General features: G+C 49.3%; 11 protein-coding genes and 1 long non-coding RNA gene across 35 annotated transcripts; 8 read left to right on the top strand and 4 right to left on the bottom strand.

Annotated features, from left to right (window-relative positions):
- The first annotated feature begins 4275 nt into the window (after positions 1 to 4275).
- LOC309828968 (cathelicidin-6-like) lies at positions 4276 to 7031 on the top strand. Its single transcript, XM_082664645.1, has 4 exons — positions 4276 to 5338; positions 5976 to 6083; positions 6210 to 6281; positions 6888 to 7031. The coding sequence occupies exons 1-4, from the start codon at positions 5141 to 5143 to the stop codon at positions 6987 to 6989; spliced, it is 480 nt and encodes a 159-aa protein (XP_082520771.1). The 5' UTR covers positions 4276 to 5140; the 3' UTR covers positions 6990 to 7031.
- A 7078-nt stretch (positions 7032 to 14109) lies between these two features.
- On the top strand, positions 14110 to 16193 carry LOC309828967 (cathelicidin-4-like). Its single transcript, XM_082664644.1, has 4 exons — positions 14110 to 14398; positions 15034 to 15141; positions 15285 to 15356; positions 15961 to 16193. The coding sequence occupies exons 1-4, from the start codon at positions 14201 to 14203 to the stop codon at positions 16111 to 16113; spliced, it is 531 nt and encodes a 176-aa protein (XP_082520770.1). The 5' UTR covers positions 14110 to 14200; the 3' UTR covers positions 16114 to 16193.
- Positions 16194 to 32921: 16728 nt separating this feature from the next.
- Positions 32922 to 34937, top strand: LOC309828273 (cathelicidin-1-like; the record flags this gene model as incomplete). Its single annotated transcript, XM_082663524.1, has 4 exons — positions 32922 to 33300; positions 33936 to 34043; positions 34185 to 34256; positions 34848 to 34937. Exons 1-4 carry the CDS (start codon positions 33103 to 33105, stop codon positions 34935 to 34937), a joined length of 468 nt encoding a protein of 155 aa, XP_082519650.1. The 5' UTR covers positions 32922 to 33102.
- A 2965-nt stretch (positions 34938 to 37902) lies between these two features.
- LOC309828274 (protegrin-5-like) lies at positions 37903 to 39220 on the top strand (the record flags this gene model as incomplete). Its single annotated transcript, XM_082663525.1, is given in 5 exon segments — positions 37903 to 38100; positions 38731 to 38814; positions 38816 to 38839; positions 38984 to 39055; positions 39191 to 39220. Coding segments are annotated over 5 exon segments (408 nt in total).
- A 2000-nt stretch (positions 39221 to 41220) lies between these two features.
- Positions 41221 to 135819, top strand: LOC309827969. Its single transcript, XR_014297280.1, has 6 exons — positions 41221 to 41349; positions 56141 to 56225; positions 133318 to 133494; positions 133664 to 133835; positions 134469 to 134552; positions 135704 to 135819. It is a non-coding gene; the product is annotated as an uncharacterized lncRNA (long non-coding RNA).
- Positions 81421 to 88386, bottom strand: NME6 (NME/NM23 nucleoside diphosphate kinase 6). 2 transcript variants are annotated; one of them, XM_082663994.1, is made up of 6 exons: positions 88290 to 88386; positions 85563 to 85659; positions 84444 to 84546; positions 83860 to 83899; positions 83278 to 83438; positions 81421 to 83004 (listed from the first exon to the last, which is right to left on the bottom strand). In XM_082663994.1, exons 2-6 carry the CDS (start codon positions 85650 to 85652, stop codon positions 82838 to 82840), a joined length of 561 nt encoding a protein of 186 aa, XP_082520120.1. In that variant the 5' UTR covers positions 85653 to 85659; positions 88290 to 88386; the 3' UTR covers positions 81421 to 82837. The 2 variants fall into 2 exon arrangements, with proteins under 2 accessions (XP_082520120.1, XP_082520121.1); XM_082663995.1 differs by lacking the exon at positions 85563 to 85659 and having other exon boundaries at positions 88290 to 88380.
- Positions 132649 to 161177, bottom strand: PLXNB1 (plexin B1). Of its 14 annotated transcripts, XM_082662944.1 has the most exons (38): positions 158279 to 158381; positions 154734 to 155613; positions 152560 to 153672; positions 151650 to 151832; positions 151247 to 151375; positions 151020 to 151120; positions 150592 to 150724; positions 150171 to 150327; positions 149757 to 149865; positions 149572 to 149680; positions 148476 to 149156; positions 148149 to 148271; positions 147835 to 147957; positions 147449 to 147542; positions 147191 to 147363; positions 146894 to 147045; positions 145015 to 145120; positions 144702 to 144838; positions 144215 to 144391; positions 143817 to 143988; positions 143386 to 143628; positions 142539 to 142715; positions 142313 to 142461; positions 141721 to 141821; positions 141407 to 141624; positions 141092 to 141270; positions 140873 to 140939; positions 140509 to 140655; positions 139499 to 139667; positions 139117 to 139220; positions 138958 to 139042; positions 138545 to 138717; positions 138223 to 138383; positions 137984 to 138131; positions 136043 to 136107; positions 135826 to 135901; positions 134722 to 134796; positions 132649 to 133393 (listed from the first exon to the last, which is right to left on the bottom strand). In XM_082662944.1, exons 3-38 carry the CDS (start codon positions 153664 to 153666, stop codon positions 133289 to 133291), a joined length of 6408 nt encoding a protein of 2135 aa, XP_082519070.1. In that variant the 5' UTR covers positions 153667 to 153672; positions 154734 to 155613; positions 158279 to 158381; the 3' UTR covers positions 132649 to 133288. The 14 variants fall into 14 exon arrangements, 13 of the variants coding, with proteins under 13 accessions (XP_082519070.1, XP_082519071.1, XP_082519080.1 ...); XM_082662945.1 differs by having other exon boundaries at positions 135826 to 136107; positions 141407 to 141821; positions 152560 to 153081; positions 153361 to 153672; XM_082662954.1 differs by having other exon boundaries at positions 135826 to 136107.
- Positions 161178 to 161358: 181 nt separating this feature from the next.
- CCDC51 (coiled-coil domain containing 51) lies at positions 161359 to 173459 on the bottom strand. Of its 7 annotated transcripts, none has more exons than XM_082664274.1 (5): positions 169268 to 169336; positions 168863 to 168920; positions 164059 to 164378; positions 162848 to 163012; positions 161359 to 162306 (listed from the first exon to the last, which is right to left on the bottom strand). In XM_082664274.1, the coding sequence occupies exons 3-5, from the start codon at positions 164368 to 164370 to the stop codon at positions 161551 to 161553; spliced, it is 1233 nt and encodes a 410-aa protein (XP_082520400.1). In that variant the 5' UTR covers positions 164371 to 164378; positions 168863 to 168920; positions 169268 to 169336; the 3' UTR covers positions 161359 to 161550. The 7 variants fall into 7 exon arrangements, with proteins under 7 accessions (XP_082520400.1, XP_082520406.1, XP_082520403.1 ...); XM_082664280.1 differs by having other exon boundaries at positions 164059 to 164257; positions 169268 to 169315; XM_082664277.1 differs by lacking the exon at positions 164059 to 164378 and having other exon boundaries at positions 169268 to 169310.
- TMA7 (translation machinery associated 7 homolog) lies at positions 169378 to 171668 on the top strand. The gene is made up of 4 exons (XM_082664281.1): positions 169378 to 169501; positions 169591 to 169646; positions 169729 to 169816; positions 171306 to 171668. Exons 1-4 carry the CDS (start codon positions 169486 to 169488, stop codon positions 171338 to 171340), a joined length of 195 nt encoding a protein of 64 aa, XP_082520407.1. The 5' UTR covers positions 169378 to 169485; the 3' UTR covers positions 171341 to 171668.
- Positions 173460 to 174670: 1211 nt separating the features above from the next.
- ATRIP (ATR interacting protein) lies at positions 174671 to 191284 on the top strand (the record flags this gene model as incomplete). 3 transcript variants are annotated; one of them, XM_082662760.1, is made up of 13 exons in its annotated part: positions 174671 to 174917; positions 176747 to 176877; positions 177485 to 177727; positions 179302 to 179420; positions 181003 to 181160; positions 182414 to 182509; positions 182827 to 182956; positions 183146 to 183835; positions 189351 to 189487; positions 189646 to 189737; positions 190192 to 190272; positions 190492 to 190744; positions 191158 to 191284. In XM_082662760.1, the coding sequence occupies 13 exons, from the start codon at positions 174671 to 174673 to the stop codon at positions 191223 to 191225; spliced, it is 2445 nt and encodes an 814-aa protein (XP_082518886.1). In that variant the 3' UTR covers positions 191226 to 191284. The 3 variants fall into 3 exon arrangements, with proteins under 3 accessions (XP_082518886.1, XP_082518887.1, XP_082518888.1); XM_082662761.1 differs by having other exon boundaries at positions 177557 to 177727; XM_082662762.1 differs by lacking the exon at positions 190192 to 190272 and having other exon boundaries at positions 177557 to 177727.
- Positions 191285 to 191774: 490 nt separating this feature from the next.
- TREX1 (three prime repair exonuclease 1) lies at positions 191775 to 193297 on the top strand. The gene is made up of 2 exons (XM_082663209.1): positions 191775 to 191982; positions 192301 to 193297. Exon 2 carries the CDS (start codon positions 192322 to 192324, stop codon positions 193264 to 193266), a length of 945 nt encoding a protein of 314 aa, XP_082519335.1. The 5' UTR covers positions 191775 to 191982; positions 192301 to 192321; the 3' UTR covers positions 193267 to 193297.
- Positions 193298 to 193549: 252 nt separating this feature from the next.
- SHISA5 (shisa family member 5) lies at positions 193550 to 213375 on the bottom strand. 2 transcript variants are annotated; one of them, XM_082663592.1, is made up of 6 exons: positions 213215 to 213375; positions 209451 to 209607; positions 201502 to 201585; positions 195184 to 195299; positions 194820 to 195032; positions 193550 to 194738 (listed from the first exon to the last, which is right to left on the bottom strand). In XM_082663592.1, exons 1-6 carry the CDS (start codon positions 213282 to 213284, stop codon positions 194659 to 194661), a joined length of 720 nt encoding a protein of 239 aa, XP_082519718.1. In that variant the 5' UTR covers positions 213285 to 213375; the 3' UTR covers positions 193550 to 194658. The 2 variants fall into 2 exon arrangements, with proteins under 2 accessions (XP_082519718.1, XP_082519719.1); XM_082663593.1 differs by lacking the exons at positions 201502 to 201585; positions 209451 to 209607; positions 213215 to 213375 and adding an exon at positions 196669 to 196798.
- Positions 213376 to 224702: the final 11327 nt, after the last annotated feature.

Genomic DNA, 224702 nt, shown 5'->3' on the forward strand with positions numbered 1-224702 from the left:
AAGATTCTTTTTGTGGGATTTTAGTTCCCTGACCAGGGATCAAACCCGGGGCCCTAACCATCAGACTGCCAGGGAATTCCCCTTTTGAATTGTTTTCATGATTCTTTTTTTTATTTTATTTTTAAAATTTATTTATTTATTTATGGCTGTGTTGGGTCTTCGTTTCTGTGCAAGGGCTTTCTCTAGTTGTGGCAAGCGGGGGCCACTCTTCATCGCGGTGCGCGGACCTCTCACTATCGCAGCCTCTCTTGTTGCAGAGCACAGGCTCCAGACGCGCAGGCTCAGTAATTGTGGCTCACGGGCCCAGTTGCTCCGCGGCATGTGGGATCTTCCCAGACCAGGGCTCGAACCCGTGTCCCCCGCATTGGCAGGCAGATTCTCAACCACTGCACCACCAGGGAAGCCCAATGATTTTTCTTTATGTCTGCTTTTGGCCTACTATTTATACTTCTGTTTAAATACTTTTATGTGATTGGCCTAAGGTTTACAGAATACATCTGTAATTAATTGCATCTGTATTCAATAATATATCACTTCAACATGGAGTGGAAGGAGCTTCCCACAATGCACTGACAACATTGTCCAGTGTTTTCACGTGTAGGTGATGTTTTGTTGGTTGGGAAGCCAAAGGTTTCCATCTGATGCCTCTGCCTTGTGTGTTATCAACAGTGCAGGAGTGACTGAAAAATAACAATACTCAGAGGCTAGTTTCAACTTTCAAGTTTCTTGACACCATGAGGGTGAATCCACAAAACTGAATCCCTCCAGCAAAGTGAAATTGCTGCCTTTTGCAAAGTAACGAACTTAATGCTCCTGGTACTAGGACTACCCCTGTGCCAAACTTGAAATGCCTATTAAAACCTAGCCCTTTTTGGTCTTGTAGTAGAAAAAGCCACACTCCACGGGGCTCTGACCCTATGCACTCCTAATGAGATCTTTGAACACTTCTCTCCAGGCAAGGGTGGTGCTTCAGGCTGTCTTTTTTAGGTTGTAAACGTGCTGCTTCAGGACTTCCCTGGTGGTCCAGTGGTTAAGACTCTGCTCTTCCGATGCAGTGGGCACGGGTTTGATCCCTGGTCGGGGAAGTTCCACATGCCATTCGGTGTGGGGAAAAAAAAAAGTGACTTAATCCAACTATAATGCAGTTAATTTAAAAATATATTTTAAAAAAAGGTGCCGTTTCAGCCAACACTGGCCTTACCATGTCCTTTAAATTAATCTGTGTTGTTTCATTTGGTGGACATTGCACACAGTCAGGTAGATGATCTTGCTGAATGGCTGTAGAGATAGAGGTTTTAGGATGACCACTACCTCTGACTGTGAGGGGTGCTGCCACCAGGGAAAAGCCACGGTTAGGATGGTGACATTGGGACAAGTGCACAGTGGGAGTCCTCGAGGCTCCCCTGCACAGCCACATGGTGGCAGCAAAGCAGTTTAGAAGAGAGGGGTGGACGGGCCAGGAGATCACCGCACGCCAGCTGTGGACACACAAGTGCTTAAAGAAAGCAACCAGCAGGCTGTACAGACTGCCTCCCGCTCAGGCCAATTTGTCCTAAAGAGCCTTTCCAATGACAAGTGTTGGGGACTGAGAATTATGCAGCCTGGAATGGGATACTACCGCCTATTCAGGAGGCATCACTAGCTTGTTATTGGGCATTAGTGGATGTTAAGAGCCTAACAGAGAAACACCCCTATCATGGGAAGGGTGAGAAATGAAAACCCCAACAAAATGACTATTTCCCAGAGAAGAGGTAAACGGGGTATTTGAAGCAAAACATCTAGACGGAAACGTGGCTGGTCACGTTCCAGATGTGGCTCTCTCAGATGTGGGGTCTGTGTCAGAGCTTCCTGGGGACTTTGGTCCACCCAAGTTCCTGAAGATGCCTGATCCTTCAAGGCTGAATCAGCTAAGTTAAAGACAAATGTGTGGGCTGTGCCACTGCAGCTGCTCAGCCTCAGAGACATCTGTTTACACCTGTGCATGAACAAGAGTCTCTGACCCTCACCTCCAATTTCAGATGGGAGGAATTTCTCCATGGGGGAGAGGAGGGCCTTCTGTGCAACTGTAAGAAATCTTCCATTTTACAGACAAAGAGAAGGAGGGGCAGCTGGTGAAAGTCTGGTTTAAGTTGACATAGGTGGTCAACAGGTTGGGCAGAGGCCGCAACCGGGGGACCAGAAGCCAGGGCACTCAGCCCTGGCCCTGCTCCTTCTCTTAACCACTCTGCTCTGTTTGCCTGGAAGTCCTGGGCTCTGGGGCTGGGATGAGGATGTGTCTAAACACAGGTTAGGCTGTGCTTTGTCCAATTGGGGGTTTTAAGTGCAGAGCATGATGGGAAAGGATGGCTGGCTCAACCAGACTGGGCAGGGAAATAGAGGGGAGCTGGGAAAGGTGGGAGCCCCAGATTGGGGACAAGGTGGTGACAACACTCTTGCAGCAGCGTCTGCAGGAGCCTCTGCTCCCATCTCTTGGCTGGTGTGTCCTCTGTTGGGTTAGGAGGGGGCGTGGGGAGAGTGCCCAGGGCCCAGCCTGACCATCTCAGGGCACAGCTACTGTGGCCTCAGAGATCCTCCCTCTCTTAATGCTGCTCCTTTATCCACCCCCCCCCACCCCATGCTTCCCTCTCCCCCTGCTTCTCTCTCTCTCTCTCTAAGCAAAAGCCTGGAGAGAGAACTGCAGGAAAATGGAGCCACGTGGGTTTCTCTAGACCATTGTAGCTGGATTCACTCTCCCTTGCTGCTGAGAGTTCCACCAGAGCAGAGTATTTGCAAGGAAGTCACAGCTAGTGAGAGGCAAACCAAGAATTCAAACACATATCGGCCTGACTCCAGAGTCTAAGGACCTGGGTAGCCCTGGGGACGGCTTTTTGGCCTCTTGATACTAACAGCTGCTCTTAATGGAGCATCAGTTATAGGCCAGTTGCTCCCAAGGTCTTTCCGAGGGTTGACTCCTTTATCAGACCTTGTCCTTGAACAACCGGTTGCCTGTACCCATGGAAGGATGGGGAAGGGGACCTCAGTCCTAAGGTTTAGGAAATGCAATGGTGCAGAGGCAGGAAAGCAAAGGGAGGATTACAGACACCCAGTAACCATGTGTATTACTAATTATTTGCTACTGTAATCACCTTCTTTTCCTCCCTTGACTTGGGGAAAGGACACAGCTTGACCAAGAGGCCACTGGGGCAACACCTGGACTGTGAAACCAGGTTGCACAGAAGCCCACCTCTCCTTCCTTCTCCAAGGCTGAGTGCGCAACCAGCGCCATCCTTCCCGGTTGCCACCTTCTGAGGTGCCCTGGCCATGGCCCCAAGAGTCCCACAGGCCGGCTGAGTCCAGGAGCTACCCCAGGCCTCACAACCACATGGTTATTCCTCCAGAAAACTGTACAAGAATCTCCTTCTTGGCCTGTGGCCCCTCTATTGCTTTGGCCCATGACCTTTCCGGCTGTGTTCTCACCAACTCCCACACTGACCCCCCAGCCTGGTGTCTCATCCACAGCACTGGACAGGGAGCCACTTGGGGTCAAATCAGAAGAGACTTCCTGAGGCTATGGGAGCCAAGAGGAGGAGGTGCCATTTCTGGATGAAGGTCAGGAAAGCCTTCCCCAGGCAGAAGGGCAGGGCAAGCAGAGGGACCAGGCGCAGAGATAGGGAAGAGCAGGGGCTCAGCGCTGTCTGGGTGGCTGCGGTGGATGGGGCAGCCTGACACCTGAGGCCTGCAGGGCAGGGGCTGAGGACAGCAGGGAGCATCAAGACCCAGATCCCGATGCCGCTGCCTCAAGGCAGGGGGGGAAATGGCCCAATCAGTGCTTGGCCTGAGCCCCTAGACAATGGTGTGGAGGGCGGACAGTGGTCTGGGGAGAGCCTGGAACCAGAGAAGGTGGAGTGTGGAGGCTGTGGCTACACTTGAGAGAAGACGGTGGTAGGAGCTGGGCTGGGCTGGTGGGAGGCCAGAGGGAGTGTCCTCAGGAGGAAGAAGGAGCAGGTGGGTCTCCCAGGCTTTCAGCTCAGGGCTCCTGTGGCGGCACCCAGCCAACAGCAGCCAACAGCTCAGTGCGGACAACCAGGGGCACTCATGGGAGTCTTGAGCTCAGAGATACAGACCAGTGATGTGTGTCCCTGATAACTGGTATCTTGAGAAGGGGTGTCCCCAGGAATGTGTGAGGACTGGGAGGAGAAGCAGCCCGGATGCACCTGTGCCAGCCCTGCCTCTTAGGAGGAGGGTCCTTGGAGGAGACTGAGCAGGAGCCACGGGGGAGGCAGGAGGGCACCCAGGAGAGTGGCAGCAGGGGACAATCGGTCAAGGGCCATTTCAGGAGGACAGAGGCGTCTCTAGAGTCCGTATAGTTGAAGACAAGGCTTGAGTGTGAATTTGGATCCAGTGAGGACTGGCCAGCCTGCAGTGGCCTTGAGTGTGAGAGGCGGCACTGAATTGGGGTCCCAGTGCAGATGACCCCTCCCATGCTTGGTTGAGGAGGGGTCAGGGGGACAGGCCATGTCTGGTGGGGACCCGTAGAGAACTATTTAACCGAGAAATCAGTGAGGATGAATCCAGGACAGGAGACAGAGGGAGCCAAGCCCCTGACTGGCTGAGGGCTGGGCCCAAAAGACAAGATGGTGTGGGGTTGACTGTCTGCCTAGGGTTTGGGCTAGGTGTGTAAGGCTCTAGAAGGAGCTGGTACAGTCATCCACTCATCGACATTAACTGATGGCTACTCTGTGCCAGACAGTGCCTAGAGGAGGAGATTGAGTGCTGAATACACTCCTTTACCCTATTCCTGAGGAGACCAGAGTGTGGAGGCAGAGGGGACGTAAGACAGAGCCTGGTCTTCCCTCTCCTGGAGGACTCAACGCTCTTGAGCAACCCTGCCTATGACACTCCCCATGGGCCCCAGGAGAGGCCAAGACATTGTCAGGGAGATGGAGAAACCATTTCTTCACCTTCCACAGGAGGCCTCCCGCTCCCACTGCCCAGCAACCCCGTGAGGCAACAGCAGGGGCTGAGGCAAGTCCAGCTCACAGCCGGGGAGGAGATCAGGGATGGGGCAGGTCAGGAAGACGCGTGGTTGGGCCATTGCATCAGGCCCAGGAGGGGCATAAAGGAGGGTCCTGCATGCTGGGAGGAGGCCGACTTGGGGACCATGGAGACTCAGAGGGCCAGCCTCGCCCTGGGGCGGTGGTCACTGTGGCTACTGCTGCTGGGACTAGTGGTGCCCTCGGCCAGCGCCCAGACCCTCAGCTACAGGGAAGCTGTGCTTCATGCTGTGGATCGTCTCAACGAGCGGTCCTCAGAAGCTAATCTCTACCGCCTCCTGGAGCTGGACCCACCTCCCAAGGCCGTGAGTCAGGAGGACCCTGGGGAGGGGGCTGTCTCTCGCCAGCCATGGCCACACTGTCACCCCCTCTGCTCAGGCTGTACCTCCTGTCAGGAAGGGACTTCTCCCTCTAGGTGGGCTCCCACCTCTTCCAGGAAACCTTCCCAGAGCTGGGTCCCCTCCCAGCAATGAGAGCTTCCTGCCTTAGCATCTCTGCTGTGGAAACAGGCGCCCTGTACACCCTGTTCAGGCTTAAGGGCCTTCTGGGAGCTCCAGGGATAGAGGGTGGTCACTGGCTCTGCCATGTGGCCTCCCTGCTAAAGTCCCCCTGCTCCTCGTTATCTCTCTACCAGGGAGGGCTCTGCTCAGCCTGGAGGTTCCAGTGACAAGGTCTTTCCCTGCAGGTGGTCCCTGACTTGCCTCAGCCCCTCCATGGGGAAGGTGTTCTCATCAGAGCTGGTTTGAGGTCCCCTCCTGCTCTCTGTGTGCCCACGAGGCCAGGAGTGGGCTCTGTCCCCTTCCCTTGTGAACCCAGCACCATGCCAGGGGCCAGGCACACAGGAGGGGCTGGAGAGGCTGCCATCTAGGTGGGGGCAGGGAGACAGATCAGAGAAGGAAGCATGAGCCCGAGCCCAGTCTCCTTACTTTTATCCTTGACCAGGATGGTGACCCGGACACCCCAAAGCCTGTAAGCTTCACAGTGAAGGAGACCGTGTGCCCCAGGACATCGCAGCAGCCCCAGGAGAATTGTGACTTTAAGGAGAATGGGGTGAGGCTGGGGGCTGGGGGCTCCCTGGGAGCTGAACAGGGGCTTGGGGACCATTTCCAGCCCCTGGTGTGAGGCTGGGAGGTTATGGTCTGCTGGCTCCAGTTTGACCCGAGCCTCCCCTTCCAGCTGGTGAAACAGTGTGTGGGGACAGTCACTCTGGACCAGGTCAAGGGCCAAATGAACATCACCTGTGATGAGGTGAGTGGCCCCTTCTGAGCTGCAGGGGTTTCTGGGGGGGTTGGACTGTGTAACACCCTTTGGACCAATTACCCGCTGCCCCTTCCAGGGCAGAGAAAGGCCCTCTTACCTGGCCCCTCCCTCACCCGAGCCCCAGGCCTCCAGGACTGGCTCTGCCATCCCTTAGAGCAGTGGTTCTCTAAGTGGGGTCCCACCCGGGAACTTGACAGAAAGGCAGATTCCCAGGCCGCACTCAGACCTCCTGAATCAGACTCTGGGCTGGGGCCCAGCCATTTGTATTTTCACAAGGCCTCCAGGGGATTCCGACTGTGCTGAATTCTGAGAGGCACTGACTAGAGTAATGTGCTTTCAGCCCCTACTCCCGTCCAGCTTTGCTGGGATAGGCTTGTGACCCTGGGAATCCCCTTGCCATCTGTGGACCCCAGTTTCCTCATCTGTCTGTGGGTGTAGGGATTAAACCTTGTGCTCCAAATGTCATAGCTAGAGGGAAAATTGGGGTCGAAGTCTCCTGGTGTGGTCCTGGAAAGGGGTGTCCAGGTGGGGAGCGGTCTTGTGTTACCCCTGGGTCCATTCTTCACAAGTAACCTGGTTCTTCCTGGTTCACAGCTGCAGAGTGTTGGGAGATTTAGGCGGCTGCGTCACAGGATCGGAAGAGTTTTGCCGAAAGCTGGTCGGATAGTTGGCCCACTAATCAGGATTTTGGGGTAAATTGTGGGCCCATGGAAGAATCCTACAGGTGTCTGCCTTGGCTCAAGCTTCCGGACTCTGAAAAATAAAATATTCTGAAAGCAAATTCCTCCATTATTTAATTTCACTTGTCTCGTCTCCTCCCACTTACTGGGACCAAATCCTTAACTACGGCAGGCCTCCTATATGTGCCTGTGTGTGTGTGCGTGTGTATGTGTGTCTGTCTGTGAGAGTGTGTGTTTTTCTGTGTACGTATGTGATTGCACATGCAAAATAGAGGAATGGTTGTTTTCTCCAGAAGGGCATGTTGTGAGGCAGCAGGGCCAAGAGGTCCAGGACATCGTCTCCATTCTCAGGTCCCTCCCATGCCATGGACCAGGCCATGAACATGCCTAAATGAACACTGACAACAAAAAAAATTGAATATAGGTATATTTTTATTTTAAAAAATTTTATTGAAGTATAGTTAATTTACAATGTTGTTTTTTTTAATTGAATATTTTTCATCTCAGCCCTTGAGACGGGAGATGTAATTGGCCCCTGCTGGGAGGTCTGCAGGCCTTGTCAGTGCCTTCAAAAGTGATTGACTGGTAAGAGGGTCTGCTCTTTGACCATTAGACACCTCAGTCCTAAGGTTTAGGAAATGCAATGGTGCAGAGGCAGGAAAGCAAAGGGAGGATTACAGACACCCAGTAACCATGTGTATTGCTAATTATTTTCTACAGTAATCACCTTCTTTTCCTCCCTTGACTTGGGGAAAGGACACAGCTTGACCAAGAGGTCACTGGGGCAACACCTGGACTGTGAAACCAGGTTGCACAGAAGCCCACCTCTCCTTCCTTCTCCAAGGCTGAGTGCGCAACCAGCGCCATCCTTCCCGGTTGCTACCTTCTGAGGTGCCCTGGCCATGCCCCCAAGAGTCCCGCAGGCCGGCTGAGTACAGGAGTTACCCCAGGCCTCATAACCACATGGTCATTCCTCCAGAAAACTGTACAAGAATCTCCTTCTTGGCCTGTGGCCCCTCTAACACTTTGGCCCATTATCTCTCCCAGTTATTCTCTGTCCACCCTCCAGCACCAGTGCCCTAAGTTCTTTCCCAGGGTTGACTCCTTTATCAGCCCTCATCCTTGATCAGCCACCCGAGGTGTGTGCTTTCCAAGGACAAATTTACTGAGAGAAAAATGGAGGCACAAAGAGACTGAGAACTTCTTCCCCAAAAGTAAACAGCAAGTGACGGGCAGAGCTAGGACCTGATGGACTCTGGCTTCAGGATCTGTGCCCTGGACCATTTTATGGCATGTCAGTCATCAGAACCAACTTCCCCAGGACCTGTCCCATCTGTCCTGACCCCAGGAGAGCAGAAGATCCACTTTCTGGAGGAGTTCCCATTTGTCTTCAGAGGACACTGTCCAGATCTCCTGTTCCTTGTAGAACAGCTGAGAAGGGCACTTTTGGAGCCCGGCTGCTCCTGTCTTCCCTGGCTCAGCTTCTGGTGCCCGTTCTATGGGAGGGCCTGGGACGATCCTGAGCTTCCCTTCCTTATTCTTTTTTTTTTTTTGGGCTGCACTGCGTAGTATGCAGGATCTTAGTTCCCCGACCAGGGATCAAACCTGCGCCCCCTGCAGTGGAAGCTCAGAGTCTTAACCACTGGACTACCAGGGAAGTCCCCTGAGCCTCCCTTCTTCAGCTCACAGGGCCGGGTACCCAGCTCTCCACCCCACACTCGGTGTGTCCGAGCACAGGGGAGCTTGTCCTGAGGAGCAAGGACTCTGGAGATCAGGCCGGCTGGGCTGGGCAGCTGCAGGAGGCTGTTCCAGCCCAGGAAGCAGCCTGCTGTGTGGGCCCCACTGGGCCTGAGCAGGCTGGGGGCAGGGGGGTGCTGGGCTGGAGAGGAGGCCATGGGCCCTGTCACGAGCTCCAGATGCCCCCAGAGTTGGACGGCTGTGGGTGCTGTGGGCGGTGGAAAGAGCATTGGCCCGTGAGTCCAGTCCCAGCCCTGCCACGTGCCCCCACCCACAGCCTTGCTGAGCCCCCTTGTCCCTTGCTTTCCTGGGGCCTGGTTGCCCTTCTAAGCAATGGGAGTTGGTATAGTCAGCGCTGCTACACTTGTGTATGTTTGTGTGTGTTTAGAGCCCTTCTTTATTTCTTAAAGACGACTTCAGAGAACCAGTAAATCAAAGTGATAAGTACATGTATTTCCCAGGGAATTAAAATTTCCGCCATCTGAGGAACTCCTGAAGCAGGTACTTGGAGCTCTTCCTGCCATGACTGTATTTTGGGGGCTGGGGGCAGGGCCAGCGTCACGAGTGTGTCACCAGTGCAGTCACACAGGCCCCTGTGCACAGAAGGGCTTGGTACCTGGTAATGACTTATTCTTTTTTTTAACATCGTTATTGGAGTATAACTGCTTTACAACGGTGTGTTAGTTTCTGCTTTATAACAAAGTGAATCAGCTATACATATACATATATCCCCATATCTCTTCCCTCTTGCGTCTCCCTCCCTCCCACCCTCCCTATCCCACCCCTCTCGGTGGTCACAAAGCACTGAGTTGATCTCCCTGTGCTTTGCGGCTGCTTCCCACTAGCTATCTATTTTACATTTGGTAGTGTATATATGTCCATGCCACTCTCTCACTTTGTCGCCGCTTACCCTTCTTCCTCCCCATATCCTCAAGTCCATTCTCTAGTAGGTCTGCGTCTTTATTCCCGTCTTGTCCCTAGGTTCTTCATGACAATTTTTTTTTTTTTTAGATTCCATATATATGTGTTAGCATACGGTATTTGTTTTTCTCTTTCTGACTTACTTCACTCTGTATGACAGACTCTAGGTCCATCCATCTCACTACAAATAACTCAATTTTGTTTCTTTTTATGGCTGAGCAATATTCCATTGTATATACGTGCCACATCTTCTTTATCTGTTCATCTGTTGATGGACACTTAGGTTGCTTCCATGTCCTGGCTATTGTAAATAGAGCTTCAATGAACATTGTGGTACATGACTCTTTTTGAATTATGGTTTTCTCAGGGTATAGGCCCAGGAGTGGGATTGCCGGGTCATATGGTAGTTCTATTTTTCATATTTTAAGGAACGTCCATACTGTTCTCCATAGTGGCTGTATCAATTTACATTCCCACCAACAGTGCAAGAGGGTTCCCTTTTCTCTACACCCTCTCCAGCATTTATCGTTTGTAGATTTTTTGATGATGGCCATTCTGACCGGTGTGAGATGATATCTCGTTGTAGTTTTGATTTGCATTTCTCTAATGATTAATGATGTTGAGCATTCTTTCATGTGTTTGTTGGCAATCTGTATATCTTCTTTGGAGAAATGTCTATTTAGGTCTTCTGCCCATTTTTGGATTGGGTTGTTTGTTTTTTTGATATTGAGCTGCACGGGCTGCTTGTAAATTTTGGAGATTTGACTTATGCTTGAGGTCTTGAAATTCCCACGATTTTGCACAAGGGGCCCCACGTTCTCATTTTGCAGATGACGTAGCCGGTCCTGGCCAGTGGTGACTCCACACTTGTCACAACACAGGAAGGAGGTCCTGGAAGCCATTCTGAGAGAACTTATTTCCCTGGGTACTTGACTCGAAAATGCCTGAGTCTTTGCCGTCAGCCATGAGCAGTCAGAGGACAGGGGAGAGCCCAGGAAGGGAAGGAAGAGAGTGGGAATACAGAGCAGAAGGGGACCCCCAGAACAGCCCTTCGGTGCCTCTGGAGGGGCAGTTTCTGCCTTCCCAGGGCATCTATGACCAGATGCATTGACCTTCACTAAGACAAGCCAGGCTGTGGGGAGGGACCGCAGAGGCACCCAGGAAAGGTGAAGCTGTGTGGGCCTCGTGTGCAGTGCACCGTCTCACTTCATCCTCCTGGAAGCTGGGGTCCAGATAGGCCTGATCTGCTTCCTGCTTGCAGAACATGGTCTCTTGGAGGCCGACCCTGAGACCCTGGGGTTTGCAGGTCTTTGTTCTGGCAGAAGGAAGAGGGAGGATGTGCCTTCTCAGATGTACCTGAGGCATCCAGAGTCCCCTCTGGGGAGAGGACACCCTCTTAGGCTCTCTGGGGGCAGGCCTGGCCTGCGCCCCTAGCTGCCCTGTCTATACCCATGTCCCCAGTAAAATCCCACTCACGGGAATGGTACTCACGCCCACCAGTCTGCTCCATGTCTGGGGCTGGCCCTAAGCCTGATCCTCTTCTGCAAAGCTCAGGCACCCTCGCACTCAGCCTCCACCTGGGCCCAGCTCACCTTGTCACACAGCCCCAGATGCTGCGGAGAGGAGCTGGTTAGGCGTTTGATTGAGGTGGGGTAGTGCTGCCCTCCTGCTAGCTGCTCTCCTTCTCCAAGGCCCGTGCCTGGGAAATCCCAGCCTAGCTGAGGGCTTTCCAGGAGGACATAATCTCCCCAGCTCTTTGCTTCACATGAAGTGGTACAAGGGAAAGGAGGAAGCTGACCCTGAGCAGAGGGTCCTGACCTTCATCCCTGACCCAAATTCCCACCCTCACAGCAGCCATGGCTGCCTTCCCTGCTCACTGCAGAGGGCAGGAGGGGGGTCTGAATTCCAGCCCCTTGTCCCTGTAGAAGGGCGAGCATGGTGGGTTGAGTCGGGGCCGTTGATCCACGTCCAGGTCTGTCATTTTTCAGAGGGTGGGAGGGCCTTGTTGGAAAGATATTGCCTGTAGGTCTCATTTTACTCATCAGCTGGTCAAATCAGAGAGCTAGTGGGTGTCCCCACAGTTGGGGACACAGCAGCCTAGGGTCCAGTTCTCTTTCCCATAAAGTGTCTGGACAGGAAGGATGGCTGAGAGGAGCAAAGGAGTGGGTGATGTAGGGTCAGGGCTCATACCTGACTTTGTTGGGGTGAAGGGTACATGAGGATTTCTCAAGGACCAGATGTGGAGTCAGGGGCAACCTGCCTGGGGACAAGGGCTGTGGTGTCTTTCCTGAGAAGACCTCCGCTCTGATAGGCTATGAGGCTTTCCTAAACCAGGAAAGCCAGATGCTGGAGGCATGAAAGGCAGGCCCTCCATTACAGGAAGTGCAGTGTGAGGACCTGGCAGAGGACCCCACACGGGATCCAGGGAGGATGGGGAAGGGGACTTCAGTCTGAAGGGTAAGCAAATGGAAAGGCCCAGAGACAGGAATGCACAGGGAGGGTTTCATAATACCAAGTAACCATGTGTATTGCTAATTATTTGCTACTGTAATCACCTTCTTTTCCTCCCTTGACTTGGGGAAAGTACACAGCTTGACCAAGAGGCCACTGGGGCAATACCTGGACTGTGAAACCAGGTTGCACAGAAGCCCACCTCTCCTTCCTTCTCCAAGGCTGAGTGCGCAACCAGTGCCATCCTTCCCGGTTGCCACCTTCTGAGGTGCCTTGGCCATGGCCCCAAGAGTCCCACAGGCCGGCTGAGTCCAGGAGCTACCCCAGGCCTCACAACCACATGGTTATTCCTCCAGAAAACTGTACAAGAATCTCCTTCTTGGCCTGTGGCCCCTCTATTGCTTTGGCCCATGACCTTTCCGGCTGTGTTCTCACCAACTCCCACACTGACCCCCCAGCCTGGTGTCTCATCCACAGCACTGGACAGGGAGCCACCTAGGGTCAAATCAGAAGAGACTTCCTGAGGCTGTGTGAGCCAAGAGGAGGAGGTGCCATTTCTGGATGGAGGTCAGGGAAGCCTTCCCCAGGCGGAAGGGCAGGGCAAGCAGAGGGACCAGGCGCAGAGATGGGGAAGAGCAGGGGCTCAGCGCTGTCTGGGTGGCTGCGGTGGATGGGGCAGCCTGACACCTGAGGCCTGCAGGGCAGGGGCTGAGGACAGCAGGGAGCATCAAGACCCAGACCCCGATGCCCCTGCCTCAAGGCAGCGGGGGAAATGGCCCAATCAGTGCTTGGCCTGAGCCCCTAGACAATGGTGTGGAGGACGGACAGTGGTCTGGGGAGAGCCTGGAACCAGAGAAGGTGGAGTCTGGAGGCTGTGGCTACACTTGAGAGAAGACGGTGGTAGGAGCTGGGCTGGGCTGGTGGGAGGCCAGAGGGAGTGTCCTCAGGAGGAAGAAGGAGCAGGTGGGGCTCCCAGGCTTTCAGCTCAGGGCTCCTGCGGCGGCACCCAGCCAACAGCAGCCAACAGCTCAGTGCGGACAACCAGGGGCACTCATGGGAGTCTTGAGCTCAGAGATACAGACCAGTGATGTGTGTCCCTGATAACTGGTATCTTGAGAAGGGGTGTCCCCAGGAATGTGTGAGGACTGGGAGGAGAAGCAGCCCGGATGCACCTGTGCCAGCCCTGCCTCTTAGGAGGAGGGTCCTTGGAGGAGACCGAGCAGGAGCCACGGGGGAGGCAGGAGGGCACCCAGGAGAGTGGCAGCAGGGGACAATCGTTCAAGGGCCATTTCAGGAGGACAGACGTGTCTCTAGAGTCTGTATAGTTGAAGACAAGGCTTGAGTGTGAATTTGGATCCAGTGAGGACTGGCCAGTCTGCAGTGGCCTTGAGTGTGAGAGGCGGCACTGAATTGGGGTCCCAGTGCAGATGACCCCTCCCATGCTTGGTTGAGGAGGGGTCAGGGGGACAGGCCATGTCTGGTGGGGACCCGTGGAGAACTATTTAACCGAGAAAACAGTGAGGATGAATCCAGGACAGGAGACAGAGGGAGCCAAGCCCCTGACAGGCTGAGGGCTGGGCCCAAAAGACAAGATGGTGTGGGGTTGACTGTCTGTCTAGAGTTTAGCTAGGTGTGTAAGGCTCTAGAAGGAGCTGGTACAGTCATCCACTCATCAACATTAACTGATGACTACTCTGTACCAGACAGTGCCTAGAGGAGGAGATTGAGTGCTGAATACACTCCTTTACCCTATTCCTGAGGAGACCAGAGTGTGGAGGCAGAGGGGACGTAAGACAGAGCCTGGTCTTCCCTCTCCTGGAGGACTCAATGCTCTTGAGCAACCCTGCCTATGACACTCCCCATGGGCCCCAGGAGAGGCCAAGATGTTGTCAGGGAGATGGAGAAACCATTTCTTCACCTTCCACAGGAGGCTTCCCGCTCCCACTGCCCAACAACCCCGTGAGGCAACAGCCCGGGGTGAGGCAAGTCCAGCTCACAGCCGGGGAGGAGATCAGGGATGGGGCAGGTCAGGAAGACGCGTGGTTGGGCCATTGCATCAGCCCCAGGAGGGGCATAAAGGAGGGTCCTGTGTGCTGGGAGGAGGCCGACTTGGGGACCATGGAGACTCAGAGGGCCAGCTTCGCCCTGGGGCGGTGGTCACTGTGGCTACTGCTGCTGGGACTAGTGGTGCCCTCGGCCAGCGCCCAGACCCTCAGCTACAGGGAAGCTGTGCTTCATGCTGTGGATCGTCTCAACGAGCGGTCCTCAGAAGCTAATCTCTACCGCCTCCTGGAGCTGGACCTGCCTCCCAAGGCCGTGAGTCAGGAGGACCCTGGGGAGGGGGCTGTCTCCCGCCAGCCCTGGCCACGCTGTCACCCCCTCTGCTCAGGCTGTACCTCCTGTCAGGAAGGGACTTCTCCCTCTAGGTGGGCTCCCACCTCTTCCAGGAAACCTTCCCAGAGCTGGGTCCCCTCCCAGCATGAGGCTTCCTGCCTTAGCATCTCTGCTGTGGGAATAGGCGCCCTGTACACCCTGTTCAGGCTTAAGGGCCTTCTGGGAGCTCCAGGGATAGAGGGTGGTCACTGGCTCTGAGATGTGACTACCCTGTTTTGAGTCTGCTCTGCACTTCTTTGTTCCCTACTCGGAGGGCTCTGCTGGGCCTAGAGGTTCCGGTGACAGGATCTCCCCCTGCAGGCAGCCCCTGACTTCCCTCAGCCCGTCAGAGGTGCAGGTGGTCACACCAGAGCTGGTCTGAGGTCCCCTCCGGCTCTCTGTGTGCCCACGAGGCCAGGAGTGAGCTCCGTCCCCTTCCCCTGTGCACCCAGCGCCATGCCAGGTCCCAGGCACACAGGAGGGGCTGGAGAGGCTGCCGTCTAGGTGGGGGCAGGGAGACAGATCAGAGAAGGAAGCATGAGCCCGGGCCCAGTCTCCTTACTTTGATCCTTGACCAGGATCAGGACCTGGACACCCCGAAGCCTGTGAGCTTCACGGTGAAGGAGACCGTGTGCCTCAGGACGACCCAGCAGCCCCCGGAGCAGTGTGACTTCAAGGAGAATGGGGTGAGGCTGGGGGCTGGGGGCACTGGAGGATGCTTCCCAGGGATGTAAACAGGAGGCTTCCGGGAATATTTCCAGCCCCTGTGCTGAGTTTGGGAGGTGATGGTCCGGGGGGTTCCAGTTTGACCTCGAGTCTCCCCTTCCAGCTGGTGAAACAGTGTGTGGGGACAGTCACCCTGGACCAGTCCAAGGACCAATTTGACATAAACTGTAATGAGGTGAGTGGCCCCTTCTGTGTTATGGAGCTGATAATGGGGTGGGTTGTGGAACATCCTTTGGACCAATTACCCGTTGCCCCTTCGAGGGCAGAGAAAGGCCCTTCTACCTGGCCCCTCCCTCACCTGAGCCCCAGGCCTCCAGGACTGGCTTTGCCATCCCTTAGAGCAGTGGTTCTCTAAGTGGGGTCCCACCCGGGAACTTGACAGAAAGGCAGATTCCCAGGCCGCACTCAGACCTCCTGAATCAGACTCTGGGCTGGGGCCCAGCCATTTGTATTTTCACAAGGCCTCCAGGGGATTCCGACTGTGCTGAATTCTGAGAGGCACTGACTGGAGTAATGTGCTTTCAGCCCCTACTCCCGTCTAGCTTTGCTGGGATAGGCTTGTGACCCTGGGAATCCCCTTGCCATCTGTGGACCCCAGTTTCCCCATACATCTGTGGCTGTAGGGATTCATCCACATGCTCCAAAGGTCACAGCTTAAGGCTGAACAGGGCCCAGTGCTCCTGGTGTGTCCGTTAGGGGGTTGTTCATGTGGGGAGGGAGGTTTCTCGTCCTGACCCCTGCCTAGTCACAAAAGAAATAAATTTCATTGTGGTTCACAGCTTCAGAGTGTCAGGAGAATTCGTTTCTGGCCTCCAATTTTGCCAGGGCCAAGGCGCCCTCCGTGGTTCCCGCCACCTTTCGGCATTCCACGTATTCCACGTATTCTAGAAAACGGTGAAGGATTGCCATTAAGGGCTTTTGGTGAACCCTGAGCCCAGAGAAGAGTCCTGAGGGTCTGATAAGTTCTGGTTCAGACTTCTGGACGGTGAAAAATAAATTCTTGTGAAAATAACTTCCTCCAGGCTTCAATTTCAATTTTCTCGTTCTTACCACTTATTGGGACCAAGTCCTTACCTCTGGGATGCCTCCTCTGTGTGTGTGTGTGTGTGTGTGTGTGTGTGTGTGTGAGAGAGAGAGAGAGAGAGAGAGAGAGAGAGAGATCACTCCTGTAAACACAGTCGTGGGTGAGGCCCCTGTTCCTTCCAGGAGGACATGGGGAGAGGCAGCAGGGCCAACAGCGTCTCCATTCTCGGGTCGCTCTCGTGCCCTTCACACACCTCTGCCCTCCTCCTCCAACACTGAGTAAGGACTTAAGGAGACCTGCTCTGTGTGCAGTGCTGGTGAGGATGCTGTCCCTGCTCACATGGAGGTGACTCCGGAGGGGCCAGACATTTGTTAAACACTCACAGAGACGCAGTTCAGTCTTAGGGCTAAGCCTACAGGTACAATGCCCATAGTGTTCCATTTCTCCTTGACAGTCTGAAGTCTGGAAAATCCTACTCCTCCTGGCTTTTCCTCTGGCATTGAACACATCACTGTTTCTTTAGCTGGGTCTGAGATTTCAGTGGTGAGCTTGTGTTTAGGGAACTACCTGCTACAAAAATATGCAGCATTAAAAAGAAGCATCCTGAGATGTAGAGAACAAACCTATGGACACCAAGGGGCAAAGTGGCGGGAGAGGGTTGTGGTCGTGGTGGTAGGATGAACTGGGAGATTGGGATTGACATATATACACTAATATGTATAAAATAGATAACTAATAAGAACCTGCTGTATAAAAAAATAAATTAAATTAAATTAAATAAAAAAGTAGGATCCTGTTCATCAGGGTGAAGAGCTCTGCATGAATGTGAAAGACACACAGAGTGACGCATGGGTCACATCTCTGTGTGCCTGGGTGTTTCAGACACCATGCACATCCTGCCCCCTCCCCATTCTCTAGCTGACCTTTGCTCTGGGGCAGACTGGAAACACTGGGGATTCTGAACGCAGGGAGCAGCCTCAACCAACCATTGGGGGGACTCAGTGGAAAAATACCTCCTCTTCCTCACTCCTTGGGGGGTCCACTCCCAGACATGTCACACCTCCTCCTGAGGTCCCCAGCTGGCTTGAGCCCCTGTCGCCCACTTCTGTGACCTGTTCATTGACACGTCCTCTTCTGACTCAGGTCCTGCCCTGTCTCCCTTCTCTACACTCGTGCTGGTGCTTTCTGGAATCACCTCCCAAACAAACTACTTCCACTAAATGCTTGTCTTAGGTCTGCTTGTGGGCCAACCTGTACCAAGACACAGATTCCCCTCTCTGAGAGGGACAGAGGACAGGATCTCACAGAGCACTTACTTTGTTACCTGTCAGGCTTGTCTCCTCTTGGTGAGCAGGTGGGGCTGATCTCAGGCAGGTTAGAGGAACCTCATGCTTCTCACTCTACATCAACCCAAGCTGAGGAAGGAATCCTTGCAGAGGATACCCAGGGGGCTGCATTGTGTCTGTGCCAGAGGATACAGGCTTGCCAGAGCCAGTTGTTAAATGGTCAGGATTTTCCGAGCTGGTTGTTAAACTCTTGGTAGCTTGAAATCGGCCTTGATGGAAGTACTTACACCATGGAAATCAGCAAATGCTACATGTCAGGCCTATCACAGCTGGCACATCCCTGCCCAACCTGAGAGAGGGATCACTCATCAGGATGATATGGGTCTGTGCTGATCACATCTGTTTCCAATTTCCTCCCATGACTGCCCATCCTGCTACCATGGCAACACTTTTCTATCCTCAGCCCTGCCTTGTCCTTTCATATTTTACATCGGAGTTGGCCAGATGTGCCTTGCCATGATGAGGCCCTCAACATGCATATGTGACCACTGATAGTGGAAAGGGTTGGATGCTTACATTGTTTTCATCTCCACCCTTGACCAGGGAGCCAAAGTGGTCCCTGGCAGGGAGGTCTGCAGGCCTTGTCAGTGCTTTCTAAAGTGATTGGCTGGTGAGAGTGTCTGCTGTGTGACCACTGGGCCCCTTACCCGTGAAAGAACAAGTATCAGACCCTTCCATAAATGGCTTTAAGCATCAGGCCAGGGCAGTAGCCAACAGAGGAGGGGAGAGAGAATGGAAGGAGGGTTGCCCAAGAGACTGGCAGAGTGCAGGGCTGACTGGGATGGAGTTACTGCAGACAGGATGAAGCAGGTTGATTCCCTGACAGGCTGGACAATGCAGCGGGGGCGTGGGGAGCTTCCAGAGAGCATGGTCACGGTCTGGTCAGTGTCCTGGTGTAGGTATGCGATGCGGGTGGGGGAAGATGAAAGTTCAGTCTTTACCATGTTGGCTCTTAGGTGCCAGGGGGATGCTGGTCCCTAGGCGGGGCACTGGGCAGTAGGTGCTGTGAGTGCCCTGCCCAGATCCCCCTCACTGGGCGGCTGCCGCCCCCGCACCCCCCCCCCCCCGCCCCGTCCCCCATCTGTTTGAAATGTGCAATATGGATGCTAATGGCTCACAGGTGCCCCCTTCACAGCTGCCTTCACAGCCTCCCAGGAGATGCCTGGGGGGTTGTGTCCCCTCTGCCCTCAGCCTGTGGATGGGGACTGACTATGAGGGGACATCAAAGCCCAGCCCCCGCCTCAGTCAGTCCTAAAGCAGGGGTTCCAGGCTTTTGTGGGTGAGGCTGAAGCTCGTCTCAGGGTAGAGCATGTCCCTGCTCAGCTCCTTCTTCTGCCCTATCCTGCTCCCCTCCGCCTCCCTCCTCCGGACAACACTCCTCAATAAATCAGATGCCTCTCACTTCCCAGCTGAGGCCCTGCTTCTAGGGAACGTGGCCTGTGATGGTGGTGGAGCTGTGCAGAGTTCACCCACTCGGCCCAGGTGGGTCAGGCGCGGGGCCTGATGTGGAGAGAAGAGAGAAGAGCCCGAGGCGTCCAGGGTGGTGGTGCAGGAGGGGAGTGGGGTGGGCGTGGTGCTGTAAGCCAAGGGGCATTGAGGATTTTACAAAGTGGCCAGAGTAGGACAGGAGCCCACGAGGCCCAGGGAGATGACTCCTAATATTTTCCTATTGTTTGTGCAGATGTGAAGGCCACTAACTTCAGTGGGGGGCAGCACAGAAGCCAAACACAGCGAGTGGAGGAGAGCAAGAGGTAAGGAAGAGGGAGGGAATGAGTGAGGACAAGGAGGGGCTTCTCCATCCCCCAGACCCCTGCTGTGCCAAGGAGGGAATCTGGGCTGTAATCAGGCAAGGTCCTTGTGGACCCTGCCCTTGAGCCCCACCAGTGAGGTCTCAGGAGTTAGTTTGGGGGCTCCCGAGACGGGACAGGGGACTCCAGGTCAGCCTCAGTGGGGCAGAGGGAGAGAATTCTGAGGGGTCTAGATGTCTGAAAGGAATTGCTCTCCTGCCCGTGTGGCCCTGAGCAGGAGAATTGATCTTTCTGGGCCTCTGTCTCTCTATCTGTAATTGGGAACAACATTATCTCCTTTAAGGGGTTGGTCTGTCATTTAGGTAGAGAAGGAAGTTCAAGGACCTCATAGGGGCCAAATGTGAATCTCAGAGGGTGAGAGAGTCAGGAGACAATAGTTAGAGTGTGTTAGTCTCAGGGCACAGTGCCGACTCGTCTGTCAGTGCAGGGACCCAGAGAGACACTTGGAATCCCCATCAGAGCAGGAGGAGATGAGTTAAATGCAGCCCATGCACACAGTGGACTTCCCTGAGGGCACCGAACTGGCCCTTCTGCACTAGCCTTTCCCATGTGGCCATTAGAAGGTAGCAGCTGGCACAGTAGGGCGGGGTACCCTCCAGACTGCCTGTGCTCTGACTCGGCAATGCCCCTGCCAGTCAGAGCCCAAAAGTCTCGTCCCTCAGCCCCCATGGTCTCTCTAGCCTCAGCCCGAGGGTCAGGGCTGCCCTGGTCCCTGGGGTCCTACTTGCAGCCCCCTGTTCTCCTGTGTGTCACTCTGCCTCTGTGTCACCTCAGCCAGAGCAGGACAGGAAGCTGGCAGGGGAGACAGAGGGCTACATTGTCACTTTCATGGGCCCTAGGCACTTTCACCTTCGTGGACCCATTCATCCACAGAAAAGTATTAAAAATTACATTTTATAACTGCATTCGTACATAGTTGAATACAATCGTGGCTAGATATAATGTTATATATTCATTGCTATTATAGTCATGTTAATATTCTGTTCTTAAAAGGAATTAAAATTAAAATATTTTTGTGGGTCCCTAGAAGTATCATGGTCCGTAGGTACAGTGCCTACTGTACCCAATGGATGAGTTGGTCCCTAGGGAGGTGGTTTTTCTGGTAGCAGCGCAGGTGCCCTGGCAGGGAAGTAAATGCTGCTGCTGCCTAGGGCGACTAGTAACTTGAAGGTGTTGCTCTGAGGTCGCCCCCGCTGGCCATCTGTGGGTACTGCAGGGAAAGCTTGAGGGCTCATGGAGACCTCCAAGGGGAACTGCCTGCGGTTTTTTCTGCCCTGGTGTCTTGGCAGGCAGCAGGCTAGCAGCTGGGGTTCCCCTGGGGACTCGATCTTCTATTCGTGATTCTTTTGAATCTCAGCTCTATTGAATGAGATTTTGTGAAACTAGACTCTCCACTCTTCGAAGCACTGGCAACATTACTTATTGTTGGTAAAACGGAGAACTAACTGTTACTTAGAACATAGACTTATTCCGCGCTGTCACAGAGAAGGAAACCAAAACAGAGAAGTTATCTAAAGCTAAGGTGGTAGATAGAGCTGGCTTCCTTAGCCTCATAGAATTCTATTTGTATTTCTTATGATTAGGGGTAGCCTCTTATATAACTACAGAGCAATTATCAAGTCTATACATTTACATGGATACAGTACTTTTTCCTATATGTCAGATGATATAATCATGTGCTTTACAGAGTTTCTCACCTGCGTTACAGGTTCCTGCCTAGGGTCAGGTGTGTCAGGAAGCTGTCAGGTCTCATTTGCCTCCTTTAATCTGGAACATTTCCATAGGCTTTTGCCTCCTTTTATTCTCAAAAATGTTTCTGTGTTTCTGTGTGTGTGTGTGGATGGGGGTTGGATCGTTGGGTGTTAAAATGTCAAGGTGTATGTATGTGTTGGAAGTGTTGTGCAGTGTGTTTGTGAGAGTATCGGTATGTTGTGTTCCTAGGTGTGTGAGAGTGTGTGTGTGGGTTTGAGTGTAGTTTGTGTGTATGTGAAGTTGTATAGAATGAATGTTGGTGTGAGTTTGTGGGTATATGTGTAGGTGTCAGGGTGTGTCTGAAATGTGTATGTGGGATGTGTGTCTGGGTGTGTGTGGGTTTGTGGGGGATTTTGAGTGTGGGATGTTTCTTCTGTGTGGGATATATCAGTAGAGTCGAGTATGGGGATTTCTAAAATGTGTGTGTGGATGTGTGTGTATGAGGAGTGTATAAAGTGTTTGTGTGTGTATGTAATTCAGGGGTGTGTATGTGTATGTATGGCTGGGCATTCATGTGTGCACGGGTGTTGTGAGTGGGCATGTGCAGGTTTATATGTGAGTGTAGGGGTATAGTGTCAGTGTGGTTGTGTGGGTGTTTGTGGCAGTGTGTTTGTGTACATTTATGTAAATGGAAATTTTATTTATTCTGTTTAATTTGCAAAAATTAGATTAATACTGGTTAAAACATGTTTTAAGCAACATAAAAGGAAATAATGTTTTATTGGCTCATTATTTCCAAGAGAAGCGTGCAACTATAACAAGGTCTTAGGGGCAAGAATTAGACCGAAGAGTAGAAGCAGTTTACAAATAAAAGGAATGTAATGCTTATGCAATCCCTCAGTGTTGTAACTTTAAAAATTTCAAAAACATTTTAGTTGGTAATAATTTACAGAAAAGTAGAAAATGTACAAAAAAAACTTTCATATTCTCTATTCCCAGGGTCACCTACATTTTGCCTAAATTGTTTCTCTCTTTCTCTTTCCCTCCCTCTCTCTTCCTCCCTCTCTGTCTCTGTCTCTCTCAGTGGTTCCTATGTCCCCAGGGTTTGGGTCTTATTCAGCTGTGGAGCCATCGCTGGTGCAGAGCGAGTTTGTTGCTCACAGTTCCCGTGGGGAGGAGTGGGTCGTGCTGGCCCACAGGAGAGGACAGTGACAAGCAGAGAGCCAGGGCGGGGCACTGCGGGGAAGCCCGTGTGATGTCCTCCAGGGAAGGAATGGACGAGGCTTGAGGGTGAGGCTGACCAGGTTTAGGATCGGCTAGCTTGAGTAATTTCAGTGAGCTGGGGCTGGGGTGTAGGGGCTGCCCAAGTTGTTGATGCCTGACCCTGGGGCTATTAGGACAGGGGGTTAGAGTCTCAGCAGCAGAGAGGGTGGGGTGGGGTGCTGGTCAGTTTGCATGTGAAAAGCGAGCTGAGGGAGAGAGTCTGCTGTCTCTAGGCATCTGCTAACCCTGGGATGTGTGGGGTGTTTGTGGCTATGTGGGATGTGAAAACATCAGAAACAGAAAGTAGAAAACCTGGTTAACACAGGGCTACTTACATAATGTAATCACTGGCACATCTGGATTATAGCCTCATGTCTTTAGCTCACCCATTTCCCGAAGATGCCTGTTCCTGTTACTGGATGGATCAGCTAAGTTAAAGGCAGGTGTGTGGGCTGCACCACATGCAGCTGTTCAGCCTCCAAGGTACCTGTTTATACCTGTGCATGAACAAGGGTGCTCCACTCAGTGGGTGGAGCTGTGGGCTGTGTAGCCACCCTGGAAGACATCCCCCAAAATCCACCTTGTTACATTTTTCACTGATTCGTGGGCAGTACACCATGAACTGACATTGTGGTCAGGTGCCTGGCCGTGGGACAACTGAACACTCAAGTCCCAATCTTTGTGGGGATAAACATTATGGCAAAACATAATGCTTTGCTCAGCACCCACAACCCCTGTTCATGACTCCTGCAGATGCCCATGGAAAACGGCCATTCAAGGATAACATCAATGGAATCAACAAGTGAATCAAATCTGCACTGCCCAGGTGGGGACCCATATCATGTGGATACACCATCACACAGGGAATGGTGATCCATCTACCTTCAGCATCAAACTCAAAATAAGGCCTAGCGATGCCAGCACCTGAGGCCAAGGAAGCCTGGCCAGTGTGGCTGACCGCCAGCTCCACAGCTGAGTAACAAAGGGAACTCCAGGGCAATAACCAGCGATGCCATCCCCATCTGCACAGCATACGTGGCATATAGTATTCCAGGACTCTCAGATGGTCTATGTTTCACACCTGGATTCACAAAATACACCAATCCACAATGGCACTACCTTACAGTAAGAACTACCGGGAGTGCAGAGTTACCCAGATCGCTTCCCGGACCTTTCATGCCCTGTCTCATTTCCAAGCAGTCGGTGCCATTGGGAGATGGAATGGACTCTGACAGGGAACCCTGAAAGGATAAGTGGACACCAAGGCTCACCTCCCAGCGGAGCACACACTTAAGGAAGGCATCTTGAGCTCTAAATGGGACGATTCCCTGGAAGACCAACTTCTAGTTACATAGAATGTTTAATTATGAGCCTCGGAAATGAGGGAGGAGGCCCACACAATCTGGAAGACTCTCCAACCACATGAGTAATCTTTCTCACCCCACTTTTCTTCTTCCCATGCACCCCTGGAAGCTCCTAGTACTGGAATTTGCAAGTTGCCCAGAAGAGCCTTGTGGTGGGTGAGATTACCCTAGTGCTCATTGTGCTGCCTGCCCTGCTGCTGGAAGGGCAGGAGGGACAGTGATGATAACGATCATGAACATGAGGTGACAGCCCCTAAGGTGGTCCTGCTGGTGTGGACCCCCTGTCAGGGCAGAGAGAGATGTTCTATGATGGGTCAAGGAGTATAAGGATGAAAAGTTGCTGGGCACGTAGGGAGGAGTCTGGGCACGTGGTGCCGGTGAGACAAGGGGAGGACTGGAGACGGGACCAGTGATCGCTGAGGGACTGGTCGTTCCATCACTTGGTTGTGAAGAGAGTAACTACCCTGGTGATGGGAATAGAAGGCCTTCTACTCACAGCGTCAAGGGTGGGAGGAGGCACCATTCACCTCTCTCTCAGCTTTTGTCAGCAGGGCGTCTGGCCACTTTCACCCAGACTGCTACTCTCATCCTCAGCTTGATCAACGGCCAATGAAGAGTCTTGATCTAAGGACTCTTGGAAACCTTCCCGCAACTGCTGCCCCCAGGAGTGAACAGCCTCCACCAAACAGGACAGAACAGACCTTCTGGATACTGATATGACTTTTTTAAGCCTCATCATGAAATTTTGAACTCTTTTATATATTTTGCACGACTATAGTAACTGTTGTAAGTTTAAATGCTTGTGGGATTCTGACCCCACAGGAGCAAGACCTCCTGCTGGGCTTGCTGCTACTTAGTATGTGGAAGTCTGGCCTATACTCACCCACAACACACAAACTAGTCTAAATTGTCTCTTGTGGTGATAAAGAGTGCCTTGCCCTAGACTTCCCGCTGGCTTTAGAGGTGGGGTATATGCAGTTGCCAACTTGCTGCATCTGGGTTAATAGTAATACATTTAGCTGATTTGGCTCCAGGTGGGAGCCTGGCCAGTCTGTGCTCCAATGGGCCTGATCATCCTCCTGGGAGTCAGTCATGGTCACTCTCGTCTGATGTTGCCTAAGACACAGAAGACACTTGGGTCCACAGCCCTTCAGTACAATTAATTTGAGTATGTGAGGGGGCAGCCTATGTCTCTCAAAAGAATTCAGTTGCTTATGTGAAAATTTGGGGTGTATTATTGTAGGGCAATGGCTCTACCCTAGTGACCTTGCATATATGCATATAGGCCCTGCAGGCAAGGCTTGAACTGCAGCTATCCGGATCTTGGCAGAAGGCCTTGTGCTCCTCCTTGGAGCCCACTGCCGGAATACAACAGGCCCTTTGTCCTGGCCGCCGCCAGCTTCAGCGTGGAATCCTCTAAGAAACTCCTTCTCCTCTCAGTTGAGACTGTGGCTGACTGGCTGAGTGGGGCTCTGTGGTAGTGGTGAAAAGATTCAAAGATATTATTTGGGTGTAGGATGGGGAAAGATGGAGCCCAGTCAGGTGAGGGGACGACCACTGTGATGTAACCGAAAGTGAGGTCTGGCTGTTCACCGCTCGAGAGCCAATAATGAGGCAAGGTTGGTGGAAAGGAAAGTTGGCTTTATTTCGGATGCTGGTAAGGTAGGGAGGGTGGGGAGGTTTGGAGGGTGTCCAAACGCCGATTCCCCGCCACTGACAATCAGTGGACAAGATCTTTTATAGACGGGGGAGGGGCTACATGCGGAAACAGTACCGTCAGCCCTGACGGTCATCTTGAAATTGCTCATGTGGCGGTCTGACCAGCGTCATCTTGATTGTTTTAAGTACAGTTAATCTTCAATTCCAGGGTCGGTTTTTTCCCATTTCCTTGAGGCCAGTTCTCGGAATTGTGGCAGCTTCTGTCATGTCTACAGTCTGGGCATGATGTAGTTAACTTCTTCCACCTGGTGTGGGTTTCAGTATCTATAAGACAGCTCACAGGATGTGGCTAAGAACATTATCTGTAGCCCTTGAGAGGGAACTAAAATTCTTTGTCTTTGCTCAGTGACTAAACTATTATTGTTTTGTTCTGTTTGACTGCTTTTCTTTGCTCCTGCATTTTTTCACTTCTCTGGTCAAACTTATTCTTTGGCTAAAGTTTTCTACAGACAAAAGGCAGACTGAGGACATGGGGGGCAAGGATCATAGGGTCCTGCTCCATTTCAGAGAGAGGAGTTTCTTAGAGCTTCTGTCCTTCCAGCCACTTTCTGTGGCTCCACACACAGAGGTAAGAAGTGTGCCCTGCTTGGGGAGAGAAGAGGGCAAGGAGAGGAAAGGCCAGGAAAGAGTCGGTTCCATGGTAGGAGGGAGAGTTAGGGAAGTTTTTGTTTTTATTTTTTGATGTTTTCTTTTTTTCTATCTTTTTCATTATTTATGACTTTGTTGTTGTTGATCTTGTTTGCTGTACCATGAGGTCATAGCAGTCCTTCCTGTAATAGAAACTGACAGCATATAGAGACAGAACTCACTGATGACCATGCTTGGGGGCTAGAAATACATACATGTACAGAGCGAGAAGGACAGTGAAAAGATTTAGTTTACCTGTGAGAACCATCCCGCGGATGTCTCGTATTAACAAGTGCAAAATATAAACAAACACATAAACCCTGATCAAAACGAAAGCAAGTAAAACTACCTAACATTAAAACACAGTGTAAGCAGCCGCATAGTACAGGGAGATCAGCTCGGTGCTTTGTGACTACCTAGAGGGGTGGGATAGGGAGGATGGGAGGGAGATGCAAGAGGGAGGAGATATGGGCATATGTGTATATGTATAGCTGATTCACTTTGTTATACAGCAGAAACTAGCACACCATTGTAAAGCAATTATACTCCAATAAAGATGTTAATAAATAAATATTTTTTTAAAAAGAAAAAGAAAGGACTATCACATACAGAAATGTGGACATGTGAAAAATAAATAAAACTAGTCTTTGGAACAAAAACAATAAATAAATAAATAAAATGCATAAGAGCAATGAAAAAAAATAAAACACAGTGTATAAAATGGTGTGAGAAATTTAAGTCACTCGACAGTCTTTTAGTCAAGAAAAAGCTGTGTTTGTGTCCTTTTAAATTTCACCCTGAAGGGCTTGCAGAAGTGATGGTGATTAAAGCTGCCAGCCTTGTTCCATCTGACAGGGGATGCAGTTCAGAGTGGGCCAGTGCTCCTTTCTCATTCTCCGTTTTGGTGGACTTTCCTGCCAGCGTGTTGATGCCCTCCCCAAGCTCCGCACTGTGCCATCCTGTCTGTGCTGCTGAGGCAGTGAAAACTGTAGGGAAGAGAATCAGTACAAGAATACACAGCTTGAGTCTGCTGTTGCTGATGAAACTGAGCGGTGTCCTGCGATGGGAGCCACTCTTCCCCACGGTCTTTTTGGGTGAGTTTGGTGATTGCTCGTCTCTCCTGACCTCACTCCATTCTGTGATGTCATCACTGCTCAGAGAGGTTTCCTGGAGCCAACATTCTTTTCTTCTAAGGCATGCAAAGGGAAACTTTACCGTGGCAGCTCTGTAGGTCAGATGCCAGGAGGCTTGATGGGTTCCTCTGCTCTGTGTTCACAAGGCCCAGCTAAGACGGCAGGGCTGGATTCCTTTTGAGAGCCTCTGGGGGAGAATTACTTCCAAGCTCATTCAGCTTGTTGGCAGAATTTGGTCCTCTGTGCTTGTGGGACTGAGGTCGTGAATCCCTTGTCTGCTGGTGGCGGCCGTTGTTCTCAGCTTCTAGAGGCTGTCCCCAGGCTTTGGCTCATCTTTCTCCATCTTCAAAGCCATCAATTGCCAGTGGAGTCTTTCTCTTTCTTCCAATCTCTCTGACTTCTGAGGGCTTGAATTTCTTAATAATTTTTGAGCCAAGGGACCCATGTTTTCATTTTGCAAGTTATGTAGCTGACCCTGGCCAGTAGTGGCTCCACCTCTCCCACAACACTTGAAGGAGGCCCCAGAAGCCATTCTCAGAGCAACTTACTTCACTCCATACTTGTCCAACGTGTATGTGTTGTCTTCGCCCATGATCTTGAGCATCCACAGGGCAGGGGACAGCTCAGGAAGGGAAGAAAGAGAGTGGGAGTTGGCACAGAGCAGAAAGGGACCCCCCAGAGCAGCCCCTCAATGCTCATAGCAAAGCAGGTCAAAAAGCTGAGTCTCCAGGCCTCTTAAAGCAATGGGCTGTAGGAGAGATGCAGGGTTGGCCAAGGTGGTGTTTGGTGGGCCAGACAGAGGTGGCCAGGGGCTCATCCAAAAGAGAGGCAGGAGGCCCCATATTGGGCCAAGGAAAACTCACACTGGAGCCAGAGCTCTGTGTACTGCCATCAACCCTGACTTGACCAAGATCTGCTTCCCAAGGCCACACCCCCACCCTGCCTTGGGCCTCAATTTCTTCCTTGGCCTAATGAGACTGGTGGTAAGCCCTGCTTACCTGACTAGAGTGCTGTGAGTTCAGAGGAGGTGGATGTACAGGAGCCCTTTGTACCCTGAAGGACCAGACACACAGGTCACATCCTTGGACTCAGGTCTCCACAGACAGCATGTCCATGGGAGGCTGTGAAGAGGGACAGGACACAAGGGGCCCCAGGCTCCCCCCACAGTGTGGTTTCCATGACCATCCCAAGGATTACTGTTAGGGTTGTTGCTTTGGTGACTGGATGGACCCCAGGCACCCCACTCAGTGGTGCCACTGGAAGAAAACTCACTTCGATGAGGTTGCCCATGGGCACACAGGTGACCATCATGGCAGGGAGCCATATAGGGAGCCCCTTGCCTCACCAGCTTCAGGGACAGCAGGGGGATCTGTCTCATGTCCACTTCATAGCCGGGGTTTCACACCAACACAGCATGGCTCTCACCAAACACAGCTCTAGCCCACCCAAAGTCTTGCCACCCAACAGCCCTCCTAGTCTCCATCCCCATCCAATCTACAATCCCACCTCCCCAGGCTCTTCCCTTGTGTGTTGTTTTAATCGAGCTCTATATCTGAAAGGAAGTTCTCCCAAGGGCGAGGGGTTGTTGCTGGAGCCATGATCAGTGGTTCTTAACTGATAGTGAGCAGTCAGAAAGGTGCCTTTAAAATCTCCAGATTACTTTATTTTGTTTTGTTTTTTTTTGTTTTCTTTTTCTTTTTTGGTTTAATATTTGTTGGCTTCCAAATTACTTTTTGGAAATAAGAAAAGCAGGTGCCACCTGGATCTATTGAGTTGGATCTGGGATCATGAGAAAGGTAGGGCTGAAGAAATGGAATCAAAGGAAATTGTGTTCTGATCTCCAGTCCATCCCTCTCCCCAGGAGTTGGTCCCTTCTCTCTTTACTTCCAAAAGCGCATACTAAACGTCAGAACCTGGGTGGATCCTCTGGAGGGGCTGTTTCTACCTTCCCAGGGCATCCACGAGCAGACTTAAGACCTCTACTAGGACATGCCAGTCTGTGGGGAGGGACCGCGTAGGCACCCAGGAAAGGTGGAGGGGTGTGTGGGCCTCGTGTGAAGTGCCCTGTCTTACTCGAGCCTCCTGGAGGTTGATGTCTTTATAGGCTCAGCCCACTTCTTGCCGAAGCTCGTGGTCTCCAGGAGGCAGACCCTGAGATCCTGGGGGTTTGCAGGTCTTTGTCCTGGTAGAAGAATGAGGGAGGATGTGCCTTCTCAGATGTACCCGAGGCATCCAGAGTCCCCAGGCTCTGGGGAGAGAGCACCCTCTGTCACCCTCTGGGGATAGAACTGGCCTCGGCCCCCAACTGTCATCTCTACATCCATGTCCCCAGTAAAACCCACTCACAGGAATGGTACCCATGCCCACCAGTCTGCTACATGTCTGGGGCTGGCTGTGAGCATGGCCCTCTTCTGCAAAGCTCAGGCACCTTCCCACTCAGCCTCCACCCGGGCCCAGCTCACCTTATCACACAGCCCCAGATGCTGCGGAGAGGAGCTGGTTGGATGTTTGTTGTCGTGGCTGGTGGTGAGATCCGGAGCCGGAGCCTGGCGCAGGCTGAGGTCCTTGGACAGGGAGGTAGGTTGGCCTCAAGCTTGACTCTGCAGCAGCAGCAGCAGCACAGTCGCCCTGATGCCACCAAGTATTCTGGCTACAGTGTGGCGGGTGCAGCCTCTGTTTGGTTTTATGTACCCACCCCCAGAGAGGGGTGGCACTGCCCTCCTGCCAGCTGGCCTCCTTCACCAAACCCCAGGCCTGGGAAACCCCAGCTGGGCTGAGGGCTTTCCAGGGGGATATAACCTGCTGCAGCTCCTTGCTTCACATGAAGTGGGAAGTGGGAAGGAAGAAGCTGACCCGGAGCAGAGAGAGGGTCCTGACACTCAGCCCTGACCCAAGTCTTCACCCTCACAGCAGCCGTGGCTGCCTTCCCTACTCACTGCAGAGGGCAGGAGGGAGGGCCGAATTCCCTCCCCTGGTCCCTGTGAGACGACCAGCGTGGTGGGTGAGTCGGGGCATTTGGTCCAAGTCTTGCATCTCCTGTTTCCTGGATGGTAGATCCTTATTTGAGTGATTTAACCTGTAGGTTTCATTTTCCCCATGAACTGGACAACTCAGGGAGCTGGTGGGTGTTCCCCAACGTTTGGGGGCACAGCAGCCTGAGGTCCAGTTCCCCTTCCTGCCCAGAGTCTCATGGACAGGAAGGATGGCTGGGAGGAGCAAAGGAGAGGGGCGCTGCAGAATCAGGCCTCATACCTGAGTTTGTTGGGGTGAAAGGTGCATGAGGATTTCTCAAGGACCAGATGTGGAGTCAGGGGTAAACCCACCTGGGGACAAGGGCTGTGGTTTGTCTCCCGAGAAGACCTCCGCTCTGACAGGCTGTAAGGACTAAGCCAGGAGAGCCAGACTGGAGGCATGGAAGGCAGGCCCCCACCACGGGAGTTGCAGTCTATGGACCTACACAGGATCCAGGGAGGATGGGGAAGGGGACTTCAGTCAGAAGAGTGAGCAAATGCAAAGTTTCAGAGGCAGGAAAGCACAGGGAGGATTTCAGCGTTACCTAATAGCCAGTAACCATGTGTATTGCTAATTATTTGCTACTGTGATCACCTTCTTTTCCTCCCTTGACTTGGGGAAAGGACACAGCTTGACCAAGAGGCCACTGGGGCAACACCTGGACTGTGAAACCAGGTTGCACAGAAGCCCACCTCTCCTTCCTTCTCCAAGGCTGAGCGCGCAACCAGCGCCATCCTTCCCGGTTGCCACCTTCTGAGGTGCCCTGGCCATGGCCCCAAGAGTCCCGCAGGCCGGCTGAGTCCGGGAGCTACCCCAGGCCTCACAACCACATGGTTATTCCTCCAGAAAACTGTACAAGAATCTCCTTCTTGGCCTGTGGCCCCTCTATTGCTTTGGCCCATGACCTTTCTGGCTGTGTTCTCACCAACTCCCACACTGACCCCCCAGCCCGGTGTCTCATCCACAGCACTGGACAGGGAGCCACCTGGGATCAAATCAGAAGAGACTTCCTGAGGCTGTGGGAGCCAAGAGGAGGAGGTGCCATTTCTGGATGGAGGTCAGGGAAGCCTTCCCCAGGCGGAAGGGCAGGGCAAGCAGAGGGACCAGGCGCAGAGATGGGGAAGAGCAGGGGCTCAGCGCTGTCTGAGTGGTTGCGGTGGATGGGGCAGCCTGACACCTGAGGCCTGCAGGGCAGGGGCTGAGGACAGCAGAGAGCATCAAGACCCAGGCCCCGATGCCCCTGCCTCAAGGCAGCGGGGGAAATGGCCCAATCAGTGCTTGGCCTGAGCCCCTAGACAATGGTGTGGAGGGCGGACAGTGGTCTGGGGAGAGCCTGGAACCAGAGAAGGTGGAGTGTGGAGGCTGTGGCTACACTTGAGAGAAGACGGTGGTAGGAGCTGGGCTGGGCTGGTGGGAGGCCAGAGGGAGTGTCCTCAGGAGGAAGAAGGAGCAGGTGGGTCTCCCAGGCTTTCAGCTCAGGGCTCCTGCGGCGGCACCCAGCCAACAGCAGCCAACAGCTCAGTGCGGACAACCAGGGGCACTCATGGGAGTCTTGAGCTCAGAGATACAGACCAGTGATGTGTGTCCCTGATAACTGGTATCTTGAGAAGGGGTGTCCCCAGGAATGTGTGAGGACTGGGAGGAGAAGCAGCCCGGATGCACCTGTGCCAGCCCTGCCTCTTAGGAGGAGGGTCCTTGGAGGAGACCGAGCAGGAGCCACGGGGGAGGCAGGAGGGCACCCAGGAGAGTGGCAGCAGGGGACAATCAGTCAGTTTCTGGAGGAAAGAGGGGCTCCACCACCTGTGATGTTAACGATAAGGCTTGATGGACTTCCCTGGTGACGCAGTGGTTAAGAATCCGCCTGCCAATGCAGGGGACACAGGTTCGACCCCTGGCCCACGAAGATCCCACATGTCACGGAGCAACTAAGTCCGCACACCACAATTACTGAGCCTGTGCTCTAGAGCCCGTGAGCCACAACTACTGAAGCCAGTGTGCCTAAATCCCGTGCTCCACAACAAGAGAAGCCACCGCAATGAGAAGCGCGTGCACTGCAACAAAGAGTAACCCCCACTCGCCACAACTAGAGAAAGCCCACACGCAGCAATGAAGACCCACTGCAGCCATAAATAAATAAAATTAAAAAAAAAAGATAAGGCTTGAGCATGGCCTCCAGATTCAGGGAGGGCTGTCCCGTTGCAGTGGCCTTCACGATGAGACGGAGCAAAGAAGTGTGGTCAGGGTATAGATGATCCTTTCTCAGGCTTGGCTGGGGAGAAGCCAGGGCAATAGGCCACGTTTGGTGGGGTCGGGGGAGAGGAAATGTTTTGGCTGAGAAAGCAGTGGAGAAGAATCAAGGAGAGGGGACAAATGGAGCTCACTGTCTGAGTGCTGAGTGCAGAGAAAAGGATGGTGTGGGCTTTGCATCTGCCAAGGAATTGGCTGGGTGTGTAAGTCCTTAGCTGTGAGTGGTACTGTCAACCACTCATCAAATGTTCATTGACTGCCTATTGCATGCCAGGGAGTGCCTAGAACTGGAGATTCAGTAGAACACTTTGTCCCCCTGATTCCTGAGGAGGCCAGAGTGTGGAGGCAGAGGGGATGTAAGACAGAGCCTGGTCCTCCCTCTCCTGGAGGACTCAACACTCTTGAGCAACCCTGCCTATGACACTCCCCATGGGCCCCAGGAGAGGCCAAGACATTGTCAGGGAGATGGAGAAACCATTTCTTCACCTTCCACAGGAGGCTTCCCGCTCCCACTGCCCAGCAACCCCGTGAGGCAACAGCAGGGGCTGAGGCAAGTCCAGCTCACAGCCGGGGAGGAGATCAGGGATGGGGCAGGTCAGGAAGACGCGTGGTTGGGCCATTGCATCAGGCCCAGGAGGGGCATAAAGGAGGGTCCTGCATGCTGGGAGGAGGCCGACTTGGGGACCATGGAGACTCAGAGGGCCAGCCTCGCCCTGGGGCGGTGGTCACTGTGGCTACTGCTGCTGGGACTAGTGGTGCCCTCGGCCAGCGCCCAGACCCTCAGCTACAACGAGGCCGTGATTCGTGCTTTGGATCGTCTCAACGAGCGGTCCTCAGAAGCTAATCTCTACCGCCTCCTGGAGCTGGACTCGCCTCCCAAGGCCGTGAGTCAGGAGGACCCTGGGGAGGGGGCTGTCTCCCGCCAGCCCTGGCCACACTGTCACCGCCTCTGCTCAGGCTGTACCTCCTGTCAGGAAGGGACTTCTCCCTCTAGGTGGGCTCCCACCTCTTCCAGGAAACCTTCCCAGAGCTGGGTCCCCTCCCAGCATGAGGCTTCCTGCCTTAGCATCTCTGCTGTGGGAATAGTCGCCCTGTACACCCTGTTCGGGCTTAAGGGGCTTCTGGGAACTCCAAGGATGGAGGGGAGGTCCTTGGCTCTGTGATGTGACTTCCTGGCTTTGGTCCCCTCTGCACTTCTTTGTTCCCTACCAGGGAGGGCTCTGCTCAGCCTGGTGGTTACAGTGATGAGGCTTCTACCTGCAGGCGACCCCTGACTTCCCTCAGCCCCTCAGAGGTTCAGGTGCTGTCGTCAGAGCTGGTCTGAGGTCCGCTCCTGTTCTCTGTGTGCCCGTGAGGCCTGGAACGGGCTCTGTCCCTTCTTCCGTGCACCCAGCACCAAGCCCAGGGCCAGGCACACAGGAGGGGCTGGAGAGGCTGCCGTCTAGGTGGGGGCAGGGAGACAGATCAGAGAAGGAAGCATGAGCCCGGGCCCAGTCTCCCCACGTTGATCCTTGACCAGGACGAGGACCCGGACACCCCAAAGCCTGTGAGCTTCATGGTGAAGGAGACCGTGTGCCCCAGGACGACCCAGCAGCCCCCGGAGCAGTGTGACTTCAAGGAGAATGGGGTGAGGCTGGGGGCGGGGGGCACTGGAGGATGCTTCCCAGGGATGTAAACAGGGGGCTTCCGGGAAGATTTTCAGCCCCTGGGTGAGGCTGGGAGTTTATGGGCTGGGGGTTCCAGTTTGACCACGAGCCTCCCCTTCCAGCTGGTGAAACAGTGTGTGGGGACAGTCACCCTGGACCAGGACAGGGGTAACTTTGACATCACCTGTAATAAGGTAAGTGGCCCCTGTGTGTTGCAGGGGCTGCTGAGGGTGGGTAGTGGAACGTTCTTTGGACCAATTACCTGCTACCCCTTTGAGGGCAGAGAAAGGCCCTCCTACCTGGCCCCTCCCTCACCCGAGCCCCAGGCCTCCAGGACTGGCTCTGCCATCCCTTAGAGCAGTGGTTCTCTAAGTGGGGTCCCACCTGGGAACTTGACAGAAAGGCAGATTCCCAGGCCCCACTCAGACCTCCTGAATCAGACTCTGGGCTGGGGCCCAGCCATTTGCATTTTCACAAGGCCTCTAGGGGATTATGACTGCTGAATTTGAAAGGCACTGACTGGAGCTTTCATCCCCTGCTGTCATCCAGCTTTGATGGGTTGGGCTTGTGACCCTGGGAAGCCCCTTGCCTTCTGTGGGCCTCAGTTTTCTCTTCTGCCTGTATGTGTCGGGATTCAACACAAGCTCCACAGGTCACAGCCAGAGGGTGAACTGGGGCCCCAAGGATCCTGGTGTGGCCCTGGAAGAGGGAAGTCCAGGTGGGGAGGGGCCTTGTGTTGATGCTGGTCCAGTACCAAGAGCAACCTGTTTCTTCCTGGTTCACAGGCCCAGAGTGTCAGGATTACAAAGCTACCATGGGCGCCACCACAGCCGGCGCAAAGATGTCGCATGATAGTGATAAGAATGTGCCGGTAATCAGCACATCAAGGCTTTGCATCATGAGACAGAGAAGAGTCCTAATCGTATGCTTATTCTGGCTCAGGCTACTGGACTCTGAAAAATAAATTCTTGTGAAATCAGTATCCTCCAGACTTCAGTTTCACTCGTCTCCCCTCCTCCCACTTACCAAGATTGAATCCGTAACTCTGGGATGCCACGTGTGTGTGTGTGTGTGTGTGTGTGTGTGTGTGTGTGTGTGTGTGTGAATGCAGGCATGAAACAGAGAGATGGGTGAGGCAGCTGTTCCTTCCAGGAGGGCATGGGGAGGGGCCAGGGCCAAGAGGTCCAGCACAGCGTCTCCATTCTCGGGTCCCTCCTGTGCCCTTCACACGCCTCTGCCCTCCTCCTCCAACACCCAGTAAGAACTTAAGGAGACCTGTTCTGTGTGCAGTGCTGGTGGGGATGCTGTCCCTGCTCACATGGAGGTGACAGTGCAGGAGGGGCCAGGCATCTTGTTAAACACTCACAGAGATGCAGTCCAGACTCAGGGCTAAGCCTACAGGTACAATGGCCATGAGTCTCATGGACAGGAAGGATGGCTGGGAGGAGCAAAGGAGAGAGGAGATGCAGGATCAGGGCTCATACCTGAGTTTGTTGGGGTGAAGGTTGCATGAGGATTTCTCAAGGACCAGAAGTGGAGTCAGGGGCAACGTGCCTGGGACAAGGGCTCTTGTGTCTCTCCTGAGAAGACCTCCGCTCTGACAGGCTGTGAGGACTAAATCAGGAAAGCCAGATGCTGGAGGAAGGGAAGGCTCTCCCCCCACCATGGGAGGTGCTGCCTGAGGACCTGGCGGGGGACCCTCCTAAGGATTCAGGGAAGGACGAGAAAGGGGACTTCAGTCTGAAGAATAAACAAATACAAAGGTGCAGAGGCAAGAGAGCACAGCGACAATTTCAGGCTTACCAGACAGCAGTAACAATGTGTATTGCCAATTATTTTCTACTGTGATCACCTTCTTTTCCTCCTTTGACATGGGGAAAGTACACAGCTTGACCAAGAGGCCACTGGGGCAACACCTGGACTGTGAAACCAGGTTGCACAGAAGCCCACCTCTCCTTCCTTCTCCAAGGCTGAGTGCGCAACCAGCGCCATCCTTCCCGGTTGCCACCTTCCGAAGTGCCCCAGCCAATTGCCAAGAGTCCCACAGGCCTTCAGTCACATGGCCATTCCATGGAAGACTGGATCAGAATTTGCTTCATGGCCTCTGGGCCCCTCTAACACTTTGGCTCATTATCTCTCCCAGTTGTGCTCCCTCCACCCCCGAGCACTGGCCATCCCTGCCTGGTGACTCAACCAGAGCACTGGACACGGAGTTACTTCGGGTTAAATCAGAAGAGGCTTCCTGAGGGCTATGGCAGACAAGAAGAGGAGATGCCTTGTGTGCTTGAAGGCCCCTGAAGCCTTCCCCAGGCGGAAGGGCAGGGCAAGCAGAGGGACCAGGCGCAGAGATGGGGAAGAGCAGGGGGTTCAGCACTGTCTGAGTGGTTGCGGTGGACGGGGCAGCCTGACACCTGAGGCCTGCAGGGCAGGGGCTGAGGACAGCAGGGAGCATCAAGACCCAGACCCCGATGCCCCTGCCTCAAGGCAGCAGGGGAAATGGCCCAATCAGTGCTTGGCCTGAGCCCCTAGACAATGGTGTGGAGGGCGGACAGTGGTCTGGGGAGAGCCTGGAACCAGAGAAGGTGGAGTCTGGAGGTTGTAGCTACGCTTGAGAGGAGAGAAGACGGTGGTAGGAGCTGGGCTGGGCTGGTGGGAGGCCAGAGGGAGTGTCCTCAGGAGGAAGAAGGAGCAGGTGGGGCTCCCAGGCTTTCAGCTCAGGGCTCCTGCGGCGGCACCCAGCCAACAGCAGCCAACAGCTCAGTGCGGACAACCAGGGGCACTCATGGGAGTCTTGAGCTCAGAGATACAGACCAGTGATGTGTGTCCCTGATAACTGGTATCTTGAGAAGGGGTGTCCCCAGGAATGTGTGAGGACTGGGAGGAGAAGCAGCCCGGATGCACCTGTGCCAGCCCTGCCTCTTAGGAGGAGGGTCCTTGGAGGAGACCGAGCAGGAGCCACGGGGGAGGCAGGAGGGCACCCAGGAGAGTGGCAGCAGGGGACAATCGGGCAGGGGGCAGTTTCAGAACACAGAGTGTCTCCAGTGCCTGTGGAGATAAAGACAAGGCTTGAGAGGGGCCTCTGGATCCAGTGAGGGCTGGTCAGCCTGCCATGGCCTTGAATGTGAGCCTGCAAAGAAGTGTTGTCAGTGGTGTAGATGACCCTTTCTCAGGCTCCTTTGGAGAGGGGCCAGGACAATAGGTCGTGTTTGTCAGGGACCGGGGACAGGACATTTTTAGACTGAGAAAGCAGTGGAGAAGAATCCAGGAGAGGGGGCAGACAGAGCTCACTGGCTGAGGGCTGGGCCCAGAGAACAAGATGGTGAGGGCTTGACTGTCTGCCTATGGACTGCTGGATGGGTAAGGCTCTAGATGTGGTTCGTATTCTCCTCCATTCATCAAAGCTTAACTGAGTTCCTACTGGGTTCAAGGCAGTGCCTGAACTTGGAGGTTGCTGTTGAATCACTCCTTTACCCTATTCCTGAGGAGGCCAGAGTGTGGAGGCCGAGGGGACATAAGACAGAGCCTGGTCTTCCCTCTCCTGGAGGACTCAACGTTCTTGAGCAACCCTGCCTTTGACACTCCCCATGGGCCCCAGGAGAGGCCAAGACGTTGTCAGGGAGATAGAGAAACCATTTCTTCACCTTCCACAGGAGGCTTCCCGCTCCCACTGCCCAGCAATCCTGTGAGGTAACGCAGGGGCTGAAGAAAGCCCGGTGAACACCCTGGAAGGTAGCCAGGGATGGGGCAGGTCAGGAAGGCTCCTGGTTGAGCCTTTGCATCAGGCCCAGGTTGAGCATAAAGGAGGGTCCTGCGTGCTGGGAGGAGGCCGACTTGGGGACCATGGAGACCCAGAGGGCCAGCCTTGCCCTGGGGCGGTGGTCACTGTGGCTACCGCTGCTGGGACTAGTGGTGCCCTCGGCCAGCGCCCAGACCCTCAGCTACAAGGAGGCTGTGATTCGTGCTTTGGATCAACTCAACGAGCGGTCCTCAGAAGCTAATCCCTATTGCCTCCTGGAGCTGGACCTGCCTCCCAAGACCGTGAGTCAGGAGGGGCCTGGGGAGGGGCCTGTCTCCCACTAGTCTTGGCCACACTGTCATCCTCTTTGCTCAGGTTGTACCTCCTGTCAGGAAGGGACTTCTCCCTCTAGGTGGGCTCCCACCTCTTCCAGGAAACCTTCCCAGAGCTGGGTCCCCTCCCAGCATGAGGCTTCCTGCCTTAGCATCTCTACTGTTGGAACAGGCACCCTGTACCCCCCTTTTGGACCTAAGGGTTCTCTGGGAGCTTCAGGGATAGAGGGGGGTCACTGGCTCTGCCATGTGACTTCCCTGCTTCAAGTCCCCTCTTAACTCGGTGTCCCGCTACCAGGGAACGACTCTGCTCAGCCTGGAGGTGCCAGTGACAAGGTCTCTCCCTGCAGGCGACCCCTGACTTCCCTCAGCCCCTCAGAGGTTCAGGTGGTCTCATTAGAGCTGGTCTTGTGCTGTTCTCTGTGTGCCCACAAGCCCAGGAGTGGGCTCTGTTCCCTTCCCCTGTGCACCCAGCACCAAGCCCAGGGCCAGGCACACAGGAGGGGCTGGAGAGGCTGCCATCTAGGTGGGGGCAGGCAGACAGATCAGAGAAGGAAGCACGAACCTCAGTCCAGTCTCCCCACTTTGATCCTTGACCAGGATGAGGACCCAGACTCCCTGAAGCCTGTGAGCTTCACAATGAAGGAGACCATGTGCCCCAGGATGACCCAGCAGCCCCTGGAGCCAGTGTGACTTCAAGGAGAATGGGGTGAGCCTGGGGGCTGGGGGCACTGATGGATGCTTCCCAGGGAGCCTAATACGGGGCTTCGGGCAAGATTTCCAGTCCGTAGGCTGAGTTTGGGAGGTGATGGCCCGGGGGGGTTCCAGTTTGACCTCGAGCCTCCCCTTCCAGCTGGTGAAACAGTGTGTGGGGACAGTCACCCTGGACCAGTCCAAGGACCAATTTGTCATAAACTCTAATGAGGTGAGTGGCCCCTTCTGTGTTATGGAGCTGATAATGGGTTGGGTTGTGGAACATCCTTTGGACCAATTACCTGCTGCCCCTTCGAGGGCAAAGAAAGGCCCCCCAACCCTGGTCCCTCCCTCACCCAACCCCAAGGTCTCCAGGAATGGCTCTGCCATCCCTTAGAGCAGTGGTTCTCTAAGTGGGGTCCCACCCGGGAACTTGACAGAAAGGCAGATTCCCAGGCCCCACTCAGACCTCCTGAATCAGACTCTGGGCTGGGGCCCAGCCATTTGCATTTTCACAAGGCCTCCAGGGGATTCTGACTGTGCTGAAGTTTAAGAGGCATTGACTCAAGTCATGGGCTTTCAGCCCCTGCTCCAGTCCAGCTTTGTTGGGATGGGCTTGTGACCCTGGGAAACCCCTTGCCATCTGTGGTCCCCAGTTTTCTCATCTGTCTGTGTGTATAGGTATTCAACCACCTGCTCCAAGTGTCACACTGGAAGTGGATTAGGGCTCCAAGCTTCCTGCAGTGGCCCAGGAATGGGGGTGTTCAGGTGGGGTGTGGACCTGTGTTAATCTTGAGCCAATCCCCAAAAGAAGCCTGTTTCCTCCTGGTTCACAGATTCGGAGTGTGGGGCTATTTCGATGGCTGGGTGACTTCCTCCAGAGAGGTGGGAGAAGATAGGCAAAAAGACTGAGAGAATTGGTCAGAGAATCAAAGATATCTTTGGGATATTTCAGCCCAGTGAATACTGCTAAGAATCAGCTTATCCTGGCTCAGACTTTTGGACTCTGAAAAATAAATTCTTCTGAAAACAATTTCCTCCACATTCAAATTCACTTATCTCCCCTCCTTCATCTTACCAGGACCAAGTCCTTAACTCTGAGAGTCCTCTTGGGTGTGTGTGTGTGAGAGAGAGAGAGAAAGAGAGAGGATCACTCCTGTCAATACAGAGATGGGTGAGGCAGCTGTTCCTTCCAGGAGGGCATGGGGAGAGGTAACAGGGCCAAGAGGTCCAGCACAGCGTCTCCATTCTCGGGTCCCTCTCGTGCCCTTCATACACCTCTGCCCTCCTGCTCCAACGCCCAGTAGGGACTTAATGAGAACTGCTCTGTGTGCAGTGCTGGTGGGGATGCTGTCCCTGCTCACATGGAGGTGACAGTCCGGAGGGGCCAGGCATTTGTTAAACACTCACAGAGACGCAGTTCAGTCTCAGGGCTAAGCCTGCAGTTACAATACCCATAACGTTTTGCTTCCTCTTGACAGTCGTAACTCTGGAAAAGTGTGCCCCTCATGGCTTTTCCTCTGGTATTGAACACATCACTGTGGCCGTTCCTCAATGCCGTTCAAACAAAAAGCAACCACACTCATTGAAAGAGGGATCAGATTTGTGGTTAGAGTATGGGTGGAGATTGGATGAAGGTTGTAAAAAGTACAAACTTTCAGTTATAAGATACAAAAGTACAGGGATGTAATGATGACTATAGTAACACTGCTGTGTGGTATAGTTGAAAGTTGTCAAGAGAGTAGATCCTAAGAGTTCTCATCACAAGTAAAAAAAAACATTTTTTTTTCTTTTCGTATCTATATGAGATGATGGATGTTAATGAAACATTGTGGTAATCATTTCACAATATATGTAAGTCAAATCGTTATGCTGTACACCTTAAACTTATACAGTGCTGTATGTCAGTAATATCTCAATGGAACTGGAAAAAAGTACTTTTTAAGAGTGTAAAAGGATTACTGCAGCAAAAAGTTTGTGAACCGCTGCCCTAGAGAAACTCTCCATGGGTGTGCAAGGAGACATACAGGATAACAACCAATTGGAATACTGGTCTAATTTTACAATAGATACCATACAGCTGTGAACAAAAATGAACGGATTACCGTATATCATTAAAGAAATTGTGCAAAATTAGCTAGTAGATACGTTATAAGGCTATTTATAGAATGTTTAAGAGCATGGAAACAAGACTACGTTTTGCTTAAACATTTATAGAATGTTTAAGAGCATGGAAACAAGAAAACGTGCGGAGGAGAAATCAGCAGGTTAACGCGAGAATACAGTCTTTCTCCGACCCGTGGGGGTCGCGTTCTGTTCCGAAACTACGCTTCCCGGCAGGCCACGCGCTGCGCCGTGACGCACTTCCTGCAGATGCACGTCCTTCCCTCTGCACCGCCCGTGGCCAGGGGCGGGCTGTGAGATCGCTTAGCGACTGGACGCCGACGGTGGTACCGTTATTGCCGCTTTGCCTACCCAGGCGCAGATGTGGACCTCGCGGGAGCAATTCCAGCTTGGCAGTGGACGGTGAGTCGGGCGAGCTGGCGAAGTGCTAGGGCGAGAAGAGGGTGACCGCGCTCCCCGTCTCCCCCCGGCTCTCCGACCTCAGGCGCCGGGCTGGCGTGGGCGGTATCCGAGGCTGAGGCTGGTCCTTCAGGAGGTGTGGAGATGGAGGGTGCGCGCTGTGGGCTGTGCAGCTCACCCCTCCCGACTGCTCGCCTTCTTTGTGGTTGGGGCGGGGTTTCCTCCCTTGGTGTCCAGTACCCTGTCCTCGTGGTTTGCAGCTACCTCTCCAAATCTCCCCGCCTCGACTTCCGCCGCGGGGGTCCCGTTTGCGCTCTCCACTCCGGCAGCCGTTGGTTGCCAGTGACTATTGAACGCTTCAGGTGTGGCTAATGCTACTGATGAACTGCCTTCTTAATTTTACTTCCAGTTAATTAATATCTATCTGAATAATGAAGAAGTCTAAAACATTTTTCCATCAGACACAAGGTTATTGTTTTGCTGAGACTATACTTCCCTTTAATCCTTGAAAATTTAACGTCTTTTTGAGATGTACTGTAAGTGTCAAATGCACACCTGATTTCCAAGAGATGGTTGGGGGGATTTCCCTGGTGGTCCAGTGGGTAAGACTCCGCTCCCAATGCAGGGGACCCGGGTTGGATCCCTGGTCGGGGAACTAGAACCCACATGCATGCGGCGCCTAAGAAGTCTGTATGCCGCGACTAAAGATGCCGCAACCAAGATCCCGCGTTCTGCAACTAAGACCTGGCGCAGCCTAAATAAGTAAATAAAATAAATATTTTTTAAAAAGAGAGAGATGGTTGGGAAAAAAGTATAAACTATGATAACTTTTTAACACTATGTGTTGAAATGATAATATCTTAGATATGTTGGGTTAAATGTTATTAAAGGTAATTTCACTTTTTATTTTTAAAAAGATTTATTTATTTATTTTTGGCTGTCGTTGGGTCTTCACTGCTGTGCGCCGGGGCTTTCTCTAGTTGCGGAGAGGGGGTTACTCTTCATTGCGGTGCGCAGGCTTCTCATTGCGGTGGCTTCTCTTGTTGCGGAGCACGGGCTCTAGGCGCGCATGCTCAGTAGCTGTGGCTCACGGACCCTAGAGCGCAGGCTCGGTAGTTGTGGCGCACGGGCTTAGTTGCTCCGCTGCATGTGGGATCTTCCCGGATCAAACCCGTGTACCCTGCACTGGCAGGTGGATTCTTAACCACTGTGCCAACAGGGAAATCCCTAATTTCACCTTTTAAAAAACTATTTGAGAAGGCTACTAGGGAGTTTTTTGTTTTTTGTTTTTTGGCCGCATGGCAGGGCAATGCGGAATCTTAGGTCCCCGACCAGGGATCGAACCCATGCTCCCTGCAGTGGAAGCGTGGAGTCTTACCCACTGGACTGCCATGGAAGTCCAGGAAATTTTAAATTACGTGTTTGGTTGGCACTGTAGCTCTCATATTGCTCTTGGATAGCGCTGCCCTGTGAGAAGGGATATTTTTGCATCTGGTAGAGACTTCATAGCCTCTTGGGGAAGGCTTCCTAGAGGAGCTGATGTGTCTGGAGGGCATTCTTACCCTGTCTTGTCTGAGGGGTCTGTATCTACCACATTGCATGTTTCTGTTGGAGGTTCCTGCAGAATGGCTTTTTCAGCCCCTTTTCCCTAGCCACCATGAGCCTTCCTGGGGTGGGTTGTGCTGTAGAGAGAAAAGTAAGGACATGATGGTGATTTGAGAGCATGAGATTGGAGGAGGATGCATCTCTCACAACCAAATGTCTCCTGAGACTCATGTTTTCTTTTCTGCCAAGGTGAAGAAGATTCTAATGGTTTGGTTTTAGAAGCCATGTTTACACTTTTAATAGATACTGAACTGCCATGTAGATGGTAGTTTGCTCCCACCAATTATTAAAGAGTCACTGTTTCCTCACTGAGTTGAGATGCCATATTTGCCACATACTATGATTAGATTGCCCTTTCTTCCACCCACCCACCCACCCACCCATCCATCTATCCATCCATTCATTCTTCCATCCTTCTTACTCTGCAGTCTGAATTGTAGATATGACCAATCTGTGATTGACCTGTATCATGAGGGAGGGGGGAAAAAACCTTAATTGCTTTTAGGCACTTAGATTTTTGGAGGTCACTTGTTGCCAGAGCATAACCTAGCTTATCAGTCAGATAGTAATCCTTTTCTCCATGTCAGTCTGAAAAGTCTGGCTTTTTCAGTGTGAATTCTAGATGTCTGGTCACTCTGCATTTTCATTCAGTCATTGGCTCGATAGGCATTTATTGAAGCAGTGATAAGTGAAGCTGCTCTGAAACCAGAAGCTTAGATACTAGGCTTGGCACTGCCACTTGGGAGTGATACAGTCTTGTGAGCAAGTGACCTGACCTCCCAGTTCTTGGTTCCCTCTTTTGTGAGATAGAGGTAGCAGCAGTATTTACATCATGGCTTTGTCATGAAGATTAATGAAGCAGTGGACTTAGCACGGTGCCTGGTAAGTGGTACCTGCTTAATCAGTGTTAGCTACTGCTAGTGGTAGTTGTGGAAGGAGAAGAGCTGTGTAGGATAAGTTATGCTGAAGTAATAAATGACCTCAAATCTCAATGGCAGTCTAACAACAGCAGTCTAACTGGAATCCTGTCTAACCCTTAGTGGGTTAGCTTTGGCTCTTGGGTTAGCTTTGGCTCTACTTCGTGTCCTTTCGATCCATGACTAAGGGTGAAAGGGCAGACCCTATGTGGGCAAGGAGCACTGTGACAGAGGGAGAAGAGCAAGAGAGATGAAACCACACGGTGGCTCTTAAAGTTGCTGTTTAGAAGAGAGACATGTCATTTGCACTCACACTTCACTGGTGAGGCAAGTCACTTGTATGTGCCTGATGTCAGTGGGTGGGGAAGTGTAACTCTTGCAGAGAAGGAAAGCAAATACTTGGGAATAGCACAATCCAGTCTGAGGAATTTACCCTAATTGCTAGGATTACAAAAATGTCTGAAGAATTGTATTAAGCACTGTCAGGGACAGGTAACTGGAGGAGTCCTGGAGAAAATAGGATAAGTCGGAAAAAGACGTAAGAACATGAAGTTATATCTGGGGGCTTTCTTCTTTCTGTTCCAGCTTTTATAGATTGGTGAGAACAAATTGGCATAGTCTCAGGGTCAGAGTTTCCTCTCTCCTAAAAAGTCATATTGAAGAACTTCCCTGGCGGTCCAGTGGTTAAGACTCTGCTTCCACTGCAGGGGTCATGGGTTTGATCCCTGGTCGGGGAACGAAGATCCTGCATGCCACGTGATGAGGCCAAAATAAATAAATAAATAAATAAATAAATAAATAAATAAATAAATAGTCATATTGAAAAGAGTTCAATGTATGCATCCCCTTCTTTCTATTCTGTTTCATTACTCTATCGCTGCACTACTGCTAAAGCACTTTACTATGGCTTGATAGTGTGTTGTCATATTTTAGAAGACAAGTCTTCTTAGTCTTTATTTTCATAATTTTCTTGACTATTCTTATATATTTTCTTTAAAGGAATTTTAGAATTATCTTGTCTAGAGCCATAAAAAATCTCTGTTGTGATTCCGACTGGTGTTGCATTGAGTTTATTTAATTTGGAAGGAATTGATTGGCTTGCAGTATAATTCACCTTGTCCAGAAGCATGGTATGACTCTTCATCTACCTGCATATCCTATTATGATCTCCTGAATAAACTCACATTCTAGAAGGGAGATAGATGGAGAAACATAAATGTAAACATGTAGTGTGGTGTGATTGAGAAGAGACTCAGGTTGGACATAAGAGGGAGTTACACCTCTGCCTGTGACATTGGAGTATGAGTCAAGGCTTACTGGAGCAGGAGAACCTGAGTGGTCACAAAGTGACAGTAGTCAGCAGTGGACTGAGACTCTAGTCAAGGAGTCTGCAGCACTTCAGGTTCTGTAACAGCAGTTCCCTAACACTGCTTGCCTTTCTCTGGGCCATGTTGCTGGAGGTCTTTGACTCAGGTTTGTGGTGAGACAGATAATGCAAACTTCTGATGGGGTCATATGCCTTACAGATACTGAAATGGAAGATAGACAGCTTCCCAGAAGACACTGTAGGGCCTGCGGTTCTACCTAACTGATGGGACTTGGTTCAAAACTCAGTATTGGGCTTCCCTGGTGGCACAGTGGTTGAGAGTCCGCCTGCCGATGTAGGGGACACGGGTTCGTGCCCCGGTCTGGGAGGATCCCATGTGCCGCGGAGCGGCTGAGCCCGTGAGCCATGGCTGCTGAGCCTGCGCGTCTGGAGCCTGTGCTCCGCAACGGGAGAGGCCACAGCGGAGAGAGGCCCGCGTACCGCAAAAAAAAACCAAAAAACAACTCAGTATTGTAGAAACTCCTTAGAGCACAGGGAATTGACTACAGCTGGAACCTAGACCAGCGGAGCCAGAAGCTGGGCATTGCATGCCCTGCACAGGGTCTGAGAATAGAAGCCCAGGTACTGTTCCGTCATGGCCATGGTATTACCTGCCGCTTCCATGAAGAGTTGGAGACGTGGGAGTAGTGGGGGTTGTTGAAGTCTCTGCCTTAAAAGAAATAGTATGCTAATCATGGGGCTTATCCAAAGTGGCTGAGCTATTTGGTGCTAGCAGCAACCTGATAATCTAGACCTTGGGCTGCTAGCTGAGGACCTGATCTCTTCCCCTCCCCTCCCCTCCTCTCCTGTTCCTTAAAGATGGCTGACAAAGGCCAAAGTGTGATGGGAAGAAGGGAGGGAGGCTGTGCCAAGTGGTCCTGAGTGAGGTAACTGGCGGGAGCCACAGTGCTCAGGTGGCTTTGTAGCTGGGCACTGCTGATGGAGGGGAGCCTCTGGCTGCTGTGTGGCTCCAGTAGGGGCCTTTCCCTCTCTGGCACTCACACCAAGGCAGGTATGGATATTGTGGGGCTGAGGGTCTCAAGTTTTGGGGGACTTTGGGGATCCCCCATTAAGGTATGTTGTTCCCATTTGTGATTTTCCAGGGGGGCAGGGGGTGGTGCTTGTGGAAGCGGAGCTGGAGGAGGTGGCTCCCCCTCTCTGATCAGGCCCGTGATACTTCCTTGTAGCCAAAGCAGCAGCCTGTGGGCTACATAGCTACAGCCTGTGTGGTGGATGCTCAGAGCTTCCCTTGATAGACTAACAGGTGAGTCAGTGAGCTGTGTCCAGCAGGTGGTACAAGGGTTAAGAGAATGTGTGGAAAGATTTAACAGTGTAGGATTGAGGCTGCTATATTTAGAAGGCCTGCTTGCAAGATTGGCCCTTTGCTGGCATCTGGGAACTTGGCACTTGACCTATTCCCTAACTAACAGGTATAGTTCACTGTACTTTGACACCTGCCTTCCTTCTGGGAGTCTGGTATTTTTATAGCTTCTCAGCAGAGGGTGCCTACATGACTTACCCCCAATAAAAACCTTGGGCACCTGAGGCTTTAGTGGCCTTCCCTGAGTAGAAACACTGCACATACGTTACTGAATTTTTCACTGTTGGAAACTCACTTTGTCCCCTTATGGGAGGGAGAGAGCATGAGGAAGCATGTGCATGGATTTCTCCAGACTCTGCCTGTGTCATTTTCCCTTGCTGATCCTGTTGCATATCTTTTTTGCTGTTATAAACCCTAACTGTGACTACAACTGTGTTGAATCCTTAGAGTCCTTCTAGTGAGTGAATGGGGGGGGTGATCTTGGGGACCCCTGATAAAGGGATCCAAGTAAATGTAATTTTGTTATCAGTGCCAGAGAAGTTTGGAAGCCAAGGCATTGAATGCCTAGCACCTGGCTGGGAAGCTGTGCTTGAGCCAAGTTCTCAGCAGGGCCAAACTTTACTCTTTCGAAGTGGCCAGAGTTGAACCCCTGGACTTAAGGAGTCGATGAAAGGAGACACTACACAGTTCAGCAGAGGGGAGAATACCAGTGGGAAGAAAAGAGTTCCGCATCACCCATAGGGCCTATAGCAACCGGTACTCCATTGCCAAAGATGCTCCCTTGCCCTAGTCCTAGAGACCACTGGCACCCCAGAGACCAGTGGCGGCTGCAGATCACGTTCATGACTGTCTAAGAGGGAAGGTGTCTAGACCTCTTAAGTTATAGGCAGGAGCGGATGGGCACTGAGGTATTGAAGGGGAAGATGGGATTGGCTCTGACACTCCAGTGATGCCAAAACTCTTTTGTGGAACCAGGATTCCATCTGAAAGCCTAGCTGTCAAACCTGAAATAGTGACTGTGTCTCCAACTGGGAGAGGCATAGTTCCTCCCCAGTGCCCCGCTCAAGTCTGGCAGATATGAGTCCTGTGGATGTCTTTCCTGTCAAGTATTCAACTACCAAGTCCTTGAGGCAATGGGCAGTATCTAGGGCAGGCCTGGTATGGTAGTCCCCTGCTAGCCGCTACCATACCCCAGACCTAATGGAAGATGTGGGACCCCAAAGAAGCAGTTCCCTGTGCCCAGGATATCCCATAGGAGAGCTTAGAGACCCTGAAGGAAGTTGCAGAGGACAGAGACTTAAGGGCAGTGAGGGATCAGGACAGGTCTTCATCTGGGAAAATGCAAGGGTTTTCCCTGGTGGCTTGTCATGGTGGTGTTCTGGAAGGCTGCCTTCAAGCACCAGGTCATTTCTGGCCTGACCTGGGTCCAGTGTTTTGGTGATGGTGAGTTCTCTGAGGTGTCTCTGAGCAAGCAGGTGGCCCTGAGACTGCTCAGCCAGTACTTTAACCTGGCTACCTTCAGGAACCTGGTTGCTTATAGGAAGGCCATGTACCAGGCCTTGGAAAAAACCAGGGTATGAATTGGCAGGCCCTTCTCAGCAGTCTTGAAGAGCTGGAGATCAACCAGAGTCCATGTTGGAATGGGCCCATAGGGGCTTCAAGCTGATTGGCCTCCAAACCAACAACTGACTAGCTGGTAAACTGAAGGTGGGTTGTGCAGGCAGTGAAACATGGAATCAAAAAAAAGGAAAACAGGACCTGAAGACGCACAGCTGCCATTTCTGACAACTGCCTGCCATCTGAATGCCAAAAGTCAAATTGCTACAATAATGGCAAAGACCTCGGGAGAAGACCAGAGTCCAAAGCAAATAACTTTGGATATAACAAACAAGTGCAGTCTAGAATAGGGCTTGGCAAACTTTTTATGTAAAGGGCCAGATGGTAAATATTTTAGGCCTTGTGGGCTTCATGGTTTCTGTAGCAATTACTCAACTCTGCTGTTGTATAAAAGCAGCCAAATAGGTAAATGAATGGACATTGCTATGTTCCAATAAAACTTTATTTGTGGACCTTGAAATTTGAATTACATATGATTTTCATGTGCCATGTGATAATATTCTGTTTTTTACTTTTTCAACCGTTTAAAAATATAAACACTTCTCTTAGCTCATGAATGGTATAAAAACAGGCAGTAGACCAGATTAGTTCTGTGCATAGTTTGCCAACCCCTGGTCCAGCACTTAGCTCTTTGTCCTGTGGTAGGGGCTTCTCTGTCTCCTTCTGTCCACTCTTTGAGGATGGGCTCTACCTCTGCCCAACGTGCCAGGTCCAGTTCAATTGAAGGACAGTAAAATTGAAGAAAGTAGAGACAGTAACCACCATGTTGAACTTTAAAAGGAGAATGATTTTCCCTGTTGTCACGAATGGCAAAGATATTTTGTAGTACACTGAGCTAGAAAGGATCTTTGACTTCCTTGAATGCTGTGCAGAGTGTCCAACATGGACAGAGGCACCTGCTGGTGAAGTCCTGGACTGTGCCTGTCATCCAACACCTCTTGCCGCTCAGTGGTCTCATGATGGGGAGAGAGGATGACACCTAAGAGTCAGTTGAGGGATCCTCAACTGTGTGAGGCTCAACTCAGCTGTGTGAGGCTACTCTGTGTACCTCAGTTTTCCCACCGGCTTAGTGGGATCAGAGCCACCCTGTCTCTGGCAGGGGGAGGCTCTGAGCAGACTGAGGAGCCACCTCCTTGTGTGCTGCTCAGATCTAGCCACTGGGAGTGGTCAAATGTGGTACTCATTTTTTTCTTCTAAAACTTTAGAACTTGCAATAGTAAGATTACTGGATTTTTTTTTTCCTCTCTTGCATTTATCTTCAGGAACCTCGTTGCTTATAGGAAGGCCATGTCAGAAAAACAGTAGCTAAGTCACTCAAACCACAGTGCTAACTATGGTTGTGACTTGACAAATTGCCCAAGATCCTTATCAAACAACACTATAGTTTTATTTTTTAATTTTAAACTGCTTCATTTTTCACAGGGATGTGCAGTTCTGGATGAACGTGTAGATTTGGGACATTTTACGGGACAGAATGATGGTTTTCTAAGGCATGTAGGAGGCTGTATTGTGTAAATGTCTTTCTTGAATCATCTGACACATTCTCCTCAGCTTAGTACAGAAGCCAGGGTTGTTGTTGGGGTCCATTTAGAGTGTTTCCCCAGATGGTGATTATTTCAACAGAGCTGACATCATCATCACTTTGAGGGCCTTTTTTTTTTTCCCAATACCGAGGACAAGGCCACCCTTGGCTAAATCCCTCCAACTAACCACACTGTAACCCTCTGAGGAGCCCAAGAAGGAGTGGGTCAAATTATAAGCTTCCATATATCTTGTAGACAGGTATGCCTTATCAGTATCTCCCTCTCTTTCTCACTGATGTGGGGGGTGTCAAGGAGGAAGCTTAGGGCTACTGCTAAGACCCTCCTTTAGTGATGCCTTCCGCAGGGATCAGAAACATGTTCTTTTTATTTCCTCTCATTGAAGAGATGGCAGGGAAAGCTTAAGCTTCCACCCAAGATGGTTTCGTGTGTGTGTGTGGTGGTGGTGTTTTTTTTTTTTTCTTTTTTATTTGAGTATAGTTGGTTTACAATGTTGTGTTAGTTTCAGGCACCCAAGATGTTAAAGCCTTGCCTTTTAAAATTCCATGGTAATTTGTTTTTTTTTAATAAATTTTTTTATATTTTTATTTTTTTTGGCTGTGTTGGGTCTTTGTTGCTGTCTGCAGGCTTTCTTTAGTTGCGGCGAGTGGGGGCTGCTCTTCAGCGAGCAGGGGCTACTCTTCATAGTGGTGCACGGGCTTCTCATTGCAGTGGCTTTTCTTGCTGCAGAGCACAGGCTCTAGGCATGTGGGCTTCAGTAGTTGTGGCACACAGGTTCAGTAGTTGTGGCACACAGGGTCAGTAGTTGCGGCTCACGGGCTTTAGAGCACAGGCTCAGTAGTTGTGGCGCACAGGCTTAGTTGCTCCATGGCATGTGGGATCTTCCCGGACCAGAACTTGAACCCGTGTCCCTTGCATTGGCAGGTGGATTCTTAACCACTGCGCCACCAAGGTAATTTGTTTTTAAGGGGAGTAAGGCAAGCTGTATTTTAGAAATGCTGTTGTAGTGGTCTTTAATACCTTCTACTCTTTACTAGTGCTCTTGTATATAAAGTAAGGAAAAACGTTGAAATTTTAAAAATTCATTTTTCTTAAATCACATTTATATTTCTGTGTATAAAATTTTCATAAACTTTTTCTTGGGGGGGGGTAACTGGAGCCATGTAACAAGTATGGGAAAAAAAACTATGCCTTGTCGGAACAGTTTTGCTGGTTTTTAGGGTGGAAAGATGATGGGTACTTAGAATTTACCTTATTATATTTAATTAAGATCAGTATTTCTTTAAAAACATAAGTAAACAGGGAAGGGGTGTAGACCGTAGAGGTTAACTCAGGCGTTATGGTGAGAGGTGAGAGGAGCTGAGGTCCTGGATGGGATAAGGAGGGGCTGAGACTTCTGGTTCAGGTGAGAAGGCACAAGTGGCCACAGCTGAGACTCAGAAGGGTTCTCAGGAATAATCCTGATAGGCCTGGGTTCTCAAGGCTGCTGTTTCTTCCCCCAGTTCTGTCTTTTAAGGACTCTGCCAGACTTGGTAAAGAGGAGAAGCCTAGATATCTGGTGAGTTGGGGCCACCTTTCTCTTCTCTGAAATGCTAGCTTATTTCTCAGAGATTCAGCGCATCTCTCTTTCTTGGGGAGGGAGGCAGAGATGAACACTGAGGTGGCCATCAACATTCATCAGATCAGCATTCACGCCTGTGTTTGCCGTTGTGCTAGGCACTTTAAAATGATTTCTGCCTTTAGTTTTTTTTTAACTTTTTGAGCTTATAGAAAAACATAACTAAGTTTAATATGAAGAATTTAGGGCATTCTAAAACATAAGGGTAACTTTTAATAAAAACGTGGGGTTATTAAAGTCCTAAAATGCACTATTAAAGTTCCCTTCATCAGAGTTCACACAAATAATTATATTACCTTAATAGTATCTCATAGTCTGGTCTTATACACTGGACTTCTTTTTAACTATTACTGAAATTTTCAAGCATATCTAAAAGTAGAAGAAAAGAGTTAATGAACCCTTATGTATCCATCAACTTACTTCAGTAACTATCAACTCATGGCCAGTTTTATTTTTATTTTTTTATTTTTTTGTGGTACGCGGGCCTCCCACCGCTGCGGCCTCTCCCGTTGCGGAGCACAGGCTCCGGACGCGCAGGCTCAGCGGCCATGGCTCACGGGCCTAGCCGCTCCGCGGCATGTGGGATCCTCCCGGACCGGGGCACGAACCCGCGTCCCCTGCATGGGCAGGCAGACCCTCAACCACTGTGCCACCAGGGAAGCCCTCATGGCCAGTTTTGTTTCATCTCCAACCTTACTGGATTATTTTAAAGCAAATTTAAGACATGGTACTGTTTCATCCATAATTTCAGTCCTGTGTTTATCCTTAAAACAACTTTATGAGGTAAAGAGTGTCCCCCTTTGGGAGACGTCTGGTTCAGAGGGATTTCGTGATTTTCTTATAATCACACATGAACACCTAAATTGAACTCAGATTGCTCTGACTCTCAAAGCCATGAGTTTTCTGTGAGGCCTTCTTGACTTTTTTTCGTCCTAGAAAACTATTCAATGATAAAAAGAACATGGAGAATTCACCTTCTTGTTCTGATGCTTCATCCCACCCTTGCTCCCCTGATCCCGTCTTCTTTTCTACACCAAAAGTATAATTTACTAATTCTTGGGCACAGGACTGTGTAAAATGCTGTGAACTAGCCAAACAGAATGTAAGTACACTGTCCTTATTCTCAAAGAGCCAGTAGTCTTTGGGAAATAATGCATAGAAATAGGAAATAATGACACCTGGTAATTATGATGAAGACAGTTAAAACAAAATAGTTCAGGGAAAGACATGACTAAGTGTTAGCCCGTAGCTGTTAAAACAATGCACAGCCACAAAGAATGGTCTTAGGTTTTGGATTGACAATCAAATTAATGGTACACAATGCATTTTAACTCTGCATTAAGTCTAGGTAGCTTCGTGAAAGGATACAGGACAGAAAACATAGCAGCTACATCACTGGTATTTTCCTCAGGGAATTTTGCATTAGCGATGGTCAGTTTCCACGCCCTAGGACCACAGATACCAACCTTGATTGTCAGAGATGAGAGTGACTTGGGAGCAAATCACTTTCTAACAAGGAAGTAACTGCCTTATTTCTGCTGCCTCCCCAACACTTTATTGAGATTGCTTTGTATAATCTAGGTCCTTTGCATTTTCATTTAAATATTAGAATCAGCTTATCAGTTTCTACAGTGAGATTATTATTATTATTATTTATTTATTTATTTTTTGAGGTACGCGGGCCTCTCACTGTTGTGGCCTCTCCCGCTGCCGAGCACAGGCTCTGGACGCGCAGGCTCAGCGGCCATGGCTCACGGGCCCAGCCGCTTCGCGGCATGTGGGATCCTCCCAGACCCGGGGCACGAACCGGCGTCCCCTGCATTGGCAGGCAGATTCCCAACCACTGCGCCACCGGGGAAGCCCCCAATGAGATTATTTTTTAATGTAAATTTATTTATTTATTTTTGGCTGCGTTGGGTCTTGGTTGCTGCGCGCGGGCTTTCTCTAGTTGCGACGAGTAGGGGCTACTCTTTGTTGCGGTGTGCAGGCTTCTCATTGCGTTGTCTTCCCTTGTTGCGGAGCACGGGCTCTAGGCACGCGGGCTTCAGTAGTTGTGGCACGTGGGCTCAGTAGTTGTGGCTCGCAGGCTCTAGAGCACAGGCTCAGTAGTTGTGGTGCAAAGGCTTAGTTGCTCCGCGGCATGTGGGATCTTCCCAGACCAGGGCTCGAACCCATGTGCCCTGCATTGGCAGGCGGATTCTTAACCACTGTGCCACCAGGGAAACCCTACAATGAGATTTTGATTAGAATGGCTTTGAATTTTTACATCAGTATGGGGGAGAACTAACATCTTAACATTATTGAGTGTTCTGGTCCATCAACACAGTATATCTTCACTTATACAGATCTTTATCTTAGGAATCTTACATTTTTTGATGTACATGTCCGGCACATATTTTGTTAAATTTATCTCTCAGTATTTCATTTTTGTTTTGATGTTAGTGTATTGGAATGACACTATTTTTTAAGGTTTTTTAAAATAAAAATTTAATTTAAAAATAGTTTCAGATTTACAGAAAAATTGCAAGGGTAGTATATAAAAAGAATTCCCATATATCCCACATCTAGTTTTCTCTGTTATTAACATCTTACATTAGTATGGTATTCTTGTCACAATTAATAAACCAATTTTTATGTTATTATTAACTAAGTCCATACTTTATTCAGATTTCCTTAGTTTTTACCTAATGTCCTCTTTCTGTTCCAATATCCCATTCAGGCTATCGTACTACATTGGTTGTCATGTCTCCAAGGAGGTGTTTAGGTCAGATATTTTATAGATTGTCCTTTAATTGGGATTTGTCCAATTTTTTTTTTTTTTTTACATTTGGGACATTTATTATTACAAAAATAAACATCCAGCGTTCCTGTAACCAGAGAAAGTAGGTACAAATCCTCATTATTTTAGGCGTCACTTTGAGTAAGAGATACTGTTTTAGTATTCTTCAGCTGTCATACCTGAATATCACAGATTGGGTGACTTAAACAACAGACATTTATTTTCTCATAGTTTTGGAGGCTGGAAGTCCAAGATTAAGGTGCCAGCAGGGTTGGTTTCTAGTGAGAACTTTCTTCCTGGCTTGCAGATGGCTGCCTTCTCACTGTGTGTCCTCACATGGCCTTTCCTCTGTTCACATGCACATTCCTGGCATCTCTTCCTCTGTTTATAAGGACACCATAACTTTATGACCTAATTTAACTTTAACTATCTCCCGAAAGGCCGTGTCTTCAAATGGAGTCACATTGAGGGTTAGACTTCAACCTATGAATTTTGGGGGGATGCAGTTCAGTCCATAACATTCCATCCTCGTCCCCCCCATTCACATCCTTCTAGCATGCAAAATACATTTACCCCAATCCAACAGCCCCAAAAGTTTTAACCCATTCCAGCATACTCCAAGTCCAAATTCTCATCTATTTATCATTGAAATCAGGTATGGGTGAGACTTGATGTTTTTTCTGATTAGACTGAGATACAGTTTTCTGGGAGGAACACCGCAGAGGTGAAATACTCTTCTTATCACATCATGCCAATGGTAGATAGTATCAGCATTACTTACCACTGTTAATGTTAACCTTGATCATTTGGCAGAAGGAGGGTTGTCAGGTTTCTACACTGTAAAGTTACTACCCTGCCTTCCCCATAACTTATACTCTGGAAGGAAGTCACTATGCAGAGCCCACTTGAAGCGTGGGTACAGTCTACCTCTTGGAGGGTCGAGTAACTACATAAATTGTTTGGAATTGTTCTGCATGGGAAATTTGTCTATTCTCCTCCATTTATTTATTTATTTGATTTATTCATTTATTTATATCAGTATGAGTCATGGTTATGTATTTTATACTTTGGGTTATAACGCAGTATCACTTTATTTTGTTGCTCATATTGTTTCAGGAGCTCTTTAGTTGGTTCTTGTGTCCCTTTGACGTACTCCCATTATTGTGGGGTTTTGCCTTTTTTAAGTACTTCCTTACTTTCTGGCTCTACAGTATGCTCCAGGCTCATTTTGTTTATGTCCTGCTCCAGTCCTCAGATCAGCCGTTGCTCCTTTCATTGGAGAATGATATTAGAAACCAAGATCTGTATGCTAGGTGTGCCCTTTGCTACTGGAGTGTCATTGATTCCAGGCCCTCTCGGCTGACAGAGAAAAGAAATGTGATTGTGTATACTAATCTCTGTATATACTCGTTTATAAATATTTCTTTATGTAATTATATTAAGCTAAAGATGAGTTTGTTCTGATGCCTCCAGCTCAAATCCATTACCACATGGATCATTCTAGCCTCCTCACCTTGCTTATTTATAACCTCCCACCAACAGTGAGAAACCTGACTTCCACTATTCACCATCCATTCACTTAATTTTCAATTCCAGTTTATAAGTATAGTGACTTCAGAATTGTTTACCTGTGCCCCTGTGGAAAACAACTTTATCAATTAGCATATAGTACTTATTTATATATAGTTCCTTTTGTCTACAGACGCCACTCATTTCCAAAGTAAGCTACTTAGATTAGCTCCTTTTTTCTCCACCACCTTTAGGGAGGTTATTTCACATATTTGTAATACATTTTTTTCACATTCTTCATTCCATCCTGGGATCCCCTGACCTCCTAAATGAATTTTTAAAATTTACACACATTAAGGTTTATACTTTGTGCTGTAAGGTTCTGGGGTTTTGATAAGTGCATAGTGCCATGTATCCACCATTACAGTATTATGCAGAATAGTTTCACCCCTCTAAAAAAAATCCTTGCTTCACCAGCCAAACCCTCCTGTTTTTTTTTTCCCTTTGGCTGCACCACACAGCACGTGGGATCTTAGTTCCTTGACCAGGGATCGAACCCGTGCCTCCTGCAGTGGAAGCGCAGAGTCTTAACCGCTGGACCGCCAGGTAAGTCCCTGATTTTGTTTCTTTAGCCTGTTTTTAAGGTGAGTTACATTGATTGCTTTTCAAGTGTTGAACCAGCTTTGCAAACCTATAATAAGTCCCCCCTGGTTGTGGTGTATAGTTCTTCTTATACATTTTTGGGTTTGATTCACTTGTATTTTGTTGGGGGTTTTTGTGTCTGTATTCATGAGATATACTGATCTGTGGTTTTCCTTTCTAATGTCTTTGTCTGATTTGGGGTATTCTAATGTCTTTTCTGGTATTAGGATAATGCTGACCTCATAGATGAGTTAGGAAGGGCTCCCCCTGCTTCTGTTTTCTGGAAGAGGTGTGGAAGTCTTTTGTGGTACAAAAGTTTTAATTTTGATGAAGTCCAGTTTATGTATTTTTTCTTTATGGATCATGGTTTTGGTGTCATGACTAAGAACTCTGCCTAGCCCTAGGTCTTGAAGGTGTTCTTTTATATTTTCTTCTAAAAGTTTTATAGTTTTACATTTAAATCTAATATCCATTTTGAATAATTTTTTGTATAAAGTATGAGGTTTTAGGTTGATGTTAATTTTTTTACCCATGGATGTCCAGTTGTTCCAGCACAATTTGTTGAAAAGACTCTTCTTCCTCTATTGAATTGCTTTTGCACCTTCATCAAAAATCAATTTGATGTACTTATGTTGGCTTCTTTCTGGGTTCTCAGTACTCTTTCATTGATTTGTGTCTATTCTTCCACCAATATTATGCTGTTTCGGTTATTGTAGTGACCAAATAGTAAGTAATAATTTTAATATCAGGTATAGTGACTCTCTCACTTTGTTCTTCTGCTTCCTTTGCCTTATCATATAAACTGTAGAATAAGCTTGTCTGTATCTACAAAAAATCTTGAGATTTTGATAGGAATTGTTTTAAATCTATAGGTGATTTTGGGGAGAATTGACATCTTCACTGTGTCAAGTCTTGCAAACCGTGAACATGGTGTGTCTCTCCATTTAGTTAGATCTTTGCTTTCTTTCATCACCATAAAGACTCTGTACAAATTTTGTTAGATTTATGTTTTAGCTATCTCATTTTTTTTGAAGTGATTGCAAATGGCATTATGTTTTTAATTTGTTTCCATGTGGTCATTGCTAGTATATAGGAATGTGATTGACTTTCGTGTGGTCATCTTGTATCTTGTGGCCCTCATGGACTCATTTATTAATTCTGTGATCTATTTTGTAGATTATTTTGGATTTTCTACATAGACAACCATGTTATCTGCAAATAGGGACAGTTCTGTTTCTTCCTTACCAAATGTCTATGCTCTTATTTCCTTTTCTTGCCTTATTGCCCTGGCTGGAGTGTTTGATTACTTTTTGAGAACCAAAAATTATTTATCTTTAAAGTCAGTTCTCACTTAAATATAAAACATTATACTGCTTAATTATAATAAATAGTAATAACAAATATTTACTTCATGTCAGGCATTGATCTAAGCACTTATTAATTCCTTTAATCCAACAACCCTGAAAGTAGATGTCATTATCAAACCCATTTTATAGATGTAGAAACTAAGACAGAGAGGTTATGTAAGTTACCCAAGGTTACATATTTTATAAAGTAATGGAGCTGGGATTTGGATTTGTGGCTTTTGGTTCTGCAGGTTGGGTTCTTAACACATCCATTGTGCAAAAATCCTGGCTTTCCTTCTAGCTGAGCCAGTCTTATGCTTAAGTGAGGGAAGTAGAGGGGGAAGAGAAAGCAAGAAGGAAATGGAGAAGTTGCTGGAACATGAAAGACACAAGGTGTGAGCAAGAGAAAGTGTGAGACCTGATGTAAGAAGAATAGGGGAAAGATTATTAAGAATATGAGGACCAGAATATGCCAGAAGAAGCTGGTCATGGAAAGCTTGAGAGGCCCCCACGCCATTCCCCCCATAGGTCTTGACTGCCTAATTGTGGGTCCCAGCTTGTTGTCTAGACATATGTCTTCCCTCCTACACTATACAAAGCCTGACTGCCTGGGCTGTCAGGGTGTGTTTTTGACATCCCTCCCCAAACCCACACACCCAGTGATTTCTGTATTTATACCTAGTTTCCCACTCTCAATTCAGCATCATTATTATTCTTTACTCCTTTTGCCACTTCTGTGTATTGGATTTTAAATCTATTTTAGAATCTAGCTCTGAAGCAAGACTGCCTAGAAGCTCTGGCTGGGTAACCTTGTGGCTCAGTCCACCACCTCAGCCCCCCAGCTGTGGTCTTTGATGTGACAGAAGCTTAATTAGTTTAGTTGTAGAACCTGGAGTATACATCACCAACTCCTAGGGTGTGAAAAACCACTTAGAAGGTGGGCTAGATAGAAGACTGAAATAGACCTGAGAATAGGAGGAAGCAAGTCAGAAAATAGGCATTCAGGGTGATCAAAGATAGCTGAGAATGATGTACACATGTCCCTCAATTCCACAGACTGAAGGAGCTTGGTAGTTAAAAATCTAGGGCAAGGCAGTAGTGACACAGACAACCCAGAGGTTGCAGCAGATGGTAATGGATTAAATAATGCTTGAATTCAATAGAAGTAAGTAATTTGGTGACTACCATGAGACTTGAGGGCAACACCACCTTTTAGGCATAACTAAAGAGAGAAAATGTCTCTGAATATACCTATTCTAATAAGAAGAGACCTGATGAGAAAGCATGTGGTATGGTTCTAGTATGCAGAAAGTTGAAGCAAGGTTTCTGAGACTTGGAAGAAATAAAGAGGTGAGAGAAAACTGGTGCATGACGGAAGAAAAAGCAGCTTGCAGTGAAGAGAATAAGGGCTCTGGAACCGTGAAGGACTGTTTTCCAGTCCTGTTGTTTTCTTGTCATTTGGGGAAGTTCTCTGGGCCTCAGTGTTCTTTCTCTGAAATAAAGACTGTAATATCATTCTTACAGTGATGATCTTGCGATGTAGTTTCATAAAATGTAAATATGTTCCTTAAAAATTTTTCCATAGGTTAAGGTTAAACTTCATTTAACTGGAAATACCATTCTCAGGAACCACTACTTGCCATCCTCCCTGCCAACCATTTTATGTATTCAAATATTGCCCTACACATTGAGCGAGAGGTTGGAGGGCTTTACAAAAGGCAATGTCAAAATATATACAGTGATAGGGATCTTATAAATCACTTTTCTCAAGCAGAGAGATCTGTGTGTGAGTGTGCGTGTGTGTGTGTGCGCGCGCGCACGCACACACCCAGTGACCTTTATTAAGCTGGCCAGATGTTCAGTACATAGTTAAGTCTTTTTTTAAAAAAAATACATTTATTTATTTATTTACTTTTGCCTGCGTTGTGTCTTCGTTGCTGCCCGTGGGCTTTCTCTAGCTGCAGTGAGTGGGGGCTACTCTTTGTTGCGGTGCGTGGGCTTCTCTTGTTGCGGAGCATGGGCTCTAGGCGCGAGGGCTTCAGTAGTTGCAGCATGCGGGCTCGGTAGTTGTGGCTCACCGGCTCTAGAGCACAGGCTCAGTCGTTGTGGTGCAAGGGCTTAGTTGCTCCACGGCATGTGAGATCTTTGCGGACCAGGGCTCAAACCCATATCCCCTGCATTGGCAGGTGGATTCTTAACCACTGCAGCACCAGGGAAGTCCCACAGTAGGTCTTGACCAGGCTGGTTCACTACAGTGCCCCACCTTGCCTCCTTGCCTGCGCTCCCCATCTCACCCAGACCCCACACATAGAGGCACCTCTCAGAACCCACACACATGACTGGTTCAGGCAGCAACTGTCTACTCCTGATGAATGCTCTTAGGCGTAAGCCTTCAGAGCGGCCGATAATTTGGCAATTAACCAGCAGGCTGAAGGAATACAGTTTGAATCCTTTGATAAAGCTTGGCGTGCCTCAGCACTATCTCCTTTTGTTCAGAGAAATATATTTTAATCAGTGTTAACAAATACTCATTCTAGACCTGGCATGAGGCACTCACATTTTTCTCTATAGTCCGAGCTGCCTCTTATTTTTTCTCTAATCTTCATCATTTCTTAATGCCCAGTATAAGCCCTGCCTCTGTGCTGCCTTTCCTTACTTCTATAGCTTGTCTTCTACCCTCCATTCGAATTTCATCCATTATAAGTTGTCACATTCATACTCCTGAACTCTGCTTTAATGTTTTCTCATTGATTCAAAAATAATTTTCCCAATTAAAATGTAAGTGTTTTAGGGCAAGGAGTGTGTCTTATAGATTAGTCCTGCTTTCTGCATGTTATAACACCAAACCAAGTGTGGAGTAATGCCCAACCCTGCAAACCCTCAGATCCATTACTTATGTAGTGAGATTCTTCAGGACAGCCAGTTCCATTCTCCATGTGAAAATTGTTGGTGACTTGATGAGTATGAATTTGTTGGTTGATTTAGGGACCAGTGAAATTCGAGGGTGTGGTTGTGATTTTCACTGAGGCAGAGTGGAAGAGACTGAGCCTTGAGCAGAAGAACCTATACAAAGAAGTGATGCTGGAGAATTTCAGGAATCTAGTCCTGTTGGGTGAGGGTATGTTCTCTTTCCTTAATTTTTCCATTCATATATTTATTGACCATATAGCCAGCCAATGTTCTAAGCTCTTAGAACACATCTCTGAATAAAACAATAAAGCATTTTTTTGGTCATTCTAGTATAGTGACATATACAATAAATAGCATATATAAGTAAATTATGTATGTTAGAGGATAATAAGCTCTACATAGTTTTAAAATATGTATAATATATACAAGTATAAGTAGAGCAGAATAAGGGGGATCCAGGGTGCCGGGGTGTAGAGGCAGGGGTGGGTGATCAGGGTAGGCCTCTGTGAGGAGATGGGTGTGAGTAAAGGCTTGAAGGAGGTAAGGAAGTTAGATATGTGGATGTAGTGGGAGACTCTTCTGTGCTGGGGAACAACCAGTGCTGAGACCCCGAGATAGGAAAGGAAGGAGGCCGGCGTGATCAGAGCACAGAGAGCAAGGAGGAGAGGAAGGTAATAAGAGAGGCCTCTCTGTGTACTAGAAGTTAAAAAAGCTTATAGTGTAATTAAATCTGTCCGTTTTGTGTTTTATAGGTTATTTGATATTATAATCATATTTTTCTTCATTTATTTAAAACCTGAAACAGATTATTTGTCTAGGATGGTAAATACAAAATTATTCTGGATATTCCTGCATTCTTAAGAGTCCTGTTTTCAGACTTGCACATAAATTTCTGTCAGAAGCTTTTTCAAGAATTTTCTCTATTTGGCATAGCTATGAATTAATTAGTTCTGATTTATTTTTGTCTGCTTGGATCTGTTACGAACTGTTTTCCTCAGTTTGAAATGGCCCAATTTCACTCCATTTGGCTTCTGACCTAGTTTCTCCATCTGTCCCAGTGAAGAGTCACCCATTTAAATTTGCTTTCAGCTGGCCAAACTAATTTGGTCTTGTTTTTACCTTGTTTCGTCTGGTGGTCTTCTTCTCTGTCTCTGTGCTCATGCATTTCATTGATTCTGAGAACTATATTAAAATTATCTCAAAGTAAATTAATCTTTACATGGAAACTTTGGATCCTGTTGGGTCCATTTCATACTTCAAACTGTTTTGCTGCACTTGATTCATCCTTCCTTTTCTCTATATATTTTTCTTTTATTGATGAATTACTTAAAACAAATCCCAAATAATGTGACATACCACTCCTAAATATATCACAATGTAACTAATAAATAAGGACTTTTTTTTATATGTAACCACATTATCTGTAGGGCTTCAGTATCATCTGACACTTGGTCTATGTTCAAATTTACCTGATCATCTCAAAAAAGTCTTTTTGAGAATTTGAATCAGGATCCAGACAAGATCCACACATTCCATTTTTTAAAAATATTCCTTGAATCTGTATCAGTTCTTCCTCCCTCTTCTGGTTTTTCTCTCAAGGCCGTGGATCTGTTTGTAATTCTCTGAATCTAGAATATAAATCTATTTTAGATAATATTCTAAAGTAGTTTTTACATAGTAGATCGTAAATCAAGGGAGAATAGTTTTGAACTTTATCAAGAAGTGTTCACCAGGGACTTCCCTGGTGGCGCAGTGGTTAAGAATCCGCCTGCCAATGCAGGGGACACAGGTTCAATCCCTGGTCTGGGAAGATCCCACATGCTGCGGAGCAGCTAAGCCCGTGTGCCACAACTACTAAGCCTGCACTCTAGAGCCTACAAGCCACAACTACTGAGCCTGCATGCCACAACTACTGGTGCCCACATGCCTAGAGCCCGCTCACCACAAGTAGAGAAAGCCCATGTGGAGCAGTGAAGACCCAATGCAGCCATAAATAGATAGATAGATAGATAGATAGATAGATAGATAGATAGATAAAATGCCATTTGCAGAAAAAAAAAAACAGACGTGTTCATCAGCATGAAGAACATGGGAATTTCCCTGGTGGTCCATTGGTTAGGACTCGGCGCTTTTACTGCCGTGGCCCGTGTTCAATCCCTGGTCAGGGAACTAAGAACCTGCAAGCCGCGCAGCACGACTGGAAAAGAAAAAAAAAAGAAAACATCACATGACCAATGGCATTGCTGGTTGTAGTGTTTGAGTTACCACCCATACAGCACACCTATGTCTGTCACCAATATAGTATACACATGTCATCAGTAAGGCACATCCATGTCTGTCTGCATTTGTAACTGTCATGTCCACAGTGATCTGCCTGTAGCTGTAAGCATCTCATTGCTTCATTATGTCTCCTAATGTAGTCCTGTGAAATTCATATTGAAATACATAATTTTTTATTGTAAATTACTTGCTTTTATTTCTCTTTTATATTTTGGTTAGGGCATTACATTCTTTTTTAAAAATTCTGTGTATGGGGACATTTTATTAAATATGAATCTCATTGCAAGACAGTAAATGAGATGTTACAAGACATAGACTATGAAAAGGAGCCTTTGATTCTGACAGTATTGAGAACGTGTCTGTCTTCTGCCTAACCTTTTAAGTTCTTTCTTAATTAACTCTGTTCCTATCACTTATTCATGCAAAAGTATTTATTAACTATTATATGTTAGGTCCAGTTCTGGGTTCTTGGAATATACCAGTAGTATATCTGGGAGAAGGGTGTTCCAGACATCGGAACCAGCCAGTGCAAGGCATCAGGAGGGAGTTCAGTGTGACTCAGATTGGAGGGAATGAAGGATGGAGTATAGATGGAGTCAGAAAGCCGATAGGTTGTGAAAGAATGTGGAACCCAGTGGGCCACTCTCAGGGCTTGGTTTTTACTCTGAACATTACGGGGTTTCTTGGGTTTTTTAAAAATAAGGTAAAGAGTTCTATTTATTAGGAATGTAGAATAAAGAAGGAAGAGATTGGAATGGGCTTTAGTCACCTGCTCCCATCCCATTCTTCTATTCCTGATCCCAGGGCAGAACTCTCATGGCTCTAGGGAATACTTCCTTTGGATGGATGAGGGTCCTGGCAAGATTGGTCTCAGTAGATCCTCTGGAGCAGCATGGCTTAGCCACCCCTCATTCTGTCCTGAGAGTAGTCAGTGCAGTTGGACTGGGTGTCTGGAATCTCCTGATCAGGAGATCTGGATGGCTTTGTAGCCCTAGGCTGTGGTCAAAGCCCAGAATACCTCCTGTCCCCAGATTTAATCTATAGGCCAAATTTGGTTAGTTTTTCCCCAAACAGATTGTTCTATGTCAGGGGGTTTAATTCTCACTGGCTTCTTTTCTCCAGAGACCTAGTCAAAGCAGCAAGAGTCTCATTATTTGCTTCGAAGCTTTTTTTTTTTTTTCCCTTAAGGACAGGTTTAGTAGAAAATAATTCTTTGTATGCTGATTAGTTCAGAGTTATCTGTGGTTTGTATAGTATTTAAGAGCACATCCCAAACCCTGTTTTGTTTCTTCTTTCTTTGTGACTGTGAACAAGTTACTTAACCCTGCTAAACTATTCTCTGCTGCCTTCTGCATTGGAGACACCAGACTGAGTGACTCCTACATCAATCCACTCTTTCTTCTCGTAGGAAAAGTCACAAAGTACGTTCCCCTGTAGGTCATAGGATTGTTCTCTCTTGTTGGAAATAAACGGTTGTAGCTGTGTGTGTCAGTGTAACTGGTTATGGCTTAGGAGATAATTTTAGTGTAAGTGCAAATACAAAGTTGAAGATGCCTCTGATACTTACTTGGAAGATTATTTATTGGAATAATATATAGAATAATAGGTTCTGCTGTGGGTTTTTTGGGGGGTTTTTTTGATTCAAGTAAAAGATGTAAAATGTAAAAACTGACTACAGTACATAATCTGAATCTAATCATAGGAAAATGTCGGCAACATTCTATACATATTCTAGAACATGAGGAATGTTCCCTAAAAAAAGAACCCTATTCTTCAAAAATGCCAGTCTCGTGAAAGAGACACTAAAGGAAACTAAAGAAACATGGAAACTAATTGTAATATCTGATAGTAGACTAAATCCTGTACTGTAGGGAAAATGCTATAAAGGACATTATTGGATCAATTGACAAAATTGGAATATATATGATAGTTAAAGTATTATGTAAATGTTAAATTTACCAGAGTTCAAGCGGAAGTTTTCGTGGGGCAACTGAGAAGGACACAGTTAAGATGGAGTTTCCAGCCCAGTGAGTCTGAGGGCCAGACCGTGACCCCATAAAGCATGATCTCCTGTCCAGACTGTGGCAGGTGTTGAAGCAACTTTCAAATTCTGCCCCTACTGTGGAAAACCTTTACCTACAGAGGAGCACGAGGGGTCCCAGACCTTTGTCAAGCCGTCTATGTCATCCTCCCAAGCTTGGACTCCTCCCCTGAAATCTACATTCATATATATCAGACTGCCCGCTTGACATGTATTGGATGTCCCATAAGTGTCTCCACATGCCCAGAACTAAGCTCCTAATATGACTGCCGCCCCCGCACCTGCCCCTTCCATAGACTATCCCATCGAGGTAACAGCAGTTCAGCTTATTCAGTTTCTCAGACCATGAAGTCATCCTCAAGTCCTCTTTCTCTCCCACCCCATGACTGCAGCGCTCCAGCAGATCTCATCATCTCTCCCTTTAAAAGTCAATGCCGAGGGCTTCCCTGGTGGCGCAGTGGTTGGGAGTCTGCCTGCCGATGCAGGGGACACGGGTTCGTGCCCCGGTCTGGGAAGGTCCCACATGCCGTGGAACGGCTGGGCCCGTGAGCCATGGCCGCTGAGCCTGCGCGTCCGGACCCTGTGCTCCGCAGCGGGAGAGGCCACAGCAGTGAGGGGCTCGCGTACTGCAAAAAAAAAAAAAAAAAAAAGTCAATGCCGAGGGCTTCCCTGGTGGCGCAGTGGTTGAGAGTCCGCCTGCCGATGCAGGGAACACGGGTTCGTGCCCCGGTCCGGGAAGATCCCACATGCCGCGGAGCAGCTGGGCCCGTGAGCCATGGCCACTGAGCCTGCGCGTCCGCAACGGGAGAGGCCACAACAGTGAGAGGCCCGCGTAACGAAAAAAAAAAAAAAAGTCAATGCCGAGGACTTCCCTGATGGCACAGTGGTTAAGAATCCACCTGCCAATGGAGGGGACACAGGTTCGATCCTTGGTCTGGGAAGATCCCACATGCCGCGGAACAACTAAGCCCATGCACCACAACTACTGAGCCTGTGCTCTAGAGCCCACAAGCCACAATTACTGAGCCCATGTGCCACAACTACTGAAGTCTGTGCGCCTAGAGCCCGTGCTCCACAACAAGAGAAGCCACTGCAATGAGAAGCCCGTGCACCACAATGAAGAGTAGCCCCCACGTGCCTCAACTAGAGAAAGCCCGCATGCAGCAACAAAGACCCAACGCAGCCAAAAATAAATAAATAAATTTATTTTAAAAAAAAATTTACCAGAGTTGATAACTGTATTGTGGTTATGAAAGTGAATATCCCGGGCTTCCCTGGTGGCGCAGTGGTTGAGAGTCCGCCTGCCGAAGCAGGGGACACGGGTTCCTGCCCCGGTCCGGGAAGATCCCACATGCCACGGAGCATCTGGGCCCGTGAGCCATGGCCATTGAGCCTGCGCGTCCAGAGCCTGTGCTCCGCAACGGGAGAGGCCACAACAGTGAGAGGCCCGCGTACCGCAAAAAAAAAAAAAAAAAAAAAAAGTGAATATCCCTACTTTTATGAGACACACACTGAAGTATTTAGGGGTAAAGGGCATTGATGTATGCAGTTTACTCTCAAATGATTCAAAGAAAAAAATATATATACATATATGTATACACACATATACATACATAACATACAAATGTTAGCAGTAGGTAATTAGGGTAAAGGGTATACAGCTGTTCTTTGTATTGTCCTTATTCTTGCACCTTTTCTGTACATTTGAAATTATTTCCAAATAAAAAGTCCAAAGAAGTTGAATGGAAATATAGGTCTGGTGAAGCATGTCTTGGAGAGACAGACATTAACGGCTGTGAATCATTAATGGGCCAGATCTTACTATAAGACAAGGAAGAAAAGCCCAGCGAGCCCTTCCTCTGACTACTTTGACTGAAAACTTTCTTTCTTCAGCAGATTCAAAGCCAGGAGTCCGTCCCTGGCCCCTTTGCCCTCTGCCCTCTGGCCTTTGACGGTCAGCAATTTCTCAGCCACCATGAGCTCTGCAGTCATCTTATTCCATATTCATGTGCAGGAAATCAACTCCAACCAGGGGATCCTTGCCCAAATGACCACCAGCAGCGGCAGCAACAACATTCTGATCAAAACCACTGGGGTGCCAAAGCAGAAGATCAAGGAATGGGATCTACGCCTTTGTTTTGGAGCACAAATGAGAAGGGGACTTAAGTGGTTTTCTCTAGCCCACCCCAGGGACCACCAGTAAGCTCTCAGGGAGGCAACAAAGTGTTGAAGGTACAGCTCAGTCCAGCCCAGAGGGTAAGCTCTGGGGAAGCAGACAACATTCCTGAGAGGGTAGAACTCTCAGGATTTGGAGCAGTCAGGTTTAGAGGTGTGGACTAGGTTTTAGCCAGAAGTCAAACCTCTTCAGACACAGGCTGTCACGAGCGGAGATATCTCCTGTGCAGAAAGTGTGGGTGAAGCTTTAGCAGGAAGTCACATCTCAACAGACATCAGAGGACACACAGGGGAAAAGCCTTATATATGTGGGGAGTTGTGGTCAAGGCTTTATAGATAAGTCACCCCTCTACAACCACCAGAGTACACACTCAGGTGAGAAGCTTTATGTATGCAGGGAAGTGTGGGCAAGCTTTTAGCCACAAGTCACACACACACAAGGGAGAAGCCCTTTGCATGATGTGTGGGCGAGGCATTAGTGAAAAGTCAGACCTCATTAAGCACCAGAGGATTCACACAGGGGATAAGCCTTATGTGTGCAGGAACTGTAGCCAAGGCTTTAGGGTGAAATCACACCTCATCACACACCACAGGACATGTTCAGATGAGAAGCCTTTTGTTTGCAGGGAGTGTGGGTGGGGTTTTAGCCACAAGATAATCCTAAACGCACACCAGAGGACACCCATAGGAGAGAAACCTTACGAGTTGCAGGGTATGTGGGCGAGACTTCAGCCACAAGTCAGCTCTCAGCACGCATCAGAGGGTGCACTCAGGGGAAAAGTCTTATGTGTGCAGGGAATGTGGGCAAGGCTTTAGCCATAAGTCAGCCCTCATCAGACACCAGAGAACACACTCAGGGAAAAGCCTTAGGTGTGCGAGGAGTGAGAGTATGACTTTAGCAACAAGGCAGTTGGCAGCCACATCAGAGGGCACACTCAAGGGAGAAGGCTTGATTGTGAGGTAGTGTGGGTGAGGCTTTAGCTGGACATCACTCCTTATCACAGAGCAGAGGACATGCTCAGAGAGAAGCCTGACAGGGAGTGAGGGTAAGGTGTTAGCTGGAGGTGACCTCATAAGAAACACTGGGAGTCAAATCTCTCCACCATCCATTACCACCCTGCTAGAGCTCTGCAAGGGCTTCAGGGACAGTCTTCTGACCCCTTACACCCTCTGCGAGTGTGAAGATGGCAGAGGTCTAGCCTCTGAGAACAGAGGTACCAAGTGATGGTCCTCTTGGAGAAGTGGTCTTTGCTTCTACCTACTTCCTTCTTCAGCTGTGTCCTTCTGTTGGCTTCTATGACACTTTCCTGTTCTATTTTTGTCTACATCTCTAGCCTTTGATGCATCCTCTTTTTTTTTTTTAACATCTTCATTGGGGTATAATTGCTTTACAGTGGTGTGTTAGTTTCTGCTTTATAACAAAGTGAATCAGTTATACATATACATATGTTCCCATATCTCTTCCCTCTTGCGTCTCCCTCCCTCCCACCCTCCCTATCCCACCCCTCCAGGCGGTCACAAAGCGCCGAGCCGATATCCCTGTGCCATGCGGCTGCTTCCCACTAGCTATCTACCTTACGTTTGGTAGTGTATATATGTCCATGCCTCTCTCTCGCCCTGTCACAGCTCACCCTTCCCCCTCCCCATATCCTCAAGTCCATTCTCCATTAGGTCTGTGTCTTTATTCCTGTCTTACCCCTAGGTTCTTCATGACTTTTTTTTTCTTAAATTCCATATATATGTGTTAGCATACGGTATTTGTCTTTCTCCTTCTGAGTTACTTCACTCTGTATGACAGACTCTAGGTCTATCCACCTCATTACAAATAGCTCAATTTCGTTTCTTTTTATGGCTGAGTAATATTCCATTGTATATATGTGCCACATCTTCTTTATCCATTCATCCATGATGGGCACTTAGGTTGTTTCCGTCTCCAGGCTATTGTAAATAGAGCTGCAATGAACATTTTGGTACATGACTCTTTTTGAATTTTGGTTTTCTCAGGGTATATGCCCAGTAGTGGGATTGCTGGGTCATATGGTAGTTCTATTTGTAGTTTTTTAAGGAACCTCCGTACTGTTCTCCACAGTGGCTGTACCAATTCACATTCCCACCAGCAGTGCAAGAGTGTCCCTTTTCTCCACACCCTCTCCAGCATTTACTGTTTCTAGATTTTTTGATGATGGCCATTCTGACTGGTGTGAGATGATATCTCATTGTAGTTTTGATTTGCATTTCTCTAATGATTAATGATGTTGAGCATTCTTTCATGTGTTAGCTGGCAGTCTGTATATCTTCTTTGGAGAAATGTCTATTTAGGTCTTCTGCCCATTTTTGGATTGGGTTGTTTGTTTTTTTGTTATTGAGCTGCTTGTAAATTTTGGAGATTAATCCTTTGTCAGTTGCTTCATTTGCAAATATTTTCTCCCATTCTGAGGGTTGTCTTTTGGTCTTGTTTATGGTTTCCTTTGCTGTGCAAAAGCTTTGAAGTTTCATTAGGTCCCATTTGTTTATTTTTGTTTTTATTTCCATTTCTCTAGGAGGTGGGTCAGAAAGGATCTTGCTGTGATTTATGTCATAGAGTGTTCTGCGTATGTTTTCCTCTAAGAGTTTGATAGTTTCTGGCCTTACATTTAGGTCTTTAATCCATTTTGAGCTTATTTTTGTGTATGGTGTTAGGGAGTGATCTAATCTCATACTTTTACATGTACCTGTCCAGTTTTCCCAGCACCACTTATTGAAGAGGCTGTCCTTTCTCCACTGTACATTCCTGCCACCTTTATCAAAGATAAGGTGTCCATATGTGCGTGGGTTTATCTCTGGGCTTTCTATCCTGTTCCATTGACCTATCTTTCTGTTTTTGTGCCAGTACCATACTGTCTTGATTACTGTAGCTTTGTAGTATAGTCTGAAGTCAGGGAGCCTGATTCCTCCAGCTCCGTTTTTCGTTCTCAAGATTGCTTTGGCTATTCGGGATCTTTTGTGTTTCCATACAAATTGTGAAATTTTTTGTTCTAGTTCTGTGAAAAATGCCAGTGGTAGTTTGATAGGGATTGCATTGAATCTATAGATTGCTTTGGGTAATAGAGTCATTTTCACAATGTTGATTCTTCCAATCCATGCACATGGTATATCTCTCCATCTATTTGTATCATCTTTAATTTCTTTCATCAGTGTCTTATAATTTTCTGCATACAGGTCTTTTGTCTCCTTAGGTAGGTTTATTCCTAGATATTTTATTCTTTTTGTTGCAATGGTAAATGGGAGTATTTTCTTGATTTCACTTTCAGATTTTTCATCATTAGTATATAGGAATGCCAGAGATTTCTGTGCATTAATTTTGTATCCTGCTACTTTACCAAATTCATTGATTAGCTCTAGTAGTTTTCTGGTAGCATCTTTAGGATTCTCTATGTATAGTATCATGTCATCTGCAAACAGTGACAGCTTTACTTCTTCTTTTCCGATTTGGATTCCTTTTCTTCTCTGATTGCTGTGGCTAAAACTTCCAAAACTATGTTGAATAAGAGTGGTGAGAGTGGGCAACCTTGTCTTGTTCCTGATCTTAGTGGAAATGCTTTCAGTTTTTCACCATTGAGGATGATGTTGGCTGTGGGCTTGTCATATATGGCCTTTATTATGTTGAGGAAAGTTCCCTCTATGCCTACTTTCTGCAGGGTTTTTATCATAAATGGGTGTTGAATTTTGTCAAAAGCTTTCTCTGCATCTATTGGGATGATCATATGGTTTTTCTCCTTCAATTTGTTAATGTGGTTTATCACATTGATAGATTTGCGTATATTGAAGAATCCTTGTGATGCATCCTCTATACCCCACTTTAAGTATTACTCAGGGTTCAGTCTCACCCTCCAATCTGAGGGACTCCTTAACCATGTCTCCTTCCTAACCCTCCAGTTCCAAACCCAGGTCCCTTTAACCACACCCCCAAATTCTTCAGTCTCAGGATCTAAACCTCAAAACCATGCTATTTGGCCCTCCAAGGACAGGGATAAGGTTACTAGCAATGCCCCACCATTGGCCTTCCAATACCAGGTTTTAGGGTTTTTAAACACAGCCCCTCCTGAGCCCTTCAATCTCAGTGCCCAGTCTTTTAGCCACACTCTCACATCAGTCCTCCAGTAATTGTTGTAAGGCCCTTTGAACCAAACCCACTCTCACTTATCTTACATTCCCAGGGCCCATGTGGCCCAGGTTCCTGAGTGTTCACCTAAATTTATTCTTGGCCCTAGTGCTGTATGTCAGTGGGTATACCCTGGAGGGCTGTCTGCTCAGGCCCCAGTGTCTTTATTTGCCAAGAGGATATTTGCCACAGAGAGGGAGGAGAGAGATTTTTTGTAACACCCCCCACCACCACCACCAAAATCTGGCTTGGTTTGGGGCTGGAGGAGAGATAAAAGGGGTTGTTGGTCCAGATGCCTTTGTCCACAGCCTCTCACTTGGAAGTGGTTGTCTCCAAGGTTAGCCTGGTAGGGGGTAAGGGCTGGGAGCACCTGGAGTGTAGGTTCCCCCCCCACACTTCAACTCAGGCACTACTGCCCGGTCTACCACCATAGTGCTGCCCCTTTTCCCATGGCCTTAGCTAAAAGCCACAGAGGGAAGTCTGTGTTTTCTCTAGGGGTTGCCGAGCAGAGAAGGGGGGGCCCCTCCACCATCATTCCACGTGACCTCAAAGCTGCTTTCTGATAGGGCAACAAAAGGGGGAAAATTAATAGTCTCACACCTTGCTTTAAACATGATGGGAAAAAAATGTTTATTTTCTCTTAAAATCCATGTAGAAACTGTAGAGACAGCACACAAGTCTGGCCCAGCAAGACCACTGTCAGGCCCAGAAATCAGGGAGAGATGCAGAGGGGACCTCTGTCCAGGTGGGTGCAGATAGCTTTGGATGTCTTCCAGTCAGGAGTCACTCCTTCATGGACAGGGGTTAAAATTGGCCCCATCTCTGCAATGATAGTCTTGAGGTGTTGTGAGATCTTCACAATAAAGGATTGTGGGAGGAGACGGGATGGGAAAAGGAGGCAAACACTTCCAGGACTGTTGGGCTTCATAGAATTTCCTGCCAGGGAGGAATAGCTGGATTTTTGCTGTAGGGGCTGGTGGCTCATTTCTTTCTTTCTTTCTTTTTTTTTTTTTTATAAATTTGTTTATTTATTTATTTTTGGCTGCATTGGGTGTTCGTTGCTGCGCACAGGCTTTCTGTAGTTGCGGTGAACGGGGGCTAGTCTTCGTTGCAGTGCGTGGGCTTCTCATTGCAGTGGCTTCTCTTGTTGCGGAGCATGGGCTTTAGGCGCACAGGCTTCAGTAGTTGTGGCTCGCGGGCCCTAAAGCGCAGCCTCAGTAGTTGTGGCGCACGGGCTTAGTTGCTCCACGGCATGTGGGATCTTCCCAGACCAGGGCTCAAACCTGTGTCCCCTGCCTTGGCAGGCGGATTCTTAACCACTGCACCACCAGGGAAGCCCTGGTGCCTCATTTCTGATGGGTGATAAGGCATCTCAGACTCAGGACTGCAGGACCTGGTAAGTAAAACTGAGATCAAGGCAGCCCCTGTGTTCTTGCTGGCCTTGTCCTTCAACCTCACCCCAAAAGTACTCGGCTTTGTCTCTTTCGGGGTAGTTTCATTTAGCCCTCCAAATGCCTCGCCCCTTTTTCTTGAGCTTTGTCCCCCGGCGCAGATTTCTCCCTTTGTTTCCCAAATTTTCTTCTAATGCTGAAGTGCCCACAGGATGGAACCATGGGGAGGAGGGACCTCTTTGGCTTTGGGAGGGACTAGAGAGGGCAGCCAAGGGGCTACTTGCTGTATCTGCTTGTTTCCCAGCTTCCATGGGGGTGAGGATAGAACCTTTCAACGTCAGCTCAAGTTGCTGTCACTGATTCCCTACCTTCCGCCTCCCTGGGTAATAGAGGCACCCCTACTACCTCACCCTACTTTCGCACAGTTTTAACACGTCAGGGGGTCTGCATTTAGAGCCACTTTCCCATGGGGCTTTGTGGGAGTGATCTCTCGACTCCGTTCCAGGGGTCCTGGTTTTCTGCAGCTGTTTCCGTCATCATTCCTTCTTTTCCCTTGCCTTGTTGCCCCTACTTTCCACATCTTGAAGAGGGCATGAAGAGCCCTTCATACCCTGACCTCAGTAATACCTATTTCTGGGCCTTAGTGTGAGAGGTGGAATTAAGGCCCCCAAAACTGGCTTCTGTTATTCAGATGCTGGGCGCTAGGGTAAGCCTCTTCAGGAGAGGAAGAGAGGAGGATGGCCATGAGGCCCAGGCATTTGTGAGTCATAAGGGGATCATGGGCTCTCAGAACCTTAGAGTCCCAGACTCATGAATCCTAAGTGGCTCCTGGAGAACTGGGATAAAGGGAGCATCACATTAGGCATCCAAGGCTGCTCATTTAGGCAAGTGAATCCCACTCTTCATCTTGACCTTGGATGATTCAAGGACTTATGTTCCCCAGGGCCATATATGACCAAAAATAAGCCTCTGGGAGAATTTGTGGAATGATGAATTCATGGGAGGGAATTCTTGGGTAGAAGAGTGTTTGAACTTGGAGATTCCAATTTAATGAGAAAGGATTTTGTGTGGTGGAAGGCTGACAGGTGAGAAAACTTGTGAATGTTCTAAAAGACACTGTGAAGAAGTATCTGTCTTTTGACATATCCAAATTTTGCTGGATTTCTATTTTACTCCCTATTCTCAAGCTGAATCTGTACTGAAAGTATTTTTAATTTTAAAATTTATTTTAAATTATATTTTAATAAATTTTATTTGATTTTAAGTGAAACGTATGCAAATGTAGAAATAGAAAATGAATTTACTTGATTTCAGGTTGAGACAAATACATACAGCCATCTGCTGTAAAGAATCATTTTTAAATTTTAGAAGTTATTCTCATAGGAAATAATGGTCACATAGAAGGTGTATCTGCATCTGGGAGATAGTAGTTGCACAACATGCAGTATCTGTTATGATTTTGTTTTCCCACTATCGAACTTATCTTTGGAAGATGAACCAGTTCTTGAAGTCCAGCTCTCAATCCAGGGCTCTTTCCTTTCTGTCCCACTGACCTTGTCCACTCTGAGTTTTCCAACAGCCGTTAAGTCTTTAAAGCTGTGATTTCTCCTGCTCCTGGGATTCTATCTTGTGTCTGTTGAACCAGTCGGAAGGACAGATCACTTCTGTATATGTGACAGTCCCTAAATGCACATGCATATTCTCATTACAAGCATGTAAAACATCACATCAGTTATGCAGTCAGCAGTGAAAGCCACAATGACAATACATTGGGTCAGCTCAGAAGCCCCACTCCCAAGGTCACTTTAGCTGCCCTTCCCCACTGTAAACCCATCAACTGAATTTGGGTGCATTTTTCCCCCTTTTGGAAGACCATCCAAGTAGTTTAGTACATGTACATCAGGGGCTAAAGCCACAGCCACCAGGAGACCAGGGAAGGCAGAGTCCATGGGGGACAGCAGGGAGGCTTTTTTCCTTCTCTGGGTTCTCACCCCAGGGTTGGTGCTGCTACCCCTCCCTGTGTGCCTCCTGGCATCCAGTGAGCACCTGGGTGACCTGTATGGCTCCATGGCCACCATGCCACCGTGACTCTACACTGCAGTCCTCAGTGCTTTTGGCCACACCTGCACTCAGCACCCCCTTCCCTCCCACAGGACCAGGTAGGACAGTGACTTAGGCACTTGTGCCCAGCAGAGATATAAAAATTTGAACCTCTCCTCTTTGAAAATACCCCAGGAACTTCCCTGGTGGTCCAGTGGTAAAGAATCCGCCTTACAGTGCAGGGGATGCGGGCTCAATCCCCAGTCAGGGAACTAGATCCTACATGCCGTGGGGCAACTAAGTCCGTGTGCTGCAACTACTGAGCTTGTGCGCCTCAACTAGAGAGCCTGCGTGCCGCAAACTACAGAGCCCACACACTCTGGAACCTGCACGCCACAACTAGAGAGAAGCCCGCACACTGCAATGAGCCTGTGCGCTGCAACGGAAGATCCCGCATGCCTCAGCGAAGACCACATGTGCCGCAACTAAGCCCCGACGCAGCCCCCCCCCAAAAAATTAATAATAAATAAATTAATAAATCTAAAAAAAAAGAAAATATCCCAGCTTACTTGAACAGCATGTGGCCTTTGGTCCCCCTTGGGGACAGGGAAGCTTGGTCCCTCCTGGAAGCAGCTGCAGTTGGGATAAAGAGGAAGGGAATGTGGAGAATGCTGCTCTGTGCCAGTATTTCTCGCTTTGCATTTCTCACTTTTAAGTGGCTGCCTCATGGTTCAACCAAAGGAACTTTGGTTTCTGAGTGTTTTCACTCCTCAGAAAGTTCTGTCTTCTTTGCTGACATTTACTTCAGCTTTGCAGACCGCTTGGCTAAGGATCACCTTTCAGCTTGACTGCAGAGCTGTCTGTCCCATTGTCAGAGCATTCTCCCCTTGTCTCCTGGAAGAAAGTAAGCAACAATCAAGGCCACATCTAGGGGCTTGTTACAATCCTACCTCTCACCAGTCAGCCTATAAATTTTTATCAAGAGGTAGGACAGTGGGGCCCCACTGGGCGAGAACACTTTCTGATAGATCCCAGTACCATATACCTGGAACTGGCCTATGGGATCCTTTGCCCTTCTTCCAGAAAGCCATGTCTTTATCACAGCATCACATCCTCATTGCCAAAGGAACATTTAGAGGGATGCTTAGGACTCATGGTGGATTGTCCACAAGTAAAGAAGAGAGACAAGGAAAAAATCCAAATATATGATGTTGGTAACAAGAACAACCAGTCTTTTGTAGGTGAAGAAATCAGAAACGTAGATAATTTGCCCATGTTCACACAACTAATAAGGGGTGGTACTTGGATTCAGCTTGGTATTCAGGAATAAGGATTCCAGGGTAGCATACTGAAGGTTTCCAAGGTGGAAACCTCTGTGACAGGGCACTGCAGAAATAGCACCTGGCAAAAATTTGTGCTTTCTGTGCCTAGAAAGGCCCTTTCCTTATTACTGGGGGTGGGAGGGGCATGGAGGAGGAAAGGGGGAGATCCTTTAGCCAAAGAGCATCACAGGAAGCATACACTGAAATAATGCTATGACTAACTGGGTCATTTGGGGCTTGTCATGGTGGTGGACCACCAGGAAAGCGAAGAGCTATCATATGTAAGTAATCAACCTTGATCATCATGAGTTGCTGACATTGCTTCTCCCCAAGGGGAAGGGAAGAGTACATCTGATCCCAGGGGATTCTCTGATGTGCTTCATACCCAGGGATAATCTTCAGTGGACCCTCACAGCAGTCAACTCTTACATCAGGGTGAAACATGTAAGGGATCAGACGCTTTAGAGACAAAGGTCTGTGTTTCCCCAGTATATAAGCATCTTAGACCTGTAAGTGCTGACTCCGGGGAGAGGAATTATAATATGGTTGGTAAAGGATGGAGATAATAAGAATCAGTTATGACCTCATGTCTAGTTGCAGTAGTGGGAAATGGCGGGGGGGGGGGGGTTCCCCACTAATCGGCTTATGTTGTGTCTTAAATAGAGATTGTGGCTCACCAGCATCTTGCCTGGCTCTGGGATATGCTGAGCTACACGTAGACCAAAGCATGAACAGGGAAGGATGGCCTTGGACAACTTGTATACTCCATCTCTTGGCCACATCCTTACCATGGCTGTTGCTGAACCCAGGTGAAATCAGAGAGCTCCTTAAGTCCATTTCTCTTGTGTTCGTCCCAGGAGCTTCTCTACTGATGTGGTGCAGGAAGCCTTTCTGGCAATACGCAGATTTGGACCTGCAGGGGAGTTCAGTCTTCCTGTGGAAATGCTTAACAATGGATGATGGAAACCAGTGGGCAGGTCCCCAGCTTCTTGGTCTCTGATGGGAGGGAGAGGACTTCCAGCTAGATAAGAGGCCAGTTGTCCACAGTGGTGACCACCTCAGTACCCCTTTCTTGGGTTGGCTTTCTCTTCGCTGTTTTACTCTCCCAGTGCCTCCACTCTTATTTTCTGAGATCACTTCCCAGAATAAACTAGCTACATATAAGCCCTCATTTCCTGCTATGCTGTTATTTCAGGAGAAAAAAAGGCCACTCAACTGTGGCTACACTGCCAGTAACCCAGTTACCACCCAGTCTTCCATAATAGTACCTTTCTAGCGACAGGCAAAGCTGAAAGAGGAGAAAGACTCCATGAAAGTCTCATCTTGTCCACAGTTCCCAGGCCTGTGAGTTAAAAATCTTAAACCACTAACTAGATGACCAACCCCCGCCGCCCAGCCCACCTGCTTATGCAAAATGCTCTGAGAGAGACAGGAGGAGCCAGTTACTCCCAGGACCCCAAATAAGTGTGTAGCTCTTGATGCCCACATGGAAGAGACTTATCTCTGTTTGTGAGAAAACTTTGGACCACAGAGGTTTATATATAACATGCTTTTCAGAGGGACTCAATCACATGAGGATTGTGGCTTCTACTTCTAGGGGGAAAACTGCTGGAATTTCTCAACTTCCATCACTCTTTTTTTTTTTTTTTTGTACACGGGCCTCTCACTGTTGTGGCCTCTCCCATTGCGGAGCACAGGCTCCGGACATGCAGGCTCAGCGGCCATGGATCACGGGCCCAGCCCCTCCGCGGCATGTGGGATCTTCCTGGACCAGGGCACGAACCCGCGTCCCCTGCATCGGCAGGCGGACTCTCAACCACTGCGCCACCAGGGAAGCCCCATCACTCTTGATTTAACTCACTAACATGTTTCCTTAAGCCTCCAGCCCAGCTCATTTGAGCCACACACCCTCCCTGCCCTACCCTGCCCTCTGCTCCTTTGGAAACCTTCTTCCTCGGTCATCCAGGCTTCTCACTGTGAGAGACTCAGGCAGTCTTGGTCCTCCAACACTGAATCCTAGCTTTGTACTCCACTGAGCTGGGCTTCTGTCTGAGCTGTCAAAGGGCCTATTTTATTTTGTTAATGCGTTCAATGAATCAAAGTTCTATTTCTGCTAGACTAATATTACAGTCACTTTCATAAGAAATCAGTCGTGTACTTTGGCCATGGTGCCGTTTCTGTGTTCTACATTCCCTACAGAGGACAGGAATGCTTACTTTAACCTCAGCATAAAGAGTGTGAGATCAACTTACGTGATTACATTTGGTTTCAACTGCTCTTGGTAAAGTGGTAACTAGAGTTGTGTCCTACCCTAATCATAATCTATCAGCTATCTCTACGCATTACCTAAGTTTATATATGAGAAAGCCACTTTTAACTGTACAGTCTTGTCAAAAACATCGTCAGTAATTAAATGTGCTAAAATAGACAAAGGAAAATAGTGTGAGATTAAGTCATACACTAAGAGGTGTGATTAACTTAACTCTTTCTATCTGAAATCCAAAGAAAGAGAAGAAGAGATCATTTAAATTGTCATTTATTGAGATCTTGGGTTTTTGACCTTATGTGCATGAGTTAGTTTAATCCTCACAGTAACTCTGAAAGTTAAGTATGACTTTCTCATTTAACAACTGAATTGAGTGGAGACAAATATAGCTAAAGTCACACAGCTAGAAAGTGATAGAACCAGGATTTGAATTCCGATCTGTCACCAAAGCTCCAGCTTCTAATCCCTGCACCTCCTTTCCAAACAACTTGAGAGGAAACACTGTGTTCACCCACACATTCTACCTTTCAAATAACTCAGAACACCCTCACCCCAACCACAGTCTCCAAACTGCCGACCTGTTCATTCATATCTTCTTGTGCACACAGGTTTGCCACCAAGTGGGAACCCTCCATTGTCCTCTCTGTCCATTTGTTTTTTGTGTCCAGTTTAATCCTTGGATGATTGTGTCAACTATTTACTTGCTAAGACTAAATATTCCTTGTCCCTTTGATCTTTCACCAAGCCTGCTCATGAAATCCCTGATCTTGGATGATTCCACCAATTGCACATTTCATGGCTGCAACTCACCACAACACATGACAAGGCATGCAACTCATATTCCAAATACAGGGTCACAGAGTTCTTAATTTGCCCTCAGAAATGCCTCGTAATTCTATGTCTCATGAGTCAGTTCCCTTTCCCATGCTTCATAAGTATTATTTCAAACCTTTTCATGCTTTATGAATTTCATCTTTCCCCTCACTTTCAATAGATGGCTTTGACTCCTGTTTGACAAATGAAAGAGATATTGCTGAAGAAAGAGCCAACATCCCCACAATGAAACATGCAAGCATTCCTATGCCTCTCTCCTATAGTGAAGGAGGAGCTATCTTTAATTCCAAAATTGACCTTTTCCTCTAAAGTGTGTTTGCGTCCTAGTCCCTCCTGCTTCTCAGGAATTTTAATGATTCTAAATTATATTTATTGTAAACCAATCCGTCTCTAATGACTCTACTTCCTTAGCATTTAAGCATGTTCAAATTATTACTATTCTGAAAAATTCTCTTCTAATCCCATTTTCTTTCCATCTACTGTATCTCTTAACAGACTTGGAAGTAATCCCCATTTATCCACTCTTTCATCCCAAACACTTCTCAGTCCTCTCCACTCTTTTCTGCACCCACCATTTAGTGGACACTGTTGTTGGAGCCCAGCAATAATATTTTTTAATCCCCCTTTTTGCTCAGTCTTCATTTCTCTTGCAGCCTCAGCAGAATTTGATTACCTTTTTCTTATTCCTATCCTCTCCCCACACTCCTTCAACTGTTTTCCAGCTTCTGTGGTCACCCTCAGCCTTTTGTAGGGTACTTCACCACCACATGCTAGATTGTTTCAGTCCCAGCATTCTCCTGCCTCCCCTCCACTCTGTGCACTCTGTTTGCCAGTCACATCCATTCCCTTCACTTAAATCTCTAGTCATTTCACTCTACTGAGTCACCAAGGATGTCTTCTCTACAATGGCCATATAAGTGGGGACTGAGGGGCACGTGGAGCAAGAAATATTCACAGGTACAGAGCTTTAAGGATTAGATATGAAAAATGGAGGGAAGGAGAGTGCTTCTTCTGGCTGCTTACCGATAGCTGGGGCTCCTGATCAGTCTCCCTTGTCAGTTTGCCTGGTGTTTTCAGCTGGCCTTTGTTTAGCTTTGCGGGGGAGAATGCCGCAACTAAAATATCCCACATGTTGCAACTAAAAAGGACCTGCATGCTACAACTAAAGATTCCACATGCCACAACTAAGACCCGGCACAGCCTAGATAGATAGATATTTAAAAAGAAGAAGAAAAAGAAACCAACCAGTCTCCTCTTGAATGGTGAGTGTGCACGCCATACCGTAATGGGCTGCTGAGAAAATGGGGGTGAGCCTGTCAGTGCAGACAACTGATATGGACTTGTCTGTACAGAGATGAAGAAACAGGTAGCCAAAGGGGAAAATGAGGTTAAAATGATTTTGAAAAATGGGAGACACCAAAACATGTTTGAATTCAAAGGGGAAGGACTCAGTGGAGAAGGGTAAAAGTGCAGTAAAGACTAGACAACCAAAAAAGCAAGGAGATGGGATTCAGAGCAACATGGAAGGACTGGCTTAACAGGAAGCAGGACCCATCCTATGTTGTAACAGGAAGATAGAAGAAGATGGGAGCATATGTAGACATACACTTACAGATTCAGTTGTAAGAAGATTCTCTAAGACTCCTAGGTATCCCACTCTAAACCCACAGGTAGTACGACAGTTATAAATGCTTCAACCCACTGTCTTCCACACAAAGTAAGCTCCCTACCACTCCAGAGCTGCCGCTCTTGCCAAGGTCACAGCGATCTCCATGCTGCCATACTTAGGGGGTACTTTAAGGGCTTCATTATTCTGGACTTCTCAACAGCATTCAACATTGCTTCATTATCTAAACACTCTTTTCTCTTGACTTTCCTGATCCACACACCCTCGGTTTTTTCCTTCCTTCTCTGGCTATTTCTTCATCTCCTTTGTTGGCTTGTGCAAGTATTTGTTTTCATAAGTTCTATATAAATTCAAGGCTCCTCACTACTTTCAGTTTGTAGATTGTCATGGTAATGGCCCCCAATGATTCATACCTCCCACTGTCCATGCCCTATGTGTGGATTCTGGGGTGGCCATGTGACTTGGCCTTTGTCAATGGGATATCAGCAAACATGACACAAGCAGAAGCGTGATGAGCTTGTGAATGGGGGCCTGCTCTCTTGGAACCTTGAAACAACCATGCTATGAAGCAGCTCAGGATGAAAGACCACATTGGACCCAAATGCTGAATGCAGCCATGTGAGAGAGTCCCAGTGAGCCCAGCAGAATCACCCAGCCAATCCACAGACACATAAGAATGAATCGTTGTTATTGTTGTTTTTTAATATTTATTTATTTATTTATTTTTGGCTGTGTCAGGTCTTAGTTGTGACACATGGGATCTTTCACTGCAGCACGCGGGCTCTTTGTTATAGCGCATGGGCTTCTCTCTAGTTGTGGTGCGTGGGCTCTGTAGTTGTGGAGCGCGGGCTCCAGAGCACGTGGGCTCTGTAGTTTGTGGCACGTGGGCTCTCTAGTTGTGGCGCATGGGCTCAGTAGTTGGGGTGCGCGGGCTTAATTGCTGCATGGCATGTGGGATCTTAGTTCCCCGACCAGGGATCGAACCCATCTCCCCTGCATTGGAAGGCGGATTCTTAACCACTGGACCACCAGTGACGTCTCTAAGTCATTGTTTTAAGCCACAAAATCTTGAGGTGATTTGTCATGCAGCAATAGATAACTGTCATCCTCAGCTACAGCAGAGACGTGGCTAGCTTTAGTGGCTTTGTGCAAATCAGAAAAAAAAGTGAGTCATAACAATATGCCTCTACTGGGCAGACATACTTTTGTTCAAATGAAAGGTGCCCCTTCTTCCAGGATGCAGCCCTGTGCCAGGGGCACAGCATGGATTTGAGCCCACAGTCAGCTCTGTCACTGGGTGCCTCATGCACTACATAAGCTGCACACTGTGTGTGAACCTCCTGGGAGATTTCTTCACGATTCTCCCTTTTTTTAAAAAAATTAATTTATTTTATTTATTTATTTTTGGCTGCATTGGGTCTTCGTTGCTGTGCGCAGGCTTTCTCTAGTTGCAGCGAGCGGGGGCTACTCTTCGTTGCAGCGCACAGGCTTCTCATTGTGGTGGCTTCATCTTGTTGTAGAGCACAGGCTCTAGGCGCGTGGGCTTCAGTAGTTGTGGCATGTGGGCTCAGTAGTTGTGGCTCGCGGGCTCTAGAGCACAGGCTCAGTAATTATGGCGCACGGGCTTAGTTGCTCCGCAGCATGTGGGATCTTCCCGCACCAGGGCTCGAACCTGTGTCCCCTGCATTGGCAGGCGGATTCTTAACCACTGCGCTACTAGGCAAGTCCCACAATTCTCTCTTTACTTAGCATAGACCAGAAACTTGACTTCAGGACAGATTTAATTATTCCAGTTAGGGATAGAGAGACAGTACATAGAGTAGTGCTCCCAGCCTGCAGGATTCAGTAGAATACTGACTTTTATTAAGGAAAATAGACCAAATGTTGCTAATACGGTCACTGCATTTTTCAGGCAAGTCAGTTAGGCAAGCTCCTCCTTGAAAAAGGATGAACAGTTCTCAGAAAAAAAGGAGCCATCATTCCTCTGAACCACCCATGAACATTCCAGAGAAGAGGTAGATAGAGAGTTAGATTCTAGAAGAGGTAGCAGTGAGGAGCTAGGCTCTTATGCAGGTGGCGGTGCCCAGCAGAGATGGCACAATGAGCCCCAGGCCTCCCTGGTCCTAGGAGAATGCTCTGGACCAGAGGTCTGCGAGAAAAGGCTGGGCAGCGCCATCACTCTTCACAGACCAACAGGCCTGCGTCAGGTTGGCCCTGGGCCTCCTGTTCCAGCTGCAAAGTGGATGCCTCCCTCTGGATTGTAGCGCACAGGGCCACAGCGCAACTGGGGCTCTTCTTCCTCATACCAGCGCTGTTCACTGAAGTCGGGAAAGAAGGCTGCGATCTCTCTACTGGCTGAAACCACAGAGTCTGTAAGGGGAGGTAAAAAAGAGAAGGGGTTCTCATAGGGAGTTTAGGATGGAGGCAAGAGGCAATCATAATCAGGTTCAGAAACCAGAGCCTATACTTCTCCTGCCCCTAAGTCCTGGGGCCGCATCTGCTGAGGTGGCCACAAAGGGCCAGAAACACAACTGGGAAGAAAGCTCACTGAGGGACCTGGCTCTCAACCCCACCATATGCCTGCCCACCAACCTCAAACCAGCTTCGCTTATTAAATACAGTGGACACAGGAGGCAGACTCACCTGAGCCATGGGTTGTATTACGGGTGTCAGTGAGGCCGAAACTCCCACGAATTGAATCTGGGGCCACGTGGCGTGCTCGAAACACTCTGGTGGGTCCCATCACTGTCCTCCAGAGCTGGATGGCATCCTTGTGGGCGAGGATGTAGGCTCGGATTGGCCCACTGTGAATAAATGGAGCACACGTCAGGAATCTGGCTATCGGGTCCAGGAGGGCATACCATGAGTAGAGCACAAATAAAGGCACACTGGACATCCTGAGAGTCTCCTTGCCTTTCTAGTTGAGTGCCAATACTGCTTCAAATAAAAGGTGATGGAAGGCCACTGCGGATGATCAAGAAAGGCCACAGGGATCAGAAGAGTTGCTAGGCAGCATTCAACAATACTCTTCTACAGCCCCTGGAGCAGTTAACTACCATGGGACAAGTGGCCACAAGGTCAGTGTTGGCCCAAGCCCATGTTTCTTCAGACACTTGACACTGGTTACAAGTTTAAAGAGTGGCAAATAAAATTAACAAATCTATTTAGGGGGCAGGGGAAATAAGTCTCAGTGGATGAAGATGTTATAACCAAAATGAGAAATACCTGGCCATGAACTCCACCAGCCGCTGATAGAAAAAACGCCCTGCAAAGAGAGTACCTTCATCAAGACACTGGTGCCAAGAGAACTTTTTATACTTCTGACTCCCTATTTGGAATGATAAAAACTGTTTTAGAGAAAAGAACAAGGACCTTGGCGTCTGACATACCTGGGTCTGAATCCAGGCTCTCCAACTTGCAACCTGTGTAGTTTCGGGTAAATCATTAACTTCCCTAATTTAGTTTTCTAATTTGTGTGCTGGGGACATAACAATACCTACTTCATGGGGTTGCTGGGGAATTAAAAGAAATCATGAGCCTTTGGACAATGTCTGACAGAGTAAATTGGTAACTAGTGATAGTATCAGGACATAAAACTAAGTTACTTGTTGGGACCATGACGTAGAACCCTCCTAGAAAACATTTAAAAAATACTGATAATCATGAAAAGTTTGTGTATAAACCAAGATTTTAGAAGACTGGCTGCAATTTTACGGTTCGTAGGTCAGAGAGAGCCTGACATTGTGTGGCCAGGTAAAATCTCTCTTGTGATAGAGAAGCCTCCCACTCAAGAGGACTGTTGGTCCTACCTTCATGCTCTTGGTAAAACTTCAGGCAATCTTCCTTTCTCCACAGAAGTTCTCTCATTCGTACAATAAGGAACTTGTTGCTCAGAATCTGCTGATGAACAGCCTGGATAAACACCACCCCAAAGATAAAAGTCAGTCAAAGGGACCATTTGAGTGAATGGGAGACCCAGGCAGACCAAAAGAACCCTGAGGACCCTTCAGAGCCTAGGACTTGAGGGTCTGTCCCATTGGTGGGTCAAAAGAAAAGAGACGCCCTGTTGCTGTCTTGAAGATGGAGTGAGCCATGTGATGAGGAATGTGAGTGGACTCTAAAAATGGTAGGCCCCACCTGAAGGCCGGCAAGGACATGGGGGTCTACCTCAGTCCTATAACCACAGAAACCAAATTCTGCCAACCTGAATGAGTATCAAAGTGGATTCTTCCCCAGACCCTTTAGATAAGGGCCCAGTCAGCCGATACCTGGAATTTGGCTTTGTGAAACTCTAAGGAGAGAACCCAGCCCTCAGCCAAACCTACTGGACCTCTAAATTCTAGAACTGTGAGATAATGAGTGTTGTTTTAAGCTGCTAAGTTTGTGGTAATTTGTTACACATTAGTAGAGAACTAATATACGTACATTGTCTTGAGGTTTGGTTTTTATTATTGTATTGGATCCTTTTTTATATTTTATATCTGTCCCAATTCTCCAGTAGATTTTTAATGTATATTTATTTTTGGCTGTGTTGGGTCTTCGTTTCTGTGTGAGGGCTTTCTCTAGTTGTGGCAAGCGGGGGCCACTCACTAATCGCGGCCTCTCTTGTTGCGGAGCACAGGCTCCAGACACGCAGGCTCAGTAGTTGTGGCTCACGGGCCCAGTTGCTCTGCGGCATGTGGGATCTTCCCGGACCAGGGCTCGAACCTGTGTCCCCTGCATTGGCAGGCAGATTCTCAACCACTGCGCCACCAGGGAAGCCCTCCAGTAGATTTTTAATCTCCTTATGGTCAGAGTCATGGCTTCTAACTTTGCCTCCACACCATCTAGCACAGGACTGTGTTGTCAGTCTTCGCAAATGGCCCTATGGCACCTGAAACAAAAGCAATGCCTCCGACATACAGTAGAGTCTTAGGACTTGTTCTTACCTCCAGAATCAGTGGGTGAGCAACTGCATCAGGCTTAATCAGAGCCAGAGTAAGCTGGAGAGCCTGAGGGCTCCGTAATATCGAGGTCATCTCCCTCCTGCCATCAGAGAGTCAGATAAGAGACCCGTCAGTGCTGCACTCCCCACCCTTCCTATTCTGGAGCCGAGCAGTTTTGCAAGTCAACCAGGGCTCTCACTCTTACACTGATAAAGCACCCGACAGTTACTTAGTATTTAATTTGCCCATTTGGGTTCATGGAGCTGAGGGAAGGGAGTGGTAGAGGGGCCATTCAAGTTGCCCAGTGGAGCACATAATCTGGTTAGTGCAACTGTAAACCTGCGAAAGAGTGACCCATTCAGAAGTTCAAGTTTAAACACGACCTGTCTCTGGCGATACTCCTGTCCCTTCCTTTCTTTTGTGTTTTACTGAGGATTTACAATTTACATTCCTAAAGAGCAGCCACAAGGGTACAATAACTGTTCCCACAGTGCCCTCCCATCAATTATAGAATTTGAAGATTGGATGGACAAGAATTGGGATCTTGCCAGGATACACCCCAAAAAGTCTGTTGGATACATACCATTTCTTACCTAATCTTACAGATAAGTCAGGATCTATCACGCCCAAATCAAACCCTTTAATACACTCAGCTGTCCTCAATGGCAGGGTTTGCAGACATGCAACTCCAAGGTCAAAGACAAGTTGTAATCATTTTGTATCTGAAGCAGCTAAAACTGCCTGGCACAAAGGTGCTTAATCAATTTTATTGACTAAATGAACCTATACAGTCTTATTCTATTCATCTTCAGAGAAAAGAACAAGACACTATTTCTAGTGTCTAATCATGATGGTGTAAGAGCTTAATAAGTAATTGTGAAGATGATATAAAGAACATAAGAGTATTTTATAAACTGGACTAAGAAAACTTGAGATCTCTTCCAACTTTGAAATTCTATTTACATGTAAGAAATTGATCATCTCTGCAGGACTAAGGTGTCAAAGATTATCTGGTGGAACCCCTAAATTTGCCAACAAATACAGAGAAGGCTTCCATGAACACACAGGGACAGAGTCTGGACAACTGTCTCTTTATTCTTAGCCCAAAAGTAGCCTGACAATCACATTAAAAGCAGTGCTAGGGGGCTTCCCTGGTGGCGCAGTGGTTGAGAGTCCGCCTGCCGATGCAGGGGACACGGGTTCGTGCCCCGGTCCGGGAAGATCCCACATTCCGCGGAGCGGCTAGGCCCGTGAGCCATGGCCGCTGAGCCTGCGCGTCCGGAGCCTGTGCTCCGCAATGGGAGGGGCCACAACAGTGAGAGGCCCGTGTACCGCAAAGAAAAAAAAAAAAAAGCAGTGCTAGGGTCTGGCCCAAACGGAGAAACTGTGCCAAGGTCTCTCCTATTCATGTCCCTTCTACAGCATTCAGCTTGATGCTCTACTCAATCCACAAAGCTAAGCACAGTCTAACCAGTACAAGATCAGCCAACCCAGTTTCCCTAACATCCCAGATGGTGAGTAACCCAAAAGCGAGCAGAACCTTTGCCATATATCTAGGGAGCGACACCCTTGGCACCTCCCCTTCCTCACCCTCCATATCCATGATATCACTGAGTTCTGGCAATTTTACCTAGCCAGTGTATCTCAAATCCGTACAATTCTCTCCTTCTTAACTGCCACCACCACAGTCCAAGACATCATCAACCCCCTCTGGACTTCTGCAACAGCCTCTTCAGTGGTCTCCCAGTTTCTACTCTTGCTACCCTCTACAATCTGTTCTCCACATAGCAGCCACAGTGAACTAAAAATGCAAATCTAGTCATATCATTTCCCTCCTTAACCCTTCAAAGTGTACCCTGCTTTTATGATAAAACCCCAAAGCCTTATCATGTCCTACTAGGCTTTGCATGATCTTATCCCTGCATACCTCTCTAGCCTCATCTGGAACTCCACACTCCTTAACTTGCTTTTGTTCCAGCCTCACGGGCCTTACAGCTCCAAGACATTCTGGCCTGACAGCCTTTGCCTGAGAAGTTTTCACAGTCCAGAAAGTGCTTCCTCTGGTTACCTCCTACTCACCCACTAGATCTTAGTTCACTTCCCCTGTTATACATTCTCATGGCTCCTTTCACGTTTTCTTCAGTTAGCTCTTCCCAACCAGAAGGTCAGCTCTATGAAAGCAGGGATCTGTTTCGCTCACCATCGTATCCTCTGTACTTATGCAGAGTGCCTAGCACATAGATGGTTCTCAAAAGTATTTGCTGAATGAATCAATGAATGAATCTGATTCAGCTATTCCAAGACCAGAATGCTAGGGGCTATCCAGCGGAGGACATGGTTCCTTTCTTAATGCCAGCTAAGTTATGCCTGTCTTGGACCTTGGTTTACAACAAATGTTAACAGGTCGAGAAACTTGCTCAACATAAAAGTCACTCGATTAGAGAATTATAAATTTTAGAAATTGCCTGGGCGTTTGCCCCCACAACAGAGGCGCCTATTCTGCTTCCTGGAAGGCGCCAGTCATGCCTCTCATCCTCCCAAGCGTGTCGGAGACCTGCAACCCGTCAACTCGGCTTTCTGCTTCCAACACCTGAAGCCCCGCCCCCCAGACTCACAGCCTCAGCTCTAGATACCGCCCTCTTCCCCACCCTGCTCTTCCATTTCTCTGGGCCTGCAGCTGCGCGACCCAGGCCCCTTGTACCGAGACCTAAGGCCACGCTAGATTCTGACCTATTCGGAGCCCCAGTGTGCTGGAGTTCGGGTCCGAGTCACCTGATCCTCCCGCCGCGCAGGCCGGCCACCAGGCACTGCGATAGCTAGCCTTCGGTACAAGCGGGGTCCTTCAGGCATTCGGCCGGGCAGCCTGCCTCAGGGTCCTTGCCCGGTGAGGCGGAGTGCCCCCCAATCCAGGAGGCCCTGCAGCAGGAAGGCCCGCCTTCTGGTGGCCCTTGCGTCTCTCCCGCACTTGGTCCGAGCCTGGCTCGGGCGCCCCCAGGCGGAAGGGAGGGCCAGGCCTGTGGCCCTGCTCCGGGAGGTGGCTCAGAGAGGACAGGATGGGCGTTTCAAGGTGGCAGCCCGGTAGAGAACATGCGCGCCAGCGGGGCCGCCGGAGTGGGCCTGGCCCCACTCGATCTCTCTTTTATTCTTTGTCTGGGGTAGTGCCTGGCACATGGTTGGTGCCCAGTATTTGTCGGAGGGACGCGGGAGACAAAAAACTTGTGTGCGCTGAATCGCAAGTTCAGAGGCAGCCATTGAATCCTCTTGCACTGTTGGTGGGAATGTAAATTGATACATCCACTATGGAGAGCAGCATGGAGGTTCCTTAAAAAACTCAAAATAGAACCACCATACGACCCAGCAATCCCACTACTGGGCATATACCCTGAGAAAACCATAATTCAAAAAGAGTCATGTACCAAAATGTTCATTGCAGCTCTGTTTACAATAGCCAGGACATGGAAGCAACCTAAGTGTCCATCAACAGATGAACGGATAAAGAAGATGTGGCACATATATACAATGGAATATTACTCAACCATAAAAAGAAACAAAATTGAGTTATTTGTAGTGAGGTGGATGGATCTAGAGTCTGTCATACAGAATGAAGTTAAGTCAGAAAGAGAAAAACAAATACTGTATGCTAACACATATATATAGAATCCCCCCGCCAAAAAATGGTCATGAAGAACCTAGGGGCAAGACGAGAATAAAGACGCAGACCTACTAGAAAATGGATTTGAGGATACGGGGAGGGGGAATGGTAAGCTGGGACAAAGTGAGAGAGTGGCATGGACATATATACACTACTAAACGTAAAATAGATAGCTAGTGGGAAGCAGCCGCATAGCACAGGGAGATCAGCTCGGTGGTTTGTGACCACCTAGAGGGGTGGGATAGGGAGGATGGGAGGGAGGATGGGAGGGAGGGAGACGCAAGAGGGAAGAGGTATGGGGACATATGTATATGTATAACCGATTCACTTTGTTATAAAGCAGAAACTAACACACCATTGTAAAGCAAGTATACTCCAATAAAGATGTTTAAAAAAGTCTTTGAGCACAGAGGGATATGTGGATGCGAAGGAGCATAGCTAATATGGGGGTGGTGAGGGAGGATTCTTGGTTGGAAAGCAGGTGTACATAGAGCATGAGGGAAACTAGTCATAAGGCCCTTGAACATGTCGCTAAGGAATTTGGGGTAGGGTGTGGGGTGGGGTTACCATGGAGTCCACTGAAGCAGTGCAGGGTGAGGGGATGAGAACTGAGGGTATTCGTGGTGTGTTGTATAATGTATGGAGAGGGTGATGACAGTGGGTATGGAGAAGGGACAGTGTGGCAGGTTGAATAAGGGTGGTACTTTTTTTTTCTTGGAGAGAATCACTGAATTTGAGAAGAGTGAAAACAAACTATAAATGTCATCAATTAAAAAACATTTTTTTAAACTGATTTTGTGCCTGCATGTACATGTGTTGCACTCCTGGAATGTTGGAAGGAGGGTCTGTGGTTCTGGCAGCTTGTTTCCACAAGGTGTCTTTGGGAGAGTCCATTTCTTACCTGTCTGGCTGGTGAAGAAGGCACATGTCCATTGCTGCATTTAGAGGATGAGAGTAAACTTACCAAGTCCCACTAACCCAACATTTAGTTTTAGCCTTTTTTCCCAAATGCACAGGGTCTAACTTTGTTTCCCACCTTGATCTTCATTTACATGCCTTTGGGCTATAGAGATTTTGCTGATTTTTAGGCCATGGCCATTAATTCACCTTTGTGTCTCTCTGTCTTACACACACTGTAGAAGGTTTTAGTTCCATATTTTATAGTTGCTTTGACCATCCTCAAGAGTAAGCCTATGTTATGAAAGTACGGGCAGATGTGATTTTAGGGGGAGACTCAATAAATAACACCCTTTTTCTAAACGGGGGCTCGTAACTAACGGAAATAGAGGAACGGCAGGCAGGTGGAGACTAAATGTCAACTTTATACTGATGGAGCTGTTGAAGAATATAACTTAGTGTGAGAACCTAATGCACCTGCCTTCTAACCGTGTGCTACCCAAGTTCAATACCTAGTCTCTTATAAGCCTCACTTAAAACAACAGCAACAACAAAATCTAAATAGTTGACAGGACCTATAGAATTATCACAGCATTCCCTCACATTCACAAAATTACTCCCCAGCCCCTAGCAGATATAGCAGGGAAAATTTTGTCCCTAGAAACCTGTCAAAAGATACTCAGTTATATCTGTGGGAAGGTGAATAAGCTGGAAAATTCTTGATTCAGTTTTGCTGGGACTGAAGTAATTCTATACCAGTTATGACTCTGAACTTGTAAGTCTGAACTCAGTTGGGAGAATCACCCATTAAGAGGTTAATTATGACTTACGTTCATTCTATTCCAGAGGGACATCTACCTGTGTCTAGTCTTGTCTCTAGATAGTGGTATTTAAGACAATGCTGCCTTCGTGCAGTGTTAATTTACAGTAGTAGCAGCAGCCCCAACCAGGTCTTCTTTGAGATTTTTGAGATGTCTTTCTTTTTCATCCAGCATATTTAAATTACTTAATACCATTTCCCCTTTGGGTCCTCTGTTTCTGGCACCCCAGGACCGCCTTGAGGGTGGGCTCTAATGACACAGCTTCCCTAGCCCCCTGTGAGCAGTCCTCAGGGGCCACTGCCTTCTGCTGTGGAGTTGCTCATGCCCAGGACACCTGTCTCCTGTGGGGGGCTGGGGGGTGGAGTTCCTTTATCCAGCATGTTTCAGTTGAGACTCATTCTCAGCAGGTTTTTTTTTTTTTACCTGAATCTGCTGTCCTGAAGTTTGTTCTTCCAGGGACCCAGTGAGAATCAAAACCTTTGCTATGTTTTCCTCAAGATACTGTCCTCATCTTCTGAATGTGTCAGGTGAGGAGTAGCATTGCTTTTAGGCACTTCTCTTTGAGGGTTTTTCTCTCTACTGTTCCTGTACTCCTTTCCAGAAGGCTTATTGAGTTTCTAACATTTTATTGTTGGAGAGAAGGAAGACCCATAGGGCTGGCCCTTTGCTGGACTGTGGATGGTGGGGAGGAAATGCAATTTGCCTCTCAGCTGTTTTCCGAGATGTCAACTTTCTCTTAAGAAAATATCTCTTCCATTGTTTTCATTCTTGCACTGCTCCTAATCTGATATGGCAGGTTTCTAAAGCTCTGCCTTTCTTCCTGAACATATGTGATTCTTTGAGACAATGTTCAGGCCTAGGTTTTTCTCATTATCTTTTCAACTTCTGTGGCTATGGTCATCTCATTGAATGTTTTTTCTACTTTAGTCTAAGAAGATGGCATGCTTTGGTGGTAACAGGGCACTGTTTCTTTTTTATTATAAATAAAACCTACCACTCTTTTACAATTGAAGCTGCAGTGTAAATCTCAGAACTGTAAAACCATGGCCAGAGTTTTTGAAAAACAGACCATCAGGCGGGGAGTGACCCTTAATCCATGTAGGAAAAAAATGCATGCGTTCCTCCAATTTTGTCCTTTGGCCTTGAGTATGGCTGAGAACATAAGGGATGGAATCTGGGACAACCTTTCCATGCTGCCTGCTAGGCTGGTACTAAAGTTCAGAACTTACACACTTGTGTTCTTAGCATATGTGGAACTTAATTGTGACTTAAAGCCCCTGGCCTGTCGAACCAGCTAAAAATCATAGTAAAGGGCCAAATAATTGTTTTGCCTCTGATGTCTAAAAGGCCTGTAGAGGGAAAGACTTCCCCACAGTCAAATCTGTGCCTCCGCAAGGCTGCTTCACTGAGATCCCCTCTGGTGCTTAGGGTCTGCAGATGCCCCACAAGGCTATGGGTGTGTGCTAATGAAACCGTGTGAAACCGTGCACCTCAGATTGGGACTTGAACCCACGTGCCGGGACACAAACCCAGCCTAAATCCAGAATGGGACATGCGGCCAGGACTCGAACCCGGCCAAAACCCTGATTGGGACTTGAACCCATGCAGCCGGCCAAAACCCACAGTCTTCCAACTGAGATCACACACCTGGTTTCAGGACTTAATGAAGCTCAGGTTCTTGATGTCTCATCGCAGAAACAATTCAGTGAGAGACAAAATGATAAGTAATAAGTGGATTTATTTAGAGAGAAACACTCCACGGACAAGAGTGTGGGCCATCTCAGAAGGTGAGAAAGGCACCAGACTATGGGGTTGTCAGTTTTTATAGGGGTGGGTAATTTCATAGGCTAATGAGTGGGAGAAATATTCCAGCTATTTCAGGAAGGGGTGGGGATTTCCAGGAATTGGGCCACGCCCACTTTTTGATCCTTTTGGTGGGTCTTGGAACTGTCGTGGCACCTGTGGGTGTGTCATTTAGCTTGCTGCTGTGTTACAGTGAGCGTACGCAGAGGCTCAAGGTCCAGTGGAAGTTGACTTGCCCTCCATCTTGGACCCATTTGGCTCTAATCAGTTTATGTCATGTCCTCGGGCTATGTCATTCTTTCGAAGGTTGTGCCCTGCCTCCTTCCCTCCTGTTTCACTAAGGCCAAGGCCAGTGTTGGCCTTACATTCAACATGGCTAACTTGAAAAGCATTTGAAGTGCCTCAAATACTGGTCCCATCATAGCCTCAACTTACATGTGATGTTGTGATCCCCACATTTCCTTACCTGGTCTATGTTTTTTACATTCTCTGCCAAATCATCAGATCCTAACATTCCTTTGAATAAATCTTATTCCTCCACCCCTGCCACGGGCAGCGCCTACTCCTGTAAAACTTCCGACACAGAGTAGCAGAATCTGTGGCTAAGTGGTTCTCGAAATAAGGGAGGAGGAAGGAGCCATGCTACAATTGCCTGGCTCTCTGTCCCTGAAGCTTCAGCCAGGAGAGCAGAGGTGTGCCAAGAGGCCAGGAGTGTTCAGGGGAAATCCTTCCTCGTGGACCCAGGGGATCAGGCCAAGAAGCATTTATTTTCTAATAGTAATAGTATTCAAATAACATACAGACAAGTTGCAACCGGTATGTTTGGGAATTAGTCAAAAGCTTGACTTCAAGAAGAAAATAATTTCAGTTTGGGATGTGGTGAGTTTGCAGTGATAGTACATTCAAGCAGAACTAGCTTGTTGGTGATTGAGTAAGGTTAGGTTTAGGAGTTGTCAAAGAGGGGATGGTTGGAAATATGTGTGGACTTAAAAATTATTCACAACCTAAAAGTTATGTTTCATTCGGTAGGAATTTTTAGGACCTCAAGCCCAGGAGGCAGCATCTCAAGTAACCCTGAGAAAACTGCTCCAAGGAGGCGAGGCAGGGAGCCAGGTTATATAGACGTTTTGTAACAAAGGGCAGGTAGTCAGGAAAATCAAAACATTATTGTTAATTAAAGAAAACCAGATATCCCAAGTTAAGGAATTTAGCGCTTTTCTATGTACAGGAAGATGCAAGAGTCTGGGCTCACCGAAATCATTCCTGTGATACGCACCTCAGCTATCTGGGGCCAGTATCCTGTATTTTCACATCCTGAGTTCCCTCAGAGCTCACCAGCTCTCAGGAGGGCTACAAGTGCAGATGACTGTGACATCCTTTGTTTACTGATATGGCAGGAAATATTCCATTTCTCATATGTCTGAAGAATTGACCATGGGAGAAAATGCAGACAGAAAACAGAAGGCCAAGAGCCAATCCTCCCCTTGTCAAAGAATAATTTTAAAACTTTTACTTTATACAAGGGAAAACGATTGATTGATTGATTGATTTAATCCAGCAAAAGCGAAAACAGGATTTCTATAAGACAAAAAGTAGAGAGGGAAGAAGGAAAACTGCATATAGTGTTACCAAGTCCAAGCTCCGTCTGCTCGCCACACGACAGGCCAATAAATCGGAGAGGAGGTGTTGAGGCAAGAAATACGACTTTATTCAGAAAGCCAGCAGAGGGTTTTGGATGCCAGTTTCTTTTCTAGCACAGAGAGGGGGAGGAGATGAGGAAGTAAAGTAAAAAGACATACGTTTTGCAAATATCCCCTGTAATGGCCAGCCTCAGGGAGGGGATGTGTTAATTTCTTCTTTCTTGCAGCCATCCACAGGTGGAACAGGGTCCGGATGTTTCCCTGAACAAAGGCACTTTGGTTTAACATTCAGGCAGAGGGGCAGGGTTCCTGAGGCAGGCCATTATGTATAGACAGTATACTTTTAGTGAACAAAAGTAATGGGAAGCAAAGGTTAAACTAAAAGAAACAGATTCAACATGTTGTCAGACTTGGCTCTTCCTTGTTACAGTAGTTTGAAAATTGTGGCTTTTGTTTTCTGCGGATAAGCTGCTGATTAGCTAGCAGCCAACAAAGAAGCCAGTTACGGTTTCGGTATTCTGCCCTGGAGCAAGTGGATGGATTACTAAATAATACAACGTCACTTGGTTGTAGTTTCTCCAGAAGACCTTAGAAGATTAGCTCAAGTGTATGTGTCAGGCAGTCTCTGGATAAATACTGTCTATCAATATGCTTTGTAAGCACCTTCATCATAGTTCTGCCAGGTCTGTACTATTTCCCTTATCAGAATTTCTGAACTTCTGCCTTTTAGTCAGCTTCAGCTCTAATCCAAATTGGCCCTGAGGACTTCGTGTCCTTCTGAGGCAGTAACATGAATTGAATGTTGTGTGAGGGGAATGGCTGTTCAACAGTATTTAGACCCCTGAATATTAAACAGCAGAAGATGGCAAAAAGAGCAAGGGAATCCTAAATACTATTCAACATATTTGGAACCCATTTCATATCCAGCTTACTCATTGATCTGTGTAATCAGGAGAATAAGTCCCAAGGATTGGTTTAGTCAAGTTTAGCTAATGAAGTGGCTTGCTTTCTCAATTGATTGATTGTTTTACTTCTGTAATATAAACGCTGGTATTAAAAAAATATGTTAGCAGTTGCACAGTCCGCATTTTAGCAGGTCAGTATGTAGTTGAAGACTGTCCTAGCCAGTGAATTTATTGTAGTCTATTGGGCCTCCAAGGTTTGAAATACCTTAATTTGCTGGGGGGTTTTTTTTGTTTGTTTTTGTGTTTTTTTGGCCACGCCACGTGGCATGTGGGATCTTAGTTCCCCAACCAGGGATCGAACCCACGCCCCCTTCAGTGGAAGCGCGGAGTCTTAACCACTGGACCGCTGGGGAAGTCCCTTAATTTTCTGTTTGAATCATAGTTGAATTATGAGTCACCTAGCCAGGGTAAAAGGTCTTTGTACAAATCAGTGAAATCCAGTGTCTTTGGTCCCTTTTGATGAGTAACCGTGTTGGTCTCTCAGTAACATGAGAGTAACTGAGGGTTTTGTTTTGAGTACTTGGAAAAGTTAGATAATAAATTGAGGAGTTGGAAATTGGCAGTGAAGGACAAAAAAATTAACATAAAAGGAAAGAGAAAAGAAAAGGAGGAAGAGACAAATAATAAAATATAAGGGAGGAAACTGTCTACCAATAGTATTATCTTCTTGATTGGTAAAATAGCAAAAGGAAACTGTCTGCTTCTAGAAGCCATCTGCTTCTGGAGGCCCTTTAGTGAGCCTCAAAGTTGGATCACTACATGTTTAAACTAGGAAGCTTATATCCTTGGTTGTATGTCTAATAGCTTAAGAACAGTATTTGTGATTAAGAGCACCTGAAATAGTCCTTTCCAGTGAGGTTCTAAGACTGACTGATTGTTCCTAAGTGTTCCCACCTTATCAAAGAAGAGACACTGATGTATCTTAGTGTGTTTGTGTCCTCCTGTTTCTAATAGGCCAGCCTCTACCCAAGGTGACCAAAGCAGACATCTCAGTAGCACTCCCAGGGGAGCCAGATGCTAAATGGGACTTAGCCTTTTATAAAATAGGTGTTACAGCCAGCCCCAATCTAACAGGTCTAACGGCATTAAATCTTTCTCACTGCATCTATAGAAAAGACAAAGCTTTAAAACTTAAGTTGTTCAAGAGTAATTTTTTGCTTCTTACCTTATAACCTAGTCACCAAGGCCATTAAATTTTTAGGTAAAATTTTTTTCCTGATTTCTAGCTTTAGGAAAAAATAATCCTAAAGAGCCAACATTAAGAAATTTAAAATTTTTTAATATATATGTAAAAATATACATATGTGTGTATATGTGAACACTTAATACAGCAATATTCTTTCTAAAAGACAATTAGAATAAGATCTTATTCCATTAGATTTTAAGATACCTCCTAATCTTATTTATTAATTCCCTTCAGAGGCAGACAAGGAGTTATTTGTTTATTTGCTCCAAATTTTTGTATTTATAAAGTGGAAAGTTTTATCAACTTCTGAACAAGTTAGAATAGTTCACTGTGACAGGAGCAGAATCTGTAGAAATAAGTTCTGTTATCTACCTCAAATGCTGATTACGTACATCGCAGTCAGGTCCTTCTGAGTGGTTTTATGGTTGTATTCTGAATTTGGCACAAAGTGTGTACTGTCAGCAGGACTTCTGTGTCAGATTCATACATCACCAAGATCACACTACACAGTGCTTAGATTGCACCACCAGAATGAGAAAGAGACATCATTATGTAAACCATGCTGGGACTTTTTTTTTTTTTTTAATGTTTATAGACTTTGTATTTGAAATCTCACCATACAGCTTCAAGGTGATATTAATGTAATTCTAGAATTAATTCATATTAGAATATTTCAAATGCAAAGGAGCAAAGCTGAATTTACTTGTTGGCACTGTGCTTAGTTTGAGTTCACTGTATAAACAGTACCTTAGATAAACTGGTGAGCGAACCTTATTTCCGAGGCAACTCCACCAGAGTGAACCTAGAATAGGAGAATTATTTGAGAGTCAGTGATGCTTTTGTTTAAATGTTTTGACTAGTTGTTAGGAGACATAGTCCACTATGGGCCCTGAGCATCCCTGTACATTCTGGTTGAGTGTTCCCGACTGCAAGGCTGACCCATTTCTGCTACTGAGAAGTACCTGTAGTGGGTCATATAGGCAACTAAGTAGGTCAGAGTGACTACCACATAACTGCTTGTCTCCAGGGGAGGGATTCTGACTGACTTACTGCTTGCTACAGTGTTTGCTGCTTGCTCAAAAGAGCTGTGCCCTTGTCCCTGGGTTCCTCTCTTGTAATGGAACCCACGGTGTGTGTAGCTGTTACCTGGTCCTCCACATTGCCCTGTGGGAATCGGGGCTTAAGGAACCAGAGCAAATAACCTGACATTCTGGATATTACTTTTGCTGAGAGTAATAAACTCTTATCTCTGATTCAGTTTTGTGACTTAACGTCAGTATTTTTGAAAGTAGGGTAAAATCCATGGCTCTTCACAATTCTTGACAATAGTTACCCTGAAAGTAGGAAAGGGGAAGATTAAAATAGAGGAAATGGCATGAATATTCACACAATGAATAGATAATAAGCCCCTGATTGAGAGAGATTATTTGTTTTAAAAACACTGATAGACATTTCTGTCTAGCTTTGAATCACCATCTCTGCTGACAACTGCTAAAACAAATATTTTCTGCGAAAAAAAAAGTACACTTACAATACCTTCACACTCACCTTTTTTTTTTAAATTAATTAATTAATGGCTGTGTTGGGACTTCGCTACTGCGCACGGGCTTTCTCTAGTTGCGGTGTGTGGGCTTCTCATTGCGGTGGCTTCTCTTATTGTGGAGAACAGGCTCTAGGCACACGGGCTCAGTAGTTGTGGCTTGCGGGCTCTAGAGTGCAGGCTCAGTAGTTGTGGCGCATGGGCTTAGTTACTCTGCGGCATGTGGGATCTTCCCGGACCAGGGCTCGAACCCGCGACCCCTGCATTGGCAGGCGGATTCTTAACCACTGCGCCAGCAGGGAGGTCCCCCACACTCACTTTTTAGATGAAATGTATATTGTTTTCTTTTGCTGTTAATGTTGTAAACTGAACTTCTGATCCCTTGAACTCAACTCCTGTCATTAGCCGTCAAATTTTCCAAAAGACTCAGGCATAATTCTTGGTTCCTTTCTTTGCTTCATTCCCCTCAACAATCTGTTAGCCAACCTTTTGGTTTTAACCTTCAACTGTATCCTGAATCTCATCTCTTCTTACCATTTCCTAGCCCAAGTCAGCATCATCTCTACATGGATTATCTATTCTTACCCTTCTGTGGCTTATTTTTCATACAACCACCAGATTCACCTTTTTAATGCATAAAGCAGTTCACATCACTCCTCTGCCTAAAGAAACTGCTGTGTTTTCCCATTCTACTGAGAACAAATCCAAACTTCTCACCATGGCCCTTAAAATACTGTGTGACTTGGCCTTTGCTGACCTGTGTGCCTTCACAAACCACTCTCCCCTCACTCCTACCATTCCACTACCTTGTTCCCACCTCAAGGCCCCCGCAGGAAGTGCTCACTGCCTGAAAGCTCATCTCCCCAATATTTGCTTGATTCACTCCTTGGCCTTGTGTCATCTCCTCAGAGAGGCCTGGCCAGACTTTACTATCTAAAGCAACACCCTTTCTCATCATCCTCTTTCCCATTACCCTTTTCTGTTTTTATTCTGAGGACTTGCACCTAACTTTGTTGCTTTAGCCCACCCTTTCTTCTGGCCTTACTAAAGAAGAGAGCAGAATCTGGCTAGCAACCCTCTAGCCGTATCACTAGCTTCCTCTCTATATGTGTGGATGTGTGTGTGGATATATGACTAGAAAGCTACTGAACACAATTAGTAAGATTGCAGAGTGCTTCAGAGGAGAAATGGTGGTTTCCCTGAGCCAAGTAAAGAGGACCCCAAGAGCCCGACTTGCAGATACAGGATAGTGCCTGCAGGAGAGGGAGATTGGCATATCCCTCCCCTACTGATTCCTTGAATCTCAGGGCCTGGTGTTGTCCTGGTCAAAAGGGGCGTGCAATTAGAGAGTTGGCGTGAAACCTTGACATGTTATCTCCTGGAATTTGGGGCTTATGTGACCATAGAACCTGCTGCCTTCTGTCTACTTGGAGAACCTGCCGAAAGCAAGGAAAAAGAGGGAGTTACCCTCACCCTGCCTCCCTAACTGTAACAAATCCCAACCCTAGTCCCTAACCTTACCCTAAATCTTATTTCCTAAGCCCCTAACCCTATCACTGACAGTGATCTAACTTATTTGACTTGTAACCTAACCCTAGCTCATCAGACCCTGACCCTGACTCATTCTCTTCTGAAGCTGACGTTGAAACCATGATGCTTGTCCTTAAACTCAAGTCCTAAACCTTAGGCCCTTGGTGCTGCTCTAGCATCTAACCCCACCCCAGTCCCTAACCACCACCCAAATATCTGACCCTTGATTTGGACACTTTTGATCCCTGACCACCACTCTAACCTTAATATCTCTGATACAAATTTCCAACCCTAACCCAAGCCCTAGCCCCTAAACTCATAACCCTTTAACCCCTAGATTTTGTTTCTAGATTCTGAGCCACTGATATCCTCTAACCTCCTAATCCCAACCTCTAATCCCTAAACACCAACCCATAAATTCTAACCTCTGATTCTGGAATCCTAGACCCCCAACCCTGACTCCACAAATGACAAGCCAGTACTTCACTCAGCTATGAGCCACAGACAAGGGGAGTTGTAGCAACTCAGATTATGCACAAGTCAGATGACACAGTGAGTGAAGGCCAGCAAATTAATCCACCCAACACTGAACATGAGACAATAGGAACCCTAGTAAGCCAGAAAAACTTCCCTAAATACAGGATATGATGGATAACAGCAAGCCTGAACAAACCTCCAAGTCTCAGAAGACGGGCAATGAAAGTCCCAGTCATTGTGGCCACACCTCTATGTCCCAACACAGCAACCTCACTCAGCAAGTCATCCCAACCTTCCCAAGATGGAAGAGAATAGTCCTTAGTAAGTTGCAAAGCTCTCAGTCATGAGATGGGTGGCTCAGTAAAGCCCTGCCCTAGGGCACAGCAAAAGGAACCTCAACAACACAATAACCACCATGACCCAGGAAATAAGTTAGCCAGCATTGCCACCGCCACCCCGTCTCCCTCGCACAATCATCGGGACTCCAGGAGAAGCCCTAGCAGACCAGCTAGCAACCCAGCTGAACAGGAGACAGGAACCCTATGTGAAACAAGCTCCTTCCCCAGCTCATTAGGGAAAATAAAACAGTCCAATTTTACAATGGGCAAAGGACCTGAATAGACATTTATTTTAATTTTTAAATTTTACTTTAATACATACATATTTTTATTACAAAGATGTGATCAATAAAATGTTTTTCAAACATAAAAAGTATTACATTTGGATAACATTTTATGGGGAAGTGGAACATAAATATAAGTTATAAAAGAACAGTGTAGAATTACTGAATTTTAAAGAGCTCATTCATGTAATTTTATTTTTTTGAATTTTTGAATTTTAATTAATTAATTAATTTTTTATACAGCAAGAATAGACATTTTTCCAAAGAAGATATATGAATGGTCAACAGGTACCTGAAAAGATGTTCAACATCACTAATCATAAGGGAAGTGCAAATCAAAACAACAATGAAATATCGTCTCACACCTGTTAGAATAGCTGTTATTGAAAAGATAAGAGATAATAAATGCTGGCAAGGATGTAGAGAAAAAGGAACCCTTGTGCACTGTTAGTGGGATGGTAAATTGGTATAGCCACTATAGAAAACAATGTGAATATTCCTCAGAGAGTTAATAGAACTATCGTATAATCTAACAATTCTGCTTCTGTGAATATTTGCAAAGGAAACGAAAACACTATGTTGAACAGATATCTGCATCCCCATGTTCATAGCAGCATTATTTACAATAGCCAAGACATCATGGAAACAACCTAAGTGTCCATTGATGAATGAATGGATAAAGAAGTTGTGAGACCGTGTGTGTGTGTGTGTGTGTGTGTGTGTGTGTGTATGAATAATTCAGCCATAAAAAAAGAAGGGAACCCTGCCATTTGCAACAACATGGATGGACCTTGAGGACATTATGCTAAGTGAAATAGGTCAGACAGAGAAAGACAAATACTGAATGATCTCATATGTGAGATCTAAAAAACAAACACACACAACAAATTCATAGAAAAAGAGAATCATTTACTGAAGAAGCAAATGAGTGAGTTTGATCATAGCTATTGGTTCCCTCCAGCACTAGCATTCTCCTCTAAAGGGATATAAAGGCAGTCGTGTTTCACTTGATCATCTGGGGATTCAGTAAGTTCTTTAACGGTAAGTTCAGGATTTTTCCTGCAAGGGAAATATGTGCTTAGATAAATTAAATTTGGGGAAATTAAGAGAAAAACTACCATACTGGTAACTATACCCATAGTCCATCAAGAGGAATGCTGAGCAATTATTCTATGAATTAAAGCAGTCTAGAGACATCCTAGACATTGAAGAAGAACAAAAGCACAAAATGGAGTGGAATGAGAAGAGTAGAGCTATGGATGTGGATGCTTATGTGATTCTTTGGACCCCAGAAGAGCCTATAGGAAATTCCATGGGGCAGAAAAGGTGGAGGGTAGACAGTGGAGTTGACATGAAGCAGAGTCTGGTCAGAGGCACATAGACTGTTATTTGAGGCATAGAAAGTGGTGTAAAAGAATAGAGTGTAGAACTGACCCTCCAGGTTCAAGACTCAGCCCTGCCAGTCCCTAGCTCTGTGGCCTTGGGTAAGTCACATCTCCCTCTTGACCTCTGCATCTCTGAATATGAAATGCAGCTAATAGCAACATCTTCCTCATGGTGGGGGCTGTGAGAAACACAGGAGAGGAGGTGCAGGCAAAGCATGTGACAGTGCAGGACACATGGTTGACTATCAGTCAGTGATAATTGTTAGTCCCCCTGTGGGAGATACCATATTCTTTATGATCTTGTCAAGAACAGAGTTTCTGGGGGAGAGTGGGAAGGGATAAATTGGGGGATTGGGATTGACACATACACACTACTATATATAAAATTGATAACTAATAAGGACCTACCGTATAGCACAGGGAACTCTGCTCAATACTCTTTAATGGCCTATATGGGAGAAGAATCTAAAACAGAGTGGATATATGTATATGTATAACAGATTCACTTTGCTGTACACCTGAAACTAACACAACATTGTAAAGCAACTATACTCCAATAAAAATTAAAAAAAAAAAAATAAACAGAAACTGGAAAAAAAAGTTTCTGTTCTGCTTTGGTGAAGGACTGTGGGGAGGGGCCGCTATTCATTTGTTCATTCATTCATTCATTCCCTTTCTCCTTACACCATAGCCAGCCATTTTAATGATTTCAGTGCATATCATTTTGTTTACATGTGTTTGTGCAAAATATATATGTGTTTGTTTATTTTTAACTTATGTTACAATGTTGTGTTACTTGTATTAGTCCGTCCCTTGCTTTTTCTCTCAGTGCAATGTTTTGATATCTACCATATTGCTAAGTATACATCTGATTTATTCTGAAAGCTGCATAGAACTCTATACAGCTCTAACCTTGATTTCTTGACTAGTCTCACCCAGGCTGCCCCCGAACCTGCTGCCTGCCACCATGAATAACTGCGGTAAACAAATATGTCACTTTACAAGTATGAGAGAATTTCTTTGTGGTAAATGCTAGACCATCAGATACATATATATTTAATTACTTACTTTGCATCAGAAGTGGTAGATTGCTCCTCAGAGTGACTGTAACAGTCTTCCCTATTACCACAGATAGTGAGAGTACAGATATTTTCAATGCATCACCAGCATTGGACATTACCCAGCCTTTTGATTTTTGCTATAACAGGTGCAAATTGGTATCTCATTGTTTTAGTTTGAATTTGTCTGGTTATCCATATTTTGAACATCCTTCATATGCTAATTAGTCTTTTATCTTTATTATTCTATAAAACCATGGCCTCTGCCTATTTTTCTATTGGTTTATTGTGTATTTTCTTATTGCTTTTTTGCATATACATTCCACATATTAGCTTGTTGTTTTTAGGTGTGGCAAATATCTCCTCTTGTTCTGCCAGCTGTCTACTAACTTATCCATAGTGTCCTTCATTTATCAAAGATCTTCAGTCCAACTGCAATATTGATTGGGAATGAAATGAACTTTTAGAAGAGTATAGAAACTAGCATAGTCATAATACTTAAGTTATAATCTAGGAGCATGGACTGTCCATTTATTCATATATTTTCTCTTTGGAAATCTTGAGTATTCTTATTCTTTTTATTTATTTATTTATTTTTGGCTGCATTGGATCTTTGTTCCTGTGCGCGGGCTTTCTCTAGTTGCAGCAAACAGAGGCTGCTCTTCATTATGTTGCACAGGCTTCTCATTGTGGTGGCTTCTCTTGTTGCGGAGCACGGGCTCTAGGCGTGCGGGCTTCAGTAGTTGTGGCACATGGGCTCAGTAGTTGTGGCTCGTGGGCTCTAGAGCGCAGGGTCAGTTAGTTGTGGCACACGGGCTTAGTTGCTCCGCGGCATGTGGGATCTTCCTGGACCAGGGCTTAAATCCACTTCCCCTGCATTGGCAGGCGGATTCTTAACCACTGTGCCAACAGGGAAGTCCCAGGAAAAGAGTCCTTTGAATCCCAAACTTTTACAGGCAATAAGCAGACTTCAAAAACTACTCAGCTGGGCTTCCCTGGTGGCGCGGTGGTTGGGAGTCCGCCTGCCGATTCAGGGGACACGGGTTCGTGCCCCGGTCCGGGAGGATCCCACATGCCGCGGAGCAGCTGGGCCCGTGAGCCATGGCCGCTGAGCCTGCGCTTCCGGAGCCTGTGCTCTGCGACGGGAGAGGCCATAACAGTGAGAGGCCCGCGTACCGCAAAAAAAAAAAAGAAAAAAACAAAACAAAAAACTACTCAGCTACAAAATTGGGCTACCATATATGGAAAAGGAAAGATGACTCAGAAGAGAGAACCAAAAGCCTAGAGTGAAGCCAAGAATCATGAAGAATCTTTCCCAGGCCTTGACTCCTAATAATGCCAGCATGTTCTCTATTGGATTTCAAATTTTCTGTGTAGAGGTGATTCCTTGGTGTTTCCCACCACCCCAAACCACCTAATTTTTCCACTTTCTCCTTTTTGAATGTGAGTGTCTATAATGTTATCCTGTGCCTGCCCTACCGTTGTATTTCGGGAATGTAGGGGACAAAAATTCGAATACTTAGTTCTAAGATTTTCACATCGAGATGAACTGAATCTAAAGAGCCTCACCTAGGCCTAGATCCTATATTTTGAATGATGTTGTAATGGTATGAGATACTTGGGTGTATTGGGAAATAGTGAGTGTATTTTTTTTTTTTTTTTAGCAAGTGTATTTTGAATGTGGGAGAGAGGTAAATCATTAGGGGGTACAGGGGGTACTATGTCAGCCAGCCTTTAAGATGGCCCTCAATATTCCTTGTCCTAAAGTATTCATGATCTTATGTAGTCCACTCCTGCATTGAATAGGGCTGACTTTTGTAACCAATACAATATTGTGGAAATGATGGTGCATAACTTCTGAAGCTAAATCATAAAACACTCCTTCTCAAGTCATTGGCTCATAGAAAGCCAGCCACAATGTTAGGACACTCGAGAAGCCCTACAGATAGGTCTGTGTGGTGAAGTACTGAGGACTCCTGCAGTAGCCAGCACGCATTCGCCGGCCTTATGAGTGAACCATCTTGAAATTGGAACTTGGCTTCAGCCTCACAGGAGACTGAGCCAGAACTACCTAGCCAAGCTGCACCTGAACTTCTAACTATCAGAGATGACAAAAGCTTGAGATGACAAAAGCTTGTTGTTGTTTTAAGCCACCCAATATTGGAATGATTTATTATACAACAGTAGATAATACTACACAGGCAAACTGTTACAGTGTTAGGAATCAAAATAGTGATTACATTGGAAGGTTGGGAGAGTTAGTAAATAGAGCAAGAACAAGAAGACTTAGAAGCAGTTATATTGATCACTTTGTAATAATTTATTGAACTTTGTTCTTTGCTCTTGTACGATATACTTCACAATTTTTAAAAGGCTAAAGAAAAGTCTAGAAGGGAAACTCTTCTGTCTTGATTGCAATGTACAAGGTTGTTGACAGAATAACAATTATAATAGTTGATGACTTTGAACTCTTACAGTGTACCTGGCAGAATTCTAAGTATGTTTCATGTGTTGTGAAATGTAATACAACAGCTCTGTAAGAAGCCACAGGGGTAACTTGGGGAATATCACACTGCTAGTAAGAGGCAGAACTGATTTGAGCCCAGGTAGTCTGATGGTTCTTTATATCAATCATGTAGTGAGTTCCTGCCTTGGAATATATTGCATAGTTCCTTTTCCATGTTCACTACCTCTTAAATAATTGAGATGTTTAAGAGAACTGTCTGCTTCTTTTCCCAGAAGCAAGAAATGGATCTAATTTGGAAGAGGCTTCCAAATAAACAGTGGCAGGTACTACCAAAAGCAATCTACAGGTTTAATGTGATCCTTATCAAATGACCCATGACATTTTTCACAGAACTAGAACAAATAATCCTAAAATTCATATGGAACCATAAAAGATCCAGAATTGCCAAAGCAATCCTGAAGAAAAAGAACAAAGCAGGAGGCATAACCCTCCCAGGCTTCAGACAATATTACAAGCTATAGTAATCAAAACGGCCTGGTATTGGCACAAAAACAGACATATGGATCAATGGAACAGAATAGAGAGCCCAGAAATAAACCCACACACCTACGGTCAATTAATCTTCAACAAACCAGGCAAGAATATACAATGGGAAAAAGACAGTCTCTTCAGCAAGTGGCGCTGGGAAAGTTGGACAGCCGTGTGTAAACCAGTGAAGTTAGAATACACCCTCTCACCATACACAAAAATAAACTCAAAATGGCTTAAAGACTTAAACTTAAGACATGACACTATAAAACTCCTAGAAGAGATCATAGGAAGAACATTCTCTGACATAAATCATACCAATGTTTTCTTAGGTCAGTCTCCCAAGGCAATAGAAATAAAAACAAAAATAAACAAATGGGACCTAATTAAACTTACAAGCCTTTGCACAGCAAAGGAAACCATAAACAAAACAAAAAGACGACCTACAGAATGGGAGAAAATATTTGCAAACGATGCGACTGACAAGGGCTTAATTTCCAAAGTATACAGACAGCTCATACAACTCAACAACAAAAAACCCAACATCTGAATCCAAAAATGGGCAGAAGACCCTAAATAGACATTTCTCCAAAGTAGACATACAGATGGCCAATAGGCACATGAGAAGATGCTCAACATCACTAATTATTAGAGAAATGCAAATCAAAACTACAATGAGGTACCATCTCACACCAGTCAGAATGGCCGTCAGTAAAGAGTCTACAAATAACAAATGCTGAAAAGGGTGTGGGAAAAAGGGAACCCTCCTACAATGTTGGTGGGAATGTAAGTTGGTGCAGCCACTATACTGGAAAACAGCATGGATGTTCCTCAGAAAACTAAAAATAGAATTAACATATGATCCAGCAAGCCCACTCCTGAGCATATATCCAGACAAAACTATAATTCAAAAAGATACATGCACCCCTATGTTCATAGCAGCACTATTCACAGTAGCCAAGATATGCAAAAAAACTAAACATCCATCGACAGAGGAATAGGTAATGAAGATGTGATACATTTATACAATGGAATACTACTCTGCTATAAAAAAAGAATGAAATAATGCCATTTTTAGCAACATGGATGTAACTAGGGATTATCATACTAAGTGAAGTAAGTCAGAAAGAGAATGACAAATACCATATTATGTCACTTATATGTGGAATCTAAAATATGATAAATGAACCTATCTATGAAACAGAAACAGAATCATGGACATAGAGAACAGACTGATAGTTGCCAAGGGAGAGGGCGTTGGGGGAGGGATGGGGTGGGAGGTTGGGGTTAGCAGACGTAACTATTATATATAGAATGGATAAACATCAATGTCCTACTATATAACACAGGGAACTATATTCAATATCCTATGATAGGGACTTCCCTGGTGGTGCAGTGGTTAAGAATCCGCCTGCCAATGCAGGGGACACGGGTTCGATCTCTGGTCCAGGAAGATCCCACATGCCGGGGAGCAACTAAGCCCATGCACCACAACTACTGAGCCTGCACTCTAGAGCCCGCGAGCCACAACTACTGAGCCCACATGCCACAACTACTGAAGACCGCGTGCCTAGAGCCTGTGCTCCACAACAAGAGAAGCCACCGCAGTGAGAAGCCCATGCACCACAATGAAGAGTAGACCCCGCTTGCTGCAACTAGAGAAAGCCCGTGTGCAGCAATGAAGACCCAACACAACCAAAAATAAATAAATTTATTAAAAAATATATATATCCTATGATAAACCGTAATGGAAAAGAATATTTAAAAATATATATGTATAGGGCTTCCCTGGTGGCGCAGTGGTTGAGAGTCTGCCTGCCGATGCAGGGGATACGGGTTCGTGCCCCAGTCCGGGAAGATCCCACATGCTGCGGAGCAGCTGGGCCCATGAGCCATGGCCATTGAGCCTGCACGTCCGGAGCCTGTTGCCCCGCAACAGAAGAGGCCACAACAGTGAGAGGCCCACGTACCGCAAAAAATATATATAGATATGTATAACTGAATAACTTGGTTGTACAGCAGAAATTAACACAACATTGTAAGTCAAGTATACTTCATTAAAAAAAAAACACTTGCAGAATGAAACAATGGCAGTAGGTGTGAAGAGTTCTTTGAACACGTGAAGTGTTACTCTCATTCTTTAGGGTACTATGATCTGGTCAAGCCCAGCAGTCTAGTATCATGCATCTGGTGACCCTCCTTCAGATGCATCTTGCATTCATGGTGGATTTGGAGGGAAGTGTCACAGTGTGGAATTGTTGGGATGAGGATGTTCTGGAGATCCTCACCATGCCTCAGGCCTGTTTTTCCCTGGAAGCCTTTCTCACAAATTATGGCCCATTGCTGATGGTAAGTGAACCCTGCATCCTGAGGGGGCCCACAAAACAAAATGCCTGCTGCGTTGACAAACATTGTTGGCCCTATTACATCACAATCTGTCTTCTTTGAGTTATTCTTATCACATACCCTGAGGGTCACAGTATACCAATGAATGTTGGCCATGCAAACTTCCATACCATCTTGGCCTCTGATCTGCTTCAAGTACATTTCCCCAGTCATTCTTCTAAAAAAAATTTTCTCTGAATTATTTCGTACCTATGTCTCTTCTTTCAAGTGTGTATTATTGTATAGTACATGAACTTGGACATGGAGTATGTGTGGACAAGGCAGTATGGTTTTGGGGACACTCTGAGATAAAACAATAGTATTGATGTAACAATGAGTGAGTAATTATCCTTGAGAAGAGTGCTTTGGTGCTTAGAAAGTATTATTTCTTGGGATTATCCCAACAACTTTGTGAGGCAGGCTGGTCAGAGTTGTTTTTTTTGTTTTTGGCTGCATTGGTTCTTCTTTGTTGCACGTGGGCTTTCTCTAGTTGCAGCAAGCGGGGGCTACTCTTCGTTGTGGTGCACGGGCTTCTGCATGGTGGTGGCTTCTCTTGTTGCAGAGCATGGGCTCTAGGCACGCCGTCTTCAGTAGTTGTGGCACCTAGGTTCAGTAGTTGTGGCGCACGGGCTCTAGGACGTGCAGGCTTCAGTAGTTGTGGCGGGCGGGCTCTAGAGTACAGGCTCAGTAGCTGTGGCGCACAGGCTTTGTTGCTCTGTGGCATGTGGGATCTTCGTGGGCCAGGGATCGAACCCGTGTCCCCTGCATTGGCAGGCAGATTCTTAACCACTGCGCCACCAGGGAAGTCCCTGGTCAGAGATTTTAATCTCCATTGTGTGATTAAAGAAATAGTAGCATATCTTGCAGCTGACAGTACTGTCTCCTGTATAGTTTAGGATTTCATGTCTCTTTCCATTGACATGATAGTGATGCTTTGGTTTCAGGTAGGCAATTGTGAAGGTGACATCTACACATGGACAGGGCCTGAGTTAAGGAAAGTTTCTAAAGTTAATGCATTTAGGGACTTCCCTGGTGGCGCAGTGGTTAAGAATCCGCCTCCCAGTGCAGGAGACACGGGTTTGATCCCTGGTCAGGGAACTAGATCCCACATGCATGCCGCAACTAAGAGTTCACATGCCACAACTGAGGAGCCCTCGAGCCACAACTGAGGAGCATACATGCTGCATGCAACTAAGACCCAGCACAACCAAAATAAATAAATAAAATAAATTTTTAAAAATACCTTGGTTGTTTAGTGCAGCATTAGTTGTAATCGCTGTTTAAATTACTAGGGTATAGCCACATAATGGACTATTGTGCAACTGGATTTTTTTTTTTTAACATGGGCGAATTCTGATTAGAAAAGAAGTTATTTCCAGTGTTTTTGAGGCAAAATAAAGTTTTTAAATATACATAATTAATATATAATTAAGCTTAGCAGATTTTCTTTCATATTAAAAAAAATAAATTTATTTATTTGTTTTATTTTTGGCTGTGTTGGGTCTTTGTTGCTATGCGTGGGCTTTCTCTAGTTGCAGCAAGTGGGGGCTACTCTTCGATGCAGTGTGCGGGCTTCTCATTGTCATGGCTTCTCTTGCTGCAGAACATGGGCTCTAGGCGTGCGGACTTCAGTAGTTGTGGCACGCAGGCTCTAGAGCGCAGGCTTAGTAGCTGTGGTGCATGGGCTTAATTGCTCCACGGCATGTGGGATCTTCCCAGGCCAGAGATCGAACCTGTGTCCGCTGCATTGGCAGGCAGATTCTTAACCACTGCACCACCAGGGAAGCCCTCTTTCATATTTTTTGCTCTCTGATTCATATGTAATAAAACTTAGACTACTCTGAAACATAAAGACCTATTTCCTTTTAATAATTTTATATTTTTCCATTTATATAAAAGTCTTTTAAAATCAATTTTCTAAATTGAAGTGCAGTTGATTTACAACGTTGTGTTAATTTCTGCCGTACAGCAAAGTGATTCAGTTATACATATATATAGATTCTTTTCTTAATATTCTTTTCCATTATGGTTTTTTTGTTTTTTTTTTTGGCTGCGTTGGGTCTTCATTGCTGTGCACAGGCTTTCTCTAGTTGCAACGAGTGGGGGTTACTCTTCGTTGTGGCAGGTGGGCTTTTCATTGCAGTGGCTTCTTTTGTTGCGGAGCACAGGCTCTACGCACGCGGGCTTCAGTAGTTGTGGCACATGGGCTCAGTAGTTGTGGCTCGCAGGCTCTAGAGCGCAGGCTCAGTAGTTGTGGCACATGGGCTCAGTTGCTCTGTGGCATGTGGGATCTTCACGGACCAGGGCACGAACCTGTGTCCCTTGCATTGACAGGCGGATTCTTAGCCACTGTGCCACCAGGGAAGTCCCTGCATTATGGTTTATCGTAGGATATTGAATACAGTACCCTATGCTATATAGTAGGACCTTGTTGTTCATTCATTCTATGTATAATAGCTTTAAAGTGCTAAACCCTACCTCCCACTATATCCCTCCCCCAATCCTCTGACACTTGGCAACCACCAGTCTGTTCTCTATGTCCATGATTCTGTATCTATTTCATAAATAGGTTCATGTGTGTCATATTTTATATTCTACCTATAAGTGATAACATATGGTATTTGTCTTTCTCTTTCTGGCTTACTTCACTTAGTATGATCATCTCTACTTGGATCCATGTTGCTGAAAATGGCATTATTTCATTCTTTTTTATGGCAGAGTAGTATTCTATTGTATATATGTACCATGTCTTCTTTATCCATTCCTCCATTGATGGACATTTCTGATGCTTCTATGTCTTGCCTATTCTGAATAGTACTGCTGTTAACATAGGGGTGCATGTATCTTTTTGAATTATAGTTTTGTCTGAATATATGCGTAGGACTGGGCTTGCTGGATCATAAGGTAATTCTGTTTTTAGTTTTCTAAGGAATGTAAACACTGTTTTCCATGCTGATTTCCAATATAGTTGCTGGAACAACTTACATTCCCACTAACATTGAAGGAGGGTTACCTTATCTCCACACCCTCTCTAGCAATTGTTATTTGTAGACTTTTAAAAATGGCCATTCTTTCCGGTATGTGTTGGTACCTCATTGCAGTTTTGATTTGCATTATCCTAGTAATTATCGACCTAGAGTATCTTTGGTAAACTTTTGTTTTCAACAGGGCTAGTAAACTTAACCTTTAGAAATTCGTTTCTTGAAGGTTGGTCCTCTTTTGAATTCCTTTTCGATTACCTGCCCCAGGACATTTCTTAAGGGCAGGCGTCATTTACAGCCCCACAGGCCTTGTGAATATTGAGGGCACAGTAGGCACCGGTTTTCAAGTTGCTGTTACAAGAAATGGCCACAAGGTGGCAGCATTTCTTCCTGCCCAACTCGTAACTCGGGCAACCAGAGCCTTAGGGAAAAGTCCTGTACCTGGGTTGTAAATTAGAGTGGGCTGTGCCAGAACAAACACCCCAGGGCTTGTGTCTCTTCACATCTTTCCCCTTAGCCTTCACCCTCCAGGCAAACCCCCACCCCTGAAAAACCGCCTCACTGAGGGTGCTGTCATCCGTAGGTGGGGCAACTCAAAGGAAGGAGGCTGGAGGTGGGAACCGCTCACCAGGAGACGTGAAACCAAGAGACACTATTGCTGCCCAGAGGGTCCACCGTCCTTTGGGTGCACTAGGCTTCATGTAGCTGTTGGAGGGTCCGGCTGGATCTGGAGACTGTCGTCCCATTCAGAGGGGACCAGGCACTTCAGGTGCAGGGGGGGCGCTTTTGCTGGCACATCCTCCCCAGCTTCCCAGACAGTCCAGCACTGGGACCCAAGACTGCTCTGGCTCTAGGCATGTGACACCAATCCAGTTCAACGAGGGCTGATGGGCATATAATACGCTCTTCTTTCCTTCTTTTTTTCTTTTTTTTTTTTGTTGTTGTCGTTGTATTCTTTAATTGAATTTTTATCTTATATTGGCATATAGAGGATTTCCTGTATTGTGTTTGTTTTCAGTGTGCAGCAACATGATCATGTATACCCATACATGTGTCTGTTATTTTTCCAGATTCGTTTCCCACACATGTAAAGGTTATTGCAGATGCTGAAAGGGCTCCTCGTGCTCTACAATAGGTCCCTGTTGGTTATCTGGTTTACCTATCTTAGTGTGTGTATGTTAACCTTAGCCTCCCAATTTATCCCTCCTCATCCCAACTTTCCCCTTTGGTAACCATAGTTTGTTTTCTAAGTCTCTGAGTCTGTTTCTGTTGTGTAAATTAGTTCATTTCTATCAATTTTTAGATACCACGTCTAAGTGATATCCTGTGATGTTGGTCTTTCTGTGTTGGACTCAACTCAGTTAGTATGATTATGTCTGCCTCCATCCATGTTGCTGCAAATGAAATGATTTCATTCTTTTTGATGGCTGATTAATCTTCCGTTGTATACATGTACCACATCCTGTGTATCCATTCATCTGTCGGTGGACATCTTGGTGGCTCCCGTGTTTTGGCTGTTGTACATATGCTACACTGAACATTGGCGGGCATGGGTGTTTTCGAGGGCTTCTTTCCTCCAGGTATATGCCTTGGAGTGGGACTGCCAGATCATATGGTAGCTCTCTGTTTGATTTGGCAAGGAACCTCCACACTGTTCTCCATAGTGCCTGCGACCAGTCTCCATTCCCAGCAACAGCGCTGGAGGATCCCTTTTCTCCACGCCCTCTCCCGCAATCATTCTTTGTAGACTTTTGATGAAAGCCATTGTCACTAGTGTGAGGTGATACCTCGTTGTACTTTTGATTTGCCTTTCTCTACTTATTAGCGATCTTGAGCATCTTTTCCTATGCTTTTGTTTTCAACAGTGGGAGTAAAATTGCCCTCTTGGAATTGGCTTCTAGAAAGTTGGCCCTGCTTTGAATTGTTTTTTGATTACCTACCGCAGGACGTTTCTTTCTTTCTTTCTTTCTTTTTTTTAGGTTTTTTTATTATTATTTTGAATATTTGAATTTTATTTTTTTATACAGCAGGTTCTTATTATCTATTTTATACATATTAGTGTATATATGTCAATCCCAATCTCCCAATTCATTACACCACCCCCCACTCCCCCCGCCACTTTCCCCCCTTGGTGTCCATACATTTGTTCTCTACATCTGTGCTGCAGGACGTTTCTTGAGGGCAGGTGTCATTTACAGCAGCTCAGTCCTTGTGAATATTGAGTGTCCTATAGGCACCTGCTGTCAAGTTGTTGTTATGGGAAATAGCCACAAGGTGGCAGCATTTCTTGGTGCTCAACTCTGGTAACTCGGGCAATCGGGGCCCTATGGAAAAGTCCTGTTTCTCGGTTGTAAATTAGAGTGGGCTGGGTGAGAACAAACACCCCAATGCTTGTGTCTCTTGCCATCTTTCCCCTTACCCTTCACCCTCCAGACAAACCCCAATCCCTGGAAAATCGCCTCGCACAGAGTGTTGTCATTTTTCGGTGAGGAAACTCTAAGGAAGGAGGCTGGAGGTGGGAACCCCTCGCCAGGAGACGTGAGACAAGGAGACCCTCTTGCAGCCCAGAGGGTCCACCGTCCTTTGGGTGCACTAGGCTCTGTTTAGCTGTTGGAGGGCCCTCCTGGATCTGGAGATTGTGGTCCTATCCAGAGGGGACCAGGCACTCCAGGTAAAAGGGGTTCTCATTTGCTGGCACATCCTGCCCAGCTCCCTGACAGTTTGGCCTTTGGACCCAAGACTGCTCACGCTCCAGGCATGTGACACCATTCCGGTCACCGAGGCCTGCCCAGAATATAGTAGAATATAGTAGACACTTCTTTTCTTTTTCTTGTCTTTAATTGAATTTTTATCTTATATTTGAGTATAGAGGATTTCCAATGTTTTGTTTTTGGTGTGCAGCACCTTGATTCAGCTATACCCATACATGTGTCTGTTGTTTTGTGGATCTTTTTCCCACATATATCAAGGTTATTTCAGAGTGTCAAACAGGGGTCCCCGTGCTATACAATAGGTCCATGTTGATATATCTAGTTTACCTTAGTGTGTATATGTTAATATTAGCCTCCCAATTTATACCTCCTCACCTCCTCAACTTTCCCTTTTTTTAACCATAATTTGTTTTCTATGTCTGTGAATTTCTGTTTTGTAAATTAATTCATTTTATTTCAGTTTTTAGATACCACCTCTATGTGATATTGTGTGATATTTTTCTGTTTCTGCCTCACTCCACTTAGTATGATAATGTCCAGGTCCTTCCATGTTGCTGCAAATGGCATGATTTCATTTTTTTTTCCAGCTGATTAATCTTCCACTGTATACATGTACCACATCTTTATCAATTCATCTGTCGGTGGACATTTTGGTGGTTCCTGTGTCTTGGCTATTTTACATTGTGTTGCAGTAAACGTTGGGGGCATCGGTGTTTTGGAGTGATGGTTTTCTCCAGGTATATGCCCAGGAATGGGACTGCCGGATCATATGGTAGCTCTCAATTTTTAATTCTTTAAAGAACTTTCATAATGTTCCTTATCGTGGCAGTACCAATTTTCTTCCCCACCAACAGCGTAGGAGGGTTCCCATTTCCCCTTGCCCCCTCTGGCATTTAATGTTTGTAGAGTTTTGGATAATGGCCATCTTTCTAGTGTTATGTGATATCTCGTTGTTTTATTTTGCATGTCTCTTACAGCAATTTGAACATCGTTTCATATGCCTGTGTCTATCTCTATGTCTCTTTTGGAGAAATGTCTATTTCTGTCTTCTGCCCATTTTTTGATTGAGTTGCTGTTCGGTTTTTTTTGCTTGTTTTTTTGGTTTGTTTTTAATTGAGCAGTATGTGCTATTTGTAAATTTTTGATATTAATCCTTTGTGTTCGAATCATTTTCAAATATTTTCTCCCATTCTGTGGGTTTTGAATTTAATTCGGTCCTATTTGATTTTTTTGTTGTTGTTCCCATTAATCTAGGAGATGGATCAAAAACCTTATTGCTGTGATTTCTTTCAAAGTGTTCTGCGTATGTTTCCCTCTGAGTTTTATAGTATCTCATCTTACATCTAGGTTTTTAATCTGTTTTATTTTTTTTTGTATGGCGTTAAAGAAATTCTGATTTCATCGTTTTACATGTAGCTGTCTTGTTTTCCCAGCACAAATTATTGAAGATACTGTCATGTCGCCATTGTATATTCTTGCCTTCTTTTCCTAGATACACAGACCATATGTGCATGAGTTTATTTTTGGGCTTCCTATCCTATTCCATTGATGTACATTTCTGTTTTTGTGGCAGTACTATACTCTCTTGATTACTTTAGCTTTGTAGTATTGTTGAAGTCAAGGACCCTGATTCCTCCAGCTCCCTATTTTTTTCTGAGGATTGCTTTGGAAATTCTGGGCATTTTGTGGCTCCATGTAAATTTTAGGATTATTTGTTCTAGTTTTCTGAAAAATGTTATGGGTAATTTGATAAGGATCGAAATAAGTCTGTAGATGGTTTGGGTAGTATGGAAATTTTAACAGTATTCAATCTTCCAATTGAAGAGTATGGGATATCTGTCCATTCCTTTGAATCATCTTCAGTTTACAGTGTTTTATACTTCTCAGCATCTAAGTGTTTCACCTCCTTGATCAAGTTTTTCCTAAGTACTTTTGAATGCAATTTTAAAAGGGAATTTTTTTTTAACTTTTTCTTTCTGATATTTTTAGTGTAAAAAATGCATTAGATTTCTGTATGTTAATCTTGTATCCTGCTACCTTAATGAATTCGTTTATCAGTTCTAATTGTTTTTGCAAGGAGTCTTTTGGGTTTTCTATATAGCATATCATGTCATTTTCATATAATGACAATTTTACCTCTTCCCTTTTAATTTGGATACCTTTTTTTTTTTCTTATCTGATTGCTGAGGCTAGGGGTTCTACTACTATGTTGAATAGAAGTGATTAGAGTGAACATTTTTGTCCTGTTCCAGCTTTTAGGCAGAAGACTTTCAGGTTTTCACCACTGAGTATTATGTTGGCTGTGGGTTTGTCCTAAATGTCTTTTATTATGCTGAGATATGTTTCCTCTATACCCACTTTGGTGAGTTTTTATCATGAATGGATGAATTTTATCAAATACATTTTCTGTATCTATTGAGATAATCATGTGGTTTTTGTCTTTTCTTTTGTTGATGTGCTGTATCACTTTGATTGCTTTGCATTTGTTGACACTGGGATGGATCCAACTTGATCATGGTGTATGATCATTTTTATGTGTTGTTGGATTTGTTTTGCTAATTTTTGTTTAGGATTTTTGCATCTATATTCATCAAAGATATTGGCCAGTAATATTCTTTTATGATAGTGTCTTTGTCTTGTTTTGGTATCAGGGTGATTGTGGCTTAATAGAATGACTTTGTCTGTGTTCCCTCCTCTTCAGTCTTTTTGAAGAGTTTGCTAAAGATCAGTATAAGTTCTTCTTTGTATGTTTGATAGGATTTCCCAGTGAAGCCATCTAGTCCTGGACTTTTGTTTGAAGGGAGTTTTTTAAATTACGGATTCTGTTTCACTTCTAGTGATTGGTCTGTTCAAATTATCTATTCTTTTTTAAAAATAAATTTATTTATTCATTTATTTAATTTTTTGGCTGCATTGGGTCCTCGCCGCTGCACACAGGTTTTCTCTAGTTGCTGAGAGTGCGGACTTCTCATTGCAGCAGCTTCTCTTGTTGCGGAGCATGGGCTCTAGGTGCACAGGCTCAGTAGTTGTGGTGCATGGGCTTAGTTGCCTCAGGGCCTGTGGGATCTTCCTGGACCAGGGCTCAAACCTGTGTACCCTGCATTGGCAGGCGGATTCTTAACCACTGCGCCACCAGGGAAGCCCCTATCTATTTCTTCTTGATTTAGTTTTGGTGGGCTGTATATTTCTAGAAACTTGCGCATTTCTTCTAGGTTTTCCAATCTCTTGGCATATTACTGTTCATAGTATTTTCTTACAATTTTTTTTTTGTTTTGTATCTGAGGTGTTGGTTGTTATTTCTCCTCTTTCATTTCTTATTTTGTTTATTTCAGTCCTCTCTCTTTCCTTCTTTGTTAGCCTGGCCAGAAGCTTGTTAATTTTTTTTTATTCTTTCCAAAAATAAGCTCTTGGTTTTATTGATTTTTTATTGTTTTTTATGTCTATTTTATTTATTTCCTCTCTGATCTTTACTATTTCCTTCCTTCTGCTGACTTTAGGTTTTGTTCGTTCTACTTTTACTAATTCTTTTAGGTGGTAGGTTAGGTTATGTTAGGTTTTTCTCATTTTTTGAGGAAGGCCTATAATGCTATGAACTCCCCTCTAAGAACTACTTTTGCCGCATCCCATAGATTTTGTATGGTTGTGCTCTCATTGTCAGTTGTCTCAGGTATTTTTAAATTTCCTCTGGTTTCATCGTTGACCCATTGGTTTTTTAGTAGCATGTTGTTTAGTCTCCATGTAATCCTTTTCCTCCTTTCTCTTTCTGTGGTTGATTTCTAGTTTTATGCTGTTGTCATTAGAAAAGGTGCTTGAAATAATTTCTATCCTCTTAAATTTGTTGAGGCTTGTTTTGTCACCTAGTAGGTGGTCTGTCCTAGTGCACTTGAAAAGACTGTGTATTCTAGTTTTTTGGATGTATTGTCCTGAAACTATCAATTAACTCTAACAGTTCTATTGTGTCATTTAGGGTCTCTGTTGCCTTATTTTTTATATATAAATTTATTTATTTATTTTTATTTTTGGCTGTATTGGGTGTTCGTTTCTGTGCGAGGGCTTTCTCTAGTTGTGGCGAGTGGGGGCCACTCTTCATTGCAGTGTACAGGCCTCTCACTGTCGTAGCCTCTCTTGTTGTGGAGCACAGGCTGCAGACGCGCAGGCTCAGTAGTTGTGACCCACGGGCCCAGTTGCTCTATGTGGGATCTTCCCAGACCAGGGCTCGAACCCATGTTCCCTGCATTGGCAGGCAGATTCTCAACCGCTGCGCCACCAGGGAAGCCCTCTGTTGCCTTATTGATTTTCTATCTGGAGGATTTCTCCACTGATGTCAGTGGGATGTTTTGGTCTCCTACTATTATTGTGTTCCCATCAATGTTTTCCTTTATGTTTGTTACTCTTTGTTTTATGAATTTAGGTGCTCCTATATTGGGTGCATATGTGTTAATGAGTGTAATATCCTCTTCTTTTATTGATCCTTTTTTATCATTATATAATGTCCGTTATCTTTTTTTATGGCCTTTGTTTTAAAGTCTGTTTTGTCTGGCATGATTATTGCAACCCCCAGTTTCTTGCCATTTCCATTTGCATGAAATATCTTTTTCCATCCCCTCACTTTCAATCTACCTGTCTCCTTTGCCCTAAAGTGGTTCTCTTGTAGGAAGCATATTGTAGGTTCTTGTTTTATTATCCAGTCCACCACTCTGTTTTTTGATCAGAGCATTTAGTCCATTGAGATTTGAGGTAATTATTGATAGGTATGTATTTATTAAACCTTGTTTTCTAGTTGATGTATTTCTTCTTTTCTTTTTCTTGTTTTTCCTTTTGTGATTTGATGGTTTTCTTTTGTATTACACTTGAGTTCTCTTCTTTTTCGTGTTTGTGCATCTTCTGTAGGTTTTTGATTTGTGGTTACCCTGGTTTTCGACTATGTTAACTCATTACTTTATGTACTTGCTTTAGACTGATAGTCATATAAGCTCAAACACAGTCTAAAAAAAATCTATATTTTCTTACTCCCCTCCCCCACATTTTATGATTTTGATGCATTGTTTTACATCTTTGTGTTTATCCTTTTGCAGTTTACTGTAGTTATAATCATTTTCATAATCTTTGATTTTTTTAAATTTAGGTACTGGCTTATTTAAGTCATCTACAATCCTTTAATATATTTGCTTTTCCTATTGTGATTTTTCCTTTCCTATCGCTTCTTGCTTCTTTTCTATTTAGAGAAGACCTTTCAATATTTCTCTTAGGAGAAGTTTAGTATTGCTGTATTCTTTTAGTTTTTGCTTGTCTGAGAAATTATTTATCTCTCCTTCTATTCTAAATGATAATCTTGCTGGGTAGAGTATTGTAGGTTACAGGTTTTTCCGTTTTAGGACTTTGAATATATCTTGCCACTCCCTTCTGACCTGCAACGGTTCTGTAGAGAAATCAGCTGATAACCCTATGGGGATTTCCTTGTAACTAACTCTTTGTATTTCTCTTGCTGCCTCTAGAATCTTTATCTTTATCTTTATCTTTAATTTGCCATTTTAATCATAACATATCTTGTTGTGGGTCTGTTTGGGTTCATCTTGTTTGTGACCCTCTGTGCTTCCTGTACCTGGATATCTCTTTCCTTCTTTAGGTTTGGGAAGATTTTAGCCATAATTTCTTCAAATCCACTTTTGATCCCCTTTTCACTTTCTTCTCCTTCTGGGATCCCAATTATGATTGGCACCTTTTACATTATCCCATAGGTCTTGTATATTGCTTTCATTTTTTAAATTTGTCTTTGTCTGCTCTTCTGATTGATTTCTATTGTTCTTTTTTCCAGAACACTTATTGATTTTTCTGCATTATTTAGTTTGCTGTTTATTGCCTTTAGCTTGGTTTTCATGTAGGCAACTGAGTTGTCTAATTTTGATTGGCTCCTTTTTAGTTTCTACCTCCCTATTATAGGAACTGCATTTCTATTGATAGCCTTTCTTAATTCCTTCAGCATTTTTATTGCCTCCCTTTTGAACTTGAGGTCTAATAGACTGGAGGAATCTGTTTCATTGTTCTTTCAGGGGATTTTTCTTGTTCTTTTAATTGGGAGTGGTTTCTCTGCTGCTTCATCTTACTTCTGTTTCTGACTCTGTGAATTTAGGAGAAATAGTTATCTACTGTGGTCTCAGAGGGCTATTTTTATGTGGGAGTGTCCCTGTGTAGCCTGCATGAGTCGAATGTGTTTGCTGTGAGGGCTGTCCTCGGTATGGATGCCTGCCATATATTTCTTAAGGGTGTGCTAGCCATTATCCCCTTGACAGGGTGTGTGACTGTTGTTGTGCTGACCAGAGCTTGCACAGGATATTGGGTGCGGGCAACTCTTTGCTCTGTGGTTGTCACAGCCCTCTTGGGGGTAGGGTTTTCTCCCCAGTTGTTGGCATACAAGCCCCCAGATCTGGTTCTAAACTGTAGTTTGAGGTAGGCAGGACTGGAGCACTCCCATTGGGAAAGGAGCCATGAGTACTCCCCTGCAGGAGCTGTCCACCAGGGAGTGCTCTCTGAGATGTTGCCTGTCACCCAGAGTGCACACTCTTGTTGGCATGCCCTTAGCCCTGCCTCAGCTGTGGGAAAGCTGGCAAGGACGTCCCTTGGGCACTATGCTCACAAAGCTGCCAGGGTAAATCCCCAGAAGCAAGCATCCACCGGGAATAGGCTCAGATTGCGGCCCCACCTCTGCGTGTGGACAACCCACATTGCGTGCTCCCAGAGCTCAAAGAGGCAGAGCTGTGCCCACTGTGAGCAGAATGAGTCTGCTGTGGTGGGCCCCGCCCCTCCTTTCATGCATGCTTTTGACAATGTGGCTCCTATGGCGGACCCAGGCTCTGTTGTGCACACACCCCTAATTGTGACCCAGACCATTCTCCAGGCCCTTCAGGCTGTCTCCACGCAGCCAGACCTAGTCCTCACACTGGGTCTGCCCGCTGAAGCCTGAGTTTCAGCACCCAGCCCGTGCGCTCCAGCAGACATGCATCTCAGGCTGGGGAGTGCAGCGAGGGGGCCAGAACCTCTGGGCTGGTCTCTCTGTCCTGCCTGCAGGAATCCAGCTGCTGCACTCTCCTCTGAGCCTCTGAGGCTGCCTGTCTGTCTGGGCTGATCTCCCAGCTGGTGAAGAGGGAATATTCCCCCTTTCACAGCTCCCTCCCAGGGGCACAGGTCCCATCCCCAATTCTTTTTCTTTTTTCTTTTTGTCCTACCGGTTACATGGTGATCTTTCTTGCAGCTTTGATTGTATGAGATCTTCTGCCAGTGTTCTGTAGGTATTCTGTGAGAATTGTTCCACATGTAGGTGTATTTTTGATGTCTTTGTGGGGAGAGGTAAGCCCTGTGTTCTTCTATTCTGCTATCTTGATCCAATAAATTCTTACTATATCAGTAAGTGAAATCATGGAGGGATAACTGGACCCAGCACAGTGCAGAAGAGTCATAGTGAGGGTGAGAGTGTGAAGTCAGATATTAGAAAAAGAGCACCAAAGAGGGGAAAGTGTAGAAGAGGGCGTGTCAGGAGTGGAGAGAGAGCTAAAGAAGCGAATTTGATGGAAATGTGTGAGGAGAGAGTAAAAAAGGAAATACAAGAAGAAATTTTTTTCACAGTTAAAATGAAATGAGACACAAAGTGAGGCAGCTGTAGCTAAGATTAAAAGCAACGCAGGAGTAAATGAATAAGAAGAAGGAAGAGTTGATTCAAAGAATTAGAGGTGGGGGAAGGAATTTTGTGATAGAAAATATGCTAAGGTGAGGGAAGCGAGAGGAGACAAAAATAATAGAACAGCATCAGAAAAGGAATGTGAGAGGAAATGGGTGTGTAAAGTCACGGAGGCAAAAAGACAAGACAGGAGGAGGCCTTGGTAAGGAAATTCAGCCAGTTTACTGATAAGCAGGCACATGTGGATGGGAAACAGGGCAAGGAAAAGAGAGGGATGTGCAGCAGCTGGCACTGCAGTGATGCATTAAGTAGACCTGATGACATTAACATATGAGACAAGAAGTGAGAACAGGCGCATTAAACCGAACCTCCATAATTTCTAAGCATAGGAAAAGCTGGAAATGGGAACAGAGCAAAGTGAGTACAGAGCCTAGGACAACGTAAGGAAAGAAAGCAATGGATGGTAAGGATACGGGCGGAGAGAGGGGCAGGCTCAGGGGAAGGACAGAGGAGGGGGGACAGGACAGGAGCTGAGCAATAAAGAATCAATGTCAAGCAAAGACAATATAGCCACCCCTCCACTTTTGCTGTTGGCTGGTGCTGCTCAGGCAGTTGACCTGCATTGGGTGATTTCGGCCTCTAGAGGCCGGTCTTTGGGAGGAGAGGCAAAAGCCCTCACCACGGTCAGGCACGTGGGTGGAGGCAGAGCTGGTTGAACCTGGGGATTCTGACGACAGCAACGTTGACCAAATTGCTATATAACCCCTCAGAAAGCATCTATGACAACTAGAATAAATAGAGGTCAGAGAGCAAAGGTGGAACAATTTACAAAGTTTCAAGAGTAGGATGGCTTTAGAAAACAGGAAAAGAAATAAAAAGAATGCAATGGTCTTAGTAGGAAAAGAGAAGAATGGTTAAGGAAAGGTAGTGGGAGAATAAAAATTGACATGGGTTAAACAAAGAGAACAACGAGAAAAATAGAAAGATAATACGTGAGAAAGATGACAGAGAATACTCAAATGGAAGGAGAATGAAGAGAACATTTTCAAAGGTTTTGAAAGAGAAATGAGAGAAGGGGCTTCCCCAGAAGTGTATCCCTAGATCTCCAGCTCAGGCCTGAGAAGAGAGACTTGGCTGGCTGGTGTCCCTGAAGCTGAGAATGCTATGGAGAGTGATCACATGGTCCGGGGGACAGGAGGGCAACCTCATCCCACAGTGGGATGTGATTATCGTGTCACCCAAAGTGGATCTTACCAGATCATGGTAAGGTCTCTAACATCACGTCAAATTAGCCTGTGGTGAATTAGCCTGCCAAAAAGCCTACTGTGAAATATAGAAGCTAATTACATTTTGGGGACACCACCTTTTCCAGATGTGCATGTTGTATGAATGAAAACTCTGATATAAACTCAGGATGTAAGTCTATTCTGTTGAAGTAATACGTTACAAGTCAACTTGATGAAATACAATATACAATTTTTAAAAATGATTAGCTAACTTCTGCAAATATATGAACTATTTAAAGGAAAATGAAATAGATTCTAGTATGGCATTTAAATATCTACCACAATTATTTAAAGGAATATTCATTTATGGTATACATATAGGTATAACTGAATCACTTTGCTGTACAGCAGAAATTAACACAACATTGTAAATCAACTATACTTCAATAAGAAAATTGCACAAGGAGAATATTCGTGTATGTGGATAATGACAGAAAAATGTAAACAAGGTAATGGAGTGGGCAATCCATAAGTTTGTCGACTTATTTTTTTTTATAAATTTATATTTTATTTTTGTCTACGTTGGGTCTTCGTTGCTGCATGCAAGCTTTCTCTAGTTGCGGCAAGCAGGGGCTACTCTTCATTGTTGTGCACGGGCTTCTCATTGCAGTGGCTTCTCTTGTTGCCTAAGCATGGGCTCTAGGCACTCTGGCTTCAGTAGTTGTGGCTTGCGGGCTCTATGGCACAGGCTCAGTAGTTGTGGCATGCGAGCTTAGTTGCTCCGCAGCATGTGGGATCTTCCCAGACCAGGGCTCGAACCCATGTCCCCTGCATTGGCAGGCGGATTCTTAACCACTGCACCACCAGGGAAGTCCCGATACTATAGTTTTTAAACTATAGTTGATTTACAATGTTCTGTTAGTTTCAGGTGTACAGCAAAGTGATTCAGTTATATATGTGTGTGTGTGTATATATATACATATATATATATATAAAAATATGTGTATACATATACACACACACCTTTTGAGACTCTTTTCTATTTATTAGAAGATATTGAATATGGTTTCCTGTGCTATACAGTAGGCCCTTGTTCTTTTTTTTATATATAGTAGTGTATATATTTTAATCCCAAACTCCTAGTTTATACGCCTTCCCCTTTCCCCTTTGGTAACCATAAGTTTGTTTTTGATGTCTGTGAATCTACGTCTGTTTTGTTAAAGAGTTCATTTGTATCACTGTTTTCAATTCCACATATAAGTGATATCCTAGGATATTTGTCTTTCTCTGACTTACTTGACTTAGTGTGATCATCTCCAGGTCCATCCATATTACTACAAATGGCATGATTTCATTCTTTTTTTATGGCTGAGTAATATTCCATTTTGTGTGTGTGTGTGTGTGTGTGTGTGTGTGTGTGTGTGTGTGTGTGTGTGAGATATATGTATATGTCATCTTCTATATCCATTCATCTGTTGATAAACATTTAGGTCACTTCCATGTATGCACTATTGTAAACAGTGCTGCCATGTATGTTGGGGTGATGTATCTTTTCCAATTAGAGTTTTCCAAACATATGATCAGGAGTGGGATTGCTAGATCATATGGCAGTTCTAATTTTACTTTTTTTTTTTTTTTTTTGCGTTACACGGGCCTCTCACTGTTGCGGCCTCTCCCATTGCGGAGCACAGGCTCCAGACGCACAGGCTCAGTGGCCATGGTCATGGGCCCAGCCTCTCCACGGCATGTGGGATCTTCCCAGACTGGGGCACGAACCCGTGTCCCCTGCATTGGCAGGCACACTCTCAACCACTGCACCACCAGGGAAGCCCCTAATTTTACATTTTAAGGAACCTCCATACTGTTCTCTATTGTGGCCATTACCAATTACATTCCCATCAACAGGGTAGGAGGGTTTGCTTTAATGATATTGTATCTTTAATTAAAAGAAATAATGGAGGTTAAAAACTCATTCAAATAAATTTATATAATATTCTTACCAGAATATTGCTTTCAGGAGAATTAACATTTTTCTTTCTTGATGTTGTAAAATGTACCTCAGATTAATTGACATAAACTTGATAAGTAGAATAAAATGAAATATTTAAAAAACAATTTTACAAAATTGAGTTATTTGTAGCAAGGTGGATGGACCTAGAGACTGTCATACAGAGTGAAGTAAGTCAGAAAGAGAAAACAAATACCATATGCTAACACATACACATGGAATCTAAAAAAAAAAAGTTCTGAAGAACCTCGGGGCAGGACAGGAATAAAGGAATAAAGACGCAGACATAGAGAATGGACTTGAAGACATGGGAGGGCGGAAGGGTAAGCTGGGATGAAGTGAGAGAGTGTCATGGACATATATACACTACCAAATGTAAAACAGCTAGTAGGAAGCAGCCGCATAGCACAGGGAGATCAGCTCGTGCTCTGTGACCGAGGGTGGGAGGGAGACGCAAGAGGGAGGAGATATGGGGATGTATGTATATGTATAGCTGATTCACTTTGTTATACAGCAGAAATTAACACACCAGTGTAAAGCAATTATACTCCAATAAATACGTTAAAAAATAAAACAAAATAAAATAAAAACCATAGATTTAAAAGTAGTAAAATCTGTTAATATGGAAATGAATATGTTTCCGGAGTTACAATGACTTCTAAAAAGAAAAGAAACTGTAGAAAATGTGTGACTTGCTGATAAGAAGGACAAAACCATTCACTCAGAAGCCCAGCTTTTAACTGTACCTCAGTAACTCCTTAAAGGAAATTATCACTTGATAATTTACACAATAGATGTTGAAAGGTATTCAAATAGACTTTAAGGGAGGAAGTTATTACTAGAAATAAAATGTTCAAAATGATAAAATGATCAAAACAGAAAGATATACAAATTGTAAATATTTATAACTCGTTTCAAATATGTGAACCAAAACTTGACAGAAATAAAGGAGAAATACATGAAGCTACTGAAGGGGCGAGGAGTAGAAAGGAAACCACAGGACTGAATGAAGTACAAGGAGATGGTGGAAGAAGCAAGAAGCACAGAAGGACCCGCACTGGGCCACCCAAAACCCAGGAAACTGCTCCAGTAATGGAGACAGGAAAGCACAGGGGCCCAGACCACATGCACGAGCCTGAGCACAGGTACACTCATAGGGAAATGGTAAGCGTGGAGGAGAAGGAGAGGCAGTAAATGGTATCTGCCCTCCTGAAGCCAACTACAAGAGGTAAATTTTACACCACCACGTTAAAAAAAAAAAAGGACATGAAAAGATCTTCAGCATCCTAATTCTTAGAAAAATGCACACCAAAACGACCACAAGGTATGATCGGGCACTAGTCATCATAAAAGTCTACAAACAAAATGCTGGAGAGGGTGTGGAGAAAAGCAAACCCTCCTCTGCTGCTGCTGGGAACGGAAATGGCTACCAGCCACTATGGAGTACACTATGGAGGTTTTATAAGACACTAAAAATAGAGCGATTATAAGATCTGGCAATCCCACTCCTGGGTTTATGCCACGAGAAAACCATCCTTCGAAAAGACACCTGCAGACTTCCCTGGTGGCGCAGTGGTTAAGAATCCACCTGACAATGCAGGGCACACAGGTTCGATCCCTGGTCTGGGAAGATCCTACATGCTGCAGAGCACCTAAGCCCATGCGCCACAACTACTGAGCCTGAGCACCTAGAGCCCGTGCTCTTCAACAAGAGAAGGCACCGCAGTGAGAAGCCCACGCACTGCAATGAAGCCCCAATGCAGCCAAAAATAAATAATAACAACATAAAAAAAGAGAGATAGAAAATTAACCCTTTGAAAAGAAGAAAAAGACACCCACAACCAACATTCATTGCAGCACTATTTAAAATACCCGAAGCATGGAAGCACCCAAAATGTCCATCGACATAGGTATGGCTACACAAGATGTGCTACATATATACAATGGAATATTTCTCAACCCTAAGAAAGAATGAAATCATGCCATTTGCAGCAACATGGATGGACCTGGAGATGATCCCACTAAGTCCCACAGAGAAAGACAAATATCATATGATATCACTTATAGGTGCAAACTAAAACTTGATACCAAGGAACTAATTAACCAAACAGAAACAGACTCCCAGACGTAGAAAACTAACTTAGCGTGACCAAAGGCAAAGTTGGGGTTGGGGGGGAGATAAATTAGGAGGTGTGGATTAAAACATACACCCTAATATATGGGATAATCAACAAGGACGTACTAGACAGCAAAGGGAACTCTCCTCAACACTCTCTAATAACCTGGAATGGGAACAGAATCCGAAAAGGAATAGAAACATGTATAACTGAATCAGTTGCTGTACACCTCAAACAAACACAGCATTGTAAACCAACTGTACTTCAATAGAAGATACAAATTACATTAGAAGAGAAAAATGAAAACAAGTGCCTACTCTAGTCCCCTCAGGCCTCAGCGGTCTGGGCTGGTGTCACATCCCTGGAACCTGAGCAGGCCTGGGTCCCAAGGCTGGACTGTCGTGGGGCTGAGGGGACTGGGGAGGATGTGCCAGCAAATGAGCCCCCCCGGGGACCTGCAGTGTCTGGTCCACTCGAAATGGGACCACAATCTCCAGATCCAGGCAGGCCCTCCTATAGCTCAACCAAGCCTAGTGCACCCAAAGGAGGGTGGATCCTCTGGGCTGCAAGAGCTTTGAAACGTCACCTGGTCTCCACATCTCCTGGTGTTGGGGTTTCCACTTCCAGCCTCCTTCCTTAGAGTCGCTCCAACTACCTAGGACATCACCCTCAGCACAGCACTTTTGCAGGGGTTGGGATTTGACTGGGAGGGTGAAGGGTAAGGGGGAAGAAGTAAAGAGGCACAAGCCCTCGTGTGTTTCTTCTGGCACTTTGCACTGATTTTCAACCTGGGAACATGACTTTTGCTAGGCTCAGGTTGCCCGAGTTACCAGAGTCGGGCATGAAGAAATGCTGCCGCCTTGTGGCCGTTTTCCGTAACAACAACCTTAAAACCAGTACTTAGGGGAACTTAATATTCACAAGGCCTGTGGGGCTCTAAATGACCCCTGCCTTCGAGAGATATTGCGCGGTAGGTAATAGAAAAAGAATTCAAAACAGGGCCGACTTTAAGAAGCCAGTTTCAAGAGGTAAAATTATATTCACATTAAAAAAAAAACCCACATGAAATGATCTCAGCATCACTAGTTGTTAGAGAAATGCAAATCAAAACGACAACGAGGTATCATAGGGCACCAATCATCACAAAGTCTACAAACAATAAATGCTGGAGAGGGCGTGGAGAAAAGACATGCCTCCTCCACTGCTGCTGGGAATGGAAATTGCTACCAGCCACTATGGAGGTTTTATAAAACACTAAAAATAGAGAAATCATGAGATCCGGCAATCCCACTCCTGGGTGTATGCCCGAAGAAAACCATCCTTCGAAAAGACATCTGCACCCCAACATTCACTGCAGCACTATTTACAATACCCAAAGCATGGAAGCACCCAAAATGTCCATCGACATAGGTATGGCTACACAAGATGTGCTACATATATACAATGGAATATTTCTCAACCCTAAGAAAGAAGGAAATCATGCCATTTGCAGCAACATGGATGGACCTGGAGATGATCCCACTAAGTCAAGTAGGTCACACAGAGAAAGACGAATATCATATGATATCACTGATAGGTGCAATCTAAAACATGATACCAATGAACTAATTAACCAAAACAGAAACAGACTCCCAGACTTAGAAAACTAACTTATCGAGACCAAAGGGGGAAAGTTCGGGTGGGGGGAGCGATAAGTTAGGAGGTTGGGATTAATACACACAGACACACACAGAGATATATGATAATCAAGAAGGACCTACTGGATAGCACAGGGAACTCTACTTGATAATCTGTCCTAATCTATAAGAGAAAAGAATCTGAAAAATAATGGATATACAAATATGTATAATGAATCATTTGTTGTATACCTGAAACTAGCACAACATTGTATATCAACTATACTCCAATAACATTTTAAAATTTTAAAAATAAGTAAGCTTGGGGCTTCCCTGGTGGCGCAGTGGTTGAGAGTCCGCCTGCCGATGCAGGGGACACGGGTTCATGCCCCGGTCCGGGAAGATCCCACATACCGTGGAGCAGCTGGGCCCGTGAGCCATGGCCGTTGAGCCTGTGTGTCCGGAGCCTGTGCTCCACAACGGGAGAGGCCACAACAGTGAGAGGCTCGCGTACCGCAAAAAAAAAAAAAAAAAAGTAAGCTTAAACGCTTTTGTACAGCAAAACGTCCATAAACGAAACAAGACACCATATGGTTTCGGAGAAAATATTTGCATATGATGGAAATTTGAGGGATTAATTCCCAAAATATACAAAGAACTCATACAGCTCAACGTCAAAAAAACAAACAACCCAATTAAAAAATATGCAGAAGACTTAAGTAACATTTCTCCAAGGAAGATATCCTAATTACCAGCAGGCACATGAAAAGACGGCCAACATCACTGATTATTAGAGAAATGCAAATCAAATCCACAATTGATGTATCACCTCATACTCGTCAGAATGACCATCGCCAAAAATTCTACGAATAGGGACTTGCCTTGTGGTCCAGTGGTAAAGAATCTGCCTTACAATGCAGGGGACGCGGGTTCGACCCCTGGTCAGGGAAATAGGATCCCACATGCCTCAGGGCAACTAAGCCCTCGCACCGCAACTACTAAGCTTGCGCACCTCAACTGGAGCGGGCGTGCAGCAAACTACAGAACCCACGTGCTCTGGAACCCACGCACCACAATTACAGAGCCCACACACCCTGGAGCCTGCACGCCACAACTAGAGAAAGCCTGCACGCCACAACTAGAGCAAAGCTCACGTGCCACATGATCCTGCATGCCTCAGTGAAGATCCCGCATGCCACAACTAAGACCTGACACAGCCAAAAATTAAATAAATAAATAAATAATAAATCTTAAAAAAAAGTCTACAAATAATAAATGCGAGAGGGGGTGTGAGGAAAACAGAACCCTCCTGTACTCTTGGTGGAAATGTAAATTGGTGCAGCCACTATGGGGAATGGTATGGAGGTTCCTTAAAAAAGTAAAATAGAGTTACCATATTTTCCAGCAATCCCACTCCTAGGCATACATCCAAAAAAGATGAAAACTGTAATTCAAAAAGATACACCCACCCTAGTGTTCATAGCAGCACTATTTACAATAACCAAGAAATGTCCATGGACAGATGAATGGATAAAGAACATGTGGTATATGTATACAATGGAATATTACTCAGCCATGAAAACGAATAAAATAATGCCATTTACAGCAACATGGATGGACCCAGAGATTATCATGCCGAGAGAAGTGAGTCAGACAAAGACAAATATCATATATCGCTTATATGTGGAATCTAAAAAATGATACAAATGAACTTATTTACAAAACTGAAATAGACTCTAGACATAGAAAACAAACTTACGGTTACCAAAGCGGAAAGGAGGGAGGGATAAATTAGGAATTGGGGATTAACAGATGCATACTACTACATATAAAATAAACTGAAAGGACTTACTGTATAGTGCAGGCAACTATATTTAGTATCTTGCAATAACCTATAATGGAAAGAATCTGGAAAAAAAATGTATCAATTACTTTGCTGTACACCTGAAACACTGTAAGTCAACTATACTTCACTAAAAAAAAAAAAAAAAAAAGATACGGAGCTCCTGGTCCTCTAACTGGATAATTACTCCGATATTTAAGTTGGTGAAAGTTCACTTAATGAAGCAAGTCACTCCCTAATCTCTTTAAGGTGTCCCCAGTGATGAGAAACGAAGGTCCTTTGCATACTAACATGTTTTATGGGTAATGTAGTAGGTGAGGGCACTCTGCAGTCTTGATCAGAATAAGATTGATCAACCTGAATGACAAATGTCCTACACTGAAATTGTGGCCAAGACCCAATTAGAATCCTTAAGTTCTGTCAGGTTTAGAATCTCCACTGGCAGCTGTGGTGTTTGAAGACTTGTAAGTTCCTGTCTTACTGCGCAGGTTTGTGTTCTTTGTATCTTTTACTAGAACAACATTCTGTGAGGGCTGAGACATGATAGTGAATGACTCAACATGTTCAATAGTCACAGCTGCCAGGCATGCAGGTACATGGTTTTCCTCTCCCCAGAGCCCTCACCTACCCTGTTATAGGCCTCCTAGGACCTGTAGGGGCCTGAGCCCTGAACAGAGGCACGAGTCTTTCACGGCCCCTGTGGTGTCAACCAGGCTCCCTCCCTCTCTGGGCCTGCTCGACGTCCACTCCAAACTGAACTCCCCATTAGCCCTGCTCCCTGAGACTGTCACAATGGGGGATCAACTCCATGGTTTGGCCAGAAGGAGTCAGACCCATTCTGAGCCACTACAAAGACCTGGCAGGAGCACGCATTTGAAGTACTAAAGCTCACACACCGGAATGACAGTGCCTCACTGCTGGCTGACCTGCCTCTGACTGTGGTCTGGACATCAGGCAGAAATGAGGAGGGAAGGACATTAGAGCAGAGAATAGCAGTGGTGACTACAGTGGGCATGGACACACCAATGTGGCTCCTGCCATCTTAGGGACGAGGACCTTGAGAAGGCATTATTTAGGGCCAATAAGAGGGAGGGAAGAGGACTCTTCCTGGACTCATATCAGCCTGTGTCTCTTCAAACCCCCAATGAAGACCCCTAAGTTGGGAGGTGGGGCCTCTGTGTCAGAGGGGAAGGAAGGCTAGGGGGTCTCTGGGCTATAAGCAGAGAGCCATGGGGGAGAACCTTGTGAGGACCTGAAGGCTGGAGGGCCATGGACTCACCTCTGTTCAGTAGGCTCACCTCCTGTGGAGGCCAAGGGTGGTCTCAGTCAAGGGGGCATCAACCCCCAGCCGTGTAGACCCAGCCAGCAATACAAGATCCAGCTGAGACAGTCTCGAAGCTCACCTCCAGCTACAAATCAGGAAACCCAAACAAGGTGGCCTTGACGCAGGCAGACATTTGGGTTATCTGCACCCAAAATACCTTGACTTAGAAGACAACCCAGTAACCAGAAGCCCCTCAGAACAGCCCAGGCTACAGGGGTTCAGGGCGTCTAGAAACTACTGAGGAAAAGGGCCCCAAGATCCACTCCACCTGGAGCAGTGATGCCATCCTTTCCCAGTTCCTTTCAAAACAAGTGCAACAGGAATGGAGAAATCTGAACACTCAAATTGCCAATAAGGCAGACCTTGAAGAAACCACAGACCCCTGCACCTTGGGTTTCAGGCCCGCCAGCCCCGTCCTGGATGGGGTTCTCACTTCCTTCACAGCAGCTTTGACGCCAGCAAGCCCTGTGCAGGAGTCAAGGAGAACCCAGCCAGCCCTGTGATCTGGAGCATTCTGTGGGCGCCATGAGACCTCCCAGAGGCTGCAGATCCCATCTCCCCATGGTGCCTGCCAGGCACAGCTGCCACCCTCCAGCTAAGGGAGGGCTGGGCCAAGCCCACATCTCAGACACCAGACAGTGTGTTATCCTTTAATGAAGAGCCAGGTCAGTAGGGCCACCATTCTCCCCGAGGCCCCCCTGCAGCAGACACCCCTCACTCCTGGCTGCCTCGGTGGCAGGGTGGCCCTGAAGCAGCCAGCCCTGCTGAGAGGTCAGTTTGCAGCAGCCTAGGAAAGGCATTCATCTCTCGGACCTAGGAAAATGGCAGCAGCAACATGGCCAGTGGCGGCTAATGAGGTCAGGGATGGTGGAGGAGGAGGGCGGGACAGGAAGTGGGGGCTCTCCTCCTTCCTCTCTGAATTCCCTGGGATAAAGGCCAGTGTTCAGGAGCAGTACAGTCTCCCGAGGGGCTGGAGGCCCTTCCAGCCACTCTCTGGAAGCCCTTAGTCCCCAGTTTCCCTCAGACTAACATCACACAGAAAGTAGCCCGCAGGGTCACTGGCCTCAGGGTCACCACTCCATCAGCCTCAAGGCCCCACGCCTGCGAGATGTCCAGCAGGGCCCAGGCCAGAGCCACCAGGAGACTTGGAGCCACCTTCCACTAACTCCGCTGGGCAAGCACTACAGGCATCTAAGAAGGTGGTTTCTCTCCCTCGTGGTTCCGGGGCTGCCCAGGCGGGGCTGAGGCACAGCAGGCCAGGGGTTCTCCAAGTCCCTACAGATCTGTGACCTTGTTTTCTACAGCCGCTGCAATCTGCTGGAGCCGATAGCCCAGCTGCATCTTCTGGGCCGTGCCATCTTCCTCCAGGGCAGTGATGATCTGAAACACAGAGACCAACTCAGCAGGGGGAGACCGTCAGCCTGCCGTCTGCCTTTGCCACAGGCTTCAATAGGCCTCCACAGCTACTGCAGCAGGTGTAGGTAGGGGCCCGAGAAACCCTGTGAGCTGCCGCCCTCACTTCCTCAGGGCCCCCTCGGGGAGGGGATGATGACAGCAGAGTCACTGTGGGGTTTTAAGGATTAGTGAGGTAGGGAATGAAGTACTTTACTCAGTACCTAGCACTCACGGTAATGCATATCACCTCCCCAGTAAAATCGTTTTGAGGCCAACTTCACCCACCATGCTGGTCTTCTCCGCCACAAACCCCCTGGAAGCCCTGCTCCACCCATCCTGGCTCCCCCGCCCACCAGGCAACAAGCAGTTCCTAAATTCCTACATGCCGGGTGCTGGACAAGGAGCAGGGACCCAGCAGTGATGACAGGTACGATCCCTGCCCTCGTGGGGCTCACTGGATGGGAGACAGGTATTGACCAAACACGGACAACTACATAACCACAAGGGGGGCTGCCAAAGAGGGAAGGGTGGGAACAGGAGGGGCTTGCCGGTCACGCCTCCACAAGGGGACAGCTGTGTCACACGGCCCCGCCTCCCCCACACCGGCACCCACACTGTTTGGAGCAAGGCACCTGGACTTCACGCTTGCGCATCACTCCTGTGTCAAATGCCTGTCCCCACTCCAGGCCTGAGCCATGAGGCAGGGCCCTCATCGCTCAACAGCAACGGCCACATCCCTGGGGCCACGCAAACATCTGGGTAGATGATTCCAGCAGGCACTCAGTGGGTTGACCGGTGGGCGCTCTGATCCTGAGGCCCAGCCCAGGAATCCCCCAGAAAGCCCCCTTACCGGCTCTGTTGTGCCCTCATCTGCCCCAGACCCTGTGCCCAGACCCTCCTCTCTGGCAGCGCATGCAGCCCAGCCAGGCCCACCCCCCAGAGATGGCCTGCACAGCACACTGCCACATGTGGTCTCAGGTAGGGCTCTGAGGGAGCACAAGGTCGGGGCACAGGTGGCCGCTGTGTGTTCCTCCCAGCACATCCTGCACACCATCTCCAGGCCCTGGTAGATCCCCAGCCATCCATCACCACCACCATGCCCAGGAGCCCGGCTGAGGAGCCCGGATGGGAAGGGCGGCAGCAGGTAAGAGCCGGGCCACTACCAGGAAGCACACCTGAAGAACACTTCCCGAGCACAGGGCTCAGCCCCCCTCCACCACTCTGTGCCTGGGGGAGACCCGAAGGCCCCACACTTGCGTCACAGAGCCAGTCACCCTCTTGCATCATCCTGACCATGCCCAGGTTCTGCCCACCTGGTCATAGTATTTGTTGATATACTTGTAGAGTTCGTGCAGGGCCACTCGCACCCCCAGGTCTCCAGAGTAGTTCTAGGGAGGAGAGACAAGAGGTTACAGAGATAGGGGGTGCTGCCAGCCACCAGAGGAGGCCCAGGACCCCAGGCAAGGGGAGTGGGGAAGAGGGGGCTGGGAGGTAGAGGAAGGAACAGGGCCCTGCATTGGGAAGCAGAGCCCCTCCACAGACAGGGGATGCCAGGCTAGACGTGCTAAGCTGGGGACAGGATAGGACCAAAGGGCCTCCTTGGTGGAGAGAGCCTGGATCTGTAGTTTCACCATGGCCTGGGGTCTCCACTGGGGCTCGGCCTCTCTCCCTCTCCAGGCTCCAGCTGGGACCCTCTGGCATCCCAGGCAATTGCAGAGCCAGGCAGAATAGGTGCTGCTCACAGGCTGTGACCCAGCATAGTTCTGCTGTGATCTCATTCAAGTCTTTCCTGAGGTCACACCCAGGTCCCTCCATGGGGACATCTCTGAACCTCAACCTCCTCTTCAGGACAATGGAGTTGATATCACCTAACTTGTAGAGCTTTAATGGGAATCAAATGAGAAGTAATCAAAGCCCCCACACACAGCAACACCCCAAAACTGTAGCTGCTATTGTTATTGTGGTTGTGGTCATCATCATCGTGGTTTCAGATTTACATTGTTTATAAATTCCCCGGACTGGACTGTTTGGAGGCTGTTTTAGGAGTAGGTGGGGGCATGTCTATAGTGCCAAGGAAAGCAGAGCAGTAGGAAGACGTGGACAGGCTGACCCAGGCAGTCCTGGGGCTGAATCCCTGCCACCTCGCTGCCTTGAAACTATGGTCCACAGACCCCGAGGGGCTGCAGAGGGGCTGCAGACATCTAAACACCTGGCTGAGTCAGGCTCGGTGGCAGCTGCCAGGACAAGGCCCCTGCTGCTCTCTGATGAGACACTGGGAGCCCTGGTCTTTTACAGACGCAGCGGGAACACTGTGCTGAGGCCCCCAGGACTTCCCTGCAAAGGAGCAGTGTGAAGGGGGCAGGACCCTTGCAGCAGAAGGCCTATGCCCAACCCAAGAAGCAGAAGGAGGGCCATACCCGGGACAGCTCGGCCAGGATGGAGTTCATCTCTTGATCACTGGCGGGGATGGTCTGTCTGATGTCTGCATAGTACCTGCCAGAGATCATGGGTCCGGCAGCCGCTGGGGAAACAAACCCCTCTTCACCCCACCAGGCCCACCCCTGGGCCTCAGCTGTAAACACCCACCAATCCGTCCAGCCATTATCCCCCAGATGCAATCCCTTTCCCTCGTACCTTTCCACCATCCGTTTGTACCGGGGGATATCCCGAGCATACAGAAGTTTGTTGATGGGAGAGTCCTGGGTGCCAGTAGGTGAACAGTGAAAGGAAAAGAAGGATGAGAGCTCCTGTTAGGGTGACCAGCTGTCCCAATTTTCCCAGCACTGTTTCAGTTTTAAAACTAAGTCCTGAATTGCAGGAAACCTCCTCAGTCCCAGACAACCCGGATGGTTGGTCACCCCACCTCATTCCTTCTGTCACCCCTCCCCCAGTGTCCCATCTCTGCTGTCATCACCTTGAGCTTCCCCCCATCTCACTCCAAGGTCATCTCTCAGCTCCACGTGCCTCCACCCGGACCTGGCAGGGAACTGGCATGCAGGGTGGGAAGGGTGCAGTGCCGTGTGGAGCCCTAATACTGCTTCTCCAAGTGCTATTCATTCCCCATGTAATCATTTTAAAAATCAGGAAACTAACCCCGAAATTTAATTAAATTGCCCCAGACCACCTCACTCCTGTGTGGCTGAGCTGGGATTTGAAGCAGGTCTCTCAGACCAGGGCCCACAATCTAACACAGCCAATACATCCTCTACCACCGAACCGGGCTCCAATCCCAGCTCTGTCCCAGTGGCTGTGGGCAGCACACTTCCATTCTCTGGACCTGCTGCCTCATCCTACAGCTGCTGGGAGGGTGAGGCAAGACTGCACTGCCCCCTGTGAGCAAGGGGGTGAGCGCTGGGCCTGAGGCAGGATGCCTGCTTCTCAGCAACTCTCCATGGGTGGCCCTTGGCATCCTGGTTTGCACTATTCCTGAGCTACCCAGGAAGCATCTGCAGTGCTGCTGGGAAGGGGAAGCAGTGTGAAGATCAGGCAGAAGAACCCAGCTACCATACAGCACACACCCTGGAGGTGACCCCTGGGTCCTGGTGTGGCTCTGTGGTTCTCAGCTCATCGCAGGCAGAGTAATGAGCGCAGGCAGAGGAGAAATGGCTTACAAAAGACAGCACTACAGAGTGGAACTTTCCATCTTGTTTCCCCATGGAGAACTCTCAAGAGGTCCCAGGCCCAGGGGTCGAGGCTAAGCAGAGTCCGTTATGCAGAGCCACGACAGCACTGCCTGCTGGGTGCCTGAGCAGTCATAGTGGTGACCCCATATCTGTCACAGGACTCTCTGGGTCCTGACCACTGTGACAACATACCTCCCCCTCTCTGTGCCACCAGGCAGCCCTGACCACCTCTCCTCCATGCTTCCCAGCTCCCCTGTCAGCATACCCCTCCTCGCCTGGCCCTCCCCTAGACTCTGCTCCCTGTACTGCACGGGCTGGCAGACACTTCCACTGCCCTTGGGAATCAAATCTCCGAGGCAGCCTGGAGCTGCTCTGCGATTGTAGAATCCAGGGGCTCACCTCCTCCAAGTCTCAGCTCACCACCACCAGAGGCCCGGGGTGCGTAAGGAACCCCTCCCTCTTCCTCACCCCCACATCCAACCCACAGCTTCTGCCTGCCCTGTACCCTCTAGTCCCAGCATGAACCTGGCCACCGCTCGTCCCAGGGACAACACAGCTTCCTCTCTGGACGCCAGGCTCCAGTCCATCCACTGCATGATTGCCAGGAGGCTCCACCTAACTCTCAGGTCTGACCACCCCCTTTGCCCTCAGGGTGAGCCCTTGCCAAGTGGCCCTGGCCTCCTGCCGCACCGCCAGCACTCTTTGCTCCACTTAACCCTGTGAATCAGCACACGTGCCCCCTGCCCTTGCTCATCCCTGAAGGCTGAGGCACGGCCACCTCCTAGGGAGGCCAGGGACAAAGCCTGTCCCCGGACCTGCGGTCAAAGGCCTCCTATATCCTCCTCCTTGACATCCTCAAGAAGGCCTGGAGTCTGTGCACCACAGCACTCTCCATCCCCGGCTACGCTGCCCCACCCACCTAGACCCTCCCGGTCCACCCCAGCCAGCTCACCCGGCCCAGCTTGTGGTCAGCCAGGGTGCAGGCATCCATGAAGGTCTGTGCAATGACCAGGAACACTGCATCCATGTTATCAGATGTCTGCACGTCGAACACAAACTGCGGGTTTTTTATGATATTGATCCAGAACCTCAGCGGCAAGCTGTGGGCGGGGCAGGTGTGGCCAGTGAGTGTGCTGGGGAGACAGGAGAGAAGACCCCGCACATGCTAGGCCCGCTCCGCCCCACCCCCACCTGTTGGTCTTCCATATATGGACGGTGTCCTGGTCCGAGATGCCATGCTGCTGGGCCTGCTCATCCAGCAGGTCAAAGAAGTACTTCACAGCGAGCGGCACGGGACGGCTGGTGCTGAGAATCACCTGGAACAGGTCATCCACAAACTTCTGCAGGGTGCCCTGCGGATGAGGGGAAGTACAAGAGATGCAGTCAGCAAGGGGACCTCAGCCCAGCCCAGCCCAGCCCAGCCCAGCCTCAGATGCCTCGTGACACCAGGCCTTTGCGAGCCCCACATACTCCCAAATCCCACTACCTGTCTCGTCCCTGCCCCCAGCCCCACCTTCATGGACAGCAGGCGGGTCAGGTAGATCTCAGGGATGGCCTTGGCTCGCTCCCGCTCCCCGCCCCGGAGGCTGCCCCTCCGAGGCCTGGGCGGCTCCGGCTCCTCGCTTGGCTTCACCAGGTGCCAGGGCCGGATGCCCCCCTCGTCCACATCCTCCAGCATTGGGGTCCCTGTACCAAGACCTTACAGCTTGTCACCCCTCATCAGGTGCCCCCTGCCCTAGACCCCCGGGGTCCTGCCAAAACCTGGGAGTGGGGGCACCTGGTTAAGGGCTTCTCTGGGTGGAAGGGAAGTAGACACAAGCCCACCCTGAAGTCCAGAGGACCTTACCCCGTTACTGGAGACTGGGCAAAGCAAGGGTAGAGGACTGCGATGGCAGGGGTGGGGCGGGGGGGAGGGTAAGTACTCACTCTCTCCAGGGACGTAATCCTGGCTTTCCCGGAGGACATGCTTGGTGAGGCAGGGGACGAGGGCCACAGTTGCTCCGTCTGGGACCTGTGGACCACAGTTGGTGACCCCTCCACCAGCCCACCCCACCACAGCCTTCCCCCAGCTCCCACCCCTCCCACCTTATAATGCTGCAGGGTGTTCAGGCGCCTCCACAGACCCTGGACCTCAGAAGTCACGTCCTCATCAGAAAGAATGAGATGCCCGGCCACCCCAGACCGCCATTCTGCAAGGACAAGGTGGGCTTGGTCCAGGGCTTTCAGAATACCCTCCCTGCACTGGAACCTGTCCCCTCTTCTACAAGGACACTGGCTCCTCCATCGGGGCAACCTCACCCAACTTCTCTGAAGTCCAGAAACAGGGGCCCCTCACCAGGTGACAGGTCGTCCCTGTAGAGGTGTTCCAGAGCCCACCTCCCCTGGGTGATAAGCTGACCCCGTAGAGCTGGTTTAGGGCCAGCCTAGCCCTGAGGGTCCCCAGACCACCCTTCCCCTCTGCCCTCACCGACGTCCAAGGTGCGGGGGTCTGGCCGCTGGGCAAGAGGCACTCCTTTATAAAGCTGGTCCAACATCTTTTCCTTGGCCTGGGAGATGGTGTCACAGTCCAGGACCTTCACAGGCACGCCCTGGGCTTCTCCCGCTCCAGGCCCCACAGCCAGTAGTGCATTCAAGGTCTATGCACGATACATGGGAGCAGTCAGGGCTCATGCCACATGTGGGATGACCAAGATGCAAGGCCAAGGCCAGGGACAACCCATAAGGAAGCCACTGCCTCTGACCTCCAAGCACCAAACAATCACTCCTTGTCTCTTCACCCACCTGCCTCCCCAGGGACAGCAGCTCCCTCCGCTCTGTGGCCCCAGCACCTGGCACAGAGCACTAATGTCTGCTGGGTGAATGGCAGAAAAAATGGGAGAGCACAAGTCCCTCTGAACTCTGCTCCTCAGGCTCCCGGCGCAGACAGGCTGAGGCACCTGAGGAAGCCCACATAAGAAGTGGGGTCTCCACTAGCCAGAGGAGCAGGCCTGGTGGAGCCTGAATGGGATTTTCCCAAAGGACCTCCACGTGGGCCACGAAGAGGAAAGTTTCCCAGAGGGAAACAATGGGCAGGTCTGCCAGGGTGACTCCCAGCTTGGTGGGCACAACCATGCCCCTGGCAGGATGCTAAGACCATGATCAGGCAGACACTCAGGCCCTGACACAGCAAGGACCCGGACGGGCCCCGGGCAGGGTTGGCTGCTCCCTAGACTCTGGATGTGGCCACCCTGACCCCACCCCAAACCTGGGGAACCTCTGAGGTCCTATCTTCAAGATCTGGCCCTCAAGCCTCTATCCTGCAGCCAGCTGGAGGTTAGGCTGGCTCAAACCAGATGCAGACACCCACACAATCATACGTGGTCACCCTCCTCACCTTCATGGGAGACTGACTCACCAGCAGGTTCTCTCTCTCCCCCCCTCCCTCCCCCCCCTCCCCTCTCCCCCCTCCCTCCCCCCTCCCCCCTCTCCCCCCCTCACCAGGGGACGGTACTCCACGTCCTCTCGGAGCAGGCGGTTGTCATTCAGGGTGTATTTGGCTTTGCCAGTCACGCTGTCTACCGGCCCCTTGTCCACTTGATGCTTAATTCCACGGAAAAGCATGTACAGAGGCTCCCCTACCGAGTCCTGGGAGAGTGGCGGGCAGTTAGGACACCCGGGGCAGGGGACAAGCATGGGATGGAGGTGCTGGGGGAGGGGACAGGACGCTGACCGCAGAAGGCTTTTAAGGTGGCTGAGGACATACTGGGCAGGGGTGCCCAAGCTGTGCTGGGACAAGAAGCTGTGTGGTTCAGAGTCCTGACTCTCCCTGGAGGGGAGCCCCACCCACCTCTGCCTCACTCACCCTCACGAAAGTGTAGAGGCAGATAGACATCCAGTTGGTGAGCAGCTTCTCCACCACGGTCTCTGTCCTGGGATGACAGGAAAGAGCGGGCAGAGTCAGCAGGTGGGGACCCAGGGCTTTCTATTCTTCAGACCCCAGGCCCCAGAGGGCCTGACTCAGGTCTTGGCTCCAGCTGTCCACAGCCACCTGGCCCCCGTAGCGTCTTACGGGCATACAGACCTGCGCAGCATCAGCTTGGGGTTCTTGGCCACGTACTGGGCCACCAGGTCACTGAGCAGGGTGCGCAGGATGTCAGTGAAGTACTCAAGCTTCCCGTGCAGTGCCACGGTGAGCAGAGATGCCACGTAGGCGCGGTCCCGAGCTGAGAAGGTGCGCTGGCTCTCCAGGGTGTGGATGAACTGGCGCCAGGGAGAGGGGATGGGTGGGTGTGGAGGGCAGATTCAGAAACGGAGGGACTGAGAAGGGATGGGGCTGGAGGGTAGGGGGACCCCCTCCCCACCCCTGGAGGGCCCAGATAGGGGGTGGGGCCGGCACCTTGATGAGGAAGAGCTTGCTGTTAAGCAGGTTGGAGAGCTGCCCCAGCCCTTGTTCCACAGTGGGTCGCCTGCTCTCAGGCACGCCCAAGTCCCGGTGCAAGGGTGACTCCTGGTGCCCAGGGAAGAAGACCCTCTCGGCATACACCTTGTAGTCGAGGAAGGGGATGCCGCTGCCCAGAAGGTCACTGGTAAGATCAGTCATCTCAGTCATAAGGTCTGTTGAGCAGAAGAAGCCAGGTTTGGGCGCAGATCCCAAGGTGATGGGAGCAGGCTTGGGCAGAGCCCTGGAGCGTGGGGTCTTCGCAGCCTCACCTGTGAACTCCTTCTTGCAGCGGTCCCGCACGCTGCTCTCCAGATTCTCCAGCTGGATCTGCACTTTCTTATAGTCCCTCAGAGCCTGCTTGCTCTTCCTCCTGCTCAGCACCAAGGTCAGGGCAGGGAAGGCCAGAGGAGGCCCGAGCCCTTGCTGGGTCCCACCGGGCCCAGGCCTGCCCAGGCCAGCACAGTCTAACCCTGCCATGCCCAGCCAAGCCAGGGCCTAGTCAATAATTCAGCCTGTCCCATCCCAGGCAAGTCACACCCACCCACGACTCATCTAGCCCAGCCTAGCCCAGGGATCAGCAAACTATAACACGGCCAAATCTGGCCCCTGGCCTGTTTTTGTAAATAAAGATTTGTTGGAACACAGCCATGCTCATGTGTTTATATGTTGTCCGTGGCTGCCGCTGGGCTATAATAGCGGAGCTGAGTCACTGCCACCCAGACAGCCTGGCCCACAAAGCCCGAAATAGTTACTCTCCTGCCCTTTATAGGAAGTGTTTGCCTATCCCTGGTCTAGTCTACCCCTTCCCAATCCAGCCACAGCTACTACCTGCCCAACCCAGCCACATCTGGCTGCACCCACCTGTACATGAGGACAATGATGATGACACCCAGAGCCAGAAGAGAGGTGCCCACCCCCAAGCCCACCTGGGCTGCCATGGGGAAAGCCACAGGGCTCTCGCCATCGTACTGCACGTGGCCCAAGGAGAAGCGTAGGTTCCCCATCTGCACCTGCACAGGGAGCCACATGTGAGCAAGAGGTCAGCGCACGCCCGATGCCTGCCCCGGCCCAGAGCCTGACCACTGACCGTGAACTCAGGCAAAGCATCAGGCACCTCCCGGAGGGCATGGTGCCGGGGTAGGGGCTGCTCCACGGGGGGCTCGCAGTACAGGTGGTGCCGGGTCAGCGTCTTCACCATGCAGGGGCCGTCCCCTATCATGGCCACCACCTCCTCCTTGGACATTGCAAGGTCCAGATTCTCCCCCTGGAACATGGGGTCACTGATTGATCATTCAGAACTCTTCCTTGAGGGGAGGAGCTGATGGCCACTCAGATCCTATCTCCCCAAATGTGAGACGGATGGTCCTGAGACCCACCCCCAGGAGCAGGGCTGATGGTGCCTCAGCACCTCTTGTCCTGCACATGGGGTGACAGCCCCATGGATGTTTCCCAAGCTGCCCCCTGATCCTTTTCTGCCCCTCCCGATCCTTCTTCCTTGAGTCTTAACTTCTCCGGAGCTAAAAATCTGGAGAATATAAAGCTGTCCCCAAATCCTACGCAGTGACCTTACAAAGCAGAGCCCCTGCTACTGCGTGTGTCAGTACACACGCCAAGTATGTGTCCACATGAGACAGCCTGCCAAATGGGCATCAGCCCAGGCGCCTATTGTGTACCTCGCCGCCACTGCGTGTGCCAAACTATTTACATATCGTTATTCAGACACCTGCCATAGGGTATGTCAGGACCCAGACCACAGGACCTAAGCCCCAGCCAGGTGTGTCTGGCTAGGCACCCTGCCGCCAGCCCCCTCAGCACTCGCCATGTCCATCCACTGGTCCTTACTTTGCAGTCATGCCCCCTGTGCCACACACAGCAGTACCATCCGGCAAAGTGAAGGGTCTTGGGGCCCTGCCAGATCCCACTAGGAGCAGTACCTCCACAGAGAGCACACTCCCAGGCTTGTGCCGGAATGGTGCGGTGGGGTCCTCGGGGTTGAGCGGCTGCAGAGTGGGGTCGGCCTCATAGGAGAAGGGTGTGGGGTTCAGTGTTGCAAAGTCAAAGACCAGGTTTTCAAGGATGAATTCCACACGGACCCAGGGGTCCTCAGGCAGGCCTGGGAGGGCCGGCGTGCGGCACGTGATGAGCTGGGAGGAGTTCACGTGGCAAGGCTCCTCAAACTAGGGCAGAGGGAGGGAGGACAGGGAGGGCCTGCTGAGGGTGCACAAGGGGGGCGTCCAGCAAAGATGGGGACATAGCCTCCACTGGTACCCGCCACCCACAGCTGTCTAGGGGTGGGGGAGGGATGAGGGGCAAGGTGGGCGATGGCTAGCCCAGTGCAGGCAGGGGATGCCCTTGGGGCTCCTACGTGCAGGCCGCCACAGGAGGCTCCGGGGGAGCACGCCGTCTCTGGGATCACGCGGTGCCTCCACCCAAGCCCCTGGCCTGGTCCTGGCGCTCTCGTGGCCACAGTCACTCGGATTCTTGGTGTCTGCACCACGTCCAAATTCTGGCCACGGACCCATATCTCACGTCCTCCACTGAAAACACAGCCCATGAGCCACTTATGGCTTATGTGAACAAGGCTTTAAAGCACAGCCCAGTCCCTGATGTTAGGTCAGCTCCAACCCAAAGCCCCACGGCCCCTCTCCCCACCAGCAGCATAGGAGTCGAAGCCCCCCACATAGAGCCCTACAAACCCCCATATACTGGAGCTGCAAAGACCTCCCAATCGCATGCCATGCAGCCATGCCCTCGGCCCAGCACCTGAGGAAGCTCTTGGCGGGGCCAGCAGACGTGACATTGGGATCTGATGTGTACTCGAACTGGCTGTGATGAAGCCTCCGCTCAGCAGCCCCAAACCACACAGCCACGGGGAGTGTGGCAGGCGTGGGGTGTGGGCTGGTCTCACACCGCAGTTGCTCCGCCTGCTGCTCCAGCAGCCTGAGAAGGGAGGGAGAAGTGGCAGGCAGGCCCGACTGGGCCAGAGGGGCACAGGAAGGGGAAAGGGGTGATTCCAGGACACGGGACCCACTCGGGCCACAGCTCACTTCCCCCTTCAGTGCTGATTGCAGTCTCCACAAGTGACCCTGGAGGCTGCACTCCCAAGAAAGCCCCAGCTTCGAGAGGGGCTGGCCACTTTTTGATGGAGCAGACTTGGCCCTCTCCCCATTTCTGCTCTCCCTAGTATCCCACCCCTCCATCTTCTCCCCGGAGCTCAAGGATTTTTGCAGAATGAGGAAGCGTCCCTCACAGGTGACAAGGCTGGTCTCCAACTACCACTCGGATGTCCTCCAGCCGCCCGGTCAGAAGCTTGGAGCCATGCAGGGTGAGGTTGGTGCCCCCGGCTCTGGGGCCTCGGGCTGGGAAGATGGAATGCACCTTTGGGTCCTGTGGGAAGGGGACAGGGAGAAACAGACAGGCATCAGGCCAAGAACAGGGAGGCAGGGGGAGCAGACAAGGAGGCCCTGGGGTGGGGAGCCCCAGGGAGGCGAACCAGTGGGCTGGGAGGAGCCACCTAAGGGGGTGGCCCATGGGTAGCTGGTGGGGACTCAACAGTCAGGCACCTGGTAGGCAAAGTCATGCTCTGAGACGCCGCGTCCTCTTCCTGGCACCTCCACCGTCACAGCGCCTGCCACCTCCTCCCCGCTGGCCCCAGTGATACACACAAGGCTGTGGGCACAGGGCAAGCTGGGGTGCTGGGCCACACTAAGGGCCCTTCAAACTGACCCGGCCGCCCCCTCCCTGCCCCACTACATCACGTGTTCTCCCTGGCTCCCAAGATTGACAGAGATCCTCTTGCTTTGGAAGGAATTCCTTAATGACTCACCAGGAGGCTTTGGCCTCTGAGAATTAATATCTGTGGTTCAATCATTCAAGTCCACTCCCAGAGGCCCCTGACAAGGAGAATTTCTCTCTCTGTGGGGCACCAGCCCTGGTAAGGCTGGTGGCAGGGGTGGGTTGCTGAGCTAATGAGTGGGCCTAACCGGCCACCATCACCGTGGGCACAGCACCAGTTACAAGGTGGTGGAAACTTGATTTCCTCATGAAAAAACGTTCCCGAAAGCCTCTAGTCAGGTCTGGGGATGGACGTGAAGGGAAAGTGAGCAATCTAAGAAATGCTGGTTCTTAGCCAGGAAACAGAAGCTTGGGGCAAATTAATCTCCAGAATGTGAAGCCTGCAGTGGTTCGACTCTTTGTGACATTGTCACGGTCACTGCAAACACCCCGAGAAAACAGAACAAGCGAAGTGTGAACTACCCGGGAGAGGCTTCAGCTGGAATGTATTTTAATCACTTTATAAATCAGTTCAGAAAGTACTTTAGTCTCACGGTTCTAGAATCATTAACACTCACCTAAAGTTCTCAGTCATAATACATTCAGGGGGAAACAACATGCTCTAGCAGAGTCTTGTTGAAAATAAGACTGCAGGGTACTTGCCTGGTGGTGCAGTGGTTAAGAATCCGCCTGCCAATGCCGGGGACATGGGTTCAAGCCCTCGTCCGGGAAGATCCCACATGCCACAGAGCAACTAAGCCTGTACTGAGCCTGCACTCTAGAGCCCGCATGCCACAACTACTGAAGCCCACGCGCCTAGAGCCCAAGCTCCGCAACAAGAGAAGCCACCGCAATGAGAAGCCCGCGCACCGCAACAAAGAGTAGCCCCCACTCGCCGCAACTAGAGAAAGCCTGCACGTAGCAACAAAGACCCAACACAGCCAAAAATAAATAAATAAATACATTTTTTAAAAGAAAGAAAATAAGACTGTGGGACCCCAACACGGGCCTACAGATCCAGACCTCTGCAGGAAGTGGAGGGAGGTGGTCTAAGGACCTGCTCTGGGGGGTTTTGAACCAACTCTCCAGGTAACCCTGACATTCGGCAGGTTGGAGACCTGCTGCTTGTGGATGTCTCCTTCGCTGTGTTCTGCGTGTGCACATTTGGGACCCTGCAACTGCCAGCCTTGTAAGCCACAAGCCCTGGGAAAGTGGGAGGGGTCCCAGGGACTGGACAGAGGGGCCTGACACTCAGCAGGTGTGTCATAAGTCTATCCCCGTGAGGAGCCTGCCCAGGGCAGTGCTTGGGGAAGAAGGGTCAGCAGGTGGGAAGGTCAGCCGCAGAGCACAGCTGTCTGGGATGCAAGGAGCCTGCTACCACAACTATGCCCATGGTCACTTGGAAAGCCGGGTGAGCACACCTAGGCAGTGCCAGGAAGCAGAGCCGCCTGTCAGCTCTGAGCAGTGACTAGACCCAGGCCAGAAACCTGCAGGTCTGTGCACAAAGCCAAGGCCTTGATAGTAACCCCAGCCCTGAGACACTGTGATCAGAACCAAGGAAAGGGGGAGGGGGAGGGCAGACGAGTAGTGGGTGGATGGCCCTAAGCAGGAAAGCCAGCTGTGAAGCCCGCGGGGTGCCCCCTGCTCCTGTCAGTCCAGCCCACTCACCTGCTGGACACCTCGTACTCCTGAGCGTCCACAGCACAGGGCACTCCAGCCACCCTGACCGTGTCCTGCACGTCCTGCACGTGTTGGCCCAGGTTGGAGCCCCTGATGGTGACACGGGTGCCTCCGTCTACAGGCCCAGTCAGTGGCTCCACCTGTTCCAGGACAAGGATGGCTCACCTCCACGCACCTGTTGACCTTTGGCAGCCTGGAGAGACAGCCCCAGCCTCCCACCTTTTGGGACACTGAACCCATAGCACCCCGAACCCCTTGAAGGGATGCTCCAGCATTTCAACACACCGAGTGGATGAGGGGTGCTGGGCACTGGGTGACCACAGCCTCAGCCTCGCCACAGGCCTCCTGGGCCACGCAGCGTGGATGCTTCCCCTTGCACCACACACAGCCGTACTGGGGCATGGCAGTTTGGCAGCGGCTGCAGTCCTCGTGTCCCACGGAACAATCATACAGCACCACTGGGGGCGGAGAGACGAATGTGAGAGGCAGGCCAGGAAGAGCCCTGTTGCCACCAGCCAGTCCCAGCAGCCCCGGGTCACTCACCGTGCAGCCCATCCACACTGTCCACACGCAGATGGCCAGCCCGACGCAGAAACAGCCCCACGCGGAGCTCTGGCTGTAGAGCCTCATAGCTGAGCTGGAGAAATAGGAGTGGGGTCAGAGCCCAGGGTTAGGGGAGGCGTCAGGCCTGGGGAGACGGTGGTCAGAGAAAGGACCAAAATGACTCATGGGAACACAAAGCCAGAGGCCAGAGCTGGGATACAGGACCCCATGGGGCACAAGGTCAGAGGTCAGAGCTGGGGTACTAGGACTCCCTCGGGGTCACTCAGTCAGAGAATGGGCTGGGATGAGTGCGGTGCAGCCAGCTAAGCTTGGTAGCCAGCCTGTGGCTAGTGTGCCCTTGCCCACCCAGGACTCGGGATCTGTACCTGGTGCTGCTGGCAGGTGACATGGCACCGGGTATCTGGAGGCAGCTCGCATTCGACCCGGGCCTCAACCACCACCTCGTGGCCCTCCAGCTCCATCACACACTCATGGTCGCCTGGGCTGTCCTGGGGACAGAGGACACAGCTACGGGGGCAGCTTCAGAAGCCAGGCCTGGTGAGCCCCACAGGGCCCCAGCACAGTCCCCGGGTTGGGACTGAGACCTGAGGCCGTGCCCTCCCCTGCTCCCCGGGACTCGCGCATAGTTGGCCAACAGCCAAGGAGGCCACAGCAACAGCTGCAAAGAGGACACACTCACCTGGAAGAGGCGCAGGTTCCTGCCCAGCAGTCGCACTTCTCGCTGCACGTGGACCGGCATCAGGCTGGAGCCCTGCACACTCTCCACACAAGGGCAGGAGCCTGCCCCCAAGGTCATCTCCTCCTGCAGGCACCAAGCGCCAGGCAGTCTATGGAGCCCACCTGCCGCCTCATCCCTTTCCCAGGCACAACCCCGGGGCCAGGCCAGCGTGAGGCAGCAGACGCCCCCCTCCCCTCTATCCTCCCCCTGCAGAATCGCAAGGTGGCCAAGAGGCTGCATCTGTCCCGATCCCCTCCCCTGAGGCCTCCTTCCTGGGCCGGGTCTCACCAGCTCCCAGAGCCCAGGGGTGTCGTACTGGTAGTCAAGGCTGGACAGGAGGATGAGGGGGGCGGGAGGGCCCTCGTGCTCAGCAGAGTCTCCATCACCTGAGAGGAGGGTGGAAGTGGAGAAGGCGGGCGTGTCACCCCCTGTCCACTCATCCGCCTCGGGCAGCTCGCCGCCTTCTCTCATGAGCCAGTCCAGAGCAGGCTTCGTGGAGCCAGCGGCCCCTGGGAAAGTGGTGGCGGGAGCCGTGCTGGGGGGCTGGTCCAGGGGTACCGCAGAAGGGAGAGCCTCGGGGCCAGGCTCTGCAAGGGCGGGGGGCAGTGCTGCTGCATCTGAGGGCGATGGGTGGGAGGCCAAGAGGTCCTCGGCGGTGGCCATGGGTCCGAAGGCTGTAGGGGCAGGGACAGCGGTTCCAGGCCTCTGGCGGGGGCTGGGAGGAGGAGGGGCCTCGTGGAGAGGTGAGCCCGTGGAAGCCGAGGCAGGTGTGGGGCCGGGACCTGCCCACGGCCCCCGGGGGCTGAGCAGGGAAGGCCTGGCCCCGGGGGGGACATCCAAGGCTGTGGCTGTGGAAGGAGTGTCCACAGGAAGGGCGTCAGGAGTCAGGGCGACCGTGGCCCTGGGGGCTGTGGGTGGGAAGGAGGTGGGTGCGTCTCTTGCAGGAGGGGCTGGGGAGAGGGGCGGGCTCTGAAGGGGGAGGCAGAGAAAGACAGGAAGGGCCACTCAGCAGGCAGGTGCGGGAGCGGGCAGCAGGCAGGCAAAGGGTGTGTTAAGAGAAAAGGAGACCAAGGAAAAGAGAAACAAAAACAGCCCATTAATTCTCCAGAGGGGAAGGGGAGGGCGCGCTCTAGGGGCGTCTATGGCATCTGTGCCAAGGTGGGGCACGAGGCCAGACCTCCCCTCCTCTCAGCTACAAACGTCCTCTCCCGAAACAGGTGGGACGTTGACAGCCGTCCTCCAGTGAGTCCGTCACACACAGCAGCTCAGGTGCTCACGACAGAGCACCCGCGGCAGGCAGACACACAGACCCCAGGCCATGAGAGAAACCCTCACAATGGGGAGCCCGAACCCCCCCTGGGGCCCGGTCAGGAGTTGGGCTCACCTGTCGGCTGACCACCATGGGCCCAGCATCACATAAGGCCTTGTGCGTGCACAGGTGCTGCCAGACGCACCAGTTACACCCCCAGAGGCTTCTCACGCAGGCCTGGCACCTGCACAGAGCACAGCCATGGGGTGCGGATCGCCACAGGGCAGCCCAGGGGCTGGGGGTCGGGGTGAGGAACTCACTGTGCAGACGGGCGGAGCAAGGTGACGGCCATGCAGTCATAGAAGGAGAGGGAAGCCTCGGCAATCACGACGGTGCCAAACCTGAGCTCCAGGCTCACGGAGACGTGGTCTGCAGAGGGAGGAGCGAGCTGGGCTGAGGAGCAGGAAGGGGCACTCAGACCCCGAGCTGACGTCCCAGACCACACAGGGTGGGTTTAGCACTCTGACCAGGGAGGGGTGCCCAGGGTCGGGAACACAGTCCACAGGGTAGAAAACAGGGACTTTAGGGATTGGGGACCAGAGGGGACCTCAGAGAAAGGCATCGCTGCAGGACCCTTTGCCTGGATTCACACCTCATCCTGATCACACCCCTTGGAGCAAGATGGGAGGAGAGCGGGGCTCCCAGGCCCCGGGCTGGCTCCTTCTCTCACCCACCAGCTTCTCTCGGCAGCTCTGGAGCCTCACTAGGGTCTGGGGAGGGGCACATCACACCAGAACTGGTCAGCAGGGCAGGACTCTGGTATTCCCCAAAGTGGCAGGAATAAGACTCCCCTGGCCACAGGGGTGGCAGATCGGGTACCGACAAGAAAACCTGCGAAGAGAGGCCAGGACATGCTGTTGGAGCCACTGGGCAACAGATCAGGGCTCCGTTTACAGGCTTCCAATGTGGGCAGGCACCAGCGGCCACCAGCCCGCAGTGACCACAAATACCCTCCAGCCTGGGTTAGTAACAGATGGAGAAAGCGGAGCCCCAAGAGAAGCGACTTGGGCAAGGCCATATGGTACTTAAAATTCAAGGTTGTAACCCATCACCAGAGCTCCCCCCGGCCAGGGCTCCGCCTGCTCTGGTCTTCACCTCCCTCCTCTCCTCACGGCTGATGTTAGCAGGACTCAAGGTTGCCACTTGCAGACAGCCCACCTCAGGCTGGAAGCTCCACAGCCACCGCTCTAAGCCCTGGCCCCGAGAGCACTCAGAATGGCGACTGCACCTGGGCAAGAATGACCAGTGTCCACCTGTGACCCTCACGGGGCCACTGGCAGTTCATGGGGCAGGGACACCTACAATCCTACGGACCTGGGCAGGATCCTCAAGTGGGCCACGACAGGCCTGGCAAGTCAGGGTGGAGGATAGGGGTGAGAGTAGGGCGTTGGGGCATCCAGGGGTCAAGGGTTGAGAGTCAAGGGCCAAGGACCAGGAACCCTGGACAGGGCAGGAGAATTGAGGGCATGAGGCTGGGGTTGGGGTGGGGCTGGGGAAGGGGCCAGGGTCGGGGGAGCGCTGACCTGCCGAGGAGCACACACCACCCACAGTACGGGTCCCTGTGAGCCAGGCAAGATGCACAGTCCAGGTGCTGAGCACAGGAGGCCACAGGAACCTTGAGAAGCTACAGCAGCAAAGAGGACTTGAGGTCAACAATCCAAGCACCAGTGGCTCTCCACATATGGGCCCCCAGCTCCCCCGAGGCCCCTCCCAGCAGTCATGCCCTCCCTGGCTGGCGCGTGGCACTCACCGTGCTCTGGGTCATGACGTACAGGTGCTCGAAGGCCCCATCAAAGATGAGGTCTCTGCTCACCGCAGACCCCTGCTGGATGATCCGTGTGGAGTACGGGTGGCCATCACTCCCTGGGCCCAAGTAGACCTGAGATCAGAGACCACAAGATCTGAGGCCCAAGGCCCTCCCCTCTCGCCCCAATAAAATAATTTACAGAATTTCCTCCTAGAGAGTACAGGTCACACCACCCGTCCCCAGAAAGAGGAACACAGGTCATCTCTCCCAGCCAGGGCTAGGGACACATCACATATCTCACATCGCAGCCCCAGGGGTCTCAGGCGTAGCTCTGCCCAGCCTGGGTCCCCAGCAGCCTGTCGCCTCCAGATCCTGGGGCAGGGCCCAGTACCTCCTGTGGACTCACCTTATGCAGCTGCCCTTGACTGTCACCCAGGAAAGCAATGGTGTGTCCATCTTCCACAGTGATCGCCACGGCTGTTAGCTGAACCCCTGGCCACTCCAGAACTGGCGTGGCTTCCAGGGGGACACGGCTGGCCATGGGGCTGGGCGTGTGGTCTGAGCCACAAGGGTAAGCATCCAGGGTGTCCTGCAGGCAGCAAGAAGCACAAATAAGGCCCTCCCTGGATAACGTCCACTGGCCCCTCCTCCCTGGACAACCCCACCCCTTCTCACCATCTCTGCCAGCTCTTGGCTCTCCCACAGCTGCATTCTTAGCCTTGCCTCAGTGGCTTACCTCCACAGTCTGCAGCGGCTCCGTCCCCCTCTTTTGATCCCCACATGCCTGGGGCCCCACTTTCTCCCATCCTTGGCCTGGGAGCTGCTTCCTCCAGTTCATGTACTCAGCCTTCTCCTGGACCACTTTTCCAAAGCCTCTCCAGCTTGCATCCTCCTCTCCAGGTCTACTAACCTGGGTCTCCTCCCACCTCTCACTGACTCAGTTCCCCTATATGTGGCTTCTACCCTTTTCATCCATCCTGAGACTAGAGCCAAACAAGTCTCAACCTCACCTGCCTCTCTCGCTCAAGAACCTAAAACAATAGATTCCATCCCCTCTACATTCTGGGTCTCTGCCCCATTCCCAAGAACCTCAAATGCCCTTTCAGTCCACCTACACAAATGCCATCCCTTCAGCGCCTGGTCCAAACCCACCCCTGCACAGCTGGCTCTCTGTCTCCCTGAATGCCACTCTTACCATAAGGTACCCACCCATCACCCAGACACAAAGGAATCACTTAACATCCATTGACCTGATCAGTAAATGCCTGGCCAGTGGCCTCAGAGACAGGGAAGGGCTGGGCGGTGCCAGGACTCACCACGGGCAGCTGAGCACAGTCGGAATTGACATCATACTCAATGTAGGCCACCTCGGCCCCATCCTCAGCGCGGCCCTCCCGAGTGTAGCAGGCATCACGTGTGCGATTAGCAAGGCGATCCACCTCATCCAGAGGGAAGGCACAGAGGGCAGAGGCTCCAGATGCCCCGGCAGCTGCCAACGGGGGCCGGCCCACAGTGGGGGGAGCGGCCGAGGAGAAGGCTGCAAAGAGCACCTCCCCCTGGGCCACCTCCGCGGACATGGCGACAGCCGCAGCCTGGATCAGCCCGTAGCGGCTCCCCTGACAGGCCAGAGGCAACTCCACGTAGGAGTAGTAGTGCTGGTCCCGGAGGCACACACGGGACACATAGGCACGGAAAGCTCGAGACTGAGCCTGCAGGTCCCGCCGGAGAAACAGGAAGTAGGCACTGGCCCCACGTGCAAAGGCGCTCACAAAGTGGTGGCTGTACTCGGAGAGGCGGCCCACAGCTAGCTTGGCCGTCTCCTCGTAAGAGAAGGCAGCCTGGGGGTCCAGCGGCCTTAAGGCGCGGGTAGTGATGGGAGGGATGCCTCCCCCCACACCCCTGCTGGTGTAGCCCCGCCCCACAAAGAGGAGGGGCTCCCCAGCCAAGCCCTGGGCCACCAGTCCCACCGTGGTGACGGCAGGGTCGTTGGCAGCCACATACTGGGTGTCCCCAGGTCGCTCTGGCCGCAGCAACAGCTGCCCGAGCTGCCCCAGGCGCCGCTGTTCACAGACCCCCTGGTGCACACTGCCACACACCACCAGGGCCCCAGGGCTCACCAGGAGCAGCTGGTTTGGATTGTTGGTGGGCTGGGCCTGAGGGCACTCATCAGGTGTCACAGGTGGCAGACAGTCCCTGCTGTCTAGCACAGGGCCAGTGGACACAGTGGCCTCCAGCTGCAGTTCAGGGCTCAGCTGGAACAGGAAGTTGGTGGCTCCTAGGTAGAGGGTGCCTGAGGTGGGATCCCGCGCCAGGTGCTGCAGATGCGTACCATTGGGAGTGAAAGCAGTCGGTGGAGGGGGCTGGAGGGTGAGGACCCACCCGGCCCAGAGTGCCTGGAGAAGAGCTGGGCCGAGGGCAGGCATGGTCACCTGGTAGGGAGAGAGGTTGAGCGGGGCTCATGTGGCTGCCTGAGCACCGTGGGACCACTGGTGAGGAGTAGGACTGTGATGCTGCCAAGACGCCCCTCCTAACTCAGGGAGGGGGGAGCAGGGAGGACCAGGCTTAGATGGCACTGTGGTTAGGATGACCCCAGGACCACACACTAGCAAGGGGTCAGGAGACATTTTCCTGGAAACTTCAACGCTGCCCATTCTCTGTAAGCACTACTCTCTCAGGAGACCTGCACCCCACACCCATCACCCTGCCCTGCCCTATGTCATAACAGGGTCCAAGGGTAAGAGGCTAAAGGGGCAGAGACATGGGAAACATCCCATTCCCAGGGACTAGGGCCTGGAAGGGGCAGGAGGGCAAGGGATGGGAAGAAGGGACCCAGAACCCCAAAGAGAGAAAGGCACCCTCTGCATGGATGTCAGTTTCCTGGACAGAAAAAGGGAGGGCAAGGTCTCATGGGCCACCTGCATGTTAGAGTAGGGTAAGAATTGGATGAAGGGCCTTTCAGGCTAGGAATCCAGAAGGGTAATAACCACAGAACCAAAGGGCCAGAGAGATGAGGGGGGTTAAGGCTGCCAGGGAGGGCTTCCCTGGTGGCTCAGTGGTTAAGAATCCGCCTGCCAATGCAGGGGACGCGGGTTCGAGCCCTGGTCCGGGAAGACCCCACAGGCCGCAGAGCAACTAAGCCCGTGCACCATAACTACTGAGCCTGCGCTCTAGAGCCCGCAAGCCACAACTACTGAGCCCACATGCCACAACTACTGAAGCCCGCGTGCCTAGAGCCCGTGCTCCGCAATAAGAGAAGCAACTGCAGTGAGAAGGCTGCACACCGCAACGAAGAGTAGCCCCTGCTCTCCGCAACTAGAGAACGCCCGCGCACAGCAATGAAGACCAAACACAGCCAAAATAAATAATTTTTTTTAAAAAAAGGCTGCCAGGGATAGGGCCTAAAAGGCTAGCTAGACCCCACCTTGGAGAGCCCTCAGCAGAGGTGGGAGTCACACTGCTCCCAGACACCTAGGTGTGCGGTCAGGCTCACCTGGCAAGGCCAGCTGGATCAGGAGACAACAGCATGCCCCGTGTGAGAGTCACCTAGCCAGGGAGAAAGCAGAGCATGAAGCTGGGGGTTGGGCTGCAGGCATTTGGGCTCCCCACCATGGAGGCAGCACAAAGGTACCTCTCCCGGCTGCCCAGTCTGCTGGTGGAGCTGGGCCCAGCCTGGCCCTCGGCCACCAAACACATTCCACAGGGACGCCTCCTCAGAGCCCACAGAGAGGGGGAGGGCAGCAGAACCAAGCACCCTCAGGGCCTGGGAAAGGGCAGCTAGGAAGGAGCTGCGCGGCTGGCAGGGCCCAGTCAGGCCCCCACTTTAGTCCTGTGCCCCCTGCAGCCCGTTCTCGGCACTCTCCCATCCTCATCCTCTGCCCAAACTCTCCCCTATCAGGGTACCCTGGTACATACCCTCCACACAGGCCCGGGGCTAGCCTAGGCCCAAACCACCACCAGCACATAAGCAGACACATGCTCGCACACACCAAGAAGCATACATACCACCCACCCTGGATGCACACACCCACACACAAACACATGAGCACGAGCACACACACAGATGCATGCACATACTGCCTGTGCATAGCGCACGGAGACACATACCCAGAAATACAGGCAAACGTCCCACACAGACACGCTACCCACCTGCACTTAGACACCTGCACAAAGACACGTCCACAGAGACAAACTTTTTACACAAAGAAACATGCACTCCACACAGGCACATCACATGCACCCACCCACCCAAGACATACACACCACCACCCACTTTCAGACCCCACACACACAGACTCACGCACACTTCCCTGGTTTGAGCCCTAAGTCCTAGAGGGCTGCAGAAGCCAGGCCATCTCTTGCTATCTCCTCTCCTGCAAGGCAGAGCAGAGCAGGGCTGGAGGGTGGGGGGCAGGGAGGATTGTCCTAAAGGAAGTCACCATACTAGATGTGCCCCACATCCCCAGGACCTTCGCAGACCTTGAGTGCCTGCTCTCCTCACAGACCCATCCTTGCAGGCTCCACCTGAAGCCAGGTGAGACCAGCCCCCTTTCCCAGACCTGGATGGTCTCCAGCCAGGAGCACCAAGATTGGTAAAGCACAGAGGACAGGGCATGCATCCCAAGCTGAGACACTTCCCCTACTTGCCTGTGCCCAGGCGGCATGGCCCAGCCCCTCCCACCATCCAGCTGCCAGTCTGCCTGTTCACTCTGTTCCCAGAGCTTCCCAGGGTCCAGGTTGGCTCCTTCCAGCCAAGGCTCCCGGCAGGGTGCTCCTGAGGCTGGCCCAGAGTGAGCAGGGCTGGGCGTAAGGCTTGGAGGAGGGTCCAGCAGCCCGGTGGAAGCAGAGTACTGTGGCCACGGCCTGGCTGGGCAGTGCTCCCAAAATAGCTTGGGGGTTTCCATTTTTAGTGTGCAGAGAACAGGGCAGCTCTATGGGAGCAGGAACAAGGCAGCCTCTGTTTGCCACTGAGGGGGTAGGAGGAGGGGGCCGGCAGGGAGAGTCGTGAACCCGGCGAGAAGCCCAGGACTGTGGCAAGGCCAGGCTTCCCAGGAACCCCCCACCTTGTTTCCAAGGGATGGGGGGAGAAAGTTTCTTCCTCTGGGAAGACAGGGTCTGCCTGAGGATGGGCAGAGGCCATCTCCCATGCTCAGCCACTGCTCAGTCCCTCCTACCACCTCCCGCCTAGGGATGTGCCTTGGGCAGAGGGTCTGACCCAGCATTCGCTTACAAACATTTGCTCAGCGCCTACTTCAAGCCAAAGTTCTCCAGCCCTCAAAGGGCAGCAACCAGGACAATCCCTAAATGTAAAATCCCAGCTGGGTCGAGTGGCCCACAGGAAGCGGATGGGCAGGATCAGAACAGCTCCTGGCAAGGCCACATAGGATACTGGAGACCGACTCACGCTGGGAAAAGTGTCAGGCTTCTTCAATCACTGCCACAGGGCCGAGCAACCCTCGCCCTTCCCCACATACCATGGGTAGGAGGAGGACAAAAAGAAGAAGGGCACATATTTCACTTAACCTCTGCCACCGGCCATAGAGCAGCTCCCAGCCCCTCCAGCTTACCCCCTCCCACCTCAGGGGAACTTCAAGCGATGTATCGGAGTACATCCCTCCTTCCAGAGTCTTTGGGGCACCCCAGGGGCTGGAGTATAAAGGTCAAGCCCTCCAGTCCACATGCTCTCCTGTGCGATCCATGCCAGCGCTCCCCCGCACATGCTCTTCGTTCCTGCCAGCCTGAACTGCAGGCTGTTTCACACTCCTCCGTGCCCACTCCCTCTCTATCCCATTAACTCTGGTGCCCAACCATCACCTCCCAGGGAAGCCTTCCCTGTCCCCCCATGCTCCTGAGGAGCCCACTACACATGGCCAGTGGACATCCCCAGCCACCACCCTCGTGTATATTGCAGCTCTGCCTTGGGCTCTCTAAGCTTCAGGTTTCCTATCTGGAGAATGGGAGGCGGGACTGCTCTGACCATTAAACGTGATATGGTGTGTGCCTGGCATTAGAGGCACCAACCAAGGCCACTCTTCTCCTTGTTCCACACTCCCACTCTTGAAACTCCTTAAAGGCAGGGAATGTGACTTTTGATTCAGAGGCTCCAGTAACCAGGACAAACGTTAGCACAGAGCAGGTGCTCCTTACATGTTGAAAGAACCCTCATTTCACAGCCAAGAAAACCCAGCCAACAGGGGAGATATGGAACCCACAATCCTCTCCAAGCCACCTGGCTTCTTGAAGGATGACACAGGGTCAGCCCCACTTTTATTAATGACGAGGCCAGAGCAGGCTGAAAAGGCTGGTTTGGAGCTGGGCCTCAGGTCCCCAACTTACACAGCTAGGATCTCTTGCCCATTCCCCAGATCTCAAACCCCAGCCAGAGTCACAGCCAAAGCCTAGCTCTTCTGGGCCCACCTTTCTCTGGACCGCTTCAGCAGGGCCCAAGGCTGCCTAACTTCTGTCTGCAAAGAGCAAGCACCTCTCCCCGCCCTCCTGGGGCTGTCCTCACCAACCAAGAGGGCTTATAAACTCACCCACCGTCAATATACGGCGGATGGGGGGCTGGGGCTTCCCCTCTGGGGGTGCGTGGCAGGGGGATCACAGGCTGCCTTTTGTCAGTTGCGCCGAGCGCAGCCTGGAAGGGCTGTTACTACGTAGGGGAAGCCTCGACCTCCCCGTCGACTTTTCCCCGACCCTCCTCCCTCCTCCCCGACCAGAGCAAGGACCCCACCAGTGGTCCTGGGAGGGCGGGGAAGAGGCCGGCCGGTCCCGGGCTGAGGCGGCTGCGGCGGCGTTGTCGAGGAGGGGGCGCGGAGGAGCAGCTCCACCTCCTCTGTCTCCCAATCGCGTTACAGGCGGAGCCGCCAGAGTTTCCCTTCGCGCGGAGAAGTATGGTCCCAACTCTCAGGACCGAAGCCGACCACCATTCACACGGGCTGCCCAGGCCCGGCGGCATCGAAGCTCCAGGCCCTTCCATCCCGGGGATGCGCCGCCTCGCCCCGGTCCCACCGCCCCGGCCCCGGGCCCCGCACTCACCACCCGGCCGGGCCCCGCAGGACTAGCACGCCGAGGCGGGCGCCGGCCGTTCCGGGCTCGAGATCTGCGCGCGCGGCGGCGGCGGCGGCGGCGGCCTTCTCCCCCCCCCCCCGCCCCCCGCCGGAGGTGGGTCTGGCGGAGCCGCAGCTGTTACCCGGAGACCGAGGGGCGGAAAACTGCGGCCGCTGCCCGCCCCTCCCGCCGCGGCGCTGCCACCGCTGGGAACAAAGGAGACAAAGCCGCGTCGGCCGGGCCCGGCTCCGCTCCTTCCCCCCCCTCGCCCGCCGGGCCGCCCTCCCCCCGCCCGCCGCCCAGGCCAGGCCGGAAGCAGCCGGGAGAGCCAGGCGCGCGGCCCCAAGCCGCCCGGGACCCCGCATTCCAGCCCGCCCGGCTCTGCACTTGCCGAGGGCGGGGGACTACACCCCTCCTTCGCGGGGGCGGGGGGGGGCGGCGGGGGCGGGCTGCACCACGGCGGTAGCCAGGGCAACGCGGACGGCGGCGGGAGGAGGGTGAGGAGCGGGAGCCCCAAGGACCAGCTGCCCCACCCCGCCCAGTCCCGCCGGGCCTCACCTGCGTGCCGCGCTGGAACCGGAATTGGGAGGCCTTGGGGATGGGAGGTGCCGGACTGGGGGTCGCGCTCTGCACCGCGCCCCGGCCTCTGCCTACCTGCCTGCCAGCGCCGGGTGGGACCCACGCCCCTCACCTGCCCCGCCTGTTCGCTAACCACCACCCCCGCTGTGCGGCGCCGCGAGCTCCCTCTTACCTGTCCAATACCTGGTTCCTGTGGTCGTCCTCCTCCAACTTCAACTCCTAGGCGCCTTGTTTCTCCCCACCGCACCAGGTCTGCCCACCGGCTCTACTCCCAGGACTCCCAAACAGCCGGCGTCTCCTTCCGGCCCCCACCTCTGGCTGTGCGGGAAGAGCGCAGGCTGTGGGGTTGGGCCTGGGCTTGCGCCATCACTAAGCCAAGTAACCTGACCCCTGCCCCCCAAACACACACGCCTATTTGCTGACCGCCAAGTGGAGGTGATACCACACCTAGCCCGGCTGTTAAGGGAGGGCACACCGCTGCAAAAGTGCACAAGCAAGAGCACATTTCCTTCCAGACCTGTACCTGGGCCCGCCCCAAGCTAAGAAGCCTTGGGCAAGTCTGGACTCCCTCACCTGCAAATACTTGGGCCTTCCAAAGGAGGTACACTTGGGTTCTCTCCTGAGGCCCAGGTGTGCCCTCTGCTGGGCCCTCCATACCTTGCCCTGCCCACTGCAAAAACTCAGGAGCCAGGACCTAGTCCATCCTATTAGGACTTCTGGAGAGCTTTGGCTCATGGCCATTGGGACAGCCTCTTGGGAGGCAAAATTTGTCACACAGAGATCACTCTGGAAGCCCCCAGAGCCTCCACAGGCTTGGGGGAGCCTCAATCAGAAGGTTCTGGTCATCCATACTGGCTGCTGTCAGAAGAGCTAAATCACAGGCACCCTCTTCCCACCTGCCACCCATCAAGAGTCATCATTCTCATATACCCGACTCTGCCTTCCAAATTCTCCCTCCCCAACTCCTCGGCTCGCTCCCTTCCCTCCACCTTCTCTTCCAACACCTGGGTCCATGACTCAGCACCTTGTCCCCACCAGGATGGCACCCCTTCCTTGGTTCCCTCGTCCCTGGCCTCTGGACATCAGAGTGGCCCTCTGGGTCCTCCACTTCATTCCCTAACTTTATGCTCCACAACTCCCCAACACCCATCACCACCTCAGCCAAGCTGCTGTGCTTCAAGGCCCTCACCCACCTTGCCTCTCCTGGCTGTGCAGCTTGTGGGGGGCCCCCTCCATGTGCCTGGAATCCTCCCCTCCCCAGACCCATTCACTCAAGTGCACACCCTTTAGGACCTACGTCACCCCAGAGGGGGACCTAGGACTTCCAAACCCCACAACACCCCTCACCTATACACAGACAAGTCACCTCCTACCCATCAGGAGGGTGAACACCCCAAGTGCAGAGGTCATTTCATCCCACGCCCTCCTGGGGAATCCATTACAAAAAGAAAACAATGCTGTGGACAGAGTGACCAAATGATCAAGGGACCAGGGGCTCAGAGGTTCACATCACCCATGGGGCCACTTGGGCCATGCCCACTTCCCAGGCCTGAGCACAGGCTCCCAAGAGGGAGGGCATCTCATGGAAGCACTTCTGGCTCCACAGGCCTCTGCTGTGAGTCAGCTCTGCCCAGCCCACAGAAGCCCCTACCTGCAGACCCTGCACACAACCTCAGTGCACCCTGAGAGGGTGGGTTCTCCAGACCCACAGTGCAAGCCGAGTGCCTCCCCACTGCTCCTGTTTAGTCAAGGACACACAAGGCCACCCATGGCCATTTATCCCAGGAGGTCAAAGGTTGCTGTTCTCCACTGAAAAGGAGGAGGTAAAGGGTTCTCAGGGCACTCTGCCTCCATGCCCCCCCAACTGCACCTCCCACCTCTGGGAGGTCCCTCCCCATCACTGCCTCACCATTCACACTGCTGGTGGGCTGAACTCTGCCCAAGGCTGTAGAGGTCAGCCCTAGGCTGTGTGTGGGACGACACCAGCCCAAGTGGTGCTGCCCAAAGCATTCTCTGCACCAGGGAACCAGACTGGCCGCCAATCCCTGTAATTATGTCCCCAGCAATATTTACCAACCATTCCCCCAGTCTCTCTTCCCTGCTCTCCTCTGATCATTCCTCCAGTGTTAGAAACAGGAAGTTCTCCCCAACATGGCAGAGAAAGTGATCCCGAAGAGGGGCAGTAACCATGGTCACCAATGGGTGGGAAGCAGGCTAGGTTTTACTCACTGGAAATCATGGGCCACGTGACACAGGAGGGCTGGGCAAGTGGAGGACAGGCCAGGAAATCCAAAATGAAAATCCAGGCCTCAAGCGGTAAGTACGTCCAAAATGATCCTGAACTGGGGGCAAGACCAAGAGATGAGAGAGGAACTAAAAGGGGGCGATTACCCTACTTCCAGGCCCAACCCTCGAGTCCCAAATCTCAATTTTCAATGGACAAAACCCAGTCTAACAAATTACTTTAAATAAGACAAAATTAAAGACACTTTAATTGGACGTTAGCACAAATTTTCGATAGTTAATGTAAATGAGTGTTGCCTAAAAAGCAAAGTATGTCTGCTGGTGAGCCACACAGACTCAGGCTGAGGTTGAGTGCACCCCTGAAGGCTCACTTCATTGCTTCATTCTCTAACTAAATCCACATCCATACCTCCTCCCTCTGGAGGTGGGTCCAGGGGCTAGCTGGCCCTGAACAGCATATACAGCACAGGCAGGATGGCCACAAATGTCACGCAGGTGACCAGTGTGCCATAGATGGTGTTCCTGTTGACCTGGGCTTCTAGCCTCTGCTCCATGTCTGACAGCCCCAAGATCATGCTCCCCTGTTCCAGCAAGGACCCAGACAGGGCCCCATCTGCCGGCTCCACCAGGCCTGGGTGCGCTGCAGCCTTTGCAAGCTGAAGCACCCCAGCCACTTGGCCCAAAGTCTCTTCCAGGCCATCAAGCTGCTCTCGTAAACCCTCTAGACATGAATGGACCTGCCTGGAATGGCTGAGCTGCTCTCTCAAGGCAGCTGAAAGGACCTCTGTGTCTCTGTCTCGGGTGGGGGAAGTACCTGCCTGGGACAAAGAGCTCTGCCCAGGCCCAGCTTGCACCAGGCCCCTCAGGTCTGCCATGAGGTCATGGAGGTCCCTCTGCTGGAGGGAGTAGCTGGACGCCTGTTCTCGGATGGCTTCCTGGAGGCTCACAGGCCCCTTCTGAGCCTCCAGAAGCAAGACCTTCAGCTCCTGTAGCCGCACACGGTTCACGTAGGTGGAGCCAGCCACACCAATCAAGGCCCCCAGGACTGACCCAATGAGGGACCAGTTCTTGGTCCTCTCAGCCCGAGTGCGCTCCTTCTCATGACTTTCCCGCACAGCTGCAGAGAAGAGGGAGAACTTCTCTCGCTCGGAGTCTTCGGCACGCAGATAGGTCATACGAAGCCTCTTCTCCTCCTGCAGAAGCAAAGCTGTCATATAACAGCAACCTGGCCCAGCAGCCGCCAGCAGATGTCCCACTACCATGTCCCTGGGGCTCAGCTTCACGTCTGGCACAGATTACATGTTCCATAAACACGCTGAATGAGTAAAGGTAGCATAAGCCTGGTCAGGAGGGAGGAGCAAAGGAACTGGGGGTGGTCAAGGTGAGTGGCACTATCCTCCCCAAGCAGTCTTGGGTCTGGCCGGACATGCAGTGGTGTCTACAGAATGTGTCTAACAGAAGGGAAGTGTCCGGCGCTCTCTGGGCCAGACCCCTGCATGGTGCTCCCTCCTCAGTAATCTGGGGTCCAGATTATACTGTCCTGGACCACTGATCCCAGTATTCCAGGAGGAAGTGCGTGGAGAAGCTCTGGAAGCCTGGGGCCCAGTCCCTCCACAGGGGCTTCTAGTTTACCTCCTCACCAGGTGTCTGACCCCCTAACTAGTCAGGGCTCCCACCTCGCCCCTCCATGACCTGCCAGGCTAGGGTCCCTCTCCAGATGAGGAAGGGGCCTACCTGCAACATCCTGTGCTCCAGAGTAGCCAGTTCCAGGTACTGGTTATCGTCTCTGGAGATGCGGTCCAAGCGGTCCCTCACCTCCTTCAGCTTGGCCTGCTGACCTTCCAAGTCCTCCCGAGCCTCCCGGACAAGCCCTCGAGCCACCATGAACACTTTCTCTGCCTGCAGAGAGAACAACAGAGGCCATTTGCCCCTTCTCTCCATGCCCACACAGCCTCGGCTCCATTCCCAACAAGACTGGGCGGAGAAGAGGTTAGTGGGGTGTCAGTACAAAGGGTGGAAAGAGAGTCCCTCAGACACATAATCCTGGCTCACCCAGTGGTCCTCAAAGTGTAGCCCCGGGCCCTGCCCATCAGAATCACCGGATTTGTCCGTTCAAGTGGAAATAACATGCCCCTGAGAAACCTGAAAACAGCTAAAGATGCATACAATCTGTGTCCACCAAACCCAGCTGACTCTAGTCTGACAAACCAGAGCAAGGCCCTTATGTTCTTAATCGGCTTCATGTGTGTTACCTTAGCTACAACCTCCCAACAACGCCAAACGCCATGACAGGCATTGCCCTGGCCTCCATTCAAGAGACAGAGAAACCCCGGCTCAGCCAAAGTGATGGCCTCCAAGGGGAGAGACAGCACTGTGCCTCAAAACCTCCGGCTAAACCCCAGGTTCTTCCCACCCCACTACACTGGTCTGCGCCTAGGTGGGAGTGGGAACAGAGATGGCGGAACGCATTTCCACTGCCACAAAGGACTTGACAACCAGAGGCAGCTCTTCCCACCTCACAGTCTGATGTTTCCCAGGGCCTCTACTTTCACGAGGGATGCTTTAATCACACATGGGGCTTTGAGGACACTGTAATGCAGCAACCCTCCAGGTAACTCTCACCACCAACCCCCAAGCAGTCAATGAAGGAAGTGCTTGCTGTCCTCACAGAAAGGATGTTAATGGCCCGGGACTCACTGGTACATAGCATACACAACAACTTGTTTACATGGGGGAGAGGAGGGCCCTTCACCCCGGTAGTATCAAAGCCAGGCTGTCGTGTGAGAAACGAGTCAGATCCCTCTCCTAGTGGTATGTGTTCAAGAAAAGGCAAATCTGGACGTGGCCTCCCAGCATCTGTGGCTGGTAATTTACTTGTCAGGAGCCTCCAGGCCACATTGCCCAAGTCAGAGGGCAGGGCCAACCACCCCAGCTCCCCTCCTCACCTCAGTCACGTTTCCCTGGGCCTCTCGAACCTCACTGAGTCCAACAAACTCTTCATATCTGTCCCACCAAGTCTTGGCCATGGAGGACGCCCGTTGCTGAATGCTGTGCCCCAGGGCTCCTCCCAGCGCTGTGAGGCGGTGGTACAGCCCGAGGGCCACCTCCTCAGGTCTTTTCTCTCTGGGCTGGCTGGGGCCTGGGCTGCAGAGAGTCCTGGTCATAAAGAGGTCCCTTCCAAGGAGGCCTCTCCGCACCAGTACGGGAGACACACCCACGACGTGCCGCATGGCCAGCACAGGGCTGCACCCTGTCATCGGGAGATCTGTGGGGGGATGCCAGAGAGATCAGCTCACAGCCGAGAAAGGCTGGGCTTAAGTCAGATCTCAAGTCCTAGGGACAGTTCTGAACTGAACAGTTTCCATTAGAAAGTCCAAACTGCGCACCACTCTGTTGGGCCCAGAGGTGGCAGCCACCAGGGTCAGGCTTCACCAGGTGCCCCCAGACAATGGAGCATGTCAGGGAAGAGCATATTTAGGAGCTCAGGGCTTCCATCTCTCTCCGTGACGCCACATGAACCCAGATCCTCCCATTCCACCCACCTTCCCACAACCCCAGGTCTCTGTTGTGATCTGCATGAGAATCCTGGTGTCCAGTTTTCTGATAATCTCAAAGAAAATTCTTAAACCTGCGTTGTGTCCATGCTAACAGAGCCCCACAAAGATTCCCAAAGACTCCTAGGGAAACTGTGGAACTGACTGAGGGGATTTGGGGGAAAGATTTCTATAAATGACTATCAAAACCAGCTTCCCAGACTCCCTGAGGGCTGCCTCCACTCTGGCGAAGCAGTTTCGCTTCTGTTCTGGGACACAGGTCTTTCATGTCCCAAGGCAGAAAACTCTCTCCTCAGCTCTCCTCTGAAAAGACAATTCCAGGGGAAAACAAAGCAAAACAAAACAACCCAGATTTCTTCATAGAGGACAGCTTTTTTAGGTTTACACCAACTTTCCTTCTGCCCTTCAAGCCCAGACATTCCGGGTGACCAACTCCCAGACTCACATTTCTCACTTTCCATAAGCTTTCTTCCTTCTTTCCAACCTCAGTAACTGCCCAACAGGTTAAGTTTCTTTCATCTTTCCCTTTTCAACCTTGCTTTGATGTTTGGGCCCCAACAATCCTACTTCTCTGTTACCTGAACAGCACAGGGAGTCTCCCATCATCCAGTGAGGCCTTGCCTGAGCCCAGGAGCAGCAGTGAATTCCGAGGACCCCAAAGAGAGGGCCAGGTGACCCATGCTCCCGGGGCAAACCTGGGCCAGAGCACTCTGGTCTGGCCAAACCACCCCTGCCCCCAAGTACTGACTCTGGCTGTCAGAGTGACACCTGGTAGCCAAAAGACCAGGCCAGAGAGAGAGGTAAGCAAAGGGAGCGGGGGACAGGAAGACTGACTAGAAGAGCTCCAGTTACAAAGAAAGGACCTCCCTGATGTAAGGCGATGAGCATCCCAGCCTCCTCCCCATGGTGCCATGCTTGGAGAAGCTCTGACCCTCTTGAAAACAAAGTTGCTTGGGTAGGGACATGCCTCCTGGCAAAAGCCTGAGCTGAGCGCCACAGAAGGGGACATCTCTGTGACAGTGGTTCCAAGCTGGTGCTGCACCCAAACCCCTGTGCCCCTTGCCTAAGGCCCAAGGGAGCACACGCTACCCATGGCCCAGCAGTCGGGCCAGCCTCCTAGGCCTCAAGACCAGTGACCACTGCACACAAGCTGTGGCCTCACAACAATCCTGCAGGTGTACCCCTCATCAAAGCAGAGCACCCACCCTCCTCAGCAACGCTCAGCAGAAAGGTGTCCCCCTTGTCTATCACTACTTCTTCAGCCCTCTTCTCTCTTGATCCCACTCGACCACCAAGGTTGCTCTCCTGAAGCCCTGCAAAACTCCCACCTTGTCAGATCCAGCAGGTGCTACTCAGATTTCTTCTCCAATACCTCTGCAGCTTTCAACACCCTCTCATTTTGAAATCACCACTCCCCTCAGCCTCCTCCTCTATCAGCAGCCCAATCTTGGACCCTAGGAAGGTCACTCATCCCTGGCACAGAAGACAGCTAAAGCTTCCTACACAGTCATGGCTTCCTCCCCTGCCCCTCAGAGCCGTTCTTCACATGGCAAACAGAGGCTCTGTTACCTCCCAAGTCAGATCACATCCCTCGGTGCAAAACCCCCTGACAGCTCCCCTATCACCTGGCATGCACACCAGTCCTGCCATTGGCCAACAAGCCCCGGTCCTCTCAGCCCTCATCCCCTTCCTTCTCTCCATCCCTGTACGTACTCCACTCCAGCTTCCTCACCACGCTAAGCACAATCCTGCCACGGGGTCTGTGCCCTGCCATGTCCTCTGCCTGGACCGCTCTTCCTCCACAAGTCCAGTCACCTCACACTTACGTCTTTGTTCATACATCACCTCTTGATAAGGCCTTTCCTGACCACTCCCTCCTTGGCCACCTTACCTGCTTTCTTTTTCTCCACCAGACACACATATTGCCTTCTTCATGTACTGCCTCGCCCCTCACTAGAACATAAGCTTGGAGACAGCAGGGACTTGGCTTCGTGACGGGACACACCAACGAATCCCAAGTTGTTCCCCCACTCTAGTCCCTCCTCTCAGCCTCCCACCCAGCCTGTCTCCTGGCTCCTCCCCACTTAGATGTCTCACAGGCCCATCAACCAGCAAAGGGAAGATGTTCCTGGCACAGAGACAAAGTGGAACAGTGCTTGAAGTTGTCTAAAATCTGAAGGATGACCTGTGCAGCAGAGAGGAGAGTGGGTGGAGAGGCTGGACAGGTGGACAGAGGCCAAAATGAGCCCTGGGCCAAGTTCAGGACGCTGCCCCTCCACATCCATTCTCCTACTCCATCCAGATGACTATCTCCTACCAACTGCCCTTTTCGCAAACCTCCATCACCAGTACCTCATCCTCACTTGTATAGCTGATGGTTTGCTTCATTTTTCACCAAGAAAATATTTTAAAATTGGAAGAGAACTTCCATAAACTCCTACCACACCTTCCCACCTGCCAATGTCTGTCTCATCGCCACCTTCTCTTGTTCCTCAGGATGAATAATTCCTGCTCTAGGAAAGGCCAAGCTGTGCCCCAGGTCCCATATCCTCTCCCCTCCTCAGACACTAACTGATTTGACACTCCCTCCAGCAACTGCCCCACTTCTCTGCTCCTCTTTACTCCTTGACAAAGTGCCTGCACTAGCTGTCTCCAGTGCCTCTTCTCCCATTCTCATTCAGCCCCCCTCTGTTCTGGCCTTCACACCAACCAGGACACTTGAACTGCTCCTGTCCAGGTCATGTCCACGTGGCTAAACCCAATGATCAGTTCCATCCTCATCTTGCTTGCCTTGTCAGCAGCCTGTGCCTCGTGATAGCTCCCTCCTTCTTGAACCACCTTCTCCTCTTGGCTTCCAGTCCCCACTCCCTTCCACAACCTCTCCACACAGTGCCCCAGAGCTCTGTCCTCAGGCTCCTCTCTTATCCAGTCCTGTGGCTTGAAAAATCATCTACAAAAAAGTTCTAAACTTGATTGTAGGGATAGCTGCACAGCACTGTAAATATACTAAAACCACTGAATGGTACACATTAAGTAGATGAATTGTGTGGTATGTAAATCACATCTCAATAAAGCTATTACTAAAAAACAAACAGAATTCTCTGGCAGTCCAGTGGTTAAGACTTGGTGCTTTCACTGCCAGGGCCAGGTTCAATCCCTGGTAAGGGAACTAAGATCCTGCAAGCCACGTGGCGTGGCCAAAAATAAATAAATAAATAAAACCCAAACAAACTATAATCGGACCTCTCCAGCCCACACCTCTCCTCTGAATTCCAGGCTCATTTATCGAACTGCTCACTCCATGTCTCTGCTTGGAAGGCTGATGGGGATCTTATCTTCCTCTCCCAAACTTGCCTTTCCCACAGCCTTCTCCATCTTGGTTGATGGAAACCAATCGGCCCAAACTCTCATATCATCCCTGACTCTGCTTTCTCTCGCTCCTCACATCCAGTCCGTTAACAAATGCCACCTCCACCTCTGAAACTAAATCCAGAATCCCTCTTCCTCTTGCCTCTGTCACTGTTATCACCTGGTCCCAACGACTGACATCTTTTGTCTGGATTATCCTAAGAGCCTCTGACAAGTCTCCCTGCTTCTACTCTAGCCCCTACTGTCAACAGAGCAGGCAGTGGTGCTTTCAAAACATGGTCAGACCATGTCTCTCTCTGCTCAAAGCCTGCAACCGTTCCCCATTTCTCTCAAGGTAAAAGCAAAAATCCTTTCCATGACCTACAGGGCATCCACCTCCTGGCTCTCATTCTTCTCTCCTCTCACCAGTCGCCTTTTCCTCACTCTGCTCCAGTCACATGGACCTTTTCCCCCGGTCTTTTTTTTTGACATAAAATTGACACACAACATTGTAAAAGTTTAAGGTGTACAATGTGATGACTTCACAAATGTATATACTGCTAAATGTTTACCATAACAAGGTTAGCTAACATATCTTTCACTTCATATAACTCCCAGCTTCTTTATGTTGCTGGAACATGCTAGGCTATTCCCACCTCAGGGGCTTCATACCACCTGTTTCCTATCTGTACTGCTTGCTCCCTTCTCTTTTTCAAGTCCTGCTCAAATGTCATAGCTGTCCACTCCCACCCCAGGACACCTTAACCACTTTGCTTTATTTTTCCCCAGGCACATATCACATGACCCGTGGTATGCATTTCACTTATTTACTTATAGTCTCACCCACCAGAACGGCAGCTCTGCCAGGGCAGGCACTGTTTTGTTCACTGCTGCATCCTCAGTGCCTAAAGTACACACATATAGCACACACTCAACAAAAATGTACTGGATGAATTAACAGAATTTGCAAAAATATCGCATCCCGGGCTATATTATAAAACCCCAACTCCTTCCGGTGGCCTCCAAAGCTCTAGAAACAGGTGGTCTAGCCCCCGCCCATTTCTGCTGCCTCCCTCGCATCTCCCACCAGCCACACTGTAAGGAATGCGCCGAGATTCAAGGCCTTTGCACAAGCCCTTCCCTCTACTTACAGTCCTCTCCCCGTGCACAGTCCCAGGCTTAGCGCTTGCGGTTAAAAACCGCTCGCGGCTTCTGGATCCTCCCCGGGCAAGACACCCCACCTCCCCAGTACCTGGTGGGTTTTGCGCCGGAGCCGCAAACCCAAACGTGCGCCAGTCACTCAGTTGATCTCTGACCCTTTAGTGCCCGCCTCCGGACCGCTTCCGGCAGCGGGAGCGCAACTTCCGAACCAGGAGCCAATCTGCGGGCCCGCATGGAGGTATAGGCTCAGGGGGTGGGACGGAGAGCCCCGCATCCGGTGGAGGGTCTGGGGAAGGGGCGGCAGGCGCCATGTCGGGTCGCGGAGGTAAGTGTGCGGGGATGATGGGGTGGGGCGGGGCGGAGAGGGACGGGACCCGGCGGGGGCCAGGCTGAGCGTGCTCGTGTCGCACGCAGGTGGCAAGAAGAAGCCTCTGAAGCAGCCCAAGAAGCAAGCCAAGGAGATGGACGAGGTGAGGGCTGGCGCAGAGGCGTGGGCGGGCGCGGAGGGTCTGAGAAATCCGCCGGGAGTGAATCCGCTCTCCCTCTCCGTAGGAAGATAAGGCATTCAAGCAGAAACAGAAGGAGGAGCAAAAGAAACTCGAGGAGCTAAAAGCGAAGGCCGCGGGGAAAGGCCCCCTGGGTAAGTGAGGGCTGGGTAGAGCTCAAGCCGGACAAACGCGTGAGCATCAGTCTGGTTACGGGCCCGAGCATGTCCGTGTCCTGCCTCGTTGGTGAGTTGCGAGGTCCCTTTTGCTGGTGTCCGCTGTAGTGGACGGCCCTAGCCAGGCTTGGTTTCGCAGCAGCGGGAGAGGGGGCGGGAGTCAGACCCAGTATGGGCTTCTCTTGCTTAGGGAAGTGGCAGAAATGGAAATACAGAAATTTATATATCTCAGACACAAGTTAGTACAGTTGAGTTTCCAGATATCCTCTACAGTTTCTTGCTCCAAATTCGTATTTCACTGCTTCTTTGTTGCTTGTAACGTTTCTTAATTTACTAATCGTATTGTTAAAACTCTAGCAAAATACTTTTGCATCCTGAGCCTTTTCACTGCTGGATGCGCCTAGTCTAATGGATAAAGTCCAAGTCTGTTGGCATACTATTGTGCTATATGTTTTTCAACTTAATTCTCTACCATTCTGCCTCTTTTTTGTCTTTGTGTAAGAGGAATTGATTACATATCAAAAGATTTTTTTAAAACCCGTCAGTCATTGTACTTTGTGCTTCTTAAATCCTGTTTACATTCATCAAAATAGGATTGTTTTCTCAACAGTTATCTATACCCTATTGGATCACTGAGCCACCCTAGGGACAACGAAGGCTGGGATGGTGGGAGTGTCATTCAGCGTTTCCCAAGACCTCTATTCTAGTGGGTTTGAGTCATTTTTGTGTACCCACACAGCGCTGAGATTCTAGATATTGAGATTCCTTTTTGGAATGATGTGAGGTATCTTGCACCTTCCCTTAATCTGTGATTATGTATGGGGAGAAGGCCAACCCTTAGTGAAATCCTGTACTACTTGTTTCTATTGAGCATCATCTACTTTTTTTTTAAGGTTTATTTTGTCACAGCCCTTTAGGACTTCCATTTCTATATTAGGCATACTTAATTCTATAATTGTTTGTTAAATTACCTACCCTGTGCCAAATACAGTCATTTGTAAATTGGGTAAAATAAAGGTAGTGAGTAAATCAGATCCCAGGATCGTAATATAGAAGGTGATGTGGTGTGATATGACACTTAAGAGTATGGACTTGGAAGTCAGGCTACCCAGCTTGGAATCCTGGCTTTGTCACATACCAGTTTATAACTTTGAACAACACCTAACACTGAGACTTTGTTACTTGTAAAATGGGTTGATAGGGGATGAGGATTAAGTGAGCCAGTCTGAAATACACAACACACTTGAGATCCAGACCAGTGCACAGCCATTACTCATGCCCTGCCTTATTCTCATTCTACTTTTGCCCAGAATAGATAATACTGGGAAAGCCCTGTGCATGCTTGTGTCCAAAAAAATGCCCAGTACAAAGAGCTGGGCCTTATTAGGATCCTTATCAGGCCCCTGGGGCTTCAGCCATAGAACTGTCTTTTTCCCTGGATGAGACTTTTTTTTTTTTCCTTTTGCAGCAACAGGCGGAATTAAGAAATCTGGCAAAAAGTAAGCTGTTCCTTGTGCCTGAGGCAATGATGATCCTTAGTTCCATTCCTGTTTAAACATCTGGATTCCCTGCCATAACATCTGTTGCCACCTATAGCTAGAATGAAGTGTTGTCTTGGAACCTATTGTACATTTAAGAATAAACTTTTGTAAAAAAAAAAAAAAAAAAGTCATACAGTGGTTCATCTTGTCTTTAGTTCTTCTCAGCCATTTCTACCTTAGCTGTGAGATCCGCATAAACCCAGCCCAGAATCCTGCCAAAGTGTGTTCTTAAGTCCTTGTTCTATCCTGAATTCTGTACCACCTGGAATTAAACCAACTCATTTGAAATGGCTGTTGTTTTCTGTGTGGTTATATACCCAACAGAATATATTACATGAGATTAGTGGAAGAATTTGTACTTTGGGAAGAAAATCTATTCTTTCTGTTATGACATCCACATTACCATTTGTTTTAATGGGGTTGTTCATCTGTTCATGTAAGGAGTCTTGCTTGTGCAAGCCGGGCATGCACCAGTGAACAATTCCTCTTGCCAAGGAACTTCTCTATTGTTGGAGGGGAGCAGGACAAATACATATGATATGTGTTATGAAGGGCAAAAAGACTGGAGAAAGGAGAGATTCCTAAAAGTCTGTAAGAACTAAGCTTACTCTGAAGCCCCCAGGTCTGCATTTCCACTAGGGCTTCAGAAAGGTCCTTGCTAGGTTCCCATTTCTTATACTCTACGTTCAACCCATCAGCAAAATCAAATCTGAACCCTTCATATTTACTCTTATACCACCGGACCTTCATTCTGACCCTAAAATCCCTCACCTAAATTATTGTAGTCACATCCAAATTTGTCTTCCTGCCCCTACCCTTGCTTCCGTACAGTCTAATCCTTATTCAGGACCCAGAGTGATCTCTAAACCATAAAGTTACATTTTGTCTCTCCCTGGCTGAGAATTCTTCAGTGGCTTCTTAGTGCAAAAAAAAACACAAGTCCCTACAATGACCAGTGAGGCACTAAGGGATCTGGATGCCACTCCCTACCCTCTGGTGTCTAGCATTCATCCTCCTGATCAATCGTGAGCCACAGTGGCCTACATTCCAGTCAAGCTGCTGCCTCACTGTTATCACCACTGGAAACTCCCTTCCTTTAGAGAACTGAAATGTCACATTAGTGAGCTCTTTCCTGACTGTAGTGGCAGTCCCAGTGTCTCTTAACCCTGTTGCCTTTTTCTCTCCTGACACTTGTTATCTACCACTTTTGACTCCAGGAAGAGTAAATTCCTGATACAACTATGGGAATAATGCTAATAACACTTAGCTTTCTCTGAGAATGTGGGCTCTAGAACTAGTCTGAGATTTTGCTGAGTCAAAACTGGAAAAGGTTTTGATAGATTGAAGCCTGTATTATCATTCTAATGTACTTGATATTAGAAAAAGAAAAACAGCCCACTTTGCTTCTCTCCTGGAAAGTTGCACAGCCAGCAGCATCTTCTTTGGACTTCAGGGATTCCCTGTTGGACCTTGCCAGCTCGCACCCATCCCTGTGCTACTGAGAAGAACCCTTCAGAGAGCCAGTGCCAGCACACCACCCCTGAGATTAAGCTACTGCTCTTTTATTTGGTAGAACCTAATCAGCATTAACAAATGGAAGTATAATCCTGTCCCTTTACGGGACCAGAGTCTGGGAGCAATTAAGACAAGCATTCAACATTTGGGCAGCTGTCTGAGGGAACCTACCAATTACCTCAAAAAACTAAAGCCAGGTATTCAAGACCCTCTAGGCCCTGACAACCACTTCCCTTTCATTTACTGCCTTCACAAACATTCACACGACACTCACAGGCCAAGTTTGGCACTGAGCAATCAAGGATGAAAAGTCTTGCCCCAGTTACTCTCCAACACCCTGTTCCTGCTAACTGTTCTGCACATGACTGCTGCCCGGTAAAATCCTGTCAGCCACTCAAGCCCAGCTTGAATCCTTGCTCCTCTCTAAAGCCTTACCTTCTCTCTGCCATCGATAATTCCTACCTGGCACTTGTGTGGCGTCCATTTCAGTGTTGTGTTCTTGTCTGAGTAGTCTTGGTGCCATCCTCCTTGGTAACTCTTTTCTTTTTTTAAAATTATTTATTTTTGGTTGCATTGGGTCTGTTGCTGCGCGCCGGCTTTCTCTCGTTGCGGCAAGCGGGGGCTACTCATCGTTGCGGTGCACGGGCTTCTCATTGCGGTGGCTTCTCTTGTGGAGCACAGGCTCTAGGTGCATGAGCTTCAGTAGTTGTGGCATGCGGGCTCATTAGTTGTGGCTTGTGGGCTCTGCAGAGTGCAGGCTGGGCTCTATAGAGCTCAGGCTCAGTAGTTGCGGCACACGGGCTTAGTTGCTCCGCAGCATGTGGGATCTTCCCGGACCAGGGCTCGAACCGTGTCCCCTGTATTGGCAGGCGGGTTCTTAATCACTACGCCACCGGGGAAGCCCTCCTTGGTAACTCTTGGTAACTTCCACTCAACCTGTAGGACAGCCCAGGTGCTACTTACAGGGGGCCTTCCTTAACTTCCTGAGTTTCATTCATTTCTAAACTATGACCGTCGCTTGGGCCAAAAACACTCAAGAGCTCTCAGAGAAATGAATGAATATTAACAGCCTGAGCAGTTAGTTCCCACCCCCTCCAACACAGGCACACCATTCTCAGGATCACCCCTTCTCAGACCTTTCTTTCTCCAGACCTACCTCAAAGGTACACATTCAAAGCATTTACTGTTCTCAAAGATGTGTGCTCACAACAGCTCTAGTCATAACTTCCGCCCAGTCCCACTCTCCCACACTCCTCCCCAAGAGAGCCTTGGGGTATATGAGAAGTGGGTCTAGCTGGAGAACAGCGAGCTCACAAAGACCAAACCCCTGAATGCTCCCTGACTCGATTCACATGTGCACTTGTGAAAATCAGGGCGAACTCCTCCAAGCCCAGCTGTGTACCCTAAGTGATGCCAGAGAGTGGGCGCAGAGCCACCTGCGCGGTGGGGCTGGTGAGTTAGCCCAGGTAACTCGGTTCTCTCCTCTTAGACCACCCGCCTACTGGGGTCCCAGCCGTCGGTACGAAAGCGCCAGGCGGGGTGATGCCCAGAAGGGCTGGGAGCGACCGAGCTCCGCAGGCACCCAGTTGAGCACCGCGGCGCGGTCTGATTACGTCATTCATCCCCGCCCACCGACTGGAAGGTGATTGGCCTGTTGGCTAGGAGGCGCGGCCCCAGCGGCTGAGGCGAGCGGCAGCGCGCGATCGGTTGGTCCAGCCCTCCGGCCTCGAGGTTACAGGCCGGACTTGGTGCCTTCGGATACCGGCTGGCGGCAGGCATGGCTGGAATCCCCGCGCCAGGCAGCAGGAGGCGGAGCGGGCCCCCGGCACCCAGTTCTGGCCCGCCGTCCAGCACCCAGCACCCTCCGAGCAAGCGGGCCCGGGGCTTCCTCGCAGCCGCCCCCCCAGACCCAGAAGACCCATTCGGCGCGCACGGGGATTTCACCGCCGACGACCTGGAGGAGCTCGACACCCTCGCGTCACAGGCCCTGAGCCAGTGCCCGAACGCGGCTCCGGACGTGTCCAGTGAGTGCGCCTTTTCCCCGAGGGTGGTGCAGACCTCGCTAGACCCACTAGATGGCTGTGGCTTAAGAACCCCACGACCGCTGTTCGGTGTCTTGAACTCACACTGCCACTTCACCTTTTAAAAATATAGGAACAGTTTGATTTAAGCAGCGGCGTGTCCCAAAAGGTCCTTTGATTTGGGGGAGAAATGTATCAGGAGTGTCAAACAGCCGATTTGGAATACCGAAAGCTAGGTTAACATTTTACTTTAGTTTCTATACTTTGGACCAGTAAGGTTCTTAGTTCTTAACAGAGATCCTTGCAACACGACTACCACCACCAGCAGAATCATCACTACCTACACATGGGGACCCATCATTATGACAGGTTTGGGAGGCTTTAGATCTAATGAAGACCACCTTTTCCCTTGGGCCGCATGAACATAAGAGGGGCCTGGCAGAGGCAAGAGATAAAAGAGATTCATTCTTTTATACAACCAATAAATCGTACTTAGGTGCCCAAACATTAGGAGCTGCAGACACTTAGCAATAAACAAAAGACAAAAGCCCCCTCCTTCATGGAGCTTACCCTCATTCTAGTGAAGTCTTGTGGGGCCCCCAGGAAGAGAAATCTCTACATGGATGTCTTACATGCATCTTATATTCCACACAATCATTTCCTGGAAACCCAGTCATCCACCAGTATCTCCAGCATGGTGCCTGGCGAAGCATTCAGAAAACACTCAGAACATTTGATGACCAAATGTTCTGCATGGCAATGACTAGCACCACTCTCAATCATGTAGCACAAGGCAGGCAACAGCTCCCTTTCCTTGACCATGGATCTGATTCCTTTCCAAATCCTGTAACTACCTTCTTCATCCATCTCTGGAATCCATCCTCTCTGCATCATCTCTGCCATCTCCCTGATCTGTGTTACCATCACCCCTCTCCAGACAATAGTCTGCTAAATTGTTCCCACATTTCCAGTTATGACTCAAGTCAGAGTTTATACCACAGCCAGAGTGATCTTTTCAAAACTAGAATCTCTGTGTCACACACAGATACACGTGAACATCCCTACTGAAAGCCTTTAATGACTTCACACTACTTCTAGTATAAAGATCAAAATCCTTAACATGGCCAGCAAGGCCCAGCATGGCCTGTCCCTTTCCCTCTCCTTCTTTGGGTTCTAGCCACACTAACCTTCCTTCATTCCTTGAATTCTCCCTGCTTCCTTACAATACAGAAACTGCACATTGCTGTTTCTTACACACTGAGTGTTCTTTCCATCTATTCCCCATCGCCACTCACCTGGTTAGTTCCTGCCTGTTCTTCAGCTCTCCATTCAGTCATCACTTACCTGGGGAAGCCTTCTATTCATCCCGTTGGATCAAAGCCCCTATTATAGGCTTTCCTATATTTGCTCTTCTCTGCAGCTCTTATAACAGTTGAAATTTTACATTTATTCTTGTGTTTTTGAGTGTCATGTAAGCTCCATGAGTGTAAGGACTGTATCCATTTTGCTCACCATTGTACCTTTCTATAGAGGCTAAAGCCTGGCATATTTTAGGTGCTCAGTAAATATCGTTGAATAATAGATCACTGAGTTCTGACCAGTGAGATTCCCACAGCACCTTTCAGCCTTTAGATGAGACTCTTAAAACTGGGTGCAGAATGGGGAGAGGGTGGCAGCTTCTGTTATTTCCTGAGGATTGATTCATGTTCTTATGTTGTAAAATACCTGTAGTGCTTACTAGATCTTTCTCTAATTTGCTTTCAAAAGTGATTGTCTGGCTAAAGTGGGAAAATGTTGGGTCCTAAAAAGTATACGGGAACTGCTTTTTACAGATGTTCATAAGGTCCCCAGATTAGATGGGATGTCAAAAAATCCTTCAAGGAAAAACAGAGAAAGTGTTCCAGTTAAAGATAATTTTGAATTAGAGTTACTTCAGGCACAGTACAAAGAGCTTAAAGAAAAGGTAAGTGATTTAACTTGTGGCTTTTGTAGTTAATTCATTCACTTATGCATGTGTTATAAAGCATTATACAATAAAATATATAGAAGTTTTAAAACAAGAGTCCAGATTCATCCCCATCAATTGGGGGAAAGAAAGCCAGAAAATTTTGGTTGAAACTAAATCCTGAGATTCCTAACAACTAGGGCAAGAAAGGAAACACTGTAAACCATATACAAAAACAGATACAAACTTTCTGTTGTAGCACTGAGATAAATTTATAGCCTATGTCTTATATAAGAAACAACATCATAATGGTTGCTATTTTCATTAGCAGTTTTGCAAAAAAGCAAACATTCTTCATATGACTATCTATAGGTCCCTAGAAAAACCAAGAACATAATGTAGAATTTTAGTTCTGTTAAGTGTGTGACCCAGATTGTTTAATACCTCTTAGAGCCTATAGAATCTGCATGCAGAAGTGACAAGTGTGTCCTTAAGCTATCTTGCTGAATATCCACTGTCCCAGGAATGGGCCTAGCAGATCACGGTGATGTCTGATTGGTACAGATATATTTTGAGCACTCTGGTCTGTTGGACATGTTTTAAATGTGTTTCTTCATCTCCCCAGCTACATGTTGAAACATGTACATATATAATTTTCCCTTACAAACTTTTCACAACATCAATTTGGGATTTACAGATGAAGGCAATGGAAGAAGAAGTGCTCATTAAAAGTGGAGAAATTAAAATTTTACGGGACTCACTGCATCAGACAGAATCCATTCTAGAGGAACAGAGAAGATCACATTTCCTTCTTGAGCAAGAGAAAACTCAAGCACTCAGTGACAAAGAAAAAGAATTCTCCAAAAAGGTGACCCAGAGCATTTGTTTTGCTTGTATGGACATCAGCTTTGCCTGCTCAATGAGTTCCTTTAGAAGCAATGACTAAAGTTGCTTATAGATCTTCCAGGAAGATTTCAACAGTTGTTTGTCTTAAATACTTTCGCTACCAACTAATTGCATGTACTTTTCTCCAGGCTCTGAGGTTTGGAAAAGGACTTAGATGAAACTCTGCTTTGCTGTGGTAGTCTAAGTTACTAGCTCACACTTTGCAGAAACAGCTAAAATTAGTGGGGTTTTTGTTGTGTGTTTTTTTTGTTTTTTGGCAGATCAGAAACTCAGTTGACCTAGCTTAGGCCAAAAGAAAATATATTGGCTTCCATAACTAGGTCTGGGAAAACAGGTGTGCTGGAGCCTCAAAAGACTCAAGATTTGCCACGACTCATCTTTATTCTCTGTACTATTGATAGGCTCCATCCTTATGGTAGAGGATGTGTTCTCCAGGGGCTCCTGGGCTCATATTTCATGGCTCCAGAGCAGACTGAAGACCTAGGGTTCTTTATCTCCAAGTTTTAAAATTCTGGGGAAGGCTCTAATTGGTCTAACCTGAGTCAGGCGCCTGCCTCTGAACTAGTCACTGTAATCAAAGAGATAATAGCTCCCATTCAAATCACATATTCAAAGGTAGGAAAATGATGTTTCTTAAGGGAGGGAGATACTGTTCTGGGGAGAAAAACAGTGGGTGTCCAGTATATACCACTTTCCTTCACTTCCCAAAGCTTCAAACTTAAGAACGTGGGCCTTATTCTGCCGTTACTTCATTCAGCAAACTTGGCAGTCTTTAAAGAAGCACTGACCTGTGCCCAAGACTAACAGCAGTAGTTGCCTTTCCATATACATGATGAAGAGCAATGGGTTTGCAATCAGACAAACCAGAGTTTGAATCTAGGCTTTATCATATTCAAGCGGTGACCTCAGGGTGATGACTTATGCTCTATGACTCATTTCCCTTATCTGTTCCAGAAAATAACCAGAAGGGCTGTCATGAGACTTAAATGGTCCTGCCCTTGTGTCTGGTGCTGTGCCTGGGAATGGCAGCAGTTACCATTGGCCAGAACAGCAGGTCTCCCCACACTGTACAAGGTTTTGGTAAAACTCTTCTAAATACTCACCCCAGACCTTCAGGAAGACTTGGATTGTGCACCACTATATTCACTAAAAGGTCTACATGTTACCGTGAGATATGGTACCTTGTCAAGCTCTGTGCTGGGCATTTTACATTCACCATTCTTACTTAATACCCCCAACCAGGAAGATAGGTACTTATGTTACAGATAAGCTGGAGTTCAGAGAGGCTGAGTAAATGGTATTTGAACCCTCACAAACTAACCAGCTATAGTTCAGGTCAAAATATCTTTCTAGAATACCATGTCATCTTTCAGGAAGAAGGTTAAAGCTTAATATTTTAGGACATTTATGTCACAGCAGACTTTTATACTATCTCTCATTGCTTGTTTTTCCTTTACTATCCTGAGATTTTGAAGCCCAGAGCTGTTTCTGTATATGTGATGAGGCCTCTATAAGTATGCTTCTTTTGCCTTCCAGCTCCAGTCATTGCAGTCTGAACTCCAGTTTAAAGATGCAGAGATGAATGAATTAAGGACAAAGCTTCAAAGCAGTGAACGAGCTAATAAACTAGCTGCTCCCTCCATTTCCCATGTCAGGTAATGATGGTGCTAGAGGGAGAATACAGTTTTGTATCGTTTAGTAAAAAGTCTGAATAACAATGTCAGGCTAGTCCTGAACAAAGGTCGTTTAGACTCTGCCACTGGGGCATAGATGCTCTTTCCTGAAGGCCTCAAAGATGGTTTGGATGAGACTAGAATGGTTTGGGGCATCATAGAATAAAGGCCCCGCACTCTAGAAGTGCTTCCTCCCTGTAGACTTTATAAACACAACACAGCTCCTCGGGATGAAAAGAGGCTGGAAAGATGCTCTCCAAACTTTTGGAGTGGACCAGTCTTCAGTTTTATGTAATTTGTTTGAAATAAATGATTTTGCCCCAACTGTATTTCAGTCCCAACTGCTTGGAATACTTTTTCTCATTTGCTGTCCAGCAGTCCCCACCTTTGCTGCAGATGTGATCAGTTTGTTAATGGTCCGTCCTGTCCCCTGCCTGCCAAAGAAGTCTGGCACACTGTCAGGATCAGCCTTGAAATTTGAATAGTGTGGGTCAGGTCGTCTTTTTCTGCTATTAAACATTCTGCTGCCTTTGCTTATAATGGGCAGGGTGTGAAATTGAACTTTTCTTGCCTTGCGTAGCCCAGGTAAGACAGGAGAGAGAGGCACACCAACAGGAGTGCCTCAGCATTGTCTGATCCAATCAGAGGGTTAAGACTGCTTCTCTAACATAAAGACCCTGGCACCAAGGCACTGGCTCAGTTTCCAAGTTGCAAGACACAATACACCTTTTTCTAGACCCTCTTTCTCTTGAAAATCTTTTCATTCAGTCCCTGACTATTATAAAAGAGGTTGTTCCAAACTAGTGGTTACCAGGGGGGAGAGGAAATGGGAAAAAGGCAATATAGAGGGATAGGTGAGTAAGAGGTATAAACTATTAAAGTATAAAATAAACTACAAGGATATATTGTACAACAAAGGGAATATAGCCAATATTTTATAATAACTATAAATGGAGTATAACCTTTAAAAATTATGAATCAGGGCTTCCCTGGTGGCGCAGTGGTTGAGAGTCCGCCTGCCGATGCAGGGGACACGGGTTCGTGCCCCGGTCTGGGAGGATCCCACATGCCGCGGAGCGGCTGGGTCCGTGAGCCATGGCCGCTGGGCCTGCGCGTCCGGAGCCTGTGCTCTGCAACGGGAGAGGCCACAACAGTGAGAGGCCCGCGTACCGCAAAAAAAAACAATTATGAATCACTATAGCATTTGCTTATAACTTATATAACATTATATAGCAACTATATTTCAATTAAAAAAAAAGAGGTTGCAAACTGAAAAGATGTTTTGGTGGAACTGGAAATAGTAATGGAGTTATAGCCAATTCTTTTGGGCGATTGGAAGAAGGTGGAAGCAAATGAAAGATTTTTTTTTTCAACAATTTGAATCAAAATGCCTTGAATTTTGCATTGCTGTCCTGACAAAGAATAACAAACGTGTAATAGATAAAATTTTTGGTCAAATCACCTAGATAGGAAAAGTTTAAAGTTTGTTAGAAGTTTTATAACCAGGTATTTTACATGGTGTTAGCAGAATCATTACTTTGCTTTCATAGTTAACTTTTTCCAGTCCTAGGAAAAGCCCTTCTGTGGTTATAAAGCCAGAAGCATGTTCTCCACAACTTGGAAAACCATCTTTCCCTACAAAGGAGTCTTTTAGTGCTAACATGTCCCTTCCCCACCCCTGCCAGACCGATCCAGGATATAAGTCCCTGATGGGCAAAGAGGGTAAGTCAGTCTATCCATCATCTATTGCTCTCTATCAGACTACTGAGACTTGAGCCTTGAAACATTTGAGTATTTATTTTCTCCTCGTTTCTGTGGGTCAGCAGTTCTGATAGCACAGTGGGGATGGTTTGTCTCTGCGGGCACTGAAGCCTTGTAGGGGGCTGGAGGATCTATTTCAAGGTGGCTCACTCACATGTCTGGCAGTGGAATTCCTTTCCACATGTGGGCCTTTCCACAGGGCTACTTGGCTGATCTCATAACCTGGTAGATGGCTTCCTCTAGAGCTAGCAAACCCAGAGAGATAGGTGGAAGCTATCCTTTTTATGGCCTAGCCTCAAAAGTCACATAGCATCACTTCTGCCACATTCTGTTTGTTAGAAGTGAGTCATTGAGTCTGGGCCATGTTCAAGGGGAAGAAAACTAGGCTGCACCCTCTGAGGAGAAGTCAGAGAATTTGCAGGCATATTTTAAAACCTCCAGTCAGCATCCATTGCCACGCCAGAAACACAGCTAGTATGCAGGAACATGTGCTCCTTTCATCGCCCAGCTGAGTCCAGACTGAGGGAATGCTACTGCTTTCTAGAGAGACAATCTAGCATTAGTAGGTTTTCACTCTGAGACTGTGCTATGCCAGTTTATCTTACAATTCAGATACATTGCCTTTCTCCTACCATCAACCCTTTCAAGTCATTAGCATCACGCCACCCCTGAGAACTACAGCTACTAACATTTTTGATATTTAGCAACTTCAGGAGAGGTTATCGGGTGGTGTTATGAGCAGGCAGTGGAGCCCACCAGCCTGGCCGAGAGTCCCAGTCACACTGCTTACTGGCTTGCATGATTTGAGCAAGTCCCTTAACCTCTGTGCATCAGTTTTCCCATATGTAAAACAGAGCCAATGATAACACCTCCTGGTTGGGTTGCTGTGAGGAACAAGAGAGCTAGCATGTATAAAGCTCTTAGAACAGTGTCTGGCACATAATAAGAATCATATAAAATGCTTTTATGTTATTGCCTGATTTTGAAGTGGGGCAAACAATTTAATTTTCCTTTCCTTTCCTTTCCTTATGCAAGTTCCTGTTTTATATGAGGAAGGCAAAGACGTGAAGGTTCTTGAGTTGCTTTGGCTCTTGTTTTGATCCAAAGTTGAAGAAGTAGAACAATGTATGTTTTAAACTCATTACATTTAAGAGTTTCTGATATACTTGTGCTTTTGTGTTCCAGTTTTGATTAACATATTATCTGTTATTCAGAGAATAAGACCCACAGTCTGGGAGATGACCGGATAAAGCAAGAACAGTCCCAGAAAAGGCTTATTGACAGCTGGATGCAGAGATCAAACACTCAAGGTACCAGAATGCCTGCTCCTTCTGCAGGAGGCCTTCCTGGGTCCGATCATCCTCTGTGATGCTGCAGTGGAATTGCCTAGGGAACTGTCCTGGGCTCAATCAGTACCCCAGGCAGTGCTTTAGAGGGTCCAGGGGAGTAGTAGTCTGTGGCTTAAGCAGAAGACTATAAAATGGAAGGGGCCAAGAGCAAGTATGCCTCCGAGCCTTCAGTACCCACAGGCGTCTCAAGGGAACTTAGTGGCAGTTTAGAGGATAGTTGGCATCACAGAAAAGCACTCTCATGTCAGAACCTTCTACAGTCACCTTGTCTTCTGCAGGCTCCATTTTGATAAACCTTCTCCTGAAGCAGCCTTTGATCCCAGGGTCATCCCTAGGTCTGTGCCACCTCCTGAGCAGTTGTTCTGAGGCTCCTACCGGCACCCTGTTCCAGCTACCCGGGCTTGGCAGGTAAGCATAAGACTCCTAAAAAGCTTGTTTGGAAGAAGTTTCCAGGAAGCAAGTCCCTATCTGGTCCTGACCGGCCTAGGAGGTCTGCTCTGGGCAGGAAAACTAGAGAATTTAGCAGGCAGGTTGTTTGGGTCCCTTGACCTTATCTCCCTCTCACACTTGTGTGTTTTCTTTTGTGTCTGTTGCTAGTACCTTGACTGGGATTTCAAGCCTGAGGACCACAGGTTCTTGTGATGGGTCATTTCCCCTCTTGGCCCTGAGAGAAGCACAGAACCTGGCACTTACTGGACTGAATCTGGTGGCCAGGAATGAAGGCTCCTGTGACAGAGACCCAGCAGAGGGAGGCGGAAGGGCCTTCCCACTCTGCCAGCTTCCTGGAGCTGTGCACCTCCTCCCCCTGGTACAGTTCTTTATCGGCTTACACTGCCAGGCTCTGCAGGATTTGGCAGCAGCCAAGAGAAGCGGAGCGCCTGCGGACTCACCGACACATCCCTCCTGTGTGAGCTCTGGGGTAGAGGCCAGCCCCGAGGACTCACTTTGCAACCTGGAAGGCTTCTCTGTGGCTTCACTAAGCGTTCTTCAGCACCTGGTGTGCCACAGCGGAGCAGTCATTTGCCTGTTACTATCAGGAGCAGGCGCCGATTCTGCTGCTAGGGAAGGAGACCAGAGCCTGGTTGACGGACATGGTCGTGGGGATGTGACCTCAGCCCCAGGGAGGCTTGCTGGTGACCAAGGCCAGCATCCACTATTGAAGATGCTTCTTCAACTTTTGGCTTTCTCTTCTGCAGCAACAGGTCACCTTAAAGCCAGTGTCCTCAGCCAGTGCCTTAAGGTTTTGGTGAAATTAGCTGAAAATGCTTCCTTTGATTTCCTGCCCAGGTATAACGCAGCATGGGAGTCATGATTCCTTGTGGGTCTTACCCGGCCTCTTGAGGTCTGTCCTGTGGCCCCTGTACTTGTTCCCATCTTGACTCGTCCATACTGCTCAGCTCTAAGCCTTGGTTTAGGTTCTTAGCTAGAGTTCTGAAGTGATGGGAAGTGGGGCCAGGAGTTAGAAGAACCAAGGAAGTGGTTTATTTGGCTTAGTTCTGCCTCTGGATAGTAGGTAAGCAAAAGACACATGTGATAAAAGAAGGCTGCTAGTCACTATGGAAGAGTGTCCTGCCCCCGAAACAGACAAAGGTTGAATCAAGAGGCCTTTGAACCTGGGACATGGATCAGGTGAAGACCAGATTTCACAGCCACATTGAAGTTTAGTTTGGTGGGGTTCCCTGAAGAAGCAGAGGGTGTGTGGAGGGTCTGCAGCTACAAGCTGACCTTGCTGGGCATCTGCCCATCATCAAGGTGTCCACCACTGGCATGAGCCACAGGTTACTTGCTCTTCTTAAGGTTTGTTGTGGAACACTGTTGTCATAAATTCCTAGCTTGGGATTCCAGACCCTCAACACTGGGAGGGTAAACACCACCCAGCCAATCCCCTCGTCCTGTAATCCCATCTCCCCCTCAGCATTCCACCAAGAGGCCAGTTCCTCTGTTGGATGTCTCTTAAGCCTTTTTGTCTCTGAACTCAGAATACCTGTTTGCTAAAAACAGTTCTGGATCCTGGTTTCCATATGAATATATTCTGGCTTGTCTGGTGCATCCTAAAGGTGGTGCCTAGAGCTAGACACAGTGTACTGCAGAGTACTGTGAGCAGCAAGGTAGGCGTGTTACCATCACCCAGGTGCCTGGCAGGGGGCTCAGCTCATGGTGGCTGATTGCTTCTTTTTTTATTATTGAGTCTTCTCTTTCCTTTTATTTTTTTTAATTCCGTAGTGCTTTACAGTTTCCAAAAGTTTCACACACGATTTCATATAATCCCATAACAATGCTTTTTTAAAAATCCCCTACCGCTATATTGCCTTTCCTCCCTTCCCTCTCCCCACTGGTAACCACTAGTTTGTTTTCTGTGTCTGTGAGCCTGTTTCTTTTTTGTTTTGTTCACTAGTTTGCTGTATTTTTTAGATTCCACATACGATATCGTACAGTATTTGCCTTTCTGTCTGACTTATTTCACTTAGCATAATGCCCTCCAAGGCCATCCATGTTGCTGCAAATGGCAAAATTTTGTTTTTTTATGGCTGAGTAGTATTCCTGTGTGTGTGTGTATGTGTGTACGTGTACCACATCTTCTTTATCCATTCATCTGTTGATGGACACTTAGGTTGCTTCCATACCTTGGCAATTGTAGATGACGCTGCTATGAACATTGGGGTGCATGTTTCTTTTCAAAGTAGTGTTTTTGGTTTTTTTCAGATATATACCCAGGAGTGGAATTGCTGGGTCACATGGTACTTCTACTTTTAATTTTTTGAGAAACCCCTATACTGTTTTCCACAGTGGCTGCACCAATTTACATTCCGCCAACAGTGTAGGATGGTTCCCTTTTCTTCACATTTGTTGTGTTCTTTTTGATGATAGCCATTCTGACTGGTGTGAGGTGATATCTCATTGTGGTTTTGATTTGCATTTCCCTGATGATGAGTGATATTGAGCATCTTTTCATGTGTCTGTTGGCCATCTGGATGTCCTCTTTGGAAAAATGTCTTTTCAGTTCTGCCCGTTTTTTGATTGGGTTGTTTGTTTGATGTTGAGTTGTATGAGCTGTTTGTATATGTTGGATATTAACCCCTTATCGGTCATGTCACTTACAGTTATCTTCTCCCATTCAACAGGTTGTGTTTTCATTTTGTCGATGGTTTCCTTTGTTGTGCAAAAGGTTTTAAATTTAATTAGGTCCCATTTGTTTATTTTTGCTTTTGTTTCCTTTGCTTTAGGAGATGGATCCAAAAAAAAAAAATTTGCTGCTATTTATGTCAAAGAGTGTTCTGCCTATGTTTTCCTCTAGGAGTTTGATAGTAGCTGGTCTTCCCTTTAGGTCTTTAATCCATTTTGAGTTTATTTCTGTATATGGTGTTAGAGAATGTTCTAATTTCATTGTCTTACAAGTAGCTGTCCAGTTTTCCCAGCACGACTTATTGAAGAGACTGTCTTTTCTCCACTGTATAGTCTTGCCTCCTTTGTTACAGATTAAATGACCTTAGGTATGTAGGTTTATTTCTGGGCTCTCTATTCAGTTCCGTTGATCTATGTGTCTGTTTTTGCACCAGTACCATACTGTTTTGACTACTGTAGCGCTGTAGTATAGTCTGAAGTCAGGGAGTATGATTCCTCCAGCTCTGTTCTTCTTTTTCAAGATTATTTTGGCTGTTTCAGGGTCTTTCATTTTTCCATATAAATTTTGTTTTTGTTTTTGTTTTTTTTGTGGTACGCGGGCCTCTCGCTATTGTGGCCTTTCCCGTTGCGGAGCACAGGCTCCGGACGCGCAGGCCCAGCGGCCATGGCTCACGGGCCCAGCCGCTCCGCGGCATGTGGGATCCTCCCAGATCGGGGCACGAACCCAGGTCCCCTGCATCGGCAGGCGGACTCTCAACCACTGCGCCACCAGGGAAGCCCTTCCATATAAATTTAAAATTTTATTCTAGGTTCTGTGAAAAATGCCATTGGTAACTTGATAACAATTGCACTGAATCTGTAGATTGCCTTGGGTAGTATAGGCATTTTGACAGTATTGATTCTTCCAATCCAAGAACAGGGTATATCTTTCCGTTTATGTCGTCTTCAATTCCTTTCATCCATTCTTTTTGATGCGATGGTAAATGGGATTGTTTCCTTAATTTCTCTTTCTGATAGCTCATTGCTAGTGTATAGAAATGCAACAGATTTCCGTATATTAATTTTGTATCCTGCAACTTTACCAAATTCATTGATGAGCTCTAGTAGTTTTCTGGTGGCACCTGTAGGATTTATGTATAGTATAATGTCATCTGCAGACAGTGACAGTTTTATTTCTTCCTTGCCAATTTGGATTCCTTTTTATTTCTTTTTCTTCTGATTGCTGTGGTTAGGACTTCCAAAACTATGTTGAATAAAAGTGGTGAGAGTGCTCATCCTTGTCTTCTTCCTGATCTTAGAGGAAATGCTTTCAGCTTTTCACCAATGAGTATGATTTTTTTAAATTTTATTTATTTATTTGGGCTGCATTGGGTCTTAGTTGTGGTATGTGAGATCTTCGTTGAGGCATGCAAGATCTTTAGTTGCAACGCATGGTCTCTTCATTGTGGCACACGGGCTTCTCTCTAGTTGTGGCATGTGGGTTTTCTCTTCTCTAGTTGTGCGTGCAGGGTCCAGAGTGTGTGGACTCTGTAGTTGTGGCGCGCAGGCTCCAGAGTGTGTGGGCTCTATAGTTTGCAGCATGTGGGCTCTCTGAGGCACACAAGCTTAGTTGCCCTGAGGCACATGGGATCTTAGTTCCCCGACCAGGGATCGAACCTGCGTCCCCTGCTTTGGAAGGTGGATTCTTTACCACTGGACCACCAGGAAAGTCCCTACCAATATGATGTTAGCTGTGGGTTTTTCATATATGGCCTTCACTATGTTGAGGTATGTTCCCCTCTATGCCTACTTTCTGGAGTTTTTCTCTTAAATGGATGTTGAACTCTGTCAAAAGCTTTTTCTGCATCTATTGAGATGATCACATGGTGTTTATTCTTCAGTTTGTTAATGTGGTGTATCACATTGATTGATATGTGGATATTGAAAAATCTTTGCATCCATTTCTTACTTTTTAAATGAATGAATTCCAGGAACCACATTTTTAGCAGTTCTCTTGGTAGATATATCATCATTCTATTCCTGTTGAGCTTGTCCACAATAACATCAAAAAACAGCCATTTAATGGGTGCTTACTGCAGGCCAGACACAGATGCCTTCTGTTCACTAGCTTGGATGGCACCCTCAGAGCCCTGTTGTCTTCACGCCCAGTACAGAGCCTGGCTCACTGTGAGCACTCAGTGTTTGCTGAATGAATAAACCCCATGTTGAGGTAGGGAAACTTGTCTGAAACCCCAGAGGGAGTATGCTAGATCAGCCAGTTAGGCTCCTGAATCATTGTTCTTGATCACTGTCTGATGCCACCTCCCACACAGTGCTTCTCTGAATTCCTTCATGCTTGCAGGCTGAACCCCATTACCGCACAGCTTCTTGTTCACCTTGAAGTAAAAGCCAGGGACAGGTGCTCCCAAGGCTCCATAGCAGTATACGATACAACATGAGCAGCCAGGCAGGCTGTGATCTCCTATGAAAGGCACCACTGCCCACCCAGGCTTGAGGGCACATCATCCCCTCAGACTCTTGTCTTCCCACTGCATCTGTTTTAGGGGTAGGTCCAGCGTAGCTCCCCAGGTACTGGCATGGCAGGCGCTTTTGAACAAAAAGTTCTCATCCCCAGCTCAGCCAGGGCAGCATGACGTATTTATTGTGCATTTAGGGGCTGTGCCAAAAAAAAAATTTTTCATTTAAAAAGGCGGCTCTGATGCTGTCAAAAATAATTTGGAAACCACTGTGTTGTATATAAAGATGGATTTTTTTAGTTTCAGGGGCCACTTCTGGCCTAATAATGAAATTAGGTAGTAACAGGTTAAATTCCAGTTTCCCACAAAGTTCCACACTCCCTGGTGATTAGAAACATTCAGCTTGTCTCTCATACAGGATTTGCTCTAAAATGAGTTCGCCCCAAAAAGACCTTGCTTCCTAATGGTGTACAAGGAATATTCTTAACCCTCGGTGCCGTGCGCATGAAAAGGGACATACCCGCAGAACTGCCCCTCCCCCCACCCACGAGGCTGTGTGGGTTGAGCAAAAAGCAGTGCTTGTCTTTGGACTCGGTTCCTTGGTAATGAATGCGCCATCCCTTTGCCCCCAAGACCAGGGGGAGAGTGCCCAAGCCCCTCACCATGCACACCCTGAGTTTGTACCTTCTCATACGTGGCGGCAGAGGAGCTGGTGTTTCCCGACAAGTGGGGAAAATGAAGTCTTCCTTGCCCAGCGAGTGGTCTCGTAAGATCCAACCATAGCCAAGTCCACATTGTTGCTGCTGATGCCTGGCCAGTCCTCTGGTGGTGGGCACAGGACGTTTCTCTCACACTCAAGTTGAACCTGCCTCCCTGTTTGGGAGCAGAGGCAGGAAGGAGCCCAAGAGTAGTGCAGAGGCCGGCACCCGAGGTCCAGGGGGGCACCTCGTATTTGCTGGGTGGCACTGTGCCAGGTAAGGGCCTGTCATCTCTAAGGGATGACAGGCCCTGTCCCTCACAGCAGTCCCACAGTGAAGGGTAGTACCCACTCGTTCACCTGAAACAAGTATCAGCAAGTAGGGTGGCATTTGAACTCAGGTCTGTCTGAATCGAGTCTCCTTTTTACTAGCCTCTTCAATTTCCTGTTGCCTATCGTGAAAGGTGAGGGTGAGTTATGGGATTGGGTTGGAGGTGTCACATCTCTCTGGGGCCCTGTGTTTCAGGTTCCAGTGCGTGTTCCGGGTGCTGCCACAGTGCCTGCGCCCAGAGACACCCCTGCCTAGTGTGCTGCTGACTATTGAGCTCCTGTCCCTCCTGGTGGACCATGAGAAGCTTGCACCTCAGCTCTGCTCCCACCCGGGTAAAGCAGGCCAGGGGCGTGCGTCTGGACTCCTGCAGCTTGGAGGGAAGGGTGGTGGCAGGGGCAGGTCCAGGGCCTCCTGAGGGCTTCTGCAGCTTGTACCTCAGGCACTGGGTGAGAAGGCGGATGCTGAGTGAGAGGTGGTGTGTCCTTTCCAGAAGGCTGCCTCCTGCTGCTGCTGTACATGTACATCACATCGAGGCCTGACAAAGCCGCCTCGGAGACACAGTGGCTTCAGCTGGAACAAGAGGTAAAGACACCAGAGCCCCTTTTGTGCTGCTCACCAACCCACCCCACCCCACCCCACTCCATCCCATGTAAGAGCCACTCTTCTCCTTCCTCTGGGAATTAAAGGAAGCTTTAATTCATTTTGGTAACACGTTGAGCCACTAGCAAGGTAAACTCATTTGGGGGGCTCCATACTACACAGATACCGTACAGTCGGAGCCCAGGGTATCCTGGGACTTGGCAAAGTTGCCTGGTGGCTGGAGGTGGGCACGGAGGCAGGTGGGTCAGTGGTGAGACACAGGTGTTGGTCCTGAGTGTCTCCTGGGAAGGTCCCAAAACACTACCACCTCTTGGATCCCATTAGTGCAGACAAGCAGTTGCTGAGGCAACTGGAGCTCTTGTAGAAGGCTGAGAAAGCCCTCACTGTGACCAGGGCCTCACTGTGCCATGGATGGGACAGTCTGTTCTTGTTCTAGGCTGTGTGGCTCCTGGCTAAGCTTGCTGTGCAGAGCCCCTCCTCCCCAGTCACTGGTTCCAGCTGCCAGTGCAACGTGGAGGTGAGTGCCGGGGGCAGGCAGGGGCCAACAGTGGGCAGCTCTGCTGGTGAATGACAGGGCCCCGTGAAAGCATCCCATGCTCCTTCACCAGGGCTAGACCCTGGTGCCACTGTTCAGAACCTCCCTCACCCGGGTGGCTAGGAAAGATGCTGCCCAGCTAAGCAGGTTGTCAGGGTGCAGGGACCACCTGACCTGACCTCAGCCTGTGCCCTCCCTCAGGTAGTCAGAGCACTCACGGTGATGCTGCACAGACAGTGGCTGACTGTGCGGAGGGCAGGGGGGCCCCCGAGGACTGACCAGCAGAAGCGGACGGTGCGGTGTCTGCGAGATACAGTGCTGCTGCTGCACAGTCTGTCCCAAAAGGACAAGCTTTTCACTGTGCACTGCGTGGAGGTCCTGCATCAGTACGACCAGGTGATGCCAGGGGTCAGCATGCTGATTCGAAGGCTTCCTGACGTGACAGGCTGTGAAGGTGAGCCTGCAGGAGGGCCCCTCCCTGCCCCAGCCCACATGTGGAGTTTGCCCTGAAGTTCATGGACAAATCAGACTACCTGGCCTTAGGTCAGCAGTGCTCCATCCACACAGCCTTTGCCGGCACGGGGGCCATTTCTTTTTCTTCCCTGTCCGGTTCTTCTCTCAGCATATCAGCCTGCCTTTTGATCATACCTACTGAGTCGGCCTGGCAGAGCCACGGTTTTTCCAGAAACATCCCTGTCTGAATTGCCTTTGTATTATTTTGCTTGCAGTAGCTGAGGGAGCAAGGCCTGGGCGTGGAAGGGACTGCTTAGTTCCTGTGGGCCTGGTGGGGAGGAGAGGTGGGACCTCCCCCAGTCCCAGCACCTTCAGGCAGGACTTCACCACAGAACCCTCTTGTTTTTGGCTCAGAGGCAGCCCTGGATGATCTCTGTGCCGCGGAGGCTGATGTGGACGACCCCGAGATGGACTGTGGCTGAGGCCTGTGAGCATCGAGCCACATGGTGGCACCAACACCACCACTTTCCTTACCTCATCCCCTGATTAAAAGCAGTGACTGGCTGTTAAAGAAAAGGCCAGCCTTATGTTTCCTGAGTCTGATCTGTGTGGGCTAAGTGGGAGGGACAGAGCAGGAGGAGGACCCAGGGAAGGCTGAGATCCTTCTTCCTGTTCCTGGCCAGCAGCCCCACAGTAATGAATCTGCTTTGAGGAAGGAGCCCTGCCTTGCCCTGCCCTGCCTTGCCCTGCCCTGCCTGTGGAATTGTCCTGAGTCATCACTTTCGCCTGAGGCCATGGGAAGAAACCATTGTGTGGCAGGGAAGAAGGTGGCCCTCAGCCCAGGCCTAAACCAGGGAGGCCTGGGAAAATGGGGCCAAGGGGTGGGTGCAAAATGGCCACAGCAGGGGCTCCCAGCAGGCTTAAGTCCTGGAGCTAGCCTGCCCCATAGCCCTGTCCTCCCGGTGTGAGGGCGTGAGGGCCCTGGTGCATTGTGCCAGCCAGCAGGCCCACAGCGAGAGGTCTGAGGAGGCCTTTGGGGATAGCACTGTGGGTGCCTGGGGAGGGACAGGTGTTGGCAGGAGGGACAGCCCAGGCAGGCTGACAAGCGGGGCGGGCCTTGCTCACACCAGCCGCTGGGCGGGCTCAGGCCGAGTTTCACTTCCCGCCACTGCTGCCAGCAGCAAGAACCAGCTGGAGAGCGTGCAGCACCCTGAGTCATTGCTGCCTGCCTGCTACTCGGTAAGTGAGGACCCCCGAGGGGAGGGGGTAGGGTGGGAGGGCATGGGTACCTGCCCCACCAACCCTCACCAGACTAAGCGGGCACTAGGGGGAGGAGCCAAGCCTTCCCCTGAACAGGAAACAGTGTGCTGGTCCCACTAAGAAAGCCACCCCACCCTCCCTGGCTTCCTGCCCTGGAAATGGGTCCTGGAGCTCAGCAACAGTGCCTGCCCATGCAGGGAAGGCCAGAGGGGTGCTCCTGCCCACCCCACCCCACTTGCCTTACCTCTTATCACTGGGCATTCACACACCCACCACCCACCCCATGCTCCTCCCCAGGCTCAGCGGCAGATACCCACCATGGGCTCGCAGGCCTTGCCCCCGGGTCCTGTGCAGACCCTCATCTTCTTGGACCTGGAGGCCACTGGCCTGCCCTTCTCCCAGCCCAAGGTCACAGAGCTATGCCTGCTGGCCATCCACAGATGGGCCCTGGAGAGACTTCCTACCCCTCAGGGGCCTCCTTCAACAGTGCCCCCACCACCCCGGGTGCTGGACAAGCTCTCCCTGTGCGTGGCTCCGGGGAAGGCCTGTAGCCCTGCAGCCAGTGAGATCACAGGCCTGAGCACACCTGTGCTGGCTGCACACGGGCGTCAATGCTTCGATGCCAACCTGGCCAACATGCTCCGAGCCTTCCTGCAGCGCCAGCCACAGCCCTGGTGCCTTGTGGCACACAACGGTGACCGCTACGACTTCCCCCTGCTCCAGGCAGAGCTGGCTGTGCTGGGCCTTGCCAGTGCTCTGGAGGGCGCCTTCTGTGTGGATAGCATTGCTGCCCTGAAGGCCCTGGAGCAAGCTGACAGCCCCTCAGAGCACGGCCCAAGGAAGAGCTACAGCCTGGGCAGCATCTACATGCGCTTGTACGGGCAGGCCCCACCAGACTCACACACAGCCGAGGGTGACGTCCTAGCCCTGCTCAGCATCTGTCAGTGGAGGCCACGAGCCCTGCTGCGGTGGGTAGATGCTCACGCCAGGCCCTTCAGCACCATCAAGCCGATGTACGTGGTCACAGCCTCGACTGGAACCAGCCCAAGGCCATCTGCTGCTACGGCCACGGTACCCCTGGCCAGAGCCAGGGGCACCAGCCCCAACCGTGGTGGAAACAGGAACCCTAAGCCCCTTTCCCCAGTGAAGAGCCCTGGAGCCCCACCCAGGGAGGGACTGCTGGCCCCACTGGGCCTGCTGGCCTTCCTGACCTTGGCAGTAGCCACGCTGTATAGGCTGTCCTTGGCCATACCCGGGCAGTAGGCCAAGAAGGAAATTCTGACTAATAAAGACCCTCCACAGCACCGAGTGATCACTCACTTCTATCCACCGTGGCAGCCTGAGAGCCTCCCGCACTTCTGCCCACACTGAGACACCTGGGGCCGGGGGCACAGGAAGTGGCAGTCTTTGTCCATCACCCTCCCTAGCAGGATGGTCAGACGTCTGAGCCCAATAAAAGTAGGGAAGACAAGGAACTTCAAATACTGGATGGAAATGATACCTAGCCTAAAACCCAATCCCAGCAGCCAAGAAAGGAGACAGCAGCTCCAAATAGTTGGATTTATTATAAACAAGGGTGCAGACCCTAGACTCCAAAACACATCAACAGGTACAAAGCTACTATGTGGTGAGACGTTAACGGAGGGATAGGGAACAGCGAGGTATGTGTCTGGGCCAAGAGCAGCCACCAAGGGTCCCCTCTACCTTTGGTCCAGACGACACCTTGGCCCAGGCGTCCCCACTGCCAAGACAAACTGTGGCCTGGGGTACAGGAGCTGGAAAGCCTGTGAGGCTGGCGCTGGGGAAGCAGGGACTATCAGACATCAGAGTTCCTCTGCTCTCTGGGGCAATTTTCCTCCAGGACCCAGGGGTTTCAGCCTCACAGCAACTATTACACACATTTTGAAACAGAAAACAGGCAAAATACTTAGCTAAAAGTAAAACAAAAACACTGCAGGGAGGACACCTGAGTGTGTAGGTGGACAGAGGCCACCCTGCCCACTTAAGGTGGCGGCCAGAGCCAACCAGGGCAGCCAGACCGAGGGTAAATGTGGGCCTCCAGGTGGTCCCAGGAGGGATGCAAGAACACAGACCAGGCACACAGCGCTCAGGGGAGGGTGGGGTTCTGCCTGAGGCGTTTTGATATCAGGAGGCTGCCCACCCTCCACTGGGCATGGCACAGGCTCAGGGAGCTATGGGTAAGGGTTGAGACTCACCTGTAGCCAGTTCCCAAGCCTCACCCACCTGCCTGCATCATCCTCGGGTTCTTCAAAGACAAGCCTGGGGACAAGCCATGGCCTTGAGCAATGGCTAGCCATTCTGCAGAAACTGGAACACGTGTGCATCCTGCCGGCAAAAGTCTGTACTATCCTAGTGTGACAAGCCCCACTTGCTCTCCCTGGGGTGGTCTAGAAAAGAACTGTTCTTTGAATTTTGCTTGAGATTTCAGGAAGCATGATTTCGAGTGAGGAAGGCAACAGAGTGTGGTCCCAGCAACTCTGGCAAGAATTGTTCCCAGCCCCTCATTGGCATCACAAGAAGCCTCATGTACGAACAGGACACACACACCACGCACAGGGAGAAAACGACCGTGCCTGCATACCCATTCACACACACATGACAGATCAAGTGGCAGCCAGAGATGCAATGTTGTGCTCAGGGGGCCGCCTTCGGGGGGTCCATGTAGGCTGGATTGTAAGGAGGCTGGCTTGCAGGGTAGGGCATGGCTGCACCTCCTGAAAATAGAGAGGACACTGGTTGGCGGTGGGCATGGCTGCAGGGGGTCCGGCACAGTTGGAGTCGGTAGGGGTACTCACCAGCCACTGTCTCATGGTAGGCGGGGGGGCCCATGGGCTGGGCCAGGTAGGGTGGTGGGTACTGTGTGGGGTACGGCGCTGCTGGCATCCCTGGCTGGGGGGGCATGGGGTGGTAGCCCTGGTACGTTGGTCCGGGGTAGCTGGGCGGCACACTTGGAGCTTGCGAGTAAGGGGTGTGCACTACTGTGGTGGCTGTGGTGGTAGTCACGACCGCTGAAAAGAGAGTCCCAGTTAGGACCCTCAGGCCTGCCACCCCTCCCTCCAGCTCAGCTCCGTCAGGCCCCTGGTAAACCACGCCCACCACCCGGGGTCGGCACCCTCACACAAGGGGTCACAGTGGGGCAGGTGGGCTGGAGATGCTTACGACGCGGTCGGCAGCACATCTTGTACAAATAACAGCAGGAGCAGGTGAAGCAGATGATGATAGTGACAACGGAGAGCACAAAGATGGTCAGTCCGACGGCCACAGTCGTTCCAAACCTGCCAAAAAGCCAGTCAAGGCCCAGGGCCTCTCTCCCCTACCTAGGACCAGCAGTCCACACCACACCCATGCCCAAGGTGCACCCCTCTTGCCAGAGGAGACTCTGGGCAACACAGATAGAGCAACCTCTGGGGTATGTAGCTTGAACCTGTTTCAGCCTCAGATGTTTCCTCAAGTGTAAAATGGGGTTGACTGAGAGTCACCCAGGGGGGGCCCCCTGGCCACACCCTCAGGAGCACGGGAGAGAGTTCTTCAGGTGCCTCCCCCATACACACATCTTGTCTACCCCCACCGAGCCAGCGGCAGATGCCCATCGAGTACATGCCACAAGCCAGGCACTGTGTGGCTTGAACCAAAAACTCAAGAGGTGGGCAAGACAGACCAACTCATGGCCTCTGGGAGCCCACAGATTATTAGAGGAGGCAGGTGTTGAAGGGAAAATGACTCAGGAAGCACAGGTAACGAAAACGGGGAGAAGTTCCAGGAAAGGGGAGGCTGGTGTGGCCAGGACAGTGAAGTGAGGCACGCAGCGAGCCCAGGGTAGGGCTGCTGGCCCCCGGAGTGACGGTGAGCTTGCTGGGTGCCAAGCACTGTGCCAGGTGTCCACATACACCCTCGCTCTGACCAGAAGGGCAGGTGGGTAAAGTAAGAGCCAGGCGGGGCTGGAGGGGCCCTGCCTTCTGAAGAGGCCGCCTCCCTGCCCACGCAGGCCCCTCAGCAAGGACCAGGACCAAGTGGAGAGCCCGCCCCCTGAGAATGCAGGCCGTGGTGCGAAGTTCACCAAAGCCGACCTTCAAGGGCACAGCCACAGCCCCAAGCTGTCCTCCCCTGTTCCCCGAGGCCAAGCAGTGTGCCAGTAAAAGGCAACTGCACCAAGCACATCAAAACGTGGAAGGGGCTTGGTGAGCTTTAGGCATTCGCCTCCCCTGAGGCCTGGGGGAAGGCTGGGCACCCCCCTGCGCCTCGCCTTGGGTGGAGGGTCTTCCATCTCACAGCCCAGACGGGCAGCACAAGCTCAGCAAGGCCCGGTGCACAGCTTTGGGACAGACTAAGGACAGATCCCTCACAATCCAGACTCAAAATACCTGACTGCGTTCGTAAAATAGGAGCCATTGGCCACTGTGAGGCCCAGAACAAGGCCCCAAGACAGGACCGTCAGGAGGTACCTTCCTGCCGAACCAGAGGAGCCTGTCACTGCTCCTCACCCACAGGCTCCTCCCAGACCCTCCACTGACCCAGGGATGTAGACACGCACACCCACGTTCACACGCAATCAATAGCACTCAACTGTAGGGCCACCACCACCGATCTCTAATCTCTCTTTCTCTCTCTTCTGTCTCTGACACACAGTATGGCGCCCAAGCTCACCCCATGTTAGCCTCCACCTTCACTTAGGGGCCTCCTGCACCCCCGGACTTCCCCTTTCCATCATGAGGCCACTCGGTTTCAATCTCCTCCCCTTTCCAGGAAAAGTAAAGCAAATCTCCTCGGCCCTCCCCTACCCCTGACGTCAGAGGCAGGAAGGAGAGATGCGGGGCCTCTTAAAGACACAGTGCGGCTGGCAGGCGCCCCAGCTGCTCCCAGCTGCGCTCCAAACTGGGGCCAGGAGTGGGGAGGGAAGTGCTCGGCTGTCTTCCCGGAGCTGCCTCCTCAGCCCTGCCTGCCCAGGCCCAGCTTCTCCACCCCACTGTCCAGGAGAGCACTACCACGGGGTCCAAGACATGCCCCGCCTAGGGTCCCCAAACCACGCTCCTGCTCCGCCCAGCTCAGCCGGCCAGCCCTGTTCCAGCGGTCCCCTCGATGGGCTCCTTCAGCCATCTAAGCCTACCAGCAGACCCGGGGGCCCGCCGGCCCGTCCCCTCAGCTCCTCCTCTCCCACCAGCACATGCTCCAAGCCACAAACCTGCCTGAACCTGAACCTGCCTCACCAGGAAGATGCAGATGCCTCCCCAAGTCCCCTTGGCCACCCTGTCAGGTCTTATCTTGTCACTCCTGCTCGAAAGCCTAGTATGGCTCCTGTAGCTCCTGGGGTCACACAGGAATTTGCTTTATAATTTACTTGTTAAACTTCGTGTGATGTGTGTGTGTATCTGTACTTTTCTCTGTGTGTGTGTGTATACATATATAAATACATATATAATAGTTGGTAATAAAAGGAAAAAAATCTAGGATTTGTCTTATCAGATAGTAACACTTACAATAGGCAAATGTTAATCTTAATTAAAAGTCTAAATAAGATAAAACTTGTGTGGCCTGGGACTCCCAGCCTCCCTCCTGTGTGCTCCAGCCACATCACCCTCCTTTTCAGCTTTTGAAAGCACCATGCTGTGTCCTACCTCAGGGCCTTTGCACACGCATTTCCTCCCGCCCAACTGCGCCGTCTGCTCTTCTCTTCCTCCCACCCCTACACAAAGTGACCCCTTGGTCACTTTTCAGACCTCAGCTCAAAACATCACTTCCTCAGGGACACCTTCCCTGACCATGCAGATGAGGTAAGGCTCCTCGATAAGTGCTCTTACAAATCAAATTCTTGTCTACCTCAGTTTATAAACACACACTCCTTTGTGTGAGCGTTTGACTAATGTGCATCTTACCTCCAGCCTGTGGATTCATGGATGCACAGACTGCACCAGCTCTGGACCATCACTGTATCTCCAGTGACTGGACATACAGGAGGTGCTCAATAAGTATTTAACAAATAAATAAATTCACTCAGGGACCCCATGGGCAGCACCTAGTAGGACAGCAAGGCACATTGCCCTGAGGAACAGCAATATTTGAGGGGTGGTTGCAGAGTGGGGCAGGGGCCTGTGGCCACAACAGGCCACGACACTAATGGAACCACACCTCCGAGAGGAAGGAATGGGGCTTCCCAAGGCTGAGGCTACCTCCCAGATCAAGGAGCCCAAAGGCCAAGTTCAGAAGGCAGAGTTGGCCTAGGCAGGAAGGGACAGAAGGCCAGGGGAACAAGAGCCCAGGCAAGGAGCTTGCAGCGGGGCTGAATGGGACGGCCCCTAGGAGGCCAAAGACTTCCAACGTCCAGACACCGAGAGGGCCGTCTCTGGAACTGAGACACCAGCACTCTCACCGTGACGCTGGCCAGGCAGCACGCGGCCGTGACACACTGGGTGAGAGAGCTGCGGAAGGAGCGCAGTGAGGGCTGAGAACTGACACAGGTTGGCGATGCCCACACCTCACCTAGTGGACCTCCCTGCCCTCCCCCTGCACCATCACAGCAGAGTCAGCGCAGAGGGTCAGCAGTGACCTGCCTGGAGCCTGGAGCCAGCAGTTCCACCACTTGGGTGCTTCAAGACACACCATTCCTGCCTGATCATCCTGTGAGTGAAAGGAGCTAGGAAGGGACAATGAAATCAGGACCCAAAAGAACCATGACAGGGAACCAAGGAAGCTCTGGGGAGAAAACCAGCCACTGACCATCAACAGGGCAGGACAGGAGTCACCTGCCAAAGCGGAGAGTGGGTGGAAGACCCACAGGTAACATGGCCACACCATGGGGAGCATGGAGCCCAGGCCATGACAGGCAGATGTGGTCTCATCTGCATCGCTGTGCTCTGAACTGGTGCCTCCTTCTTGGAGAACCCAAGGAGTCACCCAGAAGAAGAGCGGGGGTAGGGGGGTGAAGTCCAAGAATGAAGCGGGAGGGGTCGGAGGTGGGGAGGGGGGCAGAGCTGGCACAGGCCCCCTCAGCACATAGGGTCCTTCCCCTGTCGAGTGTCCCCCGAGCTTCCAACCAGGGCTGGACCCCACCAAGGAACCAACGCTCCAATGGACAAACAACAGTGCCCTTGGCCAAGGGGGCATCACACGAATGCACACAGGAGAGGATGTCTCTTTGGGGCCCAGGGGGGCGACCACCTGGGGGCATCCACAGAAGACGTGTCACTGATGACCCCATCCCTCCACCCTCCCAGTACCTACTCCTGGAGCCCTAAACCTTTGTAAGGCAGGTGCTGTGCACCACGCTGGGGCTCTGCTCAGAAGCAGAGGAGAGATGGGGCAGGATGGGGTGGGGGCCCAAGGGGGCTGAGCAGCATCTGCACTCCCAGCAGATGGGCAAGATGGCCTGGTGCGGAGGCAGCAGGACACTCACACCTCCGCATCTGCAGGAGGTGGGGGGAGATGCTCCTGAGCTGGCCCCGGGAAGCCGCTTCTCCTCTGCCTCCTGGGGGACCTTGTTCTGCAGTGTGGAACCCACCTTTCTCACACAGTGCTCAGTACTCACTCACAAACCAGGCCACCTTCCACGTTCCTTGCCCCTCTCTGAACCCTCTCCAGCTCCTCATGCAGCTGACCCTCAACACACTCAATCCCACCCAAATCCGAGCCCTTCATCCAGAACCCACTCCTCCTCTGTCCTGTATCTCCCCATGCAGGGCAGAGAGCAGGACACCACACCGCGGCCCCTTCCCTGGCAACCTTCCTAGCAAGCAGCCTCACCTCACCTCACCCCGCCAGCCCAGCCTCTCTCTGGCCTACAACACCTGGACCAGGAAGCCATGGTCCAGGCTCCCCGCCAGCTGCTGACATACTCCGGGGAGCAGTCAGAGTGGTCTTCATCCTAAAACACCATTCAGACCCCAGCACTGCCCAGAGCCCTCCATGGTGCCTGCCCAGGACGAGGCCCACACTGACTGGACATCAGACCCCCATGTGGGGCCAACTGAAAGCCCACAGCCTCGGGCCTCAGCAACGGGGTGCTCCCTGCATGTAGAGGGAGTGGCGCTTCCAGGTCTCAGTCTCTGACCAACATAGGGAACAGGATCAGCGGGCAGAACAGAGGGAGGAGGCCCAGCCACGGTTGCCTAGGAGCAAAGCTGCACCTCTTCCCCTCCCCCACTCCCAGGAGCCCTGCCCCAATTCCTCTGCAGCCAAAGAGGCCCACACTCACCCAGGCCCACAGGGCAAGATGGGACAGGACAAGAACCTGGACCCCACTACACAGGCCCAGAGCCCAAAGTCTCTTCCTCCAAAGGGGCAACCAGGCCTAGGCGGACCTTCTCAGAGGCGCTTCTAGATCCACCGAGGTAGAGGGCAGATGGCACGTGGAACAGACTCCACCAGGAAAACACACAAGCAGCTGCACGCCCATTCCATCCACGCGAAATGTGCATCACAACACCCGTCACGGTGGCAACAAGACAGCGCAAGAACCTGGCCAAGGGGACTGGAGTTTGGGCAACTGGGGTATTCCCCGGCCCCCTGAAGGGAAGGCCCTGACAATAACCATGACCCACAAACCCTGACACAGACTGTGCATCATCAGTTATTCCAGCATCTTTACTACACAATAATCACCCCATCACTATGCACCCTGCACCACCATTGCCCCTGTCACTTTCACCACTGCCACCATTACCCCAACACCAATACCCACCACCAGCAACCTTATCACATCTCCCTGTCACTGTCCCCCATCACCACCATCACCTCCTACCATCATACACCTGCCTGTCACCCCATTACAGAGCCCCACCATAGCCCCCATTACCATCAGCCTCTACACCATCAACACGCACTACTCCCCCATTACCACACATCCACCATCATCTACCATCACCCTATCCCGGACCAGGAAGCCAGATGTGATAGGGATGCTGGTGGTGGGTATTGGTGTTGGGGTAATGGTGGCAGTGGTGACAGTGATGCGGGCAATGGTGGTGCGGTGTGCAGAGTGATGGGGTGATTATTGTGGGGTAAAGATGCTGGGATAACTGATGATGCACCGTCTCTGTGTCAGGGTTTGTGGGTCGTGGTTATTGTCAGGGCCTCTCCCCACCACCACTGCACCCAGCACCACCACTGTACCATCACCACACACTCAGCATTGTAGCCCCCATCATCTCATCCCTGCCACCCCTGCCGCGTCACTATCACCTTTTGCCACTATCATCCCCATCACCTACATCCATAGGTCACCTGTGCCCACACCATCACCTAGGTCAATATGACCACCCACACCTGGCCTTTCCATCGTGAACCCCCAACCACAGTCTCCCCCATCCCTGGCACAATGATGAAGACACCCAACACAAGGATCAAAGGTCCTGGAGGTCAGATATGGTGACAGCTTCCCTGAGGCTCTAGGCCAAGGACTCTGTGCCATCCCAGTCCCCACAGCCCTCCTGAGCCCCCTTGTCACCTCTTCCAGGAAGATGTACCCAGACTGCAGGTTTTATTTACCCAGACATGGGGTCGCTGTCCAGGCTAAAGCGAAACTTCAGTGTTGAGCCCAGCTGTTCCGGTGGCTCCACGTTGGTGGGGACGCTGCAAAAAGGAAACCTCACAATTAACATGCCTGCGCCCCACCCAGCACACCGAGAACGAACAAACACTAACTTAGCACACACACAGAACATGCATGAAAGCCAGCCCCATACTGGGCCAGAGAAGTAGCCCTGGGGGCCTCTGGAGGACGGATATCACACACACCAAGATCTCAGGCTACAAAGCCACACATCCTTCTAAAGTGCACATCAAACGTTCTCTAGGACAGACCACATGTGAGGCCACAAAACCAGTCTCAAGAGATCTGAAAAGACAGTTATCATACAAAGTATCTTCAATCACAATGGGATGAAGTTATAAATCAGTAACAAAAGACACACGCTACAAAATTAAAGAAAAAAATCCTAAAAAAAACCCCTCATACCTTGGGAAACTAACATATTACAGCAACAACAGCAACAAAAGAGCTGTGGCTTAAATAAGAAATCATAGAGGAAATTAAGAAATCTGTAAAACTGAATGATAATAAAAATACCACTGGTCAAAATTTGTGAAACACAGCTAAAGGGTTCTTAGAAGGAAATTATAGCTTTAATACTGAGATGGTAGTAAACTGAAGAAGATGGGAAAAATGTAATAGAACAAACCCCCCAAATAAGGAAGGAATTAATAAAGATAACTGCAAAAATAAAAGAGAATAGCAGCCATGGAAAATAAGAGAAGATTAACAGAACGAAAGCTGGTGGACCTCTGGCAAGACTAATCAAGAAAAGGAGAAAAGACGCAAAAAGATAAAAATACAGAAGGAAAAGGAGTAAACTATAGACACAAGAGAAATTTTAAAAATAATAACTGTCTGGGAATTCTCTGGTGGTCCAGTGATTAGGACTTGGCGCTCTCACTGCCGAGGCCTGGGTCCAATCCCTGGTCAGGGAGCTAAGATCGCACAAGCCTCATGGTGCGGCCCCCCTCCCCAAAATGATAATAACTGTTTGAATTGAACAAACCACCTGTGAAAAGGCATTTTTGAAACAAATGGAGGCAACTGAAGACAGACTAGTACAGAAAGCTATTAATGAACTGCTGTTAATTGTGCCAAGTGTGTTCCTGATATATAATTATATTTCTTTTTAAAGGACTCACTTCTGCAGATAACTAATATTTAAGGAGAAATTTTTATGCCTGGGATGGGTTTTAAAATAATCCAGAAAACAAAAGTAGTGGGAGGTATATGGAACACTAATGTTAGAGTATTGATAACTATGGGAGCAGGTGATGGATATATGGATTTATTATTCTCTCTGCTTTTGTATGTATTTGAAAATTCTCAAAATAAATTCTCAACAAATTAACAAAATAAAATTCAAGAAACAAAGAAAAAAATGCAAGAGCATTAGGAACAACTATACCGTACTAACTTTGAAGGACAAGTAAAGCTGAGAAGAAAATATTCTTTAAAACTTCAGTGTGTGTGCGTTGGCAAGCAATAACAAGAGTAAAGCACACCAAGCTGGGATGCAGGGAGGGCGGGGGGAGTGTGTGGCTGGGAAGAGACTTCCACGGAGGTGGGCCTGGCATCTGAAGCCCCTTTTCTCCTGGGGGCATTAGCCTATTTCAGAGGGGCAGCTGAGAGCAGCATTTCTGAAAGCCTCAGGTGGCAGAAATTATATCCAGAGGCCAGCAGGTGGGCAAGCCCTGATGATTCCCACCCACTTGGGCTGGGTCCTGAAAAGCAAGGAGAAACTCAGCATGAGTTTCTCAGCTCAGCTCTGCAATTAGGCCAAGGTGACCTTAGAGTGCTCATGTCCCTGGCAAAAGCAATATCAATCCTCCCTGGAGGAAGTCCTAAGGTCCAAATGTTTACAATCAATTTTGCAAATGCAATGTTTGGCACACAACTGAAGATTTTCAGGAACACTAGGACACTAGACAACATGACTAGAAAACAACAGAAACAACTGAAATATCCACAAGGGCTTTAAATATTGAAGCTATCACACCCTAACATTAAAACAAAACATACTTTAAGATAACTAATAAGAACCTGCTTTATAAAAATGAAATTAAGTTTAAAAAAAACACTTTGGGACTTCCCTGGTGGCACAGTGGATAAGATTCTGTGCTCTCAATGCAGGAGGCCCTCATCAGGGAACTAGATCCCACACGCATGCTACAACTAAGAGTTTGCATGCCACAACTAAGGAGCCCATGTGCCGCAAATAAGAAGCTCACATGCCACAACTAAGGAGCCCACCTGCTGCAACTAAGGAGCCAGCGAGCTGCAACTAAGTAGCCCACCTGCCACAACTAAGACCCAGTGCAACCAAATAAGTAAATAAATATTAAAAAACAAAACAAAACATACTTTGTTCAAGGAGATGAAAGGAAAAAAATTAAGCAGTTTAGGAGAACTTGAAATATAAAAAAGAAACAAAAATTCTAGAACTAAAAAATTACACACAAAAATAGTAATTTATGGGCTTCCCTGGTGGCACAGTGGTTGAGAGTCTGCCTGCCGATGCAGGGGACGCAGGTTCGTGCCCCGGTCCGGGGAGATCCCACATGCTGCGGGCTGGGCCCGTGAGCCATGGCCACTGAGCCTGTGCGTCCAGAGCCTGTGCTCCGCAACAGGAGAGGCCACAACAGTGAGAGGCCCGCGTACCGCAAAAAATAATAATAAAAAAATAAAATAATAATAATAATTTATTAGACACAGTGCAAGTATAATTAAACAATTGGAGGATAGGCCCAAACAAATATATATACACTAAAGCCTGGAGACACAAAAAGATGGTAAATGTAAATACAAAAGAGAGTAGGTGAAATACGGAATACAATTTACAAAAGGTCTTACATGTGTGTAATTAGAGTCCTAGAGGGAGAAGTGTGAGAATGGGGCAGAAGCAATATTTAAAAAGATGATGGCTGGAGTTACTCAGTTTTCCTGGATATCTCCCATAAATGCAGGAGATATACATGCTATTAAAATTGTTTGTTTTTCTCCTAGCAAAAACAAAAACAAAAAAAACAAGCCAACAATTCCAGAAGTACTGTGAACCCCAAGCAGCAAAAATTCAAAGAAAAGCACACTTAGGCACATCATAGTAAAACTGCTGAAAACCAAATACAAAGAGGAAAAACTTAAAAATTAGTCAGAGAAAAGATATGTTGCTTGCAAAGGAGCAATAATAAAGCCATCAGCTGATTACTCAACAGAAACAACAGACACCAGGAGTTAATGGAATGAGGGAACTTCCCTTGTGGTCCAGTGGCTAAGACTCTGCCTTCCCAATGCAGGGGGCCTGGTCAGGGAACTACATCCCATGCCACAGCTAAAAGATCTCACACGCCACAATGAAGACCCAACGCAGCCAAATAAATAAATAAATATTTTTTTTTAAAAAAAGAAGACAATGGAATGAAAGCTTCAAAGTGCTGAACTTTAGGGCTTCCCTGGTGGTGCAGTGGTTAAGAATCTGCCTGCCAATTCAGGGTACATGGGTTTGAGCCCTGGTCCGGGAAGATCCCACATGCCACAGAGCAACTAAGCCTGTGTGCCACAAATACTAAGCCTGCACTCTAGAGCCCGCGAGCCACAACTACTGAGCCCGCACGCCTAGAACCCATGCTCCACAACAAGAGAAGCCACCGTAATGAGAAGCCCACAGACTGCAACGAAGAGTAGCTCCCGCTCACCACAACTAGAGAAAGCCCGCGCGCAGCAACGAAGACCCAATGCCGCCAAAAATAAATAAATAAATTTATAAAAAACAAATAAATAAATTGATCTTTAAAAAAAAAGTGCTGAAATTTGATAACTTCAAAGTGCTGAAAGTTAATAACTGCCAACCTAGAAATCTATAACGAGGAAAAATATCCTTTAAGAAAGAATGTAGGACTTCTCTGGTGACTCAGTGATTAAGAATCCGCCTGCCAGGGCTTCCTTGGTGGCGCAGTGGTTAAGAATCCTCCTGTCAATGCAGGGGACATGGGTTCGAGCCCTAGTCCGGGAAGATCCCACATGCCGCAGAGCAACTAAGCCTGGGCACCACAACTACTGAGCCTGAGCTTTAGAGCCCGAAAGCCACAACTACTGAAGCTTGTATGCCTAGAGCCTGTGCTCCACAACAAGAGAAGCCACCGCAATGAGAAGCCCGCGCACCACAATGAAGAGTAGCCCTGGCTCGCCGCAACTAGAGAAAGCCCGCGCGCAGCAACGAAGACCCAATGCAGCCAAAAATAAATTAATTAATTATTTTTTAAATCACTTAGACAATATTGAAGAATATCAAAGATTATTATAAAGACACAGTAATTGAGTCTGCTTTAGCCCAGGGACAGACAAACAGACCAATATAACATAATAGAGAACCTAGAGACAGACACGCATATGTGGACACTCAATCTGTAACAAACTTGGCACTGTAGAGTGACAGAAAAAAAGGATAGTTTTCTCAATAAGTGGCACTGGGTCAACTGAATACCCAAATTAAAAAATGAAATTTGATCTCTACTTACATGCACTACTACTACTAGGCATACTTAAAAGAAATCCATATACATGTGCACTAAAAGATATGTACAAAGATGCTCAAAGCAGCATCATTTGTTATAGCGAAAGGAAGGAAGGAAGGGAGGGAGGGAGGGAGGGAGGGAGGGAGGGAGGGAGGAAAGGAAGAAACAATCCAGATGTCCATCAACATTAAAATGGATCAACTGTGGTATAAAACTTAACATACACCAATGGAAATGAACAGACAACACAACATGGATGAAACTCACATGTTGAGAGAAAGAAACCAGATAGGAAATAGATGTATGACATCATGTGTATGTCTGTGTGTGTGTGTGTGTGTTTAACAGGTATAGCAGTTTAATGGTTACCTTTGGGGATAACAGAGGGAATACTGATTGGTAAGTAACATGAGGGGGCTTCTGGGATGCTGTGATGTGCTAATTCTTGCCCTGGATAGGTGGTGGTTACGTGGATGTGGATGTGTTTACTCTGCAGTAATTCACTGAACTGTACACTTTATATTTGTGTACTTTTATGTATGTATGATATATACTGCCCCCAACCCCAATAAAAAAACTAAACTATAGAACTTAGGGATGCATGTTTGGGTATTACAGCTCTAAAGAAAAGCAAGGCTATATAAAAGTTAAGAATTATCACTATCTTAGTGGGATGAGAGGAGAGACAGTGACTGGGAGTAAGCTCAACAGGACTTCTGATGTCTTGACCTGCAGAGTGGTCATGCAGATATTTGCTTTGTGATAAATCGCTGAGTTGTACATTTACTTTAATGCAGTTTTCTGTATGTGAATTATATGTTACAACATAACAGATCAAAAAACAATCTCAAGGAATGAGTTTAACAGCAGATTAGACACTTGAAGAATTGAATGAACTGAAAGGTTAGAAGACATTATCCAGAATGCAGCCGAGAGATGAAAATATGGAAGAGAGACTAGGAGATGTGGACACTGGAGGAGAAGATGCAGCATGTATAAATGGAGTCCCAGAAGGAAAGGAGAAGGAGGAAGGGCAATACTTAAAGAATAGCAGAGTATTTTCTAGAACTGATGAAAGTCACTAAACCACAGACTTAAGAAGCTCAAACATAACATCATAAATTTTTAAAAATCTATACCTCGATATATCATAGTGTAACTGAAGAATGCCAAAGACAAGAAAAGAAAAATCTTAAAAAGCTCTCATAAGGAAAGAAAAAGATTTCTTTTAAATGATGGACAACTGACTATTGAGCTGATGTCTCAACAGAGATAATGGAAGTCAGAGAAAATAACCATCAACTTAAGTCCTGCTCAGATAAAATATTCTTTAAGAATGAGATCAATATAATTTACCATATTAACAGAATAAAAATAGAAAAATCATCCAATTATCTCTAAAGTTGCAGGAAAAATATTTGACAAAATTCAAGATCCCTTCATGATTAAAACTCCAAGCAAACTGGGAACAGAAGGGAACTTCCTCAACCCAATAAAGGGCACCTATGAAAAAGCTACAGCTAACATCATACCTAATAGTGAATGCTTTCTCCCTAAAATTGAGAACAAGACAGGGATGTCTGTTCTCACCATTTCTATTCATCATTATACTGGAGGTTCTGGCCAGTGTGATGAGACAAGAAAAAATAAAAGTATACAGATTGAAAAAGAAGTAAACATGGGACTTCCCTGGTGGTGCAGTCATTAAGAATCTGCCTGCCAATGCAGGGGACACGGGTTCAAGCCCTGGTCCAAGAAGATCCCACATGCCTCAGAGCAACTAAGCCCGTGGGCCGCAACTACTGAGCCTGCGGTCTAGAGCCCACAAGCCACAACTACTGAGCCCACATGCCACAACTACTGAGCCCACATGCCACAACTACTGAGCCCACATGCCACAACTACTGAAGCCCATGCACCTAGAGCCCGTGCTTCACAACAAGAGAAGCCACCGCAATGAGAAGCCCGCAAACCTCAAAGAAGAGCAGCCCCCACTTGCCGCAACTAAAGAAAGCTCGCACGCAGCAACAAAGACCCAATGCAGCCAATAAATAAAGAAAGAAAAAGAAGTAAACAACAGAAGAAAAAATGGAATGAAAACAAACCAAAACAATACAGTAAGTGAAAAAGAAAGAAATATAGAACAAGAGAGACAAATATAAAGCACAAAACAAGATAGCAAATATTGAATGTAATCCCAGAAATACCAATAATTACATTAAACTTAAATGGAATAAATCCTCCTGTTTTTTAAAGCTACCAGAATAAATTTTTTAAAAAAAAAGAAAGAAAGAAGACACTTATAAAATGTAAAGACAGCAAAAGGGTAGCAGTAAAACGGTAGAATATGATCCATCAGGCATACAGCCTGGTGTCGCCATTCCCCAGAGAACTTTGCGACGCCTTAGTCAGTAACTACATGCATGTCTCTGACCTGGCAATTCGCTCCACTGTACTTGGCAAGAAATTCTCACATGGCTCTGTAAAGGAGGAAGTATATGAGGATGCCCACCACAGTAATCTATGACAGCAAGTTTTGGACTCACACCACAAAGAATACATGGCAGTGATGGGCACAGGCCAGGTGTACACACAGCAATGTGGATGCGTCTTACAAACACTGCACTGACTGCAAAAAGTAAGAGGGTTCACTGTGCCCACAGAATATAAACTTTGCAACACAAATAATCGAAAGAATACAACAGACTGGTTGCCTACAGAATAAGAGGGGAATGGAAAGGTCATGGGAGATTAAAATAACATGGTGTAAGATGGTGGAGGGCTGGTCTTGCCCAGACCAATGATGGTCACCTGCCATGAGCTGAGCAGTGTGACTACCTCAACCCTATATACCTGTGGCCGAACACAAACAAAACACACAGTGTGGCAAAGGGAGACACACACAGGGTCCTAGAACCTTGGTTCCAGCCTATGAAACAGTTTAAACCCAAGATGCAGTGTAAATCCACGTGCCATGGCAAGAGGACACAGGCATGGCCCACAGTGGGCTACACACCCATGCACTATGCCCTCCAGGGTCCACAAGATGATACCTGCACAAATCACATACAACCCCCCACCAGGTGCACACACAAACTGCGAGGTACACTCATGCCAAGGTGTCCACCCTGAGGACACGTTGGTACAAGTACACACCCAGGGGTGAGCCACAGGGCCCGCCGAGGCCACCAACCCCTGAGAAACCAGCTCAGCCCTCAAGAGTGGGGGAGAGAGGAACAAGGGACTACCTGAGCAGGGTCTGGGGAGTCCAGCCCAGGACAAGGACTCCCCAGTCCCCCACCCTCAGTGATCTGCCACCATCTCGAGAGGGCTGAGAGGAAAGATGGGCAGGCTCAGGCTGCCTACCTTGTGACCTCCGATGCACCCACCTGGCCTCCGGAACACCACATTCTTCCCCATTCCACACAAATTTCTTCAGCACATCAGAGCAGCAGTATTGGTCATAACAGGTGCCACAGCAGAAATCAGGACAGAACTTGGGGAAGAGGTTGTGTCCAGCGGAAACCATACACACCTCACTGTGGGCTGAAACAGAGAAACACACCGTTCATCTGTGGCCATGGGGCCAAGCCTCCACCCTGTCCCAGCCAATACAGCCCCTTCCCCAGCAAGGCCAGCAGGTTCCAGCATGCCAAGCCATCTCTGAGCCATCCCACTCATTGGCCACCTCTGGCCACTGCCCCAACCAGCCTTTCCCTCTCCCCTGGGCCACAGCAGAGGTGCCAACCTGGGCTCCCTCCCTCTCCCACCAGTCCACTTGCCCTCCAGATGGGACAGTGAACTTTCTACGTGTGAGTCTGACTGGGCCACTCCCCACTCTCAGGCCATGGGATCAAGCCCAGAGTCCACAAAGCAGGGTCCAGACTACAAAGGACCTTGAAGGTCACCCCCTTCTCTGCCCGTATTCTACCTGTTTCCCATCCTCCACCTTCAAATCTACCTACCCATCAAGGCCTTACTCCAGGCCCCCTCCTACAGAAGCCACCCAAGCCCAGCAGTCCCAGCTGCTAGGGACCAGGCCCTGGACTGACCCGTTCTTTTTATTTTTTTTGGCCACACTGCATGGCATGCGGGATCTTAGTTCCCCCCAACATTGGGAGCGCGAAGTGGACCGACCCGTTCTTTATTTTTTAATATTTTTTTTATTAATTTATTTTATTTACTATTTTTTATTTTTGGTTGCATTGGGTCTTTGTTGCTGTGCACGGGCTTTCTCTAGTTGCGATGAGCGGGGGCTACTCTTCATTGCAGTGTGCGGGCTTACTATGGTGCCTTCTCTTGTGGAGCACGGGCTACAGAAGCACAGGCTTCAGCAGTTGTGGCTCGCGGGCTCAGTAGTTGTGGCTTGAGGGTTCTAGAGTGCAGGCTCAGTAGTTGTGGCGCATGGGCTTAGTTGCTCCACGGCATGTGGGATCTTCCCGGACCAGGGCTCGAGCCCATGTCCCCTGCATTGGCAGGTGGGCTCTTAACCACTGCGCCACCAGGCGAGCCCAGACTGACCCATTCTTTTATTATTATTATTTTTTTTGGCGGTACACGGGTCTCTCACTGCTGTGGTCTCTCCCGTTGTGGAGCACAGGCTCCGGACGCGCAGGCTCAGCGGCCATGGCTCACGGGCCCAGCAGCTCCGCGGCATGTGGGATCCTTCCGGACCGGGGCACAAACCCGAATCCCCTGCATTGGCAGGCAGACTCTCAACCACTGCGCCACCAGGGAAGCCCCAGACTGACCCATTCTTAATCCTCACTCCCTGTCCCTACCGCTCAGCCGCAGCAGCCTCAGTCCCTGCTGGACACTACGACTTCAGGAGCCGGCCCTCACAGACTATAGCTTTACAGCAGGCTGCCTCCTGACCAATTCACCATGGGCCACAGTCACTCCCGCCACAGAAGTGTCCATGCAGTACTTAGCCCTGGGCTGGGCCTGTAGTAGGAGCCCCAGAACCATCACAAGGCTCTTAGTCAGAGGTGGGGTCTAAGTATACCTGGCTGACAAGTGTGGAAACTGACCACAAAGTTTGCAAGCTTCCAGGAAGATGTTACGGCCAAATGTTCCCACGCATCCTTTGGCTACATTAGCACAGATCTAGTGCCCACCAGCAGGACAGAATGGTCCTGGATTCTGCCTAGACAGGTCCCAGATGGAACACCCAGTCCAGGAAGGCCCAGATGACTATGGTAGGCTGGGGATAGTCCTGATAAACCCTGAGGTACAAAGTCCTGGCACAGCACTGGGACTCTAAAGACCCAGCCTGGTCATGCCCCCAGGGCAGTGGGCAGTGTCTAGAGACCCAGCCTGGTTGGTATATTGAAAGGGAAAATTTGTCACCCCTAAATATTTCTCTTTGGGGACTTCCCTGGCAGTCCACTGTTAAGACTTTGCCTTCCAATGCAGGGGTGTGGGTTCGATCTCTGATCGGGGAGCTAAGATCCTACAGGCCTCGTGGCCAAAAAATGAACACACGAAACAGAAGCAATATTGTAACAAATTCAATAAAGACTTTAAAATTGGTCCACATCCAAATAAATAACTAAATAAATATTCCTCTTTGGCCTAAGGATTATTTTAAGCAGATTATTTTTAAGAAACTGCAGACATAGGAGAAGCTCTGAAAACTAAGAAGTTACCCTATTACAAATGTAATAGACATTTGTAAGTATAAAGGAACTCTCCATTTGTAAGTGTATCTCCCTCGCTGTACTAGGAAGAGGGGGTTGACCTTATCTCTAGAATCAATGCTGAAGGCATAGGTTTAAATCTGCATAACAACCTTACCCTTGTTTACTGGGCTTTTCCCGGTAACTTCCCATAACTGACCCCCAACATCCTCTTTTGCCTTTAGTTCAAGATGGTATTTAAGGTGAGGGCTTCCACCATTTGGGGGAGTTACTCAGTTTTCCTGTGTCTCTCTCATGTATACAGGAGGTATGCAGTTAAACTTTTGTTTTTCTCCTGTTAATCTGTCTTACATCAATTTAATTATTAGACCAGTCAAAGAACCTAGATGGCAAGAAGGGAAAATTTTTCCTCCCCCACAGTATCATGCACCCTGGGGCCACTGGCAGAGCAAGGTCCAAAGGCAGAGGCACTGACTGACCTCCTTGAGAAGGGACAACTAGGTGGGGGAGATGCTTTATTCCTGGCAGCTCCAGGCAGAACCCTGCTCTGGGCAAAGCTGCAGGGCAGAGGATGGGACCACCAACAGGCCCAATGTAGCCAGCTGTCCACCTGCCAGCAGGTACGCTCAGCATAGCCCATGCTACTGGGAGGCTCAGGCAACCTACCTCCAGCAGGCCCATTACAGGCTTTACAGCCACAGTCCAGCCCAAGCGTCTAAGCTGGGCCTGAAGACACACACAGGTGAGTCTGTTTGAGCCAAAAGCCCATGACACAAATGTTCTTCTGATGCCCAGACGCTCTGAACCAGGCTGTCCAGACCTCCCTGGACCAGAGAACAGGGCTCTACCTTCTCACTTTCCCAGGTCCTCCAGATTCGTCCACAGTCCCAAGGAAATAAAGTCCTTCCCTTGGAGGAAACCACCCACCCCAGAAGGATTTTTGGCTTCCTATGGAGGTGGGTGGGGGCAGTGCACTTTTCCAATCCCTACCCCTGAAAGGCCCCCAGCCTTGCTTCCGCCGTCTGTGATTCATCCGTCTACAATCAACACACACAGTGTGTCTCCTCCAGCCCTGGGGGCCAGCTTCAGCAGTCTCCAGGAGTACCAGGGCCATGGAGGCAGAGTGTGGAGGTTCCCAGCCAATAAACAGAGGCTGAGGGAAGGCCTCTGATGGAGGGGCCAGGCCTCCCTGCTGCCACCATGCCCCACTAAGGCCAGGCAGGGAATCCTACCCAGCCCCTTGGAACACTCTAGGACAGACACCCCCACCCTCCCCATTCTAGGACAGAACAATGATGGCAGCTGCCTGGGGTCTGGGCAGTGTCAGTGCTGACGGGAGGGAGGCTGGAGTGGAGGAGAGACCAGTCGTCGGGTCCGCTAACTGCCTCGAAGTTATTAGGGCTCGTTTGGGGTCACTGCGGGGACGGCGCTGCCCGGGCTCCTACCAGGGACGGCGCGGACGTGGCCACCCCCCATGCCTGCCAAGGATAAACTCCCCCACCGCCAAGACTCACCACCCGGAGGCGCTGGTAGCAGCAACAGCAACAGCAGCAGGATCCGAGGCGCTGGGGCCGGCGCGACCATGGCTGGGCGGGTGGGCGGACGGACTGACGGTCGTAGCGCGGCCGTAGCCTCAGAGACCCCCGCGTCCACCCGCTTCCTCGCCTCGCCTCGCCTCGCCTCGCCTCGCCCCGCCCCGCCCCGCCCCGCCCCTGCCCGGCCCGGCCGTTCCGGGAACCCCGCCCGGGAAGGAGAGGAGGGGAGGAGGAGGGCGAGAGAGGGTAAGCGGACGCCCCTCCCAGCCTCGGGGCTAGGCACTGTCCGGTGTCGGCTCCTCGGGACCGGCTCTCAGACACAGGCGACCACCGAAGTTGACTTCGACTCTCGGGGCCCTGTCCGCCCACAACCCCAGTCCCCACCCTGGGGCCCGGAGGGGGTCTCTGAGGGGATCTGCTTCCTAGCACTTGAGTGCCTGTTGGGTTCTGCTGGCAGGCGGGACACAGCCCCTCCCCGCTCCTAGGGTTCCTCACTTGCCCCGGGCATCCTCACTCCCCGGGAGGTACCCGAGGACCAAGTGGGGTGGCTGGGGGACAGCGCCCAGAGCAGACCTCCGCACACAGTAGGCCCCTAACAGACGCTGGTTCCCTTCTGAAAGCCTGGTTCAGAGGCTTCGGGGACCCCTGCCTCCTGCCACGACACCCACGACACCCCTACCCCTACCCCCGTGGTCACTCTACCCTGAGTCCAGGCAGGCTCACCCCTGCCTCAGGGCAAGTCTGGCTCCCATGGCCTGGTCTGAGGGAAAGGAACTGGCAGTTTCCAGACACACATTAAACCATCACCTGGCTCAGGATTGGGCCAGCAGGATTGGGCCATCCTTGTCTGCTGCCAGAGCAGGGTTCTCACAAGGCACCCTAAGATGTGGCCACGGCTAACAAGCCTCCACTGCCCCCTCACTGTGGGTCAGGGCATAAGGGAGCAGGACCCTATGGGGACTTCCCTGGACAGACCCCTCCCCCATATCCTCCGCTGTAGCTCCTCTCAGAAGTACCTAATCAGAAGTATCTGATGCACATGTCCTGAGTTGTTTTATAGATGCTAAAACTACCAACAAATGGAAGAAATTAACTACTTGATGATCATGAGCACCTAGCCCCAGGATTGATAATGTTAACACCTGTGACATGGCCCTGTTACTTCACCATCAACCAATCAGAGAATTGTGCACATGCTGATCACATACCCTGTGACTCCCCTCCTTCACCTGGCCTTTAAAAACACTTTGTCGAAACCCATGGGGAGTTGGGGTGTTTTTTTAAAACAGTTTTTTTAAAAAATATTTATTTATTTTTGGCTGCATTGTATCTTAGTTGTGGCACACAGGCTTCTCTCTAGTTGTGGTGTGGGCTCAGTAGTTGTGGCACACAGGCTTAGTTGCTCTGTGGCATGTGGGATCTTAGTTCCCCGATCAGGGATTGAACCCATGTCCCCTGTATTGGAGGGCAGATTCTTAACCACTGGACCACCAGGGAAGTCCCACTTGGGGTGTTTTGAGCACTAGCTGCCCTGGACTCCTTGCTTGGTGCCCTGCAATAAACGCTGCACTTTCCTTCACCACAGTCAGTAGACTGGCTTTACTGCACTCAAGTCAGCAGACCCAAGTTTGGTTCTCAGTAACGAGTCCCCGCAGAGTCAGGGATGGGGAGCTGGACTACTGTCTTAGTCCCTTGGGGCAGCTATAACAAAACATCATAGATTCAGTTATAAATGACACACATTTATTTCTCTCAGTTCTGTAGATTGGGAATTCCAAAATCAAGGTATCAGCTCATCTGTGTCCATTTAGAGCCTACTTCCTACCTAGTTCACAGATGACTTCTTTTCCCTGTGTTCTCAGGTGGCAGAAGAGGCAAAGGAGCTCACTGGGGGCTCTTTTATGAGTGCACCAATCCCATTCATGAGGGCTCCACCCTCATGGTCTAGTCACTTCCCCAAGGCACCAACTCCAAATACCATCACCTTGGGAGTCAGCAGTTGAACATGTGAATCTGGGGGGACACAAACATCCAGTCTATGGCAAGCATTCTTTTTTTGCCCAGGGTTTCTGACCTGCCGCCCACTCTGCACCTGCCACAGTTAAACTCATTACACTTAAGGCAGAAAACATGAAGTATCACACTAACCAGGCCCCTGAGCCAGTGTGTACATCCGGCATGCCACCACGTTTCTCACCTGAGGGCGGGGGCCTCACGTAACAAGGAGTGAGGCCCAAGGAGACAACTCGGGATGTCCTCAGTGCAGTTTCCCAGACCTAGGAGGCTAGGGTCCTCCTCTGGGCCTGGGTCCTCCATGGTCCCCCTTACCACTGGCCAGAGGGACTCAAGACTCAGCATGCTGTGCTGGGCACACTGTGGGGGCAGAGGGGTGACTGGCCCCAGGCAGGATGAGGGGCCCTCCCTGGCACAGCCCAGCCTCATCCCAACCGGCTGCCTCTGCCCCCTCAGCTCCACAGTCTGAAGCTGAACACCGCCCAGGTCCCCCTTCCCCACGCACCGTGGCCTCCACACACTCCCCTCCATGTCCACCTCGCCAGCCACCTTCTGAGGCCTGTTCCACACCATGGGTGCCCCGCCTTCCGCCTCCCACAGACTTGGTTTCTCTTCATAACTCAGTCCCTGCCCCCAGTCAAACTCCTAAGAGTTGTCCTTTTTTTTCTTCTAATTTTTACTGGGGGACTTCCCTGGCTGTCCAATGGTTAAGACTCCATGCTTCCACTGCAGGGGGTGCGGGTTCAATCCCTGGTCAGGGAACTAGGATGCCGCATGCCACGTGGCCTAAATAAATAAATAAATGTGTATTGGAGTATAGTTGATTTACAATGTTGTTTTAGTTTCAGGTGTACAGCAAAGTGAATCAGTTATACATATATCCACTTTTTTTTAGATTCTTTTCCCATATAGGCCATTACAGCTAAGAGCTGTCCTTTCTCACCTCCCATCACCTGCCTTTGGCCTCTCATCCCCATCTAGGGGCTTCTCTCCTGGCCTAGTCCTCCCTGACTTTTTCAGTATTGGGTTCCCTCATGCCCCCTCATCTTCCCACACCTCAAAGACACCTGTGTTAAACCTTCATGGTTGAGCATAGTGGTGGCTCCAGGACCCACCCAGAGCTGTGCATGTGCAGGAGGGGGTGAGGCCAGGAAAACCCAGCGGCTTGTAAGTCACAGCCACACATCCAGCATGCATGTGCCCATGTGTGTGTTCCGGGAGAGGGGGGTGGGAGGGGAAGAAACAGGCAGGGGTCCTTGTGAACAAGGCCTGTGAACTGGAAACTGTCACTTCCACAGGTTGCCTGAGGAAATCTGCTTCTCCCGGACAGAAACCAATCTCCCTGTGCCAAACTTCAGGGTCTCAACAAGACTGAGGAGTCCCACGTCCATTTAAGGACCCAGACCAGCTGGACTAGCTCAGCAAAACAATGCCAGGCCACAGGCGAGGGGCCGGCAGCTGGGGACCTTTGTGCTTGGCTCCACCCCCTCAGACAACCTTTCTTATCAGCCCCCGCCCCACCCCCTTTCATTCCAGTAGGTGCCCTCCCCTCCGGCTTGAGGCAGACCCTACCTTAAATTCTGCCCCTTCCCCATCTGGCCTACCTGAAAGGCTCACACTTTATCTCAGGGCACAGCCCCCTGTGCCTCTTGTCGTCCTGTCCCAGGCCGGTGGCACCTCAGGCCCTCCCCTATGTCCTCACCCTCTCCCTCTGTATTTCTCCCTCACACTGCGTGCTGATGTCCTGGACCATCGGTTTGTCACCTTCCTTACCTCCCACCCACATCTCTCCTCTGGCCCTCCCCACTGCTCACATGCTCACCACCCACCAGCAACCCAAGGCACAGTGGACCCTGCCCTGTCCTCCCTCCCAGCCCTTTTGGCCTCCGAGAGTCTGCGCCCATCCACCACCATACTTGCCCTGAGGACTCCCAGAACTCCATCTCCAAAGACCTCCTCGGCTTCCACGGGCAACTCACTGTCCCCAAACCTCTGTCCCCATCTCTGCCTGGTCACCCAGGCATGCTGCCCAACTCTCTCCACGCTCTGCCACTTTCACCTCCAGAACATTCGTTTACCCACCACTGACCCAGCTCTGAACTCACCTGCTCCCCCCAATGCTTCCTGTGTGGATCTCCCTAGAGTACAAATCAGTCGCACCCCCTCGCTCTAAACCCTGCAATGGCTCCCTGTATCTCTTAAGACAAAGTCCTGATTTCAGTCCCAGAGCACTGAATGGGGCTCCTTGTGCTTCCTTGCTCTCAGCACGCACCACGTGAATTCCGCCACCCTTTCTGGCTCCCAACTTAAACACCTCCTCCTCCAGGAAGCCTCTCAAGATGCCAAGTCTGGGGTAGGGCTCCCCTTAGTGTTCCCACAGCCCTTGTGAACCCCCAGCCCAGCACCAAACCTTGGGTTATGTGGGTGTCTTCTGCTACTTCGTGGGCTAAGTGAGGCTGGGACTACGTTTTCTGTATCCAACACAGGGCCATGCACACAGCAGGTGCTAGATAATAACTGGAAAAGGAAATAAAGGATCTCCTTTAGCCCATTGACCGCTTTCCCCTGAGCACCAGCCCGGAAACCACTCCCCCTGGGGGATGGGCTGCGTCAGCCTCCCCAGGCCCCTCTGTGGGTTCCACCCCACCCTCCACTCCCACTGCCCTAGCACGCATTATGCCGGACTATAGCTGTCTGTGCATCTGCCTCCCTACCAACCACATCAACCTTAGTGCTGATGCCCAGAGTAGATGCCTGTCCAGGCCCGTCTTCTACTTTTCCCTCCACATCCACCCCCTATCCCACTCTGTCCTGGGGTTTCCTCTTTCTCTTTCTCCCTTCTCGTAGTCAGTTGTCAGGCTTAGTCAGCAGAAGGCAGTTAAGTTGCAGGAGATCCGTCAGAGGGTGGGAGGAGAGTGCATGAATGGCGCTGTTCCTTCCCTATTCCTTCCCCAAAGCTCCTGTGGGCCTTCAGACACACCACATCCCACCGCCAACACCACCCGCTCCACCCTCACAGCCACAGCTCGCCCGTCCCTCCATTCAGGGCCATAATGCTGAGAAATTATCTTGAGAGCCCCAGGGAGTGACTGATTTAAGAGATCCCTCTGGTAGACAGATTACAGTAGAAACTGAACAGGAGTGGGAGTCGGGGGTTGGGTCCCACCAGGTTCCACTAACCCTTCCCCTCCTGGGCCTTGACCCTGTGGGTTGTGGACAGGGAATGTTGCCTGACTTTCCTGTAAACAAAGAATGTTGCCCGCTATTCCAGTTCTACAAGAATCAAGGCATTAGCCACTGCAGCAACCCACGGATGGTGCACCTGAGGGGAATTCAGGATGGAGAAAAACAGGAAGCGTTCTGTGCTTTGGATACTGACCCTAGATAGTTAAGATGCATATCAAGGGAATAATTTCAATGAACCCAGGTCCTTGCATGTTCCCATACATAGAAAAACATTAACTTGAGATGTCTGTTCTTTGTGATTAGTAATCTTGGTGTTCAACTACATATTTTTGTTTTTGTTCTTCCCACAAAAAAACTCCTGTAGATCCTGGCTCCTCCCTTATCTCTTCAGAGCAATTCCTCAGAGCTTTCTGAGAGGCTGTCTTCTGGGCTTTAGTCCTCAGTAAGGTCCCACACAACTTTTAGGTTGTGCATTTTTCTTCAGTCCACAAGGCCTAGGGAAGGAAAGTGCTCCCAATGTTGGCCCCAGGTGCTGCCACCCGAATTCACCCACAGCTCTGTAAACGGCCCTTTTATTGGACTCCCCTCAAATACGCACAGTGTTAATAATGACTCTTTTCTGGGACTTCCCTGGTGGCTCAGTGGCCAAGACTGCACTCCCAGTGCAGGGGTCCCAGGTTCGATCCCTGGTCAGGGAACTAGATCCCACATGCATGCGCAGCTAAGAGTTCGCATGCCACAACTAGGGAGCCAGTGAGCCGCAACTAAGGAGCCCACCTGCCGCAACTAAGACCCAGTGCAACCAAATAAATAAATAAATATTTTTTAAAAAGACTATTTTCTGCTGGGACCTTTATGTGGCAGTCAAGCTGCATATGGGAACTCTGCATGGGGCCAAAGCAATACCCAATGATGCTCAGAAAGCCCAGTGTCCCACGGTGTGGGTGGCAGGGGGTGGGTGGCATCAGCCCAGGACTGACCCACAGGGCCAGAGGTGTGAGAGCTAAGTAGAGAACAGCTCTCCTGCCATTCCTCTTCACCAGCACCTGGGCTCCCTTCCTCCATTTCAGAAGGCAGAAATGCCAGACATCCACTTCCCAGCTTCCTTTGCCCGAGGCCCAGCCAATCAGATGTACCCTCCTTGGAATCAGATGTACCTTCCCTAGAGTCAGACATACCTTCCCTGGAGTGTGCCTAGTGGGCTGGTGACCAGAGCCTCTGCAGTGGTGGGGGTCATAGCAGCCGGGTAGCAGCATGCAGTGTCTGCCAAAGCAGAACTGTGACTTGGGCATGGCCTCTTTGTCTTGTCCTCCTGTGCCCTTGGTGGCTCTGGGAGCTACACAAGTTCATTTTCATAAATTCCATTTCTGATTATGTTGGGCAGAGTCAGTTTCCTCCAACGGATAAAGTTGTCAGCAGGTGACCAGGGAAATGGGGGTGCATCCGGAGTGGACGTTTGCCTGGTTGGAGTTAAAGGCAGTGGAAATCCAGCCAGGATGAAGGGAAAGCCTTTGGCAACCCCAGCAGGCTGAGGAGACAGAGCTAGTACAGCCATCACTGGTGGTGTGGTACAGATCTTCCACGACTTACGATGGGGTTACTGATAAATCCCCTGTAAGCTGAAAATATCGTAAGTTGAAAATGTATTTAATACATCCAGGACGTTGGTCGCCTCCTCAGTGAGGACTTCATACAACCCTGAACCACGCCCTCAGCTCTGTCCCAGCACCCTCTAATACACGACTTACCTCTTTACTGTGTCTTCCACCACTAGAATGTCAGCTCTGTGAGGGAGGGAGTTTGCCCCTGGGCTTACTGCTATATTCCTCCTGCTTAGCACATGGTAGGCACTTAATGTGTTGTTAATGAATTAAGTGAAATGAAGATGCATATGAAAGAATTAGAGGAATCAGATTGCAACCAACCTCCAGCCCTTCTCCATCTCCCTTGCCCACTGAAGCAAGGTGTCCTCCCATAAGACCTCGTGAGGGAGTTACTTTGCAAGGGGAGTCAACTCTTCTAACGCCCCTCCTCCCCAACTCCTGAAACTAGAGATGGATACCAGCATGTCTGGAGACCTTATTACAAAGTCAGACCCAGAGGGGATGGCTTATGTATCAAAAGAATTTAAGACCTTGGTATTTTACATTAGCTAAAATATACACACTGTGCGGTGGGGTGGGGGGGGAGACCGAGGCCCTAGACCATGGAGATAAGAACATCAGCTTAGTTAGGTTGGACTTCATCAATGCAGGTGAGCTTGCCAGGAACTTTGGATTCAATGTGCAGGCTTAAGCTACTGGGGGTTGTTCTGCCTGTCTATTTGGTTGGCTGAAATGAAAACTGGGTCTCACTAAATGCAATTGAGATGCCAAATGCTCCCTGGTGTAATGTAGAGGAGAGAACCCAAGGCCTCAGGAAGATTCACTCATTCATTCAAAATAAATGTTGGACTGAATTTATCAGGGACAACTCACCTTCTCCCTGAGTCCCTGGAGATGACCCAGAACATAGTCCTTCACCAAGGCCCTAGGAAGTTCATCGCTGAGAAGTTTCCATTTGCCAGGGTTGCTATAACAAAGTACCACACCCTGAGCGGCTCAAACAACAGAAACTTACTGTCTCATAGTTCTGGAGGCTGGAAGCCAGGATGTCAGCAGGATCCATGCTGTCTCTGAAGTTGCTGGGGAATTTTGGATTAGGGGCACACCCTACTCCAGTATGACTTCATCTTAATTTATGACACCTGCAACCACCCTATTTCTACATAAGGTCACATCAGGAGGTACCGGGGGTTAGGTCTTCAATGTATTAATTTGGGGGACACAATTTGACCCATAAGTACCATAGTCACAGCTGTCCATGAGTCAGAGATTCTGGTTGGAGACACTATAGTTGAAATGCCTCCTTGATTTCAATGCAGATACCAGGATGTTTGGCAGGATCACCAGGCCCCTAAGACAAAAACTGATGGGGAGGCCAGCAGAGCCCTACTGGATGTGTATGACAAAAGAACTAGAGGGCTGACCACCAGAGACCTGACTGCAGAGGATAGGATCTCTCACCAATTCTCCAGATAAGATCAGTTCACAAACCCAGGGGCCCTTGACGGAAGTGGGGTGGGTGCCCTTTAAGGTGGGCCCTGTGAAGACAGCCCAGCTTCATGCTGGTACTTTCCCCACAACCCTTCCCAAAGAGACCTGTGGCCATTAGCCAGGGTTTGACAGATACCACTTCTGGTCTACCCCATTTTCCACTTTTAATAGAACAGTTTTTGTTTAAACAACGATGTGCCCAGTCCCAGGGGATGAATAATGATTGGTCTAAACCAAACATGGCAACTCGCCTTTACAGGTGATAATTATATTTTATTAATATATAATATACAACCATATTATAAATATAATTCAAATGTTGCTGAAACCTATGTCTTTGTAACAATATTTCATTCTATCCAAATATCCTCTGATCCTACCTGATGGCCACTGTTTCCTAGCAACCCAAAATGCTACAAAATTCTTCAGCCTAACCATATATAATCGCTCTTTCTAGGTTGTGGTAGAACAGTGAACCTGAAGAAAAATTCTGATAGTGTTATATTTCATTCCTTCTGTTGTTGCTTTGCTGTTGAAATCTTCAAAACCTTCTTCAGAAAGTGCAAGGAAGCCTCTAAGGAGGTCAGGTATCCACTCCAGGAACTCTGTGCCCGGAGACAGGGTGGGGACCATTCAGCGGTCCCCCAACCTCACCTACCAGGAAGACAGTCATAGCTGATACTACTCTGAGCCTGGGGATGAAGCCCAAGGGGTTCCTGTCATCCACTGTGACACAGCCACCCTCTGCCCTGACACACTAGGAAAGGCAAATGCCAGCAATGTTATGTCCATGGAGGAAGACCCCTGCAACACCCCAGCCCCACGGCAGAAGGTGTAGAAAAGTCCATCAAAATTCTGAGGCACGGGGAGGAGGAGGGATAAATTAGAAGCTTCGGATTAACATATACACACTACTATATATAAAATAGATGACAAGGACCTACTGTATAGCACGGGGAACTCTACTCAACATTCTGTGATCACCTATATGGGAAAAGAATCTGAAAAAAAATGAACACATGTGTACGTATAACTGAATCACCATGCTGTACACCTGAAACTAACACAACATTGTAAATCAACTATACTCCAATAGGAAACGGGTTTGAGCCCTGGTCCGGGAAGATCCCACACACTGTGGAGCAACTAAGCCCATGCACCACAACTACTGAGCTTGTGCTCTAGAGCCCGTGAGCCACAACTACTGAGCCCGCGAGCCACAACTACTGAGCCCACGTGCCACAACTACTGAAGCCCGTGCGCCTAGAGCCCGTGATCTGCACCAAGAGAAGCCACGGCAATGAGAAGCCCACGCACCACAAGGAAAAGTAGCCCCTGCTCACCACAACTAGAGAAAGCCTGCGCATAGCAACAAAGACCCAACACAGCCAAAATTAAAAATAAATAAATAAATAAATTTATTTTTTAAAAAAACAACTATACTTCAATAAAATTTTTTTTAAATGCAAAAGGAAAAAAAAATTCTGAGGCATAGGAAAGGGTGTCTCTTGTCACCACCTTCCCCACGCCACAAGTAACAAAGAACACCAGAGAATCAGCCAGCACGCTCCACCCACAGCCTTATGCAGGCCCTCCATCCTCGACCCAGCCTCTGGTTCCCCTCTCCAGGGATGCCAGTATTTGGGACCCACATTTCCAGGGACCCCAGATCCCTCCCTACGTCTGTTTCTGTCTCAGTGGTGAGGGCCCAGCAACCTTGGTCAGCCCAGAGAAAACCCGGGCCCTGCCCCGGGCTCACTCCAGGGCAAGACAGTTTCTGCTCCAGGGATGGGTAGTCATGGGGGTGGGAGCTGGACCAAGGGTCCATACAGACCTGTTGGGAGGGAGCACAGCACAGGGGTTTGCAGAGCCGCTGGAAAGAACCTCACCAGTGGCGAGCTGGCCACACAACACCTTAGATTGTTCTTTTTTAAAAAAGTATTTATTGCAAAGAATGTTGGACACAGTGTGATATGTGGCTGAGATCCAACAACATCCATTCCAGGGCGAGCAGGAAACATGTCTGCAACAGGAGCACATCAACCGTCCTGGCTACAACCGGGCAGCCAGCCAGGTGGATGGCTGCCCATGCAGAGCCGGCTCCGGGTGAGCCCTGCTGGGATCCCACACTTCCCTCTGCCCCATCCCAGTCCTTGTGACACATCTCCAGTAGCTCCTGGCTGCCCTCTGGACAGAGAGAAAAGGCCTCGCTGGTCTCACCTCAGCCAGCCTGAGGTCTTGGAGAGGTGGTGACATCCAGATGTACGTGCCACTGACCAAAGGGACCTGCTATGGCCAAAAACTGAGCATGACCAAAAGTCACCAATACTCTGGCGGACATGGAAGCAAAGGCTGCAGTCCCCACATCCCAAAGGCAGTAGCGTGGTCCTCTGGCCCTGGGTCTAAGGGGCCTGGGGCTCTGACAGGAGATAAGTCCAGAAGGAGGGTACTGCCACAGCTCTGTCCTGGATATCTCTCCACCCATGTCTGTCCATAACTGCTGTGGCACTCGAGGCCGAGAGATCATCAGCCTGGGCCAGGGACACAGGATCCTCGGGCCTGACTTCACCAAGGACCACCACCTGTGGACAGCAGCACATCCAACTACAAATCCACACGCTTCCTCACCCAGCCTCACAACTTGCTGGCCAGCCTGTTCTCCCAGCTACAAAATGGAGCCGGAACCCGCGGCCCAGCCCAACTCCCTGGGCCCAAAAGAACTCAAGGGCGTGACAGATGGCAGGCTTCCCGAGGTCATTTTCATCAGGCTCCTGTGTACAAGAATCAGAAGCTGGGAAATTCCTGCCCTGGCCAGAGGCTGCCTCCAGCTCTGGGCTTTCCCGTGCTTAGTTCCGCGGGTAGAGGTCAACAAACGCCAGGACAGGCTTTGCAGGACCATGCAAGCTTTTCCGAATCCTTCACAGCAAATGCAGGTCCCTGCCACCAGTGTATACTCTTGTGTGGACACAGGCAGCGGCGGGCAAGGTAGCCCAGTGGCATGGCCGGGAGAGGAAGATGGGAGGGCAGCCTCTCCCTCGAGCACTGGGAAGGGCGACTCCTACAACTGTCCTGTCTTCACATCTTTCTTTACGTGTTGCACCATGAGAGCAGTTGGAGAGGGGTGGCCTTGGCTGCCAGCTCCCACGAGTATTCCAGTGTAGGCATAATTGGGA

This window comes from Grampus griseus, assembly GCF_964374135.1.
Source record: "Grampus griseus genome assembly, chromosome: 10".
In the NCBI taxonomy this organism is placed as follows: Eukaryota; Metazoa; Chordata; class Mammalia; order Artiodactyla; family Delphinidae; genus Grampus; species Grampus griseus.

Coding starts and splice junctions, on each gene's coding strand:
- LOC309828968 (XM_082664645.1), top strand. CDS start 5,141: ATGGAGACTCAGAGGGCCAGCCTCGCCCTGGGGCGGTGGTCACTGTGG. Junction 5,339..5,975: donor TGGACCCACCTCCCAAGGCC/GTGAGTCAGGAG, acceptor ATCCTTGACCAG/GATGGTGACCCGGACACCCC. Junction 6,084..6,209: donor GTGACTTTAAGGAGAATGGG/GTGAGGCTGGGG, acceptor CTCCCCTTCCAG/CTGGTGAAACAGTGTGTGGG.
- LOC309828967 (XM_082664644.1), top strand. CDS start 14,201: ATGGAGACTCAGAGGGCCAGCTTCGCCCTGGGGCGGTGGTCACTGTGG. Junction 14,399..15,033: donor TGGACCTGCCTCCCAAGGCC/GTGAGTCAGGAG, acceptor ATCCTTGACCAG/GATCAGGACCTGGACACCCC. Junction 15,142..15,284: donor GTGACTTCAAGGAGAATGGG/GTGAGGCTGGGG, acceptor CTCCCCTTCCAG/CTGGTGAAACAGTGTGTGGG.
- NME6 (XM_082663994.1), bottom strand. CDS start 85,652: ATGACCTCGATATTACGGAGCCCTCAGGCTCTCCAGCTTACTCTGGCT. Junction 83,900..84,443: donor GTTTTACCAAGAGCATGAAG/GTAGGACCAACA, acceptor CTCTCTTTGCAG/GGCGTTTTTTCTATCAGCGG. Junction 83,005..83,277: donor TAATACAACCCATGGCTCAG/GTGAGTCTGCCT, acceptor CTCCCCTTACAG/ACTCTGTGGTTTCAGCCAGT.
- PLXNB1 (XM_082662949.1), bottom strand. CDS start 153,666: ATGCCTGCCCTCGGCCCAGCTCTTCTCCAGGCACTCTGGGCCGGGTGG. Junction 151,833..152,559: donor ACTGTGCTCAGCTGCCCGTG/GTGAGTCCTGGC, acceptor TGCTGCCTGCAG/GACACCCTGGATGCTTACCC. Junction 144,839..145,014: donor AGCATGACTTTGCCTACCAG/GTGCCTGACTGT, acceptor CCCTTCCCACAG/GACCCAAAGGTGCATTCCAT.
- CCDC51 (XM_082664274.1), bottom strand. CDS start 164,370: ATGACAGGGTGCAGCCCTGTGCTGGCCATGCGGCACGTCGTGGGTGTG. Junction 163,013..164,058: donor CCCAGGGAAACGTGACTGAG/GTGAGGAGGGGA, acceptor TTCTCTCTGCAG/GCAGAGAAAGTGTTCATGGT. Junction 162,307..162,847: donor TGGAGCACAGGATGTTGCAG/GTAGGCCCCTTC, acceptor TTGCTTCTGCAG/GAGGAGAAGAGGCTTCGTAT.
- TMA7 (XM_082664281.1), top strand. Junction 169,647..169,728: donor AAGCCAAGGAGATGGACGAG/GTGAGGGCTGGC, acceptor CCCTCTCCGTAG/GAAGATAAGGCATTCAAGCA. Junction 169,817..171,305: donor CGCGGGGAAAGGCCCCCTGG/GTAAGTGAGGGC, acceptor TTCCTTTTGCAG/CAACAGGCGGAATTAAGAAA.
- TREX1 (XM_082663209.1), top strand. CDS start 192,322: ATGGGCTCGCAGGCCTTGCCCCCGGGTCCTGTGCAGACCCTCATCTTC.
- SHISA5 (XM_082663592.1), bottom strand. CDS start 213,284: ATGGTCGCGCCGGCCCCAGCGCCTCGGATCCTGCTGCTGTTGCTGTTG. Junction 201,586..209,450: donor TGTGGTGTTCCGGAGGCCAG/GTGGGTGCATCG, acceptor TCCTTTTTGCAG/CGTCCCCACCAACGTGGAGC. Junction 195,033..195,183: donor GATGTGCTGCCGACCGCGTC/GTAAGCATCTCC, acceptor CTCTCTTTTCAG/CGGTCGTGACTACCACCACA.